This window comes from Daphnia carinata, chromosome 1 (assembly GCF_022539665.2).
Source record: "Daphnia carinata strain CSIRO-1 chromosome 1, CSIRO_AGI_Dcar_HiC_V3, whole genome shotgun sequence".
Lineage (NCBI taxonomy): Eukaryota > Metazoa > Arthropoda > Branchiopoda > Diplostraca > Daphniidae > Daphnia > Daphnia carinata.
In genome coordinates, this window is record NC_081331.1 from 6,809,047 (window position 1) to 7,019,050 (window position 210,004).

General features: G+C 41.1%; 9 protein-coding genes across 12 annotated transcripts; 3 read left to right on the top strand and 6 right to left on the bottom strand.

The window, feature by feature from the left end:
- Positions 1–7,262: 7,262 nt before the first annotated feature.
- LOC130691107 (T-box protein H15-like) lies at positions 7,263–12,894 on the bottom strand. Its single transcript, XM_057514013.2, has 6 exons — positions 12,483–12,894; positions 11,986–12,397; positions 11,589–11,898; positions 9,749–9,913; positions 9,463–9,539; positions 7,263–8,278 (listed from the first exon to the last, which is right to left on the bottom strand). The coding sequence occupies exons 1-6, from the start codon at positions 12,709–12,711 to the stop codon at positions 7,648–7,650; spliced, it is 1,824 nt and encodes a 607-aa protein (XP_057369996.1). The 5' UTR covers positions 12,712–12,894; the 3' UTR covers positions 7,263–7,647.
- Positions 12,895–31,109: 18,215 nt separating this feature from the next.
- On the top strand, positions 31,110–39,286 carry LOC130691117 (optomotor-blind protein-like). Its single transcript, XM_057514023.2, has 6 exons — positions 31,110–31,643; positions 31,765–32,251; positions 34,017–34,461; positions 35,912–36,076; positions 36,291–36,367; positions 37,953–39,286. The coding sequence occupies exons 1-6, from the start codon at positions 31,424–31,426 to the stop codon at positions 38,722–38,724; spliced, it is 2,166 nt and encodes a 721-aa protein (XP_057370006.1). The 5' UTR covers positions 31,110–31,423; the 3' UTR covers positions 38,725–39,286.
- A 14,415-nt stretch (positions 39,287–53,701) lies between these two features.
- Positions 53,702–54,365, bottom strand: LOC130691218 (uncharacterized protein KIAA1143 homolog). The gene is made up of 2 exons (XM_057514128.1): positions 54,190–54,365; positions 53,702–54,097 (listed from the first exon to the last, which is right to left on the bottom strand). The coding sequence occupies exons 1-2, from the start codon at positions 54,298–54,300 to the stop codon at positions 53,738–53,740; spliced, it is 471 nt and encodes a 156-aa protein (XP_057370111.1). The 5' UTR covers positions 54,301–54,365; the 3' UTR covers positions 53,702–53,737.
- Positions 54,366–54,502: 137 nt separating this feature from the next.
- Positions 54,503–57,148, top strand: LOC130691215 (uncharacterized). The gene is made up of 5 exons (XM_057514120.2): positions 54,503–54,944; positions 55,010–55,301; positions 55,369–55,968; positions 56,032–56,162; positions 56,239–57,148. The coding sequence occupies exons 1-4, from the start codon at positions 54,783–54,785 to the stop codon at positions 56,109–56,111; spliced, it is 1,134 nt and encodes a 377-aa protein (XP_057370103.1). The 5' UTR covers positions 54,503–54,782; the 3' UTR covers positions 56,112–56,162; positions 56,239–57,148.
- A 16,985-nt stretch (positions 57,149–74,133) lies between these two features.
- LOC130691417 (homeobox protein aristaless-like) lies at positions 74,134–89,373 on the bottom strand. 2 transcript variants are annotated; one of them, XM_057514361.1, is made up of 5 exons: positions 88,997–89,373; positions 76,997–77,519; positions 76,730–76,775; positions 75,167–75,847; positions 74,134–74,924 (listed from the first exon to the last, which is right to left on the bottom strand). In XM_057514361.1, exons 1-5 carry the CDS (start codon positions 89,181–89,183, stop codon positions 74,655–74,657), a joined length of 1,707 nt encoding a protein of 568 aa, XP_057370344.1. In that variant the 5' UTR covers positions 89,184–89,373; the 3' UTR covers positions 74,134–74,654. The 2 variants fall into 2 exon arrangements, with proteins under 2 accessions (XP_057370344.1, XP_059351690.1); XM_059495707.1 differs by lacking the exon at positions 88,997–89,373 and adding an exon at positions 78,489–78,700.
- A 4,197-nt stretch (positions 89,374–93,570) lies between these two features.
- LOC130691418 (GPI mannosyltransferase 3-like) lies at positions 93,571–96,046 on the top strand. 2 transcript variants are annotated; one of them, XR_009420695.1, is made up of 8 exons: positions 93,571–93,903; positions 93,967–94,189; positions 94,245–94,386; positions 94,455–94,736; positions 94,819–94,905; positions 94,969–95,142; positions 95,279–95,636; positions 95,741–96,046. XR_009420695.1 is itself a non-coding variant. In XM_059494589.1 (7 exons), exons 1-7 carry the CDS (start codon positions 93,658–93,660, stop codon positions 95,580–95,582), a joined length of 1,458 nt encoding a protein of 485 aa, XP_059350572.1. In that variant the 5' UTR covers positions 93,571–93,657; the 3' UTR covers positions 95,583–95,654. The 2 variants fall into 2 exon arrangements, 1 of the variants encoding a protein (XP_059350572.1); XM_059494589.1 differs by lacking the exon at positions 95,741–96,046 and having other exon boundaries at positions 95,279–95,654.
- On the bottom strand, positions 95,886–97,273 carry LOC130691419 (2,4-dienoyl-CoA reductase [(3E)-enoyl-CoA-producing], mitochondrial-like). Its single transcript, XM_057514364.2, has 4 exons — positions 96,982–97,273; positions 96,567–96,925; positions 96,448–96,507; positions 95,886–96,383 (listed from the first exon to the last, which is right to left on the bottom strand). The coding sequence occupies exons 1-4, from the start codon at positions 97,178–97,180 to the stop codon at positions 96,063–96,065; spliced, it is 939 nt and encodes a 312-aa protein (XP_057370347.1). The 5' UTR covers positions 97,181–97,273; the 3' UTR covers positions 95,886–96,062.
- A 2,184-nt stretch (positions 97,274–99,457) lies between these two features.
- On the bottom strand, positions 99,458–203,012 carry LOC130691402 (inactive tyrosine-protein kinase transmembrane receptor ROR1-like). Of its 2 annotated transcripts, XM_057514352.2 has the most exons (19): positions 202,608–203,012; positions 156,310–156,390; positions 108,701–108,836; positions 108,099–108,160; positions 105,400–105,702; positions 105,213–105,300; positions 103,493–103,710; positions 103,191–103,344; positions 102,907–103,096; positions 102,607–102,706; positions 102,283–102,531; positions 101,830–102,206; positions 101,574–101,765; positions 101,437–101,502; positions 101,228–101,369; positions 100,887–101,155; positions 100,528–100,813; positions 100,345–100,460; positions 99,458–100,286 (listed from the first exon to the last, which is right to left on the bottom strand). In XM_057514352.2, the coding sequence occupies exons 1-19, from the start codon at positions 202,666–202,668 to the stop codon at positions 99,927–99,929; spliced, it is 3,450 nt and encodes a 1,149-aa protein (XP_057370335.1). In that variant the 5' UTR covers positions 202,669–203,012; the 3' UTR covers positions 99,458–99,926. The 2 variants fall into 2 exon arrangements, with proteins under 2 accessions (XP_057370335.1, XP_059351665.1); XM_059495682.1 differs by lacking the exons at positions 156,310–156,390; positions 202,608–203,012 and adding an exon at positions 141,140–142,042.
- Positions 168,128–172,685, bottom strand: LOC130691353 (uncharacterized). Its single transcript, XM_057514293.2, has one exon. It carries the CDS (start codon positions 172,296–172,298, stop codon positions 168,522–168,524), a length of 3,777 nt encoding a protein of 1,258 aa, XP_057370276.1. The 5' UTR covers positions 172,299–172,685; the 3' UTR covers positions 168,128–168,521.
- Positions 203,013–210,004: the final 6,992 nt, after the last annotated feature.

The following is a 210,004-nucleotide window of genomic DNA, read 5'->3' on the forward strand; positions in this document are numbered from 1 at the left end:
GGCCCAAAAAGAAGAGAAAACGATTTCGGCCAAAAATTCCAGACAGTTCCAAAAAGAGTAAACGAATGGCGCGTTTTGAAACGGTAAAAAAAAAAAATGCGACAACTGTTGCTAATATATCACAAGTGGGATCCTTATATGCATATATTTCTTATTCAATTTCGAATCATAACGCGTGCATGATTTACAAGCGGACCCAACAGTTCAACGACTAGCTGGAAAATTGTCTTCCTTGTTTTCTTCTTTCGGCTTCTTCCGACGTGCGCCTCCAAAAAAAAACTGTAAGCGGGGGACGAAAAGAAATGAATTTTTCAAAATTGAAACGATCCAATTTGTATAATATATTATAAAAACAAAAAGAAAAAAAAAAGAAAAAAAAGAAAAGCACTGGACAAGTTGAGAAGCCGTTAAAGAGGAGCGGCGGTGTCGGCGAAGCCGCACAAGGGCAAAAGAAAGAGGAAATGGACTCGTTAATGTTTCATATATATTAGAGCACATTACACACACGCATTGATATACATACTGTAATAATATTTATCACTGTAGCGCTTTTACGTAATAAGGCGCTGCTGCGGTGTATGTTTCCGTTTTCCCGAGCGGGCACCCGTTGTCGCCCGGTTATATTAGACGGGCAGGAAAGTCACAAGCGCTTATGGTTAGCTGCGTTTCTCAAAAGTGGACATATTTCAAGGTGACCGCAACGTCTTTCCCATCACGTATTACCGGTAAATTTCATGACGTATTGTTCTACAAAAAGCAAAAAAAAAAAAAAAAAAAAAAAAAAAAAAAAGCAAAAAAAAAAACGTGTAAAGAATTAAAAGGGCCGGTTTTCCAGCGTATTTCTCGAAAACTGGATGACTGTCGGCGCTGTGTAAAAAAAAAAAAAGAAAACCCATTTCGTTAGCCGAGATTGTGCGTTAAAGGCTACACGTATATAGAGCGCTGAATTGTGCGTGTTATGCTCCGTACTGCTAATGACTCCATTTTTTTGTGTGTGTTAGTTTTATTATTTTTTGGGGCGATGCCCGTCCGCTTTTTTTCGCTGCGCTCTTCAACAGTTCGTGGCCGCGAGAACAGTTTTTGACGTATGAAACGAAAGGTTTCTCATTAAACGTATAGCCAAAATGGTTTTCGCGAGAATAATGGACGGACTAGCTTATAATTCTACACACCATTTAAGGATGACGTTCAAAAAAGAAAAAATATATTTTTTTTTTTAAAAGAAAATCGTTTTGAATGATTCAAATTTTTTTAAAGTGGCTTGATTTATCGTCACGGTATACGTACTCTGAATAAATGGATTCCTTTCCGTGTGTGGCCTAATGTTGTTTTGAAAAACTCCAGCCAATTCCTTTGCGTTTTGTGAGTTTTATTAACGATTCTTTCTTTTTTTTTTTTTTTTCCCAATTTAAGTCACACACAGAAAATTGTCTTTTTATACTTTGCACTGCGGAAAGCAATTAAAAACTAGAAATAAAAAAAAAAATAACCGGAATGGAACAGACAAAAAAAAAAAAAAAAAAAAAAAAAAATCTTTTGGCACGGTTGAGTTGGCCCTAATTGGTTCGCGTATTTGGTTTCCTGTCTTCTCGTTGGCCGTGAAACCACGCACCACTCTAGATCATTAAAGCGCTCCGTATTAATATGCCGTTTGCGGTTCGAGTTCCACGCATAAAGCCATAGCTCTAAAATAAAAACAACAATAAACAATATATTCATATTCAACCCAAAATGACGTGCCTATAAGACTCTCTTTTTCTCTCATTTCGGAGAATCTCTTTTCCTTTCTTTTCTTTTCCTTTTTTTTAACATCTCCTGTTACAATCGAACCGGGCGTGATTCTAGTGAAAGATATCGAGCACGAGTTTTTATTTTCTTTTTTTTTTTTTTTTTTTTTTTATAAATATCTAGAGCGAGAGGAACGTTTGGAATGATAAAAAGAAATAAGCCCGACCGGCAATTTGTGAGGGCTCTCTGTCTTCGTTGCTGTGTGAGTTTAATAATCATCACACGCAAAGACGTTCGTCGGGAAGAACTGAAAGAAAATGAGGAGAAGAAGAAGAAAAAAAAAAAAAGGGAGATAGAGAAATGGTTGATGAGTGATCAAGGAATTTTTCCATTATGTGAATAAGCGGGAGAGCGCGGTGTTTTTTTGTTGTTGTTGTTGTTGTGTTGCCTTTTTGTCAGCGCCATGATATATATACGTATGTGTGTGTGTGTGTGTACACCAGCACACAAACTGAAGCCGCCATCAACTAAGATTGTCCGTAGAAGAGTTTTTATTATTACGTGGCGTATCTAAAAGGTATAAGACAGAAAGGAGAAAAAAAAAAAAAAAAAAAAAAGGACGAGGTGCGGCGATGAAAAGTCGATTGGGACTCGACTTTTGACACGCCCATCGTGTGATGCGCTATGAGAGAGAGAGAGAGAGAGAGAAAGAGAGAGAAAAAAAAAGAGACACACGAAAGAACTCGCCACCTTCCCAATCAAATCGTTAGGTATATAACAAAACGTATTAAAAAAAAACAAAAACAAAGAAGAATATTTAAAAAAAAAAAAGTGTTGTGTTTTTTTTTGTTTTTTTTTTTTCGCCAGCGTTTTGCATGAATAATATGATTTGGAATAATATCAAAGACAGTCCAAAAAAAAAAAAAAAAAGGAATTTATTCGCCATTGTATTCGGGTATTTTATTTTTTTTTTTTCTCCTTTTCTCTGCGATAACTTGTTTCCACTGCCTGCAGCGGGAGCTGTTTCTATTCAACTTCTTAGTTGTTTTGTATTTTTTTTTTTTTTTTTTTTCACGCAACCGCCGCCTGTATTGATCGATGCAAAAAGGCCAAAAGGGTAGGAACGTTTTCCCTGCTGTTGCAGATTTTTATTTTATTTTAATTTTTTTTTTTTTTTTCGGCAAAGTTCCATGAAGACACATCGACTCGTTTTGCATATTAGTACCGTCGCCGCCACAACCACCGTCGTCGTCCAATCTTTTTTTTTTTTTTTTCGTTAACCAGAAGTTGCAACGAGGGGGAAGAACCTTTCAGGAAAAAAAAAAAAAATGCTGGTGTGTGTGGGTTTCTAGTCACGCTAATCAAAGCGCCTCTCTTTTCTCTTTTTTAATAATAAAGAACGAAAAAAAAAGAAGAAAAAAAGAAAAAGCTCATTTGCCGGACTTGCAGGAACCTCCCAACTCACTCCCTCCTGGTTCTTAAAAAGCCCACACACGCTCTCTCTCTCTCGCTCAAAGTCTTCCTTCTTCAAGTATAACCTATATACATAACACACATGTTAACAGAGGATCCATCACCAACTGGGCTGGCCGCAGCGCAAGTATCGATAGCTCCAACCCTCAAGGCATCGGCCTCCTTATTAATATTGGAGGGGGATTGTGTTTTCCTTTACTGTTTCTACACCTGGTTACCTTGTAAGACAGGATTACAATTTTTTTTTTTTGTTTTTTTATTATTTTTATTTATTTTTTTGAGTTATTATTCTTTCCCTTCAATTTCGCGTTGTTGTTGTTGTTGTTCTCCGGCTCATTATGTCCCTGTTTCATTTATGCAATCAAAAATTCGACGGTACCCCCAGCGAAAATCTCTAGAGTGTGTAACATGTACATGCAAATACTGATAAAAAATAGGCCACATAACTTTCAAAGTCTACTGCTATGTAATCTAGGAGGGCAGCCGTAAGCAATGACGCACAATGTTCCTCTTGATGACATCGGCATTTCGAAATAAAATATTTAAAAAAAAACGAAAAGAAAAGAAAAAGCTAAAGCAAATGTGATTCCTCAGGCTGTTGGGTAGAAGTCAAGAGGGGCCGGCATTTTCGGTTTATAATACAGAGTACGAACCTACCACTCTAGAAAAAAAGAAAAAAAAAAAAAAAAAAAGAGTCTTGCTATTGATGGATTGGCAAGAGAGCGGCGGCGGTACGTACTGTCGTTGGTGTATCAGGTTGCCCAAAACCCGAAAAGAGAGAGAGAGAGAGAGCCAAAAGAAGAGGAATGGTCGTTCTAAAGTGTCGGAAAGACCACAGCTCTCAATTTTTTTTTTTGTTTCTTTTTCCAAACTGTCAAAGTGACCGCTCGTCCACGCCGGATAAGTTTTCCTCTTAGTTTTATTTCTCATTTCCAAAAAAAAAAAAAAAAAAAAAAAAAATAATAAATGCTCTGTACGTATATCTGCATAATGTACGTGCATGGAGTGTCGTACACTTTGCGAGTTTGCATGTACCGATCTATTAGGAAAAGAGCGGCACCATGCGCTCTATATGTGCGAGCGCATGTATTTGGGAAAGAAAGGAAAACAGGGTCCCGTGAACAGGGCGGCGCACTTTGAGAGCAAGTCATCCGAAACTCCGGTTCCGTGCTCCCTGCGCTGTTTAAGAGCGTCCGCTGCCGCTGCCGCCGTCGACGCTCTGCTTTGATTTCAGTCACCCCTCTCTTTTTTTTTTTATTTCCTAACGAAGCAAAAAGAAACAAAAAATGAAAAGGCTGTGTGTGTACATGTCAACTACTTCTCCAATTTCGCCTCGAAGAGGTCAAATATCGGAGTTTTCTTATAATCTTTGAGCAGATCTCTTGTTCCTAAAGGGTCTCTTCTGTGCTTCTCTCCGGGCAGCTCTCTTACCACTTGTATGGAGCGAAGAGAAATAATAATAATAATAAATCGGTTTGCTAGTCATTGTTTTTAGACATTGGTCGATCTAGCCTGATTTTTGTTTTGTTCCCTTCTCTCCTCTATTTTTCAGCGACGTGTGAAGTCCTCCTCTTTTTTGTCCTGAGCCACTTTCTATTTTTTGTTTTCTTTAATTTTTTTTCCTTCTATATGTCTGCTCTCTCTCTCTCTCTCTCTACTTCGAGTCCGGAAGGCTCTCTGCACTCCGGGCGCGATCACTTGACGAAGATTGACACTTACGAGTCGCCATGTTCTTTTTGGCTGGAGTCGATGGTTATGTGGACCACTGACGTTTTCGCTCTACCAGTTTTTCTGCTTCACAAATTTTTTTCCACGGGAATTGTTCTCCACGAATTGATTTTTTTTTTTTTTTGTTTCTTTTTACGAATGCGATTGCTTTGAAATCGCGCTAACTAACGATTGTTTACATCCTTTTCTCTGTTGGAGCCTTCGGACAGGTCGAAATGCGGATTGATTCGCCCTCAACGTCTCCCCTCTTCGATCTAAAATTTGAGATAAGGAAGACGAAAAGCACGAACTGTTTGGTCTAACAACAAGTTTTTATTGCTGTTTTTATTTTAATTCTCATATATATATATATATATATAAAAGCGACGTTTTGGAAGAAAAAAAAAAACAACAACAAAACATCGATTCGTGTTGTGTTTCGTGAGCCGATGACGTTGATGTCGATGACGCGACTAGCGACGACGTCCGCCTCCTTGATCCATCATTACGGCAGCAATATCTTTCTTCGACTATCGTTAATCTCGCAAGATTTTTTTTTTTTTTTTTTTTTTTTTTGTTCCCCCCTTCTTTCGATTTTCTCCTCCTCTTCATCAATTTCTATTCATTATTCATCAAACGGGGCTATATGCCAAGAAAGGCGGAGAAGAAAACAAAAATAAAATAAGAAAAGCAACTTAAAGTAAATGAGTCTCTGCCAGTTTCATGTTGGTGTTTCGCTCCTCGTCAAGGATCCTCAAACGTATTGTATAAAGTTTAGCCTACCGTTGTTTTAAACTATTTTGAATTCAAGCGGTGGTTGGTGGCTTTATAGTCTAACGCAAAAAAGAAACAAAACAAAAAAAGGGGGGCGAGAGAAAAAGGGGGAGTCGCCCTCAATTGAAAAGATGGAAACTCTCACCTGAAAGCTCATCACCTGTAGCAGTTTTTTTTTTCTTGAAAACACGGGCGGAATAAAAGAGAAAAGAATAGAACAAGAAAGGGCAGCAAGCGCGCAAACACACACACAGACATGCGCGCAGACTCTATATAGAAAGAAAATCACAAGGGTGGCGAGAAACGAGAAGCCACAAGATACAAGGAGGAAGATGAACGAGGCTTGTCATTAGGTATGCACCGGCGGCGGCATCATCCTCCTCAACACCGGCGCACTGCCGGACTTGCGTAATAACAATAATAATGTTAATAACATATATAGCGCCCGGTTTGAACACAAGAGGAAACCACCGTATAAAGAAAGAGACAGGCACAAGGCAGAGAGAGAGAGAGAGAGAGAGAGAGAGAGAAGAGAAGGTTACACCCCAGCATCCGCGAGATCTCATTTGTTCCAGCGCTCAAATAGGCCAACCAGCAGCACTTGTTTCGATGCTGAATGTTTTACACGTAAGCCTTTTTTTTTTTTAATGTAGGGAAAGATGAGATGCGATGCACCGTTCAAAAGCATTCAGTCTCGCTAGATAATACAGCACTGAGCGCTTCCCTTAATTAAAAAGGCAAATTGACAATCAAGAGGTTGATGATATCAATCAGTTTTCTTTTTTAGTTGAACGTCTAGCAACTGGGAGGGATTCGATTTAAAGGCCACCGTAAACCGATGTAGGAAACAAAAAGATCTAAACACTGTGTGTAGTCAATTCTTTTTTCATTTTTTTTTTTTTTTTTTTTGTATTTCGTTTTATTTTTCACGTCGGCCAAGAAAACACAGACAAGACCACACGTGCTGTAATTATGCACGTACACCGCGGCGCGTCTATATGAACGCAGTACATAAATAAATATCCAGGCAAATTGCGCCGTCGGCTCATTCTGGGGCGCTAGACTGTAGACAATTCAAACTCGCACAGCGCCAGCCCAGAAGGCAATTATACACCGAGAAGTGATGATAACAAGTCGTTAAAAAGAAAATAAGAACAGAAATATATATACCGTATTATGAATAAAAATAGGAGCGAACGAACCAGAAAGAGAATAAGAAGAACGTGAAGGCACTTCACTCGAACAGTATATAGAGAACACTCTTTATATATATATATATATATATATATATTTCTTTTTCTCGCGGGTGGCCCTCTACTTTTTCCTTCCTCTCGCCCAACACCGACGTTTGTTGTTGCGGCGCGCCGACTGGCGGAAACATTAATTTCGATCATTTATCTGAAAAAAAAAAAAAAAAAAAGGGAAGAAAAAAAATATAAAAAATGGTGTTGGAAATGCACCGAAAAAAAAAAAATATCGAATGGTGGAAAGGGGGGATGAAAAAACAAAAGTAACACAAGCCGCTCATTTGTTATTTCATTGTTGAACATAGTTTATTTTATTTTTTTTTCGTGCTTATTTATCCTTTTTTTTTTGTTTTAAATTTGTCGATACATTTAGTGTGATATTCCATTTGAAAATCGGACGAAATTCTAATGAATCCGGCTAATTGGCAATATACTGTACATTGTAAGTTACTATATCGATTAGCTAATCGAAAAGTGAGAGGATAAAAAAATAAAACGAGAAAATACTGTTGCGATACAAGCACTGCATATATATAGACACGGACAACAAAAAAAAAATAGGGGTGATTTCCATTCAAAATATATAGGACGTGAGGTCGTGCATGGCCAGCCTTTTTGTATGTACAGTTTGACGTATCGTGGAACAAACGCGCGCTTTTATGTACAATCTTGAATAGATTCAAAACGATCATTTTTATTTTTTTTTTTTTGCTTCTCTTCATTTAGGAGATGACGATGGAACGGCCATGGCCACGCTACGTGGCGACGGAGTGCGGAGCTGACCCTTGGCACCGTTCAAAGGGTACGGAGAATAGCGATGGTGTTGCTGCTGCTGTTGGTGGCTGAATCCGTTCGGACTGGTGGAAGATGTCGACGATGGAGGCGGTGATCCAGCGCAAGATTCGGTTCCAGCGCCAGCCGAAACGGGGAATCCACCGGCTAGGCCGGATAGCAGACCGAGTTGATGATTGAGTCCGTAAAATTGAGACCAGAAGTGCGGCGGCGGGATCATCCCGTTGGCCGCTGCCGCGGCTCCGCGCGAGTACAACTGTGACATTGCGGCCGCCGTGGCCACTGCGGCTGATGGATTCATGAACTGTTGATACGACGATTCCAAAGGGTTCCTCATGCGCTGCTGTTGCTGTTGGACCGGATGCTGCTGCGGCTGGCCGTTCCAGAAAGCCGACGGCGGGAGACCGAGCGCGCTCCGGGCCTTCTCTGTGAGCATGGCGGCAGCAGTAGCCGCTGAGGCCGGATCCATTTCCGACGCATCGGGAAAGAGCCGTAAGGGATTGCTGCGCATGTACTGCTGGTGATGCTCGGCCATGATTCCTTCCATCGAATCCCGACTAGTTAAAAAACAAATCAGAAATGATTAGACATCTGGTAAAATGATTGAAAAAAAAAAAGGAAACGTTTGTTCAAATGAATTTACAATGCTATTAAGGCCTACACGAAGTAAACTGAGTAGATTCCGTGTTTCGAAAGATAACAGGCAAGCGTTTAATGTAAAGAAGAAATTCCCGTAAGGGCTCACTGCGTTCGACTAATAAAAGCGCAAAGCTTCTTCATTCAAAAGCTATAGCCGTTTAACCTTAATTACTGTTTTCTATGCAAATAATTATCATCTCCATTATTCGGAGAGGGGGATAAAAAATAAAAAAAAAAGACGCTCTTTTTCGTCGCTTATTACAAGCACTAATGTTCAAACAGCCGCTGAATAATTCAGCGACTAGCGTTCATATATATATATTTTTTTTCCCCGAAATAAAAATATTACTTCTCGTTTTTCCTCACTATAGACAACACAACTCGTGATGGTTTTGATTACCTGGCTCTCTTTTTTTAAAGACACACACATACAAAAAAAAAATAAAATAAAATAAGAAACAGGGGCGAGAATGAGAAAAAGAGAAAAGGGAGGTGAGATTGGTGGTGGTGAGAGAGAGGTGCCCGAGGCCTAATTGCTTGGCTCCGTGTTGGCGGCGGCGGCGGCAGCGGCGGCGACCGCGTCATCATCATCGCACGCACACAGCCCTATACGCCAGCTCACAGTCTCATTTGCCTTTTTTCTTTTCTTTTTCTTTTTTTTTTTTTTTTGTGAAAATAGCAAAATGAGTGAGAAAAAGGTGCCTGCTCATTGTTGTGTAATCGTTTTGTACAGGTAATATGCCTGCAGCAGGCACCACTTTAGTTGTTCCGTAATGGACTCTGATGTTCATTTCTCGGCAAGCGATGCGGCTTAAAAGCCACACAGCCGACCCCCTAGTTTTTACCTTCCCCAACTAACAGTCCTTTTAGGCCTACTAGTCAAGGAAGTACCTGTTCCTCTTTTGCCGCTTCAGAGCCTCTTCCCGTCGGTGTCATAAAATCACAAATTGAATGCCTGTGGCTATCCCTTTTTCTTTTTTTCTTTTAAATAATATGAGAAATCTCATCAAACCTATTTGCGTGCTCGATGCCTTACGCTTAACTTATTTGTAACGTGTCAACATTTTTTTTTTTGTGTGTGTCCGTTATTTATGAAACTCACCTTTCGAAATCGCTGAGCCGAGAAGAGTCGCGGAAGCCTTTGGCGAACGGGTTGCTGTCGATCTTCAGTTTTGTTATCTGTATCAATTCAGAATAAATAAAAAAAAAAAAAATAGAAGAAACAAAAAATTAGTATACTGGTTTTTTTTGTTTTTTTTTTTCTCTTGCTCTATTCGTTGCTTTAATGTTCTGTCACTTTAAGTCATTGCCACTCAACTATAGTTGAAAGGCAAAGAAACAAAAAACTTTAAAAAAATATAAACCGGTCTGGAAGGGTTCACACTTACCAGCTGGTTTTGGTAGGCCGTGACAGCGGTGAAGACCGTCTCCGGGAAAACGTAGGTGCGGAACTGTTCGCGTTCCAAATCGACGATGGGTCGGCTCGTATCGCCTTCCATACGGCGGACAATGTGAACTCGGGGCTGGTAACGGTGCATCGAGTTCAAGACGATCTGTTTTTGAAAAAAATAAATAAATAATAAATAATCATAATAAAATACATGCATGATAAGAGCCTTATATACAATGAACCCACGATAGATGGCTTACTAACAACTACAAACGATAGAATTTTTTTTTTTTTTGCGGTCGATTCAATTTGTGACGAGAAAATGGCCGAGATTTTAAAACGACATAAGAGAATGAAAGGAGACATATGGTCGATTTGATAAACGAGTCCGCTGTTGTGGTAAAAAAAAAGCCATACCGAAATAAAAAAAAAAAGAGTTGCCGGTATTACAAGGATGACCATTATGGTTAATTGAAAAAAAAAAAAAAACAGTGCGGCCGCTGTTGTTTCTCGGCGTTTACATTCGCCTGCTGTCTGCCTTTTTTTTTTCCTAAGGGAGTCGTCGCACAGGATTGAAAGCACGAGCCTTTCAACTAATCCCGTCGTATCGGTAGGCCTTCGCACGAGCCGGTCGTGTCTCCGTCTATCTGTTGGCGTGATCAGGACGCGTTAGATGAGTGCCTGCCTTGATTGGGGGGGGGGGGGGGGATTTAGCCGCCGACACGACAAAAGCTCATCAACAATCAAACATCTGGACCCCTTTAGAAAAAAAAAAAAGTTCTCGTCTACTTCTGAAAACAGCAATCGAACACACTCGCATTGTCTGCTCATTCGAGCTGCAGGCTCAGTTTCTAATTAATTAACAAAGATTTTGTTTTTGTTTTTTTCTTCTCCTGTGTGTGAAAAGAGCGCGCATTTACATATCGGCTTTGCTAATGGGTTGGCAACAAATTGCAACTCCGCCAGCGGAAATGTAATCCCATGTACTTTCTACGAAAACACACGGAAATCTTCGTTCCTGTTCTGTGTGGTCTTTGCACTAACGAGCGTCTGACCTCTTCGATTTTCCCAGTCAACTTAACGGACCTCCAAAGTTGAGAAGCGAACAAAAAATTAATGTCGTTCTGTTTCTCTTTTGGCAGCGAAACACTTGCAAAAGAAAAGGAGGGGGGGGGGGGGGGAGGATGCAAAGCGTAACGAACAGTAGTAAATGCGGATGGCACTCAGATGGATGTAACAAAAGTTATGGGGTGGTATATGGGTGGGCTGATGGGTTATTCATAGTGACGGGCAGAGGGATTTAGAAGAAAACTTGAAATGTGAAACCTTCAGCAGCTTCAGAAGACTCTTAGTTATAGATGGTTGGATACAAGACGGATGCAAACACATGGCATCCGTATAAAGTCAGCCAAAGTTGGTACATGAAGTGAACACCCAACTTGTCTTTGATTTCCAACTCTCACCGACGGCAGCTCTCCTTTCCAATTTGCCTAAAGTCTCTATACTGGGACCGTTCGATTTAAATTCAGCTCGCAAGTGTTGACCTCTTTTTTCTTTTTCGAGAAACTAATTTGATTAACCCCCTGCGTCTGTCACGTACGCCATCCAAAAAGAAAAGAAAAAAAAAAAAACAATCCAGCCGTTTGAAATCAAAGTTTGGACCGTTCCTTAACGCGGGTGTCCGTAACGTGAAAAGGGAAGAGTTTCTAACCGTACGGCTGGCGTACGTGTTGGGTGCGCTTGTAATTAGTGGCAGAAAAGGCTGGATGATTACAGTCTACAAGTGCCAATTGAAGTAGCGCCAAGGATGAATCGAAAACCTGCTCGAATTTGCTTACCTGTCCTTGTTTGTCCATTTCGTTATTGGTCAACTTGACTTTCTCGAAGGAGATGACTTGCTTGCGAAGCTGGTCGGGTGTGAACGGCGAGTCCGGGTGGGTGTAGAGACGTGCCGGAGCCGGCGGATCGGCTTTGCCGGCCACCAGCCACGATGATCGATGGTAGGCGTATCGGTAGCGCTTGCTGTCCACCGGCACAACGTCCAACATGACGAAATAGCGCACTCGATTGGCTCCGTTGTTGCTCACGTCACGGTGATCACCGAACAGCGAACCGGAGAAAGTAATGCGCACAGTTGGGAACATGCGTCTAAAAAACGTTTAACAAATTGCTTGTTAAAAATACAGTTTTTTTTTTTTTTTTTTTTAAATTTATTTGAGTCTTCGATGAACTGACCTGCCGGTTTTCGTGATGATCATTTCGGTGCCCAACTCGTGGAACTTGTCCCACAACTCTTTGGTTTCCAGTTGGCAGTCCACACCCATGAGCTCGTCGCAATTGCAGCGCGGCTTAATCAAATGATTTACCGGCTCCGAGCGACTTTTCTTCTTGCCATTTGAGCGAACGGGACCCGATTTGCTCTTGTTTCCGCTGCTGCTCTTGCTCTTGTTGTCTTCCTCATCTTCCTCCTCGTCGGCTTCCTGCTCGTCTTCGCAAGACAGAGCCGACGGTGACGAAGCCGAGACGTTCTCAGCATCAGAGAATTCTTCGACATCCACATCCTTCTCGATGTCCACGTCGGACTCTTCCGATTTGCATATCTGTGTCGTCTCTTGTTTAGGCAGCACGGTCTTTGTCAACACCGGATCTGCTGACACCACAAGTTTTTTTGTTTTCGTTAACTCGTTTTGCCCACCAACCAACACCAAAACACAAATGAAATGAAAACTTACCGAAATGGAAAATTGGTTTGCTGTTGGCCGATTCGGGTGATGACGGTTTCACGTAGAATTCGTGATGCGATGTCGGTTTGCTGTTGCTGCTGCTGCTGCCAATGATGGCCGCAATCGAGAAATCTGTGGCTTTGATGGCCCGAATTGCCGAAGCTGGCGGGGCGGCCGCAATGTGTTGGTGGAGGCTGATGCGGCAGGTCTCGTCTTCCATTGTTCCGGCAGGCAACATTTGTCTCACTTGAAAAACGGCTTTCAAAAAATGTTCGAAATATCGCAAGAAGTTCACACGTTGTTCGTCACTTTTTTTTCGTCTTTGATAGTAGTTCAATGAGTCTCAGGTAGTTTGATCAACTTGAAAACGGTGGTGAGCAAGGAGCACTGCCTTCTGCGCTCGAGTCGAGTAGGCGATCAACTGAAGCTGTTGGAGACTTGGGGCCCGCATTTTGGTGTTTAGCTGGCTGCTGCCTCGCCGTGTCAAAACACCCGACTCCTCCCCATTTGGCCTTCGAGGGGAGGAGTCGTTGCTCTCCTCAGTGACGACCGGGGCCAATCCGGCCTTCGTCGTGGGCGAGAAAATGGGAGGGAGCTCGTCTCTGGCACTCGCACGCATAGTGAAGCTATCTCTACCGCGTCGTCGCGCATTCCCTGCATTCCGCCGAATTGATTTTTCTTGTTTTTTCCCTTTTTTTTTAACTTGTACATTTTTGTTTTCCGCCCTCCCAAAAAACTTCCGGAACAGCTTGAAGTTAAAACAAAAAAAAACAAAACAAGGACTATACAATATGTTCCACGACATTTATTGTCAAGTACGTTACATACCGTCGGTATAGGTGCAATGTCTTAGGCCTGAATTATATGGTGTACTGTCGAGTATTGTCTTTGAAATGAAACGTTCTGTAACTATGTAATAAGGTATAAGTCTATTTCGTTTTCCGGTCTATAACATCATCCCTTTGATATGCGGTGTTTCACTAAACAAAAAAAAATACAAATTCGAAACCCGTGCAATGCGCTATCTGGTGTCGCTATGCGCGACATCAATCGATAGCGACACGCATATAGCGAAATATAAATAGTAGAACAATGTTGACTTGATTTTTGACGAGCAACTGAATGAAGAGTGACAAGTTGTTTGTGTACCCATCGACCTAAAAAAAAAAAAAAAAAATCCTTTCATATTTTGCTTCTCGTTTTTTTTGTTTCCACCACGAAGAAAAGAACCCAGGAGGTCGGCCAAATATTTCGCCAGGTCACAAAAAAAAATTAACCCTTTCCAATTCCGATCGTTGTCGAGAACTTTTCAAGTTTGGACTCTGTGGTGAAAAGCAACCGGAATCGAGAAACGCACCCACAAAAAAAAAACAAAAAAAAAAAGTGAAAAGAACATGCCAATGGAATGAAAATTTTCCCTTTGACTTGTGTATTGGCTCGTACAATGTCAATGTCACAGCAAAACGGTTTCCATGTATGTCACTATACACAAGACGTGGCTCTGATGATTGACGTGGACATGATTGGAAACAAGTCCGGAATTTCGCTACGCGACTTCCCATCGAGTTATATACATCAACGTCCCCAATATGATTTTCTTTTTTAAAGTTTTTTCTTATTGTGCACTAACCAGATGAAGAAACCGCAATGCGGCCGTGTGCAACTGTCTAAGGTTGCCCTGACAAGGCCGCGCGACTCCTGGCAATCGCCAAGCCATTCAACGGCTCTTGATTGTCTCTTTATGGTTGGAAAAGAGAAAAGAATAAAAGTCAGTTGGCCGTTCTCTGGCACGCCTCTTTATGCATATAAGACACAAATATTATTCGTAAATCGTCGAGATAATCGCCAGTTGAAAGATTTCCATCTCCTTCGGACGTGGCCAGTTCTTCAACATTTTCGGGATTACAAGTTTTACGACTTTGTAGGGCCGTCCGCTTTATTACGCAGTGTACGGTTAAAAACAAAACAAAAACCCATACGTGTATGGGTTGGTATTTTTCGTGTTTGGATAAATAACAAAACAAACGGAGGGGGGGGGGGATGTGTTTCTACTTCTAAAATAAGAGTCATGAATCAACAGGACTAACGGCTGACGGGCAACAATCAACGCACCGTGCAGCGTGACATCCGGTTTATATATTTATAACTCCCAACATCCAGTCTACAGATGTTAACAAAAATAGGAAAGGACAGAACACATACTGTACAACAAAAAAATATGGAGGGTTTGATTCATGGAACAACTATACGATATAACTGCACGCATAGCAGACCCCTAACAAAAATGATGGCCGCGAGGTTCATCAACATCGTCACTAGTCGGCAGCATTTTGGTTCGTCATCAGCTGCTCCTGCCGCCCGGATTGGATGACGTGTCAAAGGCGGACTGACAACCGAGAAGAAAAAAAAAGTCCGATCTTTTTCCAGTTTTTTTTGTTCTATTTCATTGTGCGCGTGTATCTACGTATGTAGTTGTCCTCTGTTCTTCTGTCTGTCTGTTTTTCTTTTCTTTCTAAGTTGATGCTCCGTCGAGCATCAAGGGGGCGCGGAAGACTTTGACATCGAAGCCTTTGCTCGCGCACTGCCTCCTTAAGAGATGCTGGAACACAGTCACCCACCAGAGTCAAGGAGGTTAGGGTGGGTGGGGTGACAAACAAGTCATTGATCCTCTTTTTAAGGACTCTCTCTATTTTATTTTTTTCTTATTCTCTTCAGCGATGTGCTACATATATGTGTGTGTGTTTCTTGTATAGCAATCCCCTCATATAAATACGGGTGTAGGCTGGCACTCCCCCGCCCTCCCGTGCGCTGTGTAAACCCCCCAGTGGGCCATTGTCCATAATCCGGTCGCGCTTGTTCTCTTATCTTCATATAGTGTGTAGCTGAAAGACAACACGGAATGAATAAAAAGAAAAAAAGCCTTCAAACAACAATATAACTGTAGATCCCTTTATTCTTGTTTCGATCTTCTCGTTTTATGCGCCGCCCTCTGAAAACTACTAAATGAGGAGGCCTACGTCCGAGTATAGAACAGGACATTGTGGTGTACGCCTATAGTTATTTTTATTTTTATGTTGTTCCAGCCCTTTTTTTTTTTTTTTTTTGGCGGAGGTAGACCATTGAATTTCGCACACAACAGAGATCCTTTAATCGCATTACAAGTCCTGTGTAATCCATTGGACGTTCCATGTATGCGAAAACAGTTGTTGTTGTGTGCGGCGGGTTAGCGAGACCATTTGCCCTCGCTGTGTTATCTCGGATCTTTTGTAACGAACGTGGACATTAGATTCAGGAAGTCTGTATGTTATTGCGGGAAGGGGGAGGGATTTAATGTATTCGGATGGGCTAATGCCCCGTGATGGAGAGGAAAGCCGGTCTTCTTCTTTGCCCTTTATAACTGGTGACGAATAGCGACTTCCAGATGGTGGGTGGTGCTCTACTTTGATGTCGACCTCGACATGCAACACTAATACAGTCCAACACTTCCGCCTGTTCACTGGGATTTTTTTTTTCTTTCGTTTTGCCTCATTTTTTTTTTCCCGTTGGCTAATTGGGAAACACGACGCGACAGGTTCTTCGCCTTCCCAACGTCACAGTTTGGAAAAAAAGAGAAAATAAAAAAGAAAGATTTAAATAACTTTTTTTTTTTTTTTTACAAGTTGATGAATGAACGAGTGTGGTGAAAATAAACGACACGTTAGTTTTTTTTTTTTTTTTAAAGAATCCCATCTTTTGAAAAATATTTGCATGATTCTTCCCGGAATCGAATTTTTTTTCATACACATAAAAAATGAATGTTGATTTCGTGTAACGATCCAAGAGGTGACGTAAGCTCGTAGTAAGGTGCGACACCTATTTCGCCAACGAAATATCAAAACAAATAAGCGAAAATATCAAAATAAAAGGTGACGTCATTCCCCATCGTATGGCATTGGCAGCTCTTTTGCGGCTTGTTTTTTTTTGTTTTTTTTTCATTCCGTTCGGTATTCACAACAAATCGCCTTCGCATCCCGTCTCTATCTCGATGATTGAAAACAAAAAGAAACCGTTTTGAGAGGCAAAACAAAAATAGAAAAACAAAACAAAACAAAAATACGAGAGAAAGTTATTATAAACGGCTGTGTAAAGAAGAAGAATGAAATGTACAAATCGTGAGAGACGGGCAAGGTGGCTGCCGAGGCAGCAATAGAAGTCAGAATCTAAAAAAAAAAAAAAAAAAAAAAAAAGGGAAAGACAGAAAGAGATAGGAGGCGAGTTGACATTCCTGACGCTGCAAGTGGCCCTTGCTTGAGCTATATGCCGTCTCAAACAGGGCATATATCCTATGTTGTACGGTCAACGAGAACTGGCACTGCGGGGAGCTCCTTCTCTGTTTCTATCTCAAACAGCCACCACAAAACAAAACACCAAAAAAAAAAAAAAAAAAAAAAAAAAAAAAAATCAAAAGAGGAAGAAAGAAACAGAGACATACCATCACTCTATTGCAATATGAACTCCCCCCTCCTCTGTTCGTATAGACTTGAAAAAATTATAACGAACACCAAAATGTAGCAATTTTCTATTTCCTCCTGAAAGCAGCTCCTCCTCCGGATGCCCTCCCACATAGCTTCAACTCTACGCTCTTAAGTCGTAGGGTTATAACGAATTCATTACGCATGGACAGCCATCCCGACCCGTCAACAGTTTGAGTTAATTCTTTGTTTTGCATTTTGCAATTTGAAACTGATTGTTTTTGTTTCTATGAAACAGAGGCATCATTTTCTACAAGTAGATAATGACCGAAGGCTTTCGTTCCGATAGGTACAAATGAGAAACAAATATTTCTCTGATTTCGTGTTGTGGTTCTAACACGGACGCGGACAGCGTTTCAGCCAATGAGGGGGCGAGCAAGAGACACTTGCCTCCAAAGAACATTGATGGAAAAAAGATGGATTCCTCCAGATAAAAACCTTTACTAGAAAAAGAAAAAAAAAAAAAAAAAAAAAAAAAAAAAAATAAGAAGAGGCCTCGATGTCCTGTTGAGCATTTTTTCTTACATGTTTCTTTCATTTTGTTCCTTCATCTGCGCGCCTCTCTCTCGCTTTTTCCTATATATATAATACAGTTTTGTCTTGTTGGATCTCTTCTTTCTTCAACTATTTCTTCTTCGTTCCACAATCTGTTCCCACGTGCAGCTCCAGCATCCTGGATCTTTTCAAGAGTTTTTGCCGCCGCCCTTCCATCGCTTCTTCTTCTTCTTCTTCTTCTTCTTCTTCTTTTCCCTTCAGAAAGAGAGAAACCGCCGAAGCCGGCACGCCACAACACCACAAGGACCCACGACATGTTACGGCGACATCTGATTAGCAATGCCGAGTGATGACAGTCCCTCGGCGCATACTACATCATCATACCTTACAGGCTCGCACGAACAGACGGTTTTTTTTTTCTTCTTCTTCTCTTTTTCTTTTGGGACATTTTTTTTTTTTCGAGTAGGGACGGATTTCTTTTTTTTTTTTTTTCTTATAAAAACCTTGTCCCTGATGGGCAGCAAGTTCCTCTACGCAGTGGAGACACGCATCGTGTATAGGTGCGTTGGTATTATCATCGCAGTCGAAGCCACACGTCACGCGACCCTCTGAGATTTCTGTTTATTATTCTACGATTCACACACAAGAAGTCTTCAACCGCACCCCCATCTGTTGACTTTCCCTCCGCTTCCCCCCTTTTTTTTTTATCGTTGATTGTGTCGCCTACACCTTGGCACGAGAAAGAAAAGTTTAGAAAAAGAAAAAAAGGGGAAAGATAATATACCGGGCCGAATGGTTGTATATTTTAGATTTATGAGCTATACATAATAACAATTTTATTGGGCTTGTTAAGTTTGTTTGGATTTCCTTTTGATTGGAACATTCGATCTGAAAGCGGATTCAACACTCTGCCGGCTGTGCATTCAGCAAAAGGCGGATGTTGTGTTGCTTTCTGTTTAGTTCTATTGATCAGACCGTGTGTGTATCGCATTGGATTGTCTTGCTGCACGGATGCATCGCAACATCCTGATAGAAGTGAAAAAAAAAAAAAAAAAAAATTAAATTGCCTGAATTATTCATGGAGAAGTTGAGGTCAGAGACTGTTGACAGGATGACGTCAGCCAACGATATGAGGCATTTTCGTTTCATTTTGTTTCAGTTTTTAACGCTTTACCTATTTTTTTTTGTTGTTAGATTCTAATCCGGCAACTTGTATATACGCAGACTTTTGTGGGCATGGCGTTAAACAAAAAAAAAAAAAAAAGAAAAAAGAAAAAAAATTTGATGTACGACACATTTTGTTTTTGTTATATCTAAAATAGGAAAGAAACAAGAGAGGCCATCCAGCAAACCCGCTCACATATACGGGACAACATATACAAGATCGACAAGCTTTTATGAGCTCTGACATGAGGTTTTTCTTCTTATTTCTTTCCTTTTCTTTTGGTGTCCACCTGAAAGAGATGGGCAGAGAGAAGTTTTCTTTCGGAGGGACTTGTGGTGAGGAGATTTCAAGGTGGCAACCATGTGTCGATATAACGGGCTGATAACATACACACAGAGAAAGAAAAAGAACCTGCTCCGCACTGCAACAACAACAACATCCAGAGAAGTTAAGAAAAAAAAAGAAAGAGAAAAGGAATAAAAATAAAAAATAACACCTACAACCAAAAAAAAAAGGAAAAAAAAAAAAAATCCTTGAATAATGGCGTACAAAGTGCATCCCCACAACCACAAACGGACCCACACACTTGTCCAGCCTTTGCGCTGGCCTCAACCAAGCAACTAACATTCCTCCAAACTGTTTCTTTTTTCTTTCTTTTTCTCTCTCTCTTTCTCTTTTTTTTTTTGTTTCTTTTTTTATCTTATCAGGCCTTTTCGGATGTAGATAAATATGAAAAAATATAGAGACACCTATCCGAGGCCTAGATAGGTTTACACTTGTACGGGTTGCGAGAAAAGGTGGAAAACGAAATCCTGAAATCCTATAGGCGACATTTAAAAGCGGGGAAAGAAGAAGATGGGGGGAAAGACTTTGACGTTGTCATGGCAACCGCGTCTAAAGGTTTTCGGTCTGGGCTGTTGTTGCGTCGATCAGATAAAAAAAAAGCAAAGGGAAAAACTGCTGCGCTGTCAGGTGATCAAGATGCATCGATTGGAGGCAGCAACGAAGCAAACGAATGGGGAAGACATTCCTCGGAGCGGAGCGCTCGCTAATTGACATCCATCGAAGAGTCGAGAGAACAGAAAAGAAAGGCAGGAAGAGAGAAAAAAAAAAACGGCGCGCGGATATATTTTATGTAGTCAACTCTTATCTTATATAAATATATAAAGGTTTCGGGTTGTTAAGGACTTGTGGTCGTCGGGGTGTGAACTTGACAACCTTGTCAGATCGAACCTTATTTTTCTAGCCGTTCTATTCCGAAACACACAAGGACTGACTAACAGACCATATACATTTTCAACGAGATAGAAGAGAAAGAAAAACAAAAACGAATAATAAAAACAAAAACAATAACGAAAAGGTCCAGTAGAAAGGCGTCAACTTGTCTCCCCTTCTCTATAGTCTTTAATGACGGTGACGCCCGTTATTTTCCAGGGCCTTTTTCTACCTCTCTTTTCTTGATCTCTGTCACCGATAATCACGTCCCTCCGAGTTCAATTTATTGTCATTTACAAAAAGGAAATAGCTTTATTAAGAAGCGAATTTGATACGATCCTCCTTTTTTTTCCCCCTTTGTTTTTGTTTGTATTATTCATCTGATAAAAGTGCACAGCCAGAACAACAACCCGTTTGTCGCAAAACGATCGTAATGGGCGCTGCATTCGGCGAAATGGAAGACGTTGCGTTTTACACGTACGAATAAATACCGCGTGTCGTGAATTATAAAGACCATTGGTGTTCAGGTCACTGGAGGCGATTGAACACCGAACAACACGGAACCCAACGCCCTAAATGGTAGGCGATGTTGGTTGCGCGGTTTTTCTCAATAAAAAGAGCCGGTCGCCCCCCAAAACATATCACATAACGCGTTCAACTCAATCAAACTTATCTCGGCTTTTTTATTTTTTTGGAGGGGGCTCCTTGGAAAATATGGAAAAAATCCGAAGACTTCTTTATTTTCCTTTTTCCTCATATTCTTTCATTTTTTTAAACCTCCCTGACGGGTGTGCGTGTGTCGACTGAATTTGTTACGTTACCGGGAATCTCCGTCGGTGCCGGATCATATTTCCAAAAAGAATAGACGAAGAAGAACGAAAAAAAAAATACAAAAAAACAACAAAAGGAAGCGGCAAATGAAACCGATTCGAAACCGCCGATTTATCAGCAGCCGTTGGCCAGGTCGCCATCGCCCCTCCGCACACGAAAATATAAATTCGAAACCCGCTCCATATAGGCACGCAGGTCGCCGATAGCGCATTACGTATTCAGTCGATGCATGCGCAGTAATCAACACGTCGTCCTCGGACGGAACGAAAGAAAAAGCGCACGCTCAAAAAAAAAAAAAAAAAAGAAAAATTGAGGTCATATTACAAAAGGCTTTCGAAATTTATAGTTTACATCTACGCGCGGTGCTAAAATTTCTCCTTGCGACTCTTTTTTTTTTTTTTTTTTTTTTTAAGAGTCAGCCGTATTTATTTATTTACGTTTCTTTAATGCATATGCTCACCGTATAGTAAAAACATATAGGTATATAATACCCGCCAAGCCGGTGCGTGTATTTGTTTTGCGCTGCATGTACGACATCTCTTTATAACAAGGTCTATTCTTTTTCTCGTGGCTTAAACAAAATAAAAAGTGCTTGATTAGCCGTACGAGAATTGGAAGATGAACCATGAGACGTAGGATATGAGCGTCGTCACGCTGCCATAATAGCCCGATGTCTATAGTTGTAGACAAGAGACTGTTGGAGTTGGCAAGAGAGAGTGCCGGTTGAGAACGGAACACACACACAAAAAGAAGACGTTGTTGATTCAACGTTTTGAAATCCCCGCCTCGAACGATGGCGAAGCGAGTGTATTATTATTTTAGCTCGACCACCAAGGAAGATATACGCTTACCATAAATAATGTTATAGTCAGCTCTCTTCTATACATTTTGTTCTCCCTTCATTTCTTTTTTTTTTTGTTGTTGTACTTTATTCTATTGCCGTGTTCCGAGCGGCATTGTTCATATTGGTGTTGATTAACATTCTTCTCGGGGCGTCACATGTGATTCCCCTCAGTGGTTAATAACAGCAGCAGCTATTTAGCGGCAAACAGGTTCCAACCTGCGCATTTATGGCCTTTCACTTGCTGTTTGTTTTTCAAGAAGCTTTTTTTTTTTTTTAAATAACATAATAGGTCTATTATATCGCTATTGCAACCCCTATTACCGTTCCCATCTTTACGTCTCGTTGAGGCCGCATTTTAAGTCTCTACTAATTTTAGAAGTGGATTTTTTTTTCTTGTTTTCCGCATATAATCCCTCCCTCCGCTTTGATGATGAGGAAAATGCTGACTCTGCAAAGCCGGCAGTTGATTTCGAATGACGACCGTCGACGTATGTGGAATGCGCGAAGCGAAATGCAGCCGCACAGTTTCCATTAGAAAAGAAAGGAGAAAGAAAAACGTACATGAAAACATTTCTAATTGGCATCCTTTCACTAGTGCCATCCAGAGGTATTGTGTACGAAAGCGTAGGTACACACAGCTCAACATAGGAAAACACAGGTACATATGGAGGCGTCCTTCTAATATCGACAACTGCAAGCCGTACGGGCGTATAAAATACGTAGACGGAACTATAGTATTGGCCTAATTGACCGTGACGGTGTGTTGTCAGCCGGATTTGCACGCCACCTTGCCCACCGACAGCGGCTCTATTCAAACAGTCGATTCCTCGCCTCGTCTATACTCGCAACTTCTCTTTCAATGTTTTCCTTTTTTTTTTTTTTGGCTTTTAAAGGATCCGACTTCTATCTGGTATACCGCCTCTGCTGGCGACCGTGTGTGTGTGTCTAATTTCTTTTTGATTCCCGCAAGCCGAGGGGAAAAAATAGACGACCAGTCACAACATCGATCCCACGACAATTATCAACGCTTCCACATCCAAATATTCCTTTTTTCAGAGTTTTCCGAAGAGGCAGGGGGGGGGGGGGGTTGCCTTAATGGCGCTACTTACGCGAACTGCTAGGCCTTAAATTGTTGAGTCCCAACACTTTCAGTTCCGTCCTTTCTTTTTCTTTTTTTTTTTGAAAGAAAATAAATGTCTATTGACTACCGATCCATTCGTTTCCTTCCCTTCGTGGTCCGTTTTTCTATACTTTATGCTTGCATTGTTGTATTTTATTTTTATTTTTTTACACTTCTTCCTTTCCTCGATGGTCTCCGCTCGGTTGAAGCCTAAAAACTTGTGTACAATCGATTCACACGGCGTCGCCGACTTCATTCATCTTGCGCCACCTGTCCTGATGCTGTCATGGAAAACCCAGTGCTGGGGATCACCACTCGAGCTGTGGAACAAGAGGGGCAAAAATCGCAACCATCCACTTGTCGCGGCCCGAGACACTTACCATTTGTCACACGCTGCTAGAACCCTCTAGTGGGCTCCGTGAATCTCCTCTATCTTGACTAGTTGCCTCGCACCGAAGCGGCAAACAAGAAAACAGGCTATGTGTGTGTAAAAAAAATAAATAAATAAATAAAAAAGGGAGAACAAAAAAAAAAAAAAAAGAAAAAAGAAAAAAGAACGACGAACGACGAACGAGGGATGTGCATTCTTCTTGTGCCTCTTTCACTACTTTGACAAAGTGAAGATACCTCGGTGGGGAGTCTCCACTCCCATCATAGAGAAAAGAGCAACAGAACCATCGAATCAAAAATACTCTGTCTTTCTTCTTCTTTTGCCCTTTTTTTTTTTTCCTACTTCTTCATCTTTCGTATCCTTAACGGGCGCCGGCGCATCAAACCAGCCAGCGAAAAGATGAAGAAACTGTGGGCTAAAGTGTCAACGACGCAGCACACGCAAACTCGTATGGCGCTTATGTTCCATCGCTTTTAAAATCAGGAGAAGTGCTCTTCGTCGTAATTTAGCATTCAAATACCAACACCATGTTTTCTTTTTTTCTCTTTTTGCCGTCACAGCTTAATAATTATACATTTATATCAGCTTGATGTATGTCTTCACAAAGACGAAAGAAAAAACGCTCGGCCTTTATTATTAAGCCATTGTTGATTAACAATTTGGACGTAATGGCCAATTCTGAAATGCTGGTGCAATGATGCGTTCCCGTAATTGCAGTTCGACCGTGTTATGGTGTAATTGTGTTGGTTTAAAAAAAAAAGAAAAACGATGGGAAGAAATAATGAATGGGCAAACTGTAGACATCAGTTTGTATTATACACACACAACAGTTGATGCGTCGAGAAAAACACCGAAGAAGCCGGGGCCCGTTTAAGCCGTTAAACAAAAATGTGCTCCCATAAGCAAAGACCCCCATTTACGGGGGCTCACCGTTTTCTAAATGGGTTTTCATACAGGTTATAAGTACACACACACGGACGGTTGGAATGAAAAAGAGCACGAAGACAAGCAGCCATAGCGCTTACATGGCACACAAACATGCACTGATGGATCAGTTTCGGTGCGTATCAACTATCAAGTGAAGAAAACACGGTCGTTTCGGACATAGATGGCCAATGTTGTGAAAACATGCAAGTCTTCTTCTACGTCCACCTCTTTTCTTTTTCTTTTTTTTTTTTTTTTTCGCCTGTCAATTGCGAATGCTAAGGGCAATGTTGGTACGTATCGCTGTATGGTTCTATGGTGTCCCCCTATCTCTTCCATCGGAATAGAATGGCAAGAAGGGGACATTATGGGAGGTCTGCAAAGATATGCCAACTATACAGTATCCCTTTTTTTTTTATTTATATATATGTGTATGAATATATTGTCTGTTTTTGCTATCCGTGTGAAATGCTTTGGAGAAAGAAGAGTTTCACCTTATAATAAGAGAAGGCTTTTCGCTCCTGTGAGGTCTTGTAATAATATGTGCTTTGGAATTTAAACAGACAAACGAGGGGGGTAAGGAAAGAAGAAGGAGGGATAGAAGATGAGAAGCTCCGGAACAATTAGCTATGGATAACACCTCTTTTATCCTGGATCAACGCGTCCCCATTTGAAAAAAAAAAGAAGAAATCCCTTCTTTGGAGCCACTAGCGCACAGGTGTTGTGTGTGAGTGCGTATTCGCATTGTTGTTGATCTCTGACAATCTACCGAGTCAACAACATCTTCCGTTGTGTTTATCGTCTTGTCAGGGTCAGCCATTAAAAGAAATACGCTTAACTTTTCGCAGTAGAATTAACTTTTAAAATTGGTTTAATGCGGGGACATAAACACAACGATGGCTGAGTCCTGTATCTGGCACGTTGCTTCAAGGAGATTTCTATTGACCATTGTAATTCTTCTATTTTTTTTTCTCACTTTCATCGAGATCGTGCCAGATGCAAAGTGTGTGGTCCCTTGTCGTGCACGAAAAAGAACAAAAAAAAAAAAGGTGTGTGATCGGATTGCCGATTGAACCGTGTTAACATATGCATACACACACACACACACATACAAACACGCTCATGGTTTATACAGGCTGGTCCTATTTTTATTTTTATTTTATTTTTTACCTTCGTTCGTTTCAGGTGGGAAAACAAGAAAAACATTGAAATGTCGTCGGGCTGCGAGTGTTTATCCATCATTGATAACCGCTCGCGCTAGATATGAAGGTATTTGTCCGCGTCTTTTGTATCGAAGACGTAAATCTCTGGTGAACCATCGAGTGATATTTTTCTTCCAGTTTTCTCACTTGTGGAATTTCTGCGTGTTTTCTATTCACGTAAAAAAAAAAAAAAAAGAACGCACGTGTGAAGCCGTCGGGTTCCACTTCTGTTCGGAGTTGCTCGCTCTTATACCTCGAAGACTGATTCCAAATGCTTTCATAACTTGTTCTAATTATCTGTTGAATTTAATAGATTTAATCCTACTACAAACAAAGAGAGACAATGTACGAGTTGTAAATTTAAACAAAATTATTGAATCAAACATCTGTTAAGATGAAAAAAACAAAAACAAAACAAGTCAACGGGTAGAATGTTTTTAGTAGAATGTCGAAAATTTCTTACCGTGGGTGGCTTTTTGTGATACGAACTGATAATTTTCAAACTGGTAATAACGAAAAATAACACACCTGCGTCAGAAAGCAACGCTTCATAAATAATGGATTCTTACAGATATATTGACTTTGACATTGGCTATTCGTGACCAACAGTGAAAAACCCCGTACTTATTTATTTTTTCTTTAGGAGGGGGTATCTCACTGCGGCATTTGCGGTTATTTAACCGATTTCAAGTGACCAAGTTTCGTACGGTGTTCTCGAGATTCTAAACAAGTTTTATCTGGAATCTTTTTAACGGCGTCCAAGTCATCCAAATAATCAGATAAAAAAATATACGAGAACCGCTTTGTTGACAAAGTTGTTGAATTGCCTATAGGATACGGTGATTTTTGGGGGAGCCTGACCGATGAGGGTAGAACACACACACCTAAAAAAAAAAAATTACAGCTGACAGTTCCTTAGCCATCCGAGGTTATTCCTGTCCGCATCGTTTTCCCTTTTTTTTTTTAGACTTTTATTTTTTTTTATGGGACCTTGTGTAAATAAACCAACAAAAGTCTGCGGGGTTCTAAACTTCCCCGAGAAAAAAAAAAGCAGAAATAGACTAAGAGAAACAATGACTAATTGATTGCTAATAAATCGCCACGAGGTCTTACATTTTATTTCATTTTGACCTGAAAGGCAATGAAAAATAAAAAAAAAAAACGATTGGCAGAATAATGAGCTGTCACCACCATGGTTGAGAAAGAGACACTGGGAACAGAAACAAAGGTGAGTGAAAATAAGGAAATAAATAGAAGAAAAAGAAAAGGAAAAAGAAAGCGATTGTGTAGTCGAAATGGGAGAGTGCACGACCATTTAACTTGTCTTTTCTGTCCAGTCATTATAGACAAAGGAGAGAACCTGCGGAGCTCGTAAATCACCATCGGTGTGTCTCTCTGAGAAGAGCGGACGACGACATCGAAGAGAATGAAACAAGAAATACAACAAACATCATCCATGCTGAGAGAAAAAGACGCAGCAGAAAACAAAAAAAAAGAAAGAAACGGGAACTATTGTCAGCGTGATGATAGGAACTCGTGTCGCGTGAGTCCCACAACTCTGCATGTCACGCACGAGCTCATCCATGTCTCTTTGAAAAATATCTCGCGTGATATTTGATTTGTTGCTTGTCGTTTTTGATTTTTGTGTCTCCCTTGCTGTCGATTATTTAACATGGCCGCTCATCAATCCGCTGCTTGTCTCGCGGGCGCATCTTTTTTCCGACGTAACTCATCAACTATTGGCATTTCTAAAAAAAAAACAAAAAAAACAAACAAAACAAACAAACTAGTATTTATACTGGTGGGCCTCATAAGCCAAGTTTGAACTAGCGGTGCCAAGCAGTTAGAGGAGTTGTCTTCAGTGAAAGACTGCCGTGAGAAAATCCAACGTCACCTGATCCCAAACTCTCGTGGCATCGCAAACGCAGGGGGCAAAAGCTGGCCGAGAAAGAAAAAAAAAAGGTGAAAAAATCAAAAAGATAACATCGTACCATCTTTGTGAAGAGAAACTAAAGAAAAGAAAAGATGGAGAATGTAGGCCTGTAGGTCTAGCGTCTAATGCGCGTCGCGCAACAAGCGGAGGGACATTGTGTGTCATCCATTCAACACCTGATATTTCTCCGCGGATTCTTCTTCTTTTCATATCCATCCTAGATTGAATAATAGCGACGGAGCATTGTGAAACGAAGAGGTTCGTACCTCTTCCTTTTCTTCTAGATACCCAACTGCTGGTGAAGTTTCAACGTGTGATGCAATGTACCGTGCATTATACAGATTGAGAACGCAGTTCTGAAAATTTATTGATCTCTTTTGTCGTTTCTCTTCTTTCTTTCGTTTTCCTAGGTCATCTCGCCTCTTCCGTCTTCTTCCCCATTTTTGTTTTGCTCTTTTGATTTGGCTCTTTTGTGTGTGTGTGTGTGTGTGTGTGTGTGTGGAAATTTTGGAAGGAGAAAAAGACTGCGTGGTGCCCTCCTGGTGTTGGGTGATGACAGCCCATTCATTCGTTTTCGCGTCCTCAGGTCGAGCTGATCATCAAACTCCTTTCTCCTTCTTCAGTACACACACACACACACCATATCTCTCGTTCTTTTTCTTCTGTCTGTCTCTCACAGAGAAACGCTCTCTTTTTTTGTAATAGCCAACTTGTTCGGTCGCATGGGAAAAAAAGAACGACACTATGAACACATCCTTTTTGACCCCAGTGAATGTGTATCTATGCAGAGAAAGCTCTCCATCATCAGTTTGCTTCCTCGTAAGTTCTTCAAAAGAAATCAAAAGAGGGCGAGACGAAGGAGCGATTTCTTTTCGTTTTACCATACACTTTTCTTATCCTAAAGTCGATTAAAAAAATAGGAAAAAGGGAAAATCACGATGTAGGATATCTCGGGAGATTCTATTTCCCCCTCACTTGTAAAGGAGATGGTCAGCTTCAGTGCTCTGCGCCCTCTTTACTAGACGATTCTTTTGCGAGGATGACATGTGTATGCGTAATAGCACCCCACTTTTATTAGAGACGTGCAGCCCCTCCACGAGACAAACGGCTATCATTTTAAAGTTCGAGCTATACAAATGGTAAAACACTATTTTCTACTAGATACATCAAGAACTTTGGGTGCAGAGGGTCCTACCCCGAATAAAAAAGGGGAGGAAATTGAGGGGATGAAAACATCAACAAGCAAGCGCTACGAGATCGGCTAAACATCTAACCAAAATTGGAAAATTGAACACACAGGCACCACAAAAAAAAAAAAAAAAAACAACTTTGTAGGCCATAGGGAAAGAAAAGTGTTCATCCCCCCTTTCCCTCCTGCTGATGTGTTTAATAATTCATTTGCGGGTTGCGAGAGAAAGGGTGAGATAGGCATAGGCCTAGCCATAGAAACAGAGTCATTACATGGGAAATGCCTGACATATTTCTAGACAAATTTCCCATTTTCCAAAACGAAAAATCCACAAGAAATTGTTATTCTCTTCTCAAACAAAAAAATAATCACAGCCAATAGAGACAAATGCTTACGTTTACTCAGAGTAGCCCGTAATTATTATTCAGCATTTCAATTTACTCAATTAAAAAAGAGCGATTTAGATTGGCGCTATCTGTGCAGCGAACAGACCAAGGCAATACTCGGAGAGCCGCATACAAGTTTTTAATGGGTGTTGTAGCTTTGCAACTCGCGGGATGTAGTCATGTACTAAAAGTTTGATGACGACCATCTCTTAGACGCCCTTATAATAGCTGAATTGCTGATTATGCTAGAATGTAATAGCCGCTGGGTATGTATATATAAAATGATTCCTGTTGTCTAAGCGAATAAAATTGGTGATAAGGGGAACACGTATTACAGCAGAAGTTTGTTTTGTGCCACACACGGCGAATCTTGTCGCTCGTAATATAATCAAGAACGAAAACAATTTTTTTTAACCGAAAAACTAAGCTGCTTTCGTAGCCTAACAGAAAACGAATAACATAGCAGACAACTATAACGAAGAGAAAACAAGCACATCACAGTGTTTGTTTTTTTTTAGTATTATTTTTTATGTATAGTTTCGTATAAAATGGGCGGGCGGCAACTTCCAGCTTTCCAAAATTGATGGCCTTACCACGTCTATTATAGGCTATATTATATAAATACGACGTGCGGAACCGTTCGAGCGTCTCATTACAGCCATAAATCGTGGTGCCCTCATCTTCACGACTTGCAGCTCTTGAAAATCTTTTAATTGACTTAATTGACCGACGCTGTTGGTGGTATCTATACGTTCAGTCTATTTTGCTTTTGTTTGTTTTTTGTTCTTTATTCATTTTTTTGTTTTTAAGACAAATTCAGGATAAAACAGCCATCAACCCGTTCTTCCCCCCCCCCCCACACTACTATGATGCGCTTTTTAAAACCCCGAACTGTTGCTGTAGGAGTGCGTGAGCGTTGATTAAGAAACAAGCCAAATAATGAGAACGAAACGCTCAACTGCTGTGTCCAAATAACTACGAAGGCTCAACTAAATTCCATTCTTTGAAAAATGAATTTAATTCTAAATGAAATTTAACTAGTTGAAAAAACCGCAGGGTGCTTGAAAGTGGAATACCATAATGCTAAGCAGTTGCTAATATATTCGATTTTATTCTATTCTTCTCGCGCCTATTTACTTTGGCCCCTTCGAGTCGAAAAAAAAAATATTGTAAACTGTGAACGGTTTTCAAGATGAATGAGAAAATCAGCAAACAGTTCCCTTTTTGTTGTGGTGCGCTTTTTTCAACGACACCATTGACTGGTCTTCTATGTGGAACATTTTAAAAGCTGGAGCACGATGAATGGGAAAACTATTGAATTCAAGTTTTTCCTTTCTTCTTTTTATCCCTTGTCGAGGATATGGCACTCACTCTGACTGGCTATATGGCGAGTCGCCATCCTCCAAGTCTTGGCAAAAGGATGTCTGCTGCTGCTGTTGATGTTGCTCTTCATAGTGGGGTTGCCATCAGAGCGCGGTGTCATCGGTCATGGGCGATCAAAAGAGGCAGTTGACGGCCGCATTGACATCCAAACGTCAACCGTTTATATACACAAATAGACGTACAGAATGAGCATCTTTCTCCATGCGGGTGTGGGGCCCTCCCAATAACATGCCACACACGTTTATATACAACACACACACGCGCTAGACGCCGTCAGTTGACAAGAAATCAGCTGGCAGTTTTTCAGTTTCTTTTCTCGACATTGAAAAAAAAAAAAAAACAACCCTCCCCATATATACGAATATATTTATTTTTTTCCAAGTTGCGCAGAAAATAGTTGCTTGTTGTATATATTTCATTCGAGACCTCCTATAGTTCCGCGATGGTAGCAAACGCCGAGCACTGGGAAGGCGTCAAGGAGACATTCAAATGTCAACGCGCGCCATCTGTTTGCAGCAGTGGAATGTCTTCCAGCTCAACGACGTATACAAATGAGGCACACGAACAGAATGGACAAAAAGAAAAAAAAAAAAAAAAAGAGAAGAAGTCTTTGTGTGTAGACATCAACAGAGATGAAGTATGTATTTTCGTGCGCTTATATGTATATGGTCGTGCGTGTGTGGGGTTCCGTACTAAGCGAAGCGAACGATGGCGGGGGCCGATGCGATAATGCGTCGAGCGTCATCGTTCAGCATCAGCCGGCGCGACGCGGGTCCGCGCGTCGCTGGGGCATCGACCTATCACATCATCACCCCGTCGTGTCGGGCTGCCGATTGGTCGCCGGCCAAACCCCTCCCATACGAGTTCCGTGCCCACCTACCGTCCGTCACCTTCTACCACCGTTTTTTATTTTTATTTTCTTTTACCTCCCCTATGCTCTTCCTCTTCTACAGCCCCGCCCATCCTCTCCCTCCTTTCCTCCCTTTTCCCCATTCTCTCCGTGCGAACCTACCTATTTTCAAAGGCTCCCGGACTGGTCCCGCGGACGGCCCAAGCTCAGCAGTCTCGGCTGCCGCAGTAGCCGCACCAGTTCTGCACATCGTTCAATCCCGCTCCCGGTTGCTTCGTTCTCCTACTCTCCGGTTTTTAATTGTTTTGTTTTTTCCTTTGATCCCCCTTTCAACCAGAGTTGTGTCGCTATTTCCGGAAAAAAATTTGGAAATCTTCCTTAGAATATTTGCATAAATTGCTGACAGGTTTGACGATTAATTCAGCCGTCATCGAGTGTTAACCCATCCGTTATTGCGTGTGAGATCTCGTTCAGCCACGAGGCAAACCTTCGTTATTCAAAGCGCAACGACATGTTGCCAGTGAGCGCCAACGATGACGTTGGCGGCAGTGCTATTCAGCAACAGCAACAACAGTTCATGAACGGACAACATTCGAGGTCAAAGGGCAATTTCTCCATCGCCGCCATTATGGGCCATCACCTGGCTCACGAATCGCGGCCGTTCGCCATGGAAAAGCTTTCCCCACCGCCACCGCGAAGCATCCGCCGATCGTCTGTTGATCCATCGCCAGGTAAAGATAAATGAGCCTACATTTAGGATAACTCGGATTTTTAAAGTGACCTATATAAAAGTTTATCACGTACCTTCAGTTAACACAAACGGATGCAAATGCCTGGTTTACATTATCACAGATTCGGACAGGGCCATGAAAGAGGACGCGGTCGAGGACGAGGACGGTGAGTCTTCGTTGACGGATCACGAGATCGACGTCGAGGACATTGATGAGGGCGACGATGGCCATCAGATGACTGTAAAAAATGGTGGCGCCCTTCTACATCGTCATCGTCATCAGCAGGGGAGTCATGCGACTATCCGATCGTTCAAAGAGGAAGAAGATGACGACGAAGATGAAGTGTTAGATAAAGACGAGACGATCGACGATGACGACGTTGGGGGTCCACCTCTTGGCGCAGTCAAATCGAGGAAAAAATCGGGCAAGAAATCTGGCAAATCGGGTGGAAGCGGGTCCAGCGGCTCGTCATCCAGCTCCAATCCGCAAATCAAGCCCAAGTGCAACTGCGACCAGCTGCGACTCGTCGACTGCCACCTGGAGACCAAGGAACTTTGGGACAAGTTCAACGAACTGGGCACCGAGATGATCATCACGAAAACCGGCAGGTCAGTCCTTGTCCATCGCATTCAAAAACGCACAAAAACAAACAACAATCGTTTTCATGTAAAAAAGAAAAAAAGAATTTAGCATTTCGTATCGTTGTTGGGATCGTCAACGTTATTCAAGTATGTCTGTCGCGTCACAGGGAAATTTCACCTCCCCCGACTATACACGCTGTTTCGTCTACTAACTATTTATTCCCATTGCCCCTACATACTGTAAGTCTCAGAAACCACATGTGTAGCATGCCTTAACGTCAGGTTTCGTATTGAGACTGATCGGTTGCTACGGTAAATGTCAACTCGATCAAACTGTCATTTGGGAAACGAAAAAACAAAAGGCAAACACAAACCGGAATGACGCACACATCCGTATCTTCCGCACGACAAATCAAAGAGCTAACCGGATTGAAGCAGCATTCATAGAAAAAAAAAGAAAAGAGTTCAATTACATTTGCTTTTTTTTTGGGGGGGGGGAGGTTTGTTTGTTTTTGTTTATCAGCTGTTCACTGTGTTAAATCTTTTTGTTTTGTTCTGGAGCGAATTTCTGTTTTTCCTCCTAGTCGGTTTTGGGTTAGAACGCATCGATCGAATAGCTGGCATTCCCGGAATAAAATTCAGGCAAACATTGTGACGCTCGACCTCTAGTCTACACCGTCACTTGTTATAGCTATAGGAAAGGTATTTGGGGCCGAGTGCCAGACTGCCAGCACAAAAGGTTCCAACAGCTATACGGCGGCGATGATCTATCTATGATTGATAGCTTTCAAACGGCGTGGTAGGTCTCCAAGTTCCTAGCGGCTAACGAGTAGACGACGGCGTCATCGGTGTCTCATGTCTGAAGCGCAAACATTTCAGCCGAACCTCTTGGGAAAAAAGCAAATATCATTTTCTACATATATTATTATACAGGCTGCGTGTAAAGAGAGCGCAGTGCTCGCGTCTCTGATGACAACAAGTGTAGAAGGTGTATGCGACAAAGGTCCTCACCTCTCATCCGTCCGCTCTGCGTTACAGAAAGGAGAACGGCTCCTCTATAGCTATTTCCGCTTGTTGAAAGATGACTGTCGTTGCCAGGTCTACCGGATGATGGCATTCTGTAGAACTCCGGCAAACCTCCAGCCGTCGGGGTGGCAAAGCAAAAGGCAATAGTTTATTCTTTATTGTGATGGCTTAAATAACTCGGAAAACTATGCGCTTCGTGCTAACGTTAGTAGAAATTTCGTATAGTATGCGGGGGAGGGCTATATAGTCTGAACATCAACCCGTCATCTGCTCGTGCCGACACATAGAAACACGGTGCACTTTTTTGAGAGTTCCAAACTGCACGATAGGTTTGTCGCCAGTCGTTTCGCTCCATCTCCATCCTATTTTGACACCATGCCCACGGTCTATATGGGCCTGTTTCTTTTTGTCTTGAGAATTATACTGACAGTGTGCAACATACCTTTGAACTGCTACAAACAGGTCACCAAAAAAGAAAACGAAAAAAAAAAAAGGATCCCCCATTGTTTTGTTTATTTGTGAGCGTCTGTCTCGATGGGTTGGGTTCGTCCAATGGTTGAATTCAACAACGCTCAGCAGGGTTACGCCACGTATGGCAACACCTCTTATAGGCCCCAACCATTAGGAACATCTTTGGCTTTTTCAAGAAAATTTCATGTTTTATGGCGTTACGTCTAGCTAACTCTTATATGTTTCCCTATTCTGATTTGATGGCATTTCTCCATATGGTTTTTTTTTTACATCCACGGCGTGACCCGAACAACAGGCGAATGTTCCCAACCGTACGCATCACGTTCTCCGGGGCGGTCCTGATGGCCGAAAGCTCGCAACTTCAGCAACAACAACGTACGACGGCCGATTTGTTAATGACTCATCCACATCATCCGCTGGCCTATCACCATCATCATATGCAGCAACAACAGCTGACGGCTTCGCAACAGCATTTGCATTTACAGCATCAGCAGGTTGGCCATCCTCAGAGTCGAGTGCGGTACTTTGTTATGCTGGACGTCGTGCCGGTGGACGGCAAGCGCTACCGGTACGCCTACCACCGATCATCGTGGCTGGTGGCCGGCAAAGCTGACCCGCCGGCTCCGGCACGGCTCTACACCCATCCGGACTCGCCTTTCACTCCAGACCAGCTCCGCAAGCAAGTTATTTCCTTCGAGAAAGTCAAGTTGACTAACAACGAAATGGACAAGCAAGGACAGGTAAGCAGAGCCAGTACATTTCATTCACCTTTGATTGCAAAAAAACTTTGGTAAAACTGGTTAGGCTTAGAAGAATGATAAGAACTCAATCAGGATTACATACACTTCAGGTATACAGGTCACGTCAGTTTTTATTGAATACGGCACGCGTTTGGAAAGAAACTAGAATCTTTAATGGCTGGTTATGTTGAGATATAACAAGAGAAGGGAGATAATAATAAATGGGAATTCCCGCTTTGTATTTCATCAAGTGAAAAACGTAAAAAAAAAAAATACATATAGAAGGGGCTGAATAGTGGCAGACTGTTATAGAGGCAGTTGGTCTTTTTCCTTTTGTACAAAATAGATATATACCCATTCAGTAAATTACCGTACATGTATCCAGTCTTGAATGTAAACGAAGCCTTTGGCGCGGAAACCTAATAGCTTCAACGGCGGTTGAAAAAAAAAAAAAAGAAACTAGTATGTAGTATAACATGTGGAGGCTGATGGCAACGACGCCCCTAACCCTAAAGCGAAGGGTGGCACGGGGGAGGTGACGGAAACGCGGGGAACGAGCTGAAATGTCACGTCATCCGGAATTGTCTTACCTCCCCACACAACCAGTGGAAAGAAACTCCCTCGTCAGAGCCACCCTTAACTTCCCCTGACGGTCTCACTTCCCTGCTCGTTTATTCTGTTCCTGTCGGACAGCCGAGAGTGTCACAACTTGAAGCCAAAGACACCGGATGATGAAGTGTCACTTCAGCTCAACGGAGAACCTCATTACTGGCGGGGTTCTGTACTCTCGTTTGTAGCCTCTTTTGCAGAAGGAAAAAAAAAAGAGCAACGCATGAGGTCCAAATGAGGGAAAAAGAGAAAGAGATAAGTTGATGACCGGACACACGTTGCAAAGCAAGTGAGCGGAAAATAACGAGCTGGTGTCTCTTTAACCGGCCGCACAGGGAGATGCCACAACTTTGCTGGCAGAATATAGTTTCGTGTACATTCTAATGCTTTACAAGTCGCACAGTCAATATATGCATGTGGCTGATGTGGGTGGATATAAATAGGCCCACCCTCAGCTGCTGGCGCGCCTCTCAACACGGGTGGTCTTTCTTCTTCGTTCCTTCTCCCTTTGCTTTTTTTTTTTTCTTTTTCTTCTTCCCTTCTATTTTCCCTCTTGGCTATAGCTTTAACCTTTGAACTTCACGAGCAACTTCATTCCTGCACGACGGGGCTATATAGCTGCAACGTTCTAGCCTCACAAACTCTTCCACCAGTTTCTCCCCTTGCTTTTTAATGTGACAAATTAGACAAGTTTTAACCGTATAGGCCTAACGCGCAGAACTTCCGGTGCTTTTGACGAAACATTCGGGGAAAAAAAAAATCGAACGACAAGCAAATGTGACGCGCGTGAAAACGGACGTTAATTGATGTCCATTTTTTTTTTTTTTTTTTTTCGTTTCAGATCGTCTTGAATTCGATGCATCGCTATCAGCCGAGAGTGCACCTGGTCCGACGGATGGAAGGTGATACGAGTCGACCGATCGTCGATTTGGAACGAGAACAATTCCGTACCTACGTCTTCCCCGAGACGGTTTTCACGGCAGTGACGGCCTATCAAAACCAGCTGGTAAGTGATATAGAACTCATTCGCCAAAACCGGTTGACTTTGGTCATCTGCCATTCTTTTACGCTCGGCTTGTTTGTTATAATATATCTTCACCTTGTTGGTTTTTGTGTTCTGTTTTTTTTGTTTTTTTTTTACCTAGTGACAAAGTCACGAATTGAAAACACGATTCTGTATTAACATACATATTCAATTGGATATCGTTGGGCTATTTTAGATAACGAAGCTAAAGATCGACAGCAACCCGTTCGCCAAAGGCTTCCGCGACTCTTCTCGACTCAGCGACTTTGACCGGTGAGTTTCTTTCATTTTTCTTTCTTTCTTCTTTATCCAGACAACTGTAATAACTAATATTAGACATATTAGCATCTACGTACTCGTTTTGGTTTTGTTTTTTTTTTCCCCAAAAGAATTTGAAAAAACACGAGTCGGACACGCACGACGTCTGATTAAAAGAGAGTGCTCGCCATTGACGGTCTTTATAGTCAACCGAGTCAAATATACTCTAGTTCGGCGTTACGAGTAACTGTGTAACGATCGTCCGACACGATACCAATTCATTACCTGTCGCCGCGCGACCCGCTCCGTTTCCGCCACTAATTTTTTTTTTTTTTTTTTCTAGCTTGATTCTAACTACCCAATAACACTACATCGGTGCGTTATTACCTACATAGCTGCTTGTTAGCGTGCCAAACAGCGCCAGTTCGGCGTCTGCGTTATTTAGTTAACTGTATCGTTCGTTTTTTTTTGTTTTTTTTTAATACGTCGGTACGGTGGTGTAGGCTAATGAAGCGGCGGCGATTCGGGTCGCTTCAGCGTCTTGCAATTGCCAGGGCGTTTATGAGTCCAAGAATTTCAAATGCATCGTGAAACGGCACCCACACCTGCCGCCCCCTGCGTGAAACGTCTATGGTTCGGGCCTTCCACAACTCGGCCTGGATTTTTTCTACGCATTTCATTCGGTGGATGGCCCGTACCGTTGGGTGTAGGGTCAAGACGCATAGGTGGTTAATGGTTAATTAATTGATACCTCCCTTTTCTTTTTAACCCGCAGTTCAGCTGTTGGAAGGATGAAACAAACAGTAATATTTTAATACCAAATGAAGAAGAGTGCGTTTCCTATAGATTATGTACGTGTAACGTGTGATGATGAGTGTAATAAAAAAAGGAGTCAGGAGAACGAGAAGGCGCGGGAGGTCTCGAACGATGTTATATATAGATAATCGAGCGGCGTGAAGAGAGAGGACAGACGCTTTACACGAGCACCAGACCAAACTAAATCGCAAAGGGGCAGCGATGGAAAAAAAAAAACGAATAAGATGACGATGGCTATACGACTCTTGGTGCTGGTAGAAAAAGAAAAAAAAAATGCGCCGTGTGTTGCGGGACCGCCGACACGGAACAGCTCATAAATTTTCATCTCCAACCCAACCCTAAAATCAGAGAATTAACAAAGGAGAATAATAAAGGCGAAGAGCAGACTTTTCAATTATTGAAGAAGGCGAGAATTGTGTGTAGGAGATGCACCAAACAAATCCAAGTAGCCAAGACACTACCGTCTATAAGAGCAGCATATGATCCACGGACGGGGAGGGGCAGCCGGTAAGGCGGTTGCGTTGCCCTGTAATTAAGTCACGCACTGGTGTAGAGCCATAGATCTTGTGGTCATCGCGCAAAACTAGTTAGAACGTTGTATATAGAACAACAGCGTTCAATTTTCGGGTTTAATTTCCTTTTTGTTTTGGGTTTCTCCTGACGTCGGCGGGATAAAAAAAAAAAAGCCCTCTATTTACCGTGATTACGCTGAAATTAATCAGATTTGAAAGTGCTGAAAATACAGAGAAATCTCATTTCAGCTTTATTGTTCTAATTAAACTAGGGATGGAATGGACGGCATGGCGGATTACATTCGAGCGCCATCGAGAATGTTCCCCGATGTGTCCGATTTCGAAGCGGCTGGATTTTTGAGCAGCGAGAAAATGCGCAGCCTCGGCCTACATCATCCGCACAATCAGCACCCGTTCGGAGGGTCCATTCACTCGCAAAATTCAAACAATCCTCGCTTACCGCCAATGCCGCTGGCCACTATCCAGCAGCACTTGTTCGCCCTCCAGCAACGCACCAACGGCTATCCTATCATGCCATCGCCTTCTTCCGCCGTGTCGTCAAACGGAGGCGGAAGCAACAACCAATTATTACCCATGCCGTTCCCGCATCATTTGCTGTCGCAATGGACGCTGGCCGCAGCCGCCGGATTCGGTTTCAATCAGCTGGGATTGTTCGGATTGGGCGGATTACCAAACGCCGGATTGACAGGTCTGCAGCAACCGAGCGTGAATCCTAGTTCGTCAGTATCACCTCCACACTCGACTCGACAGCCGAGCCCGATGGCAAGGCCGCCGTCGGTTACGGCCACTGTCACCGGTGCTGTCGCTCACCTGCCTTGCCTGTCGGGCGAGAGGAGCGATCCGGTGACCGTTGCGAAGGGCCACAATCCGTCGCATCGCCAACACCACCGATTCAGCCCCTATCCGGCCATCAACATGACTAGCAGTAAGATGATAACGCATGGCAACGGTGTGAACTACACGGATGACCCGTCGGATCGTTCACCTGCCTCGGCCGGTTCTAAACTGACTTTTGATAAGTGAAAGGGGCGAGAGAGGGGAGGGTATGCAACATTACAGATGCACACCTGCATCAGTGTATTGTATCACAGATGAATAAACAAAAGGTTGACATTTTATACAGTAACTTGGCATGACAGCACGTCGTTTGCTGATCATCGTCCGACCGGCTTTGTTCGGTTTTTATTTTTTATTATTATTTCTGTGACTCGTTGTTTTTAATTTATTTTTATTATTTCTTTTTTTTACCCATTTCTTATATTGACATATTCTTATACTCTCTATATGACTTCAGTGTTCATTGTTTTGTTTTTTTTTCTTTTTTCTTTTTGTTTTGCAAGTTGGGCCACTCCCTGTTGACGCGTATACACAGTCTAAATTGAAAATAGAGTATTTTGTCGTGGCATTTTTTGATGTTATTTGTTGGTTGGATTTCTATAACGTCGTGCTTCCTCACTCCCAGTCCCTCTATTTTGGGCTATTTTTTTTTTAGTTTCATCTTCTATTTTTTTCTGTCTTCCTCGATCTGTTTTTTCAGCTTGTTTAGCTGCAACGCTGTACAGTCCTTAATACTTTATATACACTGAATAGACCGTCTCGATGTTATTTATTCGAAATCTTTATTACATTGAAAAATCAATAAAAAAAGAGCGAAACCATTATTCTTGAAAACTATCATCACGGAAAACAAAAGCCACGTACTCCAATAAAGTTAAAACAGTTCAATCAATGATGATTTAAGAACTGGGGATCTATAAATAAAACTTTCTATCGCACACGAAAAAAGAAATTGCGGCAAAAAGAAAATAGAAAATGACTTTCCCTTCCTTTAATCGCTTTCATGTGCCCAAAGCATTTTTTTTTTTTTTTTAGTTCGCATCAAGCGCCAATGGCCAAGTGAAACTTTCAAAGTTTATTCTCAACCACACACGTACACCATTTTTTTTTATTGCAGAAAGGCCAAATGAGATTGTTATGACGTTTTCTCACCGACGCGGTTTGCTCCGGCAAAGCCTAATCAAGACATTCTGTGGTTTAGACACCCCGTCTGTGAAGGATAAACAACACAATATATAGCGCTTGACGATCACAAATCAAAGGACGAAACGCTTTGATCGCAATGTCATGGGCACACAAAGAAATGGCCGATAGTCACCTCCCCTCCGTCATCATTTTCAGAAAGAAAAGGGAGTCGCCTAAATGTGTTATTACACATCGTATGCATTGTGCATTTGCCATCTCACGAATTGGGGCTCGGCTTCGACAAAGCTGAAAGATTCCTATATCGATAGGCGGTGTGTGTGTGTGTCAAAAACGAAGATAAAATAAAAAAAAACACGCCCAAATGACATGGAGATATTCTTGTAATTTAATTTTTCTTTCCCCAAAGCTAGTGGTTGTATGTAAACACGTACGTTTGTAGATAAATTGTGTACGATATCTTGCTGTAGGGTGCGATAGCGTATCACAATTAACCCTGCTATTGTGTTGAAGCGCAAAGGCAGCACATTGCCACGATTTTCCGATGCGTTCTCGCGTTGTAAAAATACTTGTACAACAACCACAAACATTAGAAGTAGACTGTCATATGTGGGGGGGGGGGGGGGGAGGGAGACGCGAAAGAGAAGAAACATTTCAGCTGATTCACTGTCTAAGCGATATCGCGATGAATCCAACGCTCCCACCTCCAGCACACCTACATCCCTACCAATCAATTACTTCAATTTTCTTTTCTATACCGTCCATAGCTGCGGGTGCCAATTAAAGCCATTGTTAAAAACGTTACAAGAAATTACCCGTAACATAGGCAATGGAGGAAAAGATAGACGAGGGTTGCGCTTCAGTCGGTCGGATCTCGTCCGGTAGATAATTTTAGCTGTACTAATACGCGCACTGTAAAATGCTGATGGCATGTATTTACTGCCTACCACTAAACGCGCTCTATTATATAACAACAGTGTGCGTTTGATACAAACGAAATTTTTTTTTCGTAGCCATCGACAATAAAGGAGGGAAATAGAGACGAAAATGAAAATATATTAAGTCTATAATGGTGTAAACTTTCACCAGAGAACTTTGCGGTATCCATTTACGAACATTGCGGTTGTTGTTGTTGCTTGTTTTTTTCTAGCAAACCTTCCCTACGTTCTGCCACAACAGCAGACAATCAACTCATCACCACCCAATAAAGCAGCTCGTCCAGTCTCATTACAACGCTTTTGTATAGACTAAACAAAATATTACGAAGAGAGAAAAAAAGAAGGTAACAGAATACCGACGTGATATACTCCAATGTGATGGGATCGACCGTCACGCAGCACTTCCTCGTTCTCTTCGTTTTGGTTAGACCCGCCAATTGTGTGTGTGTGTGACAGCACGCACCGGTGTTGATTGTGTTACATACACCTCGGCTATGATTGAGGGTTTGAAAATGAAATCATCTGATCCATTGTTGTCGTGTGAACGTATTATTTATCCTCTCTTTCGTGTTATTGCGCTGTTCATGTACACTCGGTTCGACCCTCCTTCGGCTAATGATCTTTAATAGCGCCAAGGGAGGCGGAAGCTGGTGCTTCAGAGCCGCGAACTCCGGAAGTCATCCGAAACCTCTTCTTTAAAAAAAAAAGTATAAACAAAAACACCCACAGTCTCACTAGGTAGGTAATAGACCGAAAAGAGAGCGAGGGAGAAGAACACAGAGTGAGGTATTCGGAGACGCGCTTGTTCTTGGTATCGCTACAAGGGGAAAAGATAAAAAGAAAAAAAAAAAAAAAAAGGAATAAGTATGTAAATATAGCCCGTTGTCTCAGTGTGTGTGTGTGTGGCGTAGGCGTCGGCGGTCGTCGTCGAGACTTGACACTCTTTGTCAAGCGTGACGCGCGCATATTTTGTCACGCTCACGCCATACCTTCTCATTTTTTTTTTTTGTTTCTTTTTTTCTCGTCTTGCTCGGGTATTTCAGCATATACATATGGAAGTGCTCGACAATCATTCTGTCGCCTAACGGGGAAAAACGACGCCGACATCGCAGTCGCCCAAGAAGCGCCCACCCAAATACACACGGGGCACATCTATGGAAAATTACAGTAATAAATGGATATGTTAAAAATGCGCTATGAATTATTATGACCACCGATAGCACCAGCGGTGGGGGGACCCATTGCCCGATTTGGCCCACATCATCAAGACATGCTCGTTATGGCACGAGGAGCGATGGATAAGGGCCAAACTTAACTGCTTAGAAATGTTGGAGAAAAAGACGTAGAAGACAATCCGAGAGCGTAAAAAATGACGTCACACGCAACAATTATTGAAGAGCGTGTCAAAAGAGAATTGAGGTATTTTTGGGATACCTAAACATTGGTGCTAGATTGAAGGATGGGAAGCCATCGAACAACGAGAGGGTGGTGTCATTGATTAGAAAAAAAAGAGGGGGGGGCAACGTCGAGCTGTTGAACGACATCTTCCTGAAACTGTCTGGCCTCTCTTATCTGCTGCTCTGCCGTCGTCGCTAACGAACTCTGTGTGTTGGCTGATTACGACCTCCTAGCTGGTCGTATGCCTTCAACTTGTGTGTCTCATATATAGAAAACAATTCAAGGAAGACAGCAGCAGCAACAAAAAGGACTGGCGCGCGGTCGTTAGCCACCCGATGACAGACAAACGATTCCTAATTACATATCTCTCTGAAAGGAAGAAGAAATAAAGACGAAAAAAAAGAAGAACAAAAAAAAAAGATAAACTAAAAGATAAAAGAATGGCCAAAGAAAATCTAAATATGTGCCGGGGTAGGTGGAGGGGCGAAAAGAAAAAAAAAGGAGCATTCCTCTACTCGTGTATTTATACATACATATATGCGTGTATAAATATATGTGTATGCGTGTTGTTTCGGATGCATAGGGTGCCTTCTGGTGTGGCTGCTGCTGACTTTGGCACGTCGCGGGCCGCATGTCGTCAAACTAGCGCTCCGTCTCACACTCGGAGACACGGTCTCGCCCCGAGCTCGACACGACGACACCCCAACCGTAGCCATCATCAAGGCATCTTGGTCATTGCCAAGAGAAAGAACCTGTCCACCATCCGCCGTATATATAAATATATACGATGCACCATTATTCAAAATTGCGCAGAGGGAACGGGCGCCGACTCGTTCTTCATTCCTGTTGTCTTTTGTTTGTTTGGTTCTGTTTTCCAACACTCTTTTCTCAAACAGCTTTGACGTTCGTTAATCAAAAGCATCGAAAAGTGCGTTCCTTTTTTAAAAAATATTTTTTATTTTCTATTTGCTGTTTTTGTTTGTTCCATCTTTCTCTTTCTTCAGTACACACATCATCCGCTCCAGAAGCAGCGGACGTGTAAATCATTGCATCTGATTTATGTGAGCCAATCTAATATTCAAAACTAAGATAGAGAAAAAAAAAACAAGAAGGGAATCAAAAAACGAGAAAAACAAGGCAAAGTAGATTGTTATAAGAAAACAAACAAATGGAGAACAAAATTTTACGAAAATCGGCTGGACAGTTGGAACAGGAGACGTGACTTGAAGTACGACACAGATGATCTGGCCTTCGTGTCAAAAAATGATTATCTACTGAAGACGAAGGGTGTCGCATCGTAACAGGTGATACGAACACATTCTCGTGACATAAGGTTTATCTATTCTTTTTTTTTTCTATTAAATGAACAGGCAAAATAATTGACCCTAGCAAGTATCTGCATTAAAAAAAGAGAAAACCAAATTCTTCAAAATCCTTAAAAATCGCCAACAGCGGTCCATCCCGCGTTCTTTATTAACAATTCAAATGTTCATGATTTTTTAATGAAATATAAACATACTTTTATGCAGCATTTTTAAATCGTTAGATGATCCGCCTTAGTCTCATTTACCAGACGCTGAACTGGGAATGATTACAATGTAACAGATAATTGGGGAATAGGTATGCCATGTTCGCTCCGCCCGACTACTTTTGCGCTGTTTTTCTCAATCTGAATATTTGTTGTGATGTCCACTTTTTTTTTTTATTTTCAAACAAAAAGTGAGGAATAATATAAAAAAAAAAAGATGGGGAAAAGAGCTGGCGCTTATTCAAAAGATGATCCGCTCTGCACTGCCTCTCGCCACCGCCGCAACTCACGACAGAGTTCCATTCATTCCTGGCGAGAGTTATATATGTATTTACGTCGTTTCTAAAAGTACGAAACGGAGACAAAAAAAAAAGACAAACATAGTTGATGCAAGCGAGAAAAAGAAAAAGAAAGAGCGCATAGCAAAGGCATAATTTAAAACAAAAAAAAAAAGGGGAAAAAAAAAACGAGACAACAAAAACATGTAGTTGGAAAGAGTTTAACCAGCAGACAGAAGAGTTAGAATAGCAACGGAAAATAGACGAGGATTAACTCATTTGACAGCGTCGTCACGTGTTGATTTAGAACGGTCCTTTTTTTTTTTTTTGCTTCTCTCCATCCTTTTCGAAAAACCCATTCACAAAATATTTAGATGTACATAAGCGAGACGTGAGACGACGGAAGGGCGGACAACACATAGCCCGTTTGCTGGCACGTGCGGCCGTCACTTTCAAAGCCATTTCGCTCATCCATTTTTTTTTCTTTTTTACTCTTGTCATTTCGTATTTCTCAGCTGCTAGTTCTTCTCCAGAAAGATGAGCACTTCATTCAGATTATTTCGTACCAAATCGAAAAACTTTTTTTTTTTTGAATTCATTCATTCCAATTGGATATTTTTATAACTCAGGCCTATCTGGCAGCCATTGCTTGAATGAACTCCATTAGTTACGGTGAGCGAATAAGATTGCTGTTTGTATTTTTTCCAGCAATAGATCTATACTCTAATGCTTTTCTTATGGTCATCGGCTTCTGTACAACAAACCGCCCATCTGTGGTATATAATGCAAACTTTTTTTTTCCCCACAATAAACGACATGGCCATCAAGTTCATAATGCTGCATCTATAGGCCTGTATGGCCTTAAGTTCTATGCACTGGATTCCTTTGAAGGCGGCAAGACCAGTGAGAACGCCCAGGTATTATAGTAGTCGCAAAATCCTCCTCAAAAAGAGGCAATTGTAAGAAGCAAACACTAGATTCGATTCATTGATTTGACCAGCTTGCAATACACTATTCAAACCAATTCAAGCACCGCCCAAAACTTAAAGAGCCTAAACAGCCTTTGGATAAAAAGAAATAGACTAAAAAGACTCGATACTTTTCAATGTTTGACAATAGGAAGAACTATAAACTGATCCATTCCGATGAATGTGTATACACTCTTGAGTTGAGTGTCTTCTCATTCTAAAGCGGCCCACGGTGCTCTCCAGCTACGACGGCCAACAATAGGGGCTCACCGCCCTTCTCAGCAAGAGCTAAAGCAGCACCAGCAGCTAACAGCAGCAGCTTTTTAGTAGTTCATGGTGGTATGTGTTGTGCCCTGTACCACGTGTCATGCTGTTGCTTCCCCTTTTTTTTGTTTTCATGTTCTTCTACATCTACCTTATTCTACTTGGGATTCCTTTGGTCCGTCCTTTTCTCTTCAAAAAGAGATAAATTGTGGCTGGAAAAAATGGAGGCCGTGCCGTATTGCTCTCTGCTGGCGAACAACAATAGAGTGTCACGGCGAGGGGGCGTTGTTACTGTATGTGGCAGCAAACGACGAGGAAGCTGCGTGAGGTCGCCCGGCGCCCTCCCAAGCTATTCGACGATGAAGAGAGTGCGAGAGAGAGAGAAACAGCCCCCACAAAAAAAGACAACATGCACAGCTGGGTTGGTGGGTCAGGCGCGTGACCTTTAACACCGGCCCGTATACGTACCCGATATGAATCTCTTCTAGCCGTGCATTTTCTTTCTTTTTTTTTTTTATAAATCCATATTTTACGAGCTATGCGCGTACAAATGTCACCTATACTAAAGCCAATCTCAAAAGGAAATTCATACTACCATGGAACGTCTAGACCAGTTGAAAGGCACACGAATGTCAGCCATTAAATGGCAGAGCATTCGTTTGTTAATAAACTGAAACATGCTGTGCATTTCAACCCAACTTGAAATCAAAATTAAGTAGTAAGTCTAGAGTGTTAAGGTGTAAATTAGCACATTTATCAGTTGGTAAGGTAACATGTCTGCATTGAGTTTTTCCTTCAGTATTCGGCCGGTTTGTCGTACTCTCTTTTTAGTTTCTTTCTTTTTCTAAGAAGAGATAACACTGGATTATGGAACTAATTCTTTGCTTTCGTTCATGAACTACTGGACGAAAAGACCCTCGGTTGCTTTCCATAATACAAAGTGCGGTGCATCCTTCTTGGGGTAGCCTACATAGACCTCTAAATACCTGTGCGGATTTGTTGGAGTTGACTGCCAATCCATCACCGAAGATGGATGGACGTTGACCCTGACTCTGATTGTAAGGCTAGTGGGGAGAGTTAGAAAAAGAGAAAAGAGAGAGAATAGGGAGATAAAGAGAGAAAGAGGGAGACAAGAGAAAACCCTAACGGGCTGATTGGCCTACCGCGAAACATCCATTAGCTCCGGCAACCGGCCGAGCGGAGCGGCTGCGCTGCCTTGTGTCACACAATCATTGATAAATCAGTGACATCGGTCCTACCGCGGCCGTTCCATCAGCCTCCCCTATCCATGCCCCACTCTATAGATTTATATATAGAAAGCTTAGGGCTGTAATGTACTTTTGTACACAACGCTGGCCTACCCATTGGGTCATCCAATAATCATGGAACAATTTCCCCCTTGTCTTGTCGCGGTGTTCACACCATCACTCTTTCTACCACTTTTTTTTTCCTTTTTCTATATTCCACAGCCCTTAACTGAGGGGTTAGAAAATTGTACCGTCTCACCCCCCCCCCCCTCCAATCACTAAAAAGATCGAACGACGTTCCATTATATAAATATTTAGATGTCCAACGCCCTTCTCGGTTCGGTAGATAGACATCGTGTTACAATAAACGAAAGCGTTCTTTTGTGATAGACCAACACAATTGTGATGTCGTCGTACCTCGTGAAGATGAACAAAACTATCCGCACGTAAAAAGGGTAATTTAAAAAAACAGCCGGCGTACGTCGTAGTGATTATTAAGAATTGCGCACTACGTAAATTCTATTTAGATCGTATGCCGTTCTTCTAAGGTAAATGTGCTTACACATCGATATTTTTAAGGATCGCTTGTAAATTATCATTTATCTAAATTCGTTTTGACAAACGAGAAAGGTGACTGTTGTTGATGAATTACGGAATGGAGTAAGCGTGACAGAAACACTTGAGTCGTCCAATACATTAACGGCAAAGCACTGGGCGACTTGCATCCGTGGTATAACATACTGTTACATAAGACTAACTGTACAACTCTTCATTGGTTAATGGACAAAAGACAAATGGTAGACTCTGACAAATAGGTCCTTGTACGTCGTCTAACATTCTTGTTAAGAAACTATGCCGATAACGACTCGCCTTATGCTCCTTATGTTGATCAATAAGTTCTATCGTGTCCGTAGCCGATCTGCAGTTCTATTCTTTCGCTCTTTTCGAGTTTCAACTTAAATAACATTTTGCATCCCCACTTATCCGTAGTTATATTTTGAAAAAAATACATCGTACACATAAATCAAGAAGCTATTTTGTTGATAAAATGGAGGCGCGTAAGCACTTCAGACGTGTATATAAGCTTTACCGATAGGCTTCAAGAGTAAAAAGCTTCCGGAACATTAAAAAATACGGGCTGCAACACACAGACCATGTACAGTCGGAACAACAAGACATAATAGGAGAGACTCTTTCTTTTTTTTTTTTTTTTTTTCTCTTTCATTTCCATTTTGTGAATGGCTAAGAGATCGGGTGTGGGTCGAAAGAGGAAGAGGAGGAGGACACACAAATATTTTTCCAAGCAACTAGCAAAAGAAAAGCGCCTGAGAAATGAAGAAAGGAGCAGAAGAGAAGGGAGAGGATAAACGAAAACAAAAATATTTAAAAGAAAAGTGAAAAGAAATAAAGGGGAATTCAGACAGAAAAAAGAAAACAGCTCCGTGAGTCGATAGCATAGTTGATGGAAGTTATTTGTTCGTTATCAGATTGAAAGATCGGGTGCAGCAAGTCGACGCTGTATATAAGCAACAGCATCAGAAGTATATAGCCAGTCAGCCAGAAGAAAAGAGCCAGGATGAGCCGTTGCCAAGTCACAGCCATTTGCTCTATAGTGTCGTCCGATGCTTTATACAACGTATATGGGGCCACATGCATACAAGATGATAAGTTTCTCTTTCTGACAGGTTGACAGGTGACTGACTTGCTCAGCGTCAGCAACGAGAAGGTGCGGAGTCGACAAGGTGAGCTCGCGCGGGCCAAATCTACGATGAATATCAGCCATCTCGCCGTCCGTTTGATGCGAGCGAGAAACGTCTTTTATCAGTTGTATGGATGCGAAAGAATTGAATAAAAAAAAAAGAGAACAACTCCCTTTTCTCTCGTTTAACTCGGGATAGATTTTCCCCCTTTCTAGTTCGATAATACGCGGCAAGAGTTTCGAAGCGGCCGTATACACAATACACTATCTAGGCCCCTATCTGGCATTCCTACAGCTATATGAATATCTGATGGATGGATGTGTACACCAACTTGGTACGTGTTTTTTTTTTCTTTCCAGGCCGTGTTTCAAGTCACTTTACTTTCTATACCATATGCAGGGGAGTTTATCACTCAGGTGACCTTTATACAAAACTGTTTTACAGGTGCTCCAACCCCTTTGCATGGGTTTTTTGAACACACACAGAGCGATATCATACGTATACTGAAATTCCTTCAACTTTATCATGGTATTACACCTCTCCTTGCATACACCAACATCAAGAGACAACGAATGTTAGTCATGTCTCTGTTGGAACATTCGTTTTTATAGATGATATTAAATTTATTACACTTAATCGTTTTGAACGAGCATTTAAATTATTATTTGTTCAACACATTTTCATCCAAATGAACTGACTGGAGAATTTTGTTATTAATAACGGAGCTCTTAAAGAATAACAGCGCAGTTATTACAGCCATATGTTTAAAATCCAGAGGAAGGAAAGCAAGTTGTTTGAAAACTGGCCCTGTCAAATGACGAATCGCAAAATGATTACGTGCACGTCACGTAGGAATGAATGCGTAAGTCACGCAAGTCGAAAAAGAGCGAAAAAAAGGAGATCGCGGAGACGTGAAATGACCAGCAGATGGGTTGGGCTGTTTCAACATTGAAAGGGAAACTATCATCTCAGTTCAGCGAACCACGTAATGAAGTTTTGGGCCTTTCTTTTACGGTAGTGCCCTCCACCCTCTCTAGCTATTTAATGCGTTCTTATATCCTAACGCTAACGGTGGGGGGGCATTTTTGTTCTGCTGTCGACTTGCGAAAGGATCAGCTGCTGATGTGTATCGCTAACATAATGTAACACGCCACGGCTATGCATCAAATAGGAAACATTCTGTGCGGGAATGTCACCGTATTTGAATAAATGGCCACGTTTATATATTTTTCTCTCCCAGCTGTACACGCGTGAATGGAATTCAATTAGAATTTATATTGCCCCATAGGCAACTCGGTAAGATCCGACAGCAGGAGCTGCTGCCGAATACGTTAGCGTTTGAAAACCGCCAAAGATGCTGGCGGGTTGACACGTCGAAGGGGGCATTCATCATCGCTGTTTTTCGTGTTCCTTGAAGTTTTGGAAGTCTGATGCATACTTACATATAGCCTCTGTCTAAAAAAAAGAGCATAGAGGCTTATCGTCCCATGTTCATCACAATCGACTGTTTCATATCAAGATTGGGGGCTGTTCTTTTCTGACAATCGACCTATGACCTCCTCGGTGAAGTCCGCCTCTTCGTCATCCGATTGCTCACCTCAGATAGCCATCGCAAAAAAATAAAACCCCTCTATGGATATTACTAATCGATTTATCTAGTCATACCATCTAGAGGAGAAAGGCGGAATGCCTTCAGCCTCGTCCGAGAGAGAGAGAGAGAGAGAGGCTTTTGAATTGTTCCGGCGATCCAGCCAATGCTTTGACAAATCTTCGGGAAGAAGAAATAGACAAGTTCTTATGTTTACAAGGCTGTTTTACCATCGACGTGAAAAGCAATCATTCAACTTCATCCTTTTATTATGTAGATGATGAGATCGAAGGAGATTATGCGCTGACGTCGCTCAGAGACTGCAACAAAACTAAGTAAAAGAGGGGGAACAAGAAAACGAACGGAAAAATAAAAGGCTCCGCCTAGCAGCAAGAAGCGCCAGTCTCGTATAATTGCAGTTTCCGGAGCCAATTGGCGTGAAATGGACCCGCTGTGTTGCGTGCCGTTTACGTATACAACTACATAATATATATCGCCTGTATTCTCCTGAGCATCAGCACAAACACACACAACACATACACACAGCAGGCTCGTAAAAGTCTGTGGAACGAGAGGGAGAGGGAAGAGTAGGGTTGGATGAGACCAAACTGAACAGATTTACCAAGTGAAATTACCCTCGGGGATAGGTCGTTTTGTTCAACCATCTCCCTCAGCTCCAGTACGTTACACTTGCACGCCGAGTAGATCGGAGCCGTTCTAGCTGTCGAGGGGATCTACGCGCAAAGATGCTCGAGCAGTTCAAATCCCGTATGATCCAGCAAAAGTCGACAAGAGAATAAAGAAAATGATATCGTTTAGACGGGTGAAACGCACACTGGTCGCCTTTTCTCCCTTTCCTCATCGTCGCTAAAAAGCAATTTGCATTTCAACTTGCTACCAGTTTGCGAGATAGGGCCGTACGCGACAGTCATGCTCAACACTTTATTAGCATATATATAGATCAGTGAAACTCTGGTTGATCCCCACTGCCGCGATGGTTCCTACCATTTTGGCTGATACTCGCCTAAAGTCACTATAACCCGTCGGGGCTTTATGTATTACGGTCGTAATACATTTTTTTTTTTTTTGCTTGTGCGTATTATTCTATATGTGCCCAACAAATCCGTTTTCTATTTTCAGGACGTGACATTTGGATTCAATCAAAAACTCTTTGCATAAACAAAAGCGACTAGATACTTGTCTTATTACCAAGCTATTCGCTAAGTCTTATTTGATTATAAGAGACGATGGCTACGTCTTAATCTTTCTCTAGTATATGCAAGAATACTGTGCGTTTTGGAAGTAGAAATTTCTCGCCGACTTTCAAGTGCATGGCTCCATTACTTTGCTTCAATGAGTGTGCGAACTAAATGTGTAATACAAAAATGGAAGTTGTGTCTATATTAGGGATGGAAACATTCTTCTTTGCTTCTAAATGATGTTCTTTTTGAGGATGCAATTTGATTTTGTCTAAGAATAAACAGATAATTTTTCAAATTAACGTATCAGAAGCGGAGTCATCCCAAATTATTATTCTATTGTCTCATTTACAGGAGTATCATACTCGCAAGAAGACCATGTTTAATGATGATTATCAAAGTTAATTAAGTTTTGATAAAATCATAAAGAAGTTGAAGTTCCTCTATACTCGGCTCGACACCAGCGTCGGTTCATTACGCAGTTACTCGTTGTGGTGGGAATGCAGCTATTGGATTCGGAAGCAGAGCGAATGGCATAGCGGCGGCGTCGACCATCGTTCTTTTATAGGGTTGTTTCTTGTGGGCGCCGACTGACAAAACATGACCCATGCCATCGTGTTGACTTATAACTGTTGCGACTAGTTCAGCAAAAGGGATTGGGGCGGTCATAGGGCTTGATTACATGATTATCTCTCACAGCACTGCTCCCTTTTCTTTTGTTTGCTACTAGATTGTACTCTTCACGCTATGATACCCTGTTTTTGTTGGAAGGCGTCGGCTAGTGTAAGTAATACGCGGAAATCCTTTCGGGAGTCTTACTATGAAACCATGGATAGAGACAAGAAACAGTATAATACAAGTATTTTGAATTACCTTCTGCGAGTGATACGCTAGACAATTATTGTCTGTGATGGCGGTTTATGTTAGGCTGTACAGTAGAAAGCATTATAACATGGGTTAGCCAATAAAAAGCTCCAGCTGGTGATTTTTGGACATTACGTTGTAAAAACGCATTTCTTTCAACCAGTAATAAAAAATAAAACAAAAGATGGTGAAGGAGAAACGGGAAAAGTTAATCAACGGGTTGACTTTCACGTTGCAGTGCTTTAGTTTGCAAAGCTACGCGTGAATAATAATCAACAAAAATAGATTTTTTTAGGTGCAAAGTTTTTGGGTTTTGCAGGGTCAACAACCGAAGCGCGGTTCGATACAAATTAGTGTTTAAATTTTACGTATAGGATTATGGTCAAAGGGCCGCATTTAGGCCTGTTCGTAATAATACTTAGGATATTGAAGTACAGATAAAATCTTGAATGGATTTCGGTTTCATGTGAACCGTATGACTAGGTCATCTGGTGAGTCCAGATTCTTCTTACTTAAAAACAAGTTTACAGTTTAGATGAATATCTACTGGCGGCCGGCCGCTCTGACGGCGTCAAATAAAAGAAAAGTAGTAAGCACGGCAGAGTTAAGCGTAGTGGAAATGAGAGAATGGAGCGAGAGCCACGTGCTGCACTTGAGACCCTGCCGAAATTGGATGGGTCTTTTGTCTTGTATTTCATTGCGATGATATTGAACAGCAGGGAAGTCTAGAAAGAGATTGGACAGGGGTTAAAAGAGTTTGCATTCGGTTCTATCGACAAACTGTGCCCTTCATGGAAAACAGTTGCGCGCAGGCACACGCCGTCGGCTTTCGGCGGATAACAATGGCGCCGCCGACGCCTCTCGTGCTCGCAAACACGCACCGCCTTCAATGCCGATAACGAAATCGCTACGTAAATATCAGGTCAAGTTTCACTCTTTTTCGTAGCCTTAGACGAAGTTGTTACATTCCGGAATCTAGAATTAGAGGCCTAGACTATTCGAAGGCTCACTGTGGATGTTGTGTTGAACAATGCGATTTTCTTTTAATGTATTATCCATAATATACACGGCTTCAAATAATGGATTTTGATTGGTTCATTTTGTAACAGCGCATTAAACCGTATTAAATGCAAAACAAGTTGGTACTAAACTGGAGGGTTCATCAAATGGTTTAGCCACAGACCGGAGAATAAGGATATGCTGTAATCCAGTATTAATTTTGCTGCAACCGAATGAAAATCTTCAAACACTTCTGATTGCCTAATATCAAATCCTTTAAGATCTATCGATAGTATTCGCCAAAAGGTGCCATATCTCGTATTGTTAAAAGTGACGAAAAGATGCACTTTGAAATAAAATAAGAAGTGAAATGCACGGGACGGGAATAAAAAATAGCTGGTTTTAACTCTTTGAACAATCATTTAAAAATATATTTCAGATAATGGTAATACTAAGCTGCGGGAAAGTCCCCCGTTTCGTGAAACTGTGTCTAGTTCGTTTTTCTCTGGAGAACAGAAATATCCGAAAGTATATCAATGGGAGCATACTAATCTGATTCAAACTTGCTCTTTACGCTTGTCTTTCTCTCCCGTCTGACAAACTTCCTCTTTCCATGTTATACTGATCTCAATGGGTTTCTAGTGTGCACTTTCAGTCCGACGCTGCAGATGGGAGGAGACAAGTTGAAAGCAAAACCCCGGTTCACTCTTCACCCGCCTCCTCCATTTGGGAGCTTGACGTTTTGGCATTTCAACCGGAACAAATCGTCTCCCACTCTCCATCTTTCCCTCCACTCCCTCTCGATCTCGTTCCTTCACTCTTAACTCGGCTTCCTAATCTCAGCCTGTCACGCGGATCGTCGCCTCTTCGCGTTTTATGTATAGTGTCGTTCGTCGTAAGACAAACTTTTCATCCGTTCAATTTCGAGATTTCAGTCGATAAAGCTTTGTCACTGGCTGGTCTATCATGGGTTACAAGATCTACATCATGGATTGTGGCTAGCATAGTTAATTTCATTATTTTCCTAGATCCAAAATAAGAAAAGCATATTTCTAAAAATTCACAGTGTATTCTTTTTTTTAACCCTACTGTTCTTCATCTTCTTCTTCATCGCAAAAAGAAAGCAAACTAGACTTCTTAGCAGAACTTTGGTCACTTTCTTTTTTTTCACTAGGTGCAAGTTCTTCTTTCTTTGTTTTTTTGCTGTTTGAAAGATCATTGTCACTATGTGGATTTGACGTTTTAGTTCTTTTTTTCTGTGGCTTGAAAGTTATTTTCCCCTTCTCAATGAGTTCTTTTTCTTCTTCTCGTTTCAGCTCAACTTCTTCTCTTGCTGCCTCTTCGGCAGTTAGGTCACCTGTTCGTAGAACCACCACAGTTGGTTTTTCATCCTCTTTTTCTTCTAGATATTCATCATCTTCACTATTATCAACATAAGTTTCTCTCTGAAGAATAAATAATTTGAAGTGCAATTGTTCTAAATAGTCAAATGATGACAGTGGCATAAGACACTATGTAGAGCTATACCAATATTTACCTTTGTGTCAATATCTGGTCCTTCCCTGTAACCGGCTTGTTGTTTTAGACGCCTTAAGAAAGCTGGTTCATTCGGTTTAATATATGAAACTTGGTTTCTTTTTGGACCCATAATGATTGTCTTAAAACTTGAATACAACTAGGAGGAAAACATTTGAAGTGTCAAAATAGCCCACCATAAAATACTATAACCAACACAGAGATGCCATCTGTTGACGACTATTGATACTTGATGTTGCATGGCAAATGGAGTTTCGTTCGCTGAGGTGCTGGCGAGCCAAACTCTTGTACTAATATGTCTACTGGCGCGTCAGTAAGCTACAACATGTCCTTCACCTCTTCCTAATTTTCCCTGTTTAATGTGAACTGTGTGATCTAAAATAGGCACACTCGCATCACATCTTTTTCGCCGTATTAGGATTCACAGACGTTTTGAATTGTTTCAGGTTTTACTGTTTTAAAACAAGTAAAAAGCTTGTCAAAAAGTCTGACCAGGGTCTTCTCTGTTGGCGCGCCAGAACGTTCCCTTTTCCACTGTTGTTATTGTCGTCTGCATTTTTTTTTTTAAGCTAAAGTTCTTTTTATTCGCTGGATATGGGGAGAAAACAAGCTCTTAAAACGTTAAAGGAAAAGGCGGTTGTCGAAAAAACGGTTGTGTTTAAATGTAACCAAAAACGTAAACGATTCAGCCAACCTTTGAAAGAATCGAACAAACCATCAACCGTACGAGACCGGAAAAATTCCCTTACAAAACTGGTATTTTTAAACCTTTGCTTGTTTGCTTATAATATCTCTACGATATTTTACATTGCTCCCTGTAGTTGAAAGCCCTAGAAACATCTAGTGGAATCAATGCAATGCTGTTCCTTCACTCACCAAATTGGAAAAAGTCCTCAGTAAGAATCAGAGTTTACGGGAGACTAGGAAGAAGAATGAAAAAGACTCCAGCCTTTAAGTTAATCCAAAAAACTTTTTACAAAGAAGTTTCTTTATTCAATAAGACCCGCCCTCCTCCAGCTGAGGATAGAAATGCTCTTTATGTACACACAGAGGATGAACCAAATCCAGCTGAAGATGAAACACTTGCTGAAGATGAAAAAGTTCTGGATGATGGTGAGTTGTGTAATTAAGCTTTTTCATTTTGAACTGTATATAATATTTGTCCTTTTTAAAATTTTAGCTCTGCAGGCAATGCCCAGCTATAAGGGTGAACATCTAAATGATGACATACCTAGTGAATTTGAGAGTGAAGATGAAGGTGACGAATCAGATAAAGACCTTATCTACATGTCAGATGAAGATGACAATAAAGATGTTCCTACAACATCCAAGAACAATCCAATGGTTATCTTGCCTGGAATTAATGCTTTGGCAGCCTTGCTTAATCTCACACCAGTTGCAGCATCGACTAGTGCCGTTCCTGTAACTATCCCCGCTACTCGCACTCCTGTTACTGTTTCGTCTACCTTCCCCTTAAAGGTCAAATCATCACCAGCCCTTACTCCTGTTACTACCTCTTCTAGTACCGATTCCAAGGACATCACGCCAAGTTGTGTTGAAACCCCAACGAAGAAAATGGACGAAGTAGCAATGAAAAAAAAGGAATTATTGAATAAAAAAAGAAGAGAAAAGTACCAAGCCAGCGATAAATGCAAACATGGTAGCCGAACAATATATGCCAGCGATGATGATGAACGTCCGCTGAAAAAAGGCAAAACAAGCCATGATAAAAGCGTCTCGAATTCTAAGGACGAAATTGACAATGCAAGCTCTTCATCAGGTATTATTTTTAAAAGAACGATTATCCTATTAAAAATATTGGTATTATAATAGTCGTTCTTAGATTTACCTAATGCGTCCAATATCGATGAAAAGTCCGATACGGTAACTGTGGCAGAGCAGCTTGAAGCAGAGTGGCAGTAATGGAGCTTCAAAAAGCTCTCGAATAAAATGAGGAAGACAATGACAATTCAGGTATGTCAAATTCCTTTCTTATTGTACTAATACCATTCAAATAATGTGTATTTCATTATGGTATTCGGTAAACTAGGATGTACGTGCCACTTAGGGGGATGGGGTTATACAGGAGATTTTCGAAGGCTGTGCGCGCAAGGAAAGGTGAAAGAGGGAAAGGTGAAAGTGCGTGACGGATTTTCTATGGACCAATTGCATCTGTGTTGTCGAGTTTGAGGCTTGTGGGTGGGAGGTAACACTGAGCATTGCATGGGATCTCCCCTCTGAACTTGCAGCATCTTTCGTAAAATGCTTAACACCGGGCAAGCGTTGGTATCCAGGAAAAGAAGGCATTGCCCCTACGCGAACCTCTTATGCGACGCTGGTTTGGAAAGCATCTCCAGCCATGAAGCCGGCAATATTTTTTTTTTGGTTGAAATAAATTCTTATCGTTCCACAAAGAATTTTGACAGGATCGTGTTGAACTCCTAATGGGCTCACCACAAAATTCGTATCCGAGAGCATCCGTGTTCATAACAAAAGTTCCAAGCAAGATTATCATTACAACAAATTTGACATCTTGTTCTCGTTTAACAATTTCAAGACGTAAAGAAACTTTTTTTCCCTCCTAAAGCTTAAAGGGCAAGGGTAAATTGAGATGTGAGCGTGTTTAACGCAAAAAGATTTGAAATCCAATTCGGGTTTCATGCGTGGAACGCCGAAATCAACGTGAGATGGCACCACCATTGCACGACCGCAATTTCTTTCCCCTATTTTTCTTGATTGGCATTGGAACCATCCCGCCACAAGTCCCGCGTTTTATATTATCACGGCCGTGTTTACAAAAAAATGTTTTCAATTTCCTTTGCCGATTTTCCCCCATTTTACCTGAATTTTTCTGTGGCTTTCCTCAGTTTTCCATTGTTTGTCAGTATGCTCTCCTCCCTCAGTTTTCCATTGTTTTCCAGTCTGCTCTTGTTTCCAATAAATTAGTAACTTTTGTTTGATTTCTCAATCACTTGGCTAACTAGAATATCAAATTTGAATAAAATTTTACTAGCAAGCCTAGGTGTTTGCAAGTGTGATTCATTCGGCCTAATTCTTGTCGTGTGTTTATTATCCTTTCCGGAAAAGATACGTAGGTGATTTCTGACAAACTGGGTTGCTTCCATCAAGCAATGGCTATTCTTATCTCTGCCCCCAAGCGAAGATGTGCGTCGCTGTTTTTACCTCTTCATACATGCGCAGGTGGAACAAACAAACATCATTCGCCTGAACCACCAAGCCTCCAACAGCAAGCGGCATCTAGTAACAAACAAACAAGGCGCAGCAAACCTTGAACTCGGAATTCCGGTGCTTCCTGTTCCCCATGCAAACGAAGAAGGCCGAAAATTGAGGCCCTATGCCAAAGCTTAAGCAATTAAAAGAATTCTCGTAGAGAAAGCGTTTTTTTACTGGACGATGGAACGGATTACATTGAAAGCACAATTAACGCAATAGTTTAATATTTGATTGGTATGTGGGAGAGACCTAAATTTCACCGATGCTGGGGTATACGTCAAGATAATTAAAAATCCCTAATTCTGGCACGGTTCAACTGGCACTTTCACTTCATTTATTAATTGTTTTTAAGCCAAAGAAAAGCCAGCCTACAAGTGATATCAGATTTAAGATGAATGACAACTAATTGCTTGGGTAAGAATGCGTCTCTGCCCACATGAACAGCAATAGTGCGACAAACCATCATCAGCAAGGTATAGTGCTTACATTTTGAATAATTCCACTTAGAATAATACGCGATTTCAACGCATGCAATCCTCTGATTTAATTTCTTAATTTCAAGTGCGTCTTGATGGAACCCTGCTGTAGGAACGTGGTATTTAACGCGAGTTTCTTAGAATGAGAGAAACAACTGCGCAACTCGATGAGTAAAGAATTGTGACAGGCAAGATGGATTCAAAACTCTAGCTGTCGACTTGTTTTCTTTCGTCATCTTTCATGAATCATATGCATCAAAACGACCACCTTTGTGTGATGACGTGCTGTTATCTACTACAGTCCCGTTTGGGATTATGAGTCAAAGTTGACGCGCTAGCATTTCTCAGTTAAAAAGTGTGCCGTAGCTTTTTAAGTTAAGCTTCATTACTGTCTTTCTTTCTTTGTCTTTTTCTTGTTATTACATTTGTTGTCATTTTCCTTCTTTGTGTGTTGCGCAAGTTTCCTTGAAGCTTTTCGTTTGTCTAACAATTTTAGTGTTTTTTTTTAAGTATAGAAATAAACCTTTAGATAACAGTAAAACTTTCTTATGGCAACCAAAATTTTCAAATCAACAAAGCATTGAAATCAGTGTTAGATAACGATAACTTTGTTCGAACTCAACTGATGCAATTGTCACGTAGTACCGCACAAGGATGCAAGGATCCTACGTAAGAGAATGTTCGTTTATCAAGGCATTGATTGATTTTGTCTCATAAGTTTTCTTCCAATTAACTAGTAGTAAACAAAGGGAATTCCCCGCTTTAAGCAATATGGTAAGATTAATCAATTTCATACTTTTTCATCTTCATCCTTTTCTTCATCCATTTCCTTCTTTGGGCTTTCCTGAAAAACCGTTGTTTTACATATTAGCGTATCACACGTTAATTCCCTTGGATTTTTTTGTAAACATTTAAAAGCGCAGAACACGCAAAAAAACAAAAATTGGGGACGCTTAGAATTTCATGTTGAATATAACGTCATTATAAAACAGATTGAATCCTGAGCATAGTTTACCTTTATAACTTTCTCGATCGTGTGTTCTGGACGGTGCGAAATTAAACGATAAAAAATCTTAACGTGCCATAGTTAACATGCAGTATCGAAATAATGTACTTTGCTATCATGATGCATGTTTTTTAATGTTTAAATGTCGTGGATTATAGTTATTCATGGTTGGTATGTGTGTGGCTTCGACGAAATTGAAAAGGAATTGCGTTTAAATTCCCTATTATTAAATACGACCCCGGCGTTTAGGGTTAGTTTGCATACGCACTTAAACAAAAAATGCGCTGTTGACTTTACAATTTTCCCGTCCATCTCATTGGTCATCGAACTCTTACGTGTGCGTGCAGCCCGAGAAATGAATGGGCCAAATCTACTGGGTGTTCATTCTTCTGTTTTCTTTTAACGTATCCTTCACTCTCTTGTGTCGACATTCTAAAAAGAGGTCATGTACACCGGACGTGTTATATTCTCCTAGTTAACCTACAGTATGTGCGGTTACCTATAGGTTTAACGCTTGTTGAACTCAACTTTGACTCCTATCCAATCAACCACAATGACGATAAATTGGCCTAGCTAGAGAATAAATAGGGAAATGGAATTGCGTTGCGGATCAACTGCTTTGCTTATAAATGAAAAAAAAATAATAATAATGGCTTCCAGTCTAAACTCTGAATTTGCATATTTTTAAAATTCTTAACGACAGCGGCCCCAACGAACAGCTTCGATATCAATGGTATACTCATGGCCAGTTTATTCACGTTAGCCTTTTGTTGTCGCTTTTTATTCTCCTGTACAAGAGAAAAAATTGGATTAGACGACAACAAAATACCAACAAATTAACTGGGCAGCTTATATTTATTCATAGCTTTTCCTTCTATTTCAGTTAGCTGAATGACTTGTACGACCTTTCCTGCTGATGTTTATTGGCTGGCACCGCAGGCATTCTGATGAACGAATTTGTCCGGTTTTTATATGAAAGCAGCACAGCGCTGCAGCACTTGTTTTTGGGACTGTGTGCATACAGTAGTAACAAACCAGACTAGATTTTAGAAATTTTTTTTTTTTTCGACGAAACAAAGAAAAACAAAACGATGCATATTTGAATAAACTTATTTGAAGATAATTGCCGTACTACAAATACTTAGCAAATCATAAACCAAGATTTTTAATAGGTATGCGAGCCCTTCGCAAAGAATTTCAAGCAATTTTCGAACAGAGAATTATTAAATATAGCAGAGGTGATTAGGTGGTGCTCACACTAGCCCTTTTATCCGGCAGGCTAAGCCTTTAGGCTTTTAAAACTTTAATTTTCTTGAAATTAAAGATAAACGTTTAGCTTTTACAGTCGAAAATAACAATAATTCACTACTTAATAATAGCGTGTTCACCTTCTGATGCCACCAGCTGGCTCGTAAACACTAAGTTTTCTCTGTATCTTTTTTGTCCTTCCATTGTAAGTAGGGCACAATTTTGAAAATTGTTTCTTTTCTTTTTTTTTTTTTTTTGTTAGTCTTGTAGCAAAATAAAAATAAATGGATACTTTGAATTTGAAAAGGAACACTAATGAGAGAGGTGGGAGGTCGATTATTAATTTGGTATAGCTAGCGGCGCTTAATTAGCCCAAGACGAAGCAAACAACAGGTGTGGAAATCGCATTATAAACTACATTCGATCGGCTGATTAAATCGCACAGATTATCTCAACGAGCAATCAAAAGAAGGGAAATGGTGCCAAAAAAAACCTTTCATTATTCGTTTTTTTTTCATATTCATTTGTACTTCAAGAAGGAAAGGGGTTTCCGTTTGCACTGAAGATCGAGGCTCACTACACTCGTTTCGCTTAAAGAAACGGTGGACCACGTAGAGAGTTGGAGGCTAATGAAACAGCAAGGGTCAATTAACCTCTCGACTCGACCACAACCCTTCATGGTCTTCGTGCTCCAGGCAGACATTAGTTTGCCTTTTTTTCTACCAGTTGTAGATTTACAAGCACGACATACCCTATATTGACTCTTGGCGAAGGGAGGAGGCATGTAAATGTAAAGAACAAATAAAAACCTCCCTCTGCTACCTTTAAACCCATAAGAGAATAACCGCGTCTCTGCCATATCTTTATGCTAAAGAAATGTGAATAGCAATCGAAAGGAAATTCTGCTTGATTTGCATACATTCTACCGCCCTTTTTCCCTCCTGTAACACAAGACAGGACGTCCTCATTTAATTATAGGGGACAGTAGTATTTCCGAATTTTTTGAAGAACGGATGTGTACATACAATCAGTAGACCCTTAATGTATGCAGCATCGAAGCATTTCGAAAAGAAACAAAATGAGGTTAACTCTCGTATTTTGAATGTAATTGCTAACAACAACCAGCTTATTTACAACTATGTTTTATTTTTTATTTAAATACCACCTTACATTACGAGCTACCGATTTACCTTTAAAATCGCGATTAGCTGGTCGTATAAGTTCGATTTAGCGATCAAATCTTGTAACAGTAAGAATGGTTCATGGCCGCTTATAAGAGTTTCACCAATCTTATGTTTGATTCCATTTTATTGGCGATATATATTTTTAAAAAATGTCCTTATATACTTTCCGGTCGTTAACTGTTTTACTTTCGTGCTTTTTGATGGCAATCAAACTTAAGTGGTCACTTCCGAAAGACGGTCCATTGTTTAAAACATTTAGTTTCAGTTGCTGCGTTGGTTTCTATAGACAAGAATTGCATCTGTAATGATTGCTGTAAAAGGGTTTAGTTAATTTTTTATTTCATTTTTTATTATCATTATTATTATTCTTTTTTAACCTGGACGATTTAAGCTACCATTGGTTCCCTGTCAGTTCCATCACAATGGGTATCCTCGTATATTTAAGTCACAAAATCTAATTACCATGCGGGATCAGTAGCTCGATCAAGTTAGTTGAACGCCAGGCGGGACAAAAGGCCATTAAGCCAAGTGTTTTTTTTTTTTCTTTTTGTGTTTTTTTAAATCCTATAAAAAAAATTACCTGTGCATCTTGATGATTCTTGCTCCATAGTAGTTTTTATTGTTGCTTATCGTTAGAATCAGTTTGCATGACGACCCGAAACGCCTGAAACCAAACAAAAAGCGCTCACTCGTGCACGATTGCGTGAGACAGACTTAATACATTTTCAAGCCCCCCCTTCCTCTGTTCTTGATCATGATCTTGTCAAACTCTGGTAAGTCATTCAGCCTTTTATAAAGCAGGAGCAGTGTAGCAATCGAAAATCCTGTTTATATTATACGTGTGTGCGTATCACTGGTACGCCTATTTCTTTATGCACGAAAACTTGTAATATAATTGAAGTTTTCATTTAATTTATTTTGACTGACGACCGACCAGCAGTCCAAACTTCAGCACACGTCTTGTTATATCGTATATGCGCACTGACGATTAGATCTATATACTTACGTACGTAGCTATATACAATGTCTTTAGGAACCGCAGCCATACGATATTCTTCCTCAACTAGTTGTAAAATAACGTAACGTGGCAACGTATATTTTGCTTTCTATTTGGAGTAGAATGATTCCTTCCTCACAGTTTATTCACACATCGATTCAATCAAGAGGTGTAACACACCTGAACAGTTACAGCCTTCACTTATCATTCAAAACTAACGGCGCCATTTGATATTCGAACGATCGTTTGGAGAACGAAAACTTCAACAACAGCATAATAGCTGTACTTCATCCCATCTATTTAAAAAAATAATAATAATAAAAGCATGTAATACAATTGTCGCACGTTGCTGTAGCAGCAATTCTGTTAAGATTGAAACCCGTCCTGCTCGCGGCAAGAATGAAACGTTTAGACCTTGAACACGAACACTCTTTTCATGCCACTAACGCGATACACAAGAAAGCACATAAAAAACGGAGGCTAAATTATATGTCATACGACAGGTTAGAAGAAATTAAACATCCCGAACATCAACGCTGACATCCTACCAATTTTTTTTTTCACCTAATGGTGTCAATAGCGGAATCGTGCTAGATTTAGCATGGTGGTCAAGGTACACCTGGGCTGCTATAAAACGTATAAATGTACACGTATCTACACTTTATTTCTTTTTTCTTCTTTTCTATCACTGATCTATGATGGGACAATAAGCAATCCATTTATTTTATTTTAAGAAGACCAAAAAAACAAAATACTGTATCGGGAGAAAAGCCTACAGGATGTGGGAGGAAATAGGGCGGCGTGGAGTTTCAGCTTTTTATATATTGTATTATATAGTTGGACTGTGTTTAGCCCGAAGCTCAAACCTATAATCACTAAGCGATAATCGTAAATCCTTGACGCCCGTCGTGCATCTGTTATTTCAAGTCGAGATTTTTATGACCGACTAAACGCAATAATCATCCTTTGATTAAAAATTTTATTGGATATATATATAGAGATAGCGTTCAGGGTGCGACAAGGCTGCGTCATCTAATACGACTATTATTGTGTCCAAATTTTATTCGGCTATTTCATTGTGGAAAAAAACCCTGCGTCAATAAGAGGTAGTTAGCAAAAATTGAAGAAAAACCCACGCAATGAAAAAACAAAACACGGTGATAAATAGTTTTGTTTCGTTTTTCTTGGCCATCACGAATCTACTGTTTTAACATTTCTTTCGATACTACAGCCATGCAGTTGAAATCGCACAAACAACATTTTTTTCGCCCGTTTGGACAGAATAATTGTTGTTACCTCCATTTCTTCTGTTTAAGGCGAAAGGCTCCACACCCAACACTTAAACGCTTCGTCTCAATTGCCAAAAGAGAAGACAAGTTTTCTTCGATATGTCAGCTTCTGTGCTGTCGGTTGACTATAGTACTGATGTCTCAGAGCTCAAACAAACGGAGCGCATTCCTCACACTTGGTCAGCATCGCATACCCAGACGATAACACAAGCTGACGCAAGAATCGAGCAAAAAATAAAATAAAATAAAATAAAATAAAAATTCTGATTTACACCAGAATTACGTGCGTTTTTACGATGGCAATTCAAATGGCGTGTCGCATGTTGCAACAGCGCACGCACAATTCTGTTTTTTTGTGCGGTGAACAAAGTAAAGGCCTTTTTTTTTTCAGTCAACATGGTGCGACCACCCAGAATAATTCATTTTGCCATCAGCAAAATTACGAACAAAATGTTTCCAAGTGTTTCGTGATGTTTGCTATAATAGGCAAAAAAAAAAGACAAAGAAATGAAGTTCAGTCAACGTCACATAAATGTTTCATACCTAGAGCCATTCGTGTGTACGATCTGTCTGGGCGGTTGTTTGTATAAATATATACATTATATACCTTCGATATCGAGTTAGAATAGAACTGGAAGCTATACACCGATTTCCACACTGCCATAACTAAGTAATTGGTTATGGACCGTATTATCACAGGCACAAAAAGTATGTTCACGGCATCCCGCGGCAAACCGCTTTTTAAATAGGTTTTTATCGCCATGGGAGGTAAATCAATATCAGGAAGCTAAACTCCAGCAGGGGATTGGGTAAGAAAAAAAAAATAACTATGGCATTCCAATATACAAAAAAAAAAGAGAGACGGGTTATCGCCTTGAACGTATACACAGATGCCCACTTTGTTATTTCAACCCATTTCTTATACATAGTGGCTGTGTAATATTCACTTTTAGCGGGGACCTTCAAATCAGCGCAAAAAAGAAAGGCTTCAGGCAGATAATATAATTTTTACAAAAATAAAAAAAAGCTTCACCCAAACATTTATTAGTTTTCTTTTTTCTATCTCTTATTGATTGATACAGACAATGGCCTTTGCTTGTAAAAAAAAATAAGAATAAAAAAAAAAAAGGCAAAACGGTGTCTTGCCCATGGGCGAGTTGTATAAGATAGCATGCTGGCCGACGGTAAAAAAAATAACTAAAATAAACAGTTCATTTTTTTTTTCTGTATTTTTCTAAACACTAAGACGAACTGAAGCGAAAACCGCATATGAACACCCGAAAACGTAAGGTATGCTTACTGGAACATATTTTTTTTGTGTGTTTTTGTTTTGTTTGTTAATTCTCTTTCCGGTGAAATAGCTCCCAACTATTTAGTAAATAGCTTTTTGGCCTCCCTTAGAAAAACACCTGCCTCAAGGGTTTGAAATCTGTTGATTATTTTAGGTTGTTTTCTTGTATTAGTTTTTTTTTTCTAAAGAAATTACGACGAGTGTAACATCCCAGCTAAACATTTCGTCGGTTGGTGCGTGTGTGTGTGTGTGTGTAGACACAGCCCTCTAATAGGCGAAAGAAACAAGCTGCCTCTGTGGTATACGTAACATGTCGCTCCCAGTTTTTATACTTGACACTTAATCGTGAGCCATCAGCGTCCTACCGGCACAATTGAAGCAGGGCATTTTTTTTTTTGTGTGTGTGCTTTATGACTTCCCATATTGTTGGACTGTAGTGTACATTTAGTTAGTACGAAGGCGTGGTAGTCTTTCATGACGAACTACCTCTATGGTCTTTGCTTGCGTAACGTTTCGTGTTTGTACCACTTCTCACGACGGTTCCATGGGAAGACATGATCCCGCACCTAAAAACTGTACACAGAAATTCTTCTGTGTGTGTGTAAAACCTGACTAGCCCTTCGTCATAATAGATGCTGCATATCTTTGTTGCCTATTTTGGTTTTATGTTTTCGACACATTCATTCTTCCTTTTTTTTTCTATTTCCAATTCATTGAAGGTGTGAGAATTACTCAAATTCGATAACGCTCGTCTGTAGCGCATCACAGATACATACCGTCATACGAAAGCAATTTTGAATACTCTGCATATCATTTAATCCATCTGCATTGCATAATATAATTAATAGGATATATATTTTTATTTACAGACGTTTAAGACGCTCTCGATACTTAAATGATCTCACGTACGTTTTAATTTCAGAGTGGTTGTATTCCATAATTTTCAGTTTTATTTCTTCTTCTCTTTCGATTGGTTCACTTTGACCGCCGTGTTGCGCAAAAACAATCTAGTGGTGTCGTGAATAGAAGAAAGGATATTTTGGAGATGGGAATCCTTTCCATTGTTTTGTTTTTTTATCCTTCGTTTTATTGGTGTCGGTATATATTTTATCATTGTAAACCGGTTTGTACGCGATTATTGTCAATCAACTACATCACGAATTCTAGTTGAGAAATGATAGCGCCTTCACCGTAGGTACTGAAACAAAGGACAACCATTATCGTCGGTGTATAACAAATGATTTGATAAAACCATAACATGAAAAAAAAAATATGAGAATTTCATTCATTTCCGGACATTTCGTCAAACATTCGTTTGTTTTTCTCTTTTCTTTCGCCTCGTAAACACCCGAAATTATAAAATCGAGCGGATCTTTCTTGTTCGCTTTCTTTTTATGTTAATTACTTGCATACCTTTTATCATCGACCTATACACTTTTTTGAGGTTTTTCTTTTCTGTTGTTGTTGTTTTTTTTTTACCATCGTTTTATTACCTATATATAATGTTGGAATTCTCAATGAGAGTTTTTGCTTCCTGATAATAAATCAGTGGCAGAGCTTCTGGTTTCGAATTCTCCTCGTCTTCATGACAAATCGGAATGTTCATCACCTTTCGCGATCCCATGTTATTTTACGGTTAAGGCCTATCTACATATACAGAAATAAATCGACTTGCTTTTATCCTATATTATATACAATTTCTTTCGGTCGACAGATTACCGCAGCCATCGCGCTTGGAGTGAGACGGATGTGCGCCTTTTTTTTTTCTTTGTGTTATCTATACGAGATGCAGCTACTTGCATCTGACACATCCATCACACCCGCGCTCTCATCGGGCATTCGAGCTCCTGAAGGATTACGCTGGCAGTAGCTCGAACTTTGAACTAGCTGTCGCCCATTTCGATTGTTTTGGGAGAGAAAACCTGTGAGCGAGCCAGGCATCATGAATGGATTTTGAGAGAAAATTGACTCTCAGCCTTGTTGGGGTTCCATCCATTTCTGTTCCACAAGAAAAACCAAAAAAAAGGAAGGAAAAAAAACTGTGGGAGCATGTCTGCATGCATAATCTTCTAATTCAAATTCAACTGTTTTGCCTCCAGAGGGAAATAAAGGGACCAACCAACCGAGCTGAGCGAGGGTCAGCTCTCAGCTGAGAGGGAGCTAAACGTTGTGTCTAGTGTATAAAGTAGCAGCAACCGCAGCTACCACCAACCGCGGCAGGTAGATAAGAACGAAGAAGTGAGGATAGATGAAGATGAGGGAAAGAAGTTAGGAGTTCTTCGTCTGTTTATGTGTAGGCCGGTTGCTGCTGTCTATTTCATTAGGCTGATGGACAGTTTCAATTTATTTCATGACTGCTCATGTCCCTCCCCTTAAGCAGTGCTGACACACTAACAGACTGAACGCTTTGTTAGCAACTGCCAGGTACCACCACGATGGATTGATCCAATCATTTTTTCATTTCTCTCCGTTTACCCATTTCAGTTTCAAATAAACATTCCTCTGCATTTTTTTCTCGCTTCTCTTTTTTTTTTGGTGCGTGACTCGTTTTCCCTTTTCGTATTTCTGAATCAATTTGTGATTTTTCTTTCAACTTGTCGTGCACGAAAGCCTTTTTTTATACCTCACCCTGGTAGAGTGAATCGTGAAAGACCAAGAAGGGTTTTCGTTTTCGTTATTTTTTTTTTTTTTAGTTTATTTTTCTTGACCCGGAAAATAAAACAACTATCCCCATAAATAATAAACTGGAAAACGCTTCAACTGATTGGATATTTATTGCAAATGAATTATTCATTTTCAGGAGAAGGGAAACACAAGGTCACACAGTTCGCCTCTTCAACGTAGTTATACACTCACTGGAACACACACACAAAAATGGCTTTTGAAATATATATGGACTAGGCCTCTTCTGCTGCAGGCTTTTAGTCATCCTGTAAAAACCAAATAAGATCTATGTCTATACGTACGTAAATTAGGGTGGGCTGCCACCAGTCCCACGCTCACCTTTTCTGCATCTGATTTACAGGAACAAGGAGAAATCGTAATGCGTCCACAATTTTATGCATGATTTTGCATCACGCATGAAGATTCCATATAATCAATAGCACCGCATCTATGAACAGCCAATAATTTCATAGGCATTGACTTTCTTTCGTAATTATGTGAGGCACCAACAATAGCAGATGGATGTGTACATATGCCAAGGGTGGATTAATTACGAATTTCTTTGATTGGACGCTGCTAGCTTATCTAATAACGAATACCACCTAATGGAATAATTACGTATGCAAAACGTATAAATATAATAGGAAAGCTGGTGGTATGTACAAGAAGGCAGGCTATATGTCAACTTGGATTGCCTCTTGTTTTTTTTTGTTTTTGTTTTTTGCTAGTCAACGTATATGTGAACGTGCACAACAGCAAGTTGAATACGAGTTTTGATGATTTATGATGGATCGATGTGCTATAGTAGTAGCCAGCTGGATTTAACACATGTTATAATCTGGTAGTCTCTCTCTCTCTCTCCTTTTTTTTCCTCGTATAGACCACACCAGTCATGTTAAATAATGCTGAGCCATAGCCAAACGCAATCTCCATTTTTGTTTTTGTTGTTTTCTGTTTTGTTCGTAATTATTTCGTATTATTGAACTGCCGTGTGTGTGTGATGGTGGATGCGTCTATACGCACCACAAGGCTCGAGTGTATTATATATAGTTATTCATATGCGGTGTGTGGGCTCGGCGCATCACAGTAAAGCCCGGGACGGACGCCTCCTCTATATGATTGGTTCGGTAGTTGGGTGGCAAGATTTGGATGGGAGCCCATAGCCCAAGCAAGATGGATGAAGATTGCAGGATACGAACATCTTACCATATTCTAACATCACCTCCACATCAGGCAACGCTTTATCTAGTAGAATAATCAGGTCTGTCAGGAGAGATTGCACGGCAGATTACCATCCGTGGTTCTCATTCCACGCCTTCCTTTCCTACTGTTCTTTTTTCCTTTTCTAATTCTGTTTCCACTGTTCTCCTGTATGTGTCTGTGTGGTTGTGATGCCAAGTCGTCACGCCGTTGAGAATTTCATATTCTTTCAAACACGAGACCTTAATGAACACGAATAGGGATGTTGGCATCGGATGTGTTGACTATGGAACAATTGCGTAGCTCTTCCAATGGCATTTAGCTACCTGAAAAATAAAAAAGCAATTCGAAAAATTGAAATATACGTTCGCCTAAAGGCAAGCGTGGCTTTTCCAGCTGATTGATTGTGAATTGATGGAAATTCACAGTCAACAGTGATTCATGTGTAAACTATTTCCGTACGTCCAAAATGCTAAAAAACAATAGTTAAAAATAAAACAATGTCGTGATTCAGAAACAATTCGTTTTTGTAATGACCTAAAAATAAGCGCAGAAAAAATGTATTAAAAAAAAAAATTACTGAACAATGGAATTACACTGTAACTTGGTTGAGCAATTTTCTTTACGTTATTAGCCGGCAGTAAAGTAAAAAAAAAAAAAAAAAGGTATTTATTGAATTATATAGCAACGATTTGACCTGGGCGCATGTAATAAAGAATTACTATGGCACTGGTAAGCGCAGCTCGTTAAGAATATTATTATCAAACAATTTTGTGATGGCATTAGAGCAACTAAATAGTTAGTTTACGATTCGTGCAACGCCGAGTGGCTTGCTGACGTAATTCACTTGGTTAACTAAATAATACTTTCACTAACCTTTCAAGGAACAAAAATAAAAAAGGGCCACCAAAAATTGTGCTGCCCACCCGTGCGTTTCCTACATAGCCGTGAGCTTGGCATTCCGTTATAATTTGCAGAGGAACAATAAATAGACGAACTGCTGTTCCAAACGACGTAATTGTCCCTGGAAAATAACGAAAAAGAAAATCATAATTTCGACCTGACTGGCGAGAATAGAACAAAAGGACAGTTAGGAAAAATGTATTTCTTCTTTCTTCGTCTTCGATGTCTGTCCAATTTGCTTCGTTCAAATAAAAAATCGTATAGTTTCCATTGATTCTACTAATTAGACAACAGCACCAGTTGAGGCGAACTTTCTGCTACTTACACGAATCGTTCCAATAATTTCTGTTTTAAATGCCTCCGTTTTCTGTTTTATTTGTATCCCGTGAGTCATCAACTCGACTAGCCCTTATGTTATTTTTTTCCGAAAAGGCGTCCGAAAGATTACAAACTAAACTCTCACATATTGCTACCAATCACGAAATAGCTCTTCATATTTTTGTTTGGGCTCTTTCTGTACGACACAATACGTTGACGCCGGCAATTAGTTCGGTACAATGGTGGGTATGGAGTATGCCTGTTCGAACTAACCCCTGTATAAGAGCTAATCGTAGTTATAATGATTCAACACACAGTCTTTGTTACAGCTGTAACACATTTTTTTTCTAAAACCCAAATGTAACGACCAAATGGGCGCCAATAGCTTTTTTTCACTTCCGTCGGCATTCGGGAGTCCATTTTCAAATGGTCAGACATTATGTTATCAATTTGAAAAAAAAAAAGTTCTTAGTGAATTAGAGTGAACATCTATAGATTCTATTCTAAGCACTCGAGAAAAAAAAAAAAAAACGAATTATTGGAGCGTTTCGTTTTGTCCTGGGTGATGAAAGATATCGGTGTCCTAATGCTTCTTGTGCTATGGGCACATATGGCCATCAGCCCGGTCTGAAAAAGGGGAGAAGAAAGCAAAACAACCATAAGTTGCTCTTTGTAAGCAAATGTATTTTTTTTTTGTTTCTATCAAACTCGTGCCTTTTGTTAGGTGAAGCTCTCAGAATCACTCAAGCGGATGAAACATCCTAATGGCGCCTGGAAGGCTTGGAATTTTTCAAAAAAGCTAAAGCGCTCTCTATCAGCAAGTGATAGCCGAAAGTGAAGGTAATGAAGTCAGATAAGGGCCACTTCGAAATGCATGTGTATTATATTCCCCCGCTTCAATGTGTGTATGCATGTGTATGTGTACAAATGGCCGGTGTGTACATTCGTTTAAATTTGTTTTCAGCTTTCGCTTATTACAAACAGTTATTACGTACACGTAAGCTATATAGCAGCTGTTTGAAAGATAGATCAGCCAAAGTGTTATTGATTTAGATAAAGTCTGCAAGCCACTCGCCAAAATCTCGAAGACGAGACCGACGTGCTCGAGGTGGTAAAAAGGATGGAAACACCATTTTTCAATTAGAATCACCTATCGGCGCTGTCTTCTCTTTATATGTTCATATAATTCTAACAGATTAAAAGACTAAATCACAGCATTTTTTCTTTTTCGTTATTCCACTTTAATAGCTTCGCACTTAGAAAGGCATAACCCCCCCCCCCAAAAAAAAAAAAAAAAAGAAAAGAAAACGAAATACGAGCATTTTAAACAAGAATGCAATCGCGTATAGATGTCCTAATATGCCTCGAACAATAACGCACAATGTAATTTAAACCCTATGAACAGGAACCGTCAACACTGATCGTTCATCACTTGGAACATGCCACGTGCCCTATTATAACCACCTTGCTCTTATATATATATATATAGATACGTGCGCTCGTTTTTTTTCTTCTTATACGGTTAAGAAGAGCAGGTAAACTCTGTAAAATGTAGCCAGAATGCCCTCACATAATCCTCATTCTTCAGCCCCCATTTTTTTTTTGGCTCATCTATTCTCTACCTTTTTTTTGCTGCCCTTTCTATTTTTCTTCCGAATCGAAATTTCCAATTACCACATCCAATGGGTTGGTGGATTGCAGTGGTCAAATTAACAATCAATCAACTCTAAAAAAAAAAATGAAGCATCCAGCAGGCTCGTGCATTCCCAAGAGCTATATATTTTTTTTCTGTTTTGTTTTAACACTCGCTTTGTATTCTTTGAAAGCGGGTTCGTTTCATCATCGCTTTTCTCCTTTCCCCCCCCCCCCCCCCGTTTATCACAGTGTGATCTTTCTTTCTGGCAGCAGCTCCACGATTTATTCTTCTTAATGCAGAAAAAAGCAAAAAAACAGAGATGATTTTCAACGTCAAATGTTGTTATCTTTTGTCTTTGTGTACATCGCCATGAAATTGCGCACAATAAAGATTTGTATCAAATATAGGGAAACGCATGGCGGAATTATTAATTCATCACGATGCGTGCGCTTATCAAGCAAACACTGTCACCTGACGAGTAATCCATGAGAATGTTTTTGCATAGTCCAGCAAAAACAACAAAAATGAAATCCCCCTTTTTTTTTTTTAAACCAGAATTTGAAATAGCTAAATAGAACGGGTTTTTGTCAAGCTCCCGAATTGTTCAATTTCTTATGTAACGCTTGTGCTCAATGTACTCGTCTGCAACGCGATGCCAAACGAATTCGGACTAGCGTTTTGAGCCAGACCAAAAGAAAAAAAAAACCATATAACAAGATAGACAAGACACGAAAAAGAGGGCATATATAAACTTAATAAAACAGATATACTTTCCTGAAGCAAAAAAAAACCCCCAAAACTCTGCGCAAACTCTTCCCCCCCTGTGGAGTGACAAAGCGAGCGGCAATCGGTATAATGAAAAGAGAGAGAGAGCTTTCCGACTTGACTAAAGCAACGAGATGATTGAAGTAAAGATTTTATTTTTTATTTTTTATTTTTAAAGGGGAAATTGGAAGAGGAAGAACAAAATAAAAAAAAAAACTCGACCTGGAAATACGACCGCATGCTGTGAGCGAATTGCGAGGGACCTCCGTATCGCATATCACAACAAACCAGTGCAGTAATGAAACTTGAACGTTGTGGATGAAAGAGGATTATTACCTTAAGCTCACCCCCTCCCTCCTCTAAATATCGATTACAATGTATATTAGGGGGAGGGGGAGACTTGTAACACTTGAAGAATGCCAATTCGTTTTAAGTTATAAAGATCCTAAACATACGAATGATTTCATGAATTTATTTTGCATAATGATTATTGCAGAAAAAGAGATTTCCAGATATTTTCTTTTAAATAAAACAATCAATTAAACAATCGCTCAACATGAAAACAAGAAAAAAACAAAAAAAAAATGAGCGCAAAACCGGTCGCAATTAAGGAACATGGTTAATTAATTATTCAGAGATCTGATGGCTGATGTCGCAACATTGGACTGCTCGTGTCTGGCATCGCAACTTTGGTACGGAACGGCGAAACATTCTTCAAGGTACAGATAAAATGATAATTAATTGTCAACTGCTAGGAGCTGTCGCACTAAATTCAATTAAAAACAAAAATCATTTAGCTACACAAGGGGTGGGGTTAAAAAAAAAAGAACGTGAAAATCAAACGAGTTGGTGACAGCATGGTATGAGGAAGTCAGTGCGAAACAAAGGTAGACAAAGAGGAGCAATAAAATTAATAAAAGCAAAGACAAGAGGAAAAGCTGACAACAACCAAAAGGCGAAAATAAAAGAGAAACAAAAAGAAGATAAAAACAAAACAAAACAAAAGTCGAATAGAAAACGGAAAGGCGAAGATGGAAGAAGGAAAGAGAAGAAAGAGAGAGAGAGAGAGAGAGAGAGATGGCAATGGCGCCGCTTCCATATAATCCCAGACTTTGATAAGGTGAAACGACCGAAACCGGACTTGGCTCAGCATCAGCAGACAAATCCCCGCCGACAAGTGCATGCATCTGCGCCTTATTTCATGCAGTGATGCAGACAAACAGACCTCTCGGAGGCGGGCGTGCGCGCCGTACTTTTTTTCGTCTCTTCACTCAGAGCTCTTCCACTCAAGTCCTCTCCCCATTCTATATCAGATCTCCTCTGCGCTGCAGACTTCCCATCCTTATTTCATAATTGCATTTCCTCGTTCAAATAATCGAACGACCAGGATGCATAAAATACAACTCGATTACACACATGTCAGCGAAAAGAAAACACGCGCAGACATAAACCAAAAAACAGAAAGAATAAAAAATTTTAAAATAAAAATAGATAAATTGAATTTTTAACGTGTTGTGTGCGCGCGGACACGACGCCTAGCTGTTCCATCAACCCCTTTCCGCGTCACTTTTAAAAAGTGAATGTGAACGAACGCGGGTGTTGATGTTCTATACGTTTCTCTTTCTTTCAAGCGTAGCACCTGGAGCTTCGTTCTCTTCTTTAATTGAGGCAATCAACTCATCGACAAAGTGGCCATTTACCGTTCGCTTTCGAAAAATAAGAAAAAAAACAAAATGTATTGAGAGAAACGTTTATCAAAAGGAACATGAGTGGCGAGCAGGAAACGATGACATAACTTTGAAGAGAAACAAAAAAAATAGAGGAAAGCGCTGCAGCGATTCTAATGCTAATATTCATGTGAAATAAGGTTCTTAATCGTTAATAGCTCGCCATCTGAATCTGAAATCGGCAAAGGAGACAAAACACAAAACAAAATCCAATGTACAAGAAGAACACGCGGAAATCGGAAGGAGACACGCAATCCAATACAAATTAGTTTCAATTCAAAGAGATAAAAAAAAATAAAAAATAAAAATAGATAAACCAAAAAGCGTAATTTTTTTGTTTGTTTAGTTTTGAGCTAAATTATAATTTTTTTCAAAAAGGGAAATACTTTAATGGGAAAAATGGAAATGAAAAAAAAAATGAAATTGTGAGCAAATTGGCTTTAGGCGATGCGCAGCTCGTGTCAAGAAGGCGATTTTTTCGCAAAAGGCTTCCCCCCATAAATAATTATTGCGTGTGTGTGTGCGTCTTCAGCTGAGCAAATCGGTCCCGCTCTTCCGCATCATCTCAATGCGGAGTTCATGCTCCCGGGCTTTCAAACGCAAAGCGGCTATACTGGAGGCTCTGCGATCCAACTCACCACCCAAAGGAGAGCTAGCTGCTGGGGGCAGTTCACCATTACCGACGCCACCGCTGCTGTTGCCACAAGCGCTGATACTTTGAGGAACGGGAGAGCAGCTACTGGCCGGAGCACTCGAAGGGCTAACGGAAGGCGCCGCACCTGGTTGCGCAACCTGTGGCTGTTTGAAGAGAAGGAAAAACACATGAATAGCTTGATCATCTCAAGTGATAAAACAACGTCAGAACTCGTTTGCTTTCGTCGAGCGTGCGTTTTGTTGACGATCAAAATATATAATCCTTATCAACATCATACAATTGCGAGTTCGCAATCTCGACAAGGTCGCCGACTTGCTTATTCTTCTTAATTTTCCCACGCGCAAAAAAACAAACAAACAAATACAGTCGAATGAAAATCAACTACCTGCTGAAGAGAAACCGGGTGGTGAGACGGAGGTGAAGCCAACGATGTCAAACCAGTTGGCGACGTTGACTGGTGCAGTGTTGACAGTCTGCACAGCAGCGATTGATAATCGTTCGGACACAATTCGCTGGCTAATTTCGGTCTTTGATTGGAGAGCGAAGCCAAAAGGGCCTGGAACGAGTGGGCCGCCATCGACGGGTTGGGTTGGCTGTAAACGGAGTTCACCAGCGGATGGCGGTAGCCGTGAAGCGCCGAACCGAAAAAGGGAGAAGCGATGCCGGGTGATAAATAGCCCGGAGGCATACCGGATAGGCCGTGCAAATTTGCCATCGTCACCGGAAGGCCGTGCACCATGGGCGAGGTCGGCAGATTGGGTAGGCGAGTTAAGAAATCCAACGATTTGCGCGGCATGTACGGATGATTGGAACCGAGATGAACTGGGAATGGATGCGGCCCGCCAAGCGAAACCGGAAGAGGTAACGATCCGGCCCCGCCGTTGGAACCAGAAGCCGAGCCACCGGTGCCCAGTTGATGAGTATGGTGATGGTGATTATGCAAAGTTGGCATCCCATTCGCTCCTCCAGCTCCGCTGGCCGTAGCACCGTATGGGCTGTAGGGATGTCCTTGCGGACCCACTTTCTCCTGTTTCCTCCATTTCGCGCGCCGGTTTTGGAACCAAACCTAAATCGCAACGTTTTTTTAAATTTCAATTTTCAATAAAAATTTTTTTTTTTTTTTACAGCCTATTAAAAATAATATTGATTTTATGCTGTTGTTTAGATATACGAAGCTCTCTTAACAGCTGGCATAGGTTTAGATACGATTCTTTAATGCGCCCACGTGAACAAGTTGTTCAGGAAATTATCTGAGAGAGTCGACATGAATTAGACCCAAAAACACTACGTTGCAGTTGTCTTTCGAGTTCATTGGAACCCGGTTAGATAGAGTCGTGTTTGGCTCGTTAAAAAAGAAAAAGAAAAAAAAAAAAAAAAAAAAGGGGATCAAATTGGAATGCGTGCAGGAGGCTACCGCGAGAGCTATTCTATTTATCTCTTCTATTTGATTACTCCCTTCGTTTAAAGTGAACAAATTGGTCCTAGGAGAAGAACAAAATCACTCTAACCATGACCGCTGTGTTTGAAACCGCGCCTTTCTGATAAAACCGGAAAAAAGTTGCTGATCATGCTGGACCAATTATTAGGCGGATCGCGACGTAAAGCCGTTTGGAACATTCCGAAAGTCAATCAAAGTTTTTCTTTCACGTTCTTTTTTTTTTCGCTGTTATTGTCTTAGCTTTAAAAAGGAAAAAATTCAAAACCGAGATGATCGTAAAAAAAAAAGTAAATAAAAAATAAAAACCCGTATTGTTATTATTCGATATTACAGCAGCTGCACGTCAGATTGAGAAGGCAAGCGTACATGACGTAAACATCGACATTATTATTATTATTTTTTTTTTTTGAAAGTCCATTTTACGTTACGGATAGTACAATGGCGATGGTTACATGTAGATTTTTAAAACTAAAGAGAGACAATAGAGAAAAAAAAACAGGCTTTTCTTACCTGAATTCTAGCTTCGGTCAGCCCAATCTTCATCGCTAGTTCTTCCCTGTAACACGAAACGAAAAGAAAAAAAATGTATGATTAGTTAATCCTTTTTACATACGTTACGAGACCGGTAATACTGCTAATGGGTCATGCTTGGTTGCCACTTAGCCAGTCAAGAGTCAAGTGATCGAATTTCCCATTCATAGATGATAGATTGACACGATAATTGACACGCAAACACGACAATGCCAACAGCCAATTGTTACCAACACATTTGCATACCTTGTGAACACATCCGGATAATGAGTGCGAGAAAAGGCCTTTTCAAGTTCCTCTAATTGATAGCTAGTAAAAGTGGTGCGGTAACGTCTTTGCTTCCGCTTAGGCGTAAACTCATCGGGATGATCGCCGTCACTTCCGGCCGCGTCGCCATCGCCATCGTTATCCCCGTTGCCTAATCCACCTTTACGCGATTCGTGATCAGCGTCGTTGGCGTCTTCGTTGGACGCCGTGCTATTCAGATCGTCACTGGTGACATCGGAGGAGATGTTCCGCTTGCCCGAATTGTTCCTCGACTCTTCCGATTGCAAAGACGGATGTATCCGGCCGTAGCTGGTCGATGGATGATGAGCCTTGCCAATGAGGCCCGAAACTCCCGACATGTCGTCACGCAATCGAAAATCAGGAACCGATTCAGCTCGCACTGCGGAATCTTCCATCGAAGTTGGTGCTGATTTGTCGTAAATCCCCATGTTTCTAGAGGAGCCGGCTAAAAATGGCCTTTCGCAGCCTTCGTCACTCAAACCTAAAAACATTTACATAAAATTAGCATATGACGTCCAGACCATCCGCCTTTTTACACCCCACTTACAATTATGTCCACAAACCACTAACACAACGAGAAATGACATTGAAAAGGAGAAGAAGATCGGTACAAACTATAAGGCTTTGTAAAACGTAGAAGAGTAACTCAGAGAGCCGTCTAATCGAACACAATAACCACAAAAGAACAAAAAAGAAACACGGGGAGGGAAAGAGGCAACGGCCGTGGAAGATTAATGTGGGCCGATGAGGGGAGAGCGGAATCAATATCTGTGGCGCCACATCCATTCAAGGCGACATGCTGATAGGTGACGGACTGATGGGCCACTTTTGATGGGCCGCTTTAGCCTTAGTTCTTTGATACTATCGCACATGACGATGGTACCGTCCGACACAAGAAGCTTTTTTTTCTTACCCCGACTAGGGTAAGAGAAAAAAAAAAAAATAAAAACAACTTAACACATTTGTTAAGCAATAAATCACTTCTCAGTTCAAAATGTTTCTTGTTTGTTTTTTCTTTCAAATAACCTACTTTCATTTTACCTTGAAAATGAGGTGCTAATAAAGCGCAAGCAACTTGATTATAGACTCGCTCTTTGCCAAAACTTTCTTTCTCACGTCAACATTAACGAAGCAGCAGACCACAAAAAAATGACAATAAAGCAAATGGCACGTGGCATACTAATCACTAACCGGTATATCTCTCACTCGAATTATTACCACGTTGCGCGTAAAAAACTAAACCAAATTGCTTAGGTACGTGCCGCTTTTTTTTAAATATTCCTTGCAAAGCCCCAATTTTTTTTTATCGTGTCGTACATGTTAAGCCTTTACATTCTACACGACACAACATCCCATTTCGAACAGTAACACATAGTTAGAGTTAGGCCTAGGCCCATTTTTGAATAGAAACTCTTACAATCAATCTCATTAACGTATTCAATCTACATACCTGTTCAAGGAAACTTGATGATATTCAAAGCAGCCGAAAGGGTGTTGCGTTCACCCCAAACTTGAGAGAAAAATGGGTTGCCACACGAACGCGATAGTAAATACAATAGATGATCAGAAATCGTGCACGTTTCAAAACGTCGAGAAAGTTTGAAGTCTCGCCTCACAGAGCTTCGAAAAACAAATGCCTATCTGACGGTGGCGAGATACCAAGACGGACTGAAGCCCACCTGAAAAGCTTCCAAGGGTTCTCCGTTCCAACGAGATAAGCCGCCACAAGACTTTGAAAAAACAAAAAAAAGGCGGAGCTTTCCACTTGAGCTGGCTGTCGATTGGTTGCGTTCACCTTGCCTTCGGAGGAGCCAGCCAGGCACTAACACTTATTGGGGACTGCCGAGTTGATGATTGTTTTCCATGTTAAACCCCCCTCTATGTTTCCTTTGTAACAAGAAACTATGCACACGAGCGGCGGAAATCCGACAAATACTTTTCTTTTTTCAAGCTATTACGTAAAGAGTAAGTGACAAAATCTTGTGACGAAAAATGCGTAGGGAGGCGTTTAAGAACAATTTTCTTTTTTTTTTTTTTTTTTTAGAAAAAAAGAAGACTTTGAAACACACATTAGAAAAAAGGGAGGTAAAGAGATCTACTGAGTTTGCCACGGGGACTGTCGGCGATACAATGCAAAACGGAACTGATGGTTGAAAGGAACGGAGGTAAAGCCAGCAAAACAACGGTTGACAAAAATCAAAATCAAGGTCGTTGCGTCTACATACCGGTGAGAATTTTGTTTCGCAACCCTCTCTTCCTTGTCCCCTGTTACCTAAACCCGTTCCGCCGATACTGAATTTCGAAACTGATTTGTTCCAAACCAAATGTACGTCTTCGATACAATCAACGTAATTGTAAAATGGTCTGCTCTCCGTGATACTTCACGATTGAATTGGTTTGCATTCCTTTAAAATTTCGTAAACAAATTTACTTCGAAATGAAATTGCTATTATTACTTCATTTTCCTTTTTTTTTTTCAATGGTCAGGTGTTTAACCTCTCGTCTTGGGAGGCGTTTTTACTGCAATCAAAGCGATGACCATTAACATGCCCCGGTATTTTTTTTTTTTCTAAATACCTGCGCTTAAAAATGTACTCGTTGGCTTCTGTTGATTTCGTAATCCTTTTCATAGGCCTTCCTTTCTTTTTTCAATTTTTTTTTATTAGACGCCGCAATTCGTAAGAACACAACAAAGATGCTGTAAGAGACACCTGTTTGCGAGATAGTCTACGTGTGTATATTTTTTTATTATTTATTATTCTATCGTCGGCACAACGCATAATAGTTTCAATTGTTTACGAATTTCTGTTGTTGTCGTCGCATTTGAAAAACATAAAGGACCGCCTTTTCAAAAGAGCAGGTGCAAGAGTTAAGCAGGAGGGAATTTATATATAAATAAAATATATATAATAATACAATATATATAAAAAAAAAAAAGCCCCTCCTGGAATCTTTGGCCGCTTTTTAGAATAGAACTTGAAGCCAATTACTCAGCAATTATTGTTGCATTAGGAACGAAACAGAGAAGTGCTTTGTCCATCTGGCTCTTTGTGGTCTAGACGCACAATCCTTTAACTTGATTACATCTATTGTGGTCAATCTGTTTGTTAGCTCTTCCATTCAGTCCTCATTTTATTTAAAACAATTTTTTTTTTCGCTCTAAATTAGATTTTTCTTAGAGCTACGGCATTTCATTATGCTGGGTGTTGGCTCTTGATCGTTTTCGTCTTCTTTCCGGCATAGGGTTTTTACCGAGAATTTCACTTTTCGGTTAAACGTTCTCCAAATATCAAATTTGAATAGCCTCACTGAACTACGTTGATCCAATTGATTGTCGCATTTTTTCCCCCCTTTTGTATATACCGTAGAAGCGGATCTCAAGCTCATCGGACGGTGGCAACGATTCGGACTGAAAGCCCTAGTTTGCTGAGTAAGTCAATTGCCGACAACGATGTGCAGTTAATGATGGAAAAGAAAGGAGAGGAGAGCAAGAAAACCGGAGAATTCTACGTATTTCGCGGGCTGAAATTTTGGGTTATTGTTAAACGTTCTTTCCAGAGAATTGGGCTCTCATCAAATCTCAGTATTACACAGGGTCTTTTGTTGTGCTGGAACGATCATCATCTTTTGCGCAGAAGGCGAAGCTTTCGTATAGTCACCTGGCAAATTATTGTTCCCTTCATTACCTGCGTCTGCAAGAGCTTCACGAGTCACTTCAGATACGATCACTTTAAGAAAGCTAACAGCAAATAAAACGGGTATGAATTTCATGCCGGTTTTTTTAAAATAAGGGCAATTTCCTATGAGGAGCTGAAAGAATAAAAGGGGTGAAACATGCGCACCAGTATAAACAATGGCCGTCCATTAACATAAAAGGTGTAAATACTCTGAAGCGCAGCTGACTTGAAAAGATAACCATCGGGGCCAGTGCGAACAGTTCCACTGTTTATCCATTATCCCCCCCCCCCCTTTTTTTTATTCTTTATTTATTTTTTTCAAATTTGATATTTCACTATGCTATGTAGTCTGTCAAAGAACTAAGTATAGTTATTAAGAGGCTATAGCAAAAGGGTGGTTTCATTGGCGACCGTATAAGCCTCGCCACTAATGCTCTGGCATGATATTTGGCAGTGATTGAAAGAAATTTCCATTCACTCGCCGCATGTTTCATAATTACCCGGTTAAAAATAGCTTACTTAAAGGGGCTGGACTGTAAGGAAAAGTCATAACTTTTGTCGAGCCACAATAACAAACACGGGTACAAGCCCTCGGCTTAAGGACGCCAGTTGCTCTCTTCTGCAGAGGAATCACGCCGCGAGGGATGTTAGTCTCGCCTTTTGGACCCTTCCAACAGCGTCCAGACTTGGAGAAGCTACTTCATGGCGGGCTCCTCCCCATTTTGTCTTTTTTTTTTTTCTTCGCTGGGAGTTTGAGAATCATCGACCTACTAGGTATAATTCTTAGGGTTTTTTTCTTCTTCTTCTCTTTCTTTAAGAGAGAAAGGCTAAATGGTGGGTTTCAATGGAAAATATGACTGCTGCGTTTAGTGCGTGCTGTGCCGAGCCCTTTCCATGTCAATAGGGTAATTAGTCGGTTATTATTTCCTACAGCTTTTTTTTTCTTTCGAACGCAGAGCAAGCTATTTGGGAATTTCCGTGTTATCCTAACATTGCTTCCCCCCCCTCCTTTGAAGCCATATTCACTATTCATGTCGGTTAACACTTTTTCAAGGAAATTTAGTAATGACAACAGCATATATCAACAATTGTACGCATTAGTTACGCTAGATATGGGCCATCTTTCTAAACAAAGGCCTGGTTTGTAAAAAAAAAAAAAAAAGGCATAAAAATAAAATACCCTGGAAACAAACAAAAAAAAATGAATAGAGCAACTCTTGATTCATAAATCTTCGTAACGTGAGTTGTTTTTTTTAACGTAGCCTTTTTCTTAATAAGCTTTTGTTTTTTTTTTAAAGTTATTTTAAGAACGCACAACAGCGATGAATACATCTAAAGGTTTTGCCAGCCAGTTACATGTAAAAAAAATAATAAACTAAGTGGAAAAGCAAACACACAAATTATGGGTTGACGTGTTTCATGTGCAGCAGATTGGGTGTGTCGTATTATGAGTCAATGTGTTTTTCTTCCAAAACTTTCGTTGTTTTTTTTTTGGAACTCTTAAATAGTTAAACTATCATTCGCAATGGTTGGCGCACGAAAGAATGCCTGTCGGCCATTTAGCTTAATCGTTGCGCGCAGATCAACTTCAAAAACAAAAAGGAACTATAACCTTGGAAGGTAAAATAACATTAACAACAAAAAGGATTGGACTTGGTCATAATATACCAAATCAAGTCGTTTAGTAATCTTGTTTGTTTCCATAGGAGAATGTTGATTAGTGAATCGTGGAGGAAAGGAAACAAACACAAAAAAAAAAAAAAAATTCCGAAATACAAAAGGTACATAAACGCCCCCTCCATTTTGGTTAGCTCTGTTATTCTTCATTGGTAATAACGGTTGGGCTTTAGTGACGTACCGTGTTGAGCGTGCACTTTGCCTTTGATTGTACATCTTTACCGAGTCTGTCGTTTACATATCTGTCAAGTTCGGCAAGCGGCTCCAATGACATGATAACCACATCAAATAGACATTTCGAAGAGAGGCAATAAAAAAATCCAATGGGAAAATGGCTAAACGTCAATTTCTTTTTTTTTTTTTTGGAGGCCCGAAAAAGCAACAAAGAGAGCAAGGGTATTATTTTAATAGTTTGTATACGCTCGGTCATCGGTTGATAGCGGCAACTCCTTTCCAAAGATTTCGGCTGATTGTTCTCGCTGTTATACGTAGAAAAAAAAAAGGGGGGGGGGGCTACGGCGGATATAAAATCCATTTCAAATATAATTAGTTAGGCCTAAGGGTTCATTGATACCGCAAGCAACAAAAGATTGGAAAGTGCGTCGTGCAGCAATTGACTTGCCCGTCGGACTGAAATACCCAATAAATAGAAAACAATTGATTCTAAATCCGGAAACTCTTCTTTTTTTAGAAAATATGCAAATTATGTTGCCTAATTTTTTTTTCTTTATACCTGTTAAAGAGAAGCGAATAGTAGAAGCGAGTAGAATACAACAAATTAGAATGTTCTGAATAATCAACACACTTGAAATAAGGGGACACATGTAAAGCTCTTTTTTTTTTAATCTCCGGCGGATGTGTAGCCTACAGACCGCAATTGTACCATATACAAATCCCTTGCATAGCTGAAATTTGATCTGACTGAAATAGGCTTCTGAAAGTGCGCTCCTTTTCCATCCGTTATCGGATGTGCACAAATATATTCGACTTTCCAATGTTATACACTAGTTGGACTTCGAGCGGCAACGGTCCTTTGAGGGAGTTAACGAGCCGACACGTTGGAGATAAAAATCTGAATCCATGAATGAAATTACTCATCAGTTTCATTAGAAAGGTACGCATCGACAAGGCAACCAACGCCCGTCGTCCAATGAATAATTTAACCCTGCTTTTTTTGGGGGAAATAAATTCATCAACAGGCGTTTGTTAAGAATAAAAAATAATAATCAATTGTATAAATATACATCGGCTGGAGTGGAGGGATTCAGAGTGTCACCGTTTGTTTTTTGTGTTTTTCGTTTTCCCTGTATTTATATCGTGACTGCATCTCATTGTTGCGGATAAGTTGTTCAGGTGGTTGTTGAAAGAAAAAGCTGCCAACAAATCATCATTGTGTGACAGTTTTGACAGCTAACTCCGCTGAAATTAACTCCCTTTTAATGGCCCCAACGTCGAGGATGAATGAGTCGACTGCAAAGCGGTACCGTTCATTTTTCTGAGTCGGCGCACAAACTTCCCCCGGTTTCCCCCACCAATTAACCAGAAAGAAAAAAATGTAAATAGAATGGAATGGAACTTGCGAGTGGCTTTGGGCCGTAGAACATAAAACGTAAACGTCCGGCCGTTAATTGCTCACATATAAAGAAATCAGCTAATTAGCAGGGACTTTGTCTACCGCTCGTTCATAACTACCCAGAATACATAATAAGCACCCCTAGTCTATTGTTTACCCGCCAGCTTTTTTAGAATCCCTTCGCCACATCCGCTGACGAGAGACTCCTGTAGCTCTCGCACTTGCCTTTTGTTTTTGTTTAACTCTATATTACATGAACGTTGCACAAGGCCAGTCATAGATCAAAAAACACAATCGCTCGCTGCTTCTTTCTACCTGCCCTAGAACGCAGCTGATGATACATAACAAGGAAAGCTGATTTGCTTTGCCAACTAGATATACAAGAGGTCAGACCATACAGATCTGCAAGCCGAAGGAATTAGTAGAGAAAATGAATAACAATCGACCAGGTATTCATAATAGCTTACAAGGGCAAAATCTCTTCTTCAGCAGCACTGATTCATTGGGTTCCCTGTTGAGTGGCCAACAGGCAAAAAAAAAAAAAGAAAAATAAGTCGCCTGCTGTTTTTGGCTTCCGAAACAACTGATACTTAATGGCCCTGTAGCTAACAGTGAAAAAACTTGGCATGAGTCGGCAAAACGGGCACAAATGCCGACAGCACGGTATACTGAAAGAGCAATTGCCGTGGCGATTGCTTTTCGACATCGATTGAAAGAAACTCACGATCTGTTTTAGGACCAAAGGGAGTGTACATTTCCATTGTAATATTCATCAAATTAATTGAAAAGAACTACTTTTTTTTTACGGTTTTGCCTCAAGTACGTAATAGGGCAAATTAAAACGAATAAAAGTATTACACGAATAATGATTTTAAAGAATTATGGAGGCTAATATAAGTGCGTAGGCTCCATTGCAGCACATTTTATAGGCCGACAGAGACAATTGCTTGGTCATCAGACCAATACGATAGACAGATAAACATTACCCTGGCTGCCTTGAGACGGTTACACGAATGCTTGACATTTGTTTGAGAGGTTTACTAGGTTAAAACACTAGATAAGGACAGTAAGAAAAAAAAAGAACTTCCGATGACACACAAGCGTTGATGATTCCGAGACATTTTCGTTATCGGTAGACAGCATATATAAGAGGTCTATGGGAGAAGGGGATATGTTTATACGGTATTAGAAAGGTGGGCGTACGTCAGGCTGGAAGGTATACCAAAAAAAAAAAAGGAAAGGGAAAACTTAACCTATTATTTTGAAACACTGATAAGGGAAACATGGAAAGAATACCTAGACGATTTTTATGCATCGGTCATGCACTGACAGAAACCTGTCGTAGATATTCTTCGATTTTGATGGTAATAGACCACCCATCATTTCGACTATCGGCTCCTGCATTGAATTCCTTAAGCTTTTTCTTTCGACCCTTAGGCTGCAGCCTTTTTTTTTATTTTTTCTTGCCCTCTGTGGGTCCCACAGACGATCGCCGTTCAGTTTCGGATGGGTGAGGAGTTCATCACTCAAATGGATCAGGGAGTTTATCTATTTGCTTTAGACGAGTCACTGTAGCTTTATTTCTTTTTCTTCTCCCTTATTCAAAACCACTAAAATGACGTAACCGTGTGCTCTCCTCCCACCACACTCCCTCTCTCGTTTTTTTTTAATGTAACGTGACCACATATCGGGTGGCCAAAGGAATCTTCACAAATTCAATTCGTGAGCTCAATGCCTTAATCCATCTGCTTCCTTAATGGGCTCCCAATTACCATAAGTTTTTTTTTGTTTTGTTTTAATAGTTACTTTCGACCGAATACAATCTCGCTGGCTTGATTTGTGAAACAGATATTCACTCTCCATTGCGTATATCTGCTTTTAACTATATTACCGCAGGCATAAACACACACACAAAAACGTGAAAACAGACTGGTGACGGGATATTAATCTTTGTTCCATTGGCGAGACGCTGGCCGACTTGAAAACGGTAAAAGAGCGTACATAAGATTTTAAGAAAAATTAATCGAACCCCCTTTCCTCCTAAAGTGATATTAGCATAATGGTTAAATTGCATCCGATAGCATTCCACCTACTACTCCAAAGTTACTTAACACAATATCAAAGAAATTCATGTTTTTTATCCCAAGTCGTAAATGTCGGTATCGCATACGATATATATTTTTTTTAACTGGATCTTGGCTACTGTTGATTGCTATAATATTAGTGGTCCAAGGATGGCGAACCCTTTTTTTTTAAGGATAAAGAGAAAATAAAAATCTCATTTGGAATGAACGAACCGCGTTCGTTTGGCGAAACACCTCGGTGAGTGTAGCAGCGCGTAAAGCTATTCCTTTTCTTAAAGATAATGTTCTTCCACTTGTTCTGGTTTGTTAAAAATGAAGAGTGAGCAAAGAGCTTGTGGCTTCTGCCTGTATAAGGATATGGCCACCCTCTTGATATACAATTGCACAAGAGTACAAAGCACGCGGAAAACAAACAAATTTCAACACGTCTTTTTCCCGTTTGTAGGGAGGACTGTTTCCTACATGCGACCATCATTGGTACCCATTTGTAATAGTAATGCCAAGTCAACTATTAAACAGAACTTTTAGGTAAAAAAAAGGCGTACATCTATTAAATGTAACAGCCAGCAAAATAAAACAAAAATGGGCTATCGCTGTGTAGGGCCATCATTACAAAAAAACGTATGAGCAGATCGCATGAGACACTCGTGTGGGCCCCCCCTTAACAACAGCCGATGTAGCGAGGGTAGGTTTATTTCAATGTCTAACATGTTCCAGCCGTAGCATGACCGATAGCAAAAAAAAAAAAAAAAAAAAAAGTCGAGTTGGTGGGTGGTAACGTGGGCGGGTTATTAGAGCAGGAAAAAGGTGGGTTCCATGCTTTGTTTATTGAACTATTAGGAACAGTTGGGGCAATGTGACGCGAGGATTGTTATTAAGATGCCAGACGATGATTGGTCTTTTCTCTCATGAGAAATAAGCTAACATACCCAAATAAGCAGCACTGTCAAGAAAAGGTGGAAGAAAGGGAAAGAAAAGAATAAAGGTATAAGCATTACAACTTTACCAACGTCAAATATGATATGTTGTTGTGGTTTTTAAAGCCATCTTTAGCTCATCACTTGGTACGATGATCTCCTCGGGAAATGAACAGTGGTGTAACCTATTCTTTTCGCTATTACTTTGTTCCAAACGATAAACTGCGGTCACTTTTTTTAATCACAAATAAAAAGATAACATTATACCGCTCCGACAGGCGGATATACTATCCGCTGTTGCTGTGCGCATACACAACGATATTTGCTTTTCATGTCTTACAATTTGGACGAAACTCTGCGATTTATTAACTTGCCTGTACGTCACAATTGCGAACATGCTCCACGCGTAAAGACCTATGGTAACTGCTGATATTTACGATGAGAAATACGGTTTCCTGTTATTTCGTAAGGCTATAACTAAGTGGAGCACAAGGCGAAGTTCTATGAAAAAAAGTGTTTTTCGAGTTAACTTACGGTGAATTCTTTGACTGATAATTTGCGACAATAATGATAGCCGCACCTAAAACATCATCCCTGACGATTAAATTCAATTGCTGATGTCTTGGTGCATCCGAATAGGCCTCTAAAGCTTTACGGATACAGCCGCAAGCCGACGCTATCGCCTTGATTTATAATAACGGTGGTATATAAACGAAGATAAGCAACGGATTCTTAAATGCCTCCTTCGCATTAGGGTATACCTTTCTTTTGCCCCTAAAAAGCTATACAAATAACGCAGCTAAATTGATTTAAAAAATTTAAAAAGGGCTCTTCTGAATGTCTCATTTTCAATCCTCATTAGGCTAATAAGAATTCTTCTATCCTGGCCAATACGAAGCTACACGAATATTTTTAATACTAATTTAATAAGTAGGCATTTTACTTGAACGCTGTTTACGGTTCATTGTAAAGACACTGAGTTACCGTGGTAACATGATGTAAATTTGAATGTTAACGTGGGTAAGAAATAAGAATTCCATGATATCTTATACAGCAGTGAAGACGACGGTATAGTTTATGCGGTAAGATGATTTGCCTGTTGATTATCGTAGCGGATGCATGCCATCGACTGACGTGGCACATTTTTCTTTTTTTACTGATAAAGCCATACGCTCTGAAACTGAATTTTGGCAACCAAATGCAACTTGCGTAAATCAAAAATAGTTTATACAATTTTTTCTTCAGCTCTGTACCTGCAGTAATTGAATTAAAGATCCACAATTGCTGGTTTAAAAAGAGCAACGGGTACAAATAACTTTTGCAATGAGCAGTTTCAAAGCAAACCAAAAGGTTAAATCCTAGGCCTGTCATACATTACTAAACAATAGGCCTATGTCGCGATACGGGGTTTATTTAAACGCGATAAATGCGCTGAAGACCAACATAAAAAAGTTTATAGGAAATCAGTAGGCTATCTAATTTTCAGTGGTAAAAACAGTAAACGATTATTTTAGTGCCACCGGATTGCCATGTATGGTATCGTGCAGTAAAAATAAAATTAGCCGTCTCGTTTAGGGCATTCCACTTCGGTATACAATAAACTCATTGCGCTGTTCACGGCATAGTTATTTCTTTTTCCCGGTGTGAACGGCACACAAGTCAACATACGATTAGTCTACTTCGAATGACACAGCCAAATATGTGCTTCATTTAAATTGCGAGTGTAACGAGCGAGGAGGTCGAATTATGAACAAGGTTTTAGTTATGAACAACCAAAAGTTGTCCCACATGCTTCCATTTGGAAAAGCTATGACTAGGCAACATTCATATCGGTTAAAATCACGTCGGCAGATACGTCTGACGTGATAGGTTGTGCTGGGTCAATCAACGCAACGTTTCTTATCTAAGCTTTCCGCATTCACCCCTTTCGCTTATCTATAATTTAAATTGCAATTCCAATGCGTGTCGTAAATCTATCTGCAAGCTCATAAGATGGAGAACACTATTTGTTTGGGTGTTTTTGAACTTACCTGATAAGGAGGAAGCTCCATTTTTGTTCTCTTCAACAATGCTGCGAATAGAAAAGACGGACTTGGCTGCCCGAGGACCGGGAGCGTTGCTCACACTCGGAGAAACATAGTTCCCGCCTGTTACACAAAAATTGTCTGCTGAATGGTGAACCGCGGAAATATCAGGCCGATGAGTCGTAAGATCCATTGCTCAGACGATTTCAACGGTTATAGTCCACTTTAAAACAATTTCACCGTAAAATATCAACAACAGAAACAGGGCAGATTTATTACTGCAATTTTTCTTTTTTTTTTCAATTTGTGCCAACGAGGATCACAACGACGATGATAGCACACCGAGTTGGAGGTGGGAAAAAAAAATTGTCTCGCAAGCGTGAAAACTGTGCGACTCGATTACCAACGCCAAGGAACGAACTGGGGTCTTGTAGACTTGGCAATAACAAGTTATCGAGCTTACGCTTATCTGCCATGAAAAGTAGACTTTTTGGGCGGAGTTCTATGTAATCCCGCCTCCCCTTGGAAGCGCTATAGGTTAACTACATAACCAATCGCAACTTAGGGTCTCTGCAAATTTTGAATCTTATCTGGTAATAAATTAGACGGAAAAATTTTAGCCAGTTATCTCACCAGAATTAATGTCGATTCCATTTTGCCCACCAGGTATTTATCAGCACATAATTGCTTCTGTGAAATTTGAAGTTTTCAGGAATGCAGATAATGAATCTTGAAAACTGGATTGATATGCTTACATTTTGATTTTTAGGTAAAGGGTATGAAATATACTTCTGTGTTTCATTCTACAAAGTCATTAATTGATTCGCAATGTGGCATCTTGCCAAACGGTAGCCTTCCTGTTATATGTGGTTGAATATTGCCCGAACTTGTATACTACTCGATCAACACGTCTTATTGGCCTAAAAGCTTAGCTATATTCAAATGGATTGTTGGAAGAATGAAACGAGACGAAGGCAAAATGCAAAGTTTCAATTTTCAATGCCGTTGTTTTGGGAAGAAGATTTTTTCAGAAAATGTTCATCATATATTTGATTCACAGGGAAATTTTTGTGGTTCCTAAGCCATACGCAATTGGCATAGGAATTTAATAAATAGTGGATTATTCGCAAACATTGAATTGTTGACTCTATTTGATTTTCGGGGCTATTCATCGCTAGCACTTCCACACATTAACAAACGTTCACATCGAACTCAATATGAGCATCGCAGAATGGTCATTGACATGTAGACTGTAGTAGCATGTTTTGCCAACATGTCCACTCTAATTGTAAAAACTGGATCTAGATAGGTGTGATGGAACACCTAGGTGCCCTCTCCTCTCTTTCTGGTTTTTATTCAAGTTACTTCGTCAATAACCGTATCTTTTTTTTCAATCCTTCGCGCAAAAAAGAACAATTACTGTAAGGTGTACGTAAAAAGTCCTTACAATTAGACGCAATTAACTTCATGATGACAATAAAGGAGATGAAAAAAACATTTTTTAAAAAGATTAGCAAGGAATTCTATTCTATCTGCTTTTGAAAATCACGACATGTTCAGCGAGTACGGCATTTAGTTGGCGCGGCGGAACCTGGTTCAGGTGAAACAAAAAAAAAGTAGTTTTTTCGTCGATGAACACGGAGTACACGGAGCTTAATAGCAGTGGGAATCGAAAGCAAACGTCGGGTTCCGTTATTAAGTTTCTTGGAAATTGGCTAACCGCAATTTTCTCCGAAACTCCGCTTGCTATAGTGGACAACTTTGGATATTTGTTTAGCAATTTCGCAACGTCATGAAAGTTATATGCACGGCAGCATTTGCAGCCAATAATCCACATCTCTATGGTTGAACGAGAAAGCGCACTCTTTTTCTCACCGCCACTTACGTGTATTCAAAAGGGAAAGATCTTCCAAAGGCTTCCACTAGGCCAACAAAAGAAAAGAAGATGCAACTGTTGCATTAACGAATAATGTCATAAAAGGCCGAAAAACTCTGTTACCGCATTACCGTATAATCTCAATCATTACAAATTGTTGAATGTACAAGACGAAATTTAAGAGACTATTACCTTTAGAAGGTTTCAGGTGGCCAAGGTATCAATGAACCCTCTCTTGAAATGCTCTCGTTTCATTCACTCTTCGACTTCATAGTTTTTTCGGGTCCAAAAATCAGGCCACTGCAATGGAGTGATTAGTTGCGACAGCCAAAGAATACCTTCAGCAATCCGAAAGAATAGCTGCACGTGAAAATTAAAAAAACGGAGTGTGCGTTGTCTTCAATTTTCCGTGTAATTATTATTCCTTTAAATAAATACTGCTGTTACGGTTTCTCATTTTGTTATCCTTTTTGCTCACGTAGTAGGAGAGGAGTTAGTTAAGTTTCAGCAACAGCAGTAGCTCATTAAAAACCTTGTCTAACCTAAACCTTACCTATATCTACCTCGTCTAAATGAAAACTGTTGTTTGAATGCAGTTATTCCACAATTCTATCAACGTGCTGAGAGCGAAGTGGGTGTTGATGACGACTTCCGTATTTTCGCTATCATGCTAATCATCGATTCAGCGCAAATTACGTTTAACTGTTACGTTTTTTTGTTGGCGAAAGTAAAATTGATTTTGCCCAATGACTTAATTGGTTATAGTATGAATACGACGTTTGTATTACGTTGATACCTTTACCCAGAATCTACAGTACCACTCGCTTCCTAAAAATGTATATGGCTTCATGCATTTGTCTTGTTGTCATATGAAACAACGGCTTCAAAAAAGAAATAAACGATCTCTAAGCTTAGTTTTTACCATCGTTAACTGCTTTATTAACAGAGGGGCGTTTTATCAACAAAGTGTAAGAATGGGTGATTTATTAATACGCAGATTTTTCATATCTCTGAGTGAGGCTTGCAAAGCGAAATATTTTTCTGGCATATGATGCCCTTCAAATCAAGGTACGTCAAGTAAGCATTCTAGTAATTGCGATTAGTTTCACGACCACCGTGAATGTTTTTACCGGGGTAAGCTATGTCTGACAAACTTGTATTTCCGTTTGTAAGGCTCAAGTTTGTTAAATATGTGACGTGATAGGTATTCTGTCAGCTAACTGATGTTCCCCCAACTTTTCATCGTATGAATCATTCCAAAAAGTAAAACAATCCAATTCCTTGTTTCTTAGTTAGTAACGTGGTTAGACACGGCGGATTGACTGGCTGACTCGCCGAGATTCATTTAACAGTGTTTTTTTTTGTATAGTTGATACTTGATGGCGCTTCCATCCAGGAGGGACTGTAAACGCGATGCCTTGCATTGGTGGATTTCCTTTCGATGTCCGTGATGCTAGCGGACTGTTTAAAAGCAAACGACAGTAAAATGCGAACACTATGCGGTTGAATTAACTCCATTAACTTCTGGAGCTCTGTCCAACGTCACGAGATAGTCAATCGTCAGCGAATCAATGCCGTTGAGTGCTTACGCACGGCGGAAGAATTGCAAATTGAATTTTTCCACATAAGGGGGCTAGGCGTTTTGGGTACGATATGCAAAGCACTGAAAAACGGAGTAGGGATTGGTCACTATATTTAGACATCGACTTTCCTTATACAACCAATAGCGTGGCTGATCAGAATAATAGCGAAAAAAAAATGCATGAAAAGCTCTAACACCTGATGCTTGATGGAGGGCGTCATACTGTGCTAAAAGTAGAACCAATGTAAAAAGTAAGGAATTGAAAACTAGAGAAATTACGTTTCACGGAAGTATATTACGTCAGAGAAGGCCTGGCAAGCCATCGAAGGTATAAACTATGGCAATACACGCACATAAACAAATGATGTTGGGTACCTTGCTCAACACTGATGTTTCATTCCTATAAAAAGAATTGCTTTGGACAACGCAAGCATGCCTGGACGAGGCAAGTGCCTTACTCGTAAGAATTCAAATCTCTTTGTGATGTGCCGAGAAGGAAAGGTATGGTGACAGGCCATGATGAGAGCCGGAGAAATGAAGGGAATAGCGCCCTCGTAAGGAAAAAGATCGTTTTGTAATTCATTTAAAATATGTTGGAAAAAAAAATATTGTATTCGCCTCCCGAATTGGGGAAACCTCCTTTCAAAAAGGCCTTCTCCTACAGTTAACCTAGCCTCAACCGTCACGACGATAGGATACGGGGTTTTATAGACTTTTACCTTCCATCGCGAGACATCATTTTTGGTTTTTTCTCATGGAAAAGAATATGGTTAACCAATGCGTTGACGTCGATGAAAGGTTAAATAAACGTTTATGGTTTGTTTTTCTGTTTTATTTATGCAATACAAAATGCCTTTATCTTTATTTTTCATTTAATAGAATATGATTTCACCAAGCCATGATGAATTTTCATTTAAATTATGTATATTACATAATAGCCGCGTCTAGTACCATACGGTATTTTGTACCCCGCTTCAATATGAATTTGAATTTTTAGCTGGACTAGAAGTGGAGAAAATCTGGATTATTCCAGGCTGTTTCCCACTATATACCAGAATACCGCATGTGTGTCCACGATTTACCAGTGCCTTATTTACATTTGCTTTTGAATTGCCGAGCATATCAGGTTTGTTTTAGTTTTGAATCGTTCTTAGGTGAAAGGAATGATTAATTGTGGTTTACGACCCATCAAACTATTTTCAAAAAACGATGCGAAATCAAAAATTTCTCTTTCTATTTCTTCTAACTCGGTTAAGTTCAGTTATCGTGGTTCAAACTTGGTTCGTGCCTGACGAGTACTGGCAAAGTCTTGAAGTTTCTCACAAATTAAGTTTTGGCTATGGGTATCTAACTTGGGAATGGTTCGAAGGTATAAGGTCAATAATCTATCCTGCAGTGTTTTTTATTCCATATAAGATTTTGGCATACTTATGCTTAGATTCCCGGCAAGCACTGGTAAGTTAAATACTCAATCTTGTGTAAGCTAAACATATACATTGTAAATTTTTTCTTTTCAAGATTTATGTTCCCAGAGTCATTCAGGCATTATTCAGTGCATGGGCAGAATGGGACTTCATGAAAGCAACCAAAAATATTATAAATGGGTCCCAAGTATCATGGTTTATATTACTCCAACTGGGGAACTATTTTCTTTACTATGTCACATCACGCACTTTGGCCAACACAGTAGAAATGAATTTGATCCTGTTAGGCATCTCATATTTTCTCAACCAGTGTAAAGGTAAACAATAAAAAAATAACAAAAGCTTGCAGTAACACCAAAGTATATTTTTCAGGTTCATTTCTACTGTGTGTAATGATTTCGTGTTACATGCGACCTACATCGGCTCCCGTATGGCTGCCTTTTCTATTGTGTTTCTGCCAGCAAGAGAAGCATTGGATTTTGTCTAAAAATTTTCTTAAGGTTATGCTTAAATGGTAAATATTTTACGTTTCTTGCATGAAAAGCTGATTTAATATATTCCTAAATCGCTTACTTCCTCTAGTTCAGTAGTTCTAGGTGCCGTACTTGGACTCGACTCATGGTGGTATGGCAAACTAGTTCTTGTGCCTGTTCAGTTTTTACTGTTCAACTTAGTGAATGACTTCTCTGAGTTTTATGGGCAACATCCATGGCACTGGTATTTTACAAATGCCATACCATCATTGATGGGACCAACCCTCATCCCATTAATGTTCATATTTAGTAATAAAAAAACCTTAAACTCCATTGAAAGCAAGGTCATTACAGTTCAACTATCTGCTCTTCTTTACATTTTGTGCCACAGGTATTTTGGTTTCGTTAATTTACTGGAGATAAAGATATCTAATAAATTTATTTTGTGTTTTATTTAATTAATTTTTTTTTAGTTTCGTGGGTCATAAAGAAATTAGATTCCTAACTCCAATAATTCCGCTGCTTAATTTTCTAGCAGCGATCAAACTACCAAATTTAAGGTAATTTCAAAAACGTTGTACACATGTATTGACCATGAAAGATTAAATATTTTCATGCAATAGATGCCGGAAAAGTTTTCTCATCCTGTTCTGTACTTGGAATATTTCTTTGATATGGTATTTAAGCGTGAGGCATCAACGTGGCGTGTTGGATGCAACCAATTTTATTGGATCGTTCGTCAAGCCAGAGGATGAAGTATTGTATTTAATGCCGTGCCATTCTACGCCACTATACAGGTATTAAATTGAAACGTCGTAGTTACGAGGCAATTAACAATTTATACAGCAGGCCTGTAGGCTTGCAAGGATCATAACCAATATTTTTTACTGATTCTGAAAATTTACGTTTCTCTTAACATTTCCGTTCAACTAGCCATGTACACGTTAACGCATCCCTGCAGTTCCTGACCTGCCCACCAAATTTGCATAACCTAAAGAATTATAGTGACGAAGCCGACAGATTCTATGAGAATCCCCCGAAATGGCTGGTCGAAAAACCGTCTTGGGCCCTTGCGAAATACGTGGTCATTTTTGATACCTTGTTCAATACTATTTCATCACATCTTGACTCCAACGACTACCACCTTATTGGAAATTTCTTCCACGCGGACATGGACCAGGGACGTGTAGGACGCCGTGTTTTTATTTTTCAAAAAGAAAAAAAGTCAGTTCAATAGCTAATGTACTGAACAATGCATTGTCATTAAAACCGCGAAGAACATAATTAACCGGTAATTTAAACTGCAGCCTTCCATGTTTTACGACTGGTGATACCTGCTTCATTGTAATTTTTTTTTTCGCTTATAATAACACCATCTCTTTTCATATTTTTCAGGGGAATGAATGGTGAATATACGTAACTATGGAACTCAAGGTACATGATGCATGCAACTGGCATCCCGGATGTCCATGTTTCGCATTTTAAGAACGCCACAGTTTCAGGCTTCTGTTGATAAACTTCTTTAAGATTGAATTTAGAGTTTGGCCGGCTTAGCTATTTGTATTTAATTACCAAAAGAGGTACCCACGAGAAAAAAATATTTCAGATATATTGCTGGTAAACTTCAAGGCTATATACTTTCTGGCGGGAAAAATGGATCCATACTAATATCGCGCAACAACCAAAATATACTGAAGCTTGTAAGACAATGCAATATCTACAACTTAGACTTGGATTTTTCATTCGCACCTCGAATAATTTTCTCCATCGTATTCCACTGTTCTTCTTCAACTTGTGTTAAAGCATTAAAATCTCCTGCTGTAAAAGGAAGCTTTCCTCCATCAAGCTGAATCACAGTACCATTTAACCAACTGGAAAAGTCACTGGTCATGTACAAGGCCAAATTTGCTACTTCTTCCACATCTCCCATTCGCCCAACAGGTATTTGATCTTTGAGCATTGAACGGAATTGGCCGGTCGGATCCAAACGACTAAAAGCCCCTTCAGTTTCAAAAGGTCCAGGTGATAGGCAATTAAACTGCATATAAATTGATATAAGTTTGGTCGCAATTGCTTTAGTAAATTATTTATGTTTTACTTACTCTCATTCCATATCTACCCCATTCAGCAGCTAAAGATTTGCTCATGGCTTCTACACCAGCCTAAATGATGAAAATTTCATTGGAATCAACAAGTAAACCAGCTTAAACATTTACGTTACCTTTGCTGATGCACTTGGGCACACAAAGCCTGAACCATGTGTAGTATATGGAGTTGTAACAGCCAAAAATACAGCCCCTTTCCCTGCTTTTATCAGTCTTTTTCCAATATCAAGAGTTACATTAGCTGTACCATTCAGCACAATGTCAATAATTGTTTTCCAAGCATTTGTTGATAGTCGTTCTGTTGGAGATACAAAGTTTCCAGCAGCATTGTTAATTACAATATTTGGAAGTCCAAACTCATTTTGGCACGTATCCACTGCTTGTTTGACTGAAGCAGGATCCCTAACATCTAGTTGTATAGGAAGAACTCTGTTGCCTGAAGAGTTCGAGATTTCCTGAGCAGTTTTCTGGAGAACTATATAATTCAGGATTGGAATAAAAGCTTTTTTGGATCTTTAAATGAATAATTACCTGAAAGTTTTCGACTTGCGATGGCGACCTGTGCTCCTAGAGTACTCAGGTACAACGCAACACATCTTCCCAAACCAGTACCTCCACCAGTAATGAATGCAACTTTTCCATCAAATGTCCCAGACGTAAACATAGGACGTCTAATAGACTGGAAATGTTTAGCTTGAGGAGCACTCTGGAAAGCTGAATGGTCCGACATTTTCGTTCCTTTCTTTGAATTTCCGATAGGTATCACACGAATGTTATTATGACAACCCGTTTTACCAAAACAAAAACTGTTTTACTCCTCTCCTATGGCACTCCGTTTTACCCAAAATATCGGCCTTTTTTCTGTTTTCTCCTGCCGCCATCTACCGGTGACATTTCTAGTTAATTCTCTACATACACTGACCGAAAAAATTTTAAACCCGACTAAAGAAGCCCGACTAAATAAGCCCGACTTTTCTCGGTCAGGCTTAGAAATTTTTTCTCAAAAAACTGAGACTCATCGGAATTGGTTGAATATCACAGGGTATACTCAAATTGAGTGCTGATTCCGGGAAAATTTCTTTTTTTTTAAAATTAAGTTAATCAGTTTTGAAATACACGGAATATTGAACGCAATGCTGCGCGGCAGAACGCTACAGCGCTAGCGCGATACAGCAGAAAGTCGGGCTTATATTGTCGGGCATAAAATTTTTTTCCTATTAAAAAATAATATAATTAAACCTAGATAACTATATATGATTCTGATTCAAAATTTAACAAGGAACACGAAAATGAAATTTGTTTTTACGTAGAGTTTATGGTTTTTGAATAATCAAAACAGTTTGATGTGTCACGCTAGCGCTATAGCGTACTGGCGCGCTAGTAATGGTTTCGATTCGCCAACAAACTAATTTTATATTTTAGATTACTCCAAAACTATATACTCTACGTAAAAACAAATTCCATTTTCGTGTGCCTTGGTTAATTTTGAATGACAATCATGTATAGTTATCGAGATTTAATGATATTATTTTTTAATAGGAAAGATTTTTAAGCCCGACAGATAAAGTCGGGTTTATTTTTTAACCCAACTTTTACTGTTTTTTACGTTTTATTCAAAAACCATGAGTTCCACGAGAAAACAACCCTCATATTCGTGATGCCCGTTCAATTCAGCATCGAAACCATGTATTTAATGCGAAATCTAAAATTTTGCCAAAATTGAAAAAGTAAGAAGGCTATAGCCTTCTCACTTTTCCAATTTTCTTCAAATCCTAGATTTCATTAAAAATACATTATTCCGATTCGAAATTGATTGCTGATCACGAAACAGGGATATGTTTTTATATCAGGCTTCTACTTTTTGAACTAACCGTAAAAAACAGAAAGTCGGGCTTATTTAGTCGAGCTTATTTAGTTGTGCTTAAATTTTTTTCGGTCAGTGTATGGAATTAACTAGAAACGTGGCCGGTAGATGGCGCAGAAAAACAGAAGAAAAGGCCAGAATTTTTTATTTTGGGTAAAACTGATTGCCATACTCTTCATCTACCGTTCAGATTTCTTGTTAATTGTCTAAAGACAACTTTACATATTCTCCATAGAAATATGAAATTTTTTAAATGAATAACTTTATTTAATTAACATGTGACTAAACATTATTTCATTTGTTCTATTCCACTTCTTAAGACACTGAACTGAAAGTATCCCTATGAATTTGCGAAAATTTGAATTGTAATGCTAAATAAGCCCAACAGCACGAATATTCGGTGTAGTTCAAAAACGGCTCACCTGACAAGAAAACGAGCGGATTTTTCTGAATTAGCGTTAAATTTTGATTATACTGTGTGATTTTTCATCGAATTCCAAGCGATGTCATTTTTATCCGATTTTGACAAAAGTGGTAAGGCTATAGCCTTTGCACTTTTTCATTTTTGGCTAAATTTTAAATTTCGCTTAAAATACATGACTTCGACTTAGTATTGAATGTTTATCACCGAAATCATATTTATTTTTCAATTGGCCTTATGGTTTTTTAATTAAACGTAAAAAACAAAAAATAAAAAAAGTCGGGCTTATTTATTTAGTCGGGCTTATTTAGTCGGGCTTAAAATTCTTTTCTAGAAAAACTGACACTTACCTGAATTGGTTGACTATCACATGATATACTAAGAATTCAATGCTGATTCCGGGAAAATTGCTATTTGTTCATTAAGTTAATCGTTTTTTAGATACATCGAATATTAGACACAATGCTAGCGCGCAAGTACGCTATAGCGCTACTGGTACTCCAAATGTAGGAGTAAAAAAACCCACACCGACAGAGGTAAATCGAGATGCAGAAGAAAATATGATCTATTAACAACGAATACGTTTTTAATACGTTTTTCCTCGGCATTCAATATTTTGAAAAGAAGTACAAACTAAATCTAAACTCCTGTTTTTTCCACCTTGCAAATAGGTATCAGCAGTCTTCTGAACTTATTATTATGGTTTGTTTAAAACAAATCGCTTTACAAGAGGACAACCCCTTTATAGGCTCTTGTGCAATCTATTACAAACATGGGAGCAGCGATAATTTTACAGCAAATATTACCATAGAACTGAACAGTTAACATGGGCAACGCAACGGTCCATAGCCATTGCAATACACGAACGCATTTTGTTTTTCTTAAGATATGACCGATATTATAAAATAAAATAGTAGAACAAGGAGCTGTCGGCACAATAAAGGTAAATAAAGTTCGTATCGATGGCAAAATAAAATTGACAAAAAAAAAGAGACAAAAACACTTTTAGTCCGTTCTGTACATAAATACGAGTTGTTATGCAGCCTTATATTTTTCTGCAGTGTTGTTTCCTTCTCCTTAAAATAATGTAGGGGACTAGTTCTTTCATTTCTCCGTAAAACTTGTGCCGAATTCGTCAACAATTCACTGAGACATGGTTGGGTATGGTAATTTGTTAATTTTCTTTGTTGTTTAGAGGTTGCAAATCTTCCCGCCGTCGGAACTGCCACTGTAGGCCGCGTTTGACGTATTGAAACGTCCCACCCATCCGTTATTGCCATTGGATCCATGAAGTATAACCGATGGAGGTCCACTTGGTCGGATGCCATTCATCGCAGAGTGAAAGCCTGGCACTATACTCTGAGCGTAGCAGACGGGGTACTGTTGCTGCTGTTGTTGTTGTTGTTGTTGTTGTTGTTGTGGTTGGTGAGCTGGATGGCAGCCGAGGCTGGATGTCACACTGGATGTGCCGCCGTACGTTGAACTGGCGCTATTTCCGCCAACGCTTGGCACGGGACTCATGACAGGTCCTCGAGAATAAGGCGCTCCTGGCTGTTAAACAAAAAAACGTTATTGACATGCGAATAGGATTAATATAACAAGAATTTACCTGGTGATAGAAATTTCCACCGTTAATGATCGGATGAACCGAAGCGCCGCTCAAATTGGTCGACCCCGTATTATTGCTCGGGCCAGTGCTCGAATGCTGTGATCCACTGTGGCTACCTATTAATGCAAACATTTATAAACTAACGATTTAAAAAAAATCAATTAAGCAATAAGAAATACTAACCTGAATGACTCCGACTAGTTAGCATGGCCCCGTTTGAAGGTGGCAAAGTGGCCGGAATCGGCGGTGGTCCTCCAATGGTGCTATTAGGAGCTCCTACTGACGCTAGTCCTTCCCACGAACGCAGCCTGTTGTGTACTTCAGTGAATGTGGGTCGTCTTAGAGGCACTTCTGACCAACACTCGACCATCAACGAGTAGATTCGTGAAGGGCATTCTGATGGACAAGAGAGTAGCTGTCTAGAACGCACCATGTCGACAACATCTTGGTTGTTATATCCATAATAGGGCTAAATAATTAAACCGCAGTGAACAACATTGAATTCCTGAGAACACAAACAATCAAAACTTTCATTTCATTACCTGTAGCGCATAACTATAAATTTCCCACAGAACAACACCGAAACTCCAGACATCCGATTCAATTGTGAATTTGCCGTAAAGGATTGCTTCTGGGGGCATCCAGCGGACTGGCAAAAGGGATTTACCCTGGACGCGGTAGTAGTCGGACGAATAAATGTCTCGTGATAGACCGAAATCCGATATCTTGACGATTAGGTTGTCACTGATTAAACAGTTTCTGGCTGCTAAATCACGATGGACGTAGTGGTGGCTAGCCAAATACTCCATTCCTAAAAAATAAGATTTTGCGTGTTTTTCAATTATATTCCAACATACCATATGAGAGAATGGCAAATGTATACCTGCAGCGATTTGAATTGCAATGTAAAGGAAATCCGATTGCTCCAGCGTACTTGTTGTTCCGTCATCACTTCCAGGACCGATTCCGGAGACCGACCCATCCCCAGCCGGGGAGTGAGCCACAAGAAATTCATGTAAATCTCCCTATAATTCAAACATAACACTGCTTTACTGAAAATGAAACTTTAAGTGGAATAAAAACAAGTTTTACCTGTGCCATATATTCAAAAAGCATGCATTGCGGTTGATCGCGCGTTACGACGCCTAGCAAACATACCTGGAAGATTTCATACGTAATTTTTTAATCGTTCAAAAAGAAGTCAATTAAGTAGTTTGTTAAATATTTACAATATTGGGATGACGCAATTCAGACATAAGTTCCACTTCCCGACGAAAGTCTTGCTGAGTTTTGACCGAAGCATTGGCTTTTAGAGTCTTGATCGCAATGGGCATTACACTGCCTGGACTTATGAGGTGATCATTAACATAGCCACGGTGAGACGATCCCCCCTCGCTGTGCATCAATTCCCCTTTATAAACCTGAATTCAGCAAAGGTAAACAATCAGTAATGAAAATAAAAACGAAATGCAATCAATCTTTTACTTTGCCGAACGCTCCTTCGCCGAGGTCGTGTTGAAATCGGACAGCGTGTAAGGAAATTTCTGGTACGTGAATGCGGCTAGGAGTGGATTGGCCTTGCAACGTTGACACCATGCTGTTGTTGCTGGGCGGCAAGAGCGCATTCATTTCCATTTGCTGATTAGACTGCCCACCAACGCCGGCCAGGCGGGCCATGTTGGAACCGGCTCCATTGGGGATGGGAGCGCCGCAACTGTAAGGACCTTTGATCATCACTGACGAATTTTTCGCTTTGCATTTCGACCGACGGACGCAGCAAACGACAAGAATGACGATAAGCAGTATTCCGACTGCAGCGGCCGGGACAATGATGTATAGCCAGTTGATGTCGTAGCCGGCGGCTGTTGAATATTACGCGCATAAATTCATACAAATTAATACGGAGAGAGAAAAAAATTAATTTGGATAGTGTCTTACAGCATTTCGACAAGGAACAGAATTCTCTACGTGGCCGGGAGTTTGGTCCGTCCACACCAGCAACGAAACACCACGGCTGGATCTCAGCACCGCCCGGGTTGCGACAATAGTTATGGCCACCGATTAATTCAGGATGGTCGGCTGTTTTGACTGCCATCTGGCTGTTCCATGGCAGGCATTCATGTTTGCTAGTTGTACGACTGGCTATTCCACGGTAGTCGCGCCCATCCTCGTTGTAGCAGCTTTGCTCTAAAAGAGTGCATATCAATGTAACGTCCACCGTCCTCTAATTTCGTACGTATTGTGTGCTAAAACTATTCGAACCTTCTACAATCTGCGCCATATGCGGAATGCCAATGCGAAAACATGTGTCACTTCCTTTGGATCCGATCGGGGGCAGCTTTTCGCAATCAGGAAGCATGACCTGCATCAACGGATTCGTGAAGAAAACAATCATTTACGATGTTGGTAAGAAATACATAGCATGAAAAAAAAGGGGCATTCCAATAACAAGCCCATGAAAAGCTGTTAATTATTGCGACAAGCTACATATTTAGCCATTGGAAACTTGGTCTTCCGCGTTTAGTTAATAAGTAGAATTTGGACAGTGGAAAGCAGTGTTACCTGTTCTCCAATAAGCGGATGCTGCTTGGCCACAGCGTACTCCATTCGGCAGATATCGTTCTCTAAAACCTCGCATTCATCACGGCAAAGCTGACGTGGTACTGGTTTACCACCTTGATCATCGCATAGTGGGAATGCAGCAAAGCAAAGCGATGGTACTGCGAATTCAGCACAGCTTTGAGATAGATCCCTGTTTGATTGTTTTCAAAAGAATTTTTAAATGACAGGTTGAATTCGGTGTTGATTTTCGTGTAGAAAGGCGAGGAAACGTGTCTCGTTCTTACCCCGAATGAGCGATGACGGTGAAAGCGGCGGCCAATTTCTCCTCGACGATGCCTTGCGTCAGCGACGATTGGACGAAAATGGTGCGATTGGCCAGGAACTTGGAGCAGGTCGAGCCGCGATACACCTGACAAAATCCTTCGAGCGGAGCTTGTCCTGTTCAATTGAACAAATTTCCAGTTGATGAAATTGAATTTAAACAGACAGGACAATGCTATCTCGATTGTCTTGTCTGATTTTGTTATTAAAAACCAGATTCTCTTGGGCGGGAATCTTAGATTTAAAAATGGGTGTAAATGCTTACCGTGTCCGACATTGGTGCGCGGCAGAGATCCCGGCATGGATGGGAACGAGTTGGGATGATCGACATCGTCGTCGCCCTCATGGCCGTCTCCGTGATCGTCGTCCTCGTCTTCATCTTCGTGACCAATCTTCGGGTGAAACTCCTTATTCGGCTGGAAATCTTTTGGGAGTAGCAGTTTAGGATCTTTGGGTACGAAATCCTTGGGCAGGCCGGGCAAACTGTGGAAGACGAATACACATTCAAACTTGAGTTTTCTCTTCACATTCCCTTCTTTTATATTTTTTTACTGTGGCGATTCTTATAAATATATATAACAACGAACGAGATGATGGGGTGTGCATGGGGAATAGTCTATGACGAGCCGAGATGGCGCGCAAGATAACCGGACAGACCTTATACAGGGGGAGGAAATCGTCCCCTGCAAGTCGGACCGGCCAATGTTCTTTTTTACTTCCTCTTCTCCCGTTCATCGCCTCCTTGACTTCCTCCCCCGTTTTGGACCGCCGTTGCTGCTGAAAGCCTCGGCCATTTCCGCTCGTATCTCAACAAACAAGAGCCGTATATAGCAGCCTCTTCGTACTTATCTCTCTGATGTTCTTGTTTCTTTTCTATCCTTTTCTTTTTTACGAGACAGGCGGCCGAATGTAAAGCAGCAGTTCGTTGCAACATTATAGCCTTACTCTGTGTGTCTAAGAAATACAACAATGAAAGCTTCCGGCCTAATGCTCTGTTAACGTCTTTCAATTGTCGAAGAGGACTGGGTGTCATCGACTCACAATGAGGAACCTTTTTGGTTGAGTCCCTATGGTGAAATCAGTGCCTATTCCTAGGTCTGAAAGTGGAGAAGGGACCAATGGAGTCCAGTTTTTCTTAGGCTGGCTCTGTCGCTGCAGCATCGCAAAAAAAGGAGGGAAGAAGAGTTTGAAATGGGTAACAAGAAAAGTGAAGTACGCAGAGGGAAAACATGCAGAGGCTAACTACTTTCTCCGGGGAGGATGTATACACGTGGCGAATGATATGGAAAAAAAAAGTAGGGGAAAAGAAATAAGTTAAAGAATATGCGTAAAAGGAAGAGAAAGAAATAGACCTACGCGCACAGTTTATATGGAAAAAAAGGGGGAATTATGCACGTCAGATATCAGAGGAATAAGACGACTGTTGACGCTCGGTCGCATTCCGATTCGATTTGATGATGCGTGAATCGACGTTCGGCGGTCGGCATGTCGTCTTCTTCAACAGATAACTATATTTTATTTTATTTTATTTTTCTATTTCCTTGTCTGTCGGGTCTCCGCGCTTTTTTTTTCGCTCCAAAGTGGAGGAAAAGGGGGAATCAGATGAGATTCTAAGGAAGTATATACAGCTCTTTGCCTCTAACCAACGACTGCGACTCCCTTCAATTGAAAATCAAGTTTGCTGGAAGACGTCCAACCAAACTGCCAACTATAAGGGTGGATTTTTGAGTTCTTATTCAGTTCGCTCTATTGGATGCGTGCATGTTGCATTCAAAAAAGGGGTTTCAACTCGCTTTTGTAAACGCATTTTCTTTCCTCTAAATGAGCGTACATATCGATGTCTTTTGGCCATAATGTAGCCATCGACATCGTTCTCACGCAGCGCTTGGACGACACTACATTGTTTAAAATTTCGATTTTCCTCCAGATGAATTCATCGAATATTATAATCGTCGCTTAGAGGCTAAATATTATAATGAACTTACTTGACAGGAACACCTCCAAAGGACGGGAAGGATGGCTGCTGGAAATTGGTGCCAGGTGGAACTGGACCTGATTGGCCGACTGGCGCGCCTGTTGGTGTGATTATTAGGAAATAGTTGATCATTAATTGTGGGTGAGGCAATCTTTCGTCCAATAATACATTTATCTATGCATCGAAATCAAGCTTACCCATGCGAACGATGACGATCCCGGTGGAATCAACACGATCGACGCCATTGGAAGCTTCGCATTTATAGTAGCCAGTATCGTGCGTGTCGACATCGGAGATGCGTAGTCGACTGCCGTGGATGGACGACCCCGTACGGTACTTTCTGACCACAACACGACCTTTCTCCTCCAAAACTGGCGCTTCGTTTTTATACCAGCGGAAGCGGTTTGGTGGCGGGTCGCCTGACACCTCGCACCGCAGTTTGACACTTTCGCCGCTCTCACGCGTTATGTTGCCCAACGCTTTCAACATCCGCAGAGTACCTGTACCATTTGGGAAAAAGAAACAAAAATTGCGGCAACGTTAAATCGTTGTTTCAAAAAAAATAAAGCGGCACATTTAAATGAAAATGAAAAGATAAAAATGGCTTTTAAAAGAGTCTAAAGCAACTTGAGAATACATTTGTTTTTGGAAACAAACCACTTTTCGTAACGCCCACAGGTTATACAGTTGAAGGATTTGACTGTCTAATCAGTCGCTTAAGGTTTTGAGAAACGGCTATCTGCCTTTTATGATCTCTTCTGAATAAAAAAGAAACCGAGATTTCAAGCTTTGTCTCGCCATAAAGAGTTGTTCTTTTTTTTTAAGCCAAAAACTTGGTTCACTAACAACAACAAAAATTTGCGAGCACGGCTGCACGCCTTTTCCTAACTTTACTTTGCTAATGGATGGCTCACGTCTTTTGTTTCGTTCCTCTTTTTTTTTAATATAAAGCTATTCACGCGACTACGAGATCCATAAACACACGTAAAATATGCGTAAAGAAAAACAAGTACACCTGGGCGATTACGTTTACCAGTGTTCATTTGCATCCCGTTCCGAACAAGGAAAACGATCTTAGCATCGTTATTATTATTATTTTTTTTTTTTCAAGATAAAAGGAGTCGACCGTTCATCGCCACATGACTGGCCGTCGTTCAGCCTCGAACATTACCGTCAAAATGAATCAAAAGAAAAATGATGCCGGAATAGTGGGGATGCTTTAGGGACGCAGTGCCACGCGAAGGGCAAATCGATTTGCACGAAAGAAGAAAAAATAAAAACGAGAGCAAAGGAACCGTTCAAAAAGAATATGAAATGGAGAAACCATTGCACGAGGGCGAAGCAGAAAAGAAGAGGGAAAAAAAAAGTTCAACTAGGTCGTAAACTTGTGCGATAAAGAGAGTTGGACAAGGCGAACGAAACGTCGAGCATAATAGTCGGTTATAACCTCCATCGATTTTTTCTTTGACTTGATAGACACTCAACAATATCAAACCTCATTGGTCTGTTTGCGTTCTGATCTCCCCCCACGCGTTTCCCTCTTTTATTTTTTATTCCTCTAACCGTCTAAGGTTTATTTCTTTATTTTTTAACTCAATTACTCGTGTTTTTCCTCGAAACTTTTGTTTGAAACAGGGAAAATTGAAGATTGCATTAAAAGAGGTCAAATGCTTCAGTGACGAGTTGACGACGTTGAGTAAACGCTTTCTATCGTGCTTGACATTGCCAACTCAGCTGGCACAGAACCTTATCCGTGATGTGTATACAACTGAAAAAGGAAAAAAATATAAAAAAAGAAATTGCTTGGAAGAACGCACGACTACAGCCAAACACAACACAACGCTAAAGGTAGATAGAAGAAGATGGAGGAGGGAAAAAGCCAAAAGAAACACAAAAGCTGTAAATGCGATTTAGCCGAGTGGAATGGGCGTCGGTACCAAACGGAAACAACGGGCAGACCCGCCGCAGCGAAACACGTTTATCCACAACTTAGCGCAATGGTCGTGGCCGCCAACGGGCGATGACACCGAACGGACTTGAACGACGCCTTTCAGTTTTCATCGCCTTTTAGAAAATGTTATCTAATCAGTCAGCTCACCCGATTTCCTTTTACTTTTTTTTCATTTAACTACCTTCTTTTTCAGCTGACAAAAAGTGCTTTGCAGTGAGAGAAGATTGGCGCTTTAATTGCGCCAGTTTGTGCGCCGTTTTGAACGAGGAAAAGGAGAAAGACTTTAAGATTAAATAAATCGTCGCTATCTTTCCCTCCGTTGCATAGTATAGTGTCGTAGAAATGTAACGGAAATCCAAAAGCGCATCGCCCAAAACGACGCTCCTCTTTTTACCTCAACTGCCACTATCTCTTTGACGAACATGACACTTCCATTTCATTTAACGACGATCTACCGTTCACTTTTCGTTCGATCACGCGCTAAAGGGCCGAGGAAAGAGCGCGAGTCCCGAAATGCTTGCTGCACTCCATTTGGTGAGGATAAAAGCGCAACTGAGTTCGTGTACGAATCGAGCTGATCTTGATGGAAGAAAATGGGCTCCGTGACCGATGGTAAGCAGCTCCTTGAGATACGAAGCGGAGCATTGGCCACTCACGACACTCTTTTCCGCTTACGTGAGCCACCTGCCATCGTCCTGGAGCTATACATATCCATCTCTTCCATCATGATGCATCGCAACACTTTAGAGGGGGGTAAGGAAAAATAAAAAAAGAGGCCTTCTAAACTGACTTCATTGTCGACACGCGAATCACGATCGTAATAAAAAAGAATAAACTTAGAGCGCACACAAAGTAGATACCTCTATTATTTACATTTAGATTTCTTGAGGCTATCGTGCAGCCAATGCGATCCTTAATAATTGGTTGTGATTTTGAATAATTTACCTGGTTTGCCAGATGGCGTTTCGGTCGTCGAACTACTAGCCAGCGGTCTCGCACTCGTGCTCCTGGGTTCCAGACAAAAAGAAATTATTAAAACCCATACGATAGGCAAGCGGTTACACGTACGAATGAATATCAAGTATTGATAAAAGGGAGAAGACGGGCTTAGTAGCGCATTGGCTGCCAGAATCGATGAGTTGATCGATTGTTATCATCGTAAATAGGAGAACAGCTACCATAGGTGGACAAGTTGATAAAAAAAAAAACGGAACGCGATCAATACCATGTAGGCTATACAACGCAGAGACTCGCGTATACGGTACATCGACTATATGTAACCAAATATATCATGACGGCTGCATCTACTTGAAATGTTAGGCCTATGCATCGTATTTTTATAGGTCTGTCTGTGTTTTCCTTTCATGTGGTAATGGTCAATGGTAAATATTTACTGTTTATGTACATTGTAATATCCATAGAAAGCGCATAGGGGGGTGGGGGAAAACGGTACACACAGAATGGAAAGGTATAAAAACAAAATATTTAAAAAAACGTTTCGGGGAACAAGAAAAAGGAAAAACTTTAGTGTCGAACGAAGAGCATACCTTGTCGAGTTGGCGGAGGCGCCCGTCTTGGGATTGCCGTCGTAATCGTAGCTGCCTTCGTAGTCGTAATCCTCGACAGCCGGCGCTCCCCCCGCCGACGAATCCGAATGGCCCGGCACTAAACCGTGCGCCCACACTGTTTGTGTTGCGTGTGTGTTCATCAACGATAACAGCACACGCGGAGCCCGTTGTGTAGTAGAAGGAGATGAGACGCGTTTGCAGGCATCAACAGTAACGCCATGTCGGTTGGATCCCAGTAGAAGAACAAACGCAAACAAAAAAGAGAAAAACAAAAAGAAGTTTAGTTTTCGAGTCGGTCATTTCAGAGGACGAAACATGGTCGTCCATCCTCATACATCTATTGTTACGCGACGACTTATACTACGCATCGCGTATATAGTACTCTATACAATAATGGCATTACGGGGGGATAGAAAAAAGAAAAAAGAGAGCGAGGAAAAGAGAGAGATATATACTTTGTACGGTCGTGTATACTCTACGAGTATATAGGTTTGCTAATAAAAATCCTGAATCCCCTGGTCGGGGTACCCATAGGCGGCCACGGCCATTAAGCCCCGACTGTAAAGCATCCAATTAAAAGTCGAATAGGTCTTCATCCCGAACGCACGAAGCAAAACGAATAAAAAAAACAAAAAACAAAAAATGGCCCAGCTCGGCGCCATGTATGGCCTAATGTGATGTGCACGGCTCGAGCCCTGCATTCGAGATAGGCCATTAAGTTGATTGATTCGATTTTTTCTTTTGCCTCTTCTTTTTCGGTTGTCTCTTTCACTCCTTCTTTTCATTTCGCGTCGTGATGCTGATGCATTTACAGCTATAAAAACTGACGGAGGCAAAGATGACGTTGTTCAATTCTTCGCCAACGCAAAAGTCCTTCAAAAGTAGGACGTCAGCCTCTGTAAGGACATCAGCCGCCCGAGCGGAAAATGTTGAATCGATGGTGGAATAATTCCCGGCCTACGTTTTTTTCTTTTTTTTTATAACAAGTCTCGGGAGGCTAACGAAATCGGCGTCATAACGTGACTGAACCCCTCTGGTCCCTTTTTTGCTATAAAATCGTACGTACAGGGAAAAGAGAGGAAAGCAAATGGCCACGGCCAGTCCTCGGTGTATTACGTGTCTTTTTCTATACGCACAAAAAAACAGCACGGCAACTGAGTACATTGTGTATAGTAAACCTATATACATGTGCGACGGACATGTCACGCTGTGACGAAAGGTGGGGTTTGCATTGGCCGCTTCGGGAGGCAATAATGGTCGAACCCAAAGTCACGCCAGCCAGTTCCTCTTCCCGTCCACTATTATTTCTTTTTACCCTCTCTGTACTGGATACATGCATATAAGAACACTATACTTCTGTAGGTCGTGCACGACTAAACAGTTCTACACAGTGGACGTAATGGCCGGGACAAGCTCGTTATTACGTTCCGTCTATATCGCGTTATGACAGCCAGAACTATACTTGTGTATGCACTAGCGACCTCGATGTCCTCCATATAGCATCACATATATTTTCTCTATATATAACAAAGGCGTTGTGTGTGTGTGTTAGATGTATTTTCTTCCGGTATTGATTGGACTAGCCGAGGAAGTTGATATGGACGACGCGTGAATGATATTCCTGTAGCAACCTGATTGGATAGAGCACGTCAACCGTGAATCCAATCCACCGGTTTTTTCTTTTTGGCCTCTTTCTCCCCCCTCCTTCTTTGTCTCTCGTAACGCGTTACGCCGATGCGGATAACATCGGAAATATACTCGACGCATTAATAGCCAAAACGATGTGGACGCAAAAAATAAAAAAAAAGAAGAGATTGGCAAGATGTAGGGGGTTGCCATAGTAAAGGAAAGGATCTGTAAGGCCGGACTGCACATGTTCGTAGCGGATTTAGTTCTTTCGGATTGGGTTTTATTAAGCAGCTTGCTTGATTGAATCTCTACGTCCACACGACAAGGCAACACGACAAGCGACGGTAAAGGCTATATGAAAGAAGTTGTACGAGAACACAAGACCCAACCCATTCATTCCTGAATTGATTGCGGTCGTCGGCTCTACTTTCCTCTATTTGCTTCCATCTCACATTTACTGACAAAGCGGAGAAACGCTTTGATCTCAATATGAAGCGTGCGTCTGCTAAAAAAAGAGGGGGATATGTCATCCGTCCAAATTCATTACAAGCAAACCGGTTTAGGCCCACTAAATACAAAATAGTTTTTTAAAAAATGAATGCGCAAGGACGAAAAGAAAGAGATAAAAGGTTAAGTTCCCCTTTGTTTCCTCTTCGTTCAATTTGACTGACTTCCTGTGGTTATAGTCGGATATGATTCAATTCTATTGATTCAAGTGATGATGTGCATCCGCAGCCGGGCACCAAAAAAAAAAAGCCAACCTCACGTCAAAAGCACAGTCATCCATCTTCGTGCATCATCCCATCGGATGCGAGGAGAGAAAAGACAACATGTCGGTGTTTGTGTCCCTCCTTTTGCGAGTGCATCACTCGACCGGAGACATCTGTCGCCACCAACCGATGCTTCCTTTAAGAATGAAAAAAAAATAAAAATGGCTCACAAAATTCTAACGTGAAGGCGAGAGGGCGGAAACTGTGAACAAGCGTCAAGAGGCTGCTCTCAATTTGCCTACACGTACGCGAGGAAGCTGCGTGTTTGCATTCTCGCCATTGATTCTTGGACATTCTTTTCTCTCAGGGCCCTGAACGAAAAAAAAGATGGAACGCGCTAAGACAGCGGTTGGGGGCCCCAACGGTTGGAGACATGTTGGCTCTCCTAATTGGCTCAGAAATATTGTAATAATCTCGCAAGAAGAGGGGGGGGGACCCAAGCGTTGTAACAGCGGGCTGACGTCTCTCTTTTCCTCCGCTCGCTCGCTCACTCAATAATATTCATAAAAACGTCCCGCGGGATCGCGGCTTACGCGTCTCGTCAGTTCTAACATTCCGCCGGCAGTGCGTGCCTTCCTCTTGGCTTTTTTTTTAAATTTATTTATTTTATTATTTTAAAACTTTCATGTCTCTTTTTTTCTGGTATGTCTTTGTTTCCCTTTTTTTTTGGCATTCTTTGATTACGTACCCAGCGCTCCGCGTGTTACAATGTCGTTTCTGTTATGATTTCAAGAGCCTTAGAGCGTTCAAACTCACGACGAATTACGATGATATTCTCGTTTGAAAACAGGCGGTATTAGGATTCGTTCGACTGGCGAATAAGGCAAAAATGCAACGATGCGAACAAGCCAAACGACTAACCGTTATATTCTGGTTAGTTCCTTCTTTTTTTTTTTTTTGACAGCCGTTGGTCATCAAAGAGGAAAGAAAATTAAGAACAATGTCTCAAAAAAAAACTTGTTTTTTCGGCGTCGACAGAAGCTAAAAAGAAAATGCTAACTGAAGAAGAGAAGCCACTGTGACAGCCAGCCGAGTAAAATGTCTTGCTGTGGACGCGACGAATCCTATAAGAAAAAGAGGTAGGAATCTGACACTTGACCTTCCTTCTGTGTTGTTTCTTTTGGCAGAGCTTGAACCCTTCCGCTCGCATCACCTCTTTGCCTAGAGTTCTTGTCGACTTGATGTAAAACAAGCGACATAACAAATTGGAAAGAAACCTTATAAGAAACAAAGTGGAAAGACACAACAGCTGACGAACCCAACATGTACCCTTCTTAATAATAAAACGCGGTGAAAAGCACCATCCGTGTCTTTTTCGACGAATTTCGGCTTGGTTGAAGCTTTACCTAGAACATATATTTTCTTTTTTTAACAGAAAGCTTTGCTTGTTATCTTTCCTCCACCTAATGCTTATATGCACACCGTAGGGCTTCGATGTAAATGAAACCTTTCGCCTTCAGCACACACACAGACACACCGGCTCTCTCTCTCTGCTTTCCCTATCTTGTCTGTTGTCTGTTTCGCGTGTCATTTACCACCGCAGCGGCAGTTTTTTTCCTGCCCCGACTAAGTCTACATTTTTTTTTTTCGTCTGATATCGAAACGAAATAGCGCTAAGCGCAGACAAACACGGGTGGATGCATCCGCTATTTTACGAACGTGCTAAAAAAAAAAAAAAAATTAAATGATAAAGAAAAAGAGAAGAAGAAAAACGTTTGTGTCGGTACGTCTAAAGCCGCCCCCGTCTTTTGCGTGTGCGTGTCAACGGAATGGTTTTGACTTGAAATAGTTGGCAAACACAAACATATAGACACACACTGGCCAAACTAGGAAGACGGACGCTAGAGTTGAAGTCCTCTTTTTCTTCTATTGAAATTGGGCTATTTCTAGCGGAAATGGTGCGCACTTTCTCGTCCCACTGTGTACACACTTGCCAGCACACACACACAGCACGATTATGTATATGCACACGTACAAGAGTCCGCTTCTATATGAATGCAGTAAGTGTTCCACACACACACATACAAAAAAAAAAGACATGTTGTTATACATACTGGACAATTGTACGATGCTGAGAGTGAGATCAGGGAGGTGTCTGTACAAGTGCAAACTTGCACAGCAAAGAAAAAGCAATTGGAAGTGGCGCAAAAGTACATTGTCTTTGAGCCAATCGGCCGACGAGGGAACGACAAGAGCGTTGATCTTTTTTTTTTTCGTCGTAGAGTTTCTCCTTTCTTTATCCGACTCAGCTCAGAGGAGTTAACGAAATCACAACTTGAGTTATCCAAAAAGTCCGGCACATGCAAGAGAGGGGCATCAGGAACTACATGGAAGTCCAGTAGACTGAATCCCTGTTTTTTTGTTGTCTTATTTTGTATGTGTGTCTGTTTTGCTATCGTTGTTGTTTTCCTCGCTACTGGATGAGGCTGTAAAGAGATTTAGAGAACGGAAGGCGAACGTGATTCGAATGGCTAAAATCGTTTCCCCTCTTAGCTCGTTCCAGCGTTCCTCGTCTGCGTTCGTGCCTCTCTTGTCTCTCTCTCTTTTTCTATTTTATTTACACAATCAACTGCCAATCACGGAGCTCCCAGACGAGTTGATGGAAATTGTTTTCTGTTCTCCTATGAAAAGATTGCAGCCGCACGCATCCAGCCGCTTCCCAAATAGCAATCGAGTGAGAATAAGAGAATAGGACCCAAAAATGAGGCAGCGGTGCCAAAAAGTCATCAAACAGGGATTAAGTCTGATATTTGGCGTACGTCACTTAGATCGACGTAGAACTCCCTGTCTTTTGCACCTCCCCTTCATTCAAGCCGGCATCGAAATCCCGCCGAAGGGGTAGTATAGTAAAACTGACAGCCGCATGTGTGCCACCACATATAGAAGGGAACAACCCATACACAATCAGTGCAAAAGAATAGAAGAATTGAAGGGGGGGGAGGAGGCACAGAGAATAGCTCCAAACAGTTTTTCATCACTTGTTCCAACACCGAGGGTGTTAGCTAGTGAGGGGATTCATCGATTGAAAATTAATGTAAAAAAAAAAAAAAAATCCTTTCTCTCCCTTTTTTTTCACCCCTCGTCTTTTAACACTCGAAAATGCGACTACTACTAGCCCCTTGTTACAGTAGTGAATAGACAAGCTACCCTATTGGGTGGTAGCGAGTGGCCTACCATCACCCCCTATTCTTCCAATGGCTTCGCATCAATATGTACCTATTCATCCGCGCACTGTATTATCTCAAGTGTCGTACACACGTAGAAAAGCACAAGAGCACAGATGTGCACTGAGGACAGTAGACAAACAAAAATGCCTACCCACACAAATACATCGGGTCCAGGGACCGAGTATAAAAACGTCGATAATAAAGAATATTGCAAATGGATAAATAGGAACGGAAAAAAAGTTGAGTGAAAAGAGAAGGGGGGGAGTTGGAGTGATGCCGTGGTATAACGAGCATACGCCAATGACAGGAAAGGGTAAGTAGAGGGTAGCGGAAATCGTTATGAGCTTGTGACACGGTTTGTGCCTTAAAGACGTGAAAGCATACACATCATCTAACGCGATCGTTCGCAACAAGTATCCATTAACAAACTTGTATATTCTCACTTTCATTTCTTTGCGGTTTCGTCTTCTTTTTGCTACTCGATACCCGTTCATATTCGTTCTACACATTGCGCGTGATTCGTTTCAGCAAAAAAAAAAAAAAAAAAAAACTGTACGAAAACGATAGCCGCACCCTTTTGGCATACAGCCTTGACGTCTCGAGGTGTTCCAGACGGCTAGCAAACGCTTTTTTTTTTAACGCCAACTGGTTATCACTGTAAAAGATATTCCCCTTGAAAAAGAAAAAAAAAAAATGCTGGCTGTATATTTTTCAGTGTTATGTGCATAGAGCATATTCACAAACGCAATATTTTGCCTCACATGGGTTCCCTTTTAACAGTCAACGAGCTTTACAAAAGATGGGACGGTCATAAAAGTAAAGTATAAGAGAAGATCAAGTTTAATTATTGGCTCAGCAATAAGATAAGGGGGACGAAAGGGGTTCCTTTTTTTTTTTTTTCTTTCAAAAAGAATATGAGTAGTATACTGTCTTATGGTTATTTAATCCTTACAGTCGGCATTTGATGCGTATGTTGCGCACTAAAAAATGAAACGAAAAAAAGTCCTGCATATGTAGCAGGATGCATCGGTGCCCTTGAGGACAACTGTCGAAGTGACGGAGACGACAGGAGTAAGAGTAGTAGAAGAAAAAGCTAGTGAAAGAAGGGAGCAAAAAAGAAACAGCCATCAACTTGTCAACTGTCAACGACAAGCGACTCCGGTACCATCAGGCAACAGCCGAAAAAAAAAAGTTGAAACATTTTTATTAAGCAAAATAGAAAAAAAAAAAGGAGGCGGAAGGGTGGAGGACGTGGGTTGAACGAAGACCTCCGATTATCGTATGAAAATATGTCCAACCCTTCCCTCTATTTTTCGACTGATAAATCGTATTGAAATAAGAAAAAAAAAAAATGAGATGAAGAGAAAGGCTTCTGCTGGACGGGGATGCTGGAAGGGACACATGATTTCGCACCCCCTGGTCGCTTGTCGCTGTTCTATTATGCGTTATGTATGTGCGATATGAATAGAGAACGACGTGCTGTGCAATCAGAAATGTGTCAATCAGGCGTTTTCGGCCAACGGGTGAACTTTCCATCGCTTCTATGGAACTCTAAAAGTGCACAGCACTGATGGGAAACGCTCCCGGTTTTCTCTCCAATGACCATAATCGACAAGATCGCCGTATGCAAATTTTGCGTCTTCATATCCAAGTGGCTATTGTATCGGGGAGAAAGCCAACGCGTCGATCATGATGCGAATCGAAATCGACAAGATCAGCTCGAGCCATTTTTTTTTGTGTGTGTGTGGAGTAAATCGGACAGGGATTATAAGCAAATTGAGTCACGAATTTCACACAGCATCTAGATGGTGAGACGTGACTTTCTCGTCGTCGACGTTTCACGACGTTTCGAGGTTGACACTCGAGGCCTCTTGATGTACTATCCTAATCTATTCTCTTTTGGCAAGAGGGGCGAAATTCGACAAGTACGCCAAATGTTGAGACCCTTATTGGCTCGCTGAGTCGTTGATTTAACAGCTGATAGGCGGAGGCTATCAATTACTTCGATCAATCCATAATCGTGTAAGTATAGCCCAGTACGACCTAGTCCAAGTAAAAATTTAAAAATAGCCGATAATCAGCTGCGCTGCTCGTCCTGTTTTTTTTTTTCCCCACCGAGCGTGACTGGAAACAATACTTCAGTTGTCAATTTTTTTTTTTTCCTCGTCCTCAGACCACCACTCGACTAAGATTTGAAATCTGATAGAAAAGAATGGACCCAAACAACGACAAGCACATCGGAGAGAACTGATATTACACACATACACCAGAACAGAATCGGTGGCTCCCCCCATTGTACGCACGTTGTGAGTGAGCGTCTAAAGTGTACTCGAATCTAGTCGCTTATTGAAGACGAAGGATAACGCAACAACAATAGAAGTCGATAAAAACGATATAACGTCCCGTTCTTGGACGACCCTCTCCAATTGTCCGCAGCGTAAGATATTTTTCATTCCACGTTTCTAAAGACATCCGTGATCGTGTTTATACGGACTCAACGCGTTTGAATTGAATTTTCTAAAAAAAAAAAAATATAGCACCTCACCAGAGGAATGCGTGAGCAATTTTTTAATGAAAGACTAATGATGTTTGTCTAATGGTGGATCGCCCAGAAGCGTGAATCAACGGAACTATTATTCCCCGTCTTTTTCACTGCCCTTACAGTAAGCGCACCGTTCACTTTTATTTAATTTTATTATTATTGTTACATCTTTCCTCTTTTTTTTTTTTTAAACTGAAAAAAAACCATTCAGAAAATCCCGTAAAAAAAAAATAGAGATAGAAAATCAAAGGAAGAAAAGCAAATGACTATTACAATCCAGCTGGTTGTCAAAACATAACAAATTCACCATGTCATTCCGTCGTTAAAAAAAGAAATGCCAGAGAAATCACGACAACCAAGTCAGCGGCGTGTAGAAGGCCAACACCCTTTTTTTCCCCCCATCGCCATAAATTGTGGCCCATTCCAAAAAAATGCCCAACCGTTCGTTTTCTTTTTTTTGCAGCAGCAGCAGCAGCAGCAAAGGGTGCGAGAATGATGGAAAAGGTACTGCTGGCCGCCATCACGCTCATTTGAATACATCACACATCAAATCCTCTTTACAAGCGACCCTGTACTCAAGGAATCATGCCCGACTGGGCTTGGCATTATTCTATCGAGTGATGGACATTGGTTGGTTTTTTTTTTTTTTTAAATCTAAGAGAACGCGTTTGAATTTACATTGACCAACCATTCACATTTTTTGTTCCATAACTTAAAAAAAAAAAATCGAATTGCCAAGTAATTTTTTTGTTTGTTACTTTTTTCACGAATGAATAGACATGGAAATTTACGTAGGAATTGCTGACGCTATGAGGAACCAGACGCCAAGTCGGTTCGAATCGACTGTCTGATCTTTTTCGGTTTTTTCCCGACTATCAAACATTTTTTTTTTTTTTTGGCTAGAAAATAGGCGCCAGTTGCCAAGGCAACAGTATCAACATTTTTCGTGCTACTTTTCTTTTTTTTTTTTTTTTTTCTCTTCCTTTTCGCTTTAATAAGGAAATATCTGGGGGGCTGAATTTTCTTTCGGTGTAATATGTTTTTAGTCGTGTTTTCTTGTTGTTTTCGTTGTTGATGATGGTGATTGTTGTTTTTTCTAAGACCCTTTTTCGTCTCTGGCTGTACGAGCGAAGAGAAAAAAAAAAAAAATACAAGCGCACGCGCAACAAAAAAACAACAACAGGCACTGCAAAGAAGAGAGATGTGAAAATAAGAGACGGTTCTTGTAAAGCGAGTACAGGTAATAACAGGGCGCTGCCGGCTTTAATCAAAGGAGCTAACAACAGTAGTGGTGATGGTGGAAACCTTTTTTTTTTTTTTTCCCCCCTTTTTCTTTCGTTAATCATCCCTACTGCGTATACTTGACCCAAGCTGCTAATGCAAGAACCAATGATGACAAAAAAAAAAAAAACTCTCGAAAAATACGATGATAATAAATTGAGCAATCATATCTCTAGCGGGTCTGTGTGCACAGCACACAACACCTCGCGCTATTATTCGTTTTTCTCGGGGTAATCGAAACGAAATTTCGGCTAGACACGTAATCTCGTTCGAATTATTTTTTTTTTTTTCATAACAACCTATTTCTCTGAAGCGCTATAAAAAAAATAAATAAATACATAATTTAAAAGAAAAGAGCGATGAAATTTGCGAGAAAGGCGGGAGAGAAAGCAAACTGATAAATAGAACAATCTGCCTTGCGGGGTCAGGTCAAATATGGACTACCTTTAGCTAAAAAAAAAAAAAGTGGGCATGTAAATTGAATTAGATGGATGGACCTTTTAAAAAGATCACGAACTGGCGAAAAAATAAAAAAAATATATAAAATTCATTCGTTAAAAACTTTGCACGCCGGTTGAAGGTTAAGAAATACGATACATCTGAGCCGTCCTGATTTTTTTTTTTTTTTTTTTTTGGTTTGTTTTTTTTTGTTCCGCGAGAACAAACGAGAGGCTTTTACACTGGGCTCTGCCAAGACGGACGATATGTAATAACCAAGTGGTTATGGATTGAAGTGGGGGAGAAAAAAAAAAAATGTTTATTTTGGCTACTGTCGGTTTCTCGCAAAGCGAAGGTTACAGAAATTCGGCGCAATCATCCGTCATCATCTGTCATTGCAGTAGCCGAACAGGGCCAAACTGGCGGATGATTATAGACGTCCAGTAGAGCCGGAGCTCACGACGAAACAAAAAAGAATCAAATAAAACGGGCAATGCATTCCTTCGAACAACAAAAAAAAACAAAAAACAAACTAGAAGCACAAAACTCTGAGGCGGGTCTCAGAGGCGAATCGAATAGATAAACAAGATGCGTGAGCCAATGCACCGGTTCTCGTTGCTATCTGAAAGATTTACGATCCAACTGACACGAGGATTATAAAAAGCGGAGTATAAAAGCAAAAGAATGATGGGGGTAAAGAAGTTCACGAACACTGTCTGATGGTCATTTGGTCAGTGCTCAACAGCCCACCAAGAGTTCGAATAAAACGTGCATCAGTTCGAAAGGGGACACGCCCAATATCCCAATATCCTCGTTCGAAAATCAAACACCAAAAGAACACGAAATAAAAGGAGAAGAAAAAACAAAAATAAACGAGCACACCTCGTATAGTGAACGATTCAACGAGCAGTTAATCAACGGAAAAAAGTCTTGACGATCTGATCATCGTCCCGTGTCTCTTAATCTTTATTTTCCTTGTTCATCCGAGCACCGTCAGCACCTTCACACCGTTGAGTCTGAACCCACGTAGATTCAAATCCCCTTTTTTTTCGAAATGCCATCGTTAGATCCGTAATATATTACAACATCCCCTTAAACTACTGGCGAGAGAGATGGTCATGCTACTGGTCCGTCTCACACCGATTACCGTCGTAACAATGCTCGGGAATGGAATCACGATAGGTGAATATGCGGGCAGTGGTCCAGAGGAATCAACAGCTACCACCAAGAACAAACTATTACTTGTTATCACTTTATGTTTTTTTTTTTTTTTATGTTTAAGAAAATAAAAACTTGCATCAATTTGATGCAACGATGCGCTTGATTTATACATTTCAACGATCAGCCGAAATGAAATCTCGACATCTCTCACCATCTGCACAAGAAGGGGAGGAAAAGAAAGACCAGTTTCGAAAAAAAAACAAAAAAACATTCGGCGATTGTATCACCAGAACACGACACAACACAGTAAGAATTATTTCAATTCACTACCCTGGCATTTTGATAACACACGCTGGGTTAGTCCTGGTGATAACGTTGAAAAAAAAAAGAAAAGAAAATTCAATCCTCCCCCAATCTTCCACTGATGAAGAAAAGCCGAGGGAAGGTGGAGGGGAAACAAAATCGAATCAAAAGAAATGAAACGATCGTAGCTGTGTCGTGAATTCAGTGATGAGTTCCAACCCAACAGGCAACAACCCCCTCCCTCCCTCCTCTCTTTCCACTAACTTTGGGTGATAATATATTCAGGAAGCGAGTTCATCAAGACGAGGAGGGGCAACTACTACGAGAGGGAGAGAAAGGAGAAACGTTTGTTAGGGACTTTTTTTTTTGTCGATAAGCCGATTAACGATTTCGTCCTCGATGATAATACGAGATCGTTGGGGGTAGCTGATGTTGCTGTCGCTCATGTCGTCTGTACACAACGAACAAGAAATCGACGGTGGTTAGCGCACGAACGGACGTACACACACACACACACACACACACCAAATCAGACATAAGAGAAGAACCAGGGGGTCGGGACAAGAAATACGAAGAGACAAGGGTTGGATGTTATCCTACCCCACCAAAGAAAAAAAAAAATATATATATATATAAGCATTCTATATAGTGTACACTAGGTAATGAACTGCTGATTCTTTCTGGCTGAAAAGAAGAGAGCTAGCCAGCTTTTGTCCTCGTAACAATAGTGGGGAAGATTGCCAAAGAGGATGCACACAAAGAAGGGAGTAAAAGACACATTCGGAGTACAGCGAGATTCGAATAGACGGGGGCTATGTGTACACGGGGAACCGAGATTGGTCCACCCCCCCCCCCCTTTCTCCCAAACTCTTGGTGGTTTTATCAGTTCTCCTCATCTAAGGTTGATGCATCTTCGAGCGTCACCTGCATGCAGACGTTTTAGATTTATGTGGTAGGGTAGGACTGTGTTACCTGGTTTGGCTCTAGTCGTGTCAATCAGCCTTCGTTCCTATCGCTCTCTTTCTTTTTACTCGTCTGATTTCTCCATCGCCTTGTAAGATTTGTGTTAGGCAGTCATGTCATTCTCAGCCAACACCAATATCTTAGACGCTTCACTGTGTCGATCGCTCTCGTGTTTCCAAACATTTCTCTCTCTCTCTCTCTCTCTCCTTTTTTTTTTTGTTATTGTTGTTTATCTATGTGTCCGATCCATATTTTTGTGTGTGTGTGTGTGTACAAAAACGCGTTTGAGTTTACAAAAATGTGTGCTTCTTTTTCTTATTCTCTCAAAGCCCCTAGAAGTCAGTTTAATCAACCAAAACGAAACATCACGACACAATACCGTATATGTGTCCCCCCTCACTAAAAACAAACTCCACCCAAAAAAGGATGCGAAATGATCGACACGATTTTACGTCCTATCGGGTAAAAAAAAAAATAATAAATAAAATGGGTCGATGTTGCTATCGGCAGCTAATAATTCCTTATCGAAAATGATGGAATCTAGCCATAAATAACTTGGCAACGGGGGGGGGGGGCAGCAAGTGAGTAACGTGACCCGATTTTGGTAGCTCGTTCCGTATCCAGTCGATTTCAATACCCACCGCAAAAACGAACTTCTTTTTTTTTTTTTTTTAAACGTAACAGGTGGAGGTGAGACTGAATACGTTTGCGACCCCCAACCTGTTTTTTTTTTGTTTCGTCAGATAGAAATTTGAAAGATAAATCAAAATTCTAATAGAAAAAAAGGGAAAGAGAAATGGTTTTTTTTTTTTTCAAAAAAGGCGAGAACGAAATCGAAGGAATGAAAGCTGAAAAGCTCATCGATCAAAGTCAAGTATTGATTATCTCAATGAGTCAATCAGCACGCATCCATCTTGTAATCAGTCGAGTTTCCGATTGGCTATATATGTTGTAGCCTCTCGAAAAAAAAAGAAAGAAAAGAAATTAAGAACGAGAACAGAAAAAAAAAAAAATAACTTAATAGAGTTATTATATTTCTTCCCGTGATTCGTTGTATGTTCTTTGTAAGCATTCTCGAGTGATTTCTACACATCGTAACGCGATGGTGAGCCTGACGGATGAAAGTACCACCAGTACTCTACGTTGCTGATATGAAGGAAAATGTTAATTGATTGTTTTGATAGATGATTTAGTAGTTGGGGAAATTTCCCGTGCCTCGACAATCGACGACTACACGCAACACAGACCGGCCATCACGGCAACCTCCATCCTTCGCTCTCATGACAACAACACAAAAATATTTTTTTTCTTCCAAAATAAATAAATACATAAAAACTCTAGAAAAGAAGAAGAATCTAAAAAAAAATGAGAAAAAGAAAAAAAAAAAGATGGCAGAGAAAATCCATTAGGGTCCACGCCATCACCACTCCTATCAGCGTCTTTCTGTCTGTGTGTTCGTCTCTTATAGCCTGCGCTACTCTCCCGCTTTCATTGTGAAAAAAAAAAAAAAAAGGCGAAGCCATGCATCAGGGCCAAACCAAGTTTCATATAGCTACTGATGTTTGGCTGCCGTTTTTTTTTTTTTCTGGAAGCGTGAGAACGAACGCAACTAGCGCTCAGAGGCCCGCCCGATACGACCCATCGTCAGTAGGCACGGCCGCCACAAACAGACGCCTCTTTAGCGCGCCAGTTCAATCATAATTACTTAACCGAGAGAACGAAGAAGGAGGGAGAGAAAAAAAAAAAGTTATACATGCGGTGTCTATCGTCCATTAAGACTGTAAATTGATACATTACAGAACGAGTATATATTAGGAGACTCTGATGAGGACGTAGATAAATAATCGCCTTTTTGAAGCAAAAGAATAGACAAGGGGAAAAAAAAATGATTTGCTTAATGACTTGTTCAAATCCATCTATAGAAAAACGATGATGTAAACGCAAAAAAAAAAAAAAAAGACATGACACGAAAAAGAATTGCCACGCACGCTATGATCTATCGTAATCATGCGAGCTACTAATTGAGCTTGGCTAAATGAGGCAGACGAGTGTGAATGTGAGTGTGGGAGTGCGTGAGACTGGTTGAAAGAAAAAGAGGTAAGTTAGTAATCAAGACCGCCCACCGCTTTGTTCCATCACCGCATAGAAGAGCCTGTTGTCTTTTTCATGTGTGTGTCCTTATGCTCAAGGATGAGGTCGATGTAAATCGTAATCACACTTGCTTTACAAGTTACACAACAAGCCCGCCGTGGAATAATCCTTTTTTTTTTGTGTGTGTGTGTATGTGTTTCTGTGCCAAAGCTGATTGCTATTAAAGATTCGTTTCGATTCTCGGGTGGTCCTTAATTTCGCTTGACAAGCCGGAATAACGGCCAACCATTTACGGGGCCAGCTTACTTTGATGCACGTTACACGAAGAAGTGCAGGATCTGAATAGGCCTTAATGCAATCTTATCGCATTCGCCGCATCATCATCAAAAACAGCAAATTACAAAAGCAACACACGGTGCCCCTATTTCGTTTAAACGAAACGCGAATAGATGAACGCTGACGATGGCAAACGGACATAATGAATCTACGAATGTGAAAAGAAGTCCAAAAAAAAAAAAAAATAAATAAAGAAAATGAGTCGTCTTGGCTTTTTCCAAAGAGTCTGACCAACGAACATGGCCGATGATAGGGGCCGGCTGTTGGTCCATTACAAACAAGCCCAAAGTTTCGTTGTCAATGCGAGACTATTTCTCTGTCCGACGACGACAAGATTTTCTTTTCGGAGCTTATATATTTTATTTTTTTTTTTTTTTATTTATCTCTTTTGTGTGGCGCGTCTTGTCGTCCGAAAGGGATCGTCAAAGGAACACACAGACAAAAAAAAAAAAAAAAAAAAAAAAAAAACGGAACGCGAGGCGGTTTCTCTTGTCAACATGTTGCCGAGTCTGCGCAATAAAAACTCTCAAGGATATATACATTTTGACGACTGACAACTAGTCTCACGAAATGGGGGAAACGATAGCACGTAGAACTGCGTTTTGAGTCAAGCGTCTGGGGTGACGGCAGGGCGGCATTTCGCCTAATGGAACTGACAGCCTTTTTGACACATACTGTACACATACAGACACACACACAAGTCGAAACTGTCAAAGAAAATGAAAATGAGCAGGGAAAAAAATAAGAAAATCTACACTGAAAAGTAGACGTAGATTGATATAGTAAATGGCTCAAATTGCAACTGTGAAACGGGTAGGTAGACATGCCCGTCTACGTATCAGTTCTCCTCATTTTTTCTTTCCTCTTTGGTGTGTGAATCCAATGCTAATGAATTCACGTTGCACCTGACCGAAAAAAATTAAATGTTGCAGCTCTTTCAAAGTCGACAGCGAACGATGTTTGGCGGCGTTCACCATCGTAGAAGACTGTATTAAAGAATTTTGAAGGAGAATGGCCATTTAAAACTTCACGTCTGTTCGAGCCAAAGAGATTTCTACCGTAGATCTCACCCTATCTCTTTCATGTTTGCTGGACCTATGTTCATAAACTATAATGCCGACTTCCCCATTTATTTTATTTTTTTACTGAATAGAATCAAAAGATAAATCTCTATTTTTTTTTTCTCCATCTTTTCTAACGAAAAATAAACAAGCCAGAAAAAAAAGGTAGATAACAAAACACGGTAGATTCAGTGACGCTATCTCGCTTGCTGTGTTACATGAATCATTGAAAACTGTTGACGGATGAAATGGAGAAGATTCCTTCGCAAAAGCAAGAAACAAACAAACAAAAAACAAAAAAAAAACATCAAAGGAAGAACAGCACATAACAAGATAAATTGCATGTGAATATTCAACCGATTCGCTCTTCGCTTCCTTTCGTTTGATTGTATTTGTTGGGTGTTTGCCATGGAGTGTGCAAATTGATTGATTTTCACCTATCGTTATTTGTTTGGTTTTTTTTTTGTTTATTCCTTTTGTTTCCCATTTATTTCTTTGATGCATTTTTATCTTTTTTCTCGCTTCCATGGCTGTGTCAATAAACGTGTATAGATGATGTGTTGTCAAACGTTTCCTCCCTATACCTGCATAGGCGGTCTGGCACGGTTCCACGGTACCAGCCCTATTTCACGAACAAACAGCCGAATTACACACACACACACAACCGGGAGAGAGAGAAGCAAAAAGGGCGGACTGTGTACGTTGTGTGTTTGTTTGACGATGACCTAACAAGGCGAGCGGCTATTAGTTTGCCGGACGGCGAGCCTCTCTCTCTCTCTCTCTCTCTCTCTCTCTCTCTCTCTCCAGTTGCGTGGTCCCTGTGTTTACCGACGTAATGTGAAACTTTCCAACAGGATCAGGCGATGCCCTCGTTGAAAACGGAGAGAGTCGTTCATCCGTGGCCGTTTTCTTACAAAGACTTCAAGATCTAGTATTTTTTTTTTTCCCTTTTCGATCTCTATTTCTTAGACTTTCAGCACGCCGGTGTGTGTGTGTGTGTACATAGTCTTTTAGTACTCCCCTTTTCTTTTCTTGTTTTTTTTTTTTTGCTATTTCTTATGTATTGAAATTGTAAGTCAGAAAAGAGCGTTTTGACACGGTCGATTGACCGTCTCCTCTTCGCTGGGGTCACGTCGGGTGGCACGCCTCACAGAAACAGTTAATAGACAAGGGGGGCCCGACCCCACCGGCGCGACTCGACGCTCCATTAAACCTCATTCTTCCCCTTCTTTATTTTTTTTCCCCCTCTTTTTCTTGAAGTAATAGTGTACTATTTTTCTGTCTCCGTCTTAAGAAGTTTACGATAAATTATAGATAAAAAAAAAAAAAAAGAAAAACGAGTACAAGTCTCAGACATTGGATATTAATGATGCGATTGTTATACACCGGTTCTTATATGGCCGTACCTATTTTTGCGCTCCCACTTCCCGTTCCCATAAAATATATTTGTAAAAAAAAAAAAAAAAGGGAATCTAATATTAAAAATCCCCGTGTCGAGAAACCACGAAGTCGAGCCCAGATAACAAACGAGGTAAGTCAAAAATAATAAAATAAAAAAACGTGTTATTTGTTGACGTTGCTGTCGCTATTGTTGTCCCCCGTCTTGTTGTCGTTTCTTTTTCGCTATTGACCATTTATCGCAATTGCTGATGAATTGTGTCAACCAGCGTGACTAACACGGTCGTGACTGACATTTTGTAGAGGAAAAAAAAAAAAAAAAAATATTTATTTTCATTTACAATATTTTTATCGTCATCTTTCTTTTCACCTCATTTTTATTTATTTTCAAAATAAAAGCGAATAAAAATAAAAAAAATAACGAGAGAACGATAAAGATGCGGCGAGCAGCTCAAAGTCCCTTTCCCGAAAAGACCCATACGATTCTTTCAGATACGATCTATCCTACCATTCTTTATTGCACGCGGTACTATACTACATATATTTACACGTACAAAAAAAAATAAATAAATAAAAATACTATGTGTGTTGTATATCGTTAAAAAAAAAAAAAAGAGAGAAAAAGTCCAATACGCCGCCAAGAACGGGGTGCGGAAGCAAAAAAAAAAAAAGAAACTAGGCGAAAGCAAAAAAAAAAAAAAAAAAAAAAAGGGTTGCGGCTTATTCAAAAACAAAATTTAAGGGAGAAAAAAAAAAAAAAAAAAAAAAATGGGCTGATACCGGACGCGCTCACGCAATCCCTACATATCCACACATACAAGAAACGAACGGTCGTAAAATAGGAAAGAAAAAAAAAAATATAGACTCAAATAAGTTTTTCTACCTATAACACTTGAATGCTTTGAAAAATGTTGTTTGCCCACCATCCATTGGATTTTTCTTTTTTTCATCGTTTCAAACTCTTTTCATCTTTTCTTTCATCTTTTTTTTTTTTTTTTTTTGCTACGCACCCCTCACTAACGTACCGACTTTGTCGGCTCGGCTACAAAACTGAGCGCTTATTAGATAATGTAGCAATTAAAAAAAGAAAAAAAAAAAAGAAAAACGAGCTTTTCAAAAGACGTCACGAAAGAGGCAAACGGTAACGGACTTGAATGTGTGTGTGTGTGTTTCTATTGATAGTTTTTCACTGACGCTTTTCGGCGTGTCGGAGTTTAACCCTACCCCCTGAATAAATGCGTGTTAAAAATAAGGAGACAATCTCCTGACTAAAAAAAAACAAAACAAAAAAATCCTACTGAAGATGAAAGGCAAGAAAATGAATAAATTCAACTCTTCCGCTTTTTATCGCGTTTGAAAACAAACAAGAGAAATTTCGTCAATTCAATTCAGAGGAGATAAAACGAAGGAGAAGAATTTGAAGCAGCGTCTGCAGCAAAAAAAAAAAAAATAAATGAAGCGGACATTGCATTTTGTCTAAATAGCAAGCTGGCTAACTTGCGTTTCTTAACGTTTAAAGAAAGGGCGGTGTGTCTGCGAGAGAGACAGAAAACGGAAATGAAACGACACGACGTATTTATCCCGATCAACTTCCGGCTTTAATCGCATACAAACTGCGCCTTCGGCTAAATAGACGGGCGGGATAACAAGGTTCCGGGGCATGCCGGAATTCGTTAGCGTGCATCATCTATGCTTATATATACAGTATAAACAGCACAAACGTAGATGGCCAATTGACGGTGCGTGCAAGAGAAACGAGACTTCAATCCCCCTCTGAAAGTTGTTGTGCAAACGCAGGAGATTGGATGCGATTTGCTGTTTGTCGGTTGTTTGCGACGCCAATACATAACAAGAAAGACACGTCACAAAAAACGAAAAAAAAAAAAAAAAAATGCTCTCGCTGCTTAAATGGACGGATATTGCGTCGTCATCCGCTCCGTCTGGCTGCTGCCGCTGACGTCTTTTAATCGATTTCAATCAAGATAAGAAATAAAAATGACACAGCCGAGAGGATCTTCTTTTTTTTTTTTTTTTTTGCTTCGAAAGCGCGTTATTTTTCACCCGCAAATGGCCTGTCCTTTTTTACTCATTACGGCAAAGAAAGAAAGAAAAAAAAGAATCCCATGAAATGAACGTTAGAAGGAGACACTGACGAATCCTTCGTCATCGATCAGCTGCCTCGTTCTCTCAATGTCTCATTAAGCGACAAATAAGCAACAATAGATTGTCCTCGCGAGGGCCATCTTTTCCTTTCCGCTTTCGTGAGCAAGGCCAACAGCGTCCGTTGTCATCTTTACACAGTGATTGTGCTCGCACTCGGTCCTCTCCGCTATTCTTTCTCTGTCTCAGCATCACGTTTCGTTCGTCTATATATATACGGTATATATATTTCTTTTTTTTTTTTTTTTTTTTCTTACGTGCCTGTCTCAAATCTCAACGCTGTCAAGGAAACCAAATGGAAAAAGGAGCAACTCTCCTTAACATTCAGTAAGGCAAACGGTCGGAAGCGGACTGAAGGGGGTATTTGCAATAAACACGTCAATCGTCAAACTGTTTGAGCCTGGCGCGTTAGAGCAGAAAATAATCCCGAGGCTATTCGATATATTATTTGAAAAAAAAGGAGGAGATAAAAAAGTTGTTGTATCTTGTCAATATTTTTCGTATGTTATTCGATAATAGAAGGCGGAGTTTAGAAAAAAAAAAAAAGAAAATATATTTCCGACACTTCCGGCCGTGTTTGCTTAGGGCCCCGTTCGCGAGATGAGAGGAGCTGCCAAGAGACGAGGAAAACGACGCACTTTATTTTTCGCAGCTGAGCGATGAGGCCCGTTAACTTGTCGTCCGACGACGACGACATCGTCTTCTCACTATCTTTCGCTTGCCTTTCTTTCAACTACTCTCCAGGGCGTCATCATCTTAGCTTTCAGCTAAAAACTTCCCCTTTTTTTTTTTTTTTTCTTTTTCAAATGTTCTATTGTAAATCCAACTCATCATTCTTTGTTGTTTCTTCGTTCTCGCACGCCTCTCTCTCTCTCTCTCTCTCTCTCAACAACTCTTTTCTTTTTTTTTTTTTTCAAATAAAGCGCATGTATATGAATCTCACTAATCAGCCGAGAGTTGATTGCTGCACGCTCTAAGCCCCTGGACGGCCTGTGGACAGCTTCGAATGAGTCGTGAAAATAACTTACTAAAAAAAAAAAGAAAAAAAAAAAAAAAAATGATCGCCCATTTTACGCTCTACTCCTGACGGGATAATATTCACGCGTTGTGAAATATTTGAAGAGCCCTCCCGAGCTGCCTTTCAATTCAAGAGCACCTCACAATCAGCCTGATGGAAACACGGCCATGATTACGAACGGGCGTAGTCCCGAGCAACATACAACTGACTCGCATAACGTCTAACGTTATTTTTACATGTTTTTATTTATTTATTCTTTTTCTGTTGCTTCTTTTCCAATTCGAAAGGGAAAAAAAAAAAAAGGGAGGGGGGGGGATACGGGAAGCCGACATGGAAATTGAGTAAAGGGCAGTTTTTACTAAGGCTTAACCTATCGGGGGTATATTGGTCCTCTTCAACAGCCTATAAAAAAAAAAAAAACAAGTTATATGAATGTTCGGTCGCCGGTTGTTGTCGCTGTTGACGGTAGAATGTCTCGCCTAACCGATTCCAATACTTTTTCTTCTTGTTGTTGTTTGCCGTGGAAAGAAATAAAAATTACAAAAGACGCGGCGACCCTTTTTTTTTTTTTTTTTTTTTTTTTTTCGTTCGTAACCGAAAAGAAAAAGGCCATTTTAAATTCCTATATCCCTTGGCACGCTGGAAATATTTTCCTTTTTTTTTTTTTTTTTCGTGACACGGAAACAACAACAGAACACCGAGAAAGACACACAGAGTTGAGCTTTTTTTTTTTTTTTGCGCCCATTCGTCGAAGGATGACGCGCTACATTGTCGCGCAAGCACGGCCGACTACACACACTGTTTGTATTGACGACTACGTCACGTTCTGCCACGTCCTGTGGATTATTATTTTTTTTTTTTTTGAAAAATTCGTGCCTTCACCAACGAACTAGGAACTCGAGAAGCGTTGAACTGACGCTTGAAAATAAAAAAAAAAAATGTGCAAAAAAAAAATACTCATCAAAAATGTGTAAGGCATTAGGACCTCTGCGCATAGGGGAAGCAGACGCTATTGAAAATGAAAAAAAAGAAAAAATCAAGTGGTGTGCCAACTAAAAAGGGGGTTCTGGCCAATGAGTGTAGGCTGTGTACAATTTCGAAGCTCTTCGTTCTTAAGAATACATTAAGGCTGTTGAAAATCACTTTCAATGCTTCCCGCGAAGCGAGCCATCACCACCGCCCCCCCCCAGCTCTTTCAGCCTCCACCCTCAGTCTCGTGAAGTCTGGCGTGAGGGGATGTTGATGGTTCTTCAATAGCGATGAGTCACGGAATCAGTAAACCCTCCCATCTCCGTTCGTCTGTCCTAACAGAAGTGAATTATTCGTATCTCTCCAAACAGTTGCAAAAGGGACGCGGGCCCAGTTCTAAGCGCAACGTCGACGACGTCTGCTAGCGGCAACCCGAAGATGCCCGCGTGTAAGGGCGTCGCTCCAGGGGCAGAGGCGCTTTGGTAACCTTCCCGTCTAACTCCGGAGGGAGCGGAGGGGATTTCAGAATAAAAAAATAGAGAAGAGCCCGGTGTTTTGTTATAAAAACTAGATTTGCACCGACGTGTATAGTCAACTGTTGTTGAGGGCTGATGGATAAACCGGTTAAAGACACAATAGAACTAGTTCCATCTCTCCCCGTGGTTCACTTTGGCCTCTCCCCTCACGTTTCTGCTTTTTTTTTTTTTTTTTGCTTTACGAAATCCCAGGACAAATTAGGTCCTCATTGATTTAGAACGAGGGAAGGACGGGGGGAGGAGGGTTAGGTTGGTTATCTGTTTAGGTTCTACTCTTTTGAAGAGATCCGAATCGTTACTATTTGCGCTCATCCGAATGACATTTGAGTAACAAGACGAAATGAACGTGAGCCCCCAACTTCAAAGACATACATTTTAAAAGCAAAAAAATAAAAATAAAAATAAAAATACATATTAAAAAGCTATAAAAAGCAAACAAAACAAATGGAACAGAAATGCATCTGTAAAAAAAAAATAAAAAGAAGAGATGAGCAGACCGAAAAAAATAATGTTTCAAGTGGGCATCGCGTTTCAGAAGCAAGAAGCGCTGTTTGATTCAAAGAACTATTTGGCTTCCGATAACTTCTCGTTCACGACGGAAGAAGGGTCCGCTTTTTCTTTTTTTTTTTTTTTCTTATCTTTATTTTTTTATTTATTTATTTTTTTTTTTTTTTTTGTTTCTTTTCGGGATCGTCTTCTTCATAGCCTTCATCTATACATATAGTTGTGATTTATTCGTTCTTGGCTTTCACATATTAAAATATATCTATACGGCCTGTTCTTCAAATCCATTAACAGGCAATAAAAACGAACAAAAAAAAAAAAATAAAGCGGAGAATATATTATATACTGAATGCCCTGCTCTTTCAACTCTCTCTCTCTCTCTCTCTCGAGCGCGCGCGATGTTGTATGTATTTAAAGAGGCGAAGCCGTGGAAGAAGCAAGATGCATTGCCTCTCTTTGGTGGTATAGAAAGAAAGGGCGGCATATACGAGATTCCTTGTCTTTTCATCTTTGGAAAAAAAAAAAAAAATCGGAAATGATAAAAAAAAAAAAAGAAGAAGAAGGGAAGAAAAGAAAATAGAAGAAACTGTATAGCTATTCAATAAAAACGACTCGTATGTTGAAATATTTGGAGGAAGTTTATGGAACGATATGTTTCACCCTTTTCTCTTTTTTTTTTTTTTTTTTCCCTCTACAGGAAGGCAAAAGGAAAAAAAAAAAAAGAAAAAAAATGATGAAGGATAACGCAAAAATGGGTTCCAAATGGGCATTCCACTGGGTCGGTAGGGGGTCCAATGTTGGGCTGCTCGTCTCAGTTGTCGTTTTGGCCCACCAGCCTTTAACCAGCCCATCATGCCTACACGTCTGGAACTTGCAGTCTTCATAGCGTTCTTTCTATACACACATTCTTTTTTATTCTATTTATTTTTATTTTTATTTTTTTTTTTGTTTCCCTTTTTTTTTTTTTTTTTATTTATTGTATACACTGGCTATTTCGTGAGGACCCTCTCTGTACCTTCAATGGTCTCGGCCTTCTTAAGATGAGGGGTCCCAAGAAAAAAAAAAAAAATGAAGAGAGGGGCGAGGGCGAAGACGGACGATATATACCCCCTGGAACCGGGGGGGGGGTATAGAAAACATGGTCAACTTGTGTCTACAACCCCCTACTGTAAATCCGTCAGGTTTCCAGGGCTTCTTATTTCCCTTGTTTTGTTTTGTTTTGTTTTGTTTTTTCTTCCTCCTTTCCACCCTTCGCTTGTTCTTATTTTCATATTTGTCTGTTATTCCAAGTCTTCCGGATTATATGCCCCACTCTTTTTTTGGGGGGGGGGGGGGGGGGGGCTGACTGTTCCACGCGTTTACGTTGCGGAGCAGCGTGTGTGTGTGTGTGTACGTTGCACAGTATGCGTGCGTGCTGTATAGGCTTCGTCTGTACAATACCAACAGTCTCAATAAACAAGGAAGACGAGCTACAGCACCTTCTCTATTATATACGAGGGAAAACTATCCAGCACGACCACACGGGCACAAGGGGAGAAGAAGAAAAAAAAAAAAAAAATATGTGGAAGAGACAAAAGCGGGAGAATCGTTGTAATAAATAAACATAACTTTTAGGACCATATTCTTTCCTCTTTTTTTTTTTTGCTTCTCATTCCGAGCAGGAGAAGAAAAAAAAAAGAAAAATAAAACAGATAGTAGTAGAAAAACTTGGCGTCAGTGTTCAAACGACGTGGGGGAAAAACATCTGCAGAGAATCATTTTGAAAATATTCATTTAAATGATAATAATAACCAACAGTTTAAAGTCAACTGATATTTTGATGATGTAAAAATCCCTCGCGTCGTTTTTTTCAATGTTCCAGACATCGGTAGGCGGAAAATTAATTTCCTTTTATTAATTTATTTATTTTTTTTTTGAAAGGAGGAGGAATTCTTTTTCTCTTAAGTTTGTCATCGGGAAGAAAAAAAAAAAAATGTTTAGACCCTGTTGAGGTCAAAGCGGGTCTTTCGGTTAGTGGCCACAGGACCGCAGTTTTGCTTTTATAATCTTCCGTGTTTTTGGACCCAAATATTTTCCAGGATTGTAAAACCATAAATTAAATTTAAAAAAAAAAAAAAAAAAAGAGGGGGGGGGGGGGGGGGGAGAACGGGACAAGAAAATCCAAGAAGATTTTCTTCCATGAAAAAAAAAAAAAAACGCGCAGTGCTGCGGAGATGGACGCCCCCGAGTAGAGGAAAAAAGAGGAGCAATATTTAAACAAAAAAAAAAAAAGTAATGGAGAAAAGGTGGCTGGGCAAAAATTTTCGAGGGATTCAACTTGCATAGTCAACAGCAAAACACGCACAAAGAAAACGGTATACAACGACTTGCGGCTTCCTCGAATTTCTTCTCGGAGAGACGTTCACACACACACACACACACATAGTCAGAGGGGCCCTGTTCGGGTTAGTGGTGGGGCTCCTTTTTCCGTGGGTGGAAAGGCATTGAAGACCGAAGATCTTGGAAGAGTAACACGAAACTGTGGGTCATTGCTTGAAAGACGAGTCAACTTAATCTTCAAGATCCCTCAACTGCAACACACATTTCTTTTCCCTTTCTTTTCTTTTTTTTTTCCTTTCACTCTTCTTCGCCCTCCCTTCACTTGATCGACTGCGTCTCTTACCGTTGAGCTTCTTCTTCTACTGGGCACAGTGCGCTCTGCTTAACAAAGAACACGCACGTAAACCTCCCCAAAAGCCAAACGTTTTTTTTTTTTTTCCTTTTTGCCCTTCTTTTTTATATTTTCCATCTTTTTCTTTTTTTTTTTTTTCTTGTAAGGCAACCTCGGCATGACGATGCCACGGTAATTTACTACTTCTCAACTGGTGGGACACGTTTTTTTTTTTTTCCGGCTGTACTCCGGCCGGAGCCCCGCTGAAAATAAACGGGCTGCAATGCGCGCTGATTGAGATCGTTTGGGGAAAAAAAAAAATACATTTCTTCTTCGTTCAAACGTTCGTATTTTCCTGTTGCCTCGTTCAATTCGAAAACTGACCAACTTCTATTTATAATGCGCAGTACAGTATAAATGTACACATTGTGTGTGCGTGTGTGTGTATATGGACTAGGGATGTATGTATAGATAGACATTCATATACAACATGTCAATAAACAAAATACACACACAAAAAAAAAAAAAGAGGCCTGAAATTTGTCTAGGATGTTCCTATATGCATGTCGGGCTTTGAAATAAAACAGAGTTGTCCAAGGAGAGGGCGCTCGAGGCCCATTTTCCTTTCGAAAATGACTTGATAAGGCGCCTCAAACATCTGACAGGTCAAGCCACAAAAAGTCATTAGCCCTGGCAGTGGGGCTTGATCTTTTTCCAAGAAAAAAAAAAAAAAAAATGTCAAACAAAAAAAAAAAAAAAGGAAATACCGTAGGCCTTTAGGTAGGGAAACTCTTATGGATGCAAACACAAACAAACCTCAAAAGGCCAAAAGAAAATGGGGGAGGAAGAAAAAAAAAAAGCGTTTGATTTAAAAAAGAACTTGAAGCATTCTGACGTTTGCTTCCTGATTGACAGTTATTTTTATGCATGCATTTTTTTTTTTTGGCAGTACTTTGCATAAAAATATGTCCGTCATCGTTTGTATTGTTTTCTTGTTATTACAATTCCCTTCGTATTACTTGTTTTTTGTTTTGTTTTTTCCCCGCTATGGCTCCGGTTTTCGACAGGTTACTCGCACGCACATCAAATCTGCATACTACTGGGGCGGACAACCTATTAGACAGAGTGGGTCTTCATTTTCACAAAAAAAAAAAAAAAAAGAAAAGAAAAGAAAAGAACCAAGGGGGGAAAAGATTGTTTTGCATTTATTTTCTTGGCAAGGTCGACGAGCGAATGGCGCCATTGTTCAAAATGCTAACTCCGCAAGTCAGTTTGGCATTGATTAGCCACATCTCTATTGCATAAAGTTGATACGAAAATGAAGAGAGCAAGTTTTTAGGGTGGAGTGGAACGCCCCGAGTGGCACTGATGTCAAAACAAAAGAGAAACACGAGATGAGCAAAGAGAAAAGACCTCATCTCAGTTTGTTTTGTTTTGTTTTTTTTTTGTTTTTTTTTTATACTTCCAAAAGTCGCCTCTATTGCGATTGCTTTTCTGTTCGGACACGACGTTCATCACGTCATTTGTTTGGATAGAGAGTGCGTGTGTGTGTGTGTGTGTGTGTCTCGTTTGCTATTCATTATTCGTGCGGTCTCATCCGTAGAGGATTGGGGCCAACCAGGGCTGAAGGGAACGGATAACGGGGAGAAGGAAAGGACGAAAGATGTTGAGTCGTCGAACGTGACGTCACTACATCCTCGTTACTCGTTAAGCCAGTCATTGTCCGTACGTGAAAACCATCTCACAATAGCTCTCCCCCCGCTGTTTCCTTTCCTTTTGTACAACGTATCTCTTCCGTGCCGATGCCAGTCGGGCCCAACTATATCACTCGATACGTGATTGACTTCTCAGTTTACCCAACGAGAGAGAAAAAAAAAAAAAAAAAAAGGGCGGACGGCCTAAGATCTTCAACTATCGCGGCCCAGCTGAACGTTTCCCTTTTCCCTCTTTCAAAAATTCGAATATTTTATCCGTGTTCTAGTGACGTATTAATGTTTCAATCAGATGAGATCCCAAACGAGCTCTTTCTACCACTTCATCTTGTGCGATGATAGTTTTGATATTTTTACGATCGTGTCCGGATGACAAACATTCCCCCCCCCCTCTTGCTATTCATTGTTCCACGTCACGTTGTTTTTTGTTTTGTTTTTTTCTTTTCTTGTTCCTTCGTTAGTCTCTTATTTTTTGTGGTGATGTTGTTTTGTTGTTTTGCTACCAAAATGGGGGGGGGGGGGGGCCTTCGATCGCGCTAGTTTTTTTTTTGTTTTGTTTTCTCTCTCACTCTCGCACACACACACACACACACACTGCTCAAACTGCGCTGGCAACTCTCTACAATGTGTTGACCAAAGGAGATCCATCACAAACATTGACATCCTCTCAGGCTTGGTCGGCTATGATGGATCTGGTCCCATTCTCTTTGGGATCTCTCTCTCCTCTCCTCTCCTCTCTCTCTTTTTATTTATTTTTTATTTTTTTTTTTTTTTTGGTTCTATTTTACCCTCGGTCTGCCTCTTTGGAGTTCCCCGTTGGATCGGGGTGAAGCTGACATTGGTGCCCCCGCCGAAATGCACACGGAAACAGCGAGCGCCAGTATCCGCCCACTGCGTGTGATATCGAAATCGATCGAATCAATGGACCTTCGCGTCTCCCTCCTGTCTCTCTTGTGCCTCAGCCACATCGAACGACTTGCAAGGACACATCGCTCAACTTGAAATGGAAAAAAACCTACATGGCGATTGACACTCCCAACCAAAAAAAAAAAAACAAAAAAAAAAAAAAGAGTTACCCCCAATAAAGTCACTTTCGCTCGGGGTTTATCGCATACACACTCGTTTAAAATAAATAGATATACATGTATATAAAACAAGGCGTTATCAGTGTGACGTGTAGCAGCTGAAGAAAGTCGAGTTTCTCAGGTGGACAAACGAGAGACAAGTCCACGTCAAATGTTGAAGTTATGTCGTCTGACTTTTTCAGCAAAACTTTCATTAAATGTCAGTTGAGATAGAGTCGAGACAAAGTGTTCTAGTTGCTGAGCAAAAAAAAAAAACTCGTTATAGAGTGGCGTGTTGTCCACCTTTGTAAACCGGATGACATTGCGCATTTCAAAAATGTTTGTGTGTGTGTGTGTGTGTGAAAAATAAAAAAAAAATATGTGTGCGGGGCGTGGCACGTTGCGGTTCACCTAGATGCTTCAGCCTTTCGCCTTTATACAGCCGAAGAGTTGTAGGCAAAAAAAAAAAAAAAAACAATTTTTTTTTAGGCTACACAAGAAACAAGAAAAAAAAAAAAAAAAAAAAAAAAGGTACCACGAGAACGAGGCGTCGGGTAACCGCCAACTTCTCGTTCACCCAATCAATTTCCCGAGGCTAACAAGACGCTCCGTTCAACACGTACCAACAAGTCCACCTGTTGTTCCCGTTTTTCTCAAACTAAACCATCAGAAAAAAAAAAATTCCAAAAATCAAAGCCAACTAAACAAACAAACTAAAAATAAAAAAAAAAAAAAAAAAAAAAATGTTGGAATGAAGGAAAAACAGAGCAAAAAAAAAAAAAAAAAAAAAAAAAAAGGAACAGACAGAAAAAGGAGTCTGGAACAGAGAGTCATTATGGAAAATGGTTTTAGGAATGACGAAATTGGGCGTACGCTCTTGTGTACACACAGTTCCATGGATGCGCAACGCGAGAAAAGATGCGCGGGTGTTTTCTTTTTATTTTTTATTTTTCCTCCCCCCCCCCCCCCCAAAAAAAAAAAAAATTTCTTTTTCACAAATACACGTAGACAAAAGAGGTCCTCCGCCCCAGTCCCGTCTTCAGCCTCCGCCTTTTTCCTCTCGAAAAAGAAACCCCCCTCCCCCCCCCATCGACTGTATTTCTCTGAAAAAAAAATTGTTTTCTCCTTTCTTTTCACGTGCGTGTGTGTGTGTGTACCTTTTCGCCACTGGGTCGTGCGCGCGAAGCCCGTCAAATAAAAAAAAAAAAAAAAAAAACAACTGGGTGGACGAAGGGGCAATGAGTTTGGTGACTAGCAGTCAGCCCAAATGACGAGAAGGAGCTCGCGTCGAAAACGCGCGGGCGTGAAAAGAAATGTAAACGAACTCGTGTCGCGATCCAAACAGGCGGCGTCTAACCCGCACACGTTTAAGTGAAACGTCCCTCGCAAAGAAGAGAAAACCGTAGACCCCATCAGAAAATATCGGAAAAAAAAAAAAAGGCCTAACACGAAGAGGGGGAGGAGGGGTTTCTCATTAGTGAGCTGATGATAGGCTACGTAACAAAATGGTGGGCGATTCCAGCTTTTTTTTTTTTTTTCTCTCTTTCTGTCTCACTCTTCGCTTGTTGTATACAGACAACGGCCAGATGAAGTCGCTCGTAATGCTTAGCGCAGAGAGAGAGAGAGAGCTCGTCTCGTCGGAAGATAACACTTTTTTTTTTTTTCTTCAAATGTTACCAGGGCAACGAAGGATGCGTGGAAACGACGTTAGCGACGACTGGAACGGCGTGTAAGAGCCTCAAAGTTCGCCATAGGGAGACAGAGGAAAGAAGACGCACATCCATATAACGGCATCGTTTACCATACGCAGGCCAAAAACGCGACGTAGATGAATAACCTTCACACTATCGTCTTGCAGGCAATGGCTCAATGATCGATGTGAATATGGTGAGTCGCCCGTTTTTTTTGCTTAAAAATTATTATTCCGGAAAGAAAAAAAAAAAAAAGGCATATCTCGACTAAAAGATCTAAAAAAAAAAAAAAAAAGGGAAGGTGTTGTAAATTATGAAGAAAAAAAAAAAAAAAATGATAGAAAGAAACATTGTTGTTATCGAAAATCAAGGTGAAGTTTTTGAATGGGGCGACGCGTAAGAATAGCCGAGTGGGACAAGCCCCCAGTGCACACACACACATACGTGATACTCGTGTAACAAAAAATCGGTTGGCACAATATCACTTCTTCTTCTTCTTCAAACGGTGAGATATTGGAAGCGATTTGTGAAAGAGGCTTGGCACTGTAGGAGGCCTTTGACAATTTACGGCATCCAATAATCAGCTGAGAGGAGGAGGCAAAAAGAAAAAGGGGAAAATTTTTTTTTTTTTTTTTACTTGACTTGAGAAAAAAAAAAAAAAAATAGGGAAGTGATTTGGTGTCAGAGTTGGCCGTGTCGAGACAAATGTGCCACGACGCACAATCTCGCACCAGACCGTGACGAACCGTTTTGTCCCGGGCCGGGAGAGAAAGAGTCAAGGGAGAGAGAATGATCACGCGCTGCGGGCGTTTGGCACGAACGAAGTGATCCTTTTCCTAAACTCGAGCCCCCCCCCCCCTCCTCTCGTGAATAAATAATGACATCAACATTTTTTTTCATCTTCTTCTTCTTCTTCTTCTTGTCTTGTTGTCGGTTGCGTGTATTAGATCCCGTGTTTATCTAGTGTAACCGCCCTCCCCCCCTTCAAGGATCCCGTCCGTCTGGTAGCTTTTTCTTTCTTTCTTTTTTTTTTCTCGTGAATCACAGTACGAGAATATGTAGAAGAACCAACGAACCAACTAACTAAATAACTCACTAACTAACCGTACCGTCATAATCAATTCATGTGGCGCACTGGCACCGAGTGAACCCAATCCGTCACAATAACTCTGCGTCAGAAATGTGTCTACGAGAGCCCGAGGAACGGAGCACACACAAAGATCGCCTCCATTCTCTATATTTTTGTGTTGTCCGGGGAAACAGACACACACACACACACACACACACAAAAATTAATAACAATGTCAAAGAGAAAACAAAAACAAAAAAACAAGAGGAAGATTTTCATCTTAGAGGGACTATGCAATTGTGTTCGACACTGGAATCGCTTTGTAACGGCTTCCAGCCTTCAAAAGCTGTTGGGCATGCTGGAACTGTACCAAAAAAAAAAAAAAAGAAAAAAACGAGAAACTGATTTCACTTCGGAGGAATTGTTTTCTAGCAAGAGGGCAAAATACACATCCACCAGCGCGTATATACTAGAAGAACTTTCAAAGATGGAGCTTGTCAGCAACGAGAAAGATGGAGAGACCTGTCATCATTTCTCTCTGACTCTACGAGCTCCTCTTTTTTTTTTTTTCCTCCAAAACTGGCTCCTCTCTCCCTCGAGGTTTTTTAATTCCGTCTTTTGTGTGCTGAATGGATACTGTATTCCAAGGCAAAAGGAAGGAAGGAAGGAAGGAAGGAAGGAAGAAGAAGAAGGAAAGAAAAAAAGAATTTTCATCGCACCGTTCCGGAAACACATGCCATTTTTCGACACGAGAAACACGTCCATTCACAGCTCCTGTGGATATTTTTTCTTCCTTTTAAAGTTCCACGTTAGGTATTGCTAATTAACGTTGCACCTCGTCGTCCCCAACTTTGATTTTTTTTTCCTCTCCTAAACCTACTTTCGACGATGATCAATCCATGTAAGATCGTTGGCTGCCTTCGTCCCAACGCCACTTTTCGTGACAGCTAATATGTATATATATAGATATAGATATACGCGCAAGATACGGAGACATATTCCAGCTGGTCTGTCTACTCGACATTCTTTGTCCATCACAACAGAAAAAGTCATACATTCCTAACTTCACACCAACGTTTTCTCTCTGTCTCTTTTTTTCTTTTCTATACCAACTGCGATATCAAAATCGAACGGTTGGCTATACCATTGCCCTTCTGTAGTCCGTTTGACGTTATTAGACCACTGGTTCGCCAACTTTTTTTTTTTTTTTTCTTCGTCGTTCGATACATAATAAATATTTTTTTTTGTTTTCTTTCTTTCTTCGTGTCACCCGTCAGAACAGCGTGCGGTTGTGCCCGTCAGGCTGACGGGCTTCTCGAAGGCCACTCGATACGCGTGCACACCCCTCCAAAAAAAAAAAAAAAAAAAAAAAAAAAGGAAAGAAAAATGTATTTTTTTTTTTTTTCCGTTCCTGATTTGATTGACAAAATCTCGCCTACCCTGCAGGAAAGATCAATCGGCTTTCAATTCGCTTTGTTTTTTTGTTAAAAAAAGAAAGAAAAATCTAGGCGGACTAGAGGTGCATAAAAAGTTGGCCAGTGTTATACACACACATCGGGTGAGTTGCACGCGGCCCGTCAACAGCCATATCATGCTTTATATGGAGTCAATCCAATTATGGTGCCAAGTAGCAAGCTCTGACCATCTCTTTTTTAGATGCTTTCTAAGTCTTGTTCACTCTCTTCCCAATAACTAATGCACCCCTTTCTTCTTCTTCTTCTTCTTTCGTTTCGATTGTGAAAGAGAGAAACATCAAAGGACACTATATTTTCTTTCAAAAGAAAAAAAAAAAAAAAAAAGAATTCCCCCTTACTCGGAAAAAACAATTGGGCTGCTTGGATGACGAACCGTTTGTTGACACTAAGTTTAAAAGGGTCGAAAAGAAGTTTTATGGATTGCTCTTACCGTTTTCGTCGAAAATAGGTACGCCGCCGAAGACGGTGGCAAAACAACACCAGCGGAAAGCGACCGTGATAAATAAGACGGTGACATAACTGGTTGATATCCTCATTTTTATTTTCTTCGGGTGGTTATTTCCCTTTTTTTTTTTTTTTTTTAAATTGTTTGTTCGCGTCTCGTGGCGTTTTGCGACGCAAAGGTGAAAACGTTAAGTACTGGCGTTATTGATTTGTTTGTTCCGTGCCAGGAGATAAAAAGCAAAGGCACAATTCGATTACCCAGTTCAATCAATCACCATCGGTCCACACAATCACTGTTGCTGCTGCAGGCGTGTCAAAGGTCATCGGCAAGTCATTATGACGAGCTTTTCAACGATGGGGGGCTTCCGATTCAGCAGCGCACCACCACACGAAAACACTGGCCGTCTTGGTTTGGAGGCAAATCAAGAAGGGAGCCCTAGACTTATTGTTCCCTTCTTGTTGTTGTCAAAGTCGAAGAAAGAGAAAAAAAAATGGTAATGATGCGACACAGGCTCCCAGTAAAGCTCGTTAAGAAGAGTCAAGCTTTTGATTGGTTGACGATGACAGAACGCCTCAACTACTTTTCTTTCGCCCTTTCGTTTTCGAAGCCTCGGCAGTCTGCAATCATCACGCGAATACACAACTGACACTCACACCTTTGACGGCCACGACTATGTTAATCGATCTTCTTCTTATTATTTCCCTCACTAGGTATGCGATTAATCAAGATTATTTTTCATCTATAAACACGAGCGATTCGTTTGAATAACTGCTGCAGACACTTGGCAAACTTTAAATTGAAAAACAAACAGACGACGAGGTATTTGGCTTCACACAGGTAAAACAACACAAACGTAAAGAAAACGGCCGCGAGAGGAGCGCAGCGGTACTTCCACACGGGCCGAGAGGCGAACCCAGACTGTTTCAAATACTGAAACCGTGGAACGGAAAAAGGAGGGGGATAGAAAACCAGAGAGAGAGAGAGAGAGAGAGCAAAACTATAGAGCGGAGCCCATCCGCAGCTGTACTACGTATGCGTGTGTGACCGACTCCGCAGGCAACCGCTGGCTCTGCTCCCCCATCCTTCTCTTCTTCATCTCTTTTTTTTTTTTTTTTTTTTTTTTTTTTTCCTTGTGCTTCTTCGTCGCTACACGGTAGGCCTTCTTCAACGAAAGAGTGATTCAATTGTAACAACAACAGTCCTCCGACAAGAAATTAAAGAAGCCTTTTCTGAACCGGTTAATCCTTCTATTTCGTTCTCATTTGGTACGGGACGAAAAAAAAAAAAAAAAAAAAAAAAATAGGAAAAAAGACTCGGGATGGGCAAGAGAAACCGTAGAAAAAAAAAAAGAAAAAAAAAATGCAACAGACAAAAAGGTGGGCTTTCAAAACTGATGTGAATGGTGGGCGGGTCATTAGAGGTCAGCCAAAGTGATACGATCAAAGGCGGAGGTCGCAACTGGCATTGCCACACAGACGCCGATATGCCGTCTGACTGAAAAAATCGTGTGCAACTGGGCACACACGCCCGACGAAGGGCGTACCACGCATAAATTTTAATCCGATTTTGTAACTTTTATGCTTCGAAAAAAAAACAAAAAAACAAAAAAAACAAATTAAAAATAAATAAAAAAGATGGAGGGGGGGGGGGGAAGGACACAAAAGCAATCAAACATCTACAAGGAGCATTACGAATGGATCGAAATCGACTGCGATTATATCACTCAACCGACTATTAACGTATTCCCAATTGAATAACGTAATAAACTAAGAGGGCTAAACGCCCGAACGAGAAGAGGGAGGAGACGAAAAGAAACAAACAGAAGAAACCAGATTGTGGAAAGAAAACATTCTCAGGCTGAGTGAGTGTCGATTGCGCGTGCACCATTTCACCACACAAGGCTCTAACGCGCCAGAATATCAAGATGTAACCTGTTATTTGGATTTTTTTCTCTCTCTCTCTCTCTCTCTCTCTCTCTCTCTCTTTTCTTGAAAGCTTCTTTTTGGATTTTGAGTTTTTTTTTTCCTCTGGCCCTTTCTCTTCAGCTTGGCTGATTCTTTTTAGGGGATCTGACACGAAGTGTGGAAACCACAAGTAAACAAACAAATGCAACAGAATTGAGAGAAAGGCAGATCCGTGTGTTTGTAACAGACCAATGCGACACTACGAGCTTTCCTTACTTATATAGTAACATACAACTTTTTTTCTGCTGGGAACGAGTTTTTTCAGATCAAAAAAGAAGAGAAAAAATAAAATAAAAAGCAAGTCCGGCTGCATTCCAAACTGTCGTGACCGTGCGCGCACACACGGGGTTCCTCCCTATTTCTGAAAACACGGAAGAGAACGATAACTGAGGCAACTGGCCCGATCTCGAAAGGCCTTGCTGGCCACTACCTGAATCCAGGTACGTACACACGCTTACACGAAATAGTTTAAGAACACAAAAACCGGTTGGTGACCAGCGCCATCTCTTTAATTAGACGAAATGTTTGTTTTGTTATTTGAAGGCGTCAACAGATTTCATCGCGATTCAATTCATATTGTCACCTGACGCTCGTGGAATCGTTCGTCCCTCCTGGCTTAACGTACAGCCAAAACATCCCATAATTCATTCGTGTACAGTATATCCGAGTCCCTTATCTATTTTGTAACTGGGTGGTAGCTGGAAATATCGAATAGCGTTCTCCTGTGACCGGCCATTGTGCGCGCTACACAATCAATAAAATTGGGAACAGGTTCGAAGAATAATTCGTTTTCAATTCAAAAAAAAAAAAAAAAAAAAAAAAAAAAAATCTGATAAGAGGGGCGAAAGAATAAAAAAAAAAAAAAAAAAGGCGAGAGAAAAAAGAATGGAATGAAAAAAAAAAAAAAATAAAAAAAAAGAGAAGATCGAAGAGCTCACAATCGAAACGACGGGCTACAATCAAACGATATAACGGTTTGATGCATTGTGCGCCGGTTTTGTGACGTATGGGCAGGGAAGGCGAACCAACAATGATGACAATAGTGCGGATAAAGAATAAGAAAATAACAACAAAAAAAAAAAAAAAAAAGAAGAGAAAAAAGAAACGAGAGAATCATCATAATAATAACCATAAAAAGTAGGTGGGAGGTGAATATTTTTGTCGCACACACACACACACACAGAGACACATAAGCTACGCCCCTATGACGCGATGCGGACACACAATAACCAATGGGATGACAAAAGATTTACCCAAAACCACTCGTCCATACACATGCATAACTGAACGTTTCGCTAGTTTTTTTGTTTTTTTTTTATTGATGACCTCTTTTCGGAGTCAGATGACCTTACGTGTGGCAGTCACTCATCGTCCATGATCTTTAAACTCTTCAAAAATTTCATAGGAGACAAACATCTGGCCTTTGTCCTTTAGATTCTAATTGAAGCCACGTTCTCCAAAGGGCTCTTTAATAACAATCCTGAAGCTGTTTGGAATCAAAAGACGCATCGTTTCTTCGAACGAAGGACGGCCCTCTTCATTTCTACCACATGTGCACACATAAGGCATCGTTTTGGAAAGATTCGCTAAACAAACTCCACGTCAACCCCGAAAGGCGGGCGCTAGAAGTTTGTTTAATCAAGCCGGCCAGCAAACCGTAAGAAATGGAGTCACGAACTACTAGATACGGATAATGCTCTCTCTCTTCTTTATATAAGATTTTTGTTTCTTTAAAGTCTGTCTTGAATACCGGTTCAACCTGTTCAAAGGGGAATCTCATCAACAGATCTGAATTTTTTTGGGTTAAATCCACATTTTGATATCTACAACAGATTAAGCATCTCTGCAAATTCAATCAACCGGTTGCCGAGGAATCCTTGTTTTTTTTTGTTTTTGTTTTTTTCTTTTTGTTTCGCTTTATCTCCTATTTCTCTTCTTCTTCAGTAGAACCAGAAGCAACCCAAAGAATGTGTTAATCCAGACGGAACGAAAACGCTGATCGAAATCATCCAGTCGATGTCACAGTAATAAGAAATCGTTGACAGACCAGAGAGAGAGAGAGAGAGACTGGTGAACTGATTATATTCGTAGTATCTTTATAGTCTTATCGGATCTGAGGGATTCAATCACGTTCTCCGACTTACAAGCTCGTAAGGACACGATACGTAACAAAAGCAGCAACGGCACAAAGTGAGCAACCGACGATCTCTCCCATCTTTTATTTCAAACGGGGCCCTTTTTTTTTTTTCTAGAGGTATACACAAGAAGAATGCAACCAATCGTCTTATTGAAAGTTGGATAATATTTTCCGTTCTGTCAAGGACGGAAGATTTTGATAAATCGAGCGTGTAAACGGAGCCACGTTAAAACAGAGAGAGACCGAGAAAAGGAAACCCTAAGATACGGTTTTTATTTTCTATGCCTTTTGTTTTTATTTTTTTTATTTAAAAAAAATTTTTTCTTTTTTTTTTTTTTTTTTTTAAAAAAAAAAAAGGGCGAAACAACTGTTTCCAAGTGGAAACAGTTCCAGATGAATTCCAGGCTTCACATTCCGTCTCATTATTATTCGCAGCCGGTAACCTCTCTCTTTTTTTTTTTCTTTTCTCTCTTGTCTCTACTTTCAACTCTATGTCGTCCAAATACACTGCTGCTGTATGGCGATAGCTGCTGGTGCTACACACACGGAAAACATCTCGTTTCTCTCATCAGCACGCACGCCATGTGCGCATAGTGCCACTGTCTTCTCTTTTTTCTTTCGTGTCTTTTCTCGAGTGAGCTCTTGTTTTCCCGATTTCTCATGGACACATTGACAGATATCTTTTTTTTTTTTTTTTCAAAAACTATAATTTTCAGCAGTGCTTTTTAGCCAGATAGATTCATCGACGCTGATATTTCTTGTCAGTTCCAAACAAGTTGTCTATTCAATCACGTTGTCGACGTTTTTCGCTTTTATGGCAATTCGGTCATATACTTTCGACGTTCGATTTTTTCCTTTTGTGAACTCTTACTCGCGGAGACCTGGAGTACGAGCGAAGAAACTGAACGAGAACAAAAAAAAAAAAAAAAAAAAGGAAAAAGATATGCTAGAAAGCATTTCAATTAAATACATTCTCTCCTCTATTTCTCGTTTCCTTTTCAAAAAGTAAACTTTCAATATCCCCCCCCCCTTGCATCCCCCCCCCCCCGCTCCTTGTCTGTGACGTGAAGGATTTTTTATTATTTTTATTGCTTTTCTTTTTTCCTCTTGTTCAACGCTGGGGTGGCTTATAGAAACATATGGAAAAAAAGGGAAAAAAAAAAAAAAAAGAAAAAGACTTGGAAAAAGAGAAGGAGGAGGGCTCGGTGGACCATTGATTGAAAGTGTCTCAGCTGGAGATCGCCAGCGACTTCATCCTCTTCGACTTCCCTGAATATGAGGGTACCAAGGGGAGGATGCAATAGGTTATTTCTTTGGTCGGCAACACGCCATCTTCAGCTGACTCTTGACACAATAGGCCTTGTGTTCCTATGTAAAACCAATCGTTCATGATCAGTATTCAACAACCGGGCATGTCGTGTTGCATGTGCGTACTCTATCAAGTGTACAGAACGTCTAGTGGAGACGCAACGTCAACTAGGTGTCGTTGCCTCACAAGAGGAAGAAACCGGAAAAAAAAAAGAAAAAAAGAAATGCATATGAAAAGGGTGTCAAAGCCTGTGAATGATTGCCGTTAGTCACAACTCCGTTCACGATGGACGCATCGCGGTCCCCACCATTAACCTTAAAATCAATTTTCCGGTAAAGATTTTCCTTCTCGGGGCTTGGCAACAGCAACGTAAACTGTAAAGAGACGCTTAAAAAATGTTTTGGTTTTGTTGTCTATTGTGCTGCAATATGTGTGCGTAAAAAATTTTGCAACATTTAGACAGCGGCTTTTTTTTTTGTTTTCAAAACGTACGATCTTGGAAAATGAAGGAATGTGAGGTGAACGAAATAGGTAAGATCGTTGATGATCGAGTTGATTACCGGTAACGAATTCGGAACGTTGTCCGAAATGATCAATAAAAAAATGCTAATTGGCCGTTGCTCTTAGGTGACTTTGCAAAAAAAAAAAAAAAAAAAAAAAAGCGGAGAGGCCAACAAAAGAAAGGGCAAAGGTAATAAAAATAACAAGGATGTAGCGAACAACACAAAGGACGGCGCGGCTTCGATCGACGGCTATGAATTCTTGAAGGAATGAAATGCCAAAAATGTAATATCGTTGCTTTGGTGGGGGGGGGGGTCCTGACAACCCTCCAGGCCCAGAAGCCAACCTACACAACATCTATGCGGTTGAAAGTATTGAGACACACTGCAAGTTTGGACTTTAGAAAAAAATTTCTTTATTTCGAAAAACTAAGTCCAACAAGGTTCGTTCCTTCTTATTGCTTTGTTTTCTCCAAGAAATTCATGTTTAAGACGAGTAATCGTTCAGTTTCCTACCAGGCATTTCTTTGATGGTCCCTTTTTGGATTTGTTTTCGTCGATTTTGGGAGTAACATCGCGGAAACCAACGGATGCGGCAATCACTGTTAAAGATAAGCATTAAGTATTCTTAACTGTCATTCCTCATTTTTCAATTGGCGTTACCGGATATGGTAACGCAAACGTAACACGTTCAGCTCGCATTGTAGTTTATTTGGACATACCAAAATCGAAAAGTGAAAAGGTTGCAAATGGTAGCAGGTTTTTGTGATATCGACGTCTCCCCGGGACACGTGTCACACGCTTACCAAATGATGCGATTTGACATGAATAAACTGCATACTGATGTGACGTAATGAATGCCTAAAAGAAAAAAAATACCAAGGGCGCAAAGAGAAAGGAGAGAACAATGTTCCTATAAAAAACAAACTGCGTCTAAATGGAATGTCTTTGAGGAAATCAGTAACACATACCGCGGTGTGTGTCCCTTAGGTCTACATTTTGCATAATTGCATCAAAGGTTTACAAGCAGCTTATTTTACAACATCAAAAGACAGGCGAAAATCACAACGTATATGAAACCACGCGGAAACCTGATTATGACGTACTTTGAAGAGAAACCCCAGTCTTGTCGTTCTTAAATTGCAAATCTCTAACGAAAGGCAATAACGTAATCGTACAAGTTTTTCCCGTTGTCTTAAACGGACCGAAAGTTCCCCCGGTTATTCGATAAAATGAATGACAAGTATAGGCCTTTTCAGAGGCCTTTTCAGCTTAACTTTCGGTCACAGCACGAACGGTCGCGTGACGGATAATTTCCTTAATCGAATTCCGAACGTTTTTTTTTTTCTTCCCCTCTCTCTCAGATACTTATGTTCGTTTATTTATAAAAACTTAAAGTAAAAATTCTAAACTACCGGGCATCGCACACAGAGACCGCGAACTCGCAAATAACAATTCACTGCGCATTCCACAACGATACTTTAATGAGAGCTCACAACATTCCTAATTGCGCAAGAAACATTCTTTCTGTCAATGTTTTCTGACTACAAGAATGTGATTGAACATTCGGAGGAAGTCGGAAAAGTTATTATAAATATACGCTTCGTACGGATCAGAATGCATGGCTTGGGAAGTCCAAGAATGTTACGTCCGTTTCCCTGTGTAATGAAATGCATCTTACACACGTGATTCTTTAACTGACTACCCGATTTCTTCCCGCGATGTCATTACAATATTTTTTCTTTTTTTTTTTTTTTTCTTGTACCATAATAGCATTTTCAATAAGGCAGATCAGTCACAAGACCAACCCGGAGGTTAAAAAAAAAAAAAATAACAAGTGAATACAGTTGAGATAGTGGCAGAAGTTTGTCCGACCGGCATGCGGGAAATGAAAGTCATCTATCACGGAAGAGTCGGGCTTTTTCTAAACGGACATCTTTCCCGATTTTTTCGTTTATCCCGCACGTAAAATGCAAGTTTTTTTTTTTTATTTTAAATTCACGTTTTGAAAGACGAAAACTGTTTTTCAATCTGCATTTGTTTGTTGCAGATGGATGTTACTAACTTTACGTCATTTACCTAAACGGGAAAACAAAAATGATTTCCCTTTTTTTTTTTCAATTTTTTTTTTTACTTTACCCGAAGCTTAAAAGTCTTCCCTTCGGCGGCATCAAGTTTTATTATGAAGAGAACCGGGAGGCCGACCGGAAGGTTGGAGGACAATCTCCACAAATCTTTTTTTTTTTTTCTTTTTCCTTCCCCTTTTTTTTCCCTTGCTTGTTTGGTTCTCACAATCTAAGTTGATGGATGACTTGGTATATTTTTGTGTAGCAGTTTGAGGCTCGCGATCAAAATGGCGCCCTGATAGTCACCGCAACACACACACACACACCCATAAATATATTCATTTAAATCCCTGAATCATTCCCGCATTTTGAAATTCTACCTATCCGTAAAAACTACAGGACACGTTTCATGCTTACAATAAAAACAGTAAAAAAAAAAAGAACAAAGCAAACCGGATGATCATTCTGTCATACAAGTTGCATATAGTCGGACCCGCATGAATGTCTATACTGCGCACTGCAACATAAACGAAGGGGAAATGACCATTAAAAACGAAAAACACATTGAAACCAATTAGGAACTTGCATTACAGATAATTACGGTGCACAAAGGACCCACAATGAGCAGCACTCTTGGGGCTAGAAGGCTGGAAATCCCTTTTATCATGTCGGCTCTCGGCTTGGCTGTGGGGGGTACGTGCTGTTGTACGACGGTGGCACGGCAAAAGGGAAAAAGGCTGAATCAACAAATAATGCACCGATGGTTCGCTCTCGATTCGACCCGTGTGTTTATTGACAGGGCGGCGAGCGACGAGAGAGGGGCAGAGGGACAGATAAAAGAAGGGAGCCAGAGAAAAGAAGGGAGAAAGAAATGTTTAGGTTCGAAATTCCCGCCGATTGTTGGATGGTCGATCCTGCGTGCGTACATCTTACTTAAGCCATTTAAAAAAAAAAAGCCAGCCCGTTTTGCCCGCTTTACCACCAATGGTATTATTTTCAAACTACTTTTAATTAGAACCTCTTGCACGATCGGACGCAACAATGTTCTTTCTGTTGTTGTTTTTTTGTTTTTTTTTACCGCGTAAGAACAATGCTCGCCTCGCCTTGACAGTACACGCGCACGCAATGCGCTATCGCTACCGAATATCGAACAAGAGTCACGTTTGCACACAGCAAAACTTTTCCTTGCCAAAAAGAAGAAACCCCGAATGAATATTTAAATTCCAGTTTTTATTCGTTTTGCGTCAGACAGGTGACAAGATATAATACCGATTACTTTGTGTTGGCTAACCACAGCGGATAAGCAGAACAAAAAAAAAAAAGGAATAATTATCTTAAAGATTATTAGCATAGAAGAACACGAACAAGTCCATTCTGTAAGAGATTTGTTAACATTGTGAAAGGATTCAGGTCCGAATTCGGTATTTTTTTTTTTGCGATCTAATCAGCCATTAAAATTAAGGTGCGCACAACATCTCGGCCACCAAACTATGACGTGATTGACAGCTGGGGGGGGGGGGGGGATTAGGGAACGCAAACAGAAGGGAAGACACACACACACAAAAAGAAGACAAAAAGAGAAAAGAAAAAACGGATATCAAGTAAAGCCCAAGTTGTCAAAAGGCAGCTCCTATTCCGGTGGGCGAGAAAGTTCCGGCCTATAGTTCAGACGTGGACCCCTCATTTTGGGGTGTCTTTCTTTTTTCCCCCCTCTTAAAAGGCAAACAAGAGTGAGGGGGGGAAGTGATGGAAGAGGGGCGTCCGGACGCAGCTGTGAAACCCAACAGAGCAGATCCAGCAGCGGTGGCGTAGCAAAGCGCCAGAGACAAATAGACGGCGTATAGGAAAACTTGCGGCCAAGAAGAGGGCGGCGGAATGGTGGAAGGATCAACGGAACGTTTGACGGGACGGAGAAAAGATTTCTGTTGTGTATGTAAAGCGATGCAGACTACCGGCTGACTGACAGTCGGGTGAGAAAACGAGTGATACGACGAGATAATGGGCAGAGTGAGGAAAACGGTACAGTCGGCTCGATATGCGTGTCGGGCTATGAAGACTAGTTCCAGCAACCACGTACACAAATGTTCAATCGTTTTTTTTTCCAACGCTTCGTTGGCTGATTAAAAAAGGACTACTCCAGAAAATGGAACGAATAGTGTCACGTAACATTGCGGATTTCGAGTCTGAAAAATGTGTTGCTATCGTTTACTCTTTTTCATTTTCAGATGTGTCAATATGATAAAGAGCCACCGTTATCCGGGGACGTTTGGGAAGTGTGTGATTGCGCACACGCTTCACGGATCAAATGATTTTCTCCGATTCGAAACGGACGCTATGGTCTCGTTTGCTACGGACGAATTGGCGTTGGCAGAGCTCAAATTGCAAAGTTGTCGGAAGCACCAACCGCTTCTGATTAGATGCTTTCGAAAAGAAGAAGTGCTGAAGGCGTCCAGGAAATCCTTCGACGCATTATTTACTTTTGCCGAAGAAGACAGACGGGCAAGACCGAGTGTAAAACTCATTAGAGCTAGTCGGAGGGGCTGAAGAAGGAGCGAACAAGCTCAGAGAAAAATGTGGAGCAAGGCATAGAGTGAGAGACGGGCGACTCGCCGAAGAAGAAGTTTTTCAATTGCAAAATGATCCGATGACATTTCCATCACACACAGTTGAAAACACATGGCGCCTGCAGACGGCGAGAACTGGACACCCACGCCGCTCGCGGTTACTACTAACATACTACAAGCGCTTTGAAAGCAAACAGATCCCCCCCCCCCCCCCAAAAAAAAAAAAATAAAATAAAATGAAAATAGAAAATCCATCCAACAGGCTTCTCGGGATCCCTGGTGCAAACTGGAAGTTCCGTTTGCCGATCCAACGTCGAAAACAACGTAGTTTTTTGAATCCATGGGAGACCATTATATAATTTTTTTTTTACGCGGATAATTTAACAATGACGGCCTGGGGGCTTCCAGTTTTCCACGCATTGATATAAAACAAAGAAAAATAACCAGCCCTTTTTTCAAGTTCCAGTTGAGGACCCAAATCGACATATTTGTGAATTAGAAATGATCTACCTATTGTGCGAGTTAATTGGACAAGAGCCGAAAAGGCAGTGAAAGTGGCGGAGAATGTGTTCCAGGGAAAATTTGAGACTAATCCCTGCGTTTTCTTTTCCTTAGAGGATTAAATGGTTCGCTACGAAATACTCAGTAATCCGTTCATTTGTTTGCCGTGTTGGCCAAAGCTCTGCCTGCTATGTTATTACTTAAGGGGGGAGATGGAGTTCTTGCGGCTAACGGCAGTCGCCTAGGATCAATGCGGATTAAGTGCTGGATACAAGTCCGACGGGACTTGGGCGGACAATCCTGTGTCCTCTTATTTGATAGCTACCTAAGATTTGCACACCATCGTCAGCTGGCCACTGCTTTTCCTGTTAAGCACTGTGCCTACTCAATCGCTTCCAGGAACGAAATCAACGCCACCCTTTTTCTGCCCAAGTGGCTGCCGTAAAGTTATTTTGGAGGTTGTTGGCAGTAGCAGGATATAACGTATGTACAGAAAGCCTATCAATCAAATAAAACATGATCAATCAAGGAAATTTCGAATTAAGTGTTATAAGCCCAAAAAACGAAAATTCCTAGAAAAATCTGTTCGCTCATCAAAAAGAATAAAAATAAAGCCTGCATCAAGAAACTCTCAATGGCAAGTCGTTTAAATACGTTTGGAGCAGCACAACGCCACCTATTTTTATGTCTCTAAGCTTCTACACGAGCCACAACGTCCTCTGATGGCTAAAACTTCAACTAAAAAAGGCTTTTTAAAAAGTGAGACATCTAGTGCCGAATAAGAAATGTCGCAAAAAAAGAGCCAAACCGGGAACGACAGAAAAGATCAATCCTCAAACTATAGGGGCGAAAAACAAACCCATACAGTAGAATTTAAAAAATTTAAAAAGATAATATAATTGTTTTTCGTTCGTTTTATGTAACACTGAAAACATTTAATACGCGGCGCTGATAACATCATTCATCAGCTAAAGAAAAAAAGAAGAAAAAGAAAAAGAAAAAGACAGACAGCTTGGCTTGTCTGTTCGTCCGATCAGTCATCACATCGCAACATCAGCTAACAGAGAAGGATAAGCGTAGAAAAACGTTCCATAAGAGAATATTAATACACATAGAGAAATAGATGATTATACGGCAAAGCCTTTTCTATATACATAAAAAACTAATTGCTTCAGTCAAATCTCGAAAACCACGCTCTCGTTCTCTATTTAGACTATTTAGAATATACTGCGCGTTTTTGATAAAACACGTGGTAAGCGATAAAACGGGGGGAAAAAATCAGGAAGGCAGAGACATCCCGACGGAGCAGCCAGGTCCCTCATCACCACGACCGCTGGTCATATTTTATCTAAACGCTCACGTCATAGACTACACGCGTATATATACAGCTGTTTGAACCGAAATATTTAGAGCAACATATAAGTAACGGGACGCATGTGAATCCTGGGAGTTTGCAGCCACCAAAAGGTGCTGCACTGCTCAAAGAACACGCTATAAAAAGAAGAAGAAGAAGGAAAAAAAAAAAGGCAGAAAAAAAGGAAGAAACTTCCGTAAATATTTACAATATCTACCGACCACCAGTTCCAAATTGCTGCCGAACCCCATCTCCCTTTTGGTCTTGCTCTACGTCCACCATCTCTTTTTTTTTTCTTCTATACTTTGTTTATTCGTATACGATGGCCAAGCACCGTCTAAAGATAGGCCAATCCCCTTTTTCTGGTGGGCTACTCTATATTTTCCGAAATTTTTGTTTTTCTTTGTAAGAATTAAAGTTTTCTTTTTCATGTCTGTCAGTATGAGGGACTTCGCAGAGTTCTAAAGAATGTTTATAATTCACCGCTTTCTGAGCAGGCAAGTGTTGAATTATTTCGTAAGACTTTGGAACTTGTCTAGCCGTGGTCGTAGTTATGTTTGGGAAATTCCACAAAGCTGACCTGCACCTGATGGCAGTTTACCAATTGCTGATATGGGAAATGTGGTGGAACTGCATCAAAAGACGAACATGTCACGCAATTATAAATTTCCGAATAACAAATCAGACATGCGCAATATGCCATACCATCGCTATTTTTGTACGATCTGTCTTGATTACATCTCTTTGTAACGACCAAAGTCTTTGAAAAAAAAAAATTCCCTGAGCCCCCTTCTCTGTTGTCCTTCTTCAACGATATCTCTTTCTCTCACTTTTTTTTATATATTCTTTTGCTTCTTTTCTCTATATCTCTTTCTCAAATGTAAGAGAGTGAATTCGGACACATTGACTTTGAAACGACCGACGCAAAGGGCGCCCGTCCATTCAATTCCTTATAATGGATTGGCATCCGCCGGATCGGATCTCAATCCGAACGGAACGGTATCAAATGATTTGGAAATGCAGGACGGGTGGCAACAGCGGCCGAAGAGACGGTGGCACAGCTACACACAATGAGCTGCGCCGCTCCGGTACGCTCGGCTTTTAGCCTTCGCATTCAAGATGAGCAAGACCTTTTTTTTTTTTTTTGAAGCCAACTCTTGAATCGACTGATTGAATGGTGGTGCTATCGATAGTATGGCCTGCTCCTTCTTTTTCTTCTTTTGTATTGTGTTGCATGTCGGCCGAAAACGATTCATCTAGATAGTTGAAATTGTAAACTTGAAAGCAGTTACAGCCTACTCTCTCCAAGTTCACTGTCTAACTTCAACTTTGAACCCTTGCTCCCTCTCGCAAGAGCAATGCAAAAAACAGAACCCCCCCCTCAACAAATCGACTCTGTCCGCTGATGCAATTACCGGCGATGGATGGCGAGACTTGGCTCGTTGGCCATCACGAATGCCTATAGGACGGGCTTTTTGAAGAAGTAAGAAACAAGTCAAAGGCAGTCCAATTTCGTGACGTGAGGACTGCACGTCGATCAACGAAGATCGTTTGTCAACCTAACGTAAGAAACCAAGGACGTGGACGACCATTAGACACGGCACAACGATGGAAGAGCCCATCAGCGTTGCGAGCCCTTCGGCCTTAATGCTGAGTTGAATTGATTTCGGACTGATAGTAGCGAGATTACGGGTGGACGAGATGAGGTTAGGACGAGGTGGGCAGGCTTAAGATTAATTGGCTGCGTCTCCATTAGGGCCGATGACTATTATCACCGCAATGAGACAAGTACTGAGACGACGAATAGACAAAAGAGAATTGCATTGCTAACGACGCCTATATGGATACGCTAGACGAGTATTGTTACACGAAAAGTTGATGATGCAATCAACACTTCTCCGTTGCTGTGACAGTGCTCAACTGGGACGATAGCGGATGAGATTACTATGCCAAAGGCTTCTAACTGATTTTGGTTGCCACACTATTTCTTTCCCGCTGGCCACGTACGATGTACATCATTTAAGGAGATAGAATTTAAGTTACCTATAGTATTCGTGGTTGTGCCTACATTTTTTCCGCCCTTCTCCCCCCTGTACAAGTGTACTCTTTCATCTAGAATCTTGGCTTCTTTTGCCCATTGAGAGTAAAAAAAAAAAGACAATATAAGAAACGATCAAGTTTATACTACTCACGTTCGGTTAATTGGTTGCCGACCTCAATAATGCTATCCATAGTCCATCGTCTTTTTTTTTTTTAAGACTTTCCTCTTAAGGCAAAATGCTCCATTACGTCACTAGCTTGCAAATTCTAGTCCACCGTTCGCCGTCCAATAATTCGGCAACATAAAACGAATAATCATTACGGACATAGACGTCCGTTTGCGCTAAATAGTTCCACATAAAAGGCTTTCCCCGTTTTGGCCTCTTTATTTGTTACTTTTCGACAACCAGATTCGTCCTAAGCGGGATTTGGGTCGCGAAGCCTATGCCACTGAATCACGAAAGAGTTTCCAATGATCGATGGAAGGAGGCGCGGTGCTCTATGTGCGATTGCTCCTATATAGCCCCTGTAGCAAGCCTGCTGGCCAAAAAAGTGATGTTCAAGAAGAAAAAAAAAAGCAGAAAACTCTGGAATCCATCACTCTTTTCTCTATATGAATCAATCATTGAAAATGGGATTTGCCAAGATGGCGAAGAAAAAGTAAAAAAGCTAAAATAAACGACAACAAAACAAAAACAAACACGCAATGAATAATCTTACCGCTTTCAGTGTCGGAAGACGTCGCCGTGTCCAGCGCGGATTTCGAAGCAACAGCATCCGGGGCTCCTTGGGCGGCTATACCTATAAAGAAGAGATGAGTATTAATACACATGTATGCTGGCATCATTGGGAAAGAAGCCCCACTATTGGGTTTCGTGACCAAAGAAATAAACTTGTGCTTATTGTAAATGTCCCGCCAAATACAAACTCGGCACAAAAGTTTCAACAGCTAAATGGTAACGCAGTCTAATAGCAAAAGTTCTCTCTATCCGATTGTCTTGTACGTTCAACCTTCTTGTACCCTTCCTCTCCTTCCTTAGATAATTGAAAGAGTCAATCAGAACGTCGGGTAAGGGTTTTTCCAACCCTAATTGAGCTACATTCTTTTGAATCCCTTTGCCATCCAACACACAACACACAAATAAAATAGAGTAGAATCGAACTCGATCAAGTTGAAGAAGACCCGTGGAAGACGGCAAAAAAAAAAATATATATAGGTGAAAGGGTCATCAAACGAGTCTGTCTCCGAAAGTTCACTGTTCCGACTGACTTCTTTCTTTGCTGTCTTTCTTTTCTTCTATCGCCCTTTCTTGTCTTTTCTTCTTTTGTCGAAAACAAAGACGCACACAACGATACCAATCAGTCGAAGCAGCCGGAACTATCCGTTTTAAACAAATCGAATGACAAAGAAAATAAAAACAAGAAACGAAATCGGTAGAAAATGAAAGCAGAAACAGTTTCCACATTCAAATGGCGGAAACAAGCACGCATTTTTCACAAAGCTTGCAATTTCCATTTTCCACCATTCCACGCGCATAATATACGCGATTTATTAACTTACGGCGAATTAGAAAGGGCATGACTTTTTACGGCAAATCAAACGATGGCGGTTATTCACCACGAAGAAGAACGTAACCGAATTTGAAGCAATGAAAGTCATTTATTAGCGCGTTGCTCTTGAGCAACATAATTCAATTGCCAGTCGATTTTCTTCGTCACATCATTAGTTGAAAATCCGCAGGACTATCTGCACTGTGAAGCAAGTAAAACGAGAATCCCTTTCTCGGGACGTGATGGATTACCACTCACGAGTGCATTGAATGTCGTGGCCAGAGCTGCCGAAAACTCGCGGAACGGTCTACAGCTAGAACATGGACGGAGAGGAAAGATAGTATAGAGAGGTGAGCCACGTCTTCTATATCTGTTTCTACTCGACTCTGGCTGCCGCTGTACAACAACGTCATGGAGAAGGAGAAAGGGAAAAAAAAACGAGGAGACATATCAGCGTGTGTCGCTCCTGCCTCGTGATCAAAGGGACAAAGCGAAAAGAAAAAGCGACGAGAGAGAGAGAGAGAGACGGAAAAGAGGTTCATTATCGATTACCTACTTCTCTTTCTTTTTCATCCTTTTTTTCTCTCTAACTGTTGGGGGTTTCCACGCGAATAGAAGAAGACTGAAGAAAGAAGAATTATAAAAGAACGAAGAGAGGTCATGTCGGCTACTCTGACTGGGAAAAAGAGACGTGCCACAAAATTGACCAATTGACTAGCAGTTGGCGGTGTTTTCACGTTCACCGACAAGACTTGTGATTTCTTTTTATCTTGTCTAGTCATCATCGGGAATGAATTATTGCATTTTGCTAAGTGAAAACGATTGGAGCTACGAGCAAGGGCAAGCGGGGCGTGTCTCGTCGTTGAGTGATAAACTGAGAATTGAAATGGAAAACGACTCTTTTGACATTTATGTAAGGTCCGTAGCCATAGATCTCGCTGACAAACATTGTCGTTTCTCCTTTTGCCAAACACCCGTCCATGCAATTGTGGCTGAAACAAAAAAAAAATATATACTGTCGTCTTTGCGCTCCTTCCACCAGTCATTCTGACGGCCAGATATTTCGTTCTGATCCAGAGCCAAAACTCGCTAATGAGGTATCAAAACATAAATTTTAAGAACGAAAAAAAAAATAAATAAATAGGGCAAATTATGAGGCTAAACACACTACACAGATGTCTGTTGTTTTTCGATTCGATTTATTATTATTACCAAGATGAAAGAAAAACGGGAGTTGATTTGTACGGGGTTATCACGTACCATGTGGATGTCCAGATCGGAAGAAAATGGAGACCCTAGCAACTGTGGTTTCTATACAACCGTAGAATTACTGGGAGCGGCTATCGGGTTCTGGACCCATTCAAAAACATCGACTCGGGGCTTTTGGTTCTTGTCGGGACGATTTACGGTTTGTGACGGAGAAGGTACCCCCAACAGAAATTATTTTATAACGGAGCTGACGTGAGAACTGCTGCTATTGTCTTTATCCACGTTCCATGTTTGGTACTGTCCGTACCCTCTTCTCTTTTAGTTTGTACACATTTACACAGAGCCCATCGAACTCGTTGAAAAACTTGTCTTATTTTGTTGATCAAAAGTTGAAGTTTTTGTTAGTGTTTACCGTGCCGTATGGCCGGACACGCGGACGTGTGTATATACACAGGCAAAATTGTGTTCATATACAGAGTGTGGGCTCCGACCAACAGTCAATGGCATGACGTAGGTGGAGCTAATACGAAGAGGAAGATGGCGGAGACCGAATGGAATTGAACGAATCCATCTGGTCACATGCATAAAGGCAGAGAATGCCAATTCACGATTGCTTCTTTCCATTTCTAATACACAAAGCGTTTCCAAGTTCCCATCGACGGAAGATAGAATAATAATAATAAAAAAAAGGCGAACGACTCAATTCGAAAAAAAAAAAAAAAAAAGATTGCCACTAGTATGACAGAGCCACGTTATACGCTAAACACTAGCAATTCAGGTCTTACGGGAGCGTGAGCTGGCTTCGCGCTGCACGGCATGTGTACGCTGTATTATGCTATTGAAGCGGCTAAACAAACAAATGCTCCAATTTGGACGGGGAAAGAGCGCACTGAAGAGCCTTTAGAAAAACAACAACCGATTGCCTCCCGTCTTCTCTTCGACATCGTTCGCCCGTTTGCTAACAGCCGCCCTTATACAACGTCGATCGAACGCAGCTTTAGTCGTCTCTCTCTCGCCCCCCCCCCCCCCCGACTCCTCTTTTTTCGGCTTCCTTCTATTTCCATTTAATCGTTGCATCGTCGAACAATATATATATATATATATAAGGAGTAGAGAAGGAAAACAGAAAACTAAAAAAAGAGAACGCCAACAACGGATGACGAAAGCAGCAAATTCACGCAGAGCCGCACCTTCAGACCCTCCCCCGTTTTCGGCCAATGTTGTCTGCACATTGCAGTCGATTCTTCTTGCAAAATCTAAGTCGTCATCAAACAGGGCAACATCCTACCTATGGCGCACTAGAGTTCCGCCCGAATCTAAACACTATGTGTTCCATCTTGATTATTTTTGAAAACGTCTGTCCTTGTCTTGCGAGACGGAAACATTTCGTCTTCGTTCTCTCCATTTCTCCATCTTGCCAAGCGGGAACGATTTGACGGCAAATATAGTTATGGCAATGGCCTGTTTGCCTTTCATCGCTCAAGGTATTTTCATGCTTTTTCGAGTGTATAACATCCCATAGATGGATGGGAAAACGCGTCCCCAGATGAGCCAATAACTACTAAAAGACTATTTCGACATTCGCCCGAACGGCACTTCTATCGCCGCAAAGGACGTCATCATTCAAACGCGATTTCCACTTCGCGTTCGACCTTAACAAATGCATAATTTTTGTTTTATATTTTTTTTATTCTTTCGTCGCTGTTTTCTACATCTTTTTTTTTCACCCTTCCTTTGTGGTTTTTTTTTTATTATTGACAAACGGAATCGATACAAACAGACTCTACTATGCCGACGAGATGTCGACAAAGTTGTAACTCAATTTCCCAGCAAATAAGCCGATGCAAAGTTCCATGAATTGAAGAGACATTCAACGCCTTCAACGCATCAAGTTGCGTGATTCCGTTAGTCTTTCGTATGTGTCTATTCGTTTTTCTACATTTGTTTTTTGTTCTTTGTTTTTAGTTGCCGGTTTTTAGTCCATTTTTTTTGTGTTGTACTTCGCGAACAATTCGTTGTCGAATTCCAGTCAGCCAAAATAGAGTCACTTGTCGTCGTCTGTTGTGGCTGTCGTGAAATATGGGCATCCCAATGACTACCCGCCAATTAAAAAAAAAAAAAATGAAAGAAAAAGAAAAGAGCCAACTGCAAGTAACATACGTCATGTCAACGTTTGATCTTGCTACTAAATATTTTGGCCAAAATTCCTGGCGATCACGCGACCAAAAAAAAAAACTGTCTGCAGCAAAATAAACTTAGCAAGATCAAACGAATTCTTTGACAGGAAACTGACCCAATGATAAGGTTGACCTCATACGGGGTACGTTCTTTGTCACGTAACGCATTTCTAGTGAGTATATTTGGAGTTGGCCACAACATCGCAACCCGTTCGCATCGGACGGCGCCTCGCCCGTTCTAAACGCCGCGTTACCTGACCATCTCGCAAACACGGATTAAAGTTTGGAAGTTGGGAATTAAAAGTGAATGGAAGACAGTTTCAAGGAAGACTGCCCTTTTCCGCCACGTACATTTCCACGCCATCAACGACATAAATCTCTCAGTCGTCCGTCATCGAGGACAATCTATGGCAAACTCGTTGCCAAGTATCGGAATGGCTGTGTTTACTAGCGCGTTATTACCCGACGCTATCTCATATTTCTGGTCCAAGTCAAGCACATCGTCGACGTCGTTCGGCGGCATCATCACCGTCGTGCAACTCTTTCTTTTTTTTTTCCCCTCGTTTCCTTTCATTTTGGAGTTTGAATCCGCCTCCCTCCTCCCTGAGTGTGAAATAGACGGACCATGAGCACTAGAATAGCCGGACGTTTTCAGCTCAACACTTTGCATAAACAGACTCTGTTCAAAGTTTCTTTCTTACAGACGGCCGAACGACCGCCTGCTGCGGGCAGAATGTTTAATTCATCTCCGCTTGGCAGATTGCGCGTTGGGCATTCATGGCCATTCTCTTCTTTTCAAACGTAAATACTTTCGGCAAATAAAACATATTGGGCCGGATAGTGCGATTGCTTGAAAAAAGGAACCAGCTCAGTTCGAAATTCTTTGAATCTTCTCGCTCCTGACTTTGTAGTCAAACGAAAAAAATGGCGTCACTATTCTATTTGATCAATAAAACGACCAACCGCCGTTGCCAATCGCCTAAAGGCTTTGCTTTTTAAGGCTTTAAATCCACTCATCGTCCTGTGTGCACACACTGCTCACCAGATCATCGTAACGCATCACGAGTAAATAGTACACGGATATATCCACTGAAATTAATCTGCGTATTTTTCTCAAAAACAAGCACACGCACAAAAATAAATGTTTCGTTGAAAATTAACGATATGGATTTTAACAACCGACTGGATTTTCTGTTAAATATTGCCGAATGCGTTGGTGGCCAACTGTCTCTGAATCGCTAACGATATGAATTTTTTAACGACGACGTTATGTTCTTTGCAGTCTAGCATGTAATTTGCAGGGGGTGTTACGCTGAAGAAGCGGATCGATGGCGAGTGTCCGTTACAAGATGGTATCAAATGTAAAGCTATGTAGGGAAGGTTGACACTTCCGTTCACTCTTCCAACGGGCCAGGAAACGCTATATACCACGGCCAAGTCCGCATGCATAATATTTGAAAGGTCGGCAGTATGTTGAAAAGCCAAGCGCAAAATTTGCTTTTTTCTTTTTAATTATATTTTATATACACATGTATATGTGTGTATTTTTTAAATGCAAAATACGCAGTAAGTCAGTACGGATTACTCGTGTACAACGCAAGTGCATGCAAACGTCATGACAAATCAAGGACGTTGTAACGAAACGTCAATGGTACTCGGCTTCGTCGTTAACGGTTGCCCCACTAATATGTAACATGTTATCCATTTGTTGGCACACTAGTGGGAAAAACCATACGAAAGCTGATATAACTTTGATATGTTACATTTGATCGTTACAGCCGAGATGCGCAAACTCATCCAATACGACTCGCCGTTTCCGTATATCGCTAATACAACCGCTTTCGGGGGACAACAAATTGAAAAGAATAATTAATTGAAACGACGTGAGTGAGGAAAGAAAAAAGAAAAAGCCAAAAACATTAACGATGGATTTGAATTGTTCTGTTCGTTCTTCCCGAAATCTGGTGCGACATCCCCGACGAGCGTGATACGATGAGACGTGTATGGCATGACGAACGCGAATCGTAATAAAGAGGATCGAGTTATCCTGCTCCAACCTCTCGTTGCCTTCAATCGAGTGTGTGTTTGCGCGGACGTCAGTTCGGGATTTGTGAAGATGTGCGAACGTTAGTGAAGGAGAAACGGGTTCGAGCGGGAATGGCGGAACGGCATGTAATTGATGCATTTTTTTTTTTTTTGTTGTTGCCTAGAATGGAGGACTATCCGTCGCCCTGAGATACTCAACGGCTCGAATTGGGACAATGGCGCAACGGCGGAATCTAGGCGGATATTATCCGGGAATAAGTACACAGACCGGCAAAAGACCAAGGAGAAGAGACGCGTTGATAACATTAGCAACGTGTGAGCAGCAATCGTGTAACCAGCCCTCCCCTGAGCGTGAGTTTTCGTGCTAGTCCGTGTGCATGTGTGTGGGGGACGAGGGGGGTTATGAACTATGAACGCTCGAGTCGAATAACCAGACGGGGAAAATCCATCATACTGGGTTATTTTCCTGCTATTCTGGCATCCACACACGCCCATTCTACGCTCGTTTCTCTCTTTTTCTGCCTTACTTTTTTTTTTGTTTTCGTCTCTTTTTTTTTCTTAATTTCTTACCCCCTTTTTCTTATTCTTTTTGGTTGTAACTCATTTATATATATCAGGAGGGGCTTTTTTTGTTGTCGGCATGACGTACTGTAGAGTCTGGTAGGATCCACGGACTCCGCTGTTATTCGCGTTCTACTTCTTCTTTTTCCTTTTTTTTTTTCTGTTTGCCCATTTTCTTTTTCCATCTTTTCTTTTTCCACGGTCTACCCTCTTATGGCGAATGGCATTTCCGTTCATGTCTCACCCGTTGACGTCGCACGCCAGCTTTCATTAAAAAGCCAACAGTAGCAAAGAGCAGCGACGCGGGATAGAAGAGAGTTAGCATCGGGTTGCTGGCACACACTGTATAATAACTACCTACTACGCTTTACATAGTATAGGGCCTACATCAATTATGTGAAATTGGTGAAACGTCTCAGAATCGATGAGTGATTATTCAAATGAAGTTCAGAGCTCGTTGCCTATTCGATTGGGTGAGGAGCGCTCTTTTGTTCGTGACGGGCACGCCATTATTAGAAACCCGTTTGGAACCAACAAGGAAGAAAAAAAAAGGAATTTCAGTTGATTCCCTTTTTTTTTTATTTTTCTTCTGACATTTCACTCAGACTGTAGTTAGCTATAACGTTGACTGCTGATTGAATCGTTTGCCCGAGCGAAACGATCGATCAAGATGGACCAACGCGGCTGAGTTGACTACAATTGCGGGGGAATTTGCGTAGACGATAGATAATTAGAATACGTCAAGAAAATAAAATACAAATACATGGAAGCGGAAAACGAATTGACGTGATCAGAATAAGACATCTCGCCTGCTGGATGAACACGTAGCTGCTCAAAAAAAAAAAAAAAATATATATATATCTATATTTTTTCAACCCCAAAAAATAATATTAAAAAATAATAAAAGGGCGGGAGGTGGGGTGAAACGCGATCGATCGGATGGGCAAAGTCCTGAACAGCCGGCGAACAGGCGGAAGAAGTGACTCGACGAGCAAATCGATGGCGACAACAGAACGACACCGAAAGAAGTAATAGAAAAGGCGGCGGCCAACATTTCAATCTTGCCACTTTGCATCTGAGTTGGCTGTTTGACGACCTTTTGGTCGAAACCTGTGACCGTACCAAACTGGATTCGTTTTAAGTGCATACTCAATTCGCCCCGTGCTATATGCGTATGCATTCCTTTTACCCGACATTTCGGGCACGTCCTCGCCGCTCTTTCTATGTAAATGAAATGTCGTGCGATTATTTCACCTAGACGCCATCTGACCAGATCACATCCTCCACTTCCGTCAGGTGCAGATTTTTAAATTCGCGCTTTCTCGGCTTTCGGAGTTTTTCACTCAATTTTTTTTTAACGTAGTTTCCATTTTTCTATTGGTTGTTAAACGATAACAAAATTGTGAACGTGCATAACAATAAAAAAATAGTACCGGGTTATGATGTTCACTTAGTTACTGGCTCTTGCGTCTAAAAATGATAACGCGAAAGCCAAACGCAAAAATACATAAAAGGGGATCCAAAAAAAAAAAAAAAACATCACCACCATCACGAAATAGAATCGGGATGATCGAAAGGGGTGGTCGATTGCGGTTTCTCGGTTCATTTGGATGGTATTATCCAATCACGATTCAAGGCTGAACGGAGAACGTTAAAAAGATTCTGATAGGCAACAAGACACAGAAAAAAGGAAAACCTAACTAGAATTAACGAGACTGATTATTGGATTCTTTCTATTTTCAAGATTACTGGTGCATCGGCATTTGGTGCGTGTCTTCGCAAACTTGTACAAAGACGAAAGAATATTGCTTCGATAATAGGCGGTTGAGACATTAGGCCGACCCGACGATCGTGACTCTATGCAGCACACTTCGCTCGCACTTGTCCCTCATCCAGGCTCTAACGCGATTAGCATCACATACAGGATAATAGGCTTATAGTATCTTATTAGCGAGAGAAAGAGAAAGTGGACTCATGACCATGCACCGCAAAGACCCAAACAAACAAGAAAAAGTCATACAAGGATGAAAATAAAAAGTACTTGTACAAAAAAAAAAAGGCCTATCCGATGTTAGACCTATCGGTACCGGTGATATTTGGGCAACCAATACGAACTCTGCTAGTGTCTTCTATGCAGTTTCGTGTACCGTTCAACAACGGGAACGTCGGGAAGAAAAAAAAATGGAAGGAGGAAGAAAAAAAGTCATAGAAGAAAAGCAAAAAAAAAAAAGACATGATGGGAGCAGAATAAGAATCAATGAAGAAGAAAAAAAAAAACAGAGACAAAATGGGGGAGATATTTCATCATGGCCGCGCCAGACCAAAAAACCTGACTTATTGCTGGATGCTTTCCCATTTTCCTTGATGGCAATCTTTGGTCTTTATTTATTTTTTTTTTTTTATTTTACCTTTTTTGTTTCTTTTCTCTCCTTGAAAAGAGTATTTTATAAGCATATACAGTAGATCTTATCTGAAATGTAGATATCGGTACATTTTTTTTTCTGCGCGTGTGAATGTGTGCCGCTTGTGCGTGTACCCGCGTATGCGTGTGACATAATCACATGGAACAAGGTAAAGGGGCAAAGCACCAAAGAATCGATGCTCAACAATGGCCATATATATACTGCTACATTCTTTTAACAAATGTATTGTTTGTTTCCGTTTTTATTCGTTTTTGTTTGTTCTGTAATCGATAAAATCAGATCGAAAATGGTCTCAAAAATACAAAAAAAAACAACAACAAAAAGAGCGAAAAACGACATGTTTGAGAACTGATTTCGTTTTGGTTTTATCGTTTCATCCTATTCCATGAACATGAGAGGGACATGGTTGATCCATACGAAATTTCAAATCAAAATCAAAATAAATCATAGAAAGTAACATATTATGCGTGTAGCCACAAACAGTGAAAGGTCGAAATCAAAATGAAACGAGATGCGTGTAAATGGACAGATGGACGCAGATCGTAGGGAGGCGTTCGGCCGACAAACTGTCAAAATACGAATTGAGTATTACCGGATAAATCGAAACCACCAGAACTCAATCAAAAAAAAAAAGGAAAACCTTGGGGGAAAGAGGGGCAAAATGACAGGAGGAATCATACATTGGCGTATATATATATATATACACTCTCTGATCAAAAACTGACACGTCTAGCACAATATTTATTTGTAATGTATCAAATACAGAATTTAAAAAAAAAACGGAAGGAAAATAAAAAAAAAATACAGTATAGAATATTGAGAGCGAGAGTCACTATTCGAAATGCCAAATCATTGGGGGATGATGGAGTTCGAGATCCATCCACTTAATTTTTATGACTTTTGACGGCTTCGATGTTGGGGGAAACGTCTACCCGTTTCCTGTCACACTGTACACACTGTATTATAGAAAGTAGACACGCTCTGCTGGCTACTAGTGGGTGTGTCCGCGTTCGTACGCGTTGGGCCCAGCACGAATCAGCTCGTCGGTGCACGCGCATGAAGCGTATGTTTTTTAGCTGTGAGTAGAGGAGCCAGGCAGAGCAAAAATTCCTACACTTTTTCAGCCTACTCATATATAGATAAGGAAGTGGAGTTGGGAAAGAGGTAGAGCGAGCATAAAGAAAGGAGAGAGAGTGGGTGAGAGAATAGAACACGTTCAATAAATCACGAACCGAATCGAAATCAAATAAAAAAAACTTTGCAGTTCCAAAGTGTATAGAGCTGGCGCCCAGTAAAACGTCAATAACAAGGGCTCGCAGAGATGGCTGAAAAACAAAAGAAACAGTTCCAGAGAGAGAGAGAGAGAGAGAGAGAGAAACGTCAGAATTTTTGAAGGAATTTTCGAACGGCCAAAAACGAAACGTGAGAAGAGTCAACAGAAGGAAGATTGACTCTTTCGCTCCCACTTGATTCACTTTTGCCCCGTTTTTCCATCGCTATCTGTTTTCGCTCTGCATCGCCTTTAAGGGCTTCCCTTTTTTTTCCGGACAGCTTTTGTAGATATCACACTTAATATGTACAAAGAAAAAAGGCGATAGATACAAAAGGGCGAGAGTTGAAAAGCAAAACTATACAAAGCAAACGTTAAGGATATTCGGGAATTTTTTTTTTTTTTAAACGAAAATAGGGAAGCCACCCGGAGCGGATTACTTGCTGGCCCACTCTTCGAAAATAGTGTTAACGTATGAAAAATAGAGGAAATAGAATTTTTTTGTTTTGTTTTTGTTTTAATTCTTTTTTTTTTATACTTATTTTGTATTATGTCATTCTCTTGGTCGACTTTTTATTTTCTTTCAACGTCTTTCCTTTTTTTTTTTTGCTTTTTCACGTCGTCGGGCGTTGTCCACACGGATAGGACGGTTTTCGTTGTGTTTCTTATATCCTCCATGTGCTAGTGTCGGCCTTTTCTCGTGCCGTGGCGTTAAATCCGCACGTCTACAATTGAATAGATACACGCACACACAATTCTCGAATGTCGCTTAGAAATGACGTCCTACGGCTGATGCTGTTCGATCTCGAATTTCCGCCGGCCTTGTTTATTTGGCTTGGGCCTTTGGTTTAGACTTTCTCGAAAATATGGATGCATCCGACTGGAGAATGAAACTGTCGGATTGAACATGAAATTGCAAGTCAGAAGGGGACTCGGCGACCGGTGGACTATGTCGATGGTGGCGTCCCGTTCAAAATTCCTTGACACCTGCCACCATTGGGAATTTCACGCTGCGGTGGAATTTGATGGATCCATCCTCTTTTTTCTTTTTCTTCTTCTCGTTTCTTTTCACGATTATTGGTTCGATGTCTTCGTACTGGTCCGATCAAAGATTTTCTGCTGAATATTTTCTTTTTTAGACAGTTTTTATACGTAAAGTTGGTCTTTCATTTCGCTGGTGTATGCACAATTTTTCCCATCCTCCGCTTGCTTCGAGTTGTATATTCCGGCCTCATCCATTCCTGATAACCATTTTCTGATTTATTTTGATTTTTTTCCCTGCCCCTTCTTATATATATATATATACACACACATATTATATATTTTTCTTTTGTTGGCCAGCTTTTGTTGTCGGTTTTTTGACGTGTTTGAGTTTTGCCGCCCAATACCCGCCAGCGCTACACCAGGGCCCTGCTTTCATATTGACTATCCAATCAGCATTCCGCCAGCCAGATGATGGATAAGAGCGTACCACCGTGCCAAAAACATTGGAACGCGGGACTCGGTGTGTTTTCATTCGTTTCTATTTGGATCGGTGTGCTATATGCTATTCTTTTTTGCTTTTTCCTACATGGACGTCACACGATTCCGCCCTCCTCGAACTCTTTTTCGTTTTCCTCTGGCAAGAATATTGCTCCCTTTTATCAAAAACGCCGAGAGTCTGCAAAAAAAAGAAGTTTGATTCCTTTTTTTTTTCTAGAGGCAGCCGTTGCCCCAACATCCGCACCAGGGTAACTCGTTGCTCTTGCGACTACTCCGACTACTCCTGCTACTACTCTCGGCCGAATCGCGCCGGACGACGAGCGTCCTGACGCCTTCTTCCGGATTGGCCGCCGACGTGTTTTCGATGACCGTTTCGACGCGGACGACCGGCTTGCGCCTTTCCTTATTGACCCGAAAGGTGTCGACCAACGAGAAGCTCCTGGCCGTCTTCTTGGCCGTGGCCAGCCGGAGGCCGTTCTTGCCCTTGCCGCCCTGGCCGCCTTCCGCGGATCCGGCCGCCGAGTTGCCCCCGTCATTTCCGCTTTCAGGAGGCGGCTCCTCGCCAGAGACACTCTTCCGTAGGATCCCATTAGACGCAGTCGACGTCGATGTTTTCGTATTACTCGGACGGCCAGTTCCGGTTCCGGAGCTGACCCGACTTCCGGACGATGCGGCGGCCGTCTCGTCAAAGTTGACCGAGACGCGCGACTTTGGCGGAGATTCGCGATGCAATCGACCTTCAGCCGGTGGCACAGTGGCCGCCACAGGCGCTGGAACGCCAACCGGAGAAGATACAGCGGGAGCTTCGTGATGTCGGCATCGATGGATGACCATCGTCTGCGACGTTGAAGTTTGCGGCGGTGCTAGTTGCGGCCTTATTTGCGGCTGCAAACCGGCTGGCGTTGACAGAGCCGGGGCGGCCTGCTGTTGTTGCTGTTCGCACAACAGGCAATTGGGCGTCGGAGGAACTCGGCTGCCTGGGGCCACAGATGCTGATGGCCCTGGTGACGACGCCCGTTCGTCATTCAAAAGAGAAGGGACAGGCACTTCAGCCGACATCCTCAAATCCACTCGTAACTGACTTCTGTACTCGAACGAGCGGCCGATTTTAGGCATGTATTTGCGTCCCATTTCCGCCGAGGCCGATTGTATAGTTCCGTAATGGCTCTCGACGGCCATCGACGACGACGTGCCTGGTTCGGCCGCTGTCGAACTGAAAGCGAAATCCGAGTTCTCCGCATCGTTTTGCGACTCCAGTTTGACGCGTCGATTCATTCCGGTCGGATGCGAAGCGTTGCTGGAACTCGTACCGAACCCTCCGCTAGCCGAATGGTCGCGTTGCGAAGAGTTGGGCGCCGGTGACATCCGTCGGACTTGAATCCGGCATCCACCGACGGTGATGTGTCTAGGCAACTTGGCGTGTCCTTTGAGGCGGAAGCGGACGAGCCGCTCCCCGGTGTCGACGCCGCGAAAGAAGCGGCGCTCAACGTCGCCGACGATGGTACCGAAAGCGGCCAAGAGGAGCGACACGGTGGCGTCGCTAATGTAGTGCGGGACGCCAGTGAGGGAGACGACCCAAGTCTGGGCCGAAACGTCCGTCAGCCGGACTCGATGGCCCCTGAGCCGGAACGAGTGTCGCAGCAGATACTGGAGCGAACGGGCCGAGTCGAGGCTAATGAAGAAGAGCGAGCCGGCCAACATACGGACGCCGCGGACGTGACAGCGAGTCGGATCCAGCTGCTGCTCCAATTGATCGATCACCTCCTGAACAGTGACGGACCGGGCATTGACCGCTGTCAGCTCCTTAGTATCGAAGCTGACCGTGTGCGGATCGACGGCGTGTAGGCGGAGCAGCGAGGCGGAAGCATCGCCGTCCGGCAGAGGATAGACGCTCAGACAATTCGCATCGCCAAGGCCTCGGTTCGTTTCGTCGGCTCGTCGGCGGCTCAACGCACCGCCGAAGGAATGGCCGTGATTGGTCAGCGCCATTGGCGGTTGCAGCGCTCGAGGAACGTCGTAACTGGAAATGGGCGGCGGAGCAGGTAAGACGTGCGACGGATGAACGATGCGGATGGGTGATGTGCTTTTGCGGGTCGATGTCACCACGATACCGTCAATGGTGGTCGTCGTCGTCGTCGAGAAACTGGACGCAGTGACGGCCATGGTCGTGTCGGGTTGACCTTGAACGACGCCACCACGCCCCAAATACCCGCTACTTCCGGCCAATTTCTTATTGTTGTTGATGTTATTATTATTGTTGTTGTTGTTGTTGAGGAAGACGACAGTGCTGGAATGAGTGGCCGTCGGAGAGCCGGAAGCCGACGACGAGGACGACGATGAAAAGGAATTCCGGCGTTGCGGCATCGACGACCATCCAGCAACTCTTCCGGCCTGTTGTGCGAAGGTCGACGATCCGCCGCTATCGCCAACGCCGATATCCGTCGAACACGATTCCACTATGGCTCTTGATGGACGTATTGTCCCTGACGCGACATCCATTGCCAACGGGCTGGCCGCATCTTTTTCGATGATGGCCATCTGCCGATGTCGTTGCTGCTGTTGCTGATTGATCCCAGAAATGGGCCGGCGTTTGATTGTGGCAATTCCGCTCGTTCCAGGACTGGACGAGTAATTGCTACCCGCGTCATCCTCGGCTTCCTCCATCAAGACGTTCGGCGTCGACGGCGTCGTTGGTGAACCTGAACAGGTGGCCACGACCAGTCCGCTCTGATGGAGTTCCTGCTCCTGCTGGAAACTGCGGACAATGTTGACCAGGTGGTCTAAATTGAAATCACCATCCTCGCTGGGCGTGTCCGGTGGAATGCCCCCACCTTCGCCGATGTGAGCCGTAGGCTCATCCTCTGCTTCAACGCCGCTGCTCTCACCTTCCTCGGCCACCTCTTCCACACCTTCTCGGCCGTGCACGGGATGGTGGATGGCCGTCGTGATGATCGTGGTGGCAGCCGCGGATGGAACGGGCGGCGGAGGAGTGTTCGGAGGCATCAAACTTGTGCTCGCCTCCACTGTGAAATGATTCGCACACTCGGACGGATGATCGACAGGATGAAGGAAATCACGCAAGTCTACGCGCACTGGATGAGAACAAGCCGCGTATCCGTCTTCGTCTTCCATCCCACTCGTGCTGTACCGGCTCTTCACGGCCGAAAGGCTCTCGTAACACACCCGACTGGTGGCGTCCACTGGCGACGAAACGGCCGCTGGCTGAGACGGTACGTGCGGATGAAAGTGTTGAGTAGCCACGTAAACTTTAGCACCGGCTGAACTGCACCGCCGCGGCATTCTTCCGTAGGCTTTCTGATAATTCTCGATGTTGTCCTTGACTGGATTGCCGCACTCAACGTAAACAGCTCCTCCACCCAGGCCGACTCGATGACGGTCGCAATTAGCCGTAGCCAGCGCGGCTTCATTGCAATAACAAGTGGCATCGAGGTCGGAGTTGGAAGCTGTCGGTGCTGATGTCGAATGTCTGAAGTCACCTGTCATGGCCGATTGTGATTTGCTTCGACTTATGGCCATCGGTACTCCTTCGCCCGGCTCCTTCTCATCGGCATCTCTGTCCTCGTCGTCGCTACCTTCCGAATTGCTATGACGACCATTGATACTTGGACTAGCTCGATCATCATCATCACCGTCGTCATCATCCTCCCTCTCTGTTCCAGCTCCGCCCTCGCCGTCCGATGGATGCTGACTGTGATGATGATGCTCCGATCCGGTGCCGGCCAGATCGAGGTGCTTGATGAGCTTCTCCAGCCGCTCGTACTCGTCGCGCAGGGCCCACATTTCCCGCCGTAGGTGGTCGTTCTCCCTGCGGAGCTTCTTAATGTCCGTCTGGCCGCGTTCCACCTCGGCGTTGATCTCGATCGTACGTAGGCGCAGCTCTTCGTTCTCGTAGAGCATGCCCCGCGAGGACCGCTTGTCCAGCTTCCGGTTGGGTTTGATGCGCACATCCTTCTTTCGGGCGCGCAACATGGCGATTACAGTAAGCCACGAGGTTACTGATTAATGAATTTTTTTTTTTTTTTTTTTTTGGCACAAAAAGGCACGGAAGAAAAAAAAAAAACAATAAAAACGAGCAACGTCTCAAACACCTCGTCCGGTGCGGCTGAATGATGGAAGTTTGAGATGATTTCTTTTGATTTTACATTGTCACTGTCGGATGCATCACTGTTCCCTATTGGGGCTCGTATGATGTTTGAGGAAACATGCCACTGCAATTTGAAGATATTATTCCAGTTACGGTGAAGCGTTTTTGTGTGTGGACTTGTTTTGTCGTAGATCTTCGCCCACTTGATGGATCTTGATGTATTACAACAACAGCAAAAAATAGGCGGCGATTCGGATGCCTTTGAAAGAAGAGGTCAGTGTGGCTCTTTCTCTCTCTCTCACCAGGGCGTTACTTAGGCAAAAAGGAGTAAAGGAGGCTTTTTTTGAGTATCGTTTTCACGTTCCAGGAAAGACTGAAAGAAAACCAGAAGGGTTTTATGTTCTTCTTTGGGCTTCTCTTTTGGCTCCTTGTTCGCATCCTTTCGTCTCGGCGAAGAAAATGTTTTCACATATGCAAACGGCGTCTACTCGACATATTGCCTCGTCGGCAAATACAGCCGACGTCTTCAGAGATTTCACCTCGTTGATTATTCCTGTGAAGGCAGTCGCCTACTCATCCGAAAAAAGAACGGCGTGCGACCGCTACCTTCAAAACGAGCGCACCGGAATGAAATCACACATATGTGCGCGGGTTAAGAAGAACAAGAAAGTCAAAGAATATCGGTCATAGCCATGGGACTTAATATATGAAACACAAGAGAGTTTTTGGCCCAGCAAAAAAAAAAATTGTGTGTAGGATTGGCGCAGAGATGCGACGAAATATCCAACTGCCACCGCCCTCCGTCAAAGATTCAAACACTTAAGCACGTTCTAAAGCTTCACGCACATGGAATGCTATTCAATCACTTTCGTGATCGTCCATTGCGAAGCACAACTTGGTTCGATTTTTTTCTATTTATATGTATATATGTTTTATTTTGTTATCTCGGCCCAAGTTATTGTTCAGTAAAGGTGAATGGTAATTATTTCCCTGTTCGTTTTTGGAGTGGGAAGGAGACGAGTTGCAACCCTCTGGGTTCGTCTTATTATTGCTATTTTTACTTCGATGACGGTTTTTGAAAAATAGCTGAGATTGGCGTAGGATGGTGAGTGGTTGACACAGTCAACAGACAGACACAAACACTGGCAGCAACAACGCAAGCGGAAAGAGAAGAATAACACTGGCCCTTCTTCTTTCGGATGGCGTTCGGCTTTTGATGTGGAAACTTGCGCAACCCGGTGTGTGTGGGCTGGACTTTTAAAGCTCAAAGCTTTTAGAAAACAGTGTCGAAAGAAGACCGGAATTTGAACGAGAAGAATAAACGCAGTTTTTCCCTTTTTTTTTTTCTTATTCTGTTATAAATAGACTCACGTCAAATCGATTCGCACATTGGGGAGAGAAACACACGCACGCCGCACGTTTTTTGTATACATACACACGCACTGGTAGACACAGAAAGCGTTCTGAATTCTCTATGAACTCGAACTCGTGTGTTTGTGCGGCACACGCTCGTCGAGATGTCGAACGAATTTCGAAAGTACCGCCCTAACTATCGGTTCCACGCGATTACAGACGACAGTTGAAAAATTCTTTTTTTTTCGTGGTCGAATTTGAACCCGTTATTATCTAGCACTCGATGCCATGTTTGTCCACACTTCACTGACACAATCCAAATTTTGTTTCTTCAATCCTCAGCTTTTTTTGTGTGTGTGTATTCTTCGATGATTTTTACGGCAGGCCGGTTTCAAACATTGGCAATGTTTTCGTGAAGAACAACTTCCAGCGACCTACACCCACCTACACAAAACACATTGGTTCGTTTTGTCGATGCCAGTTGTTGGTGTTTGCCCTTTCGTGAATTTTTGGCACGTCGTCTGCCTTCCCCCCCTTTCTCTTGTTTTGTTTTTTTCTTGTCCTTTTTTTTTTTTTTTGTAAGGACTACGATTTTAGTTGAGGGGATAGAGTCGCCAGACGCGTCCGCCGTCCGACGAGTCGTCAGTGAAACTGATGCTCATTGCTGGGTGCGTGCCGAACCACATCCCGGGGTGTGAGCCAACCGAGCCAACAGAGATGGACGACGGCAAGAAGTTGGGTGTGTTCAGATGGGAGGCACGGGGGGTGGTGGATCGTCAAGAAAGAGAGAGAGACATACATATCTAGGCACACACGCACATAGACACACACATTCTGTTGGCCAGATCCAACGCCGACGGTAGGGGCACCTTTGGGGCGCATCACGCTCCAACGTCTATAGAGGCTTATAACAGCCTCACCTTGAGCGTACATCCGTCAGATGGCGAGTTCGGGCAACCGCTGAGACTTGCGCACCTCTGCAATCGAAAGCTCTACATTGTTTGTTGTTCAATCAAATGCGTTTTGCCTGGCTACGGATTTTGGCCATATTGTCATTACATAACGCGCTTCCCTTCGCTTAAAAAGAAATTCAATTTCAATTTCAATTTATGTTCAATATGAGACAGACTGGATACATGACCGTGTAATCACGTTAGCGTACTAATAAAGACAGATATATAAGAGTTAAAAGACGTCAATATCGTTTCAAGAATGATGTGAGGACTTTTCATGAAATCTACGTTGTTCGTGTCTCCAGGCGAGCGGCGGGGGTAACATTCAGTCAATATTTAGAGCTATCCTGTTAAACGTATATGTCTACCTCGTCCATCTGCGACTCCATTAAGATAATTGGTCTCCGATGTGGCCTGGTTCTCGTTCTCTTGATTCTTCGTCTCTTGTCGGCCCAATACGTTTTGCAGACGTACTCTATCGCTCTGGGGGGAATTCGCTAATGAATCGAATGAGCGACGAGCGAGAACAGAGATGTAACCGCACCCCCAACTATTTCTCTGCATGTCGTATAAACGGCGTATCATCGACCCTTATTCGTTCGGTAACCGCTGCAGCCATTCAATCTAACTGATTGGGGCATCGCAATCTCTTAAAACTTAAACTCTCAGACTGGAACATTATTCAATATGTCATCGCTGATGTGCAAGTGCATGGAACTGACTGAAAAAAATTTAGCGGAATTAAGTTATCCCAATTATTTTTCTGCGAAAACTCGTTAGAAAAAATGAAGCCCTCGTTAAAGTAGAGCTATAGTTAGGTTAGTTTTTTTTTCTTTCAAATCAACAGCCGAACGTAAGGAGTAACGTTTTCGTAGGTGCGGTAACGTTAACAGGGGTATGGATCGGAATAGGATTCTAGGAAGGGGCGCTAGATTAAGAACCTCGACCGAAAGAGTCAATGCGTGTTATGTTTTTCACTTTGGTCCTTGCTCCAGTCGCACGTTTGTCGCCATGATAATAAACAGACCCAACCCAAACCCGACAAAAGGGTGTCCCACCGTATCGTATGCAATACGAAAGAGAGAATTCGCAGATGGTTCCGGTTCCGGATCACTCGTCTTTTTATTTTTCTCTCTCACTCTGATTCACTCAAGACAATGCAACTGGCCTGCCGCACCGATTCATTTATCCAACCCAAAACAAAGAAGAAAACAATAACCATCTAACAAAAACAAACACGACCGCTGTACATGCACACGTATATACATACAGCATAGCTACCTTACATATATATACATACAACAATCACCACTCCAAAATAGAAAAAAAAAAATTTAGAATTTTGTTTTTTTAAGGAATCTGGTTTGGATTCGAACGGTATGTAGGGCCAACGCCCTTTATCACGGCAATGGTCTTTTTTTATTTATCGCTCTTCGTTTTCTTATTGTCTTTGCTTCCTTAGTCGTTGCGAATTTTGTTTCTTTGTTATTGCTGCACCTACATGTACCACCTAGCTCTATTTCTCTTGTAGCCCCTTCTCGACGGTCTTCGAAAGACACGAAAGGCAGCACTGAAGTGGGGCACGCAGAGAGAGAGAGAGAACTGAGGGAGTTGGCACGGAGGGATTCAACTGACGCGCGCGCGATTCAAATCAGTCAAAACCGTTGGAGAAGTTACAAAAGAAAAGAAAAAAAGTTTGACATCATCAAGTAATCGATTTTTCAAAGCCATCGTCTTGTGAGTTGTCAAATTCGATAATATTTGCTACGATTGATCGATTTCTTCGATCTACCGTACGCCATGCCGGTGGATTGCGACGTGATCGAAGAATGCCGGCGAAACAGGTCGACCAAATCGCGCGCACTCGACACATCGTTCATTCGACTTTCATTCCCCATTGTCTATATCCGTTTCAGAGAAAAAAAAAGGAAATCAGTAAACAGAAACGAAAAGGCAAAACAATAAACAATCGAAAAGGAACCCAAAAACAAAACAGGAATTCGATCCTTTTTTTTTATTCAATAAATTGATGATTTCACTCGATGGTTCCATCGATATTCCTAATCAACTCATCATCTCCAAATTGAAGCGATGGGTTGGCAACGATACGCAAACTATGTCCGCTTGGGAGGATCAAACTCGAAAGGATGAGCTCCTAGTAGGACTGTTCATTCACCCCCATTGCTGACTGAAACGGTTTATTGCCATATTCTTTTGTTTGTTTTCTCGTGTTATTGTTTCCCATACTTTCTTGTGTTGGCCATCGTCAAGAAGTGTTTGTTGTTTTCTTACTATGTTGGAGGAGGGTATGTGTGCTACATTATCCTCGGCCTTGTATACATTTAGAAGGGGGAGGGAGCAAAAGGGAGGGCAAAAGGAGGTAAGGTGGCCAAGATCTTCGTCCCGTTCGACTATTATTATTTATCCGTGGTAGTTATGGATGTAATGAACATGCGCAGTTTTTTTTTATGGCCAGAAGAACCAAAAGTCTGGACTACGGAAGCTTCTGATGGCACTTTCCACTTTGAATGACGGAAGACGTAAGAGCCGCTCGTATTGTCAATCATTAAACGAGAGCAAGTCGAAGGGAAAGCGCAGGCGGGGATGAATTGCGAGTACACAGTATAACGGTTGGTCCGGCATTTGTCGTTCTCCTTCCACTCGCCAGGTTCCACGAGAACTTGGCGGCCATACCGATCCAGTCATGGGGATAATAAAAAGGGGGAAGGGAACTCTTGCACGTAACAAAGTAAAAACGGGAAGAAAGTGACGGCATTAGTGATGTAAAAGAAGCTCAACCATCCGAATGCGGTAATAAAATGGATACTTTAGATACCCTACAATAGATCGCAATTTCATAATGATTTTTTAAATAAAACTTGGCTTTGGTCGGTCTATTTTTGCTTTGTGGTCATCGAGGAGTTCATTCAATGAGACCATCTCTGCAATCGAAGAGATTTTCGATCGATTTATTCGTGCATCTTAATTAATGAGAATAAGTTAAAGGTTGTCCACGTCACAAAACGCTTTTGGCATAATCGAAATCACAAAACCAAAAAATGCAAACCTTTTTTTTTTCATTTATTCCGATCGTATTGTTGTTGTTTTTCTCTCTCTTGAATGTCGATCGTATCTCATTTATTTCAGTGATAGGATTACGTCGCCACAATTACTAAGGCCCATCGATTTGCACAGCTAGTCATCGGATTACACACACAATATTGATCGCTCATTTTTTTTGGTTTTTTTAATGCACATCCGTGGACTCTCTTGAAACACATTCCTTCTTTTTTCTCTGATATCTTTTTTTTTTCTTCTCGGGCTTTTGATTTTTGATTCTTTTCGTTTTATTATTATTTTTTTTTACTTATGCTGTGCTTCCTTTTTTTGTTGCTGTTGTTGCTCTTGGCTTCTGTCTTCCCTCCCACTCGTCCCAAGTCTCTCTATCGTGATTTTGCCGTGCAAGGCGGTATGGGCGGTCACGAGATACTGATGTGTTCGGGTGATTTTGTTGAATATTCAGTAAGAAAGCGAACGCATAGTGTAGACAGCACAGAATTCAATCTATCTATCCATCTCTCTTCTTATTTTTTTGTTTTTGTTTTTGTTTTTTTTTTGCAGGGAAAGGGCTTGCTTTTCTATTGGCTTTCCAACATCCGATATTCTGTTTCCCTTTTTGTTTTGAACGTCGGGGAAAAAAAAAAACTCCGTGTCTGGTGCCTACATACCGGCAGATGATGCCACAGCCTATACCATATCTCCAGTAGTAGCTTAAAAAAAATAATAATAATAAATAAAAAAAAAAGCCAGCCAACTTGCGACTCCCACGTATCATTATGCTCCAATGCTTCCTATGCGCGCTACGATGATACCTATACAGCATTGCCGTATAATTCGGTTATTCCTCTCCAGGAAACATGTGATCGCAACAAAGAGTTCCTTCTGCTCATTCTGATGTTGATAAATAGTAACAGTATGTATTTTCACAGCGCATCGGTCATGCGAGCTTTCTATTTTTTTTTACCCCGTTGTATGAATTGCATTTTTACGCAGATGTATAAATACATTGGTGCACATTTACGACCCGTCTATATGCCCGCTGATACGTGTGTGTCTGCCTGTCTACGTGTGTGTGAAAAGAAACGATACCGTTGAGCTGGATAATCTAGGCGTGAAAGATGAAAAAAAAAGGTCCCTCCTTTCTATTTTTTAAAGGAGGGGGGATACCCGCTGGTAGAAAACGTCCCGTTGCTCCCGTTAACCCTTTTCGTGTTGTTTTGTTTCATTGTTATTCGGTTGTGCATCGCGTTTGAAACAGGAACAACAAAACGTGCTATTGAAACGCGGATCCGTCATTGATTATTTAAAAGGTGACTAAGTCAACGTAGGGTATTTATCTTCCGAAATTCGAACGTGCTAATGCGCTTGATTGCTCGACCGTTAAGCTTTGCATCACCGTTGGACGCAGACGGAGAATTACATATTCAGAATCAGGATAATTTTTTTTTTACCGACAATTTAAAGACTAGACTTGGCACAGAGGGGCTATGCTGTCGGTTAAGCAGCTGCGTGATTCAAAAGGACGTCAGATATAAAAATAAATGTTTCGAAATAAGAACGAACGAACCATGACGGCCAATGAAACGACTAGAAAAAGGTGCCCTATGCACCGCCTGCCTTTCGGTAGGTGAAACGTCTAGTCAATTTCCTGATTAATTATTTAGCCAGTTTAAATTTTGGTTATTTCACTGACTGTTGAAAAAATCCAACTAAAATATATTTGGCTTAATTTGTTTGTTTGTTTGTTTTTTTTTTCTAAAATTGTTTTTTTTTTGGCTCATCGCAAGTCTCTTCGGATAGTTTTCAATTTTATAAGAAACTTCCCCCAAGCAAAAAATGGAACTGTTTTAGTTTTCTTGGGTTTCTCGTCGGTCATTCACCCCGAGTGGGATTCCAGGATTTCAAAGCTGTTGCGTTAGACGAAAAACAAATGCCGTCCACTAAAAGCAAAAAAAGGTGATGGACGAAGAAGAAGCCGACCACCAACCCAATGCCGAAAGAAGTTGGTCCGAGTGATAACCACTACATCTAAGCAACTACACGTGAGGTCTTTGAACAACATTGTTTTTGGACGCAATGAAAAAGTCAATAGCACCCAGTGCGCGCTCCCCGGTGTTGAATAAATAAACAGAAATTGAAATACAATGTATTTTGCGTTGTTGGAGCTTTCTCTTTTTCATCCCGAAATAAACTTTTCTCATTCTGTTTGACAACGTTTTCCGCACTCGTTCTCTTGCGTAAATCGTCCTTGTATATTATGGTTCGACACGAATCTCTCTCGGCTCGACGTTGTGTCATACACTCTAGCACGGCGTGGCTACGGGAAAACGTAATGGCCTCGGCGAAGAAAAGGACCTCGCGATCGGATGAAAGAACCGACAAAGATAGTGACGATAGCGGCCTCACATGAAATTGGCTCGGCTACAGCAATAAGCAATCGGCTGTTTGTCTGCTTCTTCGCAAGCCAACAAGAAAAAGAGCTAGAGAAAAGAAGCAGTGGTTTTCGATAGGACCACAGCAAAGCGCTACGTCACTTTGCCAAGGCGACGAGTGAATAGGAGAATAGAACCGATACCCTCCCGTCTCTTCATTGGAACGGCTAATGACGGACGCCATAGATAATACACGGGCATCTCTATGTCGCCAAGGGTTCGAGTCTATATCCAACGCCCTATAGTGTCTTATATAAAAGACCCGCATCTCATTAGACTTTGCGCTCTTGTGTAGTTGTTCCAAAAAAAAAAAAGCTGGCGGCCGGGCCAGTAAGATGTCGAGACCTCTTTTGCCAAAGCTATTGGAGCTGTTGGGGTGGTCTTGAAGAGACAATACTGCGAGTACAGAATGGAACATATATATATATCTTTTTCTTTTCGACCCAATCTCAACTTATTTTTCCTTCTCTGAGCTCTTTAAATTTTACGTGATTCCGATCTTGTTTAAGCCTTTAGCTAGCACTTCTTCTGCGGTGTTCCTCCGCCGGCTATATTATAATTACTAGATTCTCCCCTTCCCCACTAGTGGCAGCAACGTACTCATCAATTGTATCAATTGGCGCGAGACAAGTTCAACGTCGAGGAATGGCGACAATAACAAGCGAGGCGTGCTCAATCGACATTTGAATCATTTCGAAAAAAAAAAATGTCTTGGCTTTTGTACATCTGCTCACGCATGAACATTGGAGCAAGTTTGGCCTTCCGTTGGCAGCCTCGGTACCTTCGCCGCCATATTTTATTGGACAACAATACAGAAAAATTTTTTGAATTTTAATTTTGACATTTGGTTAATGAACGAATAGCCTTGGCCACAAGTTGGACAGCAGATGCATGCCATCCAACAGTCTTACACCTTGCACCGTGTGATCCAGGAAGATCGATGGCCGCATAGGTTGTGGTATATCAATAAAACTAAAATCTTTTACTTGTTCGAGTTATATGACGCTGAATATCGAAATGCATATATACGGTATGTTGTATAATGTATATTACATATACTGTCAACAGAAGATAGGAGGAAAAGACGAAGCGCAACTTTCAACGTGAGACAGTCGGCCTGTCGGGGATATGTCAAACTTGGGATAGCATTGCTGGCTATGGCGTATAGCAAACTAGAAGGTAGACAATGTACTTTTAATGAGAAAAAAAAAAGGAGAACTAGAAGAAGTAAGTTTTGTGTGGCATTCATTAACAACGTTAGCTTACATGGCGGTACGAAGATTGGGGACAGTACAAAGTCATAACTATATCAAGAACAAATAGACAGCTGGTCACCTCTTGTCAATAATCAAGCAGCGTGAAAGTACACAGATAAAAAAAGTTTAACAAAAGGAAAAGTTTGAAGAGCCTAAACTATTGCGAGCTGAAAAAGAGCCCCTGGTGACCAGCAAGTCAACGTCGTTATTGTGTCATTCAAGGCTTTCGAACGCAATCTGATAATTCAAAGAGCCAGGGGATAACATCCCCCTTGTCCCCAATTGGATCTAAAGCTTAAACTCTAATTGAATCGCTCGATGGGCCGAACGAATGGGCCCCATCATTTGACAACACGATGGCAGAATGTCCCACCGGTTACCTCGGACGACAAACGACTGATGATGACGACTGTGTTCTTTGCAACGCATTTCGCCTCACCTTATGACAAACGTGGATCTCTTTTCTCTTTCTCACTATCTTTCTTCGACCCTCTCAAAGTTGTAGAGGACACAAAAAGGGCACCAAAAGAAAAGGAGAAGAAAGGGCGGAAGGAACGTCCGGAACAAAGAGGCCGGATAAAAGGGCGACTCGACGGATAAAAGTGTGAGGTGGATGTGAAAGAGAGAGCCGACAAACGACGTCTCCAACGAAAAAAAAACAAAACAAAAAAAAAAACTAAACAAAAAAACAGACACACACAAAAAAAGAGAATAAAAGCACAGGAGGGGTTCAGTGGAAGGCAAAAAAAAAATCTAGAAAGGATATAACCTCATCACCGCAGCAACACAGCTCGACCAGCTCAGCCAGCTCGGCAACATCAGACAATACGATACAAATGGAAGATTGATTTGGGCATCGAGAGGAGGAGCCCCATGACAACAGAGGGGGGAGGGTGGAGGCAAGCATACTCTCTCTTTCTCCCCATCTCTCTCTATGAGGCAGACGAACAACAAACAGAAACAGAAGAGAAGAGGAAGAAGACAACAACCAAAAACCAAATACATACACATACACACAGAGAGGGACGAAAGAGAAAAAAAAAAAAAAAAAAAAAAAACAAGCAAAAAAACTCAAGTTGGTGAGGCTGCCGCCGCTTCCAAAACATCCAGTGCGCCCTCCCAACAAAATGCCTGACTCTCCGTATATAGGCGCATAGGCGGATGATGGACGCGGGCCAACAAATGGGAGACACGGGCGAGGGAATCGTGCCAGCCCTTGCCAAAAAGTAGAGAGTTTTTAGTCCGGCATCACCAGCGACCCCGAAGTAAAGACGTGGGCAAGACGAAGAAGAAGAACAAAAACAAAAACCAAAACTTCTGGTTACTCTGTAGTATATTCTGTAATTCAGCACCATCCTGAATATTACAAAGATATATACCAGGACTCTTTTCTCTTACATTTTTCCTTTCGACCTTCAACGAACGGAGATTCCTTACTTAACATTCGATTTTCTGAATCATACAAGCAGCGAATGGATGGGGGGTTATGGCGAGTAGCTGTCTTCTCATATCTTGGGCGACTATTTTGACAGACTGCTTCTTCATTTCCGACCGGTTTTGGAAAAACTGTTCTCATCGAACGTCAGTAGACAAATTGGCTCTTCGTTTTGATCCTTTATGTTGTTTCAATTGGTTAAACACTGTATCGCCCAAGATCGCATGAAACGAACCATCAAGTACGATGCTCCTATAATTTCAGCGAAAACTGAAGCTCTGAACCTTAAACTGAATGTAGCTTTTCCTTCCGGTTTGAAATGGTACGTCTTGTGTTTCAACGGATGAGACTCCATCGCAGCTTGACGTCTTCGGGCCGCATTAACCGATGTAATGGCCCGGCCTTAAGCCACTTGATTTATGGACATCGGAGATCATTTATTTACCCATTTTTGACATACTGATATTGAGGCAATATCTTTCCACATATTTATTGAAAGGTATTGTGAGTTACCCTTCCATGTAAGGTGAACTCATACCATCTCCCTTCCTTTGTGGGGTTTTCGTCATAAGCAAAATGTCAATCGAAGTTTCTTCGTGTCGGAGGAAACGATTCAGGAAGACGAAAAGTTATTGAATCCTATATTCCTTCAGCCGTTCTACCGTTGTTCTTTCGCCCTCCTTTTCCCCTTCCGGAAGACCATTGCCTTCGCAATTGCTTGCTGCATTATACTGTGTACGTCTTGAAGCGGGGGCGGAACTAGTGTTAAATAAAACAAACCGCAAAAGTCCAAAGTGCAACATTCGATTGGCCGGCTGGTTTAGCTAAAGCAATGTCGTCAAAAAGCCAGGCCAGGACCAAGACAAAGGTCGGCAATGTGGGCCACTATGTATACAGGGATAGAGAGGACTGGGAAGTTGCCATAACGACCTGGATGGGCTCATTTAGATGGTGCAATAGCCATATTTCTTCTCAATCAAAATGGTCGGATTCACCCTCCTTCTTTCGTTGCCCTGTCCTTTGCTTCGTCGGTCGTCATCGGCCATCGAAGCGAACAAACCACATCGTCTCACAGCCGTTAGAAAAGGCAAAGACAAGCCGCAAAATCACGGCCCTAGAAGTGGCGAATAGTCGACCAAAACGCCAAGCATGCCAAACAACTTTTACGAGCCCGTTTCAACTGATTAACTTGTATTTTCTCATGTCAATTGCAAAAGCCTATTCGATTTATTTCCCGTGCTTTCGTGCCACCTATTCTTTAGTCATTGCGAAAATAGTGTTCTGCCTCCTTTTTTTTCTATTTTATTTCATATATCATGAGTGGGAAAAAATACATTAAGCAACAATCGATACGAATCGTGTCACATCGCGTATTCTTGCCTATTTTTATTCTTTCTTTTTAGTCACTTCTTTCCCTGGCTCTTTCGAAAATATACACCATAGAGCGTTGTGCTGGCCTCCCGTTTGCCACGACTACATGCATTTCGTATTGGTGAAGAAAGAGGGGTCCGGCATCTACCGGGGAAAAAAAGGGGAAAAAAATCGATGAATCAATGTAGACTGCCTATATATAGTATGTACTCGGTATAACATTCTAAAAACCGCTATTCGTCCACAGATGGATATAGCCAACTGTTTGAGACCCTAGTTAAGTGGCCAGTCGTGCTGCGGTGATCGTCATTCAAACATGCCGTCCGCGCATTTTAAATGACACGTAGAAAGCTTCTTAATTTATTTGCCTTTGAAAAGATCCTTAATGGATCCAACGGCTATTCACCGCCAGCATTTTATGCGACGTGTATGTGCGTTTTAGGATCTTTTACCTGGAAATAAAGACTTTCATTTCAAATGCAGTTGTCGTTCGGAAAGTATTAAGCAACGCCAAATCCCTTTTCTTTCGTCTTGATTATCGATTATATTTCTATTTGAAATTCTTTGGAATTTCACGAGAAGTCAGAGACCCAAAGGCATCGATAATCGGTAAGTTTCGTTGTTGAAGAAAAGCCAAAACAAAATCAAACTGAAGGCGCACGAAAAGGGGATAATTCCGTGTTGGCCAGACATTTTTTGGCTTGCCGCGCAGGGTTACTCTTATGGTACTACTCATCCTGTTGATAAGATAACTCGATGACACTCGGCGACAGGAGACACGTTGAGGGTTTTTCGAGCTTAAACACACACGGCACGCGTGACCTAGCCTGGTAAGATGGGCTTAACATTGGGGCTCTTGCTCACTTCTTTTTACTTGGTTGAACTGGGCAAGGAGGAAGAATGACTTCGGAGTGCTCCCCCCCCTTTTTTTTTTGTATGATATTGGCATATTCTTGTCTTTTTGTTGTTTTTTTCTTTTACTGATTGAAAAATAAGAGATTACATGTTTTGGGGACAGGAAGAAGAAGGGAAAAGAAGAAGAGTAACAACAGAAAGGAAAAAAAAAAAGAGAAACCTTGCGAGAAAAAGAGAGAGAGAAAAAAGAAGTCTGCTATGGAAGCAGAAAGATAAGACCGTGACGATTCCGGCCGGATGGAGTGATTTGAAATTCCGCCGGATGAACCGACTCACTGTCGTGCATGGCCACTCGCCGCCGCGCTTCGGCCAATCTTCGTGCAGATCCATCTTTATATAACTGTTAAGTCTGTAGGAGACGTTCGAGTCGTGTTTTTGCAACGTGCGGATAGATAATGCAAAGCAAAATAAAAACAAAACAAAAAAAAAGTTAGACAATACCAATGGCAAAGGAAATGAGGGCGTACCTAATAGGCCTACCACCCGGAACAGTAAACAATCAAATCAACAACAGCCCCAGTCTTTTTTCTTCTCTGCATTTTTTCCCTTGGTGGCAATCAGGCATGGGATACAAAACAGATAAGAAGAATCGACAAAATAGACGCAAAGAGTTAGATTCCGGCCAGGGGGTAGGGTGTCCAGAGTTATTTCTGCTTTCGTCTGATTGGTCTCGATCAAATCAGTAGCAACAACACAGGAGCGTCTCCCCAACGTCTCAGTAGAAAGAAGTAGCTTACGGGCTAGCGCCGCTTCGTGTTTGCCGTAATGTCAGAGAGTGTATAATGCGCTTCATTGGTCAATCAGAGCGGCGGTTAGCTATATAGAACATGCCTTTGTATCGATTGAACGGCGAAAGGAAAAAGGCAAAAAGCAAAAAGGGACGCCATGTTCATCTCGGCTGCCAACTCAAACGACAGCGTCCCCAGCACTGCCCCTGTGGCCCTCCAGGCTTTTTGGCGATGACTATTTATAAAACTCTAATTACCATAACGATATTGATGATAATGACCCCTCCTATTCTCTCTCCTCGTCCCCCTCATCTCTAACAACTATGCCCGATCTTTTTTTTTTTTTTTTTTGCTTTCTCCTTTTGTCGCACTCCCGCAACGCTGCAACAATAGTCGTAAAACAAAAGTGACTGGACGGCCGGTCGACGATGTTTGGAGCCCAGCGGCCTATACATAAAGAGACGGACACTGCACGCATACATACACACGCACATACAAATCCCGTACGGGGTACCAACTCCGTCCAGCTGCCAATGCCAAATGGTCTTTTTTGATGGTCATCGTAACAATAATCATAATCATAACTATAATTTCTAAACAATGAACACATTTTTCTATTCTTGATCGAATCGATAGGAATGATTATTCTTTTTTTTTAATAACATTCGGGTTGACCTCTACATAGTACAAACTTTATCTTGTCTGTGTGCGCACATTCGAACTGTTTCGCTAAGCACAAAAGGATCTCGTACTCGGTACATTGTAGACCAAAATGTGCTGCCGAAGCTTGTCACTATTGCATGGTCCACAATTTTAATGGCTCTTTCAGTGTCCGTCAATTTAAAACCGCCTTTCGGCATAAAAAAGAAACAAGAAGCTGCCATTCGTTTTCAATATTGTTGAACAGCGATTTTAAATATATCTGTCCATTTTTTTTTTTTACTTTCATTTTAAACGGCACTGGAGCGTTTCTGTCCGCCGGAACGCTGAATTGGCATTTGCTACGAAATATGCATGGAAAAACAGTTAACAAGACCAGCGGAAAAAAATTGGGACGAAAAAACTTGTTTCATAAATATTTCCAAGCAATTTTCTTTAGGACAGCATGACTGGGATCAGGAATTTTGAAAAATGTTGAGCTCTAGCGCCATCTAGCGATATCCAACAGACTACAGAGACATTCGGAACACCATCCATAGGTGGCTCTAGCGACAAGACGGTTTCGAAATTAACCTAGAATTTCTTCAGTATTATTCACCAGCATAAAAGAGCGATACATTTCGTAGCGATCGATGTAAGGAATGCTGCGTCCAATGACTCAGACGACTTGGATGGACATGCAACTTTCGAGAAAATAAATTGAACTATGCAAAGAAAAAAAAAAAAAAATTGGCCATGTCTTACAGACAGATACATGTGGAAGGATAGAAGAACTGGGAGTCATGCTGAGCTCAACCTTTTTGTAATGACACGGCCAATCCAGCGAATTGGCATGACGAAACAATACATTCATTTCATTCTTTTCCAAGCACGTAAAACGAGCACGCGGAACAAATGGCCCATGTGAATGCCGGACCTTAGTTCTTTCTCTCTTTTCTGCGTAAAAATTACTTATGCTTAAATTATCCTTCCTCCGAATTTACAAAAAGACAAGAAAATAAATGAACGGAAAGCTTTTCCATTATTCTTGTCGACACACCTGCTTTCAGCTCCCCGGTCGATGGCAAGCGTTCGTTGTTCTTTAGCGTGTGGCAATACGTTGTGTACAACGAAACAAGTCTCGTTTTAGAAAACAAGGTCCCTAACAACTTAACATGACTCGATGGCCTCTCTCAGCTAAAACATGCGACGATCGACGAAAGCCAACCGATGTTTTTTTTTCTTCAGACAAGGACTCGGGGGAGGGTAACGAAAGTCAAAAACTCGACTAACGAAACGGGGTCGATGGATGGGTTCTTTGCATGTCAACGCCATGTTTCACGGCGATCGTACAGCAAGCCGAGAAGTAGGTGAACAAACCTATAACACACGTCAGACGAGGCTGGGCAGAAGCACTAACGTATACACTGATATTCAGCGTAACCAATCGCTTTCCGAGAGTCGGTGCCTTTCTGACGGACACGGTATAGGACAACAAGTCACGCATCTGATCCAATTCAGGAACGAATACATAACTGATGAAAACTCCCCCCTTCCAAAGAAGTGCACTGCGAGTGAGTCACTGATCAACTATGTTTTTTTCAAAGACATCCATGAATGGATATAGTTAAGGGATGCCGGTGGAATGGTGTTGATGAATTTGTTCCGAAATAAGCGGCGCCGAAATTGGCAGCGAATCAAAAGCAAAAAGAGTTGCTCTTGGAAGGCGCAATCCGAGATGAACAATCAAACATCGTCAGCGTTCGTCATTCACGGTATGCGCTCTACAAGTCTCTTCTGAAAAGTCGGAACGAAAGAAGAACAAGAAAGAAAAGAAAGAAATGTTTTTTTGTTTTGTTTTTCGTTTGCGAGAGAGGCACTCGAAAACACCACGTTCTTTTTTATCTGAACTGCAATCAGCATCTCGAAATAGAACAACGAAGAGAGCTGGATACGGACGGTCGCCCCCGTCGTAGCAAAACAAGAAAAAGAGAAATATAAATAAAAAAATAAATAAAAAAAAAAAAAAAACTCAGCAGCAGTTCCCGAAGGGAGACGAAAGAATTTATAGGGCAGCTTCGGCAACATTCTAATAAAAGAAAATAAAAGTCAGTGGCCCGCAAACTACCCGGCGACTTTATTTTATCGATGAGCCGTACCATTCCGGGTTTCTTCAAAAAAAAAATTGTTTGTTGTTTATTTGTTTAAATTTGACATGGGAAATGTCATATATCAAGGCAGACGAAAGAAAAAAAACCGCATGTGAATGCGACTTTTGTTGCGTCGTATATCAACTGGATGTTACCGTATGATGTAACTAAAGAATGCAAACCCTTGGCTTGCTCTTTGTACCTCTTGAATTCTTTTCAGTCCTCCCCCTTTTTTTAAAATATAAAATTCATTTTCGTTTTCTTTACAGCAATAAAAAGCTGATAATGATTTGAACAATGTTGAGTAGTTTCCTTGAAACCACGTACAGCGAGGGGATAGCGAAGCTATAGATAAAGCACATACAGGTCCTATAAAACATGCGGGGCTGGGCACTCGACCAAGAATGGAAATATTAGAAGATAAAGGGTGAAGAGCCGTGACGAAATGAAATCAGAATTTATATACGAGCCATTCACACGTCTCGCCAAACCAGCCACTCGATAATGGCAATGGGTTCTTTCCACCATTCATTCGTATAGCTGACTGCTTCGAAATTGAAACTGTGCACCTAAGCAAATATTTGAGTACGAACGAAGAACATCCCTACATAAAAAAAAAATTAAATGAAAAATGAAGAACAACATTCTTCGTGCCGACTGGGTCTATCGTCTAAAGACATTTTCTATTAAAGGCGACATAAATTTCATTTGAAAAAAAAAATTAGTCACATCAAAAGGGAAGAAGACAAGTGTTGCTCTGGAAACTGTAAATAACGACAGCCGATGCTAATTCACGATGTATTTCTATTCATGGAACCGTGATGCTGTGCTTGCGTTTCTCTGCCAAAGCGGGAGGGTCTTTTCGTGATCGATCATGAGCTGTGCCACAACCAAAGTGGCAACTCCAGAGGAATTCAAAAACAACCCGGACGTCAGGTAGATACGTGAAATTCAAAAGAACTAAAGGAAATATACATGCACCAGAACAGAGCATCATGTGGTAATTATAACAGACCACTATATATGTAATAGTAGTTCGATTTTCCAAATATTCTAAACTCGTGCAAGTTACAATATTCATGGGAAACGAATAGAATTCCAAGAATAACTCAATCTTCGGGATAAGGAAGGAGTTCGAACACCATCCACATACGTACATATGCGCGTGTCGGGTTGCTTTCGTTGCGCGTAACATCTGTCTTTCATTGTAAGGATCGAAACCCAGCCGACCTTCGTGGTTTAATTTGGTCAAACGCATAAATCAAACGTTACGATGAAATGTGTAAAACTATGATCCGATTCGACGTATGTCGATGTGGGACCAAAGATATCGAAACAACCGCAATCAAGTTACGTTATTTACAAATTACAAGAAAAATACTTTCAAAAAATGCGCGAGGTGAATGACGAACTAGTTTAAATTCGTTGCGTGAAAAACCCAGACAGAAAAAAGAAATTATGCAGTGAATAGAAGAACTTCGACTGACATTCACGAAAAACTACTTGACGAATCCATCATTTTGAGTTTCGCCGAAACGCCACAATTTCATCGTGACGTCGGCAATTGAGCCGTTGTTGGCTTCTAACGTAATCCACTCGACCCGATTGCACTGCAACGAGACGACAGCCCCAATCAACGCGTCATCCAGTGGCTGACGTATAAACTGATGCATATCATTCTCGAATGGCCTTCTGTCTGCCATGATTTCCATCACACAACAACCATGACGAAAAACGTGGGACACGTCACCTTTGAACTGTTTGCTAAATTCGTTTGCTCCAAACACGACGTGCCTTCACGTACAGGCGAGTTCACGCCACTCTTTCTCAAACACACTATACGTTGTGTGAACGTTTGCGATGACTCCGTTTTTCAAAATGTTTGTCCTTGTTTTGTGTCGGAAATATAAATAGAATTTTAAAAAAAAACTTACGAGCGCGAGAAAACAAAACGGAGTCTTTTAAGCATTCATTTTTCTCTATATTTTTTAAAGGAAATGGCGAAACGTGTGTGTGTGTGTACCGTTCGTGTTTTGGGGTCTGCTAAAGCGTGACGACCAGCATAAAAGAAAAATGAAAAAGCCCGTCCCTTTTTACAAAAAAATAAAACGCAATATTCCACTGTAGACAGTGTGTTCCGAATAAATACCACTGGAATAAATAGAAGATGACCACAAACGAGCAAAAGTCAGTGCGTGCTTCATTTGGAAAAACCAGTGCTTTTCGGGGTTACTGGTCTCCCCTTCTATTATTCGGTCGCGTCGCGGTCACTTCCGAAAGAGAAAAAAAAAAGAGTAGTTTAATGAATAATTTGCCTTCATTTTATCTCTTTGTAGGAAAAAAAGCGCATCCGAAATTTGTTGCTGGGGCGTTTCGGGAGGGATAAGATGGTTATTATTCTTTCTTAAGGAGAAGAGCGATATTACAGGCAATGATCATCAAAAATGGCTCTTAAATATATTTTTTTTTTTTTTTTTTTAAAAAGGTGTCCAAACTGTCGAGGCCTTCCGCTCGTACAAGAAGTGTGCTGCAGGGACCATCGCTGTCAGGAAACGAAGGAAGTGGTCCATTAAAATGAGAGCGTCACGCTCAATTGATGATCATTTTCGAAACGTTTGCGGCTGCCGGGGCGCGTGACTTTAACGATTGAATCACGAAACGGACACACGGGGGCAAAAACAGGGACGTTCAAAGGAGAGAGGAGGGGGCGGGCAGGAATAACGTGACAAACCACCAGGTGGCACTGCCAAAAATGTTGAGCAGCGGGAGACGAGCCGCCCGCGTGTGGCCACACACGCTCACGCAGAAAGTAGGAACAAAAAAAAAAGCCGACCGTCGTAATACATTCAAGTTAAAATGCCAATAGCGTAGGATGTGCGGCGCCATTTTAAACGGGCGTCCTAGTCTTCGCACTCCACTACAGTAAGATATATACACACGTTAGGCCGTCAGTCGATGTAGCACTGCAGAGAGATGCTGTTCCACGTTGCATTTCCTTTTCTTTTTCTTGAAATGTTTTATTGTAAGTTTCTCATAAGAGATAAAGCTCGACTGGGTACCTATTGCAGCCGGTGTGTTCCAGCATCACCTAGCCCATTATCCGTTGCCCATTTCTCCTATCGATTTTCCAATTCAAATAGCCATTCTTCAGTGTCAGATGTTATGGCTGTCTGGAGGATATAACCAATCGCCGAGGACGATGTCCATTACGATTAGGATTTTTTTTTTTTTTTTACCTGTAACTATACCCTCGAGTGCCATGTTGGCTTGTCCTAAACACCAATGAAAAACCAAAAAAATCGGAGGTTTTGTGCGGGTCAAGTTCCGGTTCATGCCCCACAAAAGAAACAGAACATGATCGTAATAATAGCTAATCATCATTGGTGTCGGGGATAATTTGAAGACCACCTATTACGAGCACACACGAAATAAAAACTACAAAAAAAATTGGGAAAATACGACGTGTTCCAGAGTTGCTGTCTCACCAAAACCGCGACATTGTCGTCTGTGCCAGTAAAAAAAGAAAAAAACACCTTTTCTTTTTATACTTGTTTTGTTGTTCTCTTGTTTTCGGTACATACTATATAAGAGTCCTCTTTCCGGATGTTTATATACTGCGCACACACCGACACTAACAAAAGAAAAGAAAAACGATCACGGCTGCAGGCTACTCACGTTGATGGCAAGGCTGGCTTTGTTTAGGGTTGGCGTCTACGGCGCTCACGATGTCAAAACATCGAAAAAATATGACAATCAAACAATTGGGCCACTTGTAACTTCAATTCAACTTTAAAACGCGCCCCAAAATCCTGCAATCAACGTGAATTCGGATCACAAAAAAATAAAACTTGAACACAGAAAGACATAAAAACTCAAAATAATTCAATAAGATCTACGCGCACCTTTAAAAAAAAAAGGTCCTTAATAAATTTTTTTGTTGTATCTTTTTTTTCCAAAATAAACACGGCCTCCACTGGCCGGTTTTTTGTTTCCCCTCCACAAGTTGTGAGATACGATGCGGAGGAAATATGAGAGTTCCCGCACGGCGTGCGTGCGTTCATTGCCTCACACATTTAATATTTCACGGCTGAGAAGACCACCGGACAAGTCACGCGCGTCTTTTTTTACATCGTATTGGTAGAATTTCTACGAGTAATTTTTTGAAACCCTGTCTTCTCTATATACTTTTAGGCCTTGTGTTGCTTAACGTTGTTTGTTGTTATTGTTGTCGGTGTGTTATTTAGTCTGCGCCGGATTGCCGGTTGCAACGGAAATCACGGGAAAACGCAGAGACCGCGCATTCTCAGGTGCATCAAAGTAGAAAGGGCGTGACTACATCCTTTTTAGACCCGAGGCAAAAGAGGAATCAAGTTCCGCTTCTGCTGCCCCATCTCTCTCACCAACCACTTGAGTCTCGTACAAAACAACAAATATCAAGTTATTCCTTTGATCGTCACGGTGTTACCTTTTGCCACCCTGTGTGACACAGACACACATAGTCAGGACAATCAAAGTTGGTCGCACAGGGTTTCAAAACATCAAACGAAATTTAGGGGAAGAAGTGAGCATATTAAGACACATTAGACGAGCCACGCTCTACTGCCCGGCTCATCTGAAAAATACAAAAATGGCCTCAAGAAAAAGGCGGTGAAATGGAACTCGATTGCAATCGAAACGAAACGGACGTAGAGCAAAGCTAGGCCCATAGGCTTACGTTTTTCTTTTTGAAAATATCATATGACTCCTTGCTGGCACCCCTAAAGGGATATCAAAAGACTTGACGGGCGGATCTTCCAGCTGTCACGTTCCCCCTCCGTAGCCACATGAATATACACACAGTATAAAAAGATAGCCATTTTATCTTTCTCTTTTTCAAAAAAATCCCCGTTGAGCCTTTTTTTTTTCATCCAAAACATACAGGACGCTCTTACGTTTTTTTTTTAAAAAAAAAAGGTAAAGTTTGGGGTAGGCACATAACGCCATTCTTCCCTATCTGCGACGCTTGCTCTCCCCTCCATCATCAACGGACCATGTGATGCAATAGCAGTAAACGTGGGGGCATTAGTTGAAATCGTATGTGATGAGACTGTGACGACCGAGACGGACATTCAGTAAGCACATTTCCGTCCCAGCCGGCATGTGTCATTCTTTTTTTTTTTTTTTAAATGCATGTGTTCCCATTCACTGTGAATTGCAATTCGAGAACATTATGGTTGCATTCGTAAGCGGTCAGCTATATGTAGGACGTTGTATTGGGTGCAAACGTTAGGTCGACAACAATGGTCGATGCGTGGCATGTTTTCACATCCCGAAATATTGGCAAATACAGGTTTCATTTCCCACTAACGTGAAGCCATTTATTGACTCGCATACCACGTCACTTTGCATTCTTCTTGGTATAGTTTGGCAGACACCACCTCGGCGTTGAACAAAGTATTAACATCGGTACCGAAATGTCCTTTTCACGGCGGTGCCAATGATCTTGTCTTTGGATAATATGACGGTATGAAAGAAGAGGTGGATACGATGCCCCGTCATTGTTGACTAATCGGATGACAAAATACACGGGACGCCCACTTGGCTCGCTATATTTATGGCTTCATTATTATTATTTTTTTCTTCATTGACATAGGACATGTTATAACGCATCTAGGCCTATTCGGTCAGGTCACAATCCAGTTAGGAACACAGCAATTTTTTGTTCTAACAAAAAAAGGCCATGGATTGGAAAACAACAGAATGTTCATTGACATTTATGGGGCCTCAAATTACGAAGAACAGGATTAACTTGAACGATAACATTGTGCCCTTTTAATGACCTAGTTTGATTCATTCATAGAATAGCCGTAGCAAGCTTATTAGGCGCTCTTTAAATGGTCAACGCGCATTCCAAATACTGTATGTTTGGCTCCAAATAAATAACAATATCAGTTCGAGCTACAAGGAAAATATGATCGCGGGAAAAAAAAACAGCATAAAAGAACGAGAATGATGATCGCACTTTAGAACGCAATCCAATTAGGTAAATGCAGTGGACGGGCGCCTAGAGAGCGGCCAGACCACCCCCTTGTTTCCCTTTGATCGGCCAAGCGTGAGCGACGAGGATGGGTAAGGAGAGGAATCTTGTTTGACTGGCTTCAACAATATGCTTCGGCTTTTACTCGTTGGCCAGCTCGCTCATTATGTCGGTTTCACTAAAGGAACACCCCGATTCTAGAACACATCAGGGGTTCACTCATTTCTCTAGTATGCAAGTTGATCAAGTTGACGTGACCTGAATCTCTGAGGTATAAACTCTGCCCCGTTTAAAAATAATTTCTCTTTATGCCTAATTATAATACGCCGATTGTCGACGGTGACACATACTAATATATTATAGTTTAAACATTTCCTTCTTTTTTTGCCGAGCCATATCACATCCATTATTGAAAGAGAGCTTTGAAAACGGAAACGATAAGAGAGAAGTTAGGGAGTGAAGAAGATCGTTTATTTTTTTTTTTTTTTTTTTGTTATAGCATCGAAACGACGAGGATAACGAGATGCACGTGTCGCAGAACCTACACCGACGATACTAAGGCGCGACATGTGAACGTTGCCGGAATCATTAGCCAAGAATTCCGCGTCGGTGACGTGCTACACATTCTATTTATGACACGACTCAATGGAAATCGTTACTAAGGGTGTGTGCGTCTGTGTGTGGGTGTGTGTGTAAACGCGGAGCACCCACCGCTTTTATTCGAATCGAATGTCATAGTCTCATAACGAGGGGTTGTGTACACGGTTGAACTTGGATATACTGATAATTGTAACGTCATACTAACAACTGCGTCCTTTGCTTCATTCTATGCAGAGCTTTCAATGGCAAATCAATAAAACGAGTCAATCAATTTTCCCTTCCCCTCCCCCCTCCCAACCCCCCACAAAGTCCTGTTCTCAATGGCTCCCTCTTTCATACACACATAAGCGGGTAATATCTGGTAAGTTATTAATGTCAATTGTTTAAAAAAAAAACATTTGTCAGAATTTCTTTAATAGCATAAAAATGGTCAACTATTCAGGTGCCAGTTTATGCCGTATCGCGGGATTGGCATCGTCTGAATACTTTCACGTATATGCTAATGCCCTCGTTGTTTATCACAACAATAAAACAAACAACAACACAAAAAAAATACAACGTCTGGGAAACAGGTCTGAGGCTGTTTTTCTTTTGGCTATCTCGAGTTACCCGTAGGGCGTGATGCTGAAGGAAATTTAAAAAAATTAAACAAAAAATAAAGTCGTGATACACCATTCCGATCGTGGCACGGGCAATCGAGCATCGCTCAGTCATCCAAACTCGAACCCGCCCGGACGCGATTTACGATGCCGATTTGAGCTCACGTACAACCAGTGGATATGGTCGGCCAACAGGTATTTTATTTAAAAAAAAAAAAGGGCGCAATCCAAAAAGAAATTAAGAGAAAGCTGTGGCTTTAAGACTACGGATGCGGCTTTGGTGGTGGCCGCCATCATGGCTGCACCACCACATTTTGAAAATGAAACGCCGAAGCCAAAAGGAAGTCTCATCCATCACTTGACACGTTAGCTGTTCCTACTTCCCGAAAAAAGGTTATCAAACGCACTTTTGGTAAATAGCTATGCATGACGAATACTATCAGCCAAGCATTCACAATTTTTTGTGTTTCAAAACCGATCGTTGAATGAGTGTTGAGCAATGCCGGCCTCATCCATTCCATTGGCATTCGAATCATCGGCATTTTCAAACAAAAGAAAGCAATCAACATGAATGGCCAGCTTAATTATCATAGTTAGAAATAGAAACGTCGGGTTCTATGCAGCATTAGCGGGGATAAATCAAAGAGCGATGGAGTGACAGTCCATGAGCGGCAAGCAACATCGGATTGTTAATGTCAATCGTTAAAGGGGGAACAAATCCATCGTTCCGGCTGAAGTGAGGAATCTCGCAAAGGCCGTCTTACTTAGACGGCCATTTTGGCACAACAATTTCCTTTTGTTATGACGACGTACTGTATTTTCGAACGAGTGTGAAGTGAACATCTGTTGGTCCATCTGGACAGAGGCCGAAGAGAGGCCCATCGCACTCCTCCCCATCACTCCATCTCTCATTCGGCGCGTATTACCATTCGCCTTCAACAGCTTTGCTTGTCAATAGAGTGACGGCCTAACACCATCTCTCTAAGAGGGCAGGGCGTGAGTTCACTATGCACTGTACGTGGAAACAGAAATGAATACAAAAAAAAAACGTGGATGGGGAGGGGGGGGGGGGGGGGGAGACTGCCAAATATCCTTAAGTCCAGCCGCCCCCTATGGTTCGTCAAGTCGTCCATCACAGCGTGTGAAAAGTTCCGAGCCGCGCTAAGCATTTCTCTCCTTCGTTACAATACACAAGACCCAGCTCGTCATAGGGCTGCCCGGTGTGGCTATTTTGACTATTTAAATTTAGAATTCTTATGTATTGGCTGTAGACAGCGAACGAGAAAAATAAAAGCCGCTTCGTTTATTTTCATAAGGATTTTTTTTTTCTTGTCCGTCACGCAGGAACTTGATGTTCATTCCTTTTATCCTTTTCTTTTTCGCCATCGAGATTTCTGTAATCAGTTGGCGATGACCTAGTGCTGATGGAACCATAGAGGCAACTTCCGCGTTCGTTACATCTAGCCATCAACAGCTACTCATTATATAAAAACGAAAAAACCGTTACTTTGTCAAAATGGTACATCCCCCTCTACAAGACGTTAGTTGCTTATTGGGACGCACGTATACACAGGGGGTAATTCAAATGATTTGATTATTCAAAAAAAAAAAAAAATACGAAAGGCGATGAAACTGACACGAGCAAAGAGGAATCTCAAGTTATACGACGTGTCCATCTTTCGACATCTCAGCCAACACCTTGTACACACAAACACGGAATAAAACGGCTAGCAAACTATAAATAATCCTCATACGAAAATCGTTAAAAGAAAGAAGAAAAACATTGCATTCTTCTTTAAATTGTGCGCTATACGGCTGTTCGTTTTCTTTAAGAATACATATTTTAAATCGCCGCCTTGCCCCCCCGTGGCAAAGCCGTTCTCTTTCTCTTTCGCAACAGTTATTTTTTTTTTCCTTCAACATTGGAAAACGAGGCCTGCGTGTTCCGTATACACATGTGTTGTTAGTCATCGTTGGAAAGTTAAAAATTCTTTTTAATTAATGATTCATTTTTCGCGTTTAAGAGTAACGTATACCACGATCATAGCAGCCGCACTCCAATAATCCAAATAAATGAAAATAAAAGCTCATCGATTATTTTCGATAAACGCTTTCAAAGTGCGGATCACATTCAGAGTTTCGAAATATGTAAAAAAAAAAAACTAAAACGCCAATCGAAGGACATTTCTATTTCGTTGGGGGAAAGTTGAGTCAAACGCTTGGGAAATCGGTTGTGTTTCTTGCACACACACACACACACACATACAAAAAAGAGAAACAAAAAACGAAAATTACCAAAACCCCCAAGAGAAAAAAAAAACAAAACGGTTCACGATTCATTTATCTACACACAGTCGTGATATTACATATTGGTTATTGGCCAGCCAGCAGCTGCGGGGTAGAAATCGCTCGCCGCTGGAAGCCATCACTGCACACACAAGCTAACCCTTTTGGTTTTTTTTCGTTTTGTTTTGTTTTTTCCATATCTTGCCCATTTCCCCCTACGATTTACCTGTATCCCATATGTATGTATGTATATAAGATGGTCTTTTTTTTTCTACGACCATTTATAATGCATGTTAGAGAAATGCCTAGGATAGAAACCGAAAAGGGGAAAGAAAAGTTGAGGAATTTTTTTCAGAGTCGGGATGTCTTTCATCTTATCATACAGCCGACTGCATTGGGCTCCCGTCATCAAGACCCCCTTTTGCCTTTTAATATATACACACAAGCAAATCGAAGGGAGAAGAAGAAAAAAAGAAAGAGATGGAGGTTCTGTTTATCTTCATATCTTTTCTTCCAAAACAGAACGGACTACCTTATGCTGGATAACTACATGTAGAGTGGGCCGATGGAGCACCTGCCAAACAAATGTTGATCCACGAGACGTTAACAAGGTGATGGACCCTCTCCATCCCTCTAACATTCACGCAAAGACGCCACCGTTTTTTTTTTTTTTTTTTTAGCTTTGCTTGTGTTTTTCTTTTTCTTATTGGGTTGTGGAATTTTGTATATTTACAACATGATTTCTTTTCTCTGTCGCATCCAAAAAAAAAAAAAAAACGGGATGGAACAACTTGTTACGCGGTCAATGTTAAAAACAAAACACGCTGACATAAAAAAGAAAGAATGTTCTATTCGGAAAGAACGGTGCATAAAATTCTAAGAAAAATGCAGTACATGAAATCCAAAGAGAAAATCAGTTTAATGTAATTTTCTATTTTCAATTTCACCCCCCTTCAAGTTCAAAGATGTTGCCCCTTCGTACATACGATGAGGTGGATTGAATAATTATGCAGGTAGAGGTACAACAACAACACGGGTGGAAGAAGGTTAAAGAAAGAGGGGGAAAAAAATATAAATACTTAAAATAATAGTGAAATGACCAGTTGGGTTCCCTCCCTCTAGCGTCCACTCCTTATTAGGCAGCCCTCTTTTGTAGGTAAATGTTTGGTCGTATATACAACAACACCATCTACAGAAAACGTTGCATGTGGATGATATACATATTTTTCTTTCCTACCTGCTTCGCTGAGCGCTCGCTCGATTGCACAAAAACACAATGCGATCGGAACGCTTTTTTTTTTTCTCCGATCCCAAAAAAATCCAAAATCGTATTTTTTAAGGTAAACGTGATAGGTTAAGACGAGTTTTGCGGTTTCTCTCTTTTTCCTATACAGTGTCCTATTTTGGCGGTTACACGCGCAAGCGATTCAATTTGAAAATGTTTCCATTTTTTTTTTTATGTTACAAACTCAGCTATCTAACTCTCGAAAAGCAAGAACAGCGCTATCTGATCAGACTGGCGACCTAAATAATTATACCTTTTTCAGCACTGAATTAAAATGTTCGCCTTTTTTTTTCTTTCTTACATTTCCAGACACGTATGGTGCGATGAGCCCACGCATGTAACAAGCCACGAGGGGTTGCGGAGGAGTTTACGAAAGTTGTTTCCAAACATCTTCATCAGTAGTCGAGGATAGGGCCTAATTGTCTCACTTTCTTCCTACTCGAACTCCCCCCTCGCTCTTTTTTTTTTTATGTGAGGTGGCAATAATCATTCTTCCTTCTTCCTCTTCTACCACCACCTTCCCCCTTTCTCGAATCTGAAATCCGTGGGAACCCCACGCGCAAAAAATAAAAAGGTGGTAACGTCGGCAACAAGCTGACGAGGAGCCCCACAGAAATGAAAAGGGAAATTCAAATTACGGCATCTTCTAGTCTTATAGTAATGGGAATAAGAAGACTAGATGAGAGGGGGGGAGAAAAGAAAACGAAGCTCCAAGTCGAACCCTATAGGCTACATACACAGTGGATGATAAAACGAAACTAGAAGTTGGTATAGTCCTACGTAAACAACAATAGAGACATCACTGACAAGTCCTTGGAAACGAAGGAAGCTAATCGGCTAAACACTGAACGAAGGAGAGGAACCAGGTAAGAAAATTAAAACGAGGCTCTTGCTGGATGGCATTATGTGTTTTCCCATGCACGTCACACAGGATCTAAGAGACGAAACCGCAAGTTTTTTTTTTAGTTTCTTTTACCTTTTTTTTCTTAAGGCTGACATTTAGTTCCTCTTTTTTTTTGGACCGTGATCAAGCGGTCATTATTTTTCATTTTTTATATGTTATTTTTTTTATTTAGTTTTTGTTTGTTTATTGTTTTCTTCTTCTTCCAGTACGAAAAAATTGACTGTTTTGTTCGAAATTGTTTTCCTTCCGTGTAAACAATGGAGTAATTAAGGCAACAGCAACAACAACCCGGGAGTCAGTTCATCATATTTTTTCTCTATCCCGTTTTCACGGCTTTTGTAGATAACACAAGGAGGGTGTGTTGGGGGGGGGGGGAAGAAAGTCACGTGACTCGAAGAATGAGCAACAAGCCAGCAAACACATACAACACGGGTTACAGGGCGAAAAGAGATGATGGGCAGAACGCCGGAGCGTATAGAGCACTCTATCATACAGCCAGCGGAAGTGACGGTCAAACACACAGCCCCTCATTCTTTTTTCTCCCCGTCTCTAACAGTGCGTAGAGAGAAAAATAGAGAGAGTATGCACAGACAGAGAGACAGACGGGCCTGGTGGCAGCTTGGAAAAACATGCGCGCTTATATACAAGATAATTGACATCCGCTTGCCAGAAATTGCTCCGTCACAATAATTAGTGGGCCCCCCCCCTTTACTTCCCCCCGCTAGCGCTAAACATATGTGTAGTCCTACACAACACCGGTCGCAATCGCATGATCATCCAAGGTAACGAAGAAATCAATCAAATGTGCCGCACAATCATGAATCACGCGTCGATAATGTCGAAGCTCTTCACATCCATTAAAGATTAGCGGTGACATGAATGTTTCTTTTACCTATAATTTATGACCGGAGGAACCCCGCTTGAAATGTCGTTAAAAAATAAATAAAGTACCCAACAAAAGAAAACTAAAAACGGCCAATGTCAACGTTTCTTTTCAGAGCTTTAGGTGAGGATTACACAGCATCCATCAATGGTTCTCCGGTGCGCGGAAATTCGGGAAGAAAGAAAAGTGGAAGCATTCTTTATTTTTTTTTTTCTTTCTGTATAACCAAGTCTGGAATCCCGCGAGTTGTTGGGGCAGAACTTGACGTTGACAAGTGGCTGTGCAGTTTCCAGCAAGCGGCTTGTTTGGCTGACATGGAAGAATAGAATGAAAGGGCGAAGACGAACGATCGACAGAGCGGGACGGAATGTTCTGCTACTGCGTGTTTTCAGGTGTTGAGCAGCATGGCTCACTCTATCTCAATTGAAAAGAAATAAATAATCCTTATAAAGAGAGAGAAAAAAAAAAGAACCCCAAGATGGGTGGATAAGAGCAGACAGATTGAGATAAAGAGATAAAAAGAGAGAGAAAGTGGAAGAAGAAGAACTGGATGTCAGAAAGGCAACATTTTGTCACGTTCGAATCGTGAGAGCCGATTCACCTGATGGCCATGGGATAAACACAATCATCCGAACACGTTTTTTACCTTTCACCCCTGTGTAGTTTTCGTTTCTTTAAAAAAAATCCGTCTAAACTTTTTTTTGCGAATTACTTTTTGTTTTCATCCATCTGGTTATGCAGGAATGAAATGTTGCATTCACTTGGCATCCCCTAATTCTTAGCGCCTTTTTTGGTATTCGATTGTTGAGCATTTGATATCAAGAACAAAAAAAAAAAACGCTAAAAGAAATAGCGTGTCACGTAAACCAAATAACAAATCTAATTCTCAACTAGAGCAGTGCTTTTGCGTGCCAATAAGAACGTTGATGATCGTTAAAAAAAAGAAATTAGTTTGTTCTGAAATGGGTTTTAAAAACAAAACTTGGTTCTAGGCGGAGCAACAAAACAGGCGCCAAACTGATTGCGCAGATTGATTGCTGAAGAAAAGGGAAATAACACAAGCCCAAAACAAACAGTGGTAATCAATCAGTGAACCAGCTTGCTTGGTCGGCTTTTGTCTTGGTCAGTAAAAAAACAAGAAACGGTTCAAGAAAAAACGCATTAACCCGGGCTTCACAAGAAAGCAAGAAATCCGCCATTTGAACGGATTGATTGCATCGTTAGCAAGTCGCCTAGTACTTCAAGCCTCATTAGCATATCACCCCGTGAAGAGATGAATAATACTGAGAAGTAAGGTAGCCCAATGATGAATGATGTTGTGTGTCCTACCTGATGCGAAGAGGAGAACCACAGCTGCGTATCCGGTAATGAAATAACTGCGACTCTCCATCTCGTCACAGTTAGATTTGTTGTATTTCTTAAAATGAAATACAACTGATTGCTCACGAAACACACTTTGAAGTAAAGAAAATATACGTATATAATCCGCCGGAAGATTTCAGATGGTGAAATTCAGTGCAAGCTCACAACAACAACAGAATGATAATAGATTGCAAAAATCAATAAGTTTTCACTTTAGTCAATAATAAAGTCGATTAAGGGAAAAAAAAAAGGACGCATCGAAGAAAAAGCACGTGTCACAAGAGTCCGGTTCGGAACAGCGCGCGCGCGCGTGCGGAAACGAGAGTCGAAAGGAACGAGATCCGTCGCCTGATCCGGTCGAAACACAACTGACTGCGATACCAGTCAACGGGTGTTTCCATCCGTTTTGCCTTTCCAACCAACAACCCCTAGCGAGTCGCGGCTCTGTAAGGTAGGTAGGTAAACGCAGGGAAAGGGAGAGAGAGAGAGAGAGAGAGAGAGAGAGCGTGTTGTTTTCGGCCGGCTGGAAAAACACGTTCGCCTTGGCTCCGAGTGTATATATACACGGCGTCAAGCGCAAATCGCCGCGAATGCTAATCATCGGTGCTGTTTTGCGAGAGAGGGGAACCCTAGCGTGTACTGGGCGTTCTCGTTTTGTTTCGAGTCCAAGTGTTTAAACTTAGGCTGTTATGTTTGTTGAACCCTCTACTGCCATCTGGCGGTGTAATGTCAATTTCACACATGAGTTCCAAATGGCGGCGTGTATACAGTGAACTGAACGAATGAGTCAGCTTTTTTTTTTTGTCGATTCCCTCGGTCCTATTAGAATGCTCTTAGACACTGCGTGTCATCTGAGCCTCTTCAGTCAAAGCCTTAGCAATCAGTGAATGAGTTACCAATCGGCATAAATTTTGCTGACAGTGCCTGATCAAGCCAAACACAGTGTCGTCAGAAACTCTTGGGTGATCGCTGATGAAAAGAGAGACGAGAAATTCGGGTTACAGTTATGAAAAATAAAAAACAGAATTCAGACCCACCAATGTTACGACGTAGATGTTGATATTTCATAGGATGAGAGCGAGCCAAACTTGCTGCTTAGTCAGTCTACCAAGATAGGATGATGGCATCTCTCTTCATGGCCATTTTGGGCTGGTTTCGAACCGGCATGGGCTAATTTCATTTCCAAGAAATTATCAACAACTTGCAAAGTTTACGACAGTGCCGTAAATATTACAACGGGCCTCGTGACACGGTTAGTCCTGAACTCGCCTTGCGTGAACGCGCGTCAAGCATATATTCTGGTCCAAAGACAGTTTCATATGAACTTTCATTCTACCTGTCAAAATGGCTGCTCGGGTAAACATAGCAGACGACGATAAAAGTAAAAAAGTATAAATGATTGCAAGTGCCCACAAGCGGTACTTAAAATGAATCATTTGCTTCCGTCTTCAAGGCAAGACACTTGAAAACCGTTATTCTTCTGCACATTTTTTTTTTCAAACAACGAACTAAGAATAAAATAGATTATCAGCAAACCGGTGGAACCAACAAAAACAGCATACGTTTTGAACAGAATCATCGAACCCCGAATCATTGTAATGGATTTTCTTTCTTAATCATCGCAACTCGGGATTGAAGCAGCCATCTGGCCACTTTCGTCCTTCAAGAAAACCAGCTCGAGCTATTTTCCGATACTACATTTATTCCGTTTGATTTAACGTCGGCAATAATGCATTCATTTCATTGGTATAAACGGAGTGAAACCAAGTTTTAAAAAAATGAAAAAGAAAGAATTCGAAGGGAGGGAAAAAAATGATGCTATTTGAGGAGAGCGCGATGCGGATGGCTGGCCACCGCTCCATAATTATTCAAATGAGCGACAGATAACCCTTTTCACCGCAGAGCCCCATCATTTCGTACCCTTTCCGCTAAGTTTTCCTTGACATAGAATACGTAATAGGAAAAAAGGAAATAAATTAATTAAAGCTCTTTATCTCATGCAGCACATCAATAGAACCACCTATAAATTTCTATCATTTACACACAAAAAAAGGAGGAATACCAAGAGTCATTTTTTTAAACAGACATGTTAATAAAGGGATCGACAAAGACAAAGAACAGAGTCATTGCACGATATATAATAGAGGTAAACTTATATGATCAAGTCATTAGCGTCAGCCTAACAACTACGTAATAACAGCACTAACTCGCCAACCCGACTGTTCCATCCTTTACGTCCTAAACTGAAATGGAAGCATCAAAACGAAAATGAAAACCAACGAATACGAGGAAAATGTCGACAGAGCGTGATATTGCGCACGAGCAAACACGGGTGCTATACAAGCGACCACGTCTACAACCGCTAGTTCTCTATACATATTCTTTATTGAAAAAATCAATAGGTGGACATTATAGTTGTTGTGTACACAGTGTGTCCATTGCGCGACAATGTGTGCATCAATTGCCATTGATGACGAAACGTCAATTGCATCCCTGGGTACAAGAGCAAAATTAACCAATAACACCTGCCGGTACATTACTGATGGTCATTGGAAACGGTATCGAATTTTCCTGCACTGACGAAAACTCGTGGTTTATGAAAATAATTTGATCGTTCAGAGCAGCGTTTGAACGAAGCCATTCGTTACGACGATTCATTAACAATGTGTTTGGACAACTGGTTGTGTCACTACATTAAGTGCAAAGGCTTTTAAGTCCACAAAAACAAAGCGCTTCAAATCTTTATATGAAAATTTTAATTCAAATTGAGGGTTACTTAGCAACCGCCTGATGAAGGGTGGATAATAAAGGAAGATCGCTACCTTGTTACGTATCAGATACAAAGAGTTAAAATATGAGTTGCTTTTAACATGTTGGAATTTCAGTTATGAACCATATCACACAACTATGGCGATAGCGTATGCATTCATACCGTTAGGAAACGCTCTAAAACTCGTTCACGCAGTTGTCACTATCACCATCAGACGCGTGAAAGACATGGAATGCATATCTCTGGTAATGTGTAAGCAGAAATTGAGCGTACATCTTTTGAAATGTAAAAGCGGTGATGAATTTGATAGTCTCAGCGTGCTCAATTTTTAGGACGGCATTAAAACGGATAAAACATTTTCGATTACCTGAAGTTCTGATGTCAGAGAAAGTTTGGTATACTGGAAGCATTCCGCCCTTGACACGTTTAAACAAACGCACCGGCTCATTGGAACTCTGTTCTTTGCTTGCCTTCCGGTTGTAAGCAGAAATCTTCTCTTTCATTTATCGATTTGTTAATATTGCAAAGTACAATACAGGTGTAAAATGCCCCACACGTTTTGATCCAACAAGTTATACATGGCTGTCGCGCAGCTAAATTTTGTCCACGAAATCTCGCTCCATCTGGATAACATTTTAGAAAACGATCTTTCAGATTCTACTTTACAAGCTCTAACATATTTTTTTCCCTAATACATTTTCGGAACACTGGCGATAATGTAACTTACAATGGTAATGGGCGAATGAGAAAAGCCATTTGAACTAATTTCGATTTTGTTATTGTAAATTTGTTAAAGCAAATATAAATATTCCCGTAAATGGTTTTCAAAGTAAATACTTGGGAAAGGAAACAGAATTTTTGTTTTTTGCTTTGTTTGCTGAGAAAAAAAAATTCTTACTCACGCACAGTACGTCTCTGCACAACGTGTTTTTAAAACTCGGTAGCAGAAGAAGAGTAAAGCAAAGCCATCTAGTGCTGAAATGCAGAACGAAAAGAAGACAGCTTCTTGTTTTTGAACAGCTGGTGGTAGATTGAAATTTCCCCACGTGATTACTGCCCTAAAACAATGTCTAAAATAACGGTTTGCAAATTATTGTAATGTGATATGGTGACCAATTGTAAACGTTGAGCTGAAACAACGATTCAAACAAATAGTTGAAAAAAAAAAAAATTCCACATCATACTAATCGATTAAGCAAGGCGAGAAGATGATCGATCTATACTAAAGTCAAAGGATGGGTGTTCTTCACACATTGAACGTCCATTTCCATTATCTACCGTGAGGCGATCACAGATTACTCGTCGCGCACGGAGGGAGCCGTAGTCTGCTGTGTGGCGCTTGGTGGATTTTCAATTGTTACCCGTTGGCCGGCAGCTGCAGTCGAGTTTGTTTTTGGATCTACGCAAATTCATTTCTGGAAAAAATACTGGAAGGAAATTTTGGCAAAATTGTGAAGGAATCGCAGACTACACGAGCAAAGACAACCCCCCATTTTTTCCACGTTTCTGGTAAGTCCACATTGTTACTCAATTTGCCCCTGAATATGTGAAACCATGAGTGAGGTTATGAAACCACGCGGTTTTTTTTTCTCAAGTGAATCAAAGTTAACCATGCCGTTGTCATAGTAATGGTTTGGAGATAGTCAGATCAGGAATTATCATTTGGATATTTCTTGTGATTCATTTCCATGGCGTCTTGTAAAGATTCCAATCGGTGCAACAGAAACTCCATTATTCCGTTATGGCCATCAAAAGGCCTAGAAGCAGTTTCTGCTTCTGCACAAAACGTTTGAATAATTTCATTGCTGATTTTTTAACGTTGAAGATTTTCAATCTTCGAATCCTCTTTTGATTTTGTCTTTTTTTTTAAATTATGGATTAAACTGTCGAGATTTTTGTCCAGCTACTTCTTGTCGGTAATTTCGTCAGGACTAACTCTCGTTTGTAACCACATGACCGTTGTCAGAGAGAGCTTCTGTGTGAGAAAATAATCCAAAGTAGCATAAGGAAAGGGAAGAAAACTGAATTCTCGATACGGTACTTGAAAAGGCGTGGTAAACAGGTGGTTTGTGCGTTTGTTATTGAAATTTTATCATGATTAAGAAAATGTTCACTTAAAATGGCGGCAAAATTGAAAGTTTGTAAGAATTCCTTTGTTTTCGGCATGACGTTTAGTTTAGGATTATCAGATCAGTCCTCAAGTGCTTCGAATGTAACCTTCTTTTCCTAATGATCGGTTGCTTCCATCTTCTAGCATTTGTAAAAAAAAAAACCGTTCTTTTTTAAATTCCTCAGGCCTCTAGCAATTTTCTCCATTTATATCGAGCACGAAGAAATAATTAAAGTAGTTTTTTGCATTCTGGTTAATTTCATCGAACCTAAGGGGAGCACGATAAATCTACTTTACAATGAACGTCATTATAGATTTTTGACTGCCTTCTTTTTTTTAATCGTCCGGATGTACTAATCACGAAGATGCTTTCTGGGATCGTGAAAACCAAACATTTTTTTGTGTTGCTCGTTTTTTTCCATACAAACTTGCACGAAGGCTACAGGGTAGCAGATTATCACCATAGCAACCGTAGCAACATACCTGTTGATTTCTGTACCCGGCTATCACATTCAAGATGGAAAGAAAAATGATTGGATTAACCTTCGCCGTCTTGAACCGTTTTTGTTGATTGATAAGCCTAAATTCTGCAAATGTAGAACTATATTTTGCACTTTTGCCATTAAAATCAAACACAGGCCCATTGAAGAAAAAAGCATTAAAGAAATCTAAAGTGTTGATGTCGCAAGCTGATAGCTAATTGTGTCACGTCGTCTTGTTTACGTAGTCGCAGAAAAATGCACGACTTTTTCCCGCTTGTTGATTGATCCACGAATGCGGTAACCTTCAGAATTAGAAATGTTATCGATAGCGTGATAAAACTAGTTTATTCACGACAAGGTTATCATGCCATTTACTGTGACGAAAAATTCAACTGCATTGGATTTTGTAATAAAGCGACGTGCATTGATCAAACTAATGATTTCAAACACTTCGACCTTCCGCTATCTTTTACGTAGAAATGGTACTTGTTGACTTATTTTGTGTGTGTCATTATTTCTCTGGCTAACCAACCGTCTTTGGTCCGTTCCAGAGAAGTTTTGCACGTTTACACAATGCACGCAGACACGATTGGTAGAAAAATGAGGGACAAAAAATAAGCAAACAACTATGGAATTCGAATTTGTTTGAACGTTTGAACCATTGTGAGACTGTTTTTTTTTTCGAACATCCGTGAGTTTGTGGGGTACAACTTAAACGTGCAACGCCATACAATGTACTTATTCTGGCGTAGAAAAATCGAATTTTATTTGCCCAAATAGCAAACGAGATAATCGAGTTTAGATGATCTCTCATCCCAGAGCAGTTATGTGTCAAATCCGCTTTATCACGACGATAACCGTTTCACACTATCTTACTCTACTAATACTGTTTTCGTTAAACGCATTTGAAAACCATAAATGCTTTCCGTTATCGAAAAGCTCTGACTATACAGAGTAAAAAAAAAAAAATCCGGTACATACGACATGAAATAGTGCCGTTATCTTGAAACGAATGAGTCTGCAAGGCATTTCGGATTATTTTTTTTTTTATTGTCCTGAGAAATTTTTTTCCTTGTCATGTGATTGCAAAATGTACTAGATATACCACTAGATATCCGATCTGCTGTTTCGATTTTTTTGCAATTTTCCTTCGTGGGAGACGGCGTCTGCCGACTGCTGATGTCAGTCATAGACGCAATCCAGCATTTCTTAAAAGACAAACTGCAAGTAGACCGAACTGTCACTGCGATCTATTTGCAAGCCCGTTATGCAGGCCTCTTTTTCCCATCAATATAGACAATACTTTGGCACGGTTAGCATTTTGCGATGAGGCGAAGGTGTAGCAAAGGAAAATGATTGTCTCGCCCCCTAAATGACGAAGGGATGGGTGGGTTTTTGCCATAGGGCGGAATTCAGCTGGCCGTTTGAGCACTCCACTTTGTTTCGGCCACACAATTCCGCACTCGACTATGGTGAATTGCGAACAGTAGTAAAAAGATCCCATTGCTGTATGGACACAAAAGGCAGCTACTCAAATTTTGCGATACGGCCATTGGATTTTTTTAAGTGTTCACATTACTGGTAAAATAAAGCAAACGCTGCGAGGTAGTCCAATGAACAAGGTACCATTTTCTTTATATTCTGTTTTCGACATAGCATTTCAGCTAGTTAGCTTTATTACCCGCCGGGTATCATTTGCTGTACAACATTTTTTCCCCCTGTTATCGTTTAATGTTAATTTTCTAGCCACAGAAAATTGATTTTCCCAGGCCTCTTTGCTCAAGATCATTTTTTTTTTACCGCGCTTCTAGCGATTGGCTTTTGTTTTATTGGGAACTTTGATTGTTTCGGTCGTGCAGTACTTAACCAGATATTGCTGTGATGTCACCCATCGGCAAATATTTAAATTGTGTTAAAATTTTCGCCCACATGCCTCGCAAAAGGCTTTTTTCTTTCTGTGTCTCTGCTGTTTTCATCTAAAATTTTTAAAAGAAAACAATTT

Bases quoted from the DNA above. Each gene is read 5' to 3' on its own strand.
- LOC130691417 (XM_057514361.1), bottom strand. From the start codon at position 89,183: ATGGATCTTACGACTCATCGGCCTGATATTTCCGCGGTTCACCATTCA. The intron at 76,776-76,996 runs GTATGCAAATGT...TTCGTGTTACAG, and splicing joins TATCCGGATGTGTTCACAAG to GGAAGAACTAGCGATGAAGA. The intron at 74,925-75,166 runs GTAGTTGATTTT...CTCTTCAAACAG, and splicing joins ACCCGGTTTCTCTTCAGCAG to CCACAGGTTGCGCAACCAGG.
- LOC130691215 (XM_057514120.2), top strand. From the start codon at position 54,783: ATGGGGAGAAAACAAGCTCTTAAAACGTTAAAGGAAAAGGCGGTTGTC. The intron at 54,945-55,009 runs GTATTTTTAAAC...TGCTCCCTGTAG, and splicing joins AAAATTCCCTTACAAAACTG to TTGAAAGCCCTAGAAACATC. The intron at 55,302-55,368 runs GTGAGTTGTGTA...TTAAAATTTTAG, and splicing joins TGAAAAAGTTCTGGATGATG to CTCTGCAGGCAATGCCCAGC.
- LOC130691218 (XM_057514128.1), bottom strand. From the start codon at position 54,300: ATGGGTCCAAAAAGAAACCAAGTTTCATATATTAAACCGAATGAACCA. The intron at 54,098-54,189 runs GTAAATATTGGT...TTTATTCTTCAG, and splicing joins GACCAGATATTGACACAAAG to AGAGAAACTTATGTTGATAA.
- LOC130691402 (XM_057514352.2), bottom strand. From the start codon at position 202,668: ATGGAGAGTCGCAGTTATTTCATTACCGGATACGCAGCTGTGGTTCTC. The intron at 103,711-105,212 runs GTAAGTTCATTA...CGTCTTCCACAG, and splicing joins TTTGGAGGTGTTCCTGTCAA to TTTGCCCGGCCTGCCCAAGG. The intron at 102,707-102,906 runs GTAACACTGCTT...CCGTTGATGCAG, and splicing joins ATCCGCTTATTGGAGAACAG to GTCATGCTTCCTGATTGCGA.
- LOC130691419 (XM_057514364.2), bottom strand. From the start codon at position 97,180: ATGTCGGACCATTCAGCTTTCCAGAGTGCTCCTCAAGCTAAACATTTC. The intron at 96,926-96,981 runs GTAATTATTCAT...TGAATTATATAG, and splicing joins CGCAAGTCGAAAACTTTCAG to TTCTCCAGAAAACTGCTCAG. The intron at 96,384-96,447 runs GTAAGTAAAACA...ATTTATATGCAG, and splicing joins GGGGTAGATATGGAATGAGA to TTTAATTGCCTATCACCTGG.
- LOC130691107 (XM_057514013.2), bottom strand. From the start codon at position 12,711: ATGTTGCCTGCCGGAACAATGGAAGACGAGACCTGCCGCATCAGCCTC. The intron at 12,398-12,482 runs GTAAGTTTTCAT...TGGTGTCAGCAG, and splicing joins CAAACCAATTTTCCATTTCG to ATCCGGTGTTGACAAAGACC. The intron at 8,279-9,462 runs GTGAGTTTCATA...TTTTTTAACTAG, and splicing joins CGGCTCAGCGATTTCGAAAG to TCGGGATTCGATGGAAGGAA.
- LOC130691418 (XM_059494589.1), top strand. From the start codon at position 93,658: ATGCGAAATCAAAAATTTCTCTTTCTATTTCTTCTAACTCGGTTAAGT. The intron at 93,904-93,966 runs GTAAGTTAAATA...TTTCTTTTCAAG, and splicing joins TAGATTCCCGGCAAGCACTG to ATTTATGTTCCCAGAGTCAT. The intron at 94,737-94,818 runs GTATTTTGGTTT...ATTTTTTTTTAG, and splicing joins CTTTACATTTTGTGCCACAG to TTTCGTGGGTCATAAAGAAA.
- LOC130691117 (XM_057514023.2), top strand. From the start codon at position 31,424: ATGTTGCCAGTGAGCGCCAACGATGACGTTGGCGGCAGTGCTATTCAG. The intron at 31,644-31,764 runs GTAAAGATAAAT...ACATTATCACAG, and splicing joins GTCTGTTGATCCATCGCCAG to ATTCGGACAGGGCCATGAAA. The intron at 36,077-36,290 runs GTAAGTGATATA...GGGCTATTTTAG, and splicing joins CGGCCTATCAAAACCAGCTG to ATAACGAAGCTAAAGATCGA.
- LOC130691353 (XM_057514293.2), bottom strand. From the start codon at position 172,298: ATGTTGCGCGCCCGAAAGAAGGATGTGCGCATCAAACCCAACCGGAAG.